This window comes from Trichoplax adhaerens, genomic scaffold, assembly GCF_000150275.1.
Source record: "Trichoplax adhaerens TRIADscaffold_4 genomic scaffold, whole genome shotgun sequence".
Classification (NCBI taxonomy): domain Eukaryota; kingdom Metazoa; phylum Placozoa; class Uniplacotomia; order Trichoplacea; family Trichoplacidae; genus Trichoplax; species Trichoplax adhaerens.
Window position 1 is genome coordinate 2,458,410 of NW_002060946.1, and position 275,709 is coordinate 2,734,118.

The 275,709-nt window shown below is 32.6% G+C and overlaps 36 protein-coding genes across 36 annotated transcripts; 14 read left to right on the forward strand and 22 right to left on the reverse strand.

Annotated features, from left to right (window-relative positions):
• Positions 1-1,056: 1,056 nt before the first annotated feature.
• TRIADDRAFT_24158 (uncharacterized protein) lies at positions 1,057-4,113 on the reverse strand (the record flags this gene model as incomplete). Its single annotated transcript, XM_002111879.1, has 8 exons — positions 1,057-1,275; positions 1,808-1,981; positions 2,119-2,287; positions 2,467-2,723; positions 2,858-3,019; positions 3,212-3,403; positions 3,573-3,685; positions 3,825-4,113. 8 exons carry the CDS (start codon positions 4,111-4,113, stop codon positions 1,057-1,059), a joined length of 1,575 nt encoding a protein of 524 aa, XP_002111915.1.
• A 7,282-nt stretch (positions 4,114-11,395) lies between these two features.
• TRIADDRAFT_11737 (uncharacterized protein) lies at positions 11,396-14,609 on the reverse strand (the record flags this gene model as incomplete). Its single annotated transcript, XM_002111880.1, has 8 exons — positions 11,396-11,578; positions 12,131-12,328; positions 12,474-12,642; positions 12,844-13,100; positions 13,394-13,555; positions 13,767-13,958; positions 14,089-14,230; positions 14,407-14,609. Coding segments are annotated over 8 exons (1,506 nt in total), but the record flags the coding sequence as incomplete, so codon positions are not given.
• A 13,517-nt stretch (positions 14,610-28,126) lies between these two features.
• TRIADDRAFT_24504 (uncharacterized protein) lies at positions 28,127-30,264 on the forward strand (the record flags this gene model as incomplete). The annotated part of the gene is made up of 6 exons (XM_002111377.1): positions 28,127-28,482; positions 28,554-28,695; positions 28,833-29,027; positions 29,127-29,551; positions 29,645-29,990; positions 30,064-30,264. The coding sequence occupies 6 exons, from the start codon at positions 28,127-28,129 to the stop codon at positions 30,262-30,264; spliced, it is 1,665 nt and encodes a 554-aa protein (XP_002111413.1).
• Positions 30,265-32,357: 2,093 nt separating this feature from the next.
• Positions 32,358-35,350, reverse strand: TRIADDRAFT_50159 (uncharacterized protein; the record flags this gene model as incomplete). The annotated part of the gene is made up of 11 exons (XM_002111881.1): positions 32,358-32,501; positions 32,587-32,708; positions 32,785-32,935; positions 33,023-33,148; positions 33,279-33,383; positions 33,501-33,596; positions 33,696-33,793; positions 34,268-34,269; positions 34,486-34,515; positions 34,789-34,870; positions 35,326-35,350. 11 exons carry the CDS (start codon positions 35,348-35,350, stop codon positions 32,358-32,360), a joined length of 981 nt encoding a protein of 326 aa, XP_002111917.1.
• Positions 35,351-43,968: 8,618 nt separating this feature from the next.
• Positions 43,969-49,638, forward strand: TRIADDRAFT_24368 (uncharacterized protein; the record flags this gene model as incomplete). Its single annotated transcript, XM_002111378.1, has 3 exons — positions 43,969-44,178; positions 48,469-48,652; positions 49,385-49,638. 3 exons carry the CDS (start codon positions 43,969-43,971, stop codon positions 49,636-49,638), a joined length of 648 nt encoding a protein of 215 aa, XP_002111414.1.
• A 3,484-nt stretch (positions 49,639-53,122) lies between these two features.
• On the forward strand, positions 53,123-56,188 carry TRIADDRAFT_55416 (uncharacterized protein; the record flags this gene model as incomplete). The annotated part of the gene is made up of 2 exons (XM_002111379.1): positions 53,123-55,071; positions 56,146-56,188. The coding sequence occupies 2 exons, from the start codon at positions 53,123-53,125 to the stop codon at positions 56,186-56,188; spliced, it is 1,992 nt and encodes a 663-aa protein (XP_002111415.1).
• Positions 56,189-56,760: 572 nt separating this feature from the next.
• Positions 56,761-60,278, reverse strand: TRIADDRAFT_55417 (uncharacterized protein; the record flags this gene model as incomplete). Its single annotated transcript, XM_002111882.1, has 9 exons — positions 56,761-56,915; positions 57,083-57,153; positions 57,251-57,345; positions 57,444-57,598; positions 57,726-57,858; positions 58,214-58,323; positions 58,825-58,908; positions 59,939-60,047; positions 60,276-60,278. 9 exons carry the CDS (start codon positions 60,276-60,278, stop codon positions 56,761-56,763), a joined length of 915 nt encoding a protein of 304 aa, XP_002111918.1.
• Positions 60,279-61,775: 1,497 nt separating this feature from the next.
• TRIADDRAFT_55418 (uncharacterized protein) lies at positions 61,776-63,959 on the reverse strand (the record flags this gene model as incomplete). The annotated part of the gene is made up of 6 exons (XM_002111883.1): positions 61,776-62,344; positions 62,691-62,813; positions 62,963-63,046; positions 63,363-63,428; positions 63,687-63,773; positions 63,929-63,959. The coding sequence occupies 6 exons, from the start codon at positions 63,957-63,959 to the stop codon at positions 61,776-61,778; spliced, it is 960 nt and encodes a 319-aa protein (XP_002111919.1).
• A 1,273-nt stretch (positions 63,960-65,232) lies between these two features.
• On the forward strand, positions 65,233-69,949 carry TRIADDRAFT_55419 (uncharacterized protein; the record flags this gene model as incomplete). Its single annotated transcript, XM_002111380.1, has 7 exons — positions 65,233-65,253; positions 65,383-65,605; positions 68,156-68,359; positions 68,555-69,122; positions 69,252-69,315; positions 69,468-69,661; positions 69,751-69,949. 7 exons carry the CDS (start codon positions 65,233-65,235, stop codon positions 69,947-69,949), a joined length of 1,473 nt encoding a protein of 490 aa, XP_002111416.1.
• Positions 69,950-84,471: 14,522 nt separating this feature from the next.
• On the reverse strand, positions 84,472-89,545 carry TRIADDRAFT_24290 (uncharacterized protein; the record flags this gene model as incomplete). The annotated part of the gene is made up of 22 exons (XM_002111884.1): positions 84,472-84,632; positions 84,722-84,806; positions 84,915-85,118; positions 85,208-85,316; positions 85,398-85,465; positions 85,556-85,616; positions 85,717-85,820; positions 86,023-86,175; positions 86,263-86,362; positions 86,467-86,663; positions 86,797-86,954; positions 87,040-87,121; positions 87,202-87,279; positions 87,347-87,465; positions 87,586-87,733; positions 87,835-87,927; positions 88,024-88,061; positions 88,280-88,400; positions 88,609-88,678; positions 88,920-88,974; positions 89,170-89,227; positions 89,393-89,545. Coding segments are annotated over 22 exons (2,415 nt in total), but the record flags the coding sequence as incomplete, so codon positions are not given.
• Positions 89,546-90,735: 1,190 nt separating this feature from the next.
• Positions 90,736-92,059, forward strand: TRIADDRAFT_23866 (uncharacterized protein; the record flags this gene model as incomplete). Its single annotated transcript, XM_002111381.1, has 3 exons — positions 90,736-90,867; positions 91,400-91,495; positions 91,973-92,059. The coding sequence occupies 3 exons, from the start codon at positions 90,736-90,738 to the stop codon at positions 92,057-92,059; spliced, it is 315 nt and encodes a 104-aa protein (XP_002111417.1).
• Positions 92,060-95,283: 3,224 nt separating this feature from the next.
• On the reverse strand, positions 95,284-98,491 carry TRIADDRAFT_50163 (uncharacterized protein; the record flags this gene model as incomplete). The annotated part of the gene is made up of 12 exons (XM_002111885.1): positions 95,284-95,342; positions 95,418-95,481; positions 95,640-95,749; positions 95,846-96,004; positions 96,091-96,162; positions 96,280-96,394; positions 96,544-96,591; positions 96,667-96,696; positions 96,791-96,902; positions 97,041-97,099; positions 97,262-97,391; positions 98,367-98,491. The coding sequence occupies 12 exons, from the start codon at positions 98,489-98,491 to the stop codon at positions 95,284-95,286; spliced, it is 1,083 nt and encodes a 360-aa protein (XP_002111921.1).
• Positions 98,492-100,898: 2,407 nt separating this feature from the next.
• TRIADDRAFT_23415 (uncharacterized protein) lies at positions 100,899-103,603 on the forward strand (the record flags this gene model as incomplete). The annotated part of the gene is made up of 15 exons (XM_002111382.1): positions 100,899-100,976; positions 101,135-101,251; positions 101,449-101,476; positions 101,539-101,594; positions 101,675-101,746; positions 101,824-101,887; positions 101,988-102,091; positions 102,176-102,320; positions 102,404-102,428; positions 102,547-102,609; positions 102,708-102,819; positions 102,927-102,992; positions 103,120-103,207; positions 103,319-103,373; positions 103,459-103,603. Coding segments are annotated over 15 exons (1,218 nt in total), but the record flags the coding sequence as incomplete, so codon positions are not given.
• A 2,622-nt stretch (positions 103,604-106,225) lies between these two features.
• Positions 106,226-122,951, reverse strand: TRIADDRAFT_55425 (uncharacterized protein; the record flags this gene model as incomplete). The annotated part of the gene is made up of 14 exons (XM_002111886.1): positions 106,226-106,651; positions 107,542-107,664; positions 107,765-107,878; positions 109,494-109,554; positions 109,771-109,927; positions 110,099-110,176; positions 110,348-110,411; positions 110,541-110,792; positions 113,214-113,405; positions 114,355-114,420; positions 115,742-115,849; positions 118,164-118,340; positions 121,667-121,804; positions 122,715-122,951. The coding sequence occupies 14 exons, from the start codon at positions 122,949-122,951 to the stop codon at positions 106,226-106,228; spliced, it is 2,193 nt and encodes a 730-aa protein (XP_002111922.1).
• Positions 122,952-136,790: 13,839 nt separating this feature from the next.
• On the reverse strand, positions 136,791-140,288 carry TRIADDRAFT_55426 (uncharacterized protein; the record flags this gene model as incomplete). Its single annotated transcript, XM_002111887.1, has 9 exons — positions 136,791-137,285; positions 137,422-137,544; positions 137,904-138,017; positions 138,066-138,448; positions 138,684-138,761; positions 138,860-138,923; positions 139,016-139,267; positions 139,446-139,637; positions 140,250-140,288. 9 exons carry the CDS (start codon positions 140,286-140,288, stop codon positions 136,791-136,793), a joined length of 1,740 nt encoding a protein of 579 aa, XP_002111923.1.
• Positions 140,289-141,015: 727 nt separating this feature from the next.
• Positions 141,016-143,557, reverse strand: TRIADDRAFT_55427 (uncharacterized protein; the record flags this gene model as incomplete). The annotated part of the gene is made up of 6 exons (XM_002111888.1): positions 141,016-141,063; positions 141,355-141,420; positions 141,619-141,726; positions 142,009-142,185; positions 142,290-142,427; positions 143,318-143,557. The coding sequence occupies 6 exons, from the start codon at positions 143,555-143,557 to the stop codon at positions 141,016-141,018; spliced, it is 777 nt and encodes a 258-aa protein (XP_002111924.1).
• Positions 143,558-149,861: 6,304 nt separating this feature from the next.
• Positions 149,862-153,708, reverse strand: TRIADDRAFT_55428 (uncharacterized protein; the record flags this gene model as incomplete). The annotated part of the gene is made up of 9 exons (XM_002111889.1): positions 149,862-150,374; positions 150,650-150,772; positions 150,939-151,052; positions 151,192-151,493; positions 151,722-151,808; positions 151,953-152,016; positions 152,248-152,499; positions 152,859-153,050; positions 153,673-153,708. The coding sequence occupies 9 exons, from the start codon at positions 153,706-153,708 to the stop codon at positions 149,862-149,864; spliced, it is 1,683 nt and encodes a 560-aa protein (XP_002111925.1).
• Positions 153,709-155,706: 1,998 nt separating this feature from the next.
• TRIADDRAFT_55429 (uncharacterized protein) lies at positions 155,707-158,905 on the reverse strand (the record flags this gene model as incomplete). The annotated part of the gene is made up of 4 exons (XM_002111890.1): positions 155,707-155,760; positions 155,925-156,101; positions 156,588-156,725; positions 158,645-158,905. 4 exons carry the CDS (start codon positions 158,903-158,905, stop codon positions 155,707-155,709), a joined length of 630 nt encoding a protein of 209 aa, XP_002111926.1.
• A 3,865-nt stretch (positions 158,906-162,770) lies between these two features.
• TRIADDRAFT_50164 (uncharacterized protein) lies at positions 162,771-165,655 on the forward strand (the record flags this gene model as incomplete). Its single annotated transcript, XM_002111383.1, has 13 exons — positions 162,771-162,833; positions 163,150-163,224; positions 163,725-163,804; positions 163,962-163,995; positions 164,096-164,194; positions 164,226-164,293; positions 164,445-164,481; positions 164,561-164,618; positions 164,683-164,813; positions 164,901-164,972; positions 165,189-165,306; positions 165,401-165,438; positions 165,569-165,655. 13 exons carry the CDS (start codon positions 162,771-162,773, stop codon positions 165,653-165,655), a joined length of 960 nt encoding a protein of 319 aa, XP_002111419.1.
• Positions 165,656-170,223: 4,568 nt separating this feature from the next.
• TRIADDRAFT_55431 (uncharacterized protein) lies at positions 170,224-172,258 on the forward strand (the record flags this gene model as incomplete). Its single annotated transcript, XM_002111384.1, has 3 exons — positions 170,224-170,326; positions 170,776-171,134; positions 171,512-172,258. 3 exons carry the CDS (start codon positions 170,224-170,226, stop codon positions 172,256-172,258), a joined length of 1,209 nt encoding a protein of 402 aa, XP_002111420.1.
• A 494-nt stretch (positions 172,259-172,752) lies between these two features.
• On the reverse strand, positions 172,753-175,639 carry TRIADDRAFT_55432 (uncharacterized protein; the record flags this gene model as incomplete). The annotated part of the gene is made up of 8 exons (XM_002111891.1): positions 172,753-172,787; positions 173,072-173,141; positions 173,646-173,700; positions 173,875-173,932; positions 174,335-174,421; positions 174,893-175,020; positions 175,150-175,273; positions 175,630-175,639. The coding sequence occupies 8 exons, from the start codon at positions 175,637-175,639 to the stop codon at positions 172,753-172,755; spliced, it is 567 nt and encodes a 188-aa protein (XP_002111927.1).
• A 2,882-nt stretch (positions 175,640-178,521) lies between these two features.
• On the forward strand, positions 178,522-183,278 carry TRIADDRAFT_23542 (uncharacterized protein; the record flags this gene model as incomplete). The annotated part of the gene is made up of 7 exons (XM_002111385.1): positions 178,522-178,574; positions 178,907-178,983; positions 181,499-181,573; positions 181,911-181,950; positions 182,602-182,654; positions 182,914-183,042; positions 183,136-183,278. 7 exons carry the CDS (start codon positions 178,522-178,524, stop codon positions 183,276-183,278), a joined length of 570 nt encoding a protein of 189 aa, XP_002111421.1.
• Positions 183,279-185,385: 2,107 nt separating this feature from the next.
• TRIADDRAFT_55434 (uncharacterized protein) lies at positions 185,386-190,482 on the reverse strand (the record flags this gene model as incomplete). The annotated part of the gene is made up of 10 exons (XM_002111892.1): positions 185,386-185,457; positions 185,778-185,938; positions 186,140-186,206; positions 186,314-186,398; positions 186,523-186,665; positions 187,031-187,140; positions 187,340-187,384; positions 187,610-187,694; positions 188,144-188,244; positions 190,452-190,482. 10 exons carry the CDS (start codon positions 190,480-190,482, stop codon positions 185,386-185,388), a joined length of 900 nt encoding a protein of 299 aa, XP_002111928.1.
• Positions 190,483-195,258: 4,776 nt separating this feature from the next.
• TRIADDRAFT_55435 (uncharacterized protein) lies at positions 195,259-198,674 on the forward strand (the record flags this gene model as incomplete). Its single annotated transcript, XM_002111386.1, has 11 exons — positions 195,259-195,338; positions 196,241-196,373; positions 196,479-196,565; positions 196,774-196,846; positions 197,207-197,286; positions 197,505-197,627; positions 197,705-197,765; positions 197,874-197,976; positions 198,058-198,138; positions 198,214-198,418; positions 198,474-198,674. The coding sequence occupies 11 exons, from the start codon at positions 195,259-195,261 to the stop codon at positions 198,672-198,674; spliced, it is 1,227 nt and encodes a 408-aa protein (XP_002111422.1).
• A 1,733-nt stretch (positions 198,675-200,407) lies between these two features.
• TRIADDRAFT_55436 (uncharacterized protein) lies at positions 200,408-203,018 on the reverse strand (the record flags this gene model as incomplete). The annotated part of the gene is made up of 6 exons (XM_002111893.1): positions 200,408-200,613; positions 200,750-200,870; positions 201,114-201,150; positions 201,443-201,474; positions 201,864-202,069; positions 202,961-203,018. 6 exons carry the CDS (start codon positions 203,016-203,018, stop codon positions 200,408-200,410), a joined length of 660 nt encoding a protein of 219 aa, XP_002111929.1.
• Positions 203,019-214,779: 11,761 nt separating this feature from the next.
• Positions 214,780-215,430, reverse strand: TRIADDRAFT_55437 (uncharacterized protein; the record flags this gene model as incomplete). The annotated part of the gene is made up of 1 exon (XM_002111894.1): positions 214,780-215,430. The coding sequence occupies one exon, from the start codon at positions 215,428-215,430 to the stop codon at positions 214,780-214,782; it is 651 nt and encodes a 216-aa protein (XP_002111930.1).
• Positions 215,431-220,509: 5,079 nt separating this feature from the next.
• Positions 220,510-221,187, forward strand: TRIADDRAFT_8123 (uncharacterized protein; the record flags this gene model as incomplete). The annotated part of the gene is made up of 4 exons (XM_002111387.1): positions 220,510-220,651; positions 220,802-220,835; positions 220,950-221,020; positions 221,147-221,187. Coding segments are annotated over 4 exons (288 nt in total), but the record flags the coding sequence as incomplete, so codon positions are not given.
• A 603-nt stretch (positions 221,188-221,790) lies between these two features.
• Positions 221,791-223,770, reverse strand: TRIADDRAFT_55439 (uncharacterized protein; the record flags this gene model as incomplete). Its single annotated transcript, XM_002111895.1, has 4 exons — positions 221,791-221,871; positions 222,318-222,824; positions 223,021-223,448; positions 223,710-223,770. 4 exons carry the CDS (start codon positions 223,768-223,770, stop codon positions 221,791-221,793), a joined length of 1,077 nt encoding a protein of 358 aa, XP_002111931.1.
• A 1,898-nt stretch (positions 223,771-225,668) lies between these two features.
• TRIADDRAFT_55440 (uncharacterized protein) lies at positions 225,669-227,245 on the reverse strand (the record flags this gene model as incomplete). The annotated part of the gene is made up of 4 exons (XM_002111896.1): positions 225,669-225,998; positions 226,168-226,266; positions 226,303-226,376; positions 226,564-227,245. The coding sequence occupies 4 exons, from the start codon at positions 227,243-227,245 to the stop codon at positions 225,669-225,671; spliced, it is 1,185 nt and encodes a 394-aa protein (XP_002111932.1).
• A 2,617-nt stretch (positions 227,246-229,862) lies between these two features.
• Positions 229,863-230,381, reverse strand: TRIADDRAFT_55441 (uncharacterized protein; the record flags this gene model as incomplete). Its single annotated transcript, XM_002111897.1, has 1 exon — positions 229,863-230,381. The coding sequence occupies one exon, from the start codon at positions 230,379-230,381 to the stop codon at positions 229,863-229,865; it is 519 nt and encodes a 172-aa protein (XP_002111933.1).
• A 1,400-nt stretch (positions 230,382-231,781) lies between these two features.
• On the forward strand, positions 231,782-235,447 carry TRIADDRAFT_55442 (uncharacterized protein; the record flags this gene model as incomplete). Its single annotated transcript, XM_002111388.1, has 9 exons — positions 231,782-231,800; positions 232,648-232,695; positions 233,163-233,229; positions 233,356-233,878; positions 234,168-234,244; positions 234,337-234,361; positions 234,564-235,127; positions 235,220-235,261; positions 235,361-235,447. The coding sequence occupies 9 exons, from the start codon at positions 231,782-231,784 to the stop codon at positions 235,445-235,447; spliced, it is 1,452 nt and encodes a 483-aa protein (XP_002111424.1).
• A 1,225-nt stretch (positions 235,448-236,672) lies between these two features.
• On the reverse strand, positions 236,673-239,707 carry TRIADDRAFT_24138 (uncharacterized protein; the record flags this gene model as incomplete). The annotated part of the gene is made up of 12 exons (XM_002111898.1): positions 236,673-236,768; positions 236,861-236,947; positions 237,069-237,131; positions 237,211-237,331; positions 237,398-237,467; positions 237,540-237,600; positions 237,681-237,721; positions 237,895-237,984; positions 238,099-238,168; positions 238,244-238,325; positions 238,564-238,682; positions 239,663-239,707. Coding segments are annotated over 12 exons (945 nt in total), but the record flags the coding sequence as incomplete, so codon positions are not given.
• Positions 239,708-241,809: 2,102 nt separating this feature from the next.
• Positions 241,810-243,177, reverse strand: TRIADDRAFT_55444 (uncharacterized protein; the record flags this gene model as incomplete). The annotated part of the gene is made up of 1 exon (XM_002111899.1): positions 241,810-243,177. The coding sequence occupies one exon, from the start codon at positions 243,175-243,177 to the stop codon at positions 241,810-241,812; it is 1,368 nt and encodes a 455-aa protein (XP_002111935.1).
• A 13,096-nt stretch (positions 243,178-256,273) lies between these two features.
• On the forward strand, positions 256,274-260,877 carry TRIADDRAFT_55445 (uncharacterized protein; the record flags this gene model as incomplete). The annotated part of the gene is made up of 6 exons (XM_002111389.1): positions 256,274-256,282; positions 257,153-258,745; positions 258,878-259,154; positions 259,352-259,530; positions 259,680-260,370; positions 260,801-260,877. The coding sequence occupies 6 exons, from the start codon at positions 256,274-256,276 to the stop codon at positions 260,875-260,877; spliced, it is 2,826 nt and encodes a 941-aa protein (XP_002111425.1).
• A 1,826-nt stretch (positions 260,878-262,703) lies between these two features.
• TRIADDRAFT_55446 (uncharacterized protein) lies at positions 262,704-266,131 on the forward strand (the record flags this gene model as incomplete). Its single annotated transcript, XM_002111390.1, has 4 exons — positions 262,704-263,961; positions 264,516-265,158; positions 265,286-265,553; positions 265,796-266,131. The coding sequence occupies 4 exons, from the start codon at positions 262,704-262,706 to the stop codon at positions 266,129-266,131; spliced, it is 2,505 nt and encodes an 834-aa protein (XP_002111426.1).
• Positions 266,132-270,369: 4,238 nt separating this feature from the next.
• TRIADDRAFT_24080 (uncharacterized protein) lies at positions 270,370-273,924 on the reverse strand (the record flags this gene model as incomplete). The annotated part of the gene is made up of 19 exons (XM_002111900.1): positions 270,370-270,469; positions 270,704-270,810; positions 270,933-271,035; positions 271,154-271,184; positions 271,275-271,323; positions 271,477-271,587; positions 271,698-271,786; positions 271,870-271,950; positions 272,035-272,118; positions 272,318-272,453; positions 272,543-272,631; positions 272,708-272,759; positions 272,855-272,955; positions 273,039-273,096; positions 273,174-273,230; positions 273,304-273,368; positions 273,487-273,527; positions 273,612-273,703; positions 273,796-273,924. Coding segments are annotated over 19 exons (1,575 nt in total), but the record flags the coding sequence as incomplete, so codon positions are not given.
• Positions 273,925-275,709: the final 1,785 nt, after the last annotated feature.

Consider the following 275,709-nt stretch of genomic DNA (forward strand, 5'->3'; position numbering starts at 1 on the left):
GAAACTCTACGGCACTACAGTTCACAATTTTAGTGGTCGCTGTCCCAGATAATATCGATACTATTCGTAATAATTATAACAAGGATAACATTCAATCAACATTTAAAATTTATTTATTTATTCAATGTTGATTTTAACGTGAGTACATGTATGTAATTCATACCAGGCCAAAAAGCATTGTTAATACCAATACATACGTGAATAGAAAATTAACTGTAACGTATGTTATTAAAATTTAAATTTAAATACCAAAGACTTGTCGAAGAAGAACCATTAGAAAAACACCATACTAACAGGACTAAAGCAGTCCAAACTATTGTCGGACACGTAATTGACGTCAATGTGTATCCCATAGCAGTATGGTTAGGCCATAATATTGATTTTCACTATATTCTTCAATGGTGGAATAGCTTACGAGTTAAGTTAGAAATTACAAAATTGATTGATGTTGTTATGATATGTAATATATGAGCAAGTATATGATAGATATAATACATCATAATGAAGAAAAAAATTCATTTTTTTTTATCGTTGATCGCCTTTTTTCGTGTAGCATAGTCATACGAATATTTTATTAGTAATATAATTTCTTAATAGTAGATAGAGCTGGGTTCTGGCCACCTATCATAAATTCTTATTACTTTATCATTATTTCTATATGTGAACCGATATCAAATCGTAACTAGTTAAAATAATCACTTATTACAAATATCTTTCACCAAGTAGTATTTTTACCAATGTATGATAACCAATCCTCGCTAATATGTTTCGAAATTAGCTTCAATGAATGTCTATCATAGCCATTTAACTGGTTGATGGTATAACAGTTGAATTAAATATCGCAGTCGTAATATCCGTAGCATTCGTAGCATTAACGAATCCTTGGTTAATAGACACAGCAGGAACGTAAAACATGCCTAAAATCATTAACAAGTAAATTTAACCGGACAATCATTACGTATTTTAACGATTACTATTTGTAATTTATGCCTGATATGTTGTCTTGCATTGCAATATATCGCTATCAACTACTGCAATTTTAGTGTTAAAGATATCCTAAATCTTAATAGTAACTTTAATGCAGATAGTTTTACCTGCTAAACAAGCTGTCATAAAACAAGCAACAGTACCAGAGCATAGAGCTCTGAAAGCAATACTAGCCAAGTCACCCTTCCGTTCAGGCGCCATTGGAGATAAACCACCAATTTGGATACCAATTGACGAAAAATTAGCAAAACCACATAGAGCATATGCAGAAATGACTTCAGAGCGAACCTGTATTCCAAAATCAATTATATAAAGTAAAAGTAACAATATTATAAATTTAAAATTTTATCATGTAAAAAAGGAATCCAGTCTTTTAAAATCAGTTACAAATATATTTTAAAATATACACACGAAATAGACAAATACTTCTTTACTTCTGTGTGCATACATACATACATGTACATATGTATATAAAAAATCACGTTTATATAAGGTTTCTTATATAATATTTTAAATTAGAATAAATTCATATTTTTCCCCTACGGTTAACGCTACACAATGATACAAGCTAATCCTTATTAACTTTACTAAAAAAGAATGTGTGATTCTAATGGTATAACCTATAATTTTAAATATTAGAACTATAGTATAGTAAAATTGTGATATACTGTAGACCTAGTCGTCAAGAATACAAAAGATACGATAATATTGCCGCAACTGAATGATTATTATATCACATTATTTTCTTGTAGTTCACAACAAGTATTTAGAATTATATTATTATTAGAACATAGCCCTAGATAGAAATAATGAAACTCACAGAAATGACTGGATTGCCAGCAATTCGTGCGTTTATCCATTTAGATAGTGTAATATAAGCAACGAATTCATTGGCTACGGTTTTTTCGGCAAGAAGTAGACCAACATTAAAAGCGTCCTTATATTCAATACCCAGTAGCAAGGCCAACGGTGTAAATAAGTATGAGCATATCAACTATACAATTTAGATTAAACGGAGATTATAACATTAGCATAGATTCTTTCTAGACAAGAATAAGATATCGCTAAAGTAATATCTAATTTTTGAAGAAAATATATCTACTTTCGATATAAAAATTTGATTTAACTTACCCTAAAACTCAATAAAGGATAATTGACAAGACTACCAAAATAACCCAACAAACCATCAAGGAAATTCAAGAGAGCCGTGAAAACAATTAAATTAGCGGCAATATTTGCTACTAGTGGTACAGCAGTAGATGCACCATTAGATAAAGCCTCGAAGAAGTTGGTTTCAGTGCTATGAGATGATAATAAAGAGCATAAAAAATATAGTTAATTTCCTCTTTAAAATTAAAAATTTTTTAAAAGCGATTTTTTAGATTTTACTAACGTGCGAATACAATAAAATAACGAGTAAATTATACGAACGTAAAATTCGATGTCAAAATTGAAATGGCAGCCACTATATTATTTTACCCTCTTTCCAATTTAATATCCTCAACATCATATTCTTCGTCCTTTTCTGTCTCTGGATAAACTAACTTTGCAACAGCCAAAGCAGCAGGCGCAGACATAAAAGAAGCAGTTAAAAGATGAGTTGCCGGGACGCCTAAGCCAATATATGCTCCTAACACACTACCAGCGATGGTAGCGAAACCACCAGTCATAACCGCATGAAGTTCCGATTTAGTCATTTTAGCAAGGAATGGTCGCACCAATAGTGGAGCTTCAGTCTATTTAAATCGTTAATATCAGAAACTTTAGTGTTGTTATAATTCTTCATAGAATTTAATTTGTGTATATCTACTGTTATACAATGCGTATACTATTTTAGCATACAGTATATGCTCGTAATTTGCTAACTTACCTGTCCAACAAAGATATTACCAGCTGCATTTAGTGATTCTGTTGGTGATGTTTTCATAGAAATTTGCATCATACGAGAAATAACTTTAATAACAACTTGCATTACACCGATATAGTATAAGAAGGAAATTACGGCACTAAAGAAAATAACCAATGGCAAAACCTAGTAAAAAAAAATAATTGCAAGTTAATTTATGATTTACTATTAACAATATCTTACAATTAGTTTTCATAGTGATAATATAAATATTACATAGTACTACATAGGTACAGAATTAGTTAAAATAGATGTGGCTATAGTTACTATCACATAATAAATAATACAACAACTATTAAAAGTAGATTAATATAGTACCTTAAAAGCAAAGAAATGATTTGTATACAAATCGCCAAAAACAAATTTTGAACCAGAGTCGGTAAAATTTAAAAAGGTAGTAATTAAATTTCCAAGGAATTGGAAAACTTGGAAACCAACTGTCGTACGCAAAATCAGTAGACCCATAATAAATTGAATAATAAATCCAACAATAACTGGACGCCATCTAACCTATTAAAATTAACAATATTTATTATTATATAAACATGTATATGAAAGATTATTTTAAATTTTAATTCTGTCTACTGTATCTCTAAAGTAGTAACAATTCGTATAACGCACGTATAGCTATAACTGATAGTTAATTGTATTTTTCTTACAAGTCTACATCTTAACTTACTTGAGATCGATGTTTAGAAAATATCCAACATATCAATAAGTAAACAAGCAAACCACCAAACGATGCAAACCGATATGGTATGATTGGCTGATCAAGAACCAAGAATAAGACAACTAATCCCAGCAAAACTAGAATGACGACCCTAATCGAAATGATGCCAAAAGAAAAAATTTAGAATTTTCACATTAAGTACCTTTATGGTATAGAATGATAAGTTTGTACAATATTTAATTGGTATCTATATCGATATACGTATATATAATAATATATAGTATACGAACCATTTTAAGTAGCGTTGGTGTTTACCATAAAAATAACTGATCGGATTTAAAACAAATTTCCACAAAGTTGGAGAAACGTAAGGCCACACATAAGAAAAGACAACCAATCCCAGAATCACCATAGTAATGATAAACAATGTCTTGGCTCTTTCAAAGTTGATCGTACAAGCAAATACTAAGAAGACCACATAGCCTGCCAATAGAGCGATTAGGAAAATCCTTAAAGAAATTTTTCTGATATCAGCTTTATTTTCCTCCATCCATCTTAAATATTTTGCATTCCAAGCGTCATTGTCGATTTTTGCAGCCTTTGTTGCATCAGGATCAGGATTTGAATTTAATAAATTTCTGTTATCATTTTCAACGATAACTGAAATTTCATTTTGCTAATTGAAGATTCAAGAAATGAAATATTTCAATTTTAAGTAATAAAAATGGAAGGTGAAAAAATGTTAAAAATTGGTTTAAGCATGTACAATTTTATTTGACGATAGTAGTACTCAATGTACTTACAGAAATAAATACTTTTATTACTCGTTAAATTACTAAGGAGGAACATTGCAGAAAGATGTTCGATACTACTATTCTACAATCTATCATTACTACATTTTAATTTTTGTAGCCGTGGCTGAAAAACAAATTTCAACTTTTTTAAATATCTGTCTTCTAAATACCGACAAATGGTACAGACAGTAAATACGATCAAGGCTCTTGTATTTATTAAATATTTACCTGTACATGAGAATGGCCATTATTAGACGTGTTTGAAGTTGGAGATTTAGACGTGTATGGAATTGGAGATTTAGACGTAGCAATCTCTCCAACTTCAGTATCGTCGAATCTTGTTATCATTTCCACATCTGCCATTGCTTCAATATGGACTACACGTACAAGTAAAGAAAGAATAATATTCACATCAGATTGTATAAATAACCATGTTCTCAACCTCAAAAAAATTATTAGGAATAGAAGAACTGTGAAATCTATTGATATCATTCTCTTACTATGAAACAATTCAATAAAACCAAAAACATATCTGTAAAAATAGTCATTCAGTTGCATTAATTGTATTAAAATTATAAGTTATTATTATACTGTCATGATTAAAAAAATTTATCGCTATCTATCTTTACCGAGAATTTGTGAAAAACGGTACGACGTATACGTACTTATATATTGTAATATTTTATGTTGACAACACTATAAATACGTTACAAGATACGAATTTTACACCATGCCAGTAATAAAGTGATCGTCTCGGTGGCCCATAAACATATATTAACTTATATAGTGTTATGTCTACTTAGATAGTGTTTATGGTCATAGAGAAGCAATTGATTGTGATTGCAATTTAACATTCGTCGTATCACGTACAATTTATTAAATTACTTTGTTTTTTGATTCTTCATTTCAACAATGACTTCGGTTTTAAATTAATTTCTCTATTAAGCTAAGATTAATATCTAAAAAGACTGTATCACTATGAATACGAATAGCTGTTGGCAATATCCATCAATGTTAATCGTTGATAGGTAAAAACACTCTATATCTCGGAAACTTTAATTCTTTTATAGTATAGAATACTATCATGGTTAACAGTATAAGTGAGGATAAAAATAGAATAAAATCTGATTGCAATATCTTTTGGAGGACATGGTTAAACAAATGCAATCATGAATCAAGTCTTTTAATTCTATCTAGATATGGTTTATATCATTATCGTTAATATACAATCGTAAGACATAAAATAGAAAGAATTAAATCCCCCCCCAAAGAAATTTATAGTTTTAGTTTTGCAAAAAGTAACAAATTGACTCGTCGTTCTCCTGGACATGGTACAGTATACAGTGTCATTTTTGTATACTTTATTACTACCGTATAACTTTCATTGTTGTTACTATTCTGGTCTATGTTGAAAATTGTTATTCCAATTAATTACAAACAGAATCAATTTAGATAAAATCTCTATTTTACTATACTTTGCAAAGTTCATTTTATTATTGTATTAAAGGAAATTTTGATCATGTAAATCATTTACAGTCCAGGATCATTTATTCCAAGAAATTGGATCGGTATCCATTCTATGTCGAATGTATCAGAATGTGTTCTGCACGAGTGTATATCTTTAAATTTATTTTCTGATATATTGTTTTATTTGAAAAAATTGTTTTTAAGTGACGATTTCTTTCGATATCATACAGGAATGTAACATGTTAATATTAATTATCGAAATTACTAAAAGAGAAAATTAATCCAGGTTGGTCCTGATAAAGGGGGGGGGTATAACATTCATGAATTTTTTTCACTCGTTACCGTGCGATCCGCTACGACGCGGTTATACTGTCCAACTCTAGCAACATCGATCGTATATAAAAAAAATTGATCCTATCGAGATATGCTGCTTTATGAGCTATGTAGAAGTAAAAAATTAAATTAAAACTGATCTAAACAGAACTTGATAACTTGCCAACTTGGATTATCTAAGATAAGATTATGCCCGTTGATAAAATAAAAAATTAAAATCTCTCTCTCTATATATATACACAAAGAATTGTATTTGTTTACTCAAACCAAGATTACCTTTCCTGTGATAAGTTGGGAACTTGGTTGTATTTCAAAGAGTTGTCGTCGACGTACAATTTTGTCAAGGTAATTGGATGAAAGACGGAAATAATGATGACTAATTACTGGTCAGAACAATTTAGCAGAGACTACAAGTTAATCTTGTATGACGATAAGTTCAATTGAGAAGGGAAATAGTCCCTTTCTAGATCAATATTGGCGGGCAAATTAGAAAATACAGAGGTCAATTGCCGATAGGCTTCAATGGACTAGGTTGATGTTATTGCTATTTGTTAATCACTTTAGCGCCTTTTTTCTGGATTCTTTCCTTTTTAGATATCATCCACAGACTTTTTCAAGTTGTCATAGTCTTCAATGTCTGTTCTACTTGAATAGAGACGAGAGAGAAATAGTACGATTGGACTGTATTATCAATTACTCTAACTATTCTTCTTCTCATCAACATGTTTCTTTCTAAATTCTTCAATTTGTCCGTATCCGGTCAATAATAGAGCGATCGTAATTGGTCTTGTTTCTACAAAACTAATTCAATAGAGACAATAGGATCGACTGCATCAATGCTTAAGCAATGACAACAATAGCGGATAAGTAATACTATTGAAAAATGAACTTTTATCATGTTGCCATGGAGTAGATCGCAACCAGATGGAGCCTTAGATAGTTGACGTATTATCTAGTTTGAAACGTCACATGAGTCACATCATTGTGATTGTCTTTGATTTCATACGCGATGTTTCTATTGTCTAAAAATTGACTTTCCTCAGGACGTACACCTATCCAAACAATTAGCACGACAACGCCCAGATTGGGGATTGGCTGTTTTCATTGTAGTAAGCATCATCACGTGAAGCGGTTTGGGTGAGTCAATAAAAGCAAAGCATGGTCTAGCGGTATACTGCAGTATACTGACTGTACCAGTGGTTCGAGGGTATTTCTATATCCGACACATTCCATCACTGGAGTTGTACTGTACAGTATGACACTTCTACTGTACTCTACGGCACAAAACGGTGTCCCTCGCACGGTTGTGGTTACAGGTAAATGACTACCGTGGCGGAAGCGCGCTTTCTTCTTGTTGACAAGAATCTGACGGACATAGTCTCCTGACACCCACGTCGAGCAACAGAGGCAAAAAATAATAAAATAATATCCTTGGCTATATATCGCCCAGAGATGGGAGTTATTTGTCTGCTATAAGCAGTAAAATATCCAATTTTGAGATCAATGATTCAAAATCGGAGTGTTTCCTCTTTAAAGAATATTAAGAATATACTACGGTACATTATACATTCTGGCGCGACCGCGTTATGAGTGTCGAAAGCACGCCTCTTAATTTAAAGTAATGGACAGTACTGTAGTTCTATCTTGACGTGTTCATCATCGTCTTCAATTAAATCCAAATTGGTCACAATTCCATGACAATCATGTAAATTCAATACCAATATTTTAAACGTTTAACATTTTTCGATTGACTGCAAAGACAGCGCGTATTAACCTTGATAATACATTGACATGATTGTAGCAGCGAAAAAAATGCTTGAGTTTAAGAAATTCCTTTTAATGACTCAGCCCTACAGGGCCTACACCCATGAAGACGAATGCAATGGCCCAATTGATAGGCGTATTACCCAGCGCCATAATTCAATAGCATAACCCATCAGTAAGGAAGAAAATATGCATCAAGCACTGCATATTTCTATCCATAGGTCAACTTTTCTAACCAACTTATAGAGGAAATGATGGACAAAATTTGGCAAGTGACATAAATCAGAGCGGTTCTCTACTGCACAGTACAGTACTGTAGTTCTACAGTCAAGGTGTACTACAGATACATGGCGCGATTCCATGATAGTCATGTCCAAATATATGGATATAGCAGATATTATTAATCTATCTTTATATGAAGTTAAATGTACACGACTAACACTACTAATATGCGAGCAATAATCACTCGATATAAAAGAATGTGATAATTCAATCTTAGCAACCACCTATGCTATTGCTAGTCTCTTAACCTACTCCATTACAGAGTATTCCCATTAACTGTTTTATTCATTATTTGCGAACGTACCCTGCTTTTCGGACTTAATTATCTCTACGTACTCCATTACAGAGTCCCATTAACTGTTTTATTCATTATTTGCGATTGTACGCTGCTTTCCGGAGTTCATTACCTCCACGTACTCTCCATTACAGAGTATTCCCATTTACTATTTTATTATTAATTATTTGCGATTGCACGCTGCTTTCCGGAGATAATTATCTACAGTATACTTACTCCATTACAGAGTATTCCCATGAACTATTTTATTCATTATTTGCGATTGTAGGCAGCTTTCTGGAGTTAATTATCGCTACGTACTCCATTACAGAGTTTTCCCATTAACCGTTTTATTCATTATTTGCGATTGTACGCTGCTTTCCGGAATTAAATATCTATTTCAAAGAAGCGTTATGAAATATGTTTTGAAGTATCGCGTTTGCTTGGTCATTCAATTCTACTACGGATACTTTCCAACGACAACACAGTAGACACGCCAATGGGAGTATTATTTTAACATTATTTTAAATAGGCATTCGTTGGCAGTTCATTAATCAATGAAAATGTCATCTCATACTATAAAATTATTTAAGCCAACCCTAAAATTGAACTTGTTCTATTGTATAAGATAGTAAAATTGTAGTTCTTTATCTCTTGACTACATAAATACTGTATTTATATCATTTACAGTTTAACTTCCTATCAATACTCATGTATAGCTTTCTTTCGGCAATAATTGTTACGTTTACATTAAAACTTACCTTGCAAACGTTCGCTGTGATCCACTAAATTGATCAGATCTTCTTCGCAACTTAAGCGAATGAAAGCCAAACTCGCTCGTGTCCAGCTTATAAGCGTGCAATAACAATATTTACAACACCCGACGTACAGTACACTAGTATAGTACTAGAAGGGACTTCACGACGTGGGATGCCCTTACCTTATTTGCATAACGTCAAAGTAACATCCTGTAGTAGTGTACCGTATATTGACAGTGAGTACTGAGTAGTAATATAATTTAATGAATTAATTATTCAGCCGGATACGGCTATAAGCAGTCAAAGTAGACAATGTACTGTCCACTTTGTATAGTATTGTATACCACTACCTGGACAATAATGTCGGTTTATGTTCGTTTACTTACTAATAAGTACCACGATAAAGTAATAATAATTACAATAATGATAAATACAGGCATGGAAATGTCCGCACATTTAGTATAATCGATGCCTAATGGCGACTGTAGATCCCTATCTCTCGCATTCAAGAGCAAGTATAAGTGCTTTGCAGACCAAATAGGGACAGTGTTCATTAAAAAGTGTTAAGTAAGCAGACAGGTAAAAGGGAAACCTTTTATGGTATTCACAGTAGGTAGCTTAATCATAGATTTTTCACATACCGACACGCGTAAATAGCGCGACTATCTTAATTCTGAATTCCACATAATTAAGTCGTCTCATGGTCATAATTAGCATTAGGGAAATAATTTTACTCTCATTACCAAAAATATCTGTCGTAGATACCTCCATTTCTAATCCACTTTTTTTAACAACTGCGATTCAGGTTATTATAATTATCAGTGATTACGGCATTTTTATTTTTCAAGGCCAAGCATTCTTGCAGAGTGTTTTATTTACAGAGTATAAGTTCGGTCTTTTTTATTTTATCCCAATCTGCCCATGGTTACTATGTAGATAAATTACCTGCGTCTTTATTATTTCGATGACGGTCTACTACCTATCTACCTACAAGTCCAACTGCACACAAACAGTACCAACTGCAGTGTTACATCCCAAAACGATGCATATCATAAAAGTTATCATGCTTACACGCTTATTAAAGCTAAAAGTGCATACTTCAGATTATAATAACGCCCATACACGAATATTTTCTGATAATAATGACTAGAATTTTATTCTAAATTAAAAAATGATTTAATACAGCTGTATACAGAGCCAATTAGTTAATTGGTTTTACCCTTTGTACGGATTAAAACATTAATACAGAAAGCTATAGTAAAATAAAATAAAACTAATAAGAAATGCCAATATTTCAATTTAAAACCGCACAAAACAATCCAAGGCATAAAATACCTTCGGAAAGAAATGGACATATTTTATTGAGGTACGGTGATTGCAATAATTCAAGTCAATACAAAAATGAATAACGATATCTAATTTATAGAATATAATACTTATGAAACTCTTAAAAGGTCATATCTGTAACAGTGAAAACTTTTTCAGTGAGAACGAATTACAATCTTACTTATACTATACTATCTATAGTATGAATATGGTTGGAAACAAATGTAGTGCCGTAAACAGCTTGTGAGAAAAGGATAAAATACATAATGATACGGAAATCTGTTTCCTATTATATGCCATCCTTTAACGCAGAACGACTAATATCCTACAAATACCACAACAAAGTTAGCATACTTAATTTTACATTCATACCATCTACATGGCTTATCTTTAAACTTTCGATATCTATATGCTAATATGTTTTTCAATGTAAAGTATAGTACAGTTAAGTATATTGCTAAATAGAATGGAGGTGTCTATTGCAATCAAAATCATTTTATGGGTATGTCATATCGTCTAGAGACAATCTGCTATTACATGATATCCTATCTAAAGCATACACAGAGGAAGTGGTTTTAATGAGATGGACCGGCGGTTGCATTGATGACGATTTTTGTTGCAACTCTTATTCCTTCCTCCGAAGGAAGATAGAACATACCTTTAAGTGTAGAACATGATGATAATATAAAGGTTAGAAAATTAATTACTAGCATATAAGTTATGTTTTAAAGGTCTTAAGCTAAAACTATTATCGGATTATACGATCAGAGAAGATAAACTTTGCTATACTAATGATCATCAATCGTACATTGGTAAGCTTCATGATATCCTCCTACCTGCTAAGCAAGCTGTCATGAAACAGGCCACGGTACCGGAGCATAACGCTCTGAATGCAATAGTAGCTAGGTCACTCTTTCTCTCCGGTGCCATTGGGGTTAAGCCACCAATTTGAATACCAATAGACGAAAAGTTTGCGAAGCCGCACAAAGCGTAAGCGGAGATAATTTCAGAACGAACCTAAATAACAATTTACAATCGATTACAACGACAAAAGTTGATACAAATATGGTATACAGTACATTTTTTCTCACAATCAGCAATACATTAAAAGATATCAATAATCCTCCGATAGTTTTTACTTGTCAATTATAATTATCAATACCTAATGTGCAATCATATTTACTAAACTCCACGGTAACAGCACATATGAAATATGATAAAACATTAAGTAAATAGGTTCATCGACGCATTTACTATCAAAATATCTAAAAAGAATACAGCCTATACAATATTGATGTCCAAGTTTACCTTTAAATACAGCCATATACGCGTACATATTTAATTACGCTTATACAATAGAATATAAGTTAGGATTTCTAGAGCATGCTGATAATCTCCTCAACGTCTGAATAAAGGAATTCTTCTTCGTTTAAAATCTCTCTCTGATCATACTAAGGATATACTCATCTAATTACAGTAACGCACAGAACCCCTCATATTACAATTACTTACTGGTATAAGAAAGGAACAAAGAGTTTTGCGTTCATTTTATAGTTAAAAAAATTGCACGGAAAAACTAAAGCAATAACTTACAGATATTACTGGATTACCAGCAGCTCGTAAGGCAATCCACTTAGAAAGTGTACTATACGCAACAAATTCGTTTGCTACAGTCTTCTCAGCTAGAAGCAAACCAACCCTGAAAGCATCCTTAGCTTCAATGCCCAATAGTAAAGCCAAAGGTGTGAATAAATATGAACAGATAAACTAAATAATATAGGACAACAAAATACATCATATTACTTGAGCAGAAAACATTTATTCCATATAATACATTACTGTGGATTAGGACTATTAAAGGCAAATTCTGTAATTACGTTAATAATGCATATACTCTAGACTCTAGATTTACCCTGAAGCTGAATTGAGGATAATCGACGAGACTACCGAAGTAGCTTAGTGTACCATCAAGGAAATTCAGTATAGCAGTAAAGACAATCAGATTGGCGGCTATATTTGCTACTAATGGTATGGCTGAAGAGGCTCCATTAGCGAATGCTTCAAAAAAGTTGGTTTCGGTACTGAGAAAGAAAGCACGCTTGTTAGTCGTATTAAAGGCTCTAACTATTATAAAAGAAAAATCTACTGTCTTAAGATCAATTTAGCTTCGTCAAATCACGAATATTTTCTGGTTTTAGTATAACTCCTAAGGAACCGTCACCAACTGTACAAGATAGCTGATAAACATTGATTGATATGCGTTACGGTAGTAATTTTCGTACCCCTTGTCTAATTTAATATCTTTGACCTCATAATCTATTTCCTTCTCAGTTTCTGGATAAACAAGTTTAGCTACTGCCAATGCAGCAGGAGCGGACATAAATGAAGCTGTTAAAAGATGAGTAGCCGGTACTCCCATTCCAATATAAGCACCTAAAACAGCTCCAGCTATGGTAGCGAAACCTCCAGTCATAACAGCATGAAGCTCGGACTTTGTCATTGTTGCAAGGAATGGTCTTACTAATAGAGGAGCTTCGGTCTAGAAATAAGGAATCAGATAGTATAACGATAGTTTAGTGAATTCCTACCTATCAATCCTTTTAAGCAGCATTCAGTATCATATATCAGCAAATTCTCATAGAAAATAAACTAATACTATATTACGTCCACTTAATGGCCAACGCAACATTAAAGTGTTTCTTGTACAGAAATCATTCATAAACTACGATACTTATTTAGAATCACAATTTAAAATTGAAAAATAATGTGTTCATGATAGCTGTTTTTGATAATAGTAAAAAAGTCATGCTATAAAATAGTTAAACTGCTTACTTGTCCGACAAAGATGTTGCCGGCTGCATTTAATGATTCTGTTGGCGATGTTCTCATAGTAACTTGCATGACACGAGCAAGTACTTTAATTATGCCTTGCATTGCACCAATATAATATAAGAAGGTAATCACAGCGCTAAAGAAAATAACCAAAGGTAATACCTAGAACATCATACAAATTCGTTAGAATAAATAATAATAATCAAAGGTGTATATTATGGTAAGAAAATATGCTGTTCACTTTTAAGCCAGATCTTATACCTAAATGAATTCTAAAGTATTTTCGATTGCAGTACAATATCTCATCGATTGCTATCTAGAATCTATCTGCCTTAAATCATTACTTAGTTTTTATACCAAAGTAATAGCTTACCTTAAAAGCAAAGAAATGATTCGTGTATAATTCACCAAAAACAAATATTGAGCCAGAATCGGTAAAATTTAAAAACGTCGTAATTAAATTACCGAGGAAATTAAACACTTGGAAACCAGCACTGGTACGTAAAATAAGTAAACCCATAAAAAACTGAATAATAATACCAACAATAACTGGTCGCCATCTTACCTATTTGATGATAATAAGTGATTTAGTCATGACAATAATATTACTTTCCTAATTTTATTAACTGTTAAAATTTTAGCGCTTTCTGTCTTTTATTGCCTCGTTTATGTGCAATAAATTGAAATTGACCTACTTGAGATCTGTGCTTAGAAAAGAACCAACATAAAAATAAATAGGCAAGTAAACCGCCGAAAGATGCAAAACGATAAGGCACAATTGGCTGATCAAGAAGTAAGAATAGAATAACTAGTCCAATCAATCCAAAGATTACAACCCTATCAAATTATAAAGACATAATTTTCGTTCGTTATTTACTATATAGCATGATTTCAGTTAATTAACTTCATGTCTTCATTGCATAGAATACATTTATTATGCGAGTACGCACGATACATGTCCATCATTGTACGAAATGACAGAATTTATACATCAATTCTCTACTGTTACGAACCATTTCAGGTAGTGCTCATATCTATCGTAGAAATTGGTTATAGGGCCAAAGATATATTTCTGTAGTGTTGGTGTAATATAGGGCAATACTTTCATTAAGACGATAATCCCCAAAATTACCATTGTAATGATAAAAAGCGGTCTCGCCCTGTCGAAGTCCATCGTACAAGCAAAAACTAGGTATACTGTATAGCCGATCAGTAAAGCAAGACTGAAGATTCTTAAGGAATATTTTTTGATGATTGGTTTATTTTCATAGAACCATGCTAAACGGTGTGAATGCCGATGGGTATTTTCGTCCGTTGGAGCTGCTATCGAGTCAGGATGATCATAGCTTGGAGCTGCCATACTGTCTTTTTCAATTACAACTGAGACCTCACCTTGCTACATGATATCGTATAGATAAAAAATAAAGGTATCATCATACGCTGCAAAAAGGTGATGTAAATGTACTCTAATTCTAAATAAAAATATTGTAATAGAATCGGCGCAATTGAAATTATCATTACTGTAGTCAGTAAATTAATACGTATCATATGATGGCTATTGTTGGTAAATGAGCCTCAAATCAAGTACTTTTAGATGCAATCGTAACAATAAATAATTACTTCTACTAGATAAATTAAGAATTGTATGCACCTGTCCATAAGAATTATTATAAACTGTTGGAGCTGTTGACTCAACCACAAGGCCAATTTCCACCTTGTTGTCCGATTTTTTCGTCATTTCTATCTCTTCCTTATTAAGTTGGGTATTGTTTTCCATGATTATCTTGCATTCAAAGCACTACCGTGACCATAAGAAGACATCCATTTAAATTGATGAATCATGTAATGATAACAATAGACGAAATTAGTAGAATACCTAAAGATTTAGTGGTTTAATATCCTAATGCTATTAACTCCTTATTGATTAAATATTGATGGGGCGAAACAAAAGAACAAAACACCAAATGTAGCCAAGTCAATTGTTATGTTTCTTTCCTGAAAGGTTAATATAAAAAATTACTATTTACTGCTTTGGAAGTAAACTAGGTGATCTATGTGATTTTTCATTATCAAATTTATTTAAATATCTCATAAAAGTCAACAATAAAGTTAAGTATAATCAAAGTTCAAATTCCACTCTTTTCTAGTGCACTGGTGAAATATTGGATTGGTTTATATTTGCTTATAATTATAACAGAAAGGAAATTATAACTACGGAAAATAACTTATTATCGCAGAATACGGCATTAAATGTTTTTGAGTTAGACACCGGATGTTGTGATAACTAATTTATAAAGTTTGAGAACATATATCCTGCCCATGTTACTGCTGTTGATATTCTCATGCCTAATAAACTGATCACTTTATCAATTTCATCCCTAAGCCAGGACACTTTGCCAACTAACTGCATCCACGCTAGCATTGAACATATTTAGTTTAAAACATGTACAACAATTGTTACGCTAAAGTAGAGAAAATGACAAGTATTCCTCTCTCAGAAATGCTATCTCATGCTATTATTATTATTTGCTACTGCATTATTATTGTTGAATGCGTACATCTACGTACTTGATGAGCATCGCTAATACTATTCATGTTTGATACGAATCAGCATGACATCCTTTTACAGGATCCGTGCTTGTAAGGTATATTTTATTTTTGTCCACAATTAATTTAAAGTCAATTTTGTCGATGGATCACACGAATATTTGTATAGGGAGGAGCAGAATAGATTATGATTGCGATTATGCGGCCATCGCTGATTGGTACGGTGCTTATGCAGTAATACATTATGATTATGCATATGCATAATCAGATAAAAATACAGGTCCGTCATAGGCTACTAAATACATTAGGATGCACGAATTTAGTAGTCCTTATTGAAGTACTTGCAGCTTGCGCAAGTTAGCGTAACGAATGATAAAATTTCAGTAGGTTATAGCTGTTGTAAATGGAAGTCGATAAAATAAAGTAGAGTTAAAATCTCTTCATAATACAACATTAGGTATGATCATTGCGTCAGTTCAGGGATAAAACTTGCAGATAAATATTCGAATTTTAATAAACTAGAAATTTCTCTAACCAAGTAGCTAGCAAGTACTAAGTGCTGTTGATTAATCGATCATCGACAGATAAGGCTGGCTAATTTAGATTAGAATCGATTATATATACACATTTAGTGTGTACTATAATAGGAAAAGTTCACCAGCACATTGATGATAAAAAGCATTATTGTAGCTACTAAAGAATAACCAACATTTTTGATGATATTTCTCATGTTGAAGGCTGAAGCAAGCACGTTTGAATCATCTTGTAGAAGACTATTAAATCTCGTTAGTAGTATAAATATGTTAGTAACGCTACGTATGAATAGAATGCCAATACTTTCAGACAATATTCGTACTGATAGCATTATTTACTGTTTACAATATCAATAATTACACCCCCTAGTACTTTAAAAATGCTACTCCTACAAACAGATAAGACAGCATTCTCAGCTTATAATACACTGGTAGACCTCCCGCTTCTTTATTAGGCGTTTCTTGTAGCAGTGTGACGTTACAAAGGTCAATTTGTAATTACCAGCAATAGGCGTATAATAAGGCTCTGCATCAATAATGTTCTCATGGAATTTGTTATGTTGTATAATAAAAAATTTCTCGATAATAACTTTCTATCATCTTACAGCATTTGCGTATGCGTTTATAGTTATGCAAATTGCATTTAGGTACAATAAAGATAAAATTTGCGAAAGTTTGCGATATTTATGTAGCACAGGACTGAAAAGCTATTGTAAATGAACCTGACGTAGGAGTGCCTGCTACTAAAAAATAAGCCTGAATTATATTAGTCTTCAAGGTGTCTATCTACATATTTTAATTATAAATGATGCTAGTAATTTACAATTCATTAGTGAACATTTTTCTATAGATTTCAACACTGATCATTAATATTTTCAGTTATTCATTTTCTTAAATTAATGTTATGGTAATTACTGAACGTTTTCATATATAAAAGGATGTCTTGTACCGACCGTGTAAGGAATCGACTTGATAAACTGTAATGGTTGCAATTAATGCATAATGTGTATAAAGTTGAAATTTGTAATCAATTACAGCTAGATTGTGGTGGTAATGTTTAGTCTATTCGCAATTGATAAATCCACAATATCGGTCGAAGCTATTACAGTATTGAAACTGTAGAGTAGTGTTTGGAAAAATTTATAGTATACTTTATAGAAAGTACGACTGAACTTGCAACACATGTTTGTATGCAACAATCCAGAATATGATTCGGTAAGAGATATCTAGGGCAGCAATTAAAATTTATTTGACTTATAAAGTATAGTCGGATCAGATCAATAGTATTTCGAAGTAAAAATACAGAAGGAAATAAGTTTTATTATGTAATGGCTACAAATTGTAGTTTATTTATTATTTCATCCGAATTTTTAGAATATGTTGTATCTTTTGCGTCAATTCCGGTAAAACGCCAACACATGCTGTGTCTTGTAGTTATGGTTCAATAATAACTATTCGATAATTCGATTATTTACTCCTCATTATCTTATAGCGAGCTAATCTCAATTGCAAAGTACCATACCGTAGCCTATAACCGTCGTAGATACGAACATATATACAGGCAATGCAGATCACTTCTATACTCATATGCTTTATAATAAACAAATCAATCATGATAGCGGTAGTGAATCTTGCAGATTCACATGTAAACTTATTCCCTAACTACAGTAAATTATCATCGCACGTAAAATTTTTAGTTCGTAGAAAGTATTATTATTACCGCCATAGCATATAGAGCTAGTGAAATCAAGAAAGAAGTGATAAATGCAATATAAATATCGATGAGTAAATATGTCCAAACACTCAATTGCTAAAGTTACAGTATGTGGATGTATTCTAATTTGAATATCTGCTATGAAAAATGATAATTTTAGAGCAACACAAGTTAATATTATATAAAAATTAGTATAGAAAGGTAATAATTCTTAGAATCTAGCAAAGTAAACAACTTGTGCAGTATACAACGACTGATCTCATCCACTGGACACGAAGATTGTACAAATAGTGATTAAATTATTATTATTCCCCATTATAATAACGCTATGCAGAATGAACTATAAATATACTTGGGGTTTCAAATAAGCCAGACAGTAGCAATAGTACAGTGCAGTGTACATATATTATTATTAGTCATTAGCTACAATTAATAAATCGGAAGAAATGTATAATAAAACATTCTGCACTAACAGTTATATTACTTATTAATTAAAGAAAACAAAAATTTTAGTTAAAGGTTCATTAAGGTTGAAAAATGTTTTAAATATAAAAGTGTAACTCATATTGTTGATGTTTACCAATAAATATAAGTATTAAACATAAGTATTAATTAGAACAGCCTCAGAAGGGATGAGAGTTTGAAGAGACTTTCGTGCAGAGTATCGTATTTATGTAAAAAAGTTTTGCACAAAATCTTTTTCTATTCTCCTCTTCAGAGATTTACAGACATAGGCCTCCAAACGATTAGCGCACTTTATTACTGTTCTGTAGTATAAGTTTTATCACTTCTGACTTTTCAAAATTAGCCGCTCTTTTAAAATGGGTAGTAACATTGCAGCAAACAAATGATTAAAGTTAGAATACTCTACTTTGATATTATGGGTAAAGATTATATAGCCAATTTTCAATCAGCAAACATCTTGGATACGTTCAAGAATACTTTGACTTAACTGGGCATTACCATATTATAGCCTAGAAAATTTTCGAATTTAACTAAAACGATAATGCATAAGTGAGAGGATACGAATTGATATGTCTAATTTAGTACTGGAGCTAAGAGCGATATAGCAGTTATGTAACAGTTTCCAATAGTACTACATTCACTAGTAAAGTTAGAATTTCGCATTCATTACTGAATAATCTGCAAGTAATTTATGGAGTCACGGCAATATATACCTTCATTGAGTAATAGGAATATATCGTAGTGCATTGGCTAATTTTACCCCTGAGATATATACTTGGCCAAATGTCGGAACTGATAGTTACCATGGGTGCGCAACAGGTCAAACCGGTTAAAAAAAAAATAGGAGTAAACAATCTTGGTAACTTGCTGAAATAGTGATTATAAAGTCTATAAATTTATGGAAGCCAAAACATTGGGATTTATTGTCAGATATTGATATGAATAGTTTAACCATTTAATGGTCTGGTCTAAGATTGAACCTTTATATCATATGCTGTAAGATTCACATGATTAATTTATATAGATAAAATATAAATAGACTATAGTATTGGAATTTATTCTTTTAAGTAATAAAATTGAGTTTGTGAAATTTATCGAGACTGAAGTTACGCTTTGCTTATATATTATGCACGCGTTATACTGTGTACCAGTATTATTAGAAATAGCTATTAGATGGACTACAAATCTTACTAACTTCATTAAGGTTAAGCGTATAAGCGCAATACTATATACTGCATACTATCACTATTTATGAGTAGTGATATCAGATTCGCAATTTCGGACTCAGTGTTCTAGCTCTGATAAGAATTTAACAATTTACGCAGTTATATAAGATTTGATCTGCAGCAATATGCTATACTTATAAACTTTTGATGTAATATATACTGTGCTAAACCCGTATATCGTGATTACTGACAATATTATGGAAATTTTCTTAAATGTTACGAAATATCAGGTTAAAATAAATAAATATACACTATTTGCTGAATGGCTCAAGTACTGTATGTATGACATGCACTTTGCATCAGTACAAAATAGCTTTCGCACTTTACTGGACTATGACTACATTCAGCGTCCTGCATGTACAGCAGCATATGAGAATGAGTATTTAGACTCTGCATGTGCTCATCCATTAAATTATTATCCTCTAATTTAATCATTATATCTGGGAATGGTAATGGTTACAGATGTATAATACGCGTACAGTTAAAATGACCAGCAAAATAGTCAGCATCCGTATCTATAGTACATTATACTGAAAGGCTATTTCTTTTACTGCTAAGTAATCATATTGGTTTACCTCTGCGGCAGTAGTACAGCCCTGTTAAAAATATGTAGCCTCAAAACAGAACATGATCAAGATATGTACGCGCACACTCCGTGAGGTAGTTTCCTATGATCAGACAGAGATGACGTTTGTAAGTAAATAGTTGAAAGAATATTAATATGGAAGAATACATCGAGTCCGGATCATATCTCTTCCAGTCTTCCTATAATGACGGTTGTTCTCAAATTCAAAATGAGGCATTACTCTATTATTATTTCCATGAAATTGAGTATACCCTTAAGTTAAAGAAGCTAAAATATCTTTAAGTAATCACGTAAGACGCTCATTGTTATTTGCTAAACAATGCTACAGCTAATTTGACAAACTTCGTAAAACTCGAAGTCAGCGAGTAATCGCCACAATGATAATATCATATATCTTAACATTTATTAATTATAATTAATACATAACAACTTTCGGATCAAGTCGATTAAACTTTCTTCTTTTGCTCCATGATTGGCGCCACGACAGAATATTTTAAAAATTTGACTTATTTATTTATTTATTTGTTAACGTGTGTAGTTTATGAATTGACTACTTGAAAGAGACCTTTCCTTTGTGTACAGTATACGCGTAATGTGTCTATAGCACTTTGTATAATTATTTTTCCAGGCCCCATCTAAAATCTCTTCATTTTAAAAATTTTAAATTTAATTATTCTATTATAATAAAATCTCCATCATGAAGGGGACCCAGATAAAACTTTTCTACTCGTTTCTAGTAGAATTTTAACACCGATCGGCGATAATTTATAATTATTATATACTATGACAGTAAACAAATCTGTATGATATAGTATTTCATGTACAGTAAAGTGGAAGTGATTTCAAAATTAATCGCAAATTAGGAAATATAATACAGTAGTTACAATGCTTCTTTTCATCCTTCAGGCTTATTATTACTCTTTGTGCTGTAGTTTCTTAGTTATAGTACGATAAAGTAGTGATAATAACAATATCAGTAACAAGTAAAAAGTAAAGCTTAATTACTTATTTTTTGGCTACTGTACTTTAACTTTACAAACGATATTAGATTACTGCATCGTTACCGTATGAAACTAGAAGCGATGTCGATAGTAGCACAGAGCAGTGGATTGGAATCTCAATTTGATTTCTAGTTCATTAAACAACTGCAGGTATACGAAGGCATATATAAGTAATGAGCACAAATTGAAGTACTGTACATCATCGCTAGCACATCATTTTAAAATTAGCCATCAATTACATAATTCGCATGGTGATGAACCGATGAAAATATTCAACTTTGTTTTCCTCGAGTAATTTTACTTTGAGAATAAATTTGGCGCGCTAAACAATTTATTTCATTTTATGCAAATGAATTCTCCGTCATTTACTAGCAATGTACAGTACAGTACTGTACTGTACACTTGTACTGTACATTAATCGAGTAGGAATGAAAAGCATTTAGAGAAGTACAGTACAGTACAGTACAGTACAGCATGTAACATAATTACAGCATTTTATTGTTGTACTAATACATAAATTATATTATTATTTATCAATCTTAATCATTGGAATAATTTTTCGATAACAGTGTTAACATGTTGTTAAAGTAATGAATGATTGCGATTTAATACGTAAAAGGTATATTGTACTGTATAATTATCTCGGAACCTCAAAGACAGATGAATGCATCACTGTGGTTATTACTAACATGAGTCACAGACTAGCAAATACAATAGCAACAAGTTAGTAAGTCAATCAAGAAATATGACATCAAAAATGGATTCTATTTGTAAAGTCTTGTTGTAAAAAGGTGTTTTTCAAAACACAATTTTTGGCGCCAATGGCCTCCCGCTGTCTACAGATTGTGAAAAACTATTTTGATGAATCAGATTGACAATAATATTTTGTGCTGTACTGTACTGTACTGTACAGTACTTCACACTCAGTAACATACAGTACAGTACAGTACTCTACTGTACAGTACAGTACTGTAATTCGAACAGGTTCACACTGTACTGTACGCTGTACTGTACAGTACAGTGTACAGTATGTACAGTACGGTAGTTAATAAAAAGAGTACTGTACTGCACACTGTACAGTACAGTACAAGCGGTTTTTCTGGTTTACGATTCTGTCCATCTGAACCTTTCTCACCCACACTCCCACAGTGTACAGTACTGTACACTGTATAGTACTGTACAGTATCCAAAAAATTTTTTACTTTTGTAATACTGTACAGTACAGTATTAGTTGTAATGATCAGGCATACAGTACAGTACTGTATAGTACAATAATGTAATGTTCAGTACGTGCGTCATTAATGTACTGTACTGTACAAAAGAGTGATGAATATGAATGGTACTGTACTGTATCTCTTAATAAATCCTTTCAAAGTTAGATTCCATTTTTGATACCGGAACTGATGCGCATGATACGCAGAAACTACAAACTACGGTAATCAATGGGAGGAGTTGAGTACCTGCAGACTCTGTATATAAATAAGACACGCTCCCATTCTTTGTCGTCAGTCTTTGTACATGACCTTACTGTATCTTCTGCGATCGTCTGATCGTTTCAGCTGACGACTCGTGGTTCAAAGGTTGCTTTCCTTTTAGGAAGATATTATTTGTGAAATTGGCGCTCAAAGAATTATTCCCAAATTTCATTTACTTGAGGTAAAGTGTTTGATGTTAGACATAAATACAGTATGTTGCCATCTTACTAGGTACATCATGTCCGATGATAGCTAGTAGATGCGCTAGCAATAAGATTGCTTCACGAAGAGGTTAATAATTAATTATTGATTGTTTGTATAGTTTATCATTTCCACTTATAACAACGTCTTACAATTTTTGCGCTGACTAAATATATGGCGGAGCATTGCTTGCTACGCTTGTATTAATCAGCCTTGTATAGCTGAAAGATTCATAGTAGCATAGGCAAATAGTTCATTCTCATCCTTGACTAAATCTCACTCGATGTTGATTCTTAAAAACTTTTTAGTGTGTTCTACTACTGCACTAACCAGTGTTAAAATAGTAGTTATAATAAGCAATTAAACAAAATTGAAGGGAATATTATTTTTTTACAGTGTACTGTAGTTTTATCACGCAACTTTCGGTTACTGTATATTAAGGGGACGTATTTTCTATAGCATCTGGAAAGCTACTACTCGACTTGTCATAATTTCATATGCTTTGTTACTTTACTTTAACATATGAGTATACCATAGATTTTGCTGGTTTATAGCGGTTGTCATATCAATTACCGTAGATTCTACATACTGTATTGTATTAAGATAAAGAATACTGTTTAGCAAATGTCGTCTGTAGTAATGTTGTACAGTAAACGTACAGTAAAATCGATGGTACAACTGTACTTTTTTGCTTTGCTTTCTACAAATGTAGAAATTCTTTAAGAGAATGTACATTTTAGAAATGCGGTAATTTCCGGTGCCAATGAGTACGTACTAACGATATAAGTGTAAACCGTTAAAATAATTCCAAATTAAAACTCATGGTGATTAATTTCGTTGTACGAGTTCTACTGAGGTAGTTAGTATTGCACTCGCTTTAATGCTTCCATTTTATTTTATTGGGATTTGAAATTCGATGGCTTAAGGTTAATATTGAACTTTGGTGTTCAGTCCACATGGGGACATACCGTAGTAGACATTGCTGTACCTACAGTATACACGTGCTTACGGTAGAGTATATTGTCGTACAGTATTTTTATGTTGTTGATCATTAGACGTTTTGAAACTTTAAAATACTCCACGATATACAGTCTTTATGATGTTTATCCGTAGTTTAAGGTTATTGATTCTCATGACAACCGAAGTTTTACGGTATGATAAGCGCACTCAAACGTGCTACTTTGTCGAGAGCGTTGATTTATGAAATATGTTTAGAAGTAAAAGCTGTTCTCTTTCTACAGTATACTAATTGTTTGGATTGGAATGTACTGTACCAGTGTACCCTATACAGTAGTACTAGAGCCTAGAGAAGTTAAAAATTTATCTTTATCGAACTGTACATACAGGTTTTGGTTTTTTTTTTTACGCAGTAATACAGTATTACACATTAACTCAGTAAGCCCAGTCTAATTTAATAGTGTTGAATGGGAAGATTGTTTTTACCGGAACGAAAATAGTAAAGGAGAAAATGAAAAATATTTCATGTTTTTGAACAAAGACTGTAGTACCATGGTGGTACCAGTACGGCACTTTACGTTTCACTCGCGTGCAGATTGTGTTTACGTGACTTCTGTCTTTTTTACTAAGAATAACTTCAATACAGTACAGTCCGATACTATACAGTGTACAGTACCGGTATCAGTTTGCCGGCAGGACAGTTCAGACAGCTAGCGGGCGGTACAGTTAAGATGAATAAGTTTATTGCTATGCAGTTTACTATTCGCTGCTGTGTTGACGGTTCGGTACCTTTTATCTTGAGTCTCATAATACGATTACCAAACAATGCAAGTTATTGTTGTTGAAATGGATTTGGGGGTGTAGCCGTGTACACTTTTTATTTTTATGGGCGCTGAAAAAGAATCTGCTTCATAAAATATACCAATATATATATATAATATATAATCTGCTTAATAAAATATAGATATATGTGCAATACTGGTATATTCCACGGGCATTGTCATGTATATATACTGTATATTACTGTATGTTCGTTCTCTTTTCTTTTCTTTTCTTTTAATCATACTACAGTATTCAAGTATGTATTGAGAGAATTGTAATAAATGAGAGGGTTTTTAGCTTAGTAAATATAAAAAACTATGACTACTTTCAGTATACAGTATTGTACTGTACCAGTGAAATAGCCTATTTGTATAGACCGTACCGGGACCAGGATTAGACTCTTTTTCAGATTGGGCGGGAAGAATGTTTAGTTTTAGATTCAATATCTACCTGCATGAACATATTTATACAAACGTAGTAGTGAATCATAGCAAATTAGTTGAAATAGATTTACGATTAGTAGTCTACAGCTATTGCCAGAAAATTGAAATTTTGAATGATAGCGTACTGTATGTACTCAATTTTTTAGGCATTTTTAATATTGCAGAAAGTAATACTGCACTCAAGAAAAGATGCGTGGAGATGCTAGTATCTAGCAGACTGGCACCATAGGGTTATACATACTGTGTTTACTGTGTAAAACTTTGTTGATGTACTCTAGAGTAGAAATATGAACATAATTTGAGTAAACGTAGACTTCCAGTCCTACAGTATGACCATAATGGACTGCATTAAGACTCTAACGTTCAGCGTCTATTGTGGTGTTATTGTTGATGATTGCTATTGTTATTCATTATCTTACTTGGATAAGAGTATGCAAGGAATGTTGACATAACGTACAGTACAGTACAACGAAGGGATTAGAATTAAATATTTTTCATTGCAGAAAAGTTGGATCATACGGTAGTACTCAGCTAAGAGCTTTGAACTTAACCTTAATTATAATGTACACTTGTTGAAAATGCTGCTAAAATCTCACCGTATTGATTGCAAATGTCATCAGTGATTATCGTAATGCACAGATTTTGCGAATGAGAATTACTGGAATGATGGGTGATTTTAACATTACAAGACTGATTATTATGCATTCATGTAAACTATCAATGATTTCGGGTCTTGCATATAGAAAACATTTTTGACATAGGCACTAAGGGTGATATGAATGAATGAACTAGAGTTACCTGGTATAAAGTACAGGCAGAAGAGTTTCAATGAGCGTTAATTGAAGGAAATTTTAAAATTTTATCCCATTTATTTTATCACGACTTGCTGATGCGTATATAGACACAATCCTAGCAGTCTTTCCGTTAAACTTATTAACAAAGTTATTCTAGTATGTTTAATTTTTAAACATGGGTAATGTCATAATTATCAATTTTCGATAGAGTTGAAACATATTTTCCTATTCAGGCGATCTCAGATAATAGTGTTGATGCTGCAGCAGCCTTTATGTCGCAATATGTTCACCGTAATGTAGGAATATCCAGAGATTTACGATCTCTATTTCGAGATTGTTTATATCCACAACCAGTGAATACATTGTCGCGGTAATTTATTGGAGTAAATACTGCAACTAACTACAGGAATACTTCATCGATCTTAGCATTGTCTTAACTGTTGGCATGTGCATGATCGCAGTACCGTATCCTCCCATATCATGCGACCATATGGCAAGGTACAGTACTGTATGTATTCAACCCATTGTGATTGGGCGGAATGTCAAAACTTACTAAAGATAGCAATTACTGTAATTATAATTATAGTTTAATGGATAGGAGGGGTTGGGCTTGCCGTATTTAGGTAGGCTAAATGTTCCGTAGGAAAACAAGGATTATGATCTTTCATTGATAATTAAAGACTTAAACTTGATTTGTTAATGTACGATCCTACTTACTATGTATTAGTACTAGTAGGGAATGCTAAGAGAACGCTTTTAATAAAGGTACTATACAATAGCATTATTCACCTGTTGCCAGATCATTTACGAGAAATTACAGAGGAGTACGACAACTTGGTCTTTGTACCCTGGTTAGCTTTTGTGATTAATTATGATTGCTTATTTTTATACTACTGAAGTATTTAAATACAATCGGGGATTCCAAGTTAAAGTAGCTGTATGTATAGAAGTTTAGAGTATGTGATAACACTCCGTCTTTAAGATGGCAGCATTGCAGTGGGTTGTTTCTTTGTTGTTATATTTTTAACTATTAACATTGCTGCAATACAAGTATGTGTATTTTTTTTGTTGGCAATGAACCGATGTTGTGTTGACATCTGCATTACGATTCAAAGTGTTTTTAAAAAATGTCAACAATTGTCGATGCTCGTTAAATAGATACTATAATATTTAGGACGTTCCAATAACCAAATATAGCATTGCTATATCTACACCGCCCTTACCGTGACTCTCAACATTTATCGATACCTGATAGAGTCCTTTGCATTGTTTCGACTTGAAAATTTTTATGTTTTCTACGGCAGGCGTGGAATATCGATACTGTCAAATTTTATAATCTGTTAATTTAACTACGATTTTAGTTTGGTAATATCTACGATTTTCTGATTAGATTCTCTTTATTGTACAAACATATATACAGTATCTTATTGACATATTCGTAAAGTTATCAGCACCTGACTTCATATGATTATAATAATATCTATTAGGCTTGAATATGTCGTCAAATCATCTCGATTTCGATAAGAAAGATCAGGAACATCGGTCTTCCAATACTTCAATTCATTCGCATCACAGCAATAATTCTAGGCGCCCATCTGCACATTCAACCAATTCCAAGTTGACAGATGCTGCACGACATCGTTCGATGGAGTCTGTACACTCGATAGCAGAGGGGAAAAATTCAAGACGCTCATCAGTTGTTATGTTACCCAGTTACGATCGTATCGATGAAGTACGCCGCCCGTCGACTTCTTCTAATGCATCAAAAGTATCTTCGATGCATGGCAAATCTGTAAGTTCTGAAGCTGTCCACTAGATTTAATTGATTTTGTACAGTACTACTGTATAGTTTTACACGTGACTCACTCGAACATTACTATTTCAGACCGTTGCTTCTTTGCAAGGTGACAAAGTTTCTGTGGAATGCATTCCGGAAGCTATCGTTGTTGCTGGGAATGGTGAGGAGCAAATGAGTAATAGCCGGAGGGGATTGTTTGGCAAAGTTAAGAATTGGTCTAAGGCGAACGGACATACTAATGTAGAGCAAGATGGAAAACCATCACCCTGCGAAGAATTCTATAATAAGCATCAAAAAGTCATTCGCATCAACTTTTATCTATTACTAATTGGCGCATTTTTTGCCTTCCTTATCGCTGGATTAATCCTGAATTTTCCGAAAACGTTGCCATTACTTATTATTACGGTAACCGTAATTGGTTATCTGATATACGCGTATATCCGCGATAACTATGGTGGTGCGATTTACAATGCCGTCTTTAAACCTATCTTGAATTTTGTAGACGAGAAGTGGTGGATATTGAAATGGTTAGTTTATTATAGAATGACTTTTTATGTAAAACTGCTAACTATAACTTGACATTTACTGAATTTAATAGGTTGGTATATTTGGGCATTCTCGCCTTTCTGGTGTTTTGGCTGATATTCGATACAGGACGTCAACCTGAGCGCCTGATTTCCTTTGCCGGTCTTGTTATGTATGTTTTACTTTGCTACATCTTTTCCAAAAATCGACAAAAGGTTAGTACTGTTTATATCGTTGATAGTAAGTTATTTGTCATGAACTTCATTAATTGATTATACGATATTAAAATACTGCATCTATCTGATCAATTCTCGTAAGTTTTAATGTACATTATTGCATTTTTGTTAACAAGGTTTACTGGCGTCAAGTATTGTGGGGTATTGGATTGCAATTTATTCTTGGCATCTTAATCCTTCGTACGCATGCTGGGTACACAGTTTTCAATTTTATTGGTAGTCAGGTTGAAGCGTTTCTTTCATATACATTTGCTGGTGCTGCATTCGTTTTTGGCGAGAAGACATTTACAAACCACTACTTCGCTTTCGCTGTAAGTTTGCACTATAATTACTCATATCTGTATTCACATGTAAAATAACGTGAACTGGTAAAGAGTGATGCTTAATTCTATATTTGACATATTCGATAGGTTCTTCCGATTGTGGTTTTCTTTAGCGCCACCATCGCTGTTCTATATTATCTCGGTGTCATGAAATGGATTATTACAAGGATAGCTTGGCTTATGCAAATAACGATGAAGACTTCAGCAACAGAATCACTAAACGCTGCTGGAAATATCTTTATAGGACAAACGGAGGCGCCATTGCTGATCCGACCTTTCATACAATATATGACAGTCTCAGAACTTCACGCTGTTATGACTGGCGGTATGGCAACTATTGCGGGGAGTGTATTGGGTGCCTTTATTGCCTTTGGTGTTCCAGCCGCTCATTTATTAACTGCATCGGTGATGTCGGCACCAGCTGCTTTAGCAATTTCAAAATTAATGTATCCTGAGTTAGAGAAAGACATCGAGAACCTAGATGGAGATTTAGATATTAATATTGCCGATAGGTTTGTGAATGGTCGCTGATATTGTATTAATTATTATTTAAAAGTAATAGCGTTACTATTATCGTAACAATTTCTTTACTTTTTTAATGATAGCACTGAAGGAAACATAATTGAAGCGGCTTCTGGTGGTGCATCTGCTTCTATTCCTCTTGTTGCAAACATCGCTGCAAATATAATAGCATTTTTGTCTGCTCTTAAATTCTTGAATGCTGTATTAGGGTGGCTCGGTGCTATGGTTAATTATCCTCAATTAAGCTTTGAAATTATTTGCTCCTACGTCTTTATGCCTTTTGCTTTCATGATGGGCGTAGAATGGAAAGACGCTCATCGTGTGGCGGAGCTGATTGGAATGAAGACATTCCTAAACGAATTTATTGCTTATGATGCTTTATCTAAGCTGATTAAGAACAGGCTGCAATGTGAAGGTCCTTATATGAGTGTAAGTAAAAAATCCAGTTGTATAATACTTTTTATGTATATTTACTGATATTTACTTATGCTAAATTCTGTAGCTTCGATCGGAAGTGATTGCTACTTATGCCTGTTGCGGATTTTCCAATATTGGCTCAATTGGAATCTTATTGGGAGGCTTAACTCCCATGGCACCCAACAGACGTGGGGATCTTGCTCGTATTGCGGTTAGAGCCCTTATTTCGGCAACCATCGCCTGCTTTATGACTGCTTGTTTGGCAGGTAAGAACTTCAGTTGTTGATGTTGAGACTTTGTGAATATTCTTACGAGAATCTTTATCCCTTTAGGCATTTTATATCAGCCTTCAGAAGGGGAATTGCGTCACAACTGCACTGCAATCTTATTAATGAATTCTACAATGAATGCAACTACAATTGAACTGACCACGGTTCCTGGAACCAGCACTAATTAAATGTTATGCAACAGCGTTACTGATTGATAAATTTTTGTTTGCATACACTTGAAGTCGTGATTATAATATTATCGTAAATAATTTAATCGTCCTTTCGACTTCTTTATCGCCATCATGGCTAACTATCTCCTGACTTAAGTTATTTATATACCTATTGAGTGAAGTATGCAATATATGAATGATCTACAGTAAGATCTCTCTAAACGAATCTGTTATTTAGTGTATTTATAGTATGAATTTTTATCTTGTTAGAGCTTGAACAGCTTTGTCTCTTCGGTTTATTCACTAATCGCATCATTGTTTGGGTAGATTTTTTCAATAAATCAAGACTAAGAGCTTGTGATATGTACTCGAATATTGCCAGTATCACGATATTGTTTATTTAATCGTTGCTGTAATCTTCGTATATTTGGAGACGATATATTACTTTATTAGTCATTATTTAATGATATTTCAAGATGTTGGCAAAGTAATAACTGCCTGGGCATGTACTATCATCATAGAATAGATAGTCATGAAATAGAATTATTTCTGTATTATTGTTAAATAGCTGATAAGCCGTTAGAATCACAATTGATTAATATCAATTTACAAAATAAGAAATACAAGTTTGCATGTTTGCTTGCTGCTGCTGCTTCTTAGTATGTCAGAAGTATACATGCAACTAGATTAACATATACTCGTGTTAATTCATAAGTATCCTACTTAGGATATCAGAGGATACACGCGCGAGGCTGAGTAATATTTTATCAAGAATAACCACTATCCTCGTTGACTGACTGATCAATCATAATTATTATGAAAGTAAAGACTCGCTAAAATTGTCAATATCAATAACCATACTCTGTAAAACTTTTATTCATGCTAATCAATGCCATGCAATATCTTGTACAATATAAATATACTCTGTAAAACTTTTAATGCTCGTATACCGATCAATTTTTTAATTTGCTGATAAAATTTGAAATTCGAATTAATAAATTATGTAATTAAGATCTATTAAAATAATTGAATATATTGCTTCTGTCCATTCTCGTTTCAACATTCAATGATATAAGTTAATTACGCAGACGCATATCACATTAGTCATTATTTTTGTTAACTTTTAGTTTTTTCATTCAGTGGTAACATACAGTTTCTTATACCTCTTCAAATGACAATATATACTATTCGATCAAGAAGATGAAATTTAACATTGTTACAATACTAGAAACACTCATACAGTATTTAGAAAGTACTTGATGCGTATGATTAGTTGATTTAGAATTTTTAACGATAGCAAAACGTAATTCAATCCAGCAGATAGTATTTACTTTGCAAATTGAATCCTAGTATTGCATTTCGACATTGAATGATTGCAGTCTTAAAAGTAAACCAAGCGAGCTGCATCACGGCTGTTTATTTTCTTAAGTATACACAGTGTATAGTGTACGCGTATGTCGTGTTGGTGAGGGGTAAGTTTACGGCGGACGTACTACAGTACTGTATATAATGTGAGTATAATATAACCGGTCAAGTCTTAGCATTGGAGAACGTTTTATATAGATGAAATTAATGTTCGACTCCTATTAGAATTGGAAGTAGCTCTAACCGAAAAGTGATTACAAAAAGTTTTATTGTTTTGTTAACAAAAAGATATGAAATATTAGTAAACACTACACAGAGATCGGTATGTGATTGTATCCAATCTTAATTTTCTAAAATAAGAATTAATAATACCTATAGTATTGCGACAATCGTCTATTCTGATAGTTGTTGATTTTATGTTGCTTCGTACCAAATGAATATTGAAGTTCGTTTTATAATACTGAGCTAGAAACAGGTAATTTATTATTAAAGATCCATCAGTACCTTGCTAACATACAATATTTGATATAATGTAGATTATCCATGTGGATATTTTAATATATATTGATATCGAATTAAGTCTTAGTAATGCGTCTTTGGCCTCGTCTTGCATTCGGGCCCTGTGGTTTTGCAAAAGTTTTTTTCTGTTCAGCTTTGACTGGATGGATTTCGCTCATAATATACTCTTCAGTTAGTTCAGAAGCATCATCAGTTTCGAGCTAGAATGCAACCAAATACGTGTATAGTAAGCAATAAGATTAACTTAATCCATTGTCTAGATTGATAGGATTAGTTTCATCATACCTTACGAGCAATGCAAATTTTAAACTGTTCTTCAATCGTCTGAATAACCGGTGTCTTACATGTAGAATATAACATTTTCTCTTTGATTGACGATTTGCTTACAGGTACAGCATAGATAAAAACTGAAAAAGAGTTACGGTTACTATTATATCCAGATTACATATTGATTAGACGAATGTAACATTTATTAAACGATACTTGTTGATTCCACTTCGTTATCTTCGTAGATGTGCTTATAATTGAAGAGGTGATAACTGGCGTGAGCAATTGGAACCATACTCGATAACTGTGCTATGCTGATATTGTCAGTATTCTCTAATGTGATCTTTTCGTTTCCAGTGTCAACACCCTGGATATAATGTACGTTATAAATTCTAAAGCAATCGTTTCGCTGTAAATTTGTTTCGAGTTATGATAATTGATAACATTGCCTTACCAAATGCAAGTAGTTAATATTTCCATCTTTGAATTCCTGTATCTTGTCCATAGCATCAGGATTGAATGGAAAAAATACGCTTTTCATGCTTGATTGTTTTGTGTCAATGCCAACTTCGACTCCAACCTATAAACAACAAGTTGAGAGCTATTCTTAACTTCACTTAAATAAATTGAGTAATTTATTAATTAGCTGATACATAGGGTTTACAGATTCTTCTTTGACGCTCTGTAATGTCTATTGCAGTTCATATTACCTCATTTTTCTTAATTTCCTGAGCTTCAACCTCTGCCATTGTCAGGGGTGGTGGGGCATTGGCGGATTCTAGATGTTTATGAAATCCAGCTAAGCTCACATCCTCCTGTAAGAGTTAAATTAAACTTTCAAACCAACTTTAAAGTAGATATCGTTTGGATTATCAATTAAGCTGTAATCATCAACCTATACGTGTAACAAAGCATTCTTGAAGATCTCATACCGGAACTGTGCCAAATAATTCTTGTTTAATATGATTATCTCCAAAGATTCTTTTGACTGTATATCGAGTAGACGCATACAACATTTTTTGCCTGACCTAATATGTTAAATAAATAGTAGAAAGCATTGTAAAAGGTGTATGTACGAGATTCAACAATAGATTATGATAGGACTAGTGCAACAAGTAGTGACTTACAAGAGAGTTATCAGGAGAATAGCTAATAAATAGCCATTCGTATCCAATGTTACTCTTTCTGTCAAGCCTATAAAAAATATAGCATGGAGTCTTTTCTTCTAGGTTATTCAATACACAATTGTCATAATGTAATAGTGGTCAAGGCGAAATACCAAAGTATGTAGACGAAGAATGTGTAAATAGAGTTGTTGTGAAGAAGTTACGCTGCAGCAAAATATTCCTTTATGTTACGTATATCAAGTAAATCACAGTGCAATGAATATTCAATTTTTCGATTCTATCATTTGTCTTTCTACTATTAATAAACCATCGTTCAAGAAGACATCCAATTCGTAGTAGCATTGATGAAGAAATGTCATTTAGGAAATTAGTATAACCTAGTTCGAATATAAACATGTTAATCTGCTTGTAGTGTACTATAAATCCGAAAGAGATTATCAAGGAGAATCTCAAGTATCAGCTAACAATGACGTATTCCCTATGCACTATTAATTATTCATTAATCTTATAGCGCCATACAGCACTACATCATTCTAATGGTTACAATTCGCAATCACGATTTTTTAGATCACTACTAATAGAATGGTTGATATTCAATAAGAGTGAAGTATTCATTTTGCTCGAGGTCTAATGAAGAAGAATAAACTGCAGGAATACATTCTGAGTAATGTATGCGGAGATTACTCATGATTTGATATCATAAATTCAGCATAGGGATAAATTGATTATACATGATCTTAATCATGCTATCAAAGGTATCAAAGGATATCATCTTCCCAAGTGCCAACACATTCGCCGGAAGTCGAAAGTACCAGACGTTCTGTGAACATATTACCAACAGATTATAAAATTAGTACCATATTAATGATATACGCAGTAGCACTGTGTAATACGAGGTCTTTTGGACTCGTTGCTCAATAATTATAAGGGACTACTCTACGCAAGCAAAGAGCACGTAGTACAGTAGTTTATAAATGTAATTTTTTTCACAGTCATGATAGACTGTAAACAATTTGCAAGTTTGTCATGGTTATTCAAGTAGTGTAGCACCTGGAGACTTATTAATTAATTCTTTGAGCGTAACTTGTATTACTTACCTTCTCTGATAGAAACTTTAATAAATCGTATATTGCCATCCTTGGAATCGGCTAAGAACGAAGCTAGTTCTTCGGTTGCTAAATCAAGTTTAAGCGGTGTATCATTAATACTGATCATGAGATTAAAACGGAATACGCGTCCTTGTCTAAGTTTAATGATTCAAATGTTTAGAGTTTAAGCGGTGTATCATTAATACTGATCATGAGATTAAAAACGGAATACGCGTCCTTGTCTAAGTTTAATGATTCAAATGTATAGAAACGGCTATCTTATGATATTCTATTACAGTTAGCACTCCATTATTAATTAGTTGGTTACACTGATCCTAGTAAATCAATTCCAACATCAATACAGTTTATAGCTTCATTTTTTAGCCGAGCTAGGCCATTTTCTATCGACAAACATCGTATCTGGCTCAAGACTACGATAACGTAGGCAGTTGATGCAACGGTTTACACAGTAAAATGATATGGAAGGAGTGACTGCAAACATTATGAACGTTGTTAACCTTTACATCCTTATCCATAATTACCGATTATTCCTGATTGATGGGACATGGTGTATTTGATGTACCAGTAGATGAATATTATAAGCAAATGCTGAGATGATGGAGTCGAAAAGGAATTGGAAGAATTGCCTTGTACAGTATGCTTTTACTTGAGGTATGCGGTGCTCTAGTATTCTACTGACTAGACTGCCTCGTACCTATCCCAGTACACTATACCGTACACTTGATACAGTGTACAGCTCAGAATGCTAGCCTAGCAATTACCCATGGGCGTTTCTCCTTCAAATGCTAATATCAAACTGGTCAAAATCCTATATTGTTCACTGCCAACAGAGCTACTCTAAAGGCTAAGATAGTACATCAGTTGATTTCCTTATTGAGCAATGAGCATGGCAAAAAAATCCATGTAAGCTTTTCATACGCTAATATCAATGTGGTCTAAATCCTACATTGTCCACTCCCAACCGAGTTACTATCAACGCTAAGATAATGAATGCATCAGTTGATTTCCTCCTTTAGCATGGAAAAATCAATGCAAACTTTTCTCCATCATTTCTCTATTAGAATGATGGATTATAGATGCTGTACAGTATATATCTATCAAATTTGGTCATCCTAATCACTGGAAAGTCTTCACTGCGGTGAGTACATGGAAGAGCTTCAAATTGAGATTGTCGTAGAATTCTTCTATGCAGGGATACCTTAGCGATCACCTGTGGCTTTTTCTCCCTTCTGATCATCTCAGGTCTAAAGCATCGTTTAATTAATCGAAGCAATTCCCCCCCGTTCCAGCTAGCTCTGCTCACAGTCCATGATTGCAGAACGGGCAAGATGCACTATTTCTTGCTGTACCTCAAACGATGTCACCCCTTAGCCAGGTTTGTACTGTAGTACAAGCTGCATACTGTACGAGCGTAGCGGATAGCTCTTACTATAGACAGAAGTACAGTGCAAAGCCTGTCTTGACTACAGTACAAAGAAGAAGAAGTGGATACTAGACACTGTAAGAGAGTGACATCATTTTAGGTACAGACATGTACTGTAGTAGTGTATCGTATAGCATTATCAACTGTTGTTTTAAACAGTAGATAGTCAAGAGATCCTATATGATTTCCTGGCAAGTCCGGCTGCGTCTTACTACAGCATAATGTAGTAGCTTCTGTTTCAAACAGTATGTAGCCAAATATGTCTTTCGGACTATGGCAAGGACGGATGTACTGACATGACTAGAGCTACAGAACTATGGGCTGCTAAATACGACGATAGTAATAGCGTTGCTAAGTTTCCAACCTTGGTCAGTTTTGGTTTGTTCCTGCTGGCATGGATTCCAACCGCTCAAATCTTGGCAACGTTTAGAAATTACATTCAAGCTATTTCGGTTTCAAGATTGAATAAGACGTTACTGTACGAGACAGTATAAGGATTCTACCGGTGATTCATCTTACCAGGAAAGGTCTTCTTTGACGAGCATTGTTGGTCATCATGGCGGATCCTGGCAGTATGTTTTCACTTCAGCAACAAGTCCGACAAAATCAGGAGGAGCTGCAAGATTTTTTACGCGATTTAAATAGTTGGGAAGATAAAATTAAAAAGAAAGATCAGGAATTATCTGTAAATAAGGAAGGCTCATCGGATAAGAAAGTACGAGCACTAGCTTTGTACTTCAGTACTTTATATGTTGACGCTTGTACTCTAGAATGGGCTTCAAGTCTGCATGACACTATATCATTCAGCATTGTCTTGAGTATCGATAATTTAGGCGCAACATTGAGTACAGCATCCATGGATTACATAAAAATGATCTAATGTATCCTAGTATTGACATACATAGATATGATGCAATCAATATACACTGCGAAACAAATTGATAAAATATTTTCATTTTACTATACGTCTTGCACACCATCTATCTTTAGTCTCATTCATTTTAGATTGCATGTTACATTTATAAAGTGCTGCTATCAGCATATGAAATTGTGCATGTCTTCGATATCGTTATTATGACTAGCAATAACGTCTATCATTTACAGAATTTTACAGCTACATACATATAGCATATGTAACTACTTTGTAATGTTACTGCATAGTATAAACTAGCTAACATCCCATATAAGCATATATATAGGACTTAGCATGTCATGATGACAATGTTCTAAAGGAATTCATAATTTCACAATTTTATTTTATTAGAATTTGCCACCAGTTCGAAATCGGCCTATCAAACAAACAAAAGAAGAAATAAAGAAACCGACAAATAAGCAATCAGACAAGCGAACTGAATCATCGAGAATATCATCCTATGATTACAGAAGTTGGGATAAATTTAATGTGGTAGGCATGGCATAAATATCTGTTAGTGATCAGTTGTTTGTACGTATAGGATGTAGTCTGAACGAATCATAAATGGATGCAATCAATATAGAACTCAAGAACACAAATTATAAATTATTAGTGCAATACGGTTCAAATTTTGATTATTCTAATAATTTCACATGTAGTTACCACGGTAGTTGATGTAGCTATTTACATGATCAACTAAACTCCATCTCATACTCATCTATAGGATGAAGCTTTAGCTCACGTAAGCGATGAAGAAAAAGAAAGTACCCGCGATGAAACCAATACGGCCGATACTGCCTATACCGAGGAATCTGAAGAAGAAAATGAGGAAATACTGCTGCAAAAAGCTCAATATCAAAAAAATAAAGTACAGTATAGTCACGATTAATTCCTTGCTCATTCATTTTAATACTATCCTAACATCATTAAGTAATAATGTATTACTACAGATTTGTATTTTCTTTGCAAATTTGCAATAGGGTAATGAATTATTTAAGATTGGTAAATATGAGGAAGCCACCAAGTGCTACACACTTGGAATACAGGCTGATCCCAATAATGCAATACTATACGCAAATAGAGCAATGGCATTGCTGAAATTGAAAAGGTTTGTTAAATAATGCAATTCAATATGTATGTTTTTATGTCGGAGATATACAGGTGTGCGTATGTGTGATACTATCAGGATAATATATCAAAAGTTAAATTCTATTCAGACGTCCGATCACTTTGAACGCATAACTTACGGTTATTACACTATTATAAAACACGAGTGTGGAATATACTATATACTATTATACCAATTATTCTTATATTGTGCGTAATTCTGAATTATCAGAGGTTATTAGAGTTCTTTCTGCTATTGGCGCATTGATTATATTTTGACAATTTCAATTTTTTAATTTATTTGCATAAGATATTCTGAAGCTGAAAAAGATTGCACCTCTTCTATAGTTATTGATAAATCTTATACGAAAGCGTATAGTCGTAGAGGTACTGCTAGGATGTCACTGCAACGCTTAAATGATGCAATGGATGGTAAGAAAACTAACTACTTGACATATGCTGAAATAATATGATATTGCATTGCAATTTCTAGTGCAATCTTTTATTAAAGACTAATATAGCTTAAATTTGTATTCTATGAATTGTGCCGATTGTGACAACATTATATATGTATTCGATCATCTGTTTGCAGATTTTAAGGAGGTTTTGAAAATAGAACCTGGAAACAAACTAGCTGTAAACGAATTGCAAAAAATAAAATCAAAGGTAGTAAGTGGAAAGGCATTTGCCTGCCTAATATTAGATCAATGCTGCATGAGCTTAATGAGTGTTAATTAATGATTGATATATTATATTACATCAGTACTTAATACGAATATGCTTATCGTAATATCTTTTCTTATTTAGTTAAATGTAAAGAGTGATGGAAAATCGAATAATGAAATTCAGAAGCAGAAAACAGCCAAAATAAAAAAGGAAGTAAGTTACAGTTTTATTTGCAGGCTTTTATTCGTTATTTGCAAAGAAAACTGTTACTGTAGTAGTCGTAGCAAGTCTTCAGTTAACCTTTTTTAGGATTCTACTTTACCGGCACTAGATTGAGTATAGTTTTAAGATTCGAGGTATATTATTTAGGAGCCACTCCGGCGGATACCGATTGAAGAGATTGGAAGTGATGAGGAAATTGTCGTGGATCAGCCACAAGAAAATCAAGATACTGTCGGAAAGTCGATACAGTCCAATAATGATCATGAAAATAAGATAGCCAAAGAATCAGAATCGATAACTGAAATAATCAGGTTGATTTTTGTTAATAAAAGCTTGATTTTTCCTTATAAGTTCTAGCTGCAAGGTAGCCTAAGATTTGAAAAATTGTTAGTAAGGTTCCAGTGGTACCATTACGGACTAAGACTTTTAAGGTACCAACTTCGTCTATCCAATTTGAATCAGATTGGAAAGAAATTTGCCACAGTTCGCAGCTACTATATGAATACTTGCAAGTAGGAAAATAATCACGCTATCCAAGGCGTGACTAAGATGTTAAATTACTTGTTACTGTAGCTTTATGCGTGCAGTGCAATCGATAAAGTAATTCCTAAACTGGTGTCTCATATTTTGAAGGTTATCGAACCAAAGTTATACCCTAGACTATTTCAAGAATCTCTTGATTCGGAAAAATTCATAAAGATGATGAACGTATTCTTAAATTACTACTTACCGTAAGTATTATCATCATTCGTTGCGATCATATATGTAGTCGTTGTGATTTCTGTACAAGTATGGGCTATTTTCAATTTCTAAGATTAATGATAAGTTCAACTACGTGTGACTTTTTACGATCAATTAATGCAGCAATAATCGATCCGTCATTGAGGAACTCTTATCACTATCGAAAGTTAAACGATTCAGTATAGTGCTACTCTTTTTATCGGGGGATGAGAAGAAAAGTACGTATCGGTTACATGCAAAATCTTTAGCGTTTTTGGCAATAACTTTATGTGTGATTGACTATATTGCACTTATATTTGACCTTACAAATATTGTAGTCGTAGCTGACCTCTTCAAGCAAATTCAACAATCCGTGGAAGAAATCTCTACTGCAAAGGTCACCATGAAAGATATAAAGCAGTTAGCATCTACTTATAACGCTAAATTGTGATGATTAGCCCCTTTTAGAATGTCGAAATTAGTGCATCTGATTTAACTTTTTAGATTCCCCGAAAACATTTCATTCTAAAATTATTTTTTTGGCAGCTTTTTACCAGGGCTACTAAGTAGTTCTGCTTTTACTGTAAATGATATTCTTAAAGTGTTGTGATAATTATGTATACATATAGTGTGAATAAATGAGTGATCTTCACCATGCACAACTAAAAATCATATCTTCACGTAAATGTTTACAGCTTTTTTTTACACGTTTATGCATTGAGTTGTACTTAAAATGTCTAAAAATTTAGTAGAGTCAGTAATTTTGGTATAAATTTGGATAATTTGGCTTTAAGTAATTGTAACTTTGGGTTACAATTACCTGAGAGATTCGTGTTAGTGAGTACATATTAGTATCATAATTCAGTGATAACTACTGTATATACTTTTTTCTGGTTGATTCTCTCCATATTACATACTTGATATGCCATAAACGAGAAAAGTGCTGATTGGTAACTTGCTAACTACCTGCTTCCTACAGTATGAGGTTTGACTACATCGAAATGCATTGTATGTATAAGTTAAGCGGTTGTTGTGTGTTGAATAATCTTCCAGATTATCAGTTTTGCGACATTCCATGCAATACTATGTATTAAATTTCTTCTAGTCGTCATTCATGAAAAAATTTTGAAATTACTTCTACTCGCTATCATCACAGCAATCAACTGAGCTCTCAAGATCTTAAATGCAATACAGGCAGTAGTTTACTGTGTTGATCTCACACAAGTACCGAAGTCCTGCGTAAAAAGAAAAGAGAAATTATTTCTACTTGATATCATACAAGGATAAATTGAGCTCTCAAGATCGTAAATCCAATCTAGACAGTAGTTTACTATGCCGATCATTAGCGTATTGATCGCTGTATAGTGAATTTCCTTTTATTACTCGTCATTTATGCAAGAAAAGTGAAATGACTTCTACCTGCTGTGGCATCACGCCAATCAACTGAGCTCTCAAGGGATCGTGAATTCAATACAGGCAGTAGTTTACTGTACTAATCTGTCTAATACAGTAGTGTAAGGTAGAGTGGATTCGGTATTTTATGCATGCATATTAGAGGAGTCGTCTATATTCATGTTGATCTATCTATTTATATCCTAAAGCACATAAACTGGCCCTAACCAGGCATAGCGAAAATAGTATGGCCCATACTTTGGCTTTTAAAATTTCATGTACCTTTACTGCCATAAGACCATGAAGATCTATCTTTACCCATGATATTACAGTATACAATACTTTGCGTACTGTCAGGGATCGTAGTCAATGAACGTTTCCCACTACGGTACAATACTGTAAGGTAGCGGTCAGCGAAAGCGCAACAACAAAAATTAAAGATCCGAATCCTGATGTAAAAGCTATTAAAAACCTGAAAATATAGCTCATCATATTTAATATCTATAGATGGTACTGCCAAATTTGTGAGCTTTATTATCCTGTTTATATGATACATGGGGATATTTAATAGGTTACTGAGTGGGTCATTTAACTGTTACAATTTTCGTGCACAAGTAACAGCCAGCTCTAAATTCAACCGATGAACTATTTCCGTTGGACGCTATTGTTTTTGGGGGATCCAATTCCTATATTGACGTCAACGTTTTACTTTCGAAATTTTCATTTGCAGTCAAATCGTACTTCATTAGCATTGAAAAATTGACATAGAGAATCCTTCATTGTTTGACGTGCATTTTCATCAAATTTTCGACTACATTAAAGTACCTCAAATCCAACTCTACATCCTTCCAAATGGAGTTGATTTGGCCTAAAAATGCCCGTCGACAAAATTGATATTGCACAGTGTTTGACCACTACTTGTACAGTATTTAGCCTAATTTACTGCCTGTCACTTGATAGTTGGTACTGAAGCACGGTTGACTAAATTAAAACAGGTGTAGTGCTGACGCAGTAGCTGACTAAAAAGGGATATACTGTAGAGTACGGAACAATACTGTCCTGTACTGCATGAGCTGTACAGTGTACAGTGCACTGTCCAGTGGACCGTACTGTACACTGTACAGCGCAAACCGATGTCTACTGTAAGCATACAGTAGAGTAAACAGCACTAAGCCTTGGAGCTTGCTAATGTCAACTGTTCAAGTTAATTTAATTTATTTAATGAATGAGTGAATTCAGTGAATAACATTAAAGTGCAAAAAGGATCTTTTGCACCTTTCAATAGGATGCATAGAATACACGCTTGAGTTTGCTTGCATTGTATAGTCTAGTAGAGACTGTCTCGCTGTGTGGAAATGGACTTGCCGGTTATATACTGTATACTGTTGCAACTTGCTCTGTCATTGGGGGGACTGGCAAAGGCAGTAAATTAGTATTTTGGGGATATAAATGATCGGTAGCGTTGCATACGTCGCAACGATCTATATGCATTAGACTAGAGTCATCGAGTGTATTAGCAACGTAAGCAAGAAGAGATTGTCTGACAAGTCTTTGATTGATAATTTCAGTATAGAAACATCATTGTCAAAGAGTAACAGTGATTTTCATGTTTTTGTATCATTAATTTCTATTTTACCACAGCTGTGGCAATATTCTCTATATTAAATATACTACCAATCTATTCAATAGTCCAACTCTGAACAGGAATCCATACCGGACACAACATTTTCCGACCATTTTATGACAAAGGTAACTAGTTTCATTTTTTTTTTTTCTCTCTCGCTCTCTCATCTTTGAAAATGGAAATGCGCTTCATTGACACCTGGATGATGACCGTACAGTTGCGCTTCATCGACACCTGAATGCTGAACGTGCACTGTACGTCATCTCGTTGATGTCACGCCAGCAGTTGTAACATCGACCTCTTGCAGTCAAGGAGAAGGGCGAAAAAAATGGCGACTTCTTTGCTACACTGAACTTAACTTAAACTGGATAGAATACTGCTTTGATTTCGACATGGCAGTCAGTGAATTTATTTAAAGCCTTCAATTTTGTCTGAAATGTGATTCTTTTTTTGGTCCTGCCTTTGCTTACAGTTGATTTTGTAAAGCATTGTGTTTATTCAAGCAGTCGTGGGGTTTCCTCCCTAAAGAAAAAAATGCAGAGAGAGGGAGAGAAAAAAAATTATACAGGATAGCTAGTTGTTCATTTGGTCTGAGTTTCGACGACGGCAAAGCCTAATAAAGAAATGTTTACTGATTGAAAATCTCTTTTTCAATACCCTGCTAGAGATTGTCAGATACCGTTAAGCTTATATTTGGGATTGCAACCGTGCGTGCAAATTTTGTACCCGTAGCTTAAATTGATTTGGATACAAGAGCGAGAGTGGAGAAGATTGAAAATACTCAGAAGGATTCTTGCTAGGTATCATTAATCCTTTCGTCTTTGGAAAGCAAAGAAGTAGAAACGAGAATTTGCTTTCCATTATTCTAGCCAAGAAATTCAAACGAAAGCCTATCAAGTAAGTGAAATTGCATACAACAACTCCCTTGTTTCGCTTGAATGAGGACGTATTGAAAACTAAAAGATGATGTTAAGATTGTTTCTTCCTTATCGCACTCATTCTTCGATATTCTTCATTGACAAGAAACTGAAATAGTCATTTCCTTGCACTAATAGGTACAAAATACATTGATTGAAATGAATGGTACTGCAGGAAACATGATCAAGGAAGGCAATTCTGGATTAATCGATGATTTAGGCGAAGATTATGATATGCTACTAAAAGTCATGATTGTTGGTGATGCTGGTGTTGGTAAAACGGCTTTGCTGCATCGCTTTAAGAGTAACGCCTACAATGAAAAATATTCCAGTACAGTTGGTGTTGATTTTTTCTTTAAGACAATCCATTCCGGTGGTAAGAAGATTAAGGTAATTGACAGTCTCATGTTATAATCTACTTTCTAATAAAGTAAACCCTGAATAATTTGATCACCAATACAGTACATGATGACTACCATTTTCTTTTCATACTGTACGGTAATTTAATTTATTTATCAGTGAATATTTCATGTAATTTGATGATACTGAAAACTACAGTGTTAAAGCACTTGCTATATTATTTTCTTGCATGGTGACATGATGATTATTCCTTTTCTTTGCACTTCCATTTGGAGTGACGCCAGAACTACTCAATTCGACATAATATTCCGCATTATATCACTATTTAGTTTTGAAAAATAACTACCTACTGGACAGCTACTTTCCCTATTCTTTATCACTCATCAACCTGCTTTCATGTTGAGCCTCTTAATAACTTCTAATTTATTCAATCGCTATGTCATTATCACTGGGTAAAATGGAAGATAGCCTAACTAAGGAGTACAGTATTTACCTTCTTTTTGCAAATCATGATGTATCTTTTACATTATTTGCATGTGTATCATTTCTTAAACTGAATGGACACAGATTGCAGCTTATGCAATGGGAACAATAACTTATTGATACTCAGCTTTTCATCTTAGACAAATGGTCCTGTGAAGATTTAATCAGGCGATATAGGAATTAAATTGAGTGTTCATAGACCGTTTATTAAACCAATACATTAAATAATGGTGGTAGTTGAACATCGTGAAGCAATCCCGATATTAAATGACTCGTAAATGTTGACATTCTTCTCTAGTAGTGACTTGACTATACTCGAATTTTTATTGATTGTAGTTATCTACCTAGAACATGGCATATAAAGACGTATCCACTACTTTCATAGCCAGTATTATTTATTTAAATTGTTCAAGGAGAAGTATACTCGGTCCTTTCACGCAATTACTTACTATAAGGGAAGCAATGATTAATTAATAAAGTTAGCCGAGGATTATGAATTATTTTGTACACTTTATTATGATAACAGTTTAACTTATCTTAATCAAAAGGAGTATTTCATTCGTCAAGATATTTCCCTGAAAATCAAGTAATCGGTCTTTTCCTTTAATATTATATTAATATTCAGCATATGTAATTATCATAGGTGTTCATCAAATAGTTCATGAATTTCTGATACGGACGATTAGATCTGATGACATTTGCTTCTACATGTGATTTCGATAACACCTTCATTGCTCGAGATAACTCTTATATTCTTTGCGGGTAGTAATAATATCGAAGCTGTACTGAATTTTAGAGATTCTTTTGTCGTTTCGTCAATCCCAACGATTGGCTAATTTTAGATTAACAACTATTATGACAGTAAGAAGTTATTCCAAGATGATTCGTTGCAGCTTATGAAAGTTTTATTTGATTTATGTTTGAAGTTGGAACTTACTTTCGATTTATGGAATGCTGTAATATAGACTAATAACAGTGTGCTAGTCATAGCATGAATAACCTCAATGATTTACATGTAAGCTCCTGAAAGCTTAGTTATAGCCGTATTTACGGTAGTACTTTCCTTCTATTAGAATACCGCGCGGTTTGAAACATATGGGAGTACCATGAAATTTCATAGACTGTTGCCTTTAAATTTACAAGTTTATTGATTTAGAACTCCATGTACATCTCAATGTAACCTTCATCATTCTATTCTACTGTGCTTAGGTATATTCGTTGGGTGAAATAATACTTTAACTGTATTTGCTTATATTATAATTTAAAAATAGAACTAGTCTTTTATGAATGGAAATATCACTTTGTTACATATCTGGACAGCTGCTGAATTTTACATCAGTACAAATACTGTATACAGCCTTTATTGTATATAGTAGTATCTATAGTGAGTATGACCCATCAAATCAATCTGTGATCAATTAAACATTAGTACACACCATAAAAGCTATACTATACTATATTATCCGAAAGCTATCGTACAAGGTATCGAATTGTGATCTCACGCATTGATACATACAAGTATCTTATTTTTCATAAAGTGACTATACATCGTTACATACTGTAATCAAACTTTGTAGAGTTAGACAAAATCAATCTTGGAATTTTTCTATTTTATCTGCTGCATAACTATAGTTAAAGCAATCTTTTTAGTGTTGAAGTACGCGCACATCTACGTCTCCTATTTTTTGTAAACGTCTATAAGAAAGTAATACCATTAATTAATATTGTTTATGCGTTAAATGCGTATAGTGTATATTTTAGTGCGACTACATACTGTAGACCAATCGATTTATTGTTCTGCTGATTAATCAATGAAACATCACGAGCACGTCTATATTTGATGTCAACGTTGATTCAGATATGAACCATAAATTCGTTACAAATTATAGTATTACAAGATTTATAATTTATGTAGTATTTCATGATTAGTAATCTTGCTGATTGATCTATTTAAATCATTTACGATACTATCTGTAAATAAGAATATTAGCAACCCACCTAAAAGAGTCACAGAGTTGATTCTTCCGGAATGGTTTCTATAATTTATCATATAGACCTAATAGATCCCGTTATGCAATCTAAACGTAATCGCAGCTTTGTTATTATAACCTGCAATCATCGTCATATTAAATCTTGACTGGATTAGATTAATTGGTATTACGTTAATAACTACCAAGCTTATTTACAATACGCTGTCACAGGCATTTTTATAATTAGTACGTATTTATTCATTTATATTTTATTAATTATACTGTACATCTTCCCTCTGTACTGTAACAGCATACTGGCACGGAATATTACAAAGTATTGAAACGAAGGTTACCGTATCTTTCTTAATACCTCCATTCGAGTATATCTGGCTAGTCATAGATTAAGATGGGATGATACTAACTCACCACACAATAATTAAAGAATATTTTTGTATTGAAAAGATACAGTATCGAATCCTTAGTAATTAAATTATCATCTTTAGAAACCTCTATTTGCTAGTGCATCCTATGCCTATTTCCTGTGCTATTACTGATTATCTATATTGTTATATATGTTTATAACAAATTACAGAAGCAAGAAGATTGCAATATCGCGAACTTTTTGCAGTTGAGAAATCCAATTTTGCACTGCATATTTCCACAACGTTACTTATATGTGCGCTGCTATAAATATCTCATGATATGATATTGACTAAATCGCAAGGATTGTGATGTATTGCAATCTGCTATATTCTATTTTCATTATTCGTTTACTTTTAGTAATTGGGCAGTTTTCTAAGGTAGTTTTTTTACATAAATGAATTTTCTCTCTACGAGCATATCATAGCATTACTCAATCACTACTGTATTAGTAAAGCATCAGTCATAATTATAATTGGACATTTAATTTTACTTAAAATCTTCAGAAGATGAAATATAGCGTTTTATTAAAGCTTTTCATTAGGATAGTATTCGTCCATAATAGTTTTACGCACACTTTTAAAGTAGGATCGAATTTATATCGCTACAAAATTACGTACGTGCTTCACATTTGGCAATCCTATAAATTTTTAAATTCGAGTGAATACAATAAAATTAATTGTATTTGCAAACGTAAAATACAGTTTTTGTCGATGACTACCTACAATCGACCATGCTATGTAATGAACAGACTAGTTAACCTTTTATTAAAAATGATACTTTTTTTAAGTTACTATAGCCGTATTTCTCATTCTTCTCGTTGCGCCTCCTCAGTCATGATTTTAGTTAAACTAGTCAGAAAATATTAAAAAAAGTTAATATGGCTAGAGATTTCTGAAGATCTAGTATCACATCCTCACTGAAGCTAATTTATTATTCATGTATGCGTATATATCCATAAGAGCTTCTCTTTTACTTTTCGTTAATCAGTTTCTAAAGTTTCAATTACGAAAGTAATGGCAAAATTTAATATAATCAAGTTTTTGCTCTATTAAAATATGTTAATTACTAACGCCTGAGAAACTTTTCTTGACACCAAATACTAAAAAATATTAAAAATTTCAACACTGGAAGCACGTAAAAAATGCACTTGTTGTAGGCGTTAATAGCTGCTCCACCAAAATACAAGACAAAGCATAATAAAGAGAATAGAATGTTTAGGTTTTTGATGAAAAAATTGGCAGTGTATTGTATAGTTGATGAGTTTAAAATTTGATTACGTAAGAGTCGAAATGATTGACATGCTAAAAATAGTTAATATTTACCCATTGCAGTCGAATTCCTTATGGACAGTGGCTATGATGATAGTAAATTAGATCTAACGTACAGACTTTTGCATATTTATTTATGTATAATAATTATAATTGTACTTTTATTGATCCAATAGTTACAAATTTGGGATACAGCTGGCCAAGAAAGATTCCGTACTATAACACAAAGTTACTTTAGAAGTGCCAATGGAATAATAATCGCCTTCGACATTACACGTAAAGAATCTTTTTTGAATGTGCCCTTATGGCTAGAAGATATTAAAAAATATGCCGGTAAAAATGTAGTCTTGTTATTAGTAGGTAAGTCAAACATCTTACAGAGGGTAATTCGTAATATTTCAATTATACAATTAATATTATATGTAAATATGCCATCTGTTATGGATAGTAATATACGATATCTGAGACGTAGTAGTGCAATCTCAATATATTTATGCAATTTAAAGCTGCATAGTAGCTTATTGATATATCTCTATGGTAATTACTTCCTTTATTATACAGTATACGCGTACGGTATACATATATATACATGGATATCAACTGTACGCTTAGAACAGCTGTCGTAAAGTTGAATACTTTTACAATATAGTCGCTACAACATAGTACCTTTTAAAAACTCACTTTCTCCTCAAGTCAGCCGACAAAGTTTATCCTCTTTCTCTACATTGTATAATATAAATTTTATAGATATAAAAACAGAAAATTCCTAATACAAATAGAAGATCATTTAATGCTAGTTATTGCAACTTAAAAATTAAAATAATCAACTTCATTGGAGTGAATACTTCATGAGATAATCGCCCAGTTCACTTGCTATGATAACATATTAAAACCTTTCAATTTATGCGTAATATTCATACACAATTAGATTTCATGTATTTATGTGCTTTTCTAATTTGTGACATATAATAATCATAATGCATTAGATAGCTTGAAAGAGTATTCTATAGTTACTGATATTGATAAGACATAGTACCATTCTTCGAATAAATTTCTTATAATCCTTTCTTAATTTTCTTGTTTGGAATGAAGGAACTAAAACTGACTTAGACGATTTACGGTCTGTTGAACTGAGTGATGTTAGAGCATTTGCAGCACATCATAACATTTTTGATGTAATTGAAACTTCAGCTAAGACGGACTGCAATGTGGAAGATGCATTTTATAAAATGGCTTTCGAACTGAAAAGAATTCATGGTGATAATAACCCGACAATTAATCGATCTCAAAGTAATATTTTACTGCCATCTGAAGAAAAGTCTAAATCAAGTTGCTGTGGCATTTAGTTTGGCTGCAAATTTTCTTGTTGGCAGTATAGTAACATTCGGTACACCGTATACGAGTTTTTATCGCCAATCAACGTTTTTTATTTCTGGAACTGATTGATTATTATTTCCCGTAATTAACTTTAATAGCTGTTCTCTAAATACTGGCTATTAACTAAAAATATACCGAATATATATATTTTGTTTATCGTATATATTGCTTAATTATGGAGTAATAGATTAATTAATTATTGGTAACGTAAATATCTCGTGAATGTGATATCGATCGCGATCAGAGTTCCTTTTATTTGATTGGAACCAATTCTACAGACCTTATATATTCTCTGCCGAATCCAGAGTTTTAATCAAAATTGATAAATTCTAAATATTCAATTATTTGGAAGATGAAGTGATTATTAAAGATTGCACTACGTAATAATTGTTCCGTGTATTATTTAAAATATTCTTATTTGCTCATGAAATCGGCTGGTAACGCGAACTTAGTGTTAATTTTTGCCGTTGACTGGCATCAGTTAATTGACTAATATTTTGGATTAACCATATTAATATGCTAAGGCTCAAATGGCATCGATATAATAATTAAAGCTACTATGTTAATATCTATTTAACATAGTTTGGTTATCATTTATAACTTAGATGCGAGCACTACCCTACTACTTCTTTCTTTTCTGGTATTAGTTCTAAAAATCGATCCTTGTTGTTTATTAGGGTATTTATATATTTAATTTATATCTCTTACAATTATTTACCTTGTTGAGTGGATTTTCTTTCACTGTACTATTATGACCGTTATTACTATTATTATTTATGTCGAAACAACTTCAATTTAATTCATAATTAACTTCTATCCGTCGATCTCAATTTAAATAGATTGTCATTTTAATCCTGTTTACTAATATCTAAAAAGTCATTTCTTTGTGACTGTATCAATGATTGGTAATTTGGCTGTTAGTCTAAATATAGCCATATAGAAGTGATACTCACTAATTGTACCTTATGAATAAATAAATTCTTCACTTAGAAAGATAAACGATCTAGGTATGATAGCTATGAATTAATTGACCTTAGATTGAGTTAATATTTGCATTTACCTCAACTTTTCTATCTCAGTTCTAAGAATTTACGATTATACGCGTATGTTGGTATTGATTGTCGTTACTTTGCTTTTAATTGATAAAAAGCGTAAAATTATGATATTGTAGAAAATAATTTCCTTAGATGAGCTCTAAATTGTAACAAAGTTAGCGTATTGAACATCTTATGTTACGGCAGATATTAAATAGCTAGTCAATATAGCGTGCTATGCGCTAAGTTTCAAATGATACTGTATTCCTAAAAGATCAGTTTAAAACATTGCCAAAGTTTAAGCTACTATGATGAATATTATTCGATTATATTCACAGCAAACAAATGTAAGATAACGTGAAAGACATAGAGATTTGTGCAATAACTATAAGCAAGGTGATATATAATGCGAGTTACATTACTATTTATTAGGAATTATCGCTAATTAATATTAATAAAAGCGTAAAATGCATGTAACTGTACTTGACGACTAAGCAGACTTGTAAAGTAATCTGTTTTGATAGTCATAGATCACCGTGTAATCAAATGAAATTGTAGCATAAATTATTGAAATATTTTAACTTCCGTCTATAGTTAATTAATTCGTTAGTAAATTGATAACGCTAACATGCTTTTCAGTTTAACCACAGATTAAAACATTTCATTCTTACATATGAATGTAATTATTCAACGAATTAAGGAAACTGATGACAGTTATTTAAGTTAATTGCTACTCTTCATCTATACTTCCCGATGTTTATCAATTTGTTAATTTTCATCGTATGAATGAAAGCAATTACAGGTGTACCGGTACTGAATAGTAGTACATACCGGTAACATCCGGCAGAAATTTCAGAGATAGCAAAAATACAAATAAATAAAAATGGAATAAAATGCATATGTATAATACATTACTAGATGAATTGACCTACAATACTACAATAATTAATTATAATGAAGCTTGATGACTCGAAATGTTAATAGATATCCACACGTTAGCATTATAGTTCTGCAGTTCGAATTCGCTGGTTTAATATTAGATGTTAACCGAAGAGAGAGTTGATCTGATAATGCAAAGAAGATGCAATATCATTCAAAAAAGTAAAGGTATACACGTTTTATCTACTACTTTATGTTCATCGACAAATTTGATCTATTCCTTGAGCAAAGATTCAGCATAAATCCTTTAGCATAATTTGGAATTTACTATATTAATATTGAACGTTAAGAGGCTAGAATGAAAGGGATTAACACCGTTGAAACATGAACACTAGTTCCATACTATCGTCTGCTTTATTATTCATTGATAAATTCAATATATTTTATGTGACGATTTAGTCTGGCTATTAGAATAATGTAGATACATCAAGTACGTACGAGCTCATGAACAGTTATGTACCAATAGGATTATACATTATTTTCTTGCATTTATTCCATCAAAAGGAATATTTCAACATTTGACTCGATGATATGGTCACTGATAATTAATCATTCTGTAATGTCTAGTCAATGTAGAGAAATTGTTGACAATTGCTGCATTTAGGTAATTCCTTGCTTATTCTCTATTCATAACGAATAATCTTTATTAAATGAAAGCAATGAATACGAAAAATCTTATTTTACTATCAATTGCCATGCTTCTCTGGGGATGACCCTTTATTTGTATATCTGTAAATACCAGTGCGTTATTCATGATGAAACAATTTACTCCTTTTTCATGTTAATCAATTTCTCTGCTATTGTCTTGTTAATAGGATTGCAATGAATTAAAAGTGATTGATCTAATTTGATTTATGTCTATCCAAGATTAATTTTTATTTGCACTAGTTTGAACTTGATTGTATTTCCTTCTAAGCAACAATCGTCTTGATTTTATGGACGGTTTCTATGGTAACTAACCATAATGTCCTTAGTTATCCTTGGGCCCTTTTTTATCAACCACTTGTTGTTGTCGTCGTCGATTAAACCCAACTTGAGATATAATTTATTCCAGTTGACATAGTATGGAGTAGCCTAGCACGATATTTAATTTATCTTTTGTAACATTTAATAGTTTGTGACATTGTTAATCGGCTGCCTGTTCTCAACGACACCCATTGATATAATTAAGTGGACTGTAAAGTCGCTTTTAGCACCCATCAATTTGCGTCTAAAATTGATTTTTTTAGAATAAGAAGAAAAGAGATACTTGTTCGTTCATATTTCACTCATCAACATCAAGTGGTATCAATTTTAAAGAACGATCGCAGGGGGTTTCTTTAAATATAAACTTGAAATTGTATTAATCGAATCAAGAGTATTGAAATTCTCTTCCATTCCCATTGCGTTGTTGCTGATATTGTCGTTTATTAGCCAAAACAATCTATTTTAATTATTTTATACTATCCATTTCTAGTACTAATAGAGGAATTAGGGAAAGATGGTTATCGATGATGAAACTGATAACCAACAAAGCAATGAAATACAAACTAAATCAACTATGGGAAAAGAACCTATAAGTGATGGTCAAGAGCCATTGAATAATGGAGACCAAGCAAATTATTACCAACGACTACAGTCACAATTACAAAACCAGGGTGCTCAAGATGGCATTGATCTTCAAGCTATTTTCCAATCTGAATCACTCGATTTTAAATCAGCAGACGATGTACTATCTGAATTTAAAGATGATAACTATGTTATAGAGAGAAAAGAAGAACCCATCCAGCATCATTCTCCAACCCCATCATCGAATATCGATCACGATCAAAATCAACCTGCAAAAAACGATGATTTAAATGATTTCTACCAAGACGACGCTTATCAAGATAATATAAAACAGAATAATCATGCTTATGCTGAAGATCAATACGAAGATGATTTCGAGGAATTAATCGAAGAAGCAGAAACAGAGAATCAACGAATGATTACCAAGAAACAGTCGCAGGATATTGTTGAACAAGCAGATTTACATCCGACCCAACATGTGGTAGAAGAGACAATTACACAGCAGCATACAACCCCATTAGGTGAAAACGGAGAAGCATCGCAACCCGTAGTTGAAGAAATAATAACACAGCAGCATACAACCCCATTGGGTGAAAACGGAGAAGCATCGCAACCCGTAGTTGAAGAAATAGTAACACAACAATACCAGGCTCCATTAGGCGATGATGGAAGTGTTAAGCCTAGCAGTGTTGAAAATCTTAGGCAAACATCACCATCGCATCAAGTTGAAATAGATATCCAACCGGACAAAGGCAGCATTCACGATGATCATTATAGTCATCATAGTGACGTTAATATAGCCAAGGATAACACAAATCAAGACGAGGTTAATTTTCATTCCCACGATACTATTAATAGTAATCGATCATCACCAATTCCTACCCATCTTAATCAAGACGATAAAGAAGAAAAAGATAAAAATGATCAACATTCCATCCGATCCAATTCATCTAGCCATCATGGTATTGTAGAAAAACGACAAAATGATGAACAAGAAAATTGTCCAACAATTCATATTGAACAAGTTGATGGGCAACAACATGAAAGTAATGACGATGATTTAATAAAATCGGAAAATTTAATACAAAGTGAAGTTAATCAGCCTGATGCAGAAAATAAAAATGATATTTCAGAACAATCTGTTAGTAGCAGTAGTCAAGATGAAGAAATGAATCGATTGAGGGAATTACTAGATCGAAATAAAGCCACAATGGTTCAACAGCATGATCAAATGCTATTAGATATGGATAATAAATTACGAGAAAAAGACGCTGAAATAGAACAATTGAAAGGGTTGTTGGAAAAGCATAATTTAGAAGAAGCCAGTGAACAACAATATCGCCTATTGCAGTATGAAAAACAAGTTGAGCAAAAAGATAATGAAATACAACAACTAAAGAGTTTACTTGACGAATTAAAGCAAGATGTTAATTATACTGAATTAATCCATTTACGTGAGCAAGCTAATAGAGCCAATGCTTTAACGGTTCAGCAAGAATACTTATCACGGCAAATTACGGAATTTACTGAAATGGAATTATACTTAAGGGCGCAACTTGAAGAGCTACAAACTAAATTAGATGTAACCAATAGAGAAAATACCTCACTAAGTAATAAATTGAAAGAATATAAACAAGGCGATGAAGTAAAAAATCAGAAAATCGTTGAAATGGAGGATGAATTAGCTTCAATTAATGACGAAGTACAACGATTACAAAATATCGTTAGTGAAGCAGCAAGTAAAGGTAGGCGAAAATCTCTCGGTAAATCAAGTCGAATAGACCATTCTGTTCCACAACCTGCACCTACAGAGAAAAAAGTCAGTCATCAAAGTAAAGATCAGCGTAATAAACAATCTAATTCACGATTTTGTAGCGTAATGTAAGAAAAAGGAATAGATCTAACATAAGGATGATTGTATGCCGACAGGATAACACAATAATTTTAATATTCACTGTTTGCTACAGTATATCGATCAATTTTGTGCGTAAATATTTGTTGCATCAACCTTATTGACAAATGTCTTGATTAATTCGTAATTTATAGTGAGTTCGTTTATATGAATTACCTAATTAGTTTAGATTGATAGATTAAGCCTTATGTCAAATCACCATAAGACTAATTTGTAACGATTTAATTTATCCGCTAATTACATCTAATTACTTACAATAGAACTCATTTTTAAGCTTATTAATACGCGGTATCTGCCAATGTTGTATATAACAGATTAAGAAAAAATCGATCGAAGACGCCTAATCTTTGATTAGTATCATTACTGGTACTAGCGGTATATGATAGTTTGGATAAATCAAAATCTTGTCCTAGACATCAGCGATGATGATTAATATCTTAATTTGTAATCTATTGGACCTAGTAATCATTTAGATTTACGCTGAGGTTTCTAAATCTACATTGACATAATTAGACATCGTCGTATCCATAGCAATAATTACCGTAAAAGGACACTCTACCAGTAATTAGGTACGCCTACCATAAATTCAATGCTATTAATGCAATTATCCAAACCTTAATGAAAAAATTGTAATTATTACCTCATACTTACTATCTTTAATTATAAAATTATGATATTAGCAAAAATATGTAGTAATGGGTATCATAACTATTAGAAATTTATTGAGATAAACTACCTCTATATTACTCGTATAATTGTTACCCGTCCTTAATTATACTAAAAACGGCATAAATCATTAATTATTTTTGTTTTGGCCAGCTGTTAAACTTCTGGACATGTTTGGTCTTGTAATCTTGACTATTCGAATTCTATCTCCTAGTTGATCTATATCGTCAGCCGTGCCAAGGGATAGACTCCAGTTAATTGAATGTCGCTATTTTTATGTTTAATCATTAATATGAGCAATTGGGTAACTCACACTATTCAAAACAATTGCATTATTGTTAAGCTACGGCATCTGAGTTAATTTGTTTCATTCCAAGATTAATAGATCCTAACTCAGGTTTAATGACTTATACATCTTAATCAATCATTAATTTTAAGGTAGTAGTTTTCCATTTGATAATTGAAATCTTTAGTCATTATATATTAGCATTTGATGCATACATATTTAATCTATTTTCATAATAAAAATGATGATTGTAAACCGTAACCGCAGAGTAGAGCGTGAAATTTAGCTATAGTATTATGTATGACTGTATTGAATGTCTTTTAGAAACAGTTGATACTAGGGATTATAGCGGCTAAGATCGGTTACTTTACTCCTGATTGCAGTCAAACCTGATTTCTATCAAGAAATTCAAATATAATTTTCATGACTCCTTACCAGATTATTTTAATATAAGGGAGCAAGTCATGTAATTTAAGAATTTGACAATAATACAGGATATAGTGAAAGGTAGTATTAAAGGAGATTTTTATTATAGAAGCATAAAAAATCTTGATGTGATAATGTATTATCTCAGAAAGCAAATCATTAAAATTCGTACGGTACAATAATATTCTAATTACAAAGGTAAATATTTTTTTCATCGCACCATGTAATTTCATATAGTACAAATCGAACAAATATTGTCCAAAAGCATTTCTACCAAATGTTAACTATCTGAGCTTTCCAACCATTTTCTTTTTTTGGCAGTATTAAGATACGGCCTAATTTTCCATTCAACATCTGCTGTATTTTCTTCGTCGATAGTGCCTAATCTTATTGCAAAGACTATAAAAAAACCAAGAAATGCACAATTATTCAGTACTAATGAAATAAATATAGAAATTTTAGTTTATAAAATATTGTACAGGCAAGTGTTAAATTCAGTATCATAGCATATAAATTTGTAAATTACGTGCAGTATATATTAAGTAATCAATATTTAAAGGTGATATACACTTAATGTCTACATATTTATCTATCATACGAACGTTTCATTTCAAATCTTGGACCAACTTCCATTAACTCGATATTGCCTTCGGCTCTTTTGTAAACGTGATGTCTACAGATGTTCCGTAAAAAGTTAGAAAAACATCTAATGCATGCTTATATATATATTTTTGTAATACAGCATACTCTTATAATGCCGCCAAACAAACCTAAAAGAGATAAAATCATCATCATTTGCAAAGGTGATAATTCGTCGTGTGCTTTCTTTTGGAACTGGAAATAGGTACCGTAATATATTTTTAACCTATAAATTGGAGTCCATTAGAAGATCCATAAAACTTTAAAGCAGGGTACTGTATAGTCTATCTTAGATATATATTTCAAAAAAATTTAACAACGTACCCTTAAGCCAAGTTTAGATGAAAATTTATGAAAGATTAGATGTGGATAGGCTTCAGACATAGGACCAATGTTTTCAATATCGTGTCTCATTACAACATTAGATAGAGTAAAATAAGCCGTTGGACCGTAAGGAAGATGAGATACAATCATACCATCTATAAAATGATACGGAATATTAAATAAATATTGTTGATATTTCGATTTATAGATAAATCTGGTAACTCTTTAAGCATATATATACGACGATACATTTAATGTATAGCCGCTTAAAAGATATTTTACCTGGTTGACCTCTGTGTTCATGTACAATAATTAAATCAGTCACATTATTCGCTCTGCAGGCTTGAATTAGTTCGCTCAGTACATGATTACCGCGATTCATTCGTTGACAATTTGGAAATATTAATTTCATTTCCTTCAATAAATAAAAATATAAGATTTTCATTACATTAATGTATGTCATAAGGCTTATTTCTAAAATATGAGAATGGCTATATCGAATGAAATACTGTATCGGGTTAATATTCTGAATTAAGTTTTGTACGACTGTATAGGTAGTTAACTCTTAATTCAATAAACGATGCTGTAATGGTATCAGTGGTTGTGATGATGACGATGTAGATAATTATTTTTATTCAGTTTATATATCTTTATTTGCAGCAAGTATTGCAAATACCTACTGCAGTAATATGAAATACCGTATACATTATGCAGGAACATGTATATCTAATTGCAACGAATGCACAAATATAGTTATTCAGTTTGCAAACCTTCGCGAATTGCTTTAATTTTGAACTAGGTTCATGAGATGTTGTGATCATTATACTTGGATCATTTACGCCAGCCCATTTATATTCATCATCACGATCTTCTATATATTCTTAATTGATCGAAAGTGATATCGAAATCAGCATTAAAATTCTTATTACGCTAATAGTAAATCGATCATAGTTGTCTCCATTTATGCTATCGCACTCGGGTTCTAATAGAATGTGCGCTGCTGCATTCTACCCTTTCACTTACACTCAGAAAATCTTCTATATAATTAGAATAGCATAGGCATGTATTACAAGGTGAAAGTTGATATCTACTGGTATTGATACACTTGTAGTTGATTTCGTTAATACAATTTATCTGTACTGGATTATGTCAGAGATGAAATGAAGCTGTAATTATTCAATTATGATAGTCATTTTATAATTCGTACAGTATTATTTTCTAGAGATTATCCATCCGAAGTCTGTGATATAACCAGACTATACAGAAGTTTGTATATCAATTCGTAGTAAGTTCTTAGCATAGATTAGTGGATTTTGTCTGCAAATTGTCATTGCACCAATTGGCTAGATAGTTCTTTAACGTTTAAATTAATGATACTTACTATCGGTATTTCTATCATCAAATTCAAGCTCTTTACGTAGTTCTGCTTCTTCCTTTCTTAATTCTGTTGGGATTGGCTTGCCCGCTAGAGCATAGTAACGATCGATCATTAATTACTACTGTGTTGATGGTGTAATAAATGCTACGTATGTGCAGAAACTTGAAAAGTCACGGCAGCAATTCCAAAACCAAGTGATACTATGTTGAATTACCTTTCAATCTCGGTTTACAGCTAGCATATCTTAACTAAAATTTCTATAATTAAAATTAGGTTCCTAAGAGTAAAATACTAGCTAAATGATGTCTGTGCCTTGCATCTACGTACTGATAACATGCATATTTAGCTCAAATTTAGTAAAAATTTTAGTTTGCTGCTAGATTATCTATGATTACAATTATTTAGTTCGCGAAAGTACAGCTGTACTTTCGCGATACCCTACGATACTTATTGCATCAGCACATGCATAGTAGTGCACAATATACTTATTTAGGTCCAATACACTGCAATTTCTGTTCGTAGACCTTCCATGATCAGCACTACGTTCACGAGAATACAAGCAATAACTTACGATATTTACGCTTTGTACAGTATCTGTATACTAGTACGTATACAAAGTACTTAGCTTAAATGTGTTATAAATTAGTTTACTATTCAATTAGCTAACTACGATTACTACAGTTGGTATTGGTAAAAATGTATGTGATAGTATATTAAGACACCCACCCGTATTTCCATTCACATATTCGTATGCATAATATTTAGCTTACATACGTTATAATTTAGTTTTAACGTTCTATTAGCTAACTATGATTATTGCAGTTGGCGTTGGCAAAAATGTAACTGATAGCTTTAATATATTAAAGGCACACGTATATCTCTCGACATACCCATAAATAAATATTTAGCTCAAATACGTTATAATTTAATTTTACTGTTACATTAGCTAACTACTATCGCTACAGTCGCCATTAGTCAAAGTGTGAGCGACAACTTGTTGAGGCAGACTGCAGGGATACGAGGATCTCTGGCTACACATGCGTTATATTCAGCTCAAATACGTCGCAATATCAGCTTTTACAACTGGGTTAACAAATCGCAGAAAGAGGTTACTTACAGTCTATGGCTGCCTTTAATTTCTTCTTCTTTTCATGGATAGTTCTCTCCTGCTCTTCCTTAGCTTTCCTATAAATATACTCCTTCCTTTCACGTACTTGTCTTCTTAGCTACAAATAAAATTAAGGTCGTGCTTCAAGATCAGTCATTGTGACACTTGAGTAATTTACATCATTACATTTATAACAATGCAAAAGTAACGATTTGATATAAATTCTGTTCAGTATAAAGAGAGGAAGAAGGTAGGAGAGGGAGAGACAGTAAAAGAGAGAAAGAGAGAAAGAGAGAGAAAGGAAAGCAAGTTTAAATCTCGAAGTGCAATGGCGAGCCTCTCTTACCATGTTGCTTCTTCTTGGAATAATGATACTGACATGCGCAGAGCTGATTAAGAGTTAATTCATACTTAACTAGCCACAATACTCATACATAGATAGAGATCCTATAGTAAGCCCTTAAAAAGCCGAAATCTCCAAAGATGTCATCGAATAGCTTTTCCAATTTGAACTATCAATGCTGTTTATGTCGACATAGATTCTACCTAGTAATTAATATGCTCGGATAATATCTTACAAGCTTACGATTGAGTTGAATTGCGAAATTTTGCAATAAATTCAGTAGTGATGAATGAATAAATTTATACTTTGTTTTTCAATGAAACCAAGACATGACTTCGTAAAGGATAGTAAAGTGTTTCAGTCATATCCTATGTAAAACGTTCTACACCGACTTACGGTGAGTTGCACTTGTAAAAGAGAATTTTTAGCCGATTTATTTTTTAGTACGGGAGAATTAGGGTAAATTAGCTAGAATTGTGCAAGTTATTGCAAAGATTGTACAAAAGTCATATCTTCGATACTTTATAGCAATGATACTGCCTATATTTGATGTTTTCCTCTTCTTCTCTAGTAGAATATGAAATAATAACACTCAAAATATAATAGCTGAGAATATTGATTGTGCAATGTGCAACCAAAAGTATCCAGAACTAGCTACACAAAATTTGCGTGCTTCCAGATCCATTGCAATAGTGATAAAAGATTATAATGCAATATAATCATACGACGTACATGTTTTTATATTGATGCGTAACTTCAGAATTAACACCGATGATAATAATTATAATCAGAAACATCTAGAGCTAAAAATAATTATTATATTTAATTTTTACCGGAGTACTGTACTTTAGCAGGATCTCTTATACTTTTAATAAATAGCAAAAGGTTGTCCTTAAGACCATAAATACTGTAGATGAGTAAGATATAGCCTTGATAAATTAGTAGAAACTACGGATATGTAAATAGGATCATCTTCAATTTTTGAACGGTGTACGGTAGAGCTAATAGATATCGAAATTAGCTTCGAGCACACAATCCAGTGCCAGTGCGCAATTTTCAATAAATCATTAAAGCTCACTTTAAAATGCAATATGCCCTTAGATCCTGTAATTTATCCGAAATCGTCCAATTCAGCAGCAAAGTCTTAGCAGCTAAGGCTAGTCGTAACTAAATAGAAACATCTTTAATTGTCAGTGCTCGTTTATCTAAAAAAAATCACCGGATGTAACTATAGGAATTCAAGTAATATTTTATTATTTTTGTTCCGTATTTGGTAATCATGCAACGATTTCTAATAGGTCATATAAAATTGCAAATCGCTCATAAACAGGAAGTATCGGTCGATGAAGTTCATAGAAGAAATTAACTTCAAAATTTCCTTCAATTAATTACCAAGTAGCATCTTACCTATGTATATACATTGCATTGGGCATTGTAAAATATATACAAATTTTGAATAGAATAGTATAGGTCGAACACAGAAGAAAAATTATAAATTACTAGTCACTTCTTAAAAACCAAACTTTTGCAAGTGTAGGCGTAGTGTCCTCGACTTCCACAACGGTAACACACTATATTCCGGCAATCGCGAGCGTAATGTCCTCGGCCTTTACAGCGATAACATTGTACATCCTCATCAACCTTTTTCGAAATGCTACTTTCTGTGATACGCGTTAACTTATTTATTCCAGCCTTGGTGCCTTGCAAATTCTCATAATTTAAGCCATTGTTTCGATTATTGATCGCCTTACCATGCGTCATTGGTTTATCAAGTACTTGCTCGGTTACGGGTTTATGGCTTAATAACGTATCTTCTGCAATCAGTATTGGCTTAAAACACGTACTTTCATCTGCGTGTGTATATAAGTTATTATTATACATTCTATCAGTTTGCAATTTGTCATGCACTTCTCTTTCCAGTCGAGGTCTTTTGTGAAGGTTTTCTTCACGAAGCAGTTCCTCCGATTTGTTAGTTTGTGCATTGTCGTCAATTTTCTTGTATATCGTTTCTAGATTATTTCCAGTTTGTGGTGTTACCTCCTCATTTTTTTCATGTTGCGGAGATAATTTTTCTATCATTTAGTAATGTACAAAATAGATGATGATACATTAAGTTATGAAAAAGAGTGAACTTTTCATATTGATCATCTGGCAAATTATGACTTATTATTTTCGCCGGTTAAGAAATACTGTAGTTTATAGGACAGATAATAAAATTCAGAAATGAAAGTTTATGAACAATTTAGAAAGTTTGGATCTTTCAGCTCTTTACATTTTATAATGTAAGCAATGTTATTACATTTATAAAAATGATATTAAGAGGTCTAAGGTTTACAATTAGTAAAAATAATTAATTGCTATATATAGCATGCAAGCTTATATCCTTCTGTAGATCTGAAATTAATATACGGTACTAACCCATTAAAGATTTAGAAGTAATAGTAACATTTCTGTTCTTGCAATTTTGAAGATACGTATCTCCTTTTTGGTCTTTGCATTTTTCTCCTAAATGGCTAGCTCCGTTGCAGCTATAATATTGACCTGCAAATATTACCAGACAAACGATATTTCAAAAAGTAAGATAAAGATGCAATGAGATTCACTACTATCTACGCCTCTACAAATCCGGAATCAACTACCAGCCTACAGCACTACAGATTTATGGGCATTGCAAAGATTTCGATTCTTACCATCTTGAAGATAGGTGTTTCTTCTCGGTTCTGTACAGTGGCTCGCTAAGTGGCCTACTTTATGGCATTTATAACAGCGCCGATCTATGATAGTATAAGAGCAACCAAGTTCAACAACTACTATAGTATATTTATCCAAGCGTATGCTTTTTTAGACCTGGAATGTGTCTCATTTTTACGCGTATGTAGGAATAAAATTGTGATGAGATATGAATGTATTGTGTAAATAAATTGGAATGTTTTAAGTGTTTAAAATTCAAACCCAGTTGCGTAAGTAAACTACGCTGTAGTACCTTAAGTAGTGTATCTACAAGGACTACTACCTAAGAGTATATCTATTATTAAAAAAATTAGTTGTCATTAAGGCACTACAATATACGTATGTTGAGAAGTCTCTAACCTTCCGTATAATTTGGACAATTGATAGAAGAGTGATTTGTTAAACCACATTTATAACAAGCCGGAGCTACATTTAATAATTATAATTTGATCATTAGGTTAATGATACTCTATCATAACAAGTGATAACGCTACACTACTGTCACTTTAAGTTGGACTAGTTGAGTTAATGTATAGGCAAATAGATTTAAGTATGTGTACATCGTAACAATACGAAAGCAACAAGATACTGATTCATGATAGACGGTTGTACTGTACGCCAAATTTTATTTTATCCATCGTATCACCGAAACACTAGCGATATCATTGAACAATAATGAGATACCAGAAGCAATTTTGTTGAATAAGTCGTCTTCAAATGGACAATAGGCACTAACGTGGCCAACATTACCACATAGAAAGCAACGGCAATCTAATGGTATTACAAGGAAAGAATACTAGTCAATAATCGTAGAATGTAATCAGTGTCTTACAGTAACAGTAGTTGAATCTTAATTACAGTATATATTGCCTATATATATTACTATTATTCTGCTACAAGCTATTCATCATCGATGATCAGCTTACCTCTTAGATTGTAGTACTGAGCTCCAATCATGAATTTCACTTTGTATTGACACGTTTAGAGTACTCTGCACGTACAGATGATCAAATATTGTTTTGTATTTTTGTTTTTTTTTGCAAGTGACGCGTATCGAATTGAAGAAGAGCTGTGCCTGCTTGATCTTATTTCAACTGCCTCAAGTCAAACCATCTTCGGAGATTTCTCAACGAATACTGCATTCCACACGTAGGTTAACTTTAGGGTCAGCGATCATGAGCGATGTTGCGTGCATTAAAATGCAACTGTCATTTATAATATTGCTGATACCTTATTAATTTGTCATCCTATTCTGTATAGTGTTTGAATGAAGATCCACCACAGCCCCAATTTGGGATTTGCTCGCATCGGTTGGTTTTCAATTTGGTTGCAAGTCTACAGTACTGCTACAGTACACTTTACTGGGCTAGGGTAGCCCAATAGCGTACAGTACTGTACTGTACAGTGTACAATGTACAGTACGGACAGTGCGGTATGTACTGTACAGTACTGTACCGTACAGTACAAGAATTTGCCTACAGTACAGTACAACGTACTGTACACTGTGCACCAGAGAGTTCCCACAGTACTGTACTGTATGTGGCTAGTGTGGTTATTGTTCTACGCTACCGCACAGTACAGTACAGTATACGGTAGATGTACAGTACTGTACAGTAGTACTGTACCGTATTTGCTAATGAAACCTACTACCGATTCCACGAACGTAACAGTTATGAGTCCAATGACTAAAAGTAGAAAAAAACGATTCAGAGAATCATGGACCTTTGTAGTACTGCAGCAGTGCAGCGCTACATTATTGTCTTGTGTTTTTCTGGCAGTTCCGTAAACAAAAGACTAGCGCATACACAGACCTGATTGTCAAGAACTTGTACACTACAGTAGACAGTAGACTGTACACTGTACAGTACAGTGCTGCACAAGTTTTTCCACAGCACAGCCTGCTGGTCAGCTTTGTACAGTACTGTACTGTACTGTACAGTACTTTACTGTACACAGGGAGACTGCTGGGTGAGTGGCTAGCCACTAGTCTAATCTTATGTGGTGACTTTTTGAGCGCGTTGGCGTTGTGAGTCTACAGTATATAGTACTGTAAGATACAGTACAGTATGATAAAAAGAGACTGTACTCTACTATACTCTTTTGTAGCTGACGCGTACTATATCGTATAGTAGTGTATAGTACAGGACGGGATGTTTCCGCTGTGTTGCACTCGCACAACAACAGATCATGTAACGAAAGGAAAAAACAAGACAGTCCATAAAGATTCAAAATGGCGGAAGATGCGACGAAGGTAAGGTGTTGAATTTCCATTGGAAATATGCACAACTGATTGCCGCATTTTTATGCGAAAATAATGAAGGACTTTGCTCGTTAAGCATAGTTTAATGCCATCATGTTCAAATTCTTTTAATCTTGATAGAATCTGGGAAAATTTGCACAACCGTCTAATTTTCATTCAATCGGCTACGACGCTAAAATGGGTCGTGTGAAAAGTGATGATCCATACCTACTGTCGTCGGATACGCCGCTTCAACATGATGTAGACTTTGGCATAACACAAAGTAAGGATACATCCAATATAGCAGACTTGCTCAATAGTGGAACTAGCCGATCAGATACGACAGTATCGTTTTATGGACTAGGTAAGCTTATAGGGCTTGTATTGATAGCAGGCAAAAGTAAACGCACAGCTCTTGACGGCAGAAAAACAACATTAACTGTAGTGAAATGTATCATATGGACAACTGTGAAGTTCATTCAAACTATTGCAGCTGTTGTATACCCCATATTTTGCATTATTCATGCTTCAAATTTATTCTATTATGATCAATGACGTTGTGATACTCTTTTGCCCAGGTCAGGATGAAATTTTATTTATTTTGACTATTTTCAAAATTGACGGATGGATTTAGCAAAAGTGCTTTTTTTTGTTGTTGTTTGCCTTGCTACTAGTTGGTACCGTGATAGCATGTTTCTACCGTGTTGGTATTGAATTGAATTTTCATCACCCATGAATGTTGTTTTGTAAGCTTGAGTAGTACTGTGGCCAGTACAGCATTTTTGATACAATCTTAGAAGATAGAATTTCATTTGCAAGTATTTGACGATAAAATGACAATGAAATGGCAGTGTAATTTTTTTCTCAATTTTTCCGTCATTGCTTATGCCATATTCTCTTTTCATGTTGGACGTTACAGTACAGTAGCACGTACTGTACAGTACCACGTCACGTTGAAATTCAATTAACGTACTGTACAGTACACTCTCCAGTACAGTTGACTACGGTGCATTATAAGGTTTTTTCTAGGCATATACAGTACTATACACGCTATCAGTACTGTTTCTACTGTACAGTATAGTATTCAATAAGAGGGTCGATGAATTTGCTCTACAGTGTAAAGTACTGAACTGCTCAACAGTCACACAGTGAAATAAATCGACATCCAGCTCGTGATAGACGTTGATAGAAATCTCTATAGTCTCTGTCTATCGACTGCGATAGGGTAGTCATATACTGCAAGATCGGCTAGACTACGATCAACGCTTTTCTTTTTACCCTATCTTTTACTTACCTTTATGAAGGGCTAGCAGACAGTGATAAAAACACCGTACGCCTACTGTACTGTATGCGTATGATCTAGACGCAACAAAGCAGAGCAGCATGTGGTACGCAATCCACATTCACTGAATGAACTTGAACGTAGCCTAGATGCATCAATTATTCCTGGGCTGCAGTATAATGCCAATCGTGCACTCATAAGTCTACACCCCTATCACTATCGTTCGATATGGTGATGCTTTAATTGTCATCATGCATCTAGGTATTCATTTTACCTTGCTACATGAATGATGCAAATTATGATCAATTTTACTCGAAATTTTCCTCTGCTGTACACTGCATACAGTATACAGTCTACAGGACAGGAGTAGTTTTTTTCCTTTCCAAAGATCCTTTTCATTCTCTCTACTCTACGGTACATAGTGTACGACTATCAAAAACACTTTTTGTCGTTGAATGGCCGATATCTATGTCTACACTGATGGTATTTTACAACTGCTCTTGTTAACGTTAAAAACAATTCTAAGTCGATGTGGGCGACTTTAGCTTACTATATTTATTTTAGCCTAAAGAATCGAAAAGCCGTTACGTGAAAGTCAACCTTCAACATGGTACAAGTCCAAAGAAAATTTCACTCTTAACTTAACACAAGTACGTTGTTGTTTACCGTTGGTCATAGTCCGGTCGTCTAGGCGGCTGTCGACACTGCCGTTGATGTGCCGCCGATACATTGATATGAACAAGTATCGCTATCAAAATGCCCAACATTGATTTAGTCCAGTCCATACCTTTCGATAGACTTTGGAGGAGTATACGGTGTATGCAGCCCGTACTGCTTTATGCTTAACCGACAGTAAAGCACAGGACTGTCTACCATCACACCTCCTTCTTTGATTTACTACTTCAGTAATAGACTAGGAATACATCTTGCGTAGGGGCGGATAAGAAGAACTCCGAGATCTTGTAGGCGGATAGGTTAAAAGTAAAAGTACCATCAATAGCTGGCATCAGACCATTAATGCATACAGTAGTCGTACCAGTTATAAATGATTAATACCTACCAATATGTAATATTAGTTGAATGTCAACACACCGTGCAGTAACTTAATTGCATTTAGGATCTTGTTTATTGATGGATTATACCCACTGATGACAATCGTACTTGACCAATGCTATCTTGGGCTATGTTTACACGCATGTTAGAGAGACTCTAAGAGTAATCAAGACATGATTGATCAGGCTAACTGCCACCAAGTTGTTTGTTTGTTTAATAACTTATGTTTTATGCGTCATCTTGGTATGTGAAATGCCATAATCTTTGCCCAAATTTAACCAATTAACTGCATCAGTACTTGCAATTATGGTAGACTTGATATCTTCTTGAGGCATACCTGACCAACAGAAGAGTAGAACAACAACAAAGTAGTCATTATGTTACAGTGGATACGATATAATAAATATCACACACCTTGTACTGGTTCATTTTGAACTTTCATCCATTATCTTCCTAGTGTCATTATCAAATTAATTAGAAGAAAAAAAGTGCAACTCAAAAAATGGATTGTGATCAAATTTGATCGTAATTATGTTATCAATGTTGCTAATTACTCTGTATCATCATCAATGACAACAGGCGATATCGGAAGTGATATGAAATCTAAAAAGTCCAGAATCATTCCACCTGCTCTGGACATCTGTTCTCATTATTCCACTGGTATCAACAATCCTTTACCAAGTCCTAATAATCTAAGTTGGCTAACCGATTTGGCAATCATCGCTACTAGTCCGCAAAGCCCGTTGATGCAAGCTACCTACCAAAATGCTGCCAAAAATCGAGGTGCTTACCTATTTTAATTAATCAACAACCGATTCCTTTATCTTCGATCGGAATTTGTTGTCAGTTACAAGTAAATCATAACTAGTGCAGTGATGATAGCGGACTGTAGAGTGGGATTATTCAATCATTATCGACTGTAATTGACACATACAATGGATATCACTATTTTTTTAAAAAGCTTACTATTATTTGTAGATCAAATAAATACCCTTGAAGATCAATTAAAAAGGAGAGGTAATAGTGATTATAATCTATTAGGGAGTGGTCAAATTATTCGAAAAGAAGCAATGGAATCAAAGGGAGAATTTGGTGGCGATCATGCTTCCATTACTCCGTCTTGGTTGTGCTTCATGAAGGGCACTAAAATTAAATTTTCAGCATCTAATCAACAAGTATCATGGATCGCTGCTGAAGAATTAGGTAAAAACGATAAGCTAGTGAGGCAATTGGGCCAGATAGAGGGGCCTACAACTTATGCACCGTTCGGGTTGAAGCTTATGGAAGTAAAGGAGATTAAAGGCAATTCAGATAAACGAAAAAGAAAAAATTTATTAATTATGCGATTCTCATCAACTGTCAATGGTCAGCCGCGAATAGCTGCTAGATGCCTAGCAGACCATCCTTTTTATGTAAAAGAAAAAGGCTGGTCATCATTTTGTCCGGAATTAACCAATTCACAATATGGAATTAATAGCAAATTCTTGAAAATCAATGATGTTTGTATACCGCCTCCATCAAATGCTGAAGCTTTCAAGTTCGATAAGTGCGTATATACATTTAACCACCTTTGTACATTTATTTAATTTAAATATGTAGCATAATTCACGATGCTTTAATCAAATGTTAGCTTTCTTGTTGAATGATATCCTTTATATACTTACTTTTCTTGTAGATTAAATTTAACGGCAATGGACTCTTCTGCTGCTTTAACGTTAAGTCGGATGGGGATGGCGAAAGTACGGAACTTATACGCTATAGCTAATGTTTATTTTTTTATTTGTGTGTGTATGTGCTTTATATTTTGATGGTATGAAACAGCTACGCATGCAATTCGTATTATTTGTTATCGAATATTAATAATAGTCATGTTATACCTATGCTTTACCAGAAATATAAATCGGATGAGTCGCCTATGGGTTCTCCTTCCAAGAAAAGCAATGGAAGCGATAACGGTAGCAATAGCTCTAACCAGCAAAGTCGGATGCAATCAGATCGTGCAAAACGACCTATGAACGCATTCATGCTATTCGCCAAAAAGTATCGAGTAGAAATTACTCAAGCACATCCTGGCAAGGATAATAGGTATCAATTTTTAGCATTATCATATTTTATTGCCTAATGGACGTTGCGCTGCAGGCAGATTAAATATTAATCGATTACCGTTTTTTCAGGGCCATAAGCGTTATTTTAGGTGATAAATGGAAATCAATGGAGACGACAGAAAGACAGCAATACGCCGAAAAGGCAAGAATTCTAGCTGAAGAACACAAGAAAAATTTTCCTGATTGTTGGAAGCGTAAAAAGACATTAAAGGTGACTATTTCGTATCTATTTTGCTCTGTTTTAATAAGTTTACGCACTTTATATTAAATTTATCAAAATTTTGGATTAAATGACTAATAGAAAAAGGTTAGCTAGAAATCTCGAAAGATTAACTACCGTTAGTCAGCGCGGCCAGCACCGATTTTATATTTATTCTTAAAGCCTTGCAAACTAAGACTGCTTCACAAACAATGCAGCGGCATTCGTCTGGCGTTATAGGCTATTATTGGCGTGTATTATAAATGTAAATTGTTTTAAACTCGATCTTACGAAAAGTTTATTTACGGTTTTGCATATTTTAAAGAAGTTACTGTCTTTGCAACATAATACATCGTATGCTGTTGGGTGTCTTACAGAGATTAGACATTGGCGGGCGTCAATCGATCGAGCTAAATTTAATTCATACAGTATTTAAGGTGAATAAGGGTATTAGTTGTATGAAAATAACTTGATAGAAAGACGTTTCCAAGGCATTATGGTATTTGTTGAAATGCCTAATATTGAACCTAGGCTACCTTGTAAATGTACTAAATTATATTAGGCAGAGTTTTATCGTCGATACATTCGTGATAAACAAGGAAAAGCAATAAGGTGGAGTAGTGTTCAAATAATTTTAAAATAAGATTAATGTAATTTAGATACTTGACGCGTAATTCTACTGTATAGCCCTTCTGTTAGAGTATGTTATTGTAAACTACGCTAGATGAAGTAATTACGATGGCCTATTGGCCAGATGTACAGATGACTTTTGCCCTTAGAAATCGTAATGACTGTACTTGTATATCTAATTGCTTATTTTATGTTTTATTCTCAGGGAACAAATCTAATGTTGTTCCCTTCCTAAATTTTGGCTGTAGTTTAATTGTTATTTCTTATTTGAAAAGTAAAATAGATTTGTGTCAGGATTGCCATGTGCATTAAATTACTTGTCACACTCTGTACCTAAGATTTTAAAAATCAAACAAAGCTTTAGCTCACAAATTTTGGTGTAGATGCCAGGTAGTGTTGAGACGATATTAATGTTTCATGTATACGTTTACATTGTGTTAAGAAATTTTAAAATATAGCAAATAAACCTGTAGATTAAGTCAATAATAATTATTTCAGTACTATGGCACTATCGTAGTAGAGTCAGCAAATTTTGATGTTGTTTTGGCTAATCAACTACTTTACGGAAGATTTTCTTTTATCATCTTGGAATTACCTAGATTTCCTTGACTGAACATAAGCAAAAATATCCTAAAATGGTACTATGCTGGATTATTTTTTATATAAATAAAATAAATAATTAATATGTGAGAACTTGATAATCATAAGATTTGGTGTCTTCTTGTGGTAATAATTAAGTAAGAAACAGTAGATCTTATATGCAATATAGCACTGTGGATAGCAACATGTGCATAAAGTAAGGCAATAATGATTTTAGATCGGTTAAATGTTAGATTTAGCATTTGAGTATGAGTAAGATAACACCGTACTCAGTTCTAATTATAAATTGCGTTTCTACAGTAGAAGTAGTAATTACTTGTCAATATAACTCCAATAAGTTGTACTTCTTCAACTGTTAATCAGCAGTAATTAAAGCTGCGAAAGTTTTGAGGACTACATAATATAAGGTTATTGATATATACGTGATTACTTGAGAGATTATAATGGGGGAGTAAAGAAGTCGTTCTATGAGCATGATATTGCCTATACTGCGCATACAAGTTGAGCAAATAATAATAATATTCATTCTTACTATTTTACGGTTACCAATATATATATGCATTTATGCTTACCATGGATAGTAAGTACGTAAGTAATGCTAAAGAGTAATGAGTGTTAAATCTCCATCTACATATAGCAGTTTACCATAAAGCTTGTAGACACTAATATTTAAAATTGAAAATATGGAATTAAGTGAGGCATAAATCTAATTATCCTACATGCAACGCTGCAATTTCAGCCATCAAAAACTATATAATTCGTAATTTACTATAATTTAAAATGTCCTTGATTCATTTACATAATTTAATGTAAAATCGTTGAAAATTATAGTAAAGCAACAGGGTTAATACATATTTATTACAATATCAATGATGGAGATTTTAGAATCTGTTAAGCGAAATTCATCAATATTTTCCTTTCTACACCCAAAAATGAAATAAAACATGATTCAATCTATGTAATGATAATGTCTTAGAAAGTGTTTGAAGTAACAAGTTAGAAATAATTTAATTCAATATTCATCCCACAGATAAATTCACAATTTATTCTTTTAGATATCTAGGCAAAAGTTATCAAGTCGCCATTTAAAAATTTACTATAAAAAACAGAGCATCAAATCATATATGCAAAGAGAACGTATGTTTAATTATTTAACAACAATATCAATGAAATTATTTGTGTTGTACAAGTCGCTCCTTTAATAAAGCATATGCAACTTGATTGCAGTAATTTGGCTTTAACTATAATACAGTCCTTACTTTGCTAGTTTTGAAATGGAAATAGATCATAGACTATACTCGACTCTCGATATGCCGTACACCTTGATGTGGTATCGTAGCTGACTTATCAGGGGATGCATGTCTTTCGATGAAGTAATAATGCAATAATTCGTCACTATTTAATGCGGTTATAATGATATTTTTCATAAACAATACTGAAATATCTTTGTGATACCTACGCCATAAGATTATTCTTAAAATCAAGAAAGGTATATTGAGCACAATCAAGCTACATATTTTGTAAATAATCTTAAATGTTACTTGATTAGAACGGCGTGACATATGTAAATCGTATAATGCAATGGCTGGCAAAAGGAAGTTAATACTCGACAAGATAAGTAATATGACCTTAATAGATAATGAAACAGTAAATTCTTCATCATCAACAAATAAATTCTCCAATATTTCCACGCCATCGAATAGATCTAAAGTTACTTCGTTGGCTAGATATCCCACATAATAATTGCGAAATTGCGATTCATTTCGATTATGATGAGCATAGACAAAGACTACGAATAAAAACGGGGTACAACTTAGAGCTAGTTTAAGCATTCTTGGGCCAAAATAGAATTTCCTCTCTAATAAATCAGTTACGTTCACAAACAGCAATATTACTTGGGGTATTAAATTCAAGCAATAGATCAACCAGGTAATATAACAGAGTGACATTGTATCACGAAGGTTGTTAGAATCAGTTTTGGTTGCAAATTTAATAGGTCTAAAAGTGACGATAGACCAATAGATTAATACGATAGCTCCAGGTATATACCATAATAGCCATGTTGAATTAATATACAAGCTGAAAAAAACGCCAATTAATCCTAACTGGCATGATAGAAAGACAATACTGAGTAAGAAAGAAATCCATTCCAATACCAGTTGATACTTCATAGCGATGATGGAAGGCTAGAGTAATTTGCGAGTAACAATCTTCGAGGGTCTCTACTACACACCAGATATCCAATGATAGACTTATTCACTGTATAAACAATGAATTAATGTTGGCAATGGACTTTACTAGACAATTGATGAAAACAGTAGGAAATATGATTAAGGAGTACTGAATGTCATGCAAGTAAAGAGTAAAAGGAATACCAATTTTGGCCAATCTTTCGCTTAAGAAGGCGGTTGTTAGTAACTCATTGGACTACCTCCACACCTCGCCATCTTGAACTCTCAATATCGTCCGAGATTTGATACTGTTTACTGTATGAGTCGGCACCTTTAATTCAGTACTGTACAGTACAGTACGTCGTAGAGTAAAGTACTGTAAATTACTGTCTATATACTGTATACAACAACCCCATCATCAATACAGTCCAGTACAGTACAGTACAGTATGCTATAGTACGCCTTAAAGTGCAAGTGGCCCGCCCTGCCTTGCAATAATCATAAACTACCTGATACAGGGACTTCTCCAAGAAAGCTATGGGGGTTAGTTTCTTTCTTTCTTGGAGGACAGTAGTCCCTGCTTTCTTACAGACTGTATGATAATGATTATGTCAATGAAAATGGCTGTGGTAGGCGATGAAGAGGCTGCGCTATTGACTACGTTAGATATTGCAATCACAGAGATAAAGTAGGGAAAGGTCGATTTTACCTCCATGATCGGAATGATGAAAGCTGCGATAGCCCTTACCGAACTATCCTATTTTGGTGTTGTAATGGTGTATATGAAATGCAGTTTGTCATGATTATAACATGATGACTCTATGAATGGCAACGATAGATATACGTTACTATTCATCCTATTAATTATACATGAATTATTTAAAATGAAAGGATACTAGACGATCTAAAGGAATTGAGAATGAACCAAATCATCGTGCAGTTGTATGCGTAATTTCAAAATCATGCTAGAAAATGGGACTGTAATACCAAAGTAAAAGTGATTTAATTAATACGCTTTATACCAGCAATCTTTAGTTCTAACCGGTAACTTCTATACTCTGCTACAAGCTGCAGTATTTAAATGAATTATAATATCGATCAAAACTGTACATCAAAGTAAATACATTTATACGCGTATAACACTGTATTCGGACATACAAATCACAATACCAGTTTGCCTTTATACGGAGCCTAAAGCATAAACATAGTATGAAAAACGACAGACTATAACTCAAATCATCCGAACAGGAAAGATCTTATTTATTTTCTATCATTTCCAATGACAACAATAACAATCTCAGATAAAGAATAAGAGCTTTAATGTTATTCTGAAAATCCTTGTAGTTAACTCAAGCTGACATTATCATCATCATCTATTTCGCTGTACAATTCTTGATGAATATTATCAACATTAACTGTTAAATGGATAAAAATAGATTTCTGTATCGCAATAATACTATATACTACAGAAATCTTACATAAATGTTAGTGCAGCCCCGAATTAGGTTAGGATTATAGGATTGTACGACAACGGATAAATTGAACGTTCGATTGCAAGATTGTGCGTCTGTTAGAAAATGATGATTACAGCATGTATTGTAGCAATTCTATTGAAATATTTATATTAAGGTTCCGAGATACACAGTGTAAATAGATTGTGCTAAGTAAGTGATTACTGTTAGACTTGTATTGTGACGCTTCTATTAGAAGCATGAATGATGAATAGTCGCACAATGGTAAATTTAAAACTAACCTTGCAACTTAATTGGCAAGATAAAATTGTGTTACAAAAGAATCATTGAGTAACTAATTGTATATTAATCTATTAAATGATGCATTTTATTGTAATAATTTAAATAGTCTAGCTACAATCATATAAATCTTAAGCTAATTTGCGGCTGCACTACAATAACGTAACAATAAACAGTTTGTTTCTTGTCAGTAATTAATATTGTTACGATTGGTAAAAAGAGCAAGAAAGCTAATCATTTCATCTGTCTAGAGATATCTGGTCTAGTTTTGAGAAGAATTTTCTGCATGATTGCAATAATTAGTGAAAGTACTTAATTATCTGACTCGTATGAATTAGATCCAATTATCTAGTGTCTCTCTAAAATTGCCAGACAGGGGAGTAATTCCAGCATTTAGATCTATTATTAAAATACTTCACTTATCAATGATTCAGTCTATGTAATGATTATGTATTGGAAACTGTTTTGAAATAACAAGTTAGAAAAAATTTAATTCAATGTTCCTTTTATAGATAAATTTACAATTTATTATTATATATATCTAACCAAAAATCATCCAGTAAGTATTTAAAACCTTATTGTAGAGAAAACTAATAAAGAGCATCAAATTATATCATCTACAAAGAGTACACATGTTTATATAACAATATTAATGAAATTATTGGTGTTTTTAACCGATAAATAAATTATATTGGCTGTCGAATATTCTTAGGTCTGAGCTTGTATAACTTTGAGCTTTACTTTAAGTTACTTTAGAGACGCATGTAATACAAGATTAATTAGGATCAGAACACGATCTGACCTATGAGCTCGCTTATAAATTAGGTAGATATCGAAATCCTAATGATAAACTATCTACTGTATAACAATCAATGTCATAAATTTATACTTTACTATGATCTAACATGGCGACGTACGAATATTTTGATATCGTCCATAAGCTGTTGTATAAGAGTATGCAAGCGTTTGTCTTTCGAAGCAATATCGCAACAATTTATCACTATATAACGCGGTTAAAATGATATTTTTCATAAACAATACAGAAATATCTTTTCGATAACTACGCCATAAGATTATTATTTTTATACACAAGTAAGGTATATTTAGTATAAATAAACTACTCAATTTATAGATAATGAATATTGCTAGATAAGAACTGGGTGGCTTACGTGTATGTTCGCATAAATCACATAATGCCAATGTGGGCAAAAGGAAGTTGACACTACAAAAGAGCAATATTAGTACCTTAATGATTAAAGAAATAGTAAATCTTTCACCATCAATAAATAAATTCTCCAACATTTCTACAGCATCGAATAGATCTAAGCTTACCTCATAAACCAGATAAGCCACGCAATAATTCTCAGATTGCGATTTATCTCTATCATAATAGACATAGACAAAGACTACAAATAAAGCTGGAGTAATGCTTAACACTACTTTAAGCATTCTTGGGTCCCAAAAGGATTTCTAATCCAATCGATCAGTTACGCGAATAAAAGTGCTAGTACTTTGAGCTATTAAGTAAAAACTATAGATAGACCAAATAACATAGACTTTCATGAAGATTGTGTGAGACTAGCTATGCAAATTGTAGTATCAAGACTGAAGAGGCTACTCTATTAACAACATTGACAATTGTACACAATCTAAAGGAATGCACTAGAACGAAATCATCATACAGTTTTATACGTAGTTTTAAAAGTTATCCTATAAAACTTAATGTAATAGGAAATATAAGCGATTTAATACACTTCATATGAGCACTCTTTAGTTCTTACTGGTAACTTCTATATTCAGCTACAAGCTGCAGTATCCAAATTAATTATATAATATCGACCAAAACTGAATATAAAAGAATAAAGGAACCAATACATTCATATAATATTCGGACATACGAATTAGAATACTATAATATGGAGCCTAAAGTAAGTATACATTCAACTAATTCTGAAATTGACAGGCTACAACTTAAACCATCCGAACAGAAAAGATCTCACCTATTCGCAATGAATAAAAAATTGAAGAGCTTTAATGTTATTATTAAGATCTTTGTAGTCGTCTCAAGCTAATATTATTGTTATAATCTATTTCACTGTACAATTCTTGACCAATATAATCAACTTTAACTATCAGATGAATAAAAATAGATCTATGTGTCGTAATAATACTTTATAGTACAGGAATAATGTATAACTGTACTTTAGTCATAAACTAGCTTAAGATTAAAATAATAGAATTGGACGAAAATAGATAGATTAAACGTTTGATTGTAAGATTGTCCAAGTGTCTATTCGTAGAAGATGATTACAGTACGTATTGTAGCAATTCTATTGACATGTTTGTATTAAGATTCCGAGACATACAGTACAGTAAATAAGTTATGCTAATTACGCATGTGATTATAGTGGGGTTTGTTTTATGACACTTTAATTAGAAGCGCGGACTAAGAATAAATCACTTGAAAGTAAGTTTAGAACTGATCTTGTAACTTAATTGGTGAGATACAATTATGTTACTAAAGAAAAAATCATAGTATAACTAATTGTATAAATAAATGATGAGTTTTACTTTAGTACGCATAATTTAGATAGTCTAACTACAATCAGGCTAACCTTAAGCTAATTTATGATTGCACTACTACAACGTAACGTAATAAATATTGTTATGGTTACTAAAATAATGGCAAGAAAATTGGTCGTTTCATCTGTCTAGAGACATCTGTGATGCTAGTATACTAGTAGCAAACGGTCACACAGATGAAAACTAGATTTGAGAAGAATTTCCTACATGACTACAATAATTATAATTAGCGGAAGTACCTTATTTGTTTATCTAAATTGATTTTAGTCTAAAGTTATAAATGTTTAATGAATAACTACACTAAGTCTATACTGTAATATCGAATAGCTTATTGTGGAGTTTATTCGTTCTCCACCTAGGTAATGGTGTCAATAAATCTTGCTTAACCTATAATCTCATTTACTGATCAGTTAAATGGTCATTCTACAAAGGCGATATTAATTCCAAGTACCTATTTACACATTCACATTATCACTACATTAGCACCTGTAATCACGTTTATTCGAAATAGTAAAATAGAATAGTTAACAAAATTTACTCTACGCTAACATAAATACAAATAAAAATATATATTTTATTACACCACATTAGAATTTGCGCCGTTATCTTTTTTGAGACAATAATGAAATACTTCTTTAATATGCAATACAACTGTAATTATATTTTTCATAAACAATACTGAAATATCTTTCTTATATGTATCCCATAAGATTACTCTCATAACCAAGTAAAATACATTTATAATCAAACTAAACACTTTATAAATAACCTTAAATGTTACGTAATGATTGTCTAGTCCACGTATATGTTTGCATAAATCGCATAATGCCAATGTGGGCAAAAGGAAGTTGATACAAGAAAAGATTAGTATTAGCCACTTATCGGTTACAGAAACCTTAAATCCTTCATCACCAGCAAATAAATTCTCCAACATTTCTACAGCATCGAATAGATCTAAGCCTACTTGGTAAACTAGATAAGCCACGTAATAATTATCAGATTGCAATTGATCTCTATCATGATGGGCATAGACAAAGACTACGAATAAAGCTGGAGTAATACTTAACACTAGTTTAAGCATTCTTGGGCCTAAAAAGAATTTCTCATCCAATCGATCAGTTACGCAAATAAAAAGTGTTAGTACTTGGATCACTAAATATAGACCATAGATCAACCAGATAATGTAACAGTGCGACAATTTATCCCATACCCTTGACATGAAACGACGAAGACTTTGCGGGCATCCGTTACAATTAAGGGCGCAGCCATGATTGACTTCGTTAGCAAAATTAACAGGCTTAAAGGTAGCGAAAGACCAATAGATGAATATGACACCACCAGGTATGCCCCACCACAATGCCCAAAGTGGATTAACATACGTATAGAAAAAACTGCAAATTGATCCTAACTGACATAATAGAAGGATAATGCCGACAACGAAAGAAACCCATTCCGATATGCATTGACAGTACATAATTCTATGACGATAATTTGAAGGCTAGAGTAATCAGCAAATAACAACCTTGCACACGAGACATCGGGTGATCGAATTCGATCCACTGTGTGAAGAAGGATAAATATAGGAATACACTCTATGATAAAATTAATATAATTGTAAACTATTTATTCACTCTGTTTTAGATGAAGTCTTTTGTTCTGTATAAAAGACTTCGTTGAATCGGTGTGAACAATACTTAACTACAACATAGACTCCCTACTGTATTCCAGCAAAAGAGTCTCTGACAACAGCTATAGAATTGCTTAGAAAAGAAAAGTCTTTTCTATTTCTATGGCTACAACCGGAAGTAGTCCCTGATTACGTCTATAGAGTGACTTAGAAGAGGAAAGTTTTTCCCCTTCTAAGTCTGTGAGTTACAGTAGGAACTGGTCCCTGGATTTGGTATGACTTTATGTTCAAGTGGGTCTGCCTTAGAATGTCAAAGTTCGGTCACAGAGTCTATGTATAGACTTTCATAAACATTATGTGAGACTAGCTATGCAAATTATAGTATCAAGACTGAAAAGGCTACTCTATTAATTACAATTGTACACAATCTAAAGGAATGCAATAGAACGAAATCATCATACAGTTTTATACGTAGTTTTAAAAGTTATCCTATAAAATTTACTGTAATTGGAAATATAAGCGATTTTACACACTTCATACAAGCGCTCTTTAGTTCTTTACAAAGGTCTCTCTATTCGTTATGACTTCCAATGACAATAATAACAATTTAACGTAAAAGATTGAAGAGCTTTAATGTTATTATTAAGATCTTTGTAGTCGTCTCAAGCTAATATTATTGTTATAATCTATTTCACTGTACAATTCTTGACCAATATAATCAACTTTAACTATCAGATGAATAAAAATAGATCTATGTGTCGTAATAATACTTTATAGTACAGGAATAATGTATAACTGTACTTTAGTCATAAACTAGCTTAAGATTAAAATAATAGAATTGGACGAAAATAGATAGATTAAACGTTTGATTGTAAGATTGTCCAAGTGTCTATTCGTAGAAGATGATTACAGTACGTATTGTAGCAATTCTATTGACATGTTTGTATTAAGATTCCGAGACATACAGTAAATAAGTTATGCTAATTACGCATGTGATTATAGTGGGGTTTGTTTTATGACACTTTAATTAGAAGCGCAGACTAAGAATAAATCACTTGAAAGTAAGTTTAGAACTGATCTTGTAACTTAATTGGTGAGATACAATTATGTTACTAAAGAAAAAATCACAGTATAACTAATTGTATGATGTAAGTAATGTGATTATGTGTTGCAAACTGTTTTGAAGTAACAAGTTAGAAATAATTTAATTTACTTAATATTCATTCTATAGATAAATTCACAACTTACTATCTTATGATTTATCTATTTAGCCAAATATCATCAAATTACCAATTAAAATCTTATTATAAAAAATTAATAAAGAATAAAGTATCAAATCATGTCGCCTGCGAAGAGTACATATATTTTTATACAGTAATAATAATGAAATTATTTGTGTTTTAACTAATAGGTATTACTGTCGTACATTCTTAGATCTAAATTCGTGTAACTTTTAGCTCTACTTAAAAGTAAGTTAGAGTATACATATAAGGCAAGATTAGTCACGATCAGAACATGATCTGACTTTTGAGTCCTTTTATAAATTAGGTATCTAAATTAATTCACTTATCCTTACTGAAAAATAAAATAGTTTTACAATTCTATAACTCTAATGATAAGCTGCCTACTGTATAATAATCAATCCATAAATTGATACTTTACAGTGATCTAACACTGTGAGGTACGCTCATCTGGATATCGTGTAGTAGCTGATGTACTACACTGAAGAGGAAGTACACATATCTCTTTGGAAGCAATGATGCAATAATTCGTCACTATTAAATGCAGTTGTAATCACATTTTTATAAACAATTAGGGTAAGCCCACGTTGCACACCTTTTATTTATGGTAACGAAAGTAACTTTCCTGAAGCATTTAATTTTTAACGAGTTTATTGTGCGATTGATGACAATAACAACCGCTATTAGAGGCGTAATAGATTACCATACAGTATTTATGTTCTTTAGTATTCTTATAAACAAGTAAGGTATATTTAGTACAAATAAACTACATAATTTATAAATCGTCTTTAATATTACTTGATTAGGCGGCGCAATTCACGCATATGTACGAATAAATCGTGTAGTGCAATTATAGGTAAAAGAAAGTTAATATTAGAAAAGACTAATATCAGCTGCTTTATTAATGGATAGGTGAACGTTAAATCCTTCACCATCAACAAGTAAATTCTCCAACGTTTTTACATCATTGAATATATCTTATAAAGTCCATTCTTTCTATACCGGAACTAAATTATCAATACAATAAATTAAATTAGCTACAATTTTAGTCTAGCTAAGAAAAAGCTTTATTGATAAGCATTATAGGCAATCAATAGTTACTATCTTCTACAAGATGGTAATCTACATGTTTGTAGTCTAACACCCGGACTTATTCTTAACTTTGTATCTTCTAGATAGGCTTTTTTACATCCTTTCCCTTATTTTCCTGTTTTTATTTATCTGAAATGATTTTAGTCTAAATTTATAAATGCTTGATGAATAAACTTTTATTTTAAATCTATACTGTAATATCTACTAGCTTATTATGGAGTTTGTACTCATCCGCGCATTAATCTCAACAAATCTTGCTTAACGTATAATCTCATCTACTGGCCATTTAAAAGGTCATTCTACAAAGGTGATATTAATTTCAATACGCCTATTTATACATTCGTATCATCATTGCATTAACGTCCATTATCATATTTATTCGAATTAATAAAATAGAATAGCTAACAAAATTTACTCTATGCTAACATAAATACGGTAAAAATACATATTTATTACACCACATAAGGGGATGCATCACGACTTCTTTCGCAGCAACAACGCAACAATTCATTACTACGGAATGTGAGCAACATAATATTTTTCATAAACAATACTGAAATATCTTTGTTATAATTACGCCACAAGATCACTCTCATAACCAAGTAAAATACATTTATAATCCAACTAAATATTTGGTAAGCAGTCTTAAGTTTTACATAATGGTGTGACCCGCGTATTTCTCGGCGTAAATCGTATAATACAAATGTTGGTAAAATGAAGTTAATACTAGAAAAGATTAGTATTAGCCACTTCATGGTTGAAGAAATATTAAATTCCTTACTATGGATAAATAAATTTTCCAACATTTCCACGCCATCGAACAGATCTAAGCCTACTTCATAAACTGCACAATTTATGTAATAATTATTAGATTGCGATTCATTTCTATCATGATAGGTATAAACAAACACTGTAAATAAAAATGGGGTAATGCTTAGTACTAGTTTAAGCACTCTTGGACCGAAAAATGATTTCGCATCTAATAGATCAGTTACTTTAATAAAAAGTGCTAGTACTTGAGCTACTAAGTTTAAGCTATAGATCAACCAGATAACATAAGAGGGCGACAATATATAGCATATACATTTTTTACCGGTGCAGCTATTATTATTTCGGTCTGCAAATTTAACAGGTCTGCAGGTAACGATAAACCAATAGATCAATATGATACCTCCAGGTATACCCCACCATAATAACCAGTATGGATTAACATACATCCGGAAAAAAACGCAAATTAATCCTAGCTGACTTGATAGAAGGATAATGCCAAGAAACCAACAAAACCATTCGGACACTCGTTGATACTTCATATCTCTATCGATGATTTGAAGGCTAGCTTATTCAGCAAGCGACAATCTTATACGCTAGATATCGAAAAATCGAATTCAATTTGCTGTATAAAGAATAATTAAACGTAGGAATGCTCCTTACGATGAAATTGATGAAAACAGGAGGAGGAAATATGATTAAGAGTACTAAATGATATCTAACTGTAAATAAATGGAGAGTCCATATAACCAACTTTTTTATTTAAAAATTGCATAGGTCAGCACTTTTATAATTAAGTATTATTCATATACACTTATTGACATTAAATTATACTATACAAAGACTTGAAGATTTTAGTTTAAGCGGTGTAAACAATATTCGGCTCTACGTCTACAACACGGATCCCATACTGTTCCGAAGAGTCCCTAATTACAGCTATAGGGTTACTTTCAAGGGGGGGGGGGGGTCTTTCCCTTCTATTTCTATAGTTGCAATAGGAAGTAGTACCTGGTTTCGGTATGACGTAATATTCAGGCGGTTCTACCTTAGAATGTCAAGGTGTTGATTGTTATAGGGTCCTTTATAATGTACTTATTCAGCCTTTCATGCAGACTGTATGATATTGGCTATGTAAATAGTAGTAGCAGACTAATGTTCTGTAGTGGTTGAAAGCTGAGGTGGCTGCTCTAATTACAATTACTACTACCTTGGCCATTGTAATCACGGAGGTAATACGGAGAAAGGCAGATTTTATCTATATGATTAGAATTATGAAAGCTGTGATAGCCCTTACCTAACTATCCTATTTTGGTGTTGCAATGATGCAGCATGTGAAATGCTGTCTGCCATGATCATCACATGACGGCTTTATGAGAGACAGCAATATACTGTATATGTGTATTCTGTTACTACTCGTCCTGCTATACGGATTATTTAAATTAAATTAAATTATACCAGACGATCTAAAGGAATGGCGATAGAATGAAATCATCATGCAGTTTTATACATAGTTTTGAAATCATACTCGAAAACTTACTATAATAGGAATATACAAGTAATTCGATACGCTTCATGGCCGCACTCTTTAGTTCTAACCGGTAATTTCTTTAGTCAGCTACAAGTTAAAGTATTTAAACTAATTCTTGTCAATCAAAACTATATATAAAATATTAAAGGAACCAATACATTCATATATAGTATTCGGACATAACAAATGCGAATTAGAATATTATTTACATACTACAGAGCGTAAAGTATAAGTACATTATGATATCGATAGACTAAAACTCAAGCCATCTGAAGAGAAAAGATCTCATCTATTCGCTATGATTTCTAATGACAATAATAATATTTTCATATAAAGATTAAAGAGCTTTAATGCTATTGTTAAGATCTTGTGGTCATCTCATAGAGGTATTATCGTTATATTCTATTTCGCTGTACAATTCTTGCTGAATATTATCAACTTTAGCTGTTAAATGGATAATAATAGGTTCCTGCATCGTAATAGTACTACCGTACGTGTGTATCTATAGAAATCGTACATAACGTAACAATAAATAATTTTTTTATTGTCAGTAATAAATATTGTTACGGTTACTCAATAATAGTTAGAAAATTGATCATTTCATCTGTCTAGAGACATCTGTGATGCCAGTATGCCAGTAGTAAAACGGCCACGCCGATGAGAACTAGCTTTAAGAAGAATCTTCTGCATGACTACAATAATTGGCGGGAGCACTTTATTATCCGAGACTCTTACGGATTGGATGTAATTATCCAGTGTCTCTCTAAAATAATCGGATAGGGGATAATTTCAGGTATTAGGTTATATATTATTGAAGTAGTTTACTTATCAGTAAGATACATTCGTAAACCATACCTGATTAAACCTAATCTTTCCGATTCGTCAGGATGATTGTCAATCCATTCTGAGTACTCCTTTTCCGTCCATTTAGAAGCCTAAGAATGTAATAAATACTTCATATCGATCAACAGGGTAACAATAAGCGTAAAAATTCAGCCAAGATAACTTTTTTACATATCCATTCGAAAATTAATATGTATAACCTTGTAGGGCGAAGGAAGTTTAGGCGGTGCTCGAGAATATAGAAAATTTAATACTAAAAAATATGGTAGATTCTCTCCTAAAGCTGGACTGCCTAGAATATGTTCTGGTGTTTGGAAGAGCAATGGCCTAAAGCATCTTAAGACTTTGTAGCTTTTTCCCAACTCAGAAAGCTTAGTACATATCGAGCCAACTGCTAATTCCATCTATGCATAGGTATACAGATATTATTTAAATCGGTAAATCTCACCGCATATGTCAATATAAAATATTATTGCCCTTGCATGTTATTCACCTGGGCCATATCTGCTGCAATTTTCAGTTTACCAGCGTCAGATATAGGGCGAACCAAGCTTATGTGTCGGATAAATAGTTCAAGTACTCTACTTGCCAAAGAATTAAGCCTACCATAACGAAAGAGTTTGAACTTCACTTAGATTAAAAGATTATATTGCAGTAGGGAGAACTGAATTGATAATACAAACATTTCATCTACTATCTCGATGCAATCTAATCTGGCAAGATAATCTCCTTTAATCCGATCTGTAAATCTCTATATAAGTAAGGATTTAGGATTAAACTTGATAGTAGCAAGTTATAATAACTATATAATTATGTCGGTATAGTTTGAAGTTTCCGAGACCTGGATATCCTTGATAAAAGAGGAACACTCAGATTTGGCTATTTGATTCTCTGTCTTTTCGCTATTAAAATATTGATTCGATAATTAAAATCATCTTGATAATATTTTTACCCTAAGTTTAGTCTTACATTGAAAGATAATTATAAATTAAAATACCAAACCTAGCGAAATCTTCTTGATGAATTTTTAAAATCATAGCTTCAATTGTTTTTGACATAGCCTTAACTAATGGTTCTACAGCCTCTTTGATCATGTTTAAAGCACTCTAAAAGTTAATAGGTTTCGATGAAAATGGTACCTCGAAAGACTAATATGCTTAGTTACACATTCTAATACCAACACAATACAATATTTATATCATATTTTCTATAATTACTTGTATTGCGGGTTCAACTACTTCGATGGTCTGGGGAGCGAAATTACCGGAATGAATTACCTAATTTGAATGTAAGACTAATTATAATCACAGTAGCACACACGACAACAAACAAATTTATAAAACTAAGCACCTTAGAAACTGCAGTACACAAATAGTAAATGCTGTTTATGACCGTCGCATTACGGGTTTGAGCTCCAGTCATGGCCGCGGTTAGTTGGACTGCATTGGAATTTGTGACGATCTATAAAAGAAAAATGAGATAAAACAAAAATATAACAAAGGATAACTATAGAGAAATAGTAAGTCAAAGTAATAAAGACATATATACCAGACGTTCACACTTAGCGCAATAAAGTCTTATAGTTTTTGAAACATTCTTCGCAATTGCTAAACTTAGTCTTGTATCTACACTTGCGGCATTTAGTTCACTGTCAAAAAGATAAATATATAATAAATGACTAAATAAAATGTTGTTCTTGGAACCATTCATTAGCTAACAGTAGCAAGCCTAGTATAGCATAGTAACACGTACTTAGCAACAGTCTTTTCGATATTTGTTAATTCTTCACGTTTCGGTGGCTCCTTTGCAGTGTCAGGAAAAAAGGTGTTGATAGGATCGAACAGACGCGACAATGAACGAGTAAGATAAGCATTCTCGAATGACGATAAAGAATCTCGCAAAGCCAGTTCTGGGCTAAAGGTATTGGAAAAAGGATAACAGTCACTCTCCTCCAGAACTGTGCATGAATATAAGACAATTATTAGCATTTTATAAACTTAAAAGCAATATTTACTTCAGCTCATTCTCCGCCGGAAAATTGAAAACGTCATCCTTTCCCATGACAGGAGTTATTAGCGGTACTGAAAAAACTGAATTGTCATAGTCGACACTTCCTAAACGTACTGTCGTCACCTGATCTATAGTTACACTATAGGGTTTCAATCTCGACCATAAATCGTTGTAGAATCTCAGTAATTTGGGATATTCACTTTCAAATGTTTGCTTTAGAAATGTATTATCTAAAATTGCGGATCAAATAATCAAGTACTGCATAACTATGCCTATATATTCTGCGAATTGAATAATTGCTACAGTTTAATATACCTTCGGTTGCTCTACTTAGTTCGTGCGTTAAAATAAAAATAACTTTTTTCCAAAATGCAGCCATAACCGTTGGATGTCCGTCCTACAGTTAACATTGTAAACGACATTTTTAAACTGCATGCAGCTCTAGGATGCCGACAGAGATAAATTCAACTTACTTACCTTTAGTAATTCTTCAATAAAGCATAGATGAGTTACAGGATCCTTTTTTTTAAATAACACTTTTTCTAACACGGACATCTAGAAAAGAAGTAATGCCTAAGATATATCAATAACAACAACTGTTAGTGACTATAGTGAAACATACCTGTACACAAGTTTCATATATATTTCCCATCAACTTCTCCATGCCTTGCCATAGCGATACCCTCCAAGCTGCAGCATTCCCTGGCGTTGGCATCACTGCACGTCCAGGACCAGTGCTACCTACAATCGTAATTATTAAGTAACAATAAAAATATAGACTAAATAATAGACTAAAAGTATTTATTGATTTGAATTTTAATGCAAGACATTCGTGCTATAGCATTATTATGCCATACTAACGTGATTGGATATGGGTATTGGGATCGAGTGTTTCACAAACACATGATTCTAAATTGTTGCAGGATTTCTCAATCACTTTTTGCAAGATCAATTGCAACTTTTGTAGATTATGGAACACTTGCAATCCGGTAGCTACTTTAGTCTGATTCTAAAATTTTCAAGTCGATAATTCGCTTACGCATTATTGCTAAGATTATCAATACTAACGCTGCCTTAATAAAGCTTATTAAGATTCTCGAGTAGACTTACTTGCGATTTCATCCCATCGGTTAACACTAACATAGCTTCATTTTCAATACTTTGACGAGCTTTCTCAATCTTTTGTTTATCTTGTTCAATCATCTGCAGTAGAATAGTATTATTTGAAAACTAATTATAATCTATTTCTTACAAGTATGATACAATTTATGAAACGAGAACATTAGTAAGTTCAATTACCTGAATGTCAGTCAGATCCATGCTATTATATAAATAATCTAGAGTATTAGGCAAAGAAGATATGTAAGATAACTTTAGCCTTTTATGATATAGTAATCTTGAATATAGTTTATTAACGTCTAGACTTTATCCATAACTGATCGAATCGCATTTTGATGTATTTTCACTTTTTAATGTTGAGGTACTCTACAGCGTTATGGATACATCAATATACTGTAAACTACAATTTCATTACAGACGCATTAATAAACGTTACCAAGTTCATTTAAACTCTGCGCAGCATTGGTTAGCTCTTTTAGTCCACCTTGAAGTTGACCGTCCAAGCGGCGTGATAAATATAAGACTCGAATGACACATCGTAAAATATCGCAGGCAATCTAAAAATAGCAATTAAGCATTGATATGAGTGTCTGTAAATATCACCGTTAATTGCATGTCCCTTTAGTAGCAAAACAAATATCGGATAACCTTATGTTCCTAAAGATAACATCACTGCGTAGTCACAAATGTACAGTCATGAACTATATGATACACGCACAGGTGCAGCCTGTGAAATGGATGAATTAGCTAGTTCGTTTGAAATACCTGCAGATTGCGCAGTTGGGCAGTGCGGGATGAAATCATCTTGTAAGGATCTACAACCTTTTTTTGTATTCTGTCATAATGGTAGTAGAATATAGATGATATCGACATCAAAGTATTTGGTATTTGAATTAATTAATATTGTATGTGCACACTGTTATCGGTATTTCATTAACAACTTTCAGAACTTGTCTTTGTTATTTTACGATCTCGTCAGTTACATGCGTCATAAAGCTGGTGTTGGTATTAATCAAGTCTAAGCTAAAGACACGAACAAGTGAAGCTAAAGCTTTCAAGTACTAGTAAAATTTTACCTGCCAACGGTTATTTGTAATGATTCTATCCTACTTTGCATCATTTTCAGAACACCTGATTATTTCACAGAATCCAGTGGTTAGTCAAAGTATCGTTTATAACAGAATCATCATGGAGTGCGCTATTTTTAATTGTATCTTTAAGCCATCTACAACTACTATTAGATATTACAGTATTCTTTCCTTGATTATTGTATCCTAAAAGCATTTATAGCATGAACAGCATCGATACTACAATTTTTGTAGATACCTTCTAGAGCTTCAATACTAGTCGCTTGAGAGAGTAAATCATCATGATGTGCTACGACCTAATAACACAACAATTACGATATCAATGTCAATGTTGATAGCAAGTATTCAATGAAGTCTAGTAGCCATGCTATTCTTTCTGTCATCATTAAGGGAATAAAATTAATAAAGAGTATGACTTATTTATTGATGAATCCGAGTTCGTTTACAATTATCTATCAAACCTGAGAATGAAGTTCACGATCGAGCGTGTTAATTCCAGCAGATAATTTCTGCAAAGAGTCATTAATCTCTTGGCTTGCTATAATGATATTTGCATACTGTTTGGCATCAAATTCTTCATTTAGGAAAATTTCATAAGCTCCTATGGAAAATAGAGTGACTATTCATTGATGATTGCTTAAATTGTAACGATTTGTTAAAGTTCTTATCCAAATTTATTGAATGCTTACGATCATTTCGGAATTCCTCAAGTACTTTTTCATCCATCGTTCAACAATCGCCTTTTCAACGTCAACAACTGCCAATTTCTTGCTTGTAGTATACGTGTAATAATCAATTTATTGCCCCTTAAATCATGAGATTCTTCGTTTACTAACTTTTCTACTTTAGCAATCTTGTGGATGCCAAAAGATTGAATGATTCATTCCTAAAGGGAACCTGGCAAATGCAGACTAGCTTTGTCAGCTTTCTTCCTCGAGTTGAAAGCGAAATCTCTATGGTATCGGACTGACGGTGCAAGTAAGTCCTTCTGGTACACCAGCTGTACCGTACCGTACCGTGACGAGGATTCTCATCAGACGGACGGATGTTTCGACTCAATCAGGCCGTCTATGTCCAAAAATGACTACTTAGTATGAGCCTTTCGTGTTTGATTTTCGAAATTACTGGTGTGAATTTAAATGACATTGACGATCTTTTAGCACTATTTCCAAGCAGCAATTTAGTAACAGATTCAATGTAATATGACTTCATTGAGAAAAAATCGGTCAATTCACAATCCACATACTTAAGTATGACCATAACTACTGTACTGTACAGTATAACTAAGTGTTTGGCATAATATTTCTCTGGTCGAGCAGAGACCGAATATGTCTGTCCGTCCGAGAGTGATCAGTCCAAGTCTTCTTCTACAATTGATCGTGAATATTGACGTCACTTTCTACTGACTATACTGTTCGATACAGTAGCGTTCACTATGTTCTACCGTACTAGAAATGAGTTTTCTTTATTTTTCTCTATGAAGACGCCACTTATTGACTCAGCGCAACAGACCTTCGCTAGTCGATGATATTCTACCTTTGGTCATGTATCGTACAGTACCCTTAGGTCTGTCAGAAACTATTGAAACTGAGAGAAAGTACAGTTGTCGTTCCTGCCGGCGCATAGTTCTATACAGGACACGAGTAAGTAAAATTTCAAATGCTTACTGTATAGAAGGTAAGCTATGGGATGGGCTACTATACAGCAATAGAGTCTGACTGTAATAGTACATACAATAGTAACTATAACTGACTGCAATCAAGACCAATTAGTGATACTGCGCATAATCCGATCTGTCAGCAAAATGGCGGAAGTTGCTACCAACGAAGAAACCTCCAATACTGTTGAAGAACCTTTAGATTTGGTCCGATTGAGTTTGGACGAACGAATTTTAGTCAAGATGAGAAATGATAGAGAACTCCGGGGAAGACTTCATGTATGTTTTTATTCAAAACTGAATGATATCTAGCTTACTGTACTGTCGTTGCTAATGATGTCGGGCAGGCCAAGCGCCAGTCGAAGCTGCAATAGCGTTGCAAGCATGTAGAAAGCACCAACACTAGACATCTTGCATGAGGATAATAATGCGTGGCTTCTAGATGGTATCATGCGATACATGATCCAATTAATGTATGCTAGAGTACTATACCATTCGATCATTTCTATCTTATGCTAGTTTAAGACTAATTTCTATGTTTTGACGTCCATTGGTTGATCTTTTGCCATCATTGCAGCAAGGAAGAATAAGAATAGGGAAATTAAAGGGTTAACTCAGGCCCCGATAACTTAGTCTTGTATTGTCTTGTCTTAGCGCTCTGCTAACTTAGTCTTGTATTCAATCATAAGATTCTCTTGGAGCCAAAATATGCAGTCGCGGAATTCTATGCTTTCGACCTTAGCAATAAGATGATAGACTTGCACTGTTCTACTGTTAACAATTGTCGCCTCTTGATATCTTGATGAGATAGGCCTACGATCAACATTTAAACATGGTATTAGGCGATGTCGAAGAAACGATCACAACTGTAGAAATTGACGATGAAACATTTGAAGAACTATATAAGGTATACGATGCATACGGCACTAGCTTTCAACGATACTAAATTTTTCAGTTTATTATTATGCTCTGTTTTACGCTAGCTGTACATGCATACTTGTACAGTACGCTAAAGTGATTGCACTTCAAAGGACCAGACTAAATGAACAGAGTCGCTAATTTTGCTACATCTTGATGGTGCACTGTACAATATTAGCGTTCTAAAATCGTACGATGATTGTCGCATACGCTTCTATATAGTTTTCCGCAGTGATTATTCTTAAAGAATAATGTAATTCGTTTACAATCAATGCGAATGCATTTTGTTTAGCCTTTCATAAGCTTATGAATGATGGAGACTTGAAGATTTCTAGAACACTAATAACTGCTCCTTTTCCAACTGTAGTATTTTTATCTGTTCTCTTACGTCAATTGAGCATAACGACTAGTTAAACTGTGTATTAGTTGGCATTGAGTAACGCTTGACTTTTTTACCGATTTAAAGACTTCCAAAAGACAAATTCCAATGTTATATGTACGTGGTGATGGTGTAATTTTGGTCTCGCCACCGCTTCGTGTTGGAGGTGTATAAGATATGCTTAATTTAACTTAATGTATGAATATTTGCACTGTCAATGCTTTCGTAATATCAAATGGCATGGCCATATTGTGGCAACGTTTACTGATGTCAATGTGCTGTAAATTCTCGATCTATGTACTAAGTACAGTACTAACGATACATTAGGCATCATTCTCACACTACAGTACAGCGTAAGTTATTGCAAATTGCAGACTTCTTTTATCCATGTACGAGAGCATCGCGTGGTAGAGCTCCTAAATTTTCGAGTAGATTGAAACCTTAATAGAAAGTGCTTATCTTGACACTATACCCTTGTTTATACCGAAATAAATTTCTTAATGTATTCCTATCACCTGTTACAAGTTATGCTTTTATGTCAGAAAGAAATCAATGATTGCGATGTTATATTCATACTAAATAAATCTGTATATTTGTTGTATTAATCGGATGCGTTGTACATAAAGTGTGTGATCCATATTTGTTATTTTATTGCTTATTTAGTTAGCTAAAAAAACGTAGGACGTAGGAGGTTGCTATTAACTCAATTAAGCGTTAATCATGCAGCCTTCCATATGATCCACCGAGATTTTCAACCTAGAAAATAGTTGAACACATTACTGTATATTATTTATAATTTACTCCATCTTACCACCAAGCTGATTATTGTACTAAATTTTTTATGAATATAGTTTATAGAATAACAATACTGTCTTAAGGTTCAGTGTTAACCTTAATTAAGTCGGCAGCATGCTAACTATCGCCGCTTATGCAATATACAACATGGAAAACATACAAGTATCGTAGTAATGCATTAAAAATTGTTAGGTATGGGGCAATAATTTATAACTCAGCCAATATACTTACGCATTTAATGGAATATGCTGCTATCATTAATCTAAATCATGTCGGTATATACGGTATGAATAAGCATATAGACATACTGGCTATTAGCTAATTTCTAGTAATCTAGGGAGGGTGCGTGATGCTGTTGGCAGCAGATTTTAATTTGAGCAAATCAAGTAATGCCCTATTGCAAATGAATCTAACAAAAAATTGTTCCCAAAATTTGGACACTGAAAATGTTCTAACATTTTAAAAAGTAGATAAAAAAACTATACAGGGTTAAGAAACGCGATATATACTTGTATCAGTAGGCATATACGTAACATAATCGTACGATACTTTGTGGCTATGTTAAACTTCAATTGGCGCTCATGTTGTATACACAATCCAATTATATCCATGCATGGTCCTGATTTTCAATTGCTACTGCTATCGGATTTTATTGAACCGAACAAAAAAAATACTGTACTTTGTCTAACGTCATTAAATTGCGTAGAACGCTGTTTTCCTAAAAAGTAATATTAGGAGATATAGCTGATATGGAACTTACATTATATTCAATTGATTCATTGTTATCAACTTGCAAGCAGTTAATTTCATAGAGTTGGGGATGAGAGACCAACAATCGCATAAGTAATATATAGTACAATAATAATAATCAAGTACTGTACACTACTTCAATTAAATCTGCCCTAAAGCAATAATCGGACTTCTATATTATGGATCGTAGGTCCATTTACTCCTGCTAGTAATATTCGTATACAGGTATACATGCAGAGCATCTACTACAATTTACAATATAAAATGCTTTCACTTTTAAAATACTATCTTGTGTATATTATCATAAAATCCATTCACACCTTGTAGCAATTTTACACTTTTTAACCAACTTTATTTATCGATTATAAATACGAGGACCTCTATACATGATTACCACAAATAATTCCCCAAGATGCCTAAACCTTAAAACCAGAAACCAATGTCCAGTGTAATTATATTAAACTAACATAAGTATAATAGACTACTTCACAGCAGATTAAAGAGTCACTATGATGGATTTAAGTTAAACTGCTTTATTATAAATTAAATCACTAATGGCTGCCTTCATAACCAAAATCAATATAGCGAAGTTTTACGACACTACGCAGCACAACGCTGAGAAAACAAATAATGATCTTAATTAAAGAGCTGGCCTTACATATTCTCACTTGGCTGCCGTTGGTGGAAACTAGAATTGTCTTCATATTCATGCTGAGTAATTTTATATATTTTGTTGTATCAATCGTACATGTGCATGCGTATACTGAATGCGAGGCAGTATTTATTCTGTTGCTTGTTCAGTTAGCTCCAAAAAACATCAATTAGGGATACAGTAGGCTATTAATTTTATTCAGAGTTAATTGTACAGTCTTCGGAATGATGTGCCGACATTTTTAGCCCAGCCAATAGCTTAACGCATTAAATCGTTCTTCAATCTATTTATCTCATCACGGACTTGATAATCTTATTGAATTCTTATGTATACAGGCTGAAGGATAACAATACTATTTCAAGGTACTGTATAACTTTTATTTGAATCGATTTCACATTAAGAATCGCTGCTTCCCGAAACATACAACGTTAAAAGATAAAAGTATCAGAAGAATTAAAGGGCGTAGGGCATAATCAAGCTAAAAAAATGTGCGGCAATAAGGAACCAAATTTATAATTCAACAAATACAATTCTATGACGGAATACAGAATCATCATTTGTGCTGATTTACGTCAATACATACGGTATGCATAATTATAATTCGTTAGATTGTATATTACACTTAGTTTCAGATAACCATTTGTAGATAGGAATACGTGATGCTATTTGTAGCAGTACATATTTGAGCAAATCAAATAATGCCTAGATGTAAATGAGCCTATTAATAACTAACATTCTCGCAAGTTTGGATATCTAAAGTATTGTATACGTACATTGTTAAAAAAGTATAAAAAATACTACAGCGTTAAAGAAATGCGATACTATATATATATTTATACTATATACCTATATATTCATAGTATAATTCATAGCTACGTCAGATCTTATTTAGTGATCATACTATGTATATAGTATATTCTAATACACGTCATTACTACCACCGGGGTTTTATCGAAGCGGATAAAAATATTTCGTCTAACATCATTAAAAAGCTTACGAAACCATTTCCCTATAAAGTAACCGTGAAAGATATCTTATTTAGCAGAAATTGACATAGAACTCATATTACGAGTATAATTAAGGATCAACTATCTACAGCAGTAAATAATGTTAAATTGGTTGTTAGCCTCTAACAGTTACTCGGTGATTACAGTACAAATTTACGTGAAATTCTTTAATGCTCACCTAATAATTGATACGTTTAAGGACTTGCGGAAGGGTTTATTCTTTTAAATTCTTCAATTTGTTTATACACCATATCTTTAGATTTAAATATAAGAATAATGCCATAATTAATCTGGGTACTACAAGATACTATTTAAATTTTGTAAACACCTTTCCATTGTTCAACAGAGATTTCCAAGTCTTCAAATCCTTCATCAAATGGCTCTCCGGATGGCTGAAAATATAAAGTAATTTATCACGTAACATTTTTTATAGCAGAATTTAGATTCCTTGTATTGAATAAGTCATTCCTTAAAAATGAAGTTAACGTCGATCCAAGCATGAATAAAAGTTACATTGGATATACACTATATACATTAAGAGCTGTCCCACCTCATCATCTGGGTCTGCATATTCAGCCAGATAAGGATGCGCTAAGGCCTCGATGGCATCGATTCTTTGTGAGGAGTCCAAAGTTAACATTTTTTCAAGTAAATCTATGGCTATAATTTCACCAAGAAGGATTTATTGTACGAGTAGTTTAAAGTACCCGTATGTATTTAAATAACGCAATTCAGTGAATCTACGCGTATATATACCTTCCGGATTAGCTCCCAGAAAAACCGTCGAAAAATCTTTTCTTGGAAATTTAGGCATACCGGCAACATAATTTCTAGCGGCTTCACTCTGAATTTTTCTAATAAACTCATCCGAAGGACATCCCACCAGTTCCAAGATACGTGTAAGTTGATCGATATCTAATGTTGATGCATGCGTAAGTACATCCGCAACCATAATTAAAGTAATATTTTCGTCAAGCGAATGATATCAACACAATTCTTACGATCATTTCCAGGAAAGAGTGGTCTAGATGTTAACATTTCCGCCATAATACATCCAACGGACCAAATGTCAACTGAAATTTTGAAAAGACTATTTTAAGATATACGTCCAATGAACAAATACGCGATAGCTAAGATTGTTTTGTATGTATTACAGTAAAGTAGTAACATATGCAATTAAAGTTCAATACCAGTTTGATTGTAATGCATCCAATTAAGCATAATCTCTGGAGCTCGATACCACCTTGTAGCGACATAACCAGTTAATTCTTCTGACGCCTTACGAGCCAATCCAAAATCAAGAATCTAATTATAAGTATAATATAATAGGGTAAGTGTTGGGCTTATCTAAGACTAGTTAATATGGATTATTAGCTGAATGAATATAATTAGCATTATTGGATGCTGGATTTCGTTAGTATGTGACAATAGAATTGATCAACATACAGTATTACCTTTAATTCGCAATTCTCATTGACAGCGATATTGCTTGGCTTCAAGTCCTATAGAGATAAAATTGATGCAATACTCTGTATAATTTCCTAATGATATTATGTAGAAAGAAAGTACAAACTCACGCGATGGATTATCCTGCAGGAATGGATATACTGAGAAGCAATGTTAATAATCATTAACTCAATAAAAACAATTCATTCACTGTCAAATATTTCGATATAATAACCAATGAAATTTTCAGTTTACCTTTAATCCTCTCATTAGTTGATAAACAAGAAATTTGACATGATCATCAGATAGCGGTTGACATTTGATTACCGTATTTAAATCTGCTCCCATTAATGGAGTAACTAAATATCTACAAGCAATATGAATATAAAAGTAACAGCTACTTTAGCTTCAATATGATAAATAATGCCTTTGTAATTTTATTTATAATATAATTTAATGATGAATAATTGTGATAATTAAAAAGACAAGAAACGAATAAACTTACACATCGCTAAAATTAGACCGTCCACTAGTCGGTGTGAAAGTATCCAGTAAACTGATGACCTATGCAGACAGAAACGTATAGCATCGATTTATAGCCAATACTGTACAGTATGTATGATAGACAATCTATCGATAGTGGTTGGTAATTTGGTATACCCTTATAAGGTGCTGCGTTAAAATACGTTTATTATTGTATCTATTGTAACCAGTAATGGCTAATACCTGCTCCTGGTTCATGTGCATAAGAAGTTTCATTTCACGGAATGTTCTTTTGCCGAAGGTGTTTGATTCAAAAGGGCGTGATAATTTCTTAATCGCGATTTCAATATTGGTACGGGTATCTATCGCTGAACTGTGAATTATCAGTAGAGGAATTACACAGTCTGTCAATGAAGCACTGTATTTAAATTACCTGAGCTTGAAAATAAACATGCAGCTGTGTTCAAATTGCGGTAAAAAGTGATCGTATGCGTACTATTGTTGAGCTAAATCCTCAGTCTTATCAATGATCATGGACTACTAAAGGAATGAGAGGGACAACTATACTGTACTGCAATGTACGGTAAATGCTGTATTTAACCTGCTAGAACTATAAACTACAGTGTAGTTTTGTGATCAATTGTAGTCAACATGATAAAACAAGAAGTGCAGTTTCTTGTAACATACTTTAATACCTCAATCAGGTTCATTTTACTACTACCAAGGACTATCTAGCTGCAATCAGATTATCTAAATTATTAGGGTAAAATTCATGATTTATAGACAGTTAGATGGAGAATGATTTTGGCCAAGACAATGATATCTTGTTAATTAAGTCGCACGATCAGATCTAAATTTATTGTAATCTTATGCTAATTTGGGACAGCACTATAAGTTTATAGCCCCTTTATTGGTTTCAACATATTCTGTAGAACTACGGTAGCTGTGCACCTTACATTCTGGGAATCATTTGTACCGTAGTGACTGGATAATACCGATCATAGTGAATATGATATATTTTTGCCTTGCTATATAAACTATGTGAAGGATTACTTTGTTGCTCGTGTACAGTACTGTACTGTAATTAAAAGTTCATCCATGTAAAAGCCTTATTTACGCAAACAATGTCTTAATAATAATCATTGACCATCACGTAAGTGAGAAGTAAAGTGATATCCTTTCCTTTTGGCTTCTTGCTCAAAACAGTCTTTGCTATCGTTCTTGTGTCTATCATAGATATTCTACTGCGTCTCGATCGCATCGAACATACTACAAAATGTAAACTAGTTGTTCCCCAAGTTATTCTACTGTGTCCTATTGTACAGTATAGTATAACTCGACAACTTACCAGACTTGTCCGTATGCTCCGGAACCGATTGGGCTTAAATTTTGATAATGTATCGGTATTTCCCAGACTGTTTTGTTCAACTCACATCGATAGTAGTCTGTCTTTATCTCTGCTGATTCTGCCATCTTGCTGCCTAGCAATCGCTTTTACCTTTCGGCTAGAATAGATGAAAGTTGACAGTTAAGGCTAATAAACATGTTGAAGTTTATCAACAGTACTATTGAATGCATCTTGAAGAGGGCTATCGTATTCAATTAGCCGTCGAAGGAAATTAAAAGGTGGAACTAGAGTCAACAAACGCTTGTGTTGTAGTTTGCGATATGTAGAGTCGTTGACACTACAGTATTGCGCCTTGCTTCTACTACGTATCGGCAATGGAGAAACTGCCTCCTTTTACCCTATCGTCCAATCCATAGTCTAATTGTATTGATAGATCGCAAGCTTGAAATCCAATATGAGATAGAGAATGCTCTCCAATCAAGATGATAATACTTTTTATACCACTTTTATTTCTCCTTCACGTAGTCTATTTTTACGCTTACTACGGCATCTACTGTTACGTCAATAAATCAATACACTACCGTTGAAAGTTGAAAATAGATTGGTGCCAGATTGGCCAAGTAAATCACTTGATAATACACTATAAAGGATTGTTTTGCATTTAGGTATGCAAACATTACACTACAAATCATTCCTTCAACCCTAAATCAATCTAATACTTACTGCGATGAGAATAAACCAGACCTCTTGGTGCCGCACAAATCAGCTAAGCAAAGCTAAGGAAAATGTCTAGATGATGAAGTCAATATATTATATATATATACATATAAGTTGTGGACACGGTTTTCAACGCCTTATAGTATAGTCTTCTAGTGCTAGCTACTAATGCTGACTGGACGGACGTGACGCCATGCCAACAGGAGTATCAAGACTGTACTGTTGGAGGATCATCCCTCCTATACGAAACCTAGCCTACGGGATAACAGCATCAACTGTAATTTACCATGATTTGACCATGATTTGACCATGATTTGACCATAATTTTACCAAGAAATAAACAAAATACGTTGCGCCATTGGTTGCAGTAGTATGCCCATCAAAACATCCAATTGACTGAAGTGAGTAAGACACAGTTTTACACTCATGAAATCAAGCATGGCAGTTTTTCACTCACTACACTACTCTTCATTCATCAATTTTACTCTAACCCATGTTTCAATCACATTTTATTCTGGCTTACTAGGCAGTAGTGATAAGATTTCATTTCTGTGAAATTGAAATACTACCCATTAGTCACTGATTTAATGGCGTATTTTATTCTGATATTATGCGATCGCTCTTTTCATGACATCTCCTCCTACAAGCATCCCACTTGCATCCAGTCACATTGAGTAGGGAATGGCTTATTGCATAAAGGTGTCACCCTTACTAAACTATCGAGGTAATACTGACCAACATACTAAGAAGGGAATAGTCATCGAGATGACAGCTTACTTTGCACACTATTCCCAACTACATTCACTGCTGGACTTTGGGTACAATACCGTACAGTCCATTTATACAGTACCTAAATGATTGTACAGTACATTGGACACTGTCAAAAGGACGCTGTAGTACATGTGCGAAACCGGGTACAGGTACAACACCAGTCCAGCCATTCCGACCAAATCAATTTTTCTTGCTTACCTTGCTTCTGCAAACATCTATCAACATTGTCATTGAGTAAGAAATTAAAGGAGGAAAAATGGCCAGAGGAAGTAAGCTCAATGATGATAAGCACTATACTGCATAGATAATCATGTTATAATTAGTATTTATCTGTCTTTCGCTTCATTAGAAAAGCAAAGCAAGCGTTTGTCAGCTAGGAAACGATATAAAGTGGAGCATAACGTAAGTAATTTGCAGAGGTTAAGAATGAAGGAGAACCATCACATCGACATGCTCACTTCAAAATGACAAATTACAGTTGTGTTATTGTTATCAAGTTTTACTGTCATCAAGGCAATCCTTTATGCCTGTGCTTATGAATGAAATTGATATTTTACTCACTTGAATGTCTGATACCGTAGAATGGAGTAACTCAGACTACAATCGTGTAGCTAGCAAATGCAAAGATTGAACGTTGGTGATGATCATTTCCAAAGTTATGATCAGTTAATTAGCCAATATCTACCATTCTTACACTATTTTATTACGTTGAAAAGGTTCGAGAACATCGGCGAAAAGTTAAGAAAGCTGCCAAAGAGCTAGCAAAGAAGGGTATTAAAAAGGGTAGGACACTATTGTAATCTTCAATGGAATGCATGTAAACAGGAGCTTTTGATAGATACCCAATTGCCCACACTTGATTGAAGCTTGCATGTACTGTAACTGCCTTTGCATCAAAAGACTGCTAATCAAACATGATATCTACAGTATAATTGCATATAACAAGAACAACAGTGAACCTCTGTGTCACTATCATAGGACTAAAGTTGAAGCTTTCCCTATACAGTATAATTTTAACGTGTGGTATCCATAAACATAGGATCCAAGAAAGATCCTGGAATACCTAATTTGTATCCTTTCAAGGAGCAATTACTGCGTCAAATGGAAGAAAGAAAATTACGGGTAGGATAATAATTTATTAGTCAATCTAAGGTACAGTACATTCATTAACAACGTTAATGATACAAAATATTACAGTCGTAATATCTGTAATTAATAAATATACCTCAATGATGCATACTATCAATCACTGAATATACTGGGAATGGGAAATATTGTAGATTGAACAAGATCGAGAGAGACGCAAGTTAGAAAGACATGAAGAACTTAGTAAACGTAGAGACTTGAAAAGCATACAAGCCGATGCTGAACGCCGAGCTGAAGAATTTAATAATAGGGTATACACTTCTGCTACGGTAGCTAACATATTAATTACAATACAAGTATACCCCAAAAATTCAATTCCACATTATAAGTAACATCTCTAAACTCTATTTTAAAATTATTTAGGTATTACAAAATGCCGAGGAAGCAAACAACGGACAGAATGAAATTACTGGTAAGATCCAAATTGCAATTATAATAGCAATACTAGCATTCAATGCAAGATTCTAATAAAAAATGTCATAATATTCCCTTTTCTTCTATTTTTTGGATAAGTATATGCGGAATGTTTAACATATAGCTCATTTTTTTTTTATAGAACAATCTAGGAAGCAATATTACAAAGAATTTAAAAAGGTTCATGATAGAAGTACTAATACCTAACTATTTTTTATGCACTATAATCTGATCGGATCTCCTCTAAAATTTTTCTACAGGTTGTTGAAGCAGCTGATGTGATATTACAAGTATTAGATGCTCGTGATCCACTTGGGTGCAGATGCTTAGAGGTATTATCTACTATATAATTAGGAATTCATCACCCTTAAGTTTTATAAATCTATTTATTAACTTTAAAAAAAATTAGGTAGAACGTGCTATTTTTTCATCTGGATCTAAAAAGAAACTAGTATTGCTATTAAATAAAATTGGTATGAAAAACACAATGATGATGCAAATTAAAAGTTTTATCTGGAGCTACGTATTGATTCATTCATTCTAACCTATTTGGGTAAATTGTGTTATTATAAGATTTAATTCCTCGTGATAATATCGAAAAATGGCTTAAGTATCTCAGGAATGAGCTACCAGCCATAGCCTTTAAAGCATCAACTCAATCTCAAAAAGATCATATTGTAAGAACCCTGACTCTTTAGTTATACATATCTAATTTGTGCCGCTATCATCGATACTCACGTATCTCTCCAACTTGTTATCAGGCTAGGAGTAAAGTTGCTGTCACCACAGCTTCAAAAAATTCATTAAATGCAAGTATTTGCTATGGAGCAGATACTCTCATGAAATTATTGTCTAATTACTGCCGTAATTTAGGCTTGAAAACTTCAATTACGGTTGGTGTTGTCGGTAAGTAAGCCAAGTAAATAATGTAAAGGTTAATGAACGACCTCGATATGAACAATCTCTTACTAAACTGATTTACTTATCAGGATTGCCTAACGTTGGAAAGAGCAGGTATAATACTCTTTCATATCTATGCTTTCTGAATTTTCAATTTTTTTAGCTCTTTATAAATTTTGTTGTATTTGTAGTAATAACTTTATCTTTATTGATAAATTGCCGTTCTATCTAGTGTTATCAATAGCTTGAAAAGATCTAGAGCATGCACAGTCGGATCAGAGCCAGGAGTAACAAAGTTAGTATTCACCTTGTTTACTTGATTTTTACATCTTCAAAGTGACTCTACACAAGCAATAAACTTGACAATGATCTAATGCAAAATTTCTTTATCAGGAATATGCAAGAAATCAACTTAGATAAGCACATAAAGTTATTAGATAGCCCCGGAATTGTTATGAGCAAGCGCAATGACAATACTGGATTAATTTTAAGAAATTGTGTCAAGGTATAAATGGTTTTACAAATCATCCATAGCTCTACCGATTTTATGTTACGCGCGTATCACTCTTTAGAAAATTATATAGTTTCCTCTGTTTTCTGTTCACTTTCTAGCTGGATGAAGTCCAAGATCCGATCCCTGCTGTAGAAGCTATCTTGAAAAGATGTAACCGTCAACAGGTATGAAATTAGGATATTTTATACATTCTCTTATGACCTTATTTTAACTTAACGGCACCTACATGACGATTCGTATCAAGCCCTATATATCCATGATGCCGACTAATTAACGCAATTACTGATATAGATTATGGAAAAGTACTGTATTCCTGAATATAATAATGTTAATGATTTCCTGTCTCTTCTTGCGCATCGACTGGGCAGACTAAAGAAAGGTATCATTTGATGTCATCACATTAACTTTTAGATGCTATATCGATTATAATTACTTAATCGAAAAGTACTGTATAGACTGCAATTTTGCTAAGTCAGTATTAATAATTTAGGTGGAATTCCAAACGTTGAGGCTGCCGCTAAAAGTATTCTTACCGACTGGAATAGGTTGCGTAAAAAATAGACTTACATATTTGCTATCTTAGAACTGATTTTATATTGCATAACTAATCCATATTACTACTGATGACAGTGGAAAGATATCCTACTATACGCACCCACCGGAGCAACATAAACTGCCTTCCCACATTTCTGCTGAGATTGTCACTGAATGGAGTCAAGCCTTTGATATTGTTAGTTCCGCATTAACAATAACCAGGACGTTAATCCATCTTTGAATAGATAGTCTCTAATATTATCTTGTTATTATTTTGTAGAATACTTTATTAAACGATGAAAGACAAAATTTACGAGGTAATGCACAAATTTTTTGCCTCAATAACAACATATAAGTCAAATTGGGGCTACAGTATATGTAATCTTGTTGTTGTTTAGATCTGGCTATCGAAACTGATGTAGAGATGACAGATGCGGTAGGATTAAATCCTAATGATTTAATTGATGAAGAGAGTATTGGATCGGTAAGAACTCCCGTTGCATACAAACTGTAGCTACTTTCTATCCGGAACAACCGGATGCATTCGAATATTTTTTATAAGTACTTTTTATTAAGTAAATTTTTCTGCAATCAATAATTATAATAGCAAGATGAATATAGTGATGATGATGATGATGATGAAGAGGCAATGTCTATGTCGGAAGACGAAGTCGATGACAATGTTAGTGCAGTATTACACTGAGTAACATCAGCTTGAAAATATTAACTGAGTATCGTAAAGGGTTTAATGTATACGTTGTAAAAATATGCTATATCTATAGAACGAAGATGAGTTAGTGACTGTTCAGATACGGCCGAAGAAATCGCTATCTGAACCCTTAGTCAAACAGAAAGGAACTAGCAATTCTCCTAGTACATCAAATATTCCAATCGAGAAGCTGAGAAAAAAAGTAAGTGACTTGGTATATTCGACAGTATACATTATCGCTACTGTATCTAAAATAGTTGTATTGCCATTATCTTGTTTAATTAAATATCTGTAATTGGTAACTAATAAAATGCATTTTAATATATAGCAACTTAAGAAACAACGAAAAGAAACTCGTAGACAGGGTTGGCCGGCTTTTATTAATTGCATTAGTAGTGATCTCTGTCTAAACTCAGTTCGACTTAAAATCTCATCTAACTTACTGTTCTTTTCTTAGAAGCCAGACTATTACAACAAAATCCTGAAAAAGATCCTGACGCTATGAATGATTCCGATGATGCTTACAACTTTGCAACCGATTTTTATTAATGTGATACTAAATCAATTTAGTATTCACAAAACTGATTTAATTAATGTACTGCGATTGTATTGTATGTATCCGACCAATGTATTTTTATAACGGCATCATTTATGACGATAGTAATTAAGTAAGACCAGATAATATTCTCAGAGTTTATGCATAGAAATATGTACATTGGTATTATAATAGCTATAAGTTTTTCCTTCAAAATAATAAAAGAGAGAAATCTTTCGATAATTTAGCAAGATCAATATAAATCATTTTAACTTTGAATTTGTTATAGCTTTATAAAAGTATTAATAGTGTACGACAAATATTTTCATATCGAGCATCTAGTCGCATGATAGTAAAATAATTGAAGAGACAATCACTATTTCTTTCTTTTTAGGCACATAGTAGTGGCATGAAGCCGCTGCATACATGCAGTATACGTACTAGAATACGTTTACGTAACAGCTCTATAGAGATTTCTGTGCACTAGCATCATTATTTGATATAAGTAATGAATGCGTTGTTACAGATTACTCAAATTACGATATGCAAAATGTTAGCGTATCTATAAAGATAACTTTAGCTAGAAATGTAGATGCTCTCGTTGACCGTTTTACCTGAAGCTTGCCTTTTATTCTAATTTAAATATTGCAAATGGTTGAAGATGCATGGGCACAATTTAATATTAAATAACTAGAAACATATCCCAGATAGAATTCGAATTCAGCATTCTTACATGTAAATATAGCAAAATTGACTTAAGTGGCTCGTACTGAAGCTAACGTAATCAGCACAGTGAATAAATTTTTAAAAGCGGACATTGAGTATTGCAATGTTATCAGGTAGATTTAAAGGATTGCAAGATTATTACACATTAAACATTATCTTGCATCATGAATAATTTGAAGCAATGAAGAAATGCATTATAAATTACTAGTGAAAGTATACAGAATTGAGTTTATAGTATAATATCAGATTCTAAAATTAGTATAAAAAGAAATAAATTTAACCATAAACTAATCAACAATTTAATCCTTTTCTTTTTAAATTTAGATGCAGTAAATGGTTTATGACCAGAAAAAATGAGATGTAGGAATTTTCATCAATGATGAGCTATCATGAAGAATATTAGATTAATGATGTAAATAGTCAAATAAAGTTGAACATGCTGTTGATAATACTTGACTCAGTTTAACATAATATTATTTTAGGCAAAGATTATGAAGATTTTAAGCATGTGATTAAATGAAGCATGAATAGGAAGTGTAATGCTTTCAAGATAGTAAAGTAGTACTAAATTGATATATCCATGTACGTCAAAATTTCATAATTACATAAAGTCGTAAGTGGCTTAATGAATTAAACGGGTATTATCCTGAGCGGAATGGAACGAAATAAAACAAGAACTGTTCTTCAGTATTTATCAAGTAAAGTACATACTTGTAAAGATATGAAAAGTCCTCATTAATAACATTAGAAAGGGAATTCAGATATAACGTATCAATTCATAGTACCTAGAATCGAAGTACTTGCTTCCTAAATTTAAAATCTAAAATAATTAACAACGATATCATAAGTCCTAAAATAACTTATCCAATCCAGTTATTATTTGAAATTAAGGGTTAATCCAGAGCATGGCTTATTGACCGAGTTCCTGGCAACGCACTTTCACTAATTTTACCGAATCTTCTCATCATTCGATAAAATTGTGTAAAAAATAATAGCGATAACATGATGGTTACGCTAAACCAAATAAAGATTGTATCTAAGAGAAAATAAGTTTCGCCTGGCATAGCGCTTAGAACTGATCTTAAAGGGCCAGTGATAATTAAGGCCATCATAAAATTATAATTAATTACAGTTAATAATTTAGAATCGTTTAATTCTTTCACTTCGACATTGCGCGTTGAATAGGCTAACAACATGCCAATGATTAATAGTAATGCTTTTTCAGTAGATAGGATCAGTATCCAGTAAGTTAAGTTTTTTGAATGACATTTAAAATCTTTAGTCTCTTGTCTTACATCAGCATTATCGACATGAGTAACCTACAAATATGGAAAAATATTACAAAAATAAGAATAGATTGATATTGTAGCAAGCAATTGCCGTAGAAAAATTGACAATTTTGTGACGTTAAGATGTCTCATGAATCTTATTTGTTATTACTATTTCTGCTCTTTAATTGATTACAAGAACGGTACAAATAGCTCATAATTTACCGCATATAATATAGAGCAGCATGATAGAAGACAAAGTTTGTCACCTTGATCTAAGATGGATAGTGATCTCGTTATTGTAACCGACAAAGTTAAAAAGTAAAGACAATGTGTACGTCAAGATTGACGCTATGCTCTAGTAGCAAAGATTTATCCAGTAAGTCAAGTTAAGAACTATACAGTAGACGGAAAGTAATATCTGAATATAGTTCATAGAATACAGTAAACTGTACAGGGAATAAATTAAATTATATTGACTAAATAATTTCTTCAGATACCCTATGGGATAGAGCTATGGTAAAGATATATATTACTAGCTATAAATATGAAGTGATTTCTGAGTATAGATCGTCTAACAAATCGCATAATGAATAAATTAAATTATGTATAGTCTGAAATGATTTCATCAGATAGCCTATTGAGCAGCAGCATTGCAAAGGTGCAAGTTATTGTACTAGTTGTAAGTAAAGTGATTTCTTTACATAGATCATCTGAAAAATCATGTAAGGAATGAATTAAATGATGTTATCTAAAATAATTTCATCGCATATCTAATTGGGGAAAGATGCTGCAAGCTGCATGCTACTGTCTGTAGATATGAAATAATTTCTGGATATAGATGGCCAAAAAATCACGTAGGAAATGATACTTCATACTGAAAAAATTTTATTACATTTAGCTTTCATTATTAGCTTCAGTAACTATGAAATCTTACTAACTTCGATCTTAACAGTTTTTTCTTGAAGCTGAAGAGGCTCAAGAATAGACCATAAGCCAAGGTAAATTACATCGATTAAAAGCAAGATCATAATCAATTTAATTAAACTCCTATCCAGCAATTTCTACAAAGCAAGGAAATGGTTTCATAATTAGGTAAAGGTTATAATAGTAGCTAGCCAAATTTATACTCCAAGTCAATTATGTTTGGATATTACCACTTACCTTGCGTCTTGGTTTTGATTGAACACTGGTATAGACGATATAAATCCTGAAAGTTTTGGAAATCAATGCGGTATAAGCTGTAGTAAAGCCTAATGGTATAAACCATTTCCACATCTGCGTTATAAAATTGACAGGAAGTGGAAGATATTACACACGTAGAAATTCAAATTCAAAACGTAGATGTTCTATTCACAACTGAACTATAATTATGGCAGCTTTTCTAATTGAATCTATATCATTGCGAATAGACAAGGACAAGCCTTCGCTTTTTGCTGATATAATAGTAAGAGCTTTTAATAGCATATGATCGAGTTTTCTAATTAATTCTAATTATCTATATTTTAAGAGCCAAAAGGACTCCTTACATCAAGTGTGGAGATCTAATCTATCTATTTTAAAATGGCAAACAACTCTATTTAGTCTTTCTCAGAACAGGACTAAGTGGATATTGAAATAAACTAATTTGATATGATAATATATTTCGCAATCGTACTATTACTAATCAATTTTTAAAACCAATTCAAACCTAATAGTATAGCAGGACTATTGTTAGTGACAGCGAGCAATAAAGAGTGGTATATAAAATAAAATTATTATTAATTTACACTAAAACTAAAGTACCAAATTCTATGACTTCAAATACATTCACTATCCTCAATTGCTATCCTATTTTTATGAGACTATTCTTATTTCGAAGCTCTTTTACGATCTTCAGCTAATCTAGAAAAATACTATATTTAGCTAAGAATATTTTCTATAATTGTAGCATTAATATTATTGTAATTTCGTCTTAGCTACACAACACACGATTAAAATATCCGATTACGACAACAAATAATCTACAACTTATTTTGTATCAATAAAGCAAAATAGTAAGGCAGAGTTAACTAGTTACTCTATCGATTCTATGAAAGATTGCTCTTAATAGATTCAACAATTATGCTGTATCATTAACATTTTCACTGTACTTATGCTGAATACTGTACCGTATTCGTCGATGATCATGGAAGTTATTACAGTACTTATAAAATTTTATTAGATTTATTATTACTTCGAGCAGACTACTACCTTTACCCCCTTTATGTATTATTCCAAACACTGCATTTGTAGATGATTATAAATTTAATGTATCTCTAGTACTGATGGAAGTGTACTCGATTTATTATAACTCCATGCAGGTTGCGATCTTGGCCCTTTCTATGTATTTCTTACTTTACAGTAGAAATGTCATTAATCTGTTAGAAGCTGTATGTAAATGATTAAATTCTAGCCATTATTACAGTTTCATAACAAAATATTCAATATTAAAATTAATTCAAGTATACAAGTATACGGTAAAGTAATCAATATAATAATAAAAGAATTTTCATCATTACTCTAGTTTGACTGAAACTAAAGTCATTATGATGGATTAGAAGTATGTATAATAGAATAGTTCTTTGAAAAATAGAGCATTGAATTAGTTCTAAACTGCTAACATTATGCCGTACTGTTCATCTAATTAGAATGGCTATTCATGAATTTAATCTAATTTACTTTACGTATTTTATATGAAATATCTATAAAACATCAGTTTAATCTATGTGTACTAAATAGATTTAAATTATCAGCTTATAATACGACTCGTAATTATTTTAATCAGCGCTATCTGTATGATTTTAATGCTTATTGACAAATTGAAACTGCGCAAATAATAATGCTTGTCTATGTATTAATGTTATTAAATTACCTCGCATAATATTCTACCAGTGACGCCGGTCTTGATTAAATTTTTATTCATTTCAAATAGGCTATAGAATATCAGTCCAGTATACATGATGATTGAACCAAGTGAGATTATAAAATTAATTCTTGGCGATAAAATTTTTATAGCCCTGATAAGAACAGATAAAGTGATTTAAAAAAAAATTGAGTCATGGCTAAGTGCTTTTAAAATTGGTACAAGATGATAAATTATAAAGAAATATGTGAATCTCTATATTGAAATTTCCTGTTGAAAAACTTACGGAGCTTTGCGATATTTATGGTTCCATAGTGCAAAAGCAAAACTTATAGCAATTCCGATTGCTGATATAACGACTATTGCTATTGTACTAGTAGATGGAATTTGCTTATAGTTCACTATAAGAATTCTATTTGAGCCATCACTAGGTATCACATCGCCTAAGCATTTTTAAAACAAATCATACCAAATATTTATTGCTAAATTTGTGACTAAAAGAAAATTATTGGTTAAAATAGTTATTAGATACTTTTACAATGTGGATACTCGCTTTAAATTAGTGATTGCCATAGGCAGACTGTATTTCTTAACCCTGTTCTATATTATAGTACCTTTCCATTGAAATTCATCAATCCACCGTAAAGTATTTTTGCTATTATCGTAAATAGCAACAGGGATTTTTGACCCATCTTTAGTTATAGATTTGTTAATTATCAATTTAAAGAAGCAAAAATAAATTTAGAACTCATGCATTTAAGTAAGGGATCAAAAATATATCTTTCTTGAGCCTTAATAATAAATCTTATTGTAAGGCTATAATTTACAGCGATTTGAATATCATAAAAGAAATATTATCTTACTTCTCCATTGCTGAATAATCACAGTTCCTGCCCGATCGCCAGTATCCGTAAATCTCACCGATCCCTAAAAGAAAAATGAATAAGCCTCTCAATGTTATCATTAATTGCTAAAATTCTACCGCTGTCTATTACTTTCTTTAAGCCCTTAGAAATCAAACATAATTAGTAACCCTTAAAAGATATTTTAACGTACGGTGACGCCCTCGAAGTTCAATTCATAAAATGATTCCATAATGATATCTTTTATTAACTTTCCATGACGATAAGTAAAATTTTCCAATGTTAGATTGTCTGCTTTTGGCCAATTAGCTAATTTTGTCGCTGTTCTATTAAGAGCCAGTGCAATAGCCCATGTGGTGTCATAACCATAAGGATGGTATCGATTATAATGATAACTTTTATACGTAGGCCATAATTTAAGTCGTTCTTGATAATCTTGGACAGTCTAACAATGAAAGTGTTAACGGTTAAAAGAAGAACGAAGTTATCAATATTATATTCGCATAACCGTGCCAGTTTAAACCGTAAATGAACTATATATAAAGTAAATTTTTCGTAAGTAATGGAAAGAGAGTTCTTTATATAGCTGACATGCTGCTAATGGATTTTATAGAGCTATACGTAATATACAAAAGCATGTCAACTATGCATTTAATAAACAAGTTATGTACCGGTAACTATATTCCAGTGACCTAGTCAAATGTATAGTATTTACGTTATTTCTGTTCTGGATGTATTGCAGCAATACTACATTTGAGTTAATTTGTTTGCGATGGTCCTATTTATCAAAAGTATATTTTATCAACTATACAGAAGCAACATACTGTATTATATATAATATTATACTTATGTAATTATTACTCCCAATATGATCAAGTTCATATTGTACTACGCTATTAAACTATACAAGAATAGTATGATACTATGCATTTATCTAACCAGGCACTAGCCAATCTATTTCCCTAAACTAAACGAATATTATCTTAAGACCTACATGAGAATAAAATTGTATTCTTAAATGCATGTTCTGATTTTTGCTATCGACATATTTTGAATAGTAAAATTAGATATCCTTATAAGTAAAATACTTTGATTTAAACTGTAATAATAAAGATTATTTAAGTCGCACTAACAATAGGATAATGACGCTGATCTAATCTTTAATTTAGAACTGTAGTAACTGTAAGATTTTTCGATCTCATACTAGGTCTTGCTAGTTCTAACATATGCAACCTGGAAACTTTGGCTTGTGATTTGCAGATCATAAATATGTAAGGTATATAGAAAGGATAGGCAGTGTGTAGAATTATAGATTTACTGTTGTCAAAGAATATGTATCTTCTACTGTTTGTTATATTATTAGAAACTTATTCCGATATGAAACACGTAATAGATTCTATTCTATTTCGAAGTGTTCGTGAGAATAAATTTCTTGCATTTAAAAAAGTTGGTTGCATTGCCGTACACTGGCAAATGAATAATATATTCTATGAATGGGCGATGTAAATGTTACAGTGTTAAATACTGTATTACAGTAGAAATAACTATGTTAGGATAATTCTGTTAGACTATCCTTATTTAGTTAACTTCTAATTTGGATATACTGTATTTTAATATAGCACTGACTTTTTATGACAGTGACACTTATACACATACTGAAATTATAATAGTTATAATAGGGAATGCAAATCATCTGCTTACAGTTCGAATCATTGTGATTGTAATTTACTTATGGTAGACTGTAAATTATCATGGAAATGTTCCGTGATAGGACATATCGTAATCTGACTATTCTGTATTAGTCATTACATGTCTATGTTCGTAAATACTGTTGTCTGCATTAAGGGAGCAGTAGCTAAAATTAATATCTAATTCAGTAAATGATTCTAATGTTAATTGTATTAACTATGACTCATGAACTATTGAGGAATAGTATATAAATGCAGTATATCGTGAAGTAAAGAAGAATTGTCCAACTTAGTGTTTAACGTAAAATACGAGGCGTTTAAGTCTTTGTGTAGTCTGCTAGTAGAGCAAAAGTGCTCGTGATAGTGCAGATATCGTTCCTTGATACGTAGTTCAAGGAATTGACTTATTGATCGTAGATTACGTTATCTTGTTGCAAAGCTGTTTTGTGACAGTAAAACAATACTGATATCTTATTTAGTAATTCCGATAGTCTACAGATAGTACATAAATTTTATCATAGCATAGTTCAATGATAGCATGAATGAGCAGATAATTCCACCAGATATCAAACTGCTGAAATGATAACTTCACGGTACGAATTACCGTGAAGAATTAAATAACTAAATTTAGTAAACTAACATTTTATATATGGTGACTACAATTAGTAGTTTACAGTAGGAATCGCTGAGGTTATAATGCATTCCAGTAAATTATATGTTGTATTGTAACACAATTCTTATATAGTTATTGAATACAGTACAAGCTCTTGTAACTGTCATTATGAGTAATGCTAGATTGTAGGTGTATTGAAATGATTCTATGGATAGGAGTACTGTACGCCAATTATGTGAAACCTATCAATAAACGCCCATATCAATAATTATTGTTGTTAGAAGATTCATCAATGCTAGCTACTGCCGAAAGGTATTTAAGCTCGATAGATCATTGAATAAAATTAGTTCTCTAGTTTTTTAAGTAGAGGCAAAGGCATTCAAGTTCTGAGAGAAGTTAAGGGATACTGAATTCCGAAAATTTTAGAAATTTAGAGATTCGTTTTTGCAAAAAATATGATAGCCCACTCCAAATAGATGCAAATGCAACTGATAAGTACAAGATTTGTCGTTAACACCGCTATAGTTAGACTATGACTTATGCTATATTCTACTATCGCACTTACCATGCCCGAGATTGTTTGTATTTCATCAGTCCTTACATTAATAATATCTGTTATAATAACTCCTTCTAAAGCTTTTTCCAATTCTTGAACTGTACAATCTGTATCATTAATTTTCCACCAGTAATCAGCATAAAATCCCGATATAAACCAAACCCGTTGAGTATTTTTACCAGTAAAATTAAGTCGAATAGCCTAACAACATAAATCTTACTACATTAACATCACCAATATAACGAACGGCTATGATGCTAAGGCAGTGATCAATTGTAAATAAATTACTTTTTATTTAATTACTAACAATCTTTAAAATATGTGGAAATAAAATGTAACTGGAAATTATAGTGTAATCCTAAATTGATTTGATCATCGACCATGTTTTAAGCTCAATTATAATATACTTTTGAGATATAGTCGACAAATTACTCTCATCATCTTGCGTAATAGCTTGAAAATTAAAATACAGTACCATTAAGGGTTCTAATCCTTGCATTCAGATTAATAATAAAAATATAGTAAATTGAGGAATTTTTCGCCTATTTTATGCTAAGATGAACAGTCAATACGTGAGCTGATTAAGGAAAATAAAATTACTTTTTAGGTATCTATGACAAGCAAGATTGTAATTATAAATTATATGCTCACAAACGTAGACCATGACCAGAAATGCAATCAAGACAGCTGATTGTTAAATGTAAAGAAATTAACAAAATCGTTTCGTATGTTGGATCTAAATCATTTCTAGCAATAGCAATTCTGCTAGTATAATAATTTTTATAATATAGTAGTAATTTATTTTCAACGTAAATCTAACTGATAATAATTTAATTTTTAAAATTGAATCGGTTCTATCAGCTATAAAAGTCCTTGTGAACTTAATCTAATAAAATATTCGTGGTAATAATACTAATTTAAGCATTGATCAATATAGAATTAAGCTACGTAGTTTAAGGGACGAATGGTTTGTTTGTAGAACTGGTTGTATAGCTAGTATTCAGCTAAAATTATTGGAATTGACTGTAGCCTATCCTCAACAAAAACAAAATTCATAATACTGGATGGATTTAATTGCATTTTTGTTTTGAAAAAAATCTGACATACCAATAACAACTATCAGTAATACGTATGATTAGTAGATCCTTACCCAACAAAACGTCAGTCTAGCTTCCGAGGCAAACATGTCCAAAACTATAATTCTTGCGTCTTTTCTCTATGACATATTTTAAAAATTTGTATATAAGCAATATAAGTATTGTTGCTTATACAAAAAGCATATGAAGCATATATAGTAAAGTATATCGTTTTAACATATGCTTTCTACCTCTGAAGATTAGATAGAATTGAAATTGAGGCCTATTTTATTGCAGATCATAATTATCATAATCAATATTACCCCAGATTTGTATTAATTTAGTCATATATCAATTAGTAGACTAGATTATAAATCATCAAATGCTCCTGGTACAGAAAAGAGTTAACTTTGATTATAAAATGGGTCACGTATTTAAGGATGTTTGTGTTATTTATGATAGTTGCAAGCATTCAGTAGAATTAATCAAATCTATTACTTTTATTAATGCAGTCGTAATTCAATCGTAAAGTCTATAGACTTATTACGTGCTTCAGACTGAAGTTAATTCATTTCCAATTCCAATCGGTAACCTGGGAAAAGCATGCATTCCCTCTACATACTAAGAGTTGAGATCAGCGATATAAGGTAATAATTTAAGGATATTGTTAAGGTTATTTTCGAGATTTCTTATTTCTCCATGTTTAGAAATATTAGTAAAGTCTCTTTTCTTCCCATTATTATAATACAATTATAATATGTAAGAATAAATTTGGTTTAATATCCACTTCTTCACCATTAGTAGGTTACAAATCTATTTTTCTTTCTGTATCATAACTGTATTGTGCCCGTCAATCATAATAGAAGCCGATACAGAGCGATTTTATGTTATAGCTATAATATAGATTTAGTTCTGTAGCTCAATCTACAACTCATCACCAACAATTTCATCTCTATAATTTCAAATTTGTATAGAGCTTAATATTATTTAACTAACACTGATTAATATATGTATTTATACAATCAGATCCAGGAATTCTAAGGTAATACTGAACTGTATATGGTACCTAGCTAAACGACAGCATATCGTGAATTAATTTTATTTTTGGAGGAATCGTAAGCAGGGAATTTACCGGAAAGAACTAACTTTCAAATATAGCTAGAGCCCACCTTAGCTTCGAATAATGTATCTATTTAAAGAAAAATAGTAAATTCTGATTTATTACTTCAAAAGCACTTAGTCCTGCATAGCAAGAAATCAGTTTGGCAAATGGAAAATTATAATTCTAAATTGCATTAGCTACTAGTAAAACTATCCCAAAACTACAAAAAATGTTTATTATATCAGTGGAATTGGCTAGTGCAAGAATTTTTTAATTGTCGATTCAACTTGATCATATTCAAAATATTGACCCGCATTTAAATAATATCTTATCTATTCTATTAGTGTTATTAATCTTACCTGTAGGTTTTCAATTTGAATCTTCGGATCACGTCGGACACTTTCGGTTGTGACGATTTCGTAGTTTTTGATTTGTGTTTTAATAATATTGATAACATTTTCTGCTGTCTAGATATCACAATAAGATTCATTGAAATAGGAATATAGTCGAGTTAGATATGAATAAATAATTTCTTGCTGTCATTGCTATTTATAAAGAAAGCTCAATGTATTATTGCGGTGAATTGAATAATTCTTAACGGATTCATAAATTTTTCTTTACAATTTGTATGAGAAACAAGTAAGCCTGATGACTCCAGTAGTATAATGAAATTGACTCTATTCCTTAATCTATTATATATACATTTATCAGCTCTCAATACAATTATCAATTTAGCTCATTTTGATGTAGATGATAGTCAAGGTCAAATAGTCTAGAACATTATGTGGATGAGTTTTAAATTATCTGGTAGATTCTATAATGAAGTTCATTTTATAGCTTAAATAACTGAAGCATTTTAGTATTATGATTGGGTCATTCTCACCATTAAATAATTAAAAAAATTAATTAAGTATGGATAAAATTATTTTGAGCAGTAAATCAAAACTGTTATTTTCTCTAAACAGCTACGGAATACTGGACTTTAAGATGCGACTTGATGCAAAATATTGCGAAGTTCATGATCAAATTTGAGTTCTATGGCTTTACTGTGGCAGTAAATAAAGTATAAGGGCTAACTAGCTAATTTTAGGTATCAATAGCTAATCTTAAGGGGTTGATGAACCTGCTACAATCAAACTTTATAAAGACTCTGTAAGATACTGTATACGCGTATAACGCTGTAAATTACAAGCTAGTTTGAATAGTGATCACAACTTGTTTTATACATTCCTGATTTGTTGCTAACTTGTCTTTAAACATTCCTAATTTTTTGCTGCACTCTCATTAGTAGAGAATGAAAATTCGATAAGACTTAATTGCTAATTGCTACAAATATGTAGACATGTCTACTATATTGCTTTGGTTGTCTGGATTTAAAAATAATAAAGAATAATGTTTTAATTTGTTTTGGATGTGATAATTCGTACGGTATAAACCTAAACTTTTAAGTAGAAAAATATGATGATAAGTGAGAAATAATAAAAGCAAACAAAATTAATTTCGTTATACATCAATTATAATCATTTATGGGAAAAAGGAGTTGAATATACTGTAACTTCATCGTCAATATTGACGGCAAAATAAGAAGAATATCAGGATAATACTAGCCATAAATATCGAGAAATATCTCATTCTCCTGGCTTTCTCTTGATAGCTACTAGTCTAAATGTGACTACACGTATTTACAGAACAAACTTATTTTTCAAGTACCATATAAGAATACAAACCAGCAGAAAATGAATAATAAATATTCAAACGGACACAGATTAGCAGATACCACTTATAAATGTAATAGGAGATAGTAGAGAAGTGACGTCAAGTCACATTAATGCTGATACTACTAAGTTGTACGGATATCTAATAAATTAGTGAGCACACGATAATACGTTCAACTGGGGTACGTGCTATACTGGTGTAACTAGCACCTGCAGTTCATGTTGGCGTATCTGAGTGCTCATATTGTACGAGATTAGGGTTTTACTCATATTCAGAAACTGACCCAAAATTCAGAATCGTACGACCTAAACTAAAACCTAACGTAATAGGGCGAGCTATTACAGAAATATATCCCAATTAGTCGTTTGTAGTATTATATAACTATATAAAAAATAAACAATTACGATAATTATAACCGATACAAAGAAATGAGCTATATTTCTCGTCTGCTAAGAGATGGAAAGCTCAAGATTACAATAGAAAATTAGAAAAAAATTAAAAACATATCTCAATTAGTCACTTCCGATAAAATAGTATTATCGAACTATAAGAAAAATAAATAATAAAGATAATCGATGAAAAGAAAAGAGCTCTTTTCCCCGTCTGCTAAGAGATGGAAAGCTCAAAGCTAAAATAGATTACCATAGAAAGTCAAAAACATGATAGACTATTTTTACCGTATTCTATAGTGTTACTATACAACTTTAGCTATCGAAAATGAATTAAGTTGCCTCTTATAGAGATTCTATATAACTCACTGATTTAAAATATAAGACTGAAAGTGATTCCAATCTACAAAATAAGGGCAAGAACAATATTAAGAAATAAAATTGAAGTCAATATTTTCTTGAAAGCTATCCTTTCATCGTTTCTTGTTTCTATGTGTGATATACAGTAGTATATTAATTAATGTATTGTGCTTATTATAGTTAATAAGTTTACCATGAAAGATTATTAAGATTGAATTTTCAATCCACATTATTAGCCTTAAATAGCTGTTAATAATACATTAGGGTCAAAACAATTAAAATAAGATATCCATAATCTACTTAATTATTAACCTACTAAGGAAAATGTATTGGATCTTTCGCTCTGATAAATCGTTGCAATTCGAGACCAATTAAAATATTTCATAATGGCTACACGCGGACGATTATAGTTGAAATCAGATGGCGTCATTCTAAATAATGTTTTATAGCGTTTGCGATCACTTAGAGATGGTGAGCCCGCACTATATGATATCTAGTAATATAAAAGAAAAAAATTAAATACGTTAAATAAGATCAAAGTTAAATTATTCTATCGGTTGTAACATGGGTAGGCTTATGCAGGTAACTAATATTAAATAATAAATACAACAACCCGATAATGGTTAGTGTAACAGACGAAATAAAGGCAATATTGATCTCTTCAATCAATAGATCTCACTGTAAGAATCGCATAGAAGAAACGAATTAAGAACTACAATGAAAGCACTATGTGGAAATTTTCTCAAAATGAGATTGATTTCATAATAAAAGAGTGAAGATAGAAAATTATTAAAGTAATAATTGGTATAAAATACAGTATAACCACAAGTTGGTCATATTCATATTGAATATACGCGGAACTTAAGTTTTGCTATTTCAGTTTCGTATCACAATAGTTAAATTAAATCTCAGATATGTTAAGACTTAATCGCAATATTGCAGATGATTAGATACGAATTTCATTCTTTAAAAGTAACATTTAGAGATGAAATATTCAAGTAGAAATTTTGCGTTAATTAGGAATATCATGATGGTCATAGTAGTAGCATGATAAATATTCTGAAATTATAGTAACTGACTAAACCACTCTTTAAAATATCTAGACGATGAATTTATCTTATTCGAGAAATCTTATATATCAACAGTTTCTAAAAATGAAAGTAGTAAATCTTCAAGCGATTCCATAGAGTATTCCATTACAATTTTGCTAATATACGGCTAAGATTATCGATTCGGTATTCAATCGCTTTTAGTTTATGAATCTTTAAGATATGAATAAGTACTGTTATAACATCTAATATTAGGAGACATTCGACGACTATAGCTGCTAAAACTATCCGTTCTAAATCAAAACTAGGCTAACTGTAGCGACACTTGAAAACTATTCAATATTACATCAAAAAAGAAGAAATCCATACTAAGCCTCTAAAGTAAGGTAAAACGAAAGTTTAAAATCGGACAACATTTCTATCAATTGCCCTTTATGGTTTCCTATAGTAACAAATAAGAAAATACTGAACTTAAAGTTTTCCATCCGTAACGCGAAATTGATAGGATGGAAGACATTAATGAGAAAGCAAAAGTTGCTCAAAATCGACCTAATGCAGCAGGATTAATCATCAGAAAAATTATGTTAATCTTGACAATATCTTATATGGAAATTGACTACCAAATCCAGCAGTAAACTAAAAATTGTGGTTGGAAATTGAAACTATTCATAAGCATTTGCTCTGATATCCGTTCCAAAATAAAATCGACCGCATACTTATTAATTATTAAATAGCATGATTAAAAAATTAGGAAGTACTAAATTCAAAGATTTAAATTTATGATTGAATGACAGATATGAAAGGAAAATAAAAGTTGTTAAAAATTGACCTTTACAACACTGTAGGATAAAAATCAGAAAATTGCAACTATATTAACAATATCTTTCTTGGAAATTGAATATCAAATCTAGGAGCAAATTAAAAATTGTGATTGAAATTGAAATTATTTGTAAGTATTCGCTCTGATAGTCCACTCTAAAATAGAAGCAGCCGGATATTTAAATGTTAAATAGCATGTTTAAAATTTAGGAAGTACTGAATTTAAAGATTTAAATTTATGATGGAATCGCTGGCATGAAACGGAAAAGTAACATTTGTTCAAGATTGACCTCTGTAATATAGTGTGGTAAATCACTGAAAAATCTTAAATGTGTTAATGATATACATTTTGGAAATTGAATACCAGATCTTGAAATAAACTAAGAGTTATGGTCTATATTAGAATTATTCACAAGTGCTTGCTATAACCGTCTACTTTGGAATAAAAGTGGATAAATATTTAATATTAAATACTGCGTTAAATAATTTAAAAATGTAATAATAGGCTTTAAAAGTAAATTAATAAATTTAAAATTTATGATTTTGTTATTTTATTTTTTGATTGATCACGGAATAGAATTCATGCAACAGTTTAAAATATTCATAGCGTATGTTGAGAAATAAAAATAGACACCAAGTAATAGATCTAAAATTGAATAGTGTTCTCCTAATAATTTAGTTTAACTTAGATCCTTCTCGCCTATAATGTAGTGTATACTACTAAATACGGTACATTCTATTCTTAGTAAATTTAATTTCCACGTAGACTGTAACGTGACTCCTTACTTGTATAGTCTACATTTAACTATTCATACTGTGGAAATCTCTTATACTCTAGCTTGATTGTATCGTAGAACTACCCTAATATAGAATTATGCTATTCTAAATAGTTATTCGTGTTTCGCGAATGATTTCCTTCTGCTGTGTGTCTTACATTATAAAAGCGCTAATCTTGCATCTATCTCGTTAGTTACTTCTACTAATTACATGGTAAGCTTACACGCTTTACCTGTTCTACATTACTATAGCTATTCGACTAGTCACATCGTTGTACGCGCTATAACCTCACACGGTTTTCCTCTCGCAGTAATACCAATGAACACTACTTCGACGCTAATTTAATGCTAGTAATTTAGTTGCGATTATGGCGGACCCTAAACCTTTCAAAACATTGTATATGTTAACTTGTACATTTACGGCTGGGAATCATTCAATGTTACAATGCTACGGCATCAGAAAGCGCTATGAGTAATATCGTTTAACGATTTTTAGTATTAATATTACTTTTTATAAATATCGATTGCTACGAATTAATGCATAGTAAAGTAAAGTTAGTAAAGTAACCTGTAAGATTTATAAATTTTTAACTTCAGTATTGTGAACAGAAATGGTCAATAGATCAATATACTTGCTTATCTTAGAACAATCATAGCATTTACAATCACAGTTAATTATCTAACTTGCATGGCTAGTATAGTTAGTGTTTGTATGAAAGATCTATAGTTATCGTCTTTTAACTTCCATATTATGATTAAAAAGGGTCAGTAGATTAGTATGCTAGCCCATTTTATGGTAATCGCTACATTTGTAATTATTGCTAATTATTCATTAATAGCTAAAGTAATTACTGATCATACAAAAGATTTTCTGGTAAATCGCCTATTGCTACTGTATCTACTGAAAACTGTATAATTATTCAAGCATTCATTTTTTGTAATCGCTGTAAAGGTATTAATTTCTATTTTAACTTAAGCAGACCTATTTATACTGTGATTTAATTAATATCAAACTGGGTATTTATACTTCCTAGCACGGAAGAATTAAAAATGCAGTAAATCGGAATCTTAAAAAAAATGAACGTGCATAATTGAGAGTAGTATCTTTCCAAGGTAATGTGTGGACAATATATTCTTAAAATTAAGAATTAATTTTATTATTTCCTATTATTTACCATAACCAAGTTATAGAATGGTATAACTTCTGCAATCGGTTGAGTTGAGCTTGAACAGCCATCGCCAACGAGAAGAATTTTGGTGACAGGATTTGTTATAGTTTTAACGAATAATTTAGTAGCAGCACCAGCCAGACACTATATCGTATAAAGTATAAGTATATGTAGATAAAATATTTAATACTTAAGAACAGTGTAATAAATTATAACGATATAGTTATTGCTAATTTCAGCCGATATTTGACGAAAATTGTCATATCAAGGAAATTTCTTAATAATTATACTGATGGCCATGATATCTAGTGTTGACTTAATTAAGCAATCTCTGGATAGCTATCAGTATCATAGAAATATTAATTGTAAAAGTTATACACAAAAAAACGGGGATATTGATATTCTAGTTCGGCATTTAATAGTACGTATAGAAAAAAGTCGATGCAATTGGAGGTCAAATGAAATGCTTCAATTAATACTTTCAAATGTAGAAATAGCTAGACAATAATATTCAGGACTATTTTAAAGTAATCCTTTTATAGTCAACTACTATTATCACAGAAACGCTGCATACAATATCTTATATGACAACTACCATGCTCACGATGTCGAAAAATAATCGACTACTCGTCTATAAATTAGACTTTCATATGCAAATACGTATAGATAATTTCGGTACGCTTTCTAGAAAACAACTTAATATGCTTTAGAGTGATTCCACTACATAAAATGTTCAGTAAAATGGAAATATGTAAGATTGTAAACTATTCAAATATCAATTTTGTGTTAGTTAACTTTCTATGGATATAAAACTGAGGAAAAGAATTTCAGTTAAGTAGGACAAAATAATTTTATATTTATGATTAGTACAGATGATCATGATAACTCAGTTGAAGACTTTTACTTGAATTAAAAATATTGTAACGGTAAAACCGTCATAGTCCTCTTTAAAGACTTTGAAATTTACTAAAATATTCAAAATATCGTATTAACACAACGATGTTGTCATAGGATGAATGCGATTTGGATTTTTTCTCATTTATATTACACTTACGTGAGTATCACCCCAAGTGGCGTTTAATTGGTAATCAGGCAAAATATCTCGGCGCTGATTAATGTCGAAAAATCCCATTTGTAGGGCAGGTAAGATACCACTAGCTGACCAACCACCTGACAAAGAAACATCCATTGGTATAAAGCCTCCCAAATGGAGCACTTTGTTCTTAGCGCATAAAGCTGCTATCGGTATTGCGGCCAGTAACACAAATTTAGAAAGCAGATAAATTATCATCACGGCGAACGCTATTTCCCCAAGAGAGTAATATTAATCAAAACCTGAAAGTTGAAGGACAATTTGATAGATTGATACCGGAAAGTTTATAAATTGAAAGAAGAAATTTTTCTCTAATAATACTGTAACACACTATCTTGACGTATTTCTGACTTTCTTCCGATATGTTCACCTTTAATTTTTGCTGACAACTACTTAAATACCATTATCTCGCTAACAGACACTGATATAGATAACTTATAGATATTCCATTTTACTTTAATTTTATAGACTGGAGTTTAAGCGTAGACAATAGTAAAAGAGGAAGAAAGCAAGAATTGTTCGAAAAGTATAATTATTTTATGTACTAGTTGGGCATCCAATTCTGTATCATGTCACAAAATTAGATCATGTGCTAAGTTGAAGTGAATCAGTATTCTATTTCAAGATGTAAATATCATTAATAAGGTATAAAGCGTTAATAGATATCAATTACTCCATTACCACGTGATAATTGACGAAAATTAGCGGAATATGGAAAATGGATATCACGAATAATTAAATTTCACTTCTACATTGGAGTAAGAACAATTTACGTTATTGATTGGATACTAGCACTATCAAATTAGGATATTGTAATGTTGTTGAGGTAGCGCAGATATTAAATTATAAATCAAGAATAAATGATTAATTAGGCTGTTAATCAATTACGTACATGTTGATGAAATAAATGGAATAAAAGCTTAAAAATAGAACAATCTGCTCAGCTTTATTAATTTAGTTTTTGGTATTGCAGAGGATCAACATGAAAATAACATTATAAAATAAATAGCTACTGAACATCCAATTTATTATCTTTTCATGACGGAGCGATTTGAGATGTTCAAGCTCGGAGATGTGCTAAAACGGTACATTTTGAGATAATACAGATGATGCTTCAACTTAGAAATTTTAGCTTATTAAGGGAGCAGGTTGATTCCCAGATCATTTCTATTTCATAGCTAGCCGATTTTTTACCGTTAAATTACTTATCTGAATTATGCTCACAATGGGTAGAACTATTTCATAAACATACCTTTAATAATTATTTTGATCAAAGAATAATCGAAATTATTGCAAGCCCTCAGATAGAAACATCAAGTTCAATCTGTCTTATATCCAATTTAAGATTTGTTTTTTACTGAATTAGCATGACAGGTGTAACGAGATAAAGCAATCTAAATCATTCAGAGATTCTTTATTATTGTAAAACTCTTTCTTGATGAATAATCAATTCTGTACCATCAATCGAATATCGTTTATGAGAATGAAATACGCGTAGAATTGAATAGCAGCAATAATTAGAATAAGATTAAGATAGATTGATTCATTCAAGCCAGATAAAGTTTTAATTTCAACATTTGCATAAATTAATGAATAAATAAATAAACAGTCTAATTTATCGATTAATGTGATGGATCTTGATCTATGCTCTGTTCTTCAACTTTTCGATGATCTTCAGTTCCTAATTCCTATCAAATAATATCCCTAGTAACTTCTATGAAAGCATGAATATTCATATTTTTGCTATTCTTGCATTACAACTTCAATTTATCCGGCGTAAAGTAAGACCATATACGTATAATATTGCTAAAAGCAATGAATCGATCAACGTGGTATCCTATGTCGCTAGTCGTTTGATATGCGTTTAATTTGAGACCTATTTTAATGGGATTATACTTGATCATAATAAAGAAAATACAAAATTATCCTTAAATGGTAATGTACCGGAAAGAATTTAAATAAAAAGCTTCGCAGTGACAATATTATGTCAAAATTCTTTTTCGATAAAATGAAGAGCGTTATAAAATACAATAGTTGTCAGTAAAGCCAAGTGTAGTAAAGGACTAAAAGTAGAGTCCTTTATAGCTTTTAATATGTAACTAGTATTATTTCACTATAGAAAATACCTATAAAGTGATAGTGTCTTTAAGTTTTACCCTGCCAAATCATGTCGCCATCTTTTCTTCTTCATTATTTTACAAGGTATCATGCTTATCTGCTATTATACATGATGATGACAGTAGATAGCTATTACATACCTAGAGTTGTTATTTTGCGAGATATATCTAATACTTAAATATGTACTATCATGTTTATCTAGTATTGCATACGATTATGCAGTAGATAGCTATTACGTATTTACTGCTGGTATTATGCAAAAGGTATCTACTACCTAAATGTACTATCATGCATATAGAATTCTATTCAGACAAAATTCAAGCTTATTGTTAAGAATTCGCTTAAAACATAATTTGTTCCATGTAACACGTGGACAATAGTGCTTAATTCGAAACTATTTAAATTAATGTTTTGTTCCGTTGAATTGTAGCTTAGTGCATTCTTTTAGTAAATAATCTTGTATCTCCAAATCTATATTATGCAATTTACGTTATTGTCCTTTAATCGGAGAGCAGGATGAGCTTACATTACGGTTGTATAGAACTTACTTTGATAGTTCATACATAAGTAGACTACATATTGTTATGTGCATATGATGAAAGATGGACATAAACAAATTTTAATATTCTTGTTAATGACCTCTGTTTTAATTGTTGCTATTGTTGATTTTAGCCGATCAAATGCTGACCAAAGACTGAGATAGACGATATCAGTGAGGAGTAAGAGAATGACCAATTTGATCAGCGTCTTATCCAGTAATTACTAACAGAGGTTAACAGGTGAAATTGAATATTGAACATGTTACGTGTTTCTTTCTAATCTTCCTTACTACAGTTTAATGACATTCTAATGGTATTTAAACTTAATCTTACTACCGCATGTATTATTAACATTTAATATTTCTGCAATATCATGATAAAGCTTAATATAACTCACTTTGCGTCTTGGCTTGGCAATAACACTGGAATAGATTAAGTAAATTCGGAAAGTTTTCAATACTAAAGCTGCATAGGCTGCAGTAAAACCCGCTGGCAGTAGCCACTTCCTCAACTACAAGCACATTATACGTTTGCTAAATTTAGAAACTCAAGTACAATTTAAATAGACGGTGATCTGTTTGCCTATGCATTTTTAGTAGGTCTATGAAGAAGAATTATACGTGCAATGAGTAGATGCTCATAGAACCTCGCATAACGTCGTGGCAATCACACTATTTTTCCAAGCACTTTTATTCATTTCGTAGATACCGTATAAAATTAGGCTGGCTGATATAACCATAGCACCAGAACAAACCATATATTTGATTCTTGGAGAAGTCAATTTTACTGAGCTAAAATTAAATAATTTCAATGACATACTCAGGAACTAAAAATTTGCACCATCATTAGTTATTAAGATAACTCATTGATTAAACTTTCTACAGAAACTATTTGCATAAGTTATATATTGCAAGATAACTTGTAGTTGGCGTTTTATTCTTCTTGAACTATTCTTGTACATACGAGTAAAATATGATTCATTTAGAAGCCTCAAATAGGCTTAAATGTGTTTAGATACAGTGATAGTTATTCGATGAAATTGTTGCCTATTGCTGTTGATACTTATAAATTCAATATGATTACTGGCAATGCTTAATCCGTGATGTAATTCATGATATTTATTTATAATAAATTGTTTGCGGTTATTGCATAACTAGTCATATTATTTATTAGAATCAGCATAGTACTATTATTATTATATGCATGTAGAGGGCATTATAGACTCTTATATAATAAAGTTCGATATCCTTCTAAAAAGTAAAGTGATTCAGTCTTTATCCTTATGCATTGTAGCTTCAAGATCGATCTCTTTTCGAACTATGTCCAAATAAGTTAAATTTTCCAATTATATAAGAGACAATTTTTTAGAAACAGCCTTAACAGATTGACTAATCAACACTACCTTGCCTACATGACATAATAATATTCATAGATAAGTGTAATATCGTTTCCACAGTAATTTTAGTCCACAGAGGAATCCAGTACTATAAAAGCTTTTTATTACAAGGTTCTAAAGAATAGTACAGCAATAATTAATTACTCACAAGAATCTAGTCTAAAGTAATCTGAGCTCAATTAGATATCAAATCTTTTTCCTCCTTTACGCTCAGATTTGTACACCTTATATACTTTTCTCTGAATCTATTTAAGGCAATAACATCGTCTACAATCAGACATGAATCATCACTACATTTTACAGTATTAATCAAACTGCTTACAATATTATTACTTTACCATTAATGTCCAACACCGTAAGGTATTGGGCATCTTTACAATCTTAGTATTTCAAGTCGTATAACGTCCTGTACCATAATTAGTTAACAGCTATATTAGTGAATAACACTTTCTAATATAGTAGTTACCAGTCACCTAAATCTAGCAGCACAAGAATATCTATTTTTAGAAACTTAACTATTCTAAATATAGTACACAACACAATCAAATATAGCTATCGCTACAAGCAAATATAGGGTGCATCACTACAATAAGATCAGCATCAATGTTTATTTGTTTTGATGAAAGTTTCGTAGTCCGTTTTGTCCAACATTCTTGCTCAATTCGAGTAAATATTATCTATACCGATAAGAGCGAAAGTCTTTTTCTTATTGAAACTTACTTCTCCATCGAAATTGACTTTTCCATGTTAGAGTGTGCTTACTGTTATTATAAACTGCAACAGGAACTATAGTTCCATCTGGATAGCAATTAAAGAACAGAAAAGCCAAGTAGTAAAAATGACATCTTGGAATTCAGCTACAAGTCGATACTTATAATATAGACAAGAGTAGAATAGGTAAAGATAAAGTAAAACCTATAATCCTAAGGCTACAGAAAAAAGCAAATTATTACCCTTTCAATAGATTTTCCTTAAAAGGTCTAGTGACCAAAACTAATGCCTTATAATGGCAATGCTATAGTAAGGAAATCGATAAACTTATTATCACTGTTATAAAATTTCGATTGTAATATTTGGCAAATATGTTTAATATACATGTTTAATCACGGACATTATCGCAGTAATAAATACATGATTGTGTATTACTGTTTAAAAAATGCACTCTAAAGGGTGGTTTTATAAAGTGGATAAGTTGTTTTCATTTTTAAAAGTGATCATATCCTGATCATTGACCTTTATCTACATTTCTACTGTAGAGTAAAGTACGAATTGATAGTTTTACTCTCCGCGATATATTGCTATACTGCATTAGAAAGACAGAAAATAGGTTAATTTAATGTGTTTAAACATGAAGACGTGTATTGTAATTGACAGAATTCACAATAGGAAAGAATAGTTTTCTTGCTCAATAGAAAATGAAATACAAGTAATAAAAATCAAAAACACAAGGTCTGTATGAAATAGAAATAGCTCTGTTTTCTAAAAATAATAAAGATCGAAAGTAAAATTTAGCATGAAGTGCAGAAGTTAATTTTTGGATATAAACAAGTAAGTGACTGCCTTTTCTTATTGTAAAATATATTACATGAATCAGATATTAATAAAATTTATCGTATATTAATATAATACTTAATTCATGATCTGTTTCAGTTTTGATTTTCTCTGGTACCGTTGATTAATTATTATAAGTTATAAACAGATATTGCAAATAATAATTTAATTGATGGGCGTTACTGCTGAATGATAAAAAAGTTAGCAATTATCAAGGATAGAAGTCTTTCAAAGTTTCTTACTTTTTCTAATTGATGATTGTAGATTATGTTAGCAAAAGTTCGTAGAATACTGTTCGATCTTTTCATATTGCGATGATACTGCTCCAATGTAAAATAGCTATTAATCACATACTAGAGCATATTATAAATTTATACTGTGGGGTTATTAATTACGATAATAGACTAATTTAAGGTTATATCGAGAAACTTAAATCCGTATAAAATTATTAATAATGCAAGAGCTGGATAAATTGATAATGTTACAGTTGTCCTAGAGCCAATCAAATCGATATATTTAGCAACAATAGTTGCCAGTTAAAGGTCGATATCTAACTTATTCAATCTATTTACATACCTATATAACGCTACATCTAGCTTGTATTATCTGCATAAAAGGCTTCCGGCTTGTATCATTTCTGTAATAGAATTAAGCAATAATATAAGTAGACTATCTACAAATCAGACAGAATCACTAGAGTATGTTCAAAACGTAAATGTGAAATCACTACAGTTCAGTGAGTACTAAAACGTCATGATTTTAATGATACAAGTTTTTAAAAAGTTAAGTATTTAATATATTTGAATAGTTTTCTACGTCGAGAATTTTGAAAAGATAAAACTCACATGAGGCTTTCTAACGCTTTAATTTCTACAGTGTAATTAACATTCATAAGGAGAAGTTTAGAATAAAGACTCTCGTGAGACTTTTTTGGCGCTCTAATTTCTACGGTGTAATCAACAATCATAAGAGAAATCTAGAATTCGTACACTATTATCCTATATTAAGCAGGATTTATAGATTAGGAAATATTTAATATAAAAATTGTATGGCGGTCATTGCGGTAAATTTAATAGTGAAATTTATCAAACGGAAAATGTCAAATAGAGGCAATGCCTTTATGTATCGACAGTTTTAATAAATAAAATAATAATATAATAATATATTAGCTCGCATATATGTAAAACTTATATAGTAATATCTTCTTTACATCTGTAGATACTTCGCTATATTGTTGCTTATACGAAAGCTATGAAAATTAATCATTTTCTCTTCTAACCTTTACCATTTCTTTTATATTACATAGAGAACGGAAATGATACACATAATATTACATTAGTTCACATATATGTAATACTTTTATAGTAGCATCTTCCTTAAGCCAGTTAATACTAAGGTACATTATTGCTTATACGAAAGTTACAATAATAAATCATTTCCTTTCCTAACCTTTACCATTTATTTTAGATTACATAAAGTACGGACATATTATACATAATAATTATACATTACTTCATATATACATAAACCTTATAGGTAGTATCTTATATCTGTAGATACTAAACTATATTATTGCTTACATAAAAGTTATAACAATTACCGTATTCATTTCTTTTCCTAACCTTTATCCTTTCTTTTATATTATATGAAGAAACGACTGAATGGTATTCTCACGGAAGTGAAAACCTTTTTGACAGTAGGTAAAAAATGATTAAATTAAATTGTAAACAGCTAAAACTAGACACCATACAGTATTGCCGAATCACTTATTAATTTACCTACGGATAATTCACTACCAGTATTTAATAGTGATGTCTTCAATTTTGCTTTAAGGGCCTATTTAAGATATTGTTGACAAAAAACAAAACTCTATACAAGATTAAAACGAAATTTTGTAATCGTAGACCTATTTGAAGTATCACTTAATAGAAGATTACACATTTAATAATGTTAGTAATGTAGTGTTTAAGAAATATAACCGACTTAGTTGCTATGGTCAGCATGGAAAAAAGCTACGGGTATAATTAAAGGCCTCGTAATGTGCTATAATGCAGCCTAAAAAAAGATTATATTCACAAATTAGATTGTTAAAGGTGCAGATAGTCCTTAATTAAAGAACTGATTTATACATTATTGTGTGATGGATTGAAAGTTTAACCAGAGATCAAAGTCATATCCTATTATTTTACAGGCAATTTATCACCTATTTCTACGATCAAGACAATAACTTTTACTTTTTCACATGATTTAATGTATACATGATTCTAATAATAATTATTCTAGTGTTCAGTGTAGTTGCAGTTAGCCGTTCACATTAGCAATTGTAATAATTACTAATATTCATGCATAATAGTAATGATGATGTAACGAAAGTACTGATTAGTTCTACAGCTTTATATAGCTTCAAGGTATAAAGACAATTTGATATTGTTCATGATTTTCTATTTAAATAGCAAGAAGATTTTCAGGATTGCAATCTACTATAAAATTAAAGTATTGACCAGTTCTACTCTTCTACCTAGCTTTCGATATTTATAGAGGATCTGATAATGTTCGAACTCTTGCAGTTAAATAAGTATTACATATTCATCATATCTAATAAGCTTATGATATAGTTTAAAATAGTGCTATCACGAAGGCTGCAATATTAAAGAAAATTTGATCATATTGATGCTCTTGTAGTTCAATTTTTACTACATGCGTACCTCCAAATAGAGTTATTGGTACTCGTATTTACTGATAATAAGCTTTTAACGAAATCTTAAATAGCTCTTCCTTATAGTATAACTTTAAAATGTAAAGATAATTCGATAATGTAGATGTTCATGCAGTGAAATAGTCAGCATGCGTTAAGAATTGCAAAGTTACTCTCACTAGCTGTAATGATTTCAGCTAATTGTAGTAGTATAGTAGGTGGCTAATAGGATGAAACGGCATACTTATACTGTTTCTAGTAGAAGACTGGGATTTTCCAGTTAAGGCCGTATTTGACGACCAAATATAGGATTATGTAGACTGTCTTCCATATAAGAGTTTGTAGTAGTATTTACTTCTAAATACAGTATAGTCTATTTTGAGTAAAAGTATCAGTTTTCACTAGACTGTAGCATAATTCTAACACTGTAACATAACTCTAAATATGTATGATCTATATTTATTAAAATAGTATTCGTTATATCGCTAAGGGTGGCCACTGGGCCTCTAAATTTTGATTTGATGTAATATTGCGATGAAAATTGAATAAACATAGAATCTTTATAGAGTTTTCTACTCAGCCATTTTGATTGTTATATTTTCTTATAACGGTTGCTATCGACAGAGCAAGCTTTGCTTGCATACTCAAGCTATCCTTAGATACATTAGAATGATTGGTATAGAATTGACCACAGTACTAAGGACATTGTACCGCACAGTTGTTATCTTACAGTACCTGCTAATCTTAACTTGGTATAGCCATCACCGCACATTAGTTATCATAATGTGCTTTGGACCATTAACTAATCTTAATATAGCATTTCATCCGTGAATGCATTATTGAAAAGTAGTATTCTACAAGCATTACTGTGAATAAAGTAGTGCCTGGCTATTACTGGGATATATATAATGTCGAATGGTAATACTATCTGTTAATTATTAACAAATAAGTACATTATCGTAAACCGTTAGCAAAGCGACGTGAGTTTGTACTAGTCCCACCGTCCCACCCATGGTATGTCCATCACCGTACATTAGTTATCATAATACGCTTTGGATTATTAACTAATCTTAATATAGCATAGTACATTACTATTACCGGGATATATATAATATCGAATGATAATACTATCTGTTAATTTTTTTATTAACAAATTGAGCATAAACGTATATTTGACAGTTTCGCTTACCAACCTTAACATAGCATTAATACTGTATATAGTAACCATCCTTATTCGGTAAACATACTAATACGAAAGTTACTTAAGGAAATTTGAATTGGTATAGAAATGAATGATTTCTAGGGTTTATGTAAATATTATTGAGAAGGTATAAGTGATTGATACACATTAGTAGGTACTATTAGTTCTATTGCTCTCATGCATTTCGTAGTGTTACCCTACTGTAGTTCCCCTGTACCGGGTTATTTTTGATTGCTATATATCATATAACAAAAAGTGTTTCTAAGAGGATAATGTAAGTTAGTCAGTGATCTGATAGGCGAAAGCGAAATGCACAACGTGAAAATGCACGATCAGTACGTACATTAAATCAATCTGTTTTAAATATAGTAGTACCCGGCTATTACCGGGATATATATAATATCGAATGGTAATACTATCTCGGTATAAAGTTACAGAACCTCTGACAGGTCTACGACAAATGGTAATACTATCTGTTAAATGAGCACATTATCGTAAACCGTCAGCAAAGCGACGGGAGTTTGCACTAGTATCTTTTATTCTGGCTAACTTATCCCGTAGCACTATCTTAACATAGAAGTAACCTATTTTCATGAATCATTCGCGTCTATAAATAACTTCCTCCTGCTGTGCTCCTAAAATTATAAAAGCTCTTCTTTCGTCTATCTCGTTAGTTAGTTCACGGTAAGCTTGCACGCTTTACCTATTCTTCACTAGTTGTTCGACTAGTCATGTTACTCGCACGATAATCTTATACGATTATTCTCTTACACTAGCTCAACAAAGATTACTCTTCTGTTAGCTATTCTATTGTACTTTCTTGCGACTAATGCCGAACTCTTAACCTTCCGAAACATCGCAGAGTTGAAGTATAATTAGCCGGGTGTTACATCAAGCTTTCGCAATCTTGAATTAGTATGTCTACTATAGAATAAGAGCATTTATTGGCATAGTTTGTATTAAAGAGATTAGTGTGCAAATTGTCTAACAGGTATTATCCAGTTTATCTTAATCGTTTTCAACTGTTCTTATGAGGAGGAGATATTAGAAATCTTCTCCGACAGATGGACGTATCAATAAATGTTATTGTTGAAGGCAATTTTTTCTGTATTGAAGTTCGAGTGCCACAGTAGAGAATTACTCAATTTTTGTTAACCCAAATTTTGGATTACGTTGGCAAACGAACAGCAATAGCGGGAGACTATTACTCGGTCATTACATCAGCAGAAGCCAGTAATGAGCTAATGAAAGAAACCTGAAGTTTTCCTCCTCATTAAACTTATTCCAACCAGGTTAATACAGTTATATTTATTGACCCTCGCATATTTAGGACTGTAAAATGTTGCTGCCTTTATTAGACCCTAGTAATTAGTATTGGTGTAGAAGTGATGCACCCATATTTGATTGTGTTAATAGCTCTATTTGATATAGTTAGGTTACTCTCAATAGATATTATCGTGAAGCTAATATTACTTGATTGCTAAGTACTATATTAGAAATTACTAATGACTAATATTAGCCAGTTGACTAATTATGGTACGAGATTTATGTGGCTAGAAACACTGTAGTTATTAAGATGCCCTTCAGAAAAAGGGCCTAGACGTTAATAGAAGAGTAGTGAGAACTTAAATAGAATGATTTAGATAGGTAATGATGTACTATTTGAGAAATGTATTTTGTTTGATACTCATGCCTTATTGTAGATTAATCAAGTTGTCATAAATGGATTTAACGAAATGTGTATAAGAACTGCAGAGATGAGCTCCAGAGAGAAGAGACTTCACTTCGCTTTGAGCTCGGAATACTTCAGATTTTAGACTAGATTCTTGTAGTAATTAATTATTGCTCTACTATACCTAAAACCTTGTAATAAAAGCCTTTAGAAATATCATTTGACAAAGATAGTAATTGTGAGACACTTTAATTACAACTGGGTAAGAATTTTAAGTGTTTTTTACCCTTTCATATGACTTTTAATAAATACGGCAATGATTCAGTGATATTCTGACAGTTGCGTTGAGTATTGAATATTGAGTATTGTGCTTTCAAGTAGTTAGCTACCGTATATTAGTAAAAGGTTAACGTGAGATATCGACATACCATTAACCAGCTCGTAATACAATAAAATCTATAAACGATTTTACCTATTACCTATCCCAATAAACTTGTCTCTTAAAAATTTTAGAATTCTAAAATTATTTTTCTGTAGTTCAATTTAATTTACGATGTCATCCTCAGCAGCTGGTGTTCTTGGTTATTTTTCCAACCTTAATTGAAATAACACTTATTTCTTATGCGATTATTTTGCATAACCGCTGAAAAGTAACAGTAACTAAATAATTACCGATCGATTTATATGCATCTTTTAAATTGCTCTGCATATGTATAAATGCTATCCAGTATTTATTTCTCATGCCGCAATCATCAATTATCGTTAAATGACAACAGTAGCTAAATAATTACTATATATCTTTTTAATTATCCTATATATTTATAAATACTTTCTAGTATTTATTTCTCATGCATGAATGATGATTTTATATCCAACAGTAATTAGTTGAAATAGTTCTACGAGTATTTACCAAATCAAAACATTTTTATAGAATATTATACGTATGTCATTTAGTAAAAATTATAATTTATTCTGCACATTACTGATTCTGGACCATTAGAAATTTAGGAGCCTTGATAGATGGAATCTTAGCATAGAGTAATTTTCAAATGCTATTAGAATTTATTAATCTGAAAATTAAATAAAATTTATAGCTAACAATCACGTTTAAGCAATGTATACGATATTTTTCGGCGGAAATATTTGAATCTGGACGTTGTTTTGTTCATCGAGAAATGAAACAAAATTTATAGCTACCAATCACGTTAAGGAATGCATACGAAATTTGTCGGTGGAAATTAAAGTTGATATTGACATTTGATCATGCTCTGTATAACCAAATTAAATTAAGAACATATTGTGTTGCAATTACAAAGCTTGTAAACTGATAGAATCATATTTTAATTTTATTTCGAATGTGAATAACTTATTACCCTTCAATTAAGAATTGAAATTAAGAGCAGTAATAACTCTAATTTTTTTTTAACGTCGCATTGAAAACACAATATATTAAATATGTACCGCATCTTGTCTTTTAATTGTAGATCCTGCTGTAAAGTCTTTATTTGACTATCTCAGTGTTTGAAATAAGGCTAAGGTTGATAGAGACTAACTCATCTTCGTATCAGGATAAACAGAGATGAAGACTACGGCAAATACTAACGCTGATTTTGATAACAATCTATCTGTGCTAGACATTTAACGGCTAGAGATAAGAAATTTAGATAGTTTTAAATCTCTAATACTGGATTGGAAAAAAGCAGAATGCTTGACGTAGCCAAATAAATTCCTATTAAACAACTCGTAGAATCTCATAAGATTGCTGTTTAAAATTTTGCATCATTTGCAATATTTTATTGGAATGTTTCTGGTCTTTAGGATAGCCTCAAAAGACTATATAATACTTCAAATTGACCGCTAAATACGTATTCAATATTTTAAAACAGCCAAGGTTGATTTAACAGCTGATAAAAGATCATAAAAAGAAGAAGTAACTTTCGTTTTCAAGTTATTTCACATAGAATCATGTTCGAGAAATATTAAAGGTCAAGTTCAAGTTGATTAGCTCAATTACAGAATCAATGATATAAGTTTAGAGTGCATGCTAATGATACTAATATATCATTTATAGGATTGAATACGTGTAAAAATTATATACTCTAATTAATATTTAAGCGTTTAAATAGTATCTATCATGTTGATAAAGGCAATAAATATTTAAATTGTAATATAAATGGGGTATTACCTACTACAAATAGAATGCATAGATAGATCAAGTAAATAAAGAAATATATTACTACAGCAAGAACAAGGACAATCTTTTTAGCGTTTTAATTCTATCCAATTTTTAAAAACGGCATACATTTACAAAATTAGTGACTTATATCCATCATGTGGATAAGCTCGTAGATTAAGAATGGCTATTTTGTAGTGTTAAATAAGCAACTGCTAACAGATCTAGTAGAAAAAGAAGTCCTTTCCTGGACTAGTAACAAGGATAATCCTCTTAGCTTTTAATTCGATCAAATTTCGATAGTGGGCATAAGTTTTACTAATCTTTGGATTACAATCGGTATGATAGAATTAGATACAGATAGGATTTATGGATATATCTTTATATTGTACTACTGTCATAGCAAATGTGAACATTATCTTTGTATCCTATTTCTACTGTCGGAAAACAGTAAGCTAATATCGCAAGATCTAAGTATGAGACACCATTCACAGTTATGTTCATGTCCTGCTCGTTGAAATAACCAATATACGCATACACGTATCGTTTACGTTATATTACCATAATCTTGTAAAAGCCTTTCTCCATTAAAATAGGGAATCGTAATGAGGAACTTAAAAAGGAGATTCGTCCGTCGTCTGGAACCCTTTTCAATTAATTATAATTGTTGTAGAATCTTTCAATTCTTTCTTTTACTCTCTACGATTCTTTTTGTCGATGATACTATCAACCGATCCACTAGCACTGTTTGCTCGATTATAATTACCAGTAGATCTATCGATTGAGTTTGGTAATGTACCTATGCTTTTCATGACATCTTGACTATTAACTTTATTAACCTTCTGCAATTTTGGTATGAAAATAATACATAACATAGTGGTAATACATAACCAGATAAGTATTGCATCTGCAGCAAAATAGCCAGTAGGAGTCATAGTGTGTAGAGCAAATCGCAGAGGCCCAGTAACGATTGCAATTAGGATAAAATTATACACGACGATAGTAATTAATTTGGAATCGTTTAATTCCTTAATGCTAACATTACGTGTACCATAAGCCACAACAGCACCAAATAGAAGGAAGACAGCCTTCTCTGTTCCTAATATTAGCATCCAATAAATCATATACGGTGATGTACACGTAGTCATGCGTTTATCGATTCTAGTATCAGGATCATCCGGAGAAATCTTAAAGAGTAGAAAAATAATCACTATCAATATGAGGCTATATAATTTAATCTAACAATATGATTGATTCATAAAGAAGAGAAACTAAAGGTGCTTCAGTTAAGTCTCTAATCTGTTAATCTACATATATACTTACCCTGGAATCAATCACTTGCACTTCAGAACGCAACGGATCTATCCCAGACCATAAACTAAGAATGATAATATCGATGAAGACCAAAAGCCCAACAAGCTGGAATAAACTTTTATCTAATAATTTCTAGATTAATAATTAAAAATAGCGATTAGTGACATTAATTTTACCAGCTCGTTTTAGAAATTAATCCTTGAATATCCGTTAATTGATAAATATAAATTTCTTAGTTTCTATCCATTCGTTTTACTATTCTAGAACTTAATTAACTAATCTTATGCTATTGAAATGATTATGAAATTAAACTGAATTTTAAAAGTTTTAACTTATAAGCACCAATGCAGCTTCAAAGAACTATATAGAATATTGAAATACTATCCTATCTCCATCATATTCTATCACTTCTGTCATCGACTATTTCTTTATAAGATATATCCAATTTATAATAGCTTGTAAGTAGGGCTTCATAATCATGTAAAACTTACCCGACGACGTGGCTTTCCTTGTACGCTAGCATAAATAATATAAATCCGGAAAGTTTTACTGAAGATAGCTCCAAATGCTAGCGTAAAGCCAACGGGTAAGAACCATTTCCATAACTAGAAATAAAAAATTATGTATAAAAATGAATACAAGATCGGACTAACCGACAATGACTTTTTATCTATTGAGATAGCACTTTGATGATTAATTAGATTAATTAATCTGTCTAAAATAATAACATTACTGCTTACTTCGCACATGACTGGAACATACTGTGGCATAGAATATTTAATGCCTTGATAGATTGCATAAAATATTATTGACAAGTACATTAGCGTGGCTCCGATGCAAATGAAAACATTCAATTTAGCCGATGACATTTTCATGATTGGCGTGTTGCGATATTTATGATTGGCATAAAAGAAAACCACGCTGATACCAATACCAATAGCAGATAGTGCTACCATAACCATACAGAGTGAAAAATCAACTACGAGTAAATTTACAATAGTTGCATTTTTGGAGCCATCGCTAGGAATACGGCCATCTGTCATGTGGAAAAAGTATCCCTTTAGTTCTGTATGGCTATACTATCAAGCAATGTGCTTAAATTAAGATTAGCAGCTTAGATATTGACTTTTAAGCTTACATTATTTATTAATGCTAATTTTATATGCCATAATGATGTAATATAAGATTTACTAATTGGAATACTTCCTTAATAGTAGTATTATGATTAAATAGTGACAGAACTACTGCAAAAGTAAATCAATATCGCCTACCTCTCCAAAAAAATCGACCTCTCATCTCTAAAACTTCTTTTATGCCATCGTATATTCCAACAAAATTTCTAGTCCCATCTAAGTAACAATTAGCATACTGTTATTCATTTACAATAGTAACTTTTTAAAATTTCGAATTCATAGAGATATGAGCTTCTTCATGGCTAGATACTTACTGACACGTTGAAGAACGGTTAAGGTACCGGATCTGTCACCGTATTTATCAAATTTTACAGCTCCCTAAGACAGGGTAGATTTAATAAATCATGAACTTGAGCGGTTATTTATTATATATAATCATGATTTTCGTCGATACATTTTCATAGACTTACCGAAACTCCCTCAAAATTCAGAGCAAACATTTCTCTTAATAAAATATCTTTCATTTCAGTATCATTATAGTTGAAATCTTCCAGTAGGCGATTCTTATATTTTGTCGGGTTACTTTTTAGTATATTTAGAGTCTTATTTAATGCTAATGCTACAGCCCAAGCTGTGTCGTAGCCAAAAGGATGGTAACTGCTTAAGTAGTAAAGGGAGGTTGGAGGATATTTCTTTAGTTTTTTCTCGTATTCTGATCCAGTCTAGATTTATAAAATAGATTAATATGAAGTCAAAATTATTCCTTATGTAGACAAATCGATGGAATCAAACCGATTGTACAAGATAAAGATGAAAATTATTTCAATAGTCAAGTAGTCAGTCAGCTTAGATCGCAGCTTTGACTTTAATTATGCTTAAACTTGATATAATGATACTTACCATGCCAGCAATTGATTTCTTCGCATCTTGTCTTAAATTAAGAGTATCAGTTAGGATAACGTAATTGATAGCTTTTCTTAATTCCTCAGGTTTGCAATGTGTATCTGTACTATTCCACCAATTTAAAGTATAAAACCCAGGTATTAACCATACTCGTTGAACTGTGGTATTTAAAAGACCTAATTTATACGCCTAAATGAAAATAAACAAGATTATTATTAAGAATTTTGAATTATTGGCATAATATTCAATTCAAGATATTGTATTTATTGCGATATTTTGACTAGTAAATTTAGTATCCATGGTTTGAAAACGATAACATTAGGAATAATTGCATCTCTACGATTAAAACTATTTTAAATCTGTTATATGGCGGGAAAATATTGATAAATAAGTAGGGAAAGTAAAGAAAGCTTATGGTCATGTGAACATTATCGCAAAGGAACACAATCGATTACCCTTACTATGTAATGTAAATGGTAACTAGCTACAGATGTGATTGGAAAATGAACATCTAGTTAGTACCGAACACTAGCAATCAGTTAGTATCGATCAGGATTACTATATGTCGTAAGCTAATCAATTTATCAACTCTGATGGTAAATAAGTGCAATATCGAAAACTATCAAAGAGAAATAAAATAATGATTGTCAGCGCTTTATGTCGCCCAGATTGATGATTAAGCGTTGGTCGACCAGCACATTTAGAATGAAGGATTCTTCCTAAGCGACTGAGGAAGATCATAATAAATAACGAAGGTTGTTGTCGTAAGTATGCTATCAATGCCATTTAAATGCTACTTACGGTATACTGATTTCTACCATGTAAGCAATATTTAGACATCAAAGTATAGGAAGATGGACATTATTATTCAGAGTATGCAATGTTAAAGTAATGATCACAATGGTGCAAAATACTAACATTGAGAATTCTTCCCGTTATTAAAGCTAGCACAAGAAATAAAAGCATGAATAAGCTCATAAACAAAGCCTGAGGGAACGATTCCTACTTGATAAATCCTATGAGATTTTCGTCTCATAAAAATTGAATAAGTGTATGGTGTACACGGAAGCTACTAAATAATCGCTCAACCATGAAAGTAGTCAACACAATTGCAAAAAGTTTGATAATGTTATGTTGAAAGAATAGAAAATATTACTCGACTAGATGAATAATAATAGCAAAATGACTATCTCGCCTCTAGAATATAATATAGCGCCAAGACTATTATACATCATAGCAATACAAATTTAGCGAATAAAATGGCAGGAATTTGATTATTGACGAAAAAATAGTTATATTATCTTTTTATATTATATCTAAGCAATAAAAATCGGCCTTAATGTATAGATAAAAAGTCATTATTGATACTTTAGAGAATACGGACATATCAATGGTAGATTGGCTGTACTCGTACACTGGAATTACATTATAACGTGGGAATAAATTAGTGTATCATATTAATATTCATTCTTTTTCATGCATTTATTAATTGATGGATTGGTCGATGAGATAAAAATTAATTGTATTGTTTTAGATTTGTATATAGTCGGTAGAATCATAACAATATTTATTGGGGAGCGGTGCATGTACTTCCGCATCGAATAAAAACATATCTCTATTTAAATAGTGGAAATTTGAATTGCTATTAAAAACACGAACTACTATCTGCAGATATAATACAATATTTGAAAAATGATTTATCCTCTATAGTATAGATTAGAATTAGCTTCGATTCGTAGTGTGATATAACTAGAAATAAGAATTCCAAATATTAATAGAGTGCAGGAATAGATAAAGTATTGTAGTCAAGGACAATAACACTACATCTAAATAGAAAATAAATTGTGAACATTTGATTTCATTCAGGGTATAAATGAAATAAAATCAGTTCAGCTATTATTCTTACCCAACAGAAAACCAGTCTGGCTTTGGATGAATACATATTAACCACAATTATTCTAGCATCTTTTCTCTGAAGAAAATATAATTCAAACAATTTTTAGTGCTTTTGACCTATCTTTCTAGACTATTTCATACGAAATTTTAACTACTATCACTTGATGTTTATATTGCACACTGATAAATAAAGTCTTTTAATAACATTTATTTTCTAATATCTAGCAATCCCTAGTTTTTTATTACGTTAGTGTGACTGTAATGTGCTATTTACTAGTAAATTTTCAACTTGATCCCTTGGAGAATCTCGAAAACTCTCTAGCGCAACGATAGAATGAGTTAAATTTCTGTCCTTCAGACGATTTAATAAATCAGTTGTCATCTATTTCGATAAAAAAGAAAACTGTAAGGCTTAACTGTGAGACGAAATAAAATCGTTAATTAGATGGAATAGACTATCATATTATTCTGCTATTTAACTGTATTATATTTGATGAACATCATACATCAATATCTTGATCAATATACTCAAGTTTAAATATTTGATAAGATTTTAATATTACTAGAGTAATTTGTACTTGAGATTAAAAGATTCTTAAGACTTTAACAGCTACATTTATGACTACCGCGTTAAATATGTGAAAGCTTGCTCGAAATATCATACCAATGAGAAATAGTTAGAATTTTCAAGCTGATGTATTGTAGCTATACGGGTCCAGTTAAATCGCTGCATGACTGCAATCCTAGGCCCATTATACGATGAATCAGGTAGAGCCATACGAAAAAAAGTTTTGTAACGGTTTTTATCACTTAAGATTGGAGATGCAGCAATATACGTTATCTAGAATGAAATTAGCATCGCATAGATTTAAGTATCCTAATCGAAGTTAATCATTATAACTTTAGTAGATGGAAATACCCATCTATCACGATTTAAGGACTTACCATTAGTAAATTATAATAAGGACAAGTTTCTGCAATTGGCGCTGTCGACATAGAACATCCATCTCCAACCAACATAATCTTAGTTGGTTTGCGAGCTATATCTTTCATGAATAGAGAAGTAGAATAACCGGCCAGGCACTGCAAACAAAAATTAAACAACTCTAAATTAATTTTATAGTTCAATAATTAGGCTATCGGCAACAATTATTTTCAGCGATTGCCAAGACTTTTCTTCATCTATCAACGTTTAATCTGAATAGAGTCAATTTTAATTTACTAGTAAGTACAGTCAGTTTCATTTCCATGGTATAATCAATTATAAATCATGTCAATTAAGTTTGTTTATTTGTTTTGGTAACGTGAAATTATTTACTCGTAATTTCTGTTTCAGTTTAGAAATTATTAGAACTGATAATTATATACCAGACTCAACCAGTAATTAACGCTCTAATCGATTTCAAGATTATCAAACCCATTAACTAAATTTGGGACTAAACTTTTGCTGCATGATTGCAAATTGGTATAAATGATTTATTGGTCACTTCAGGAACTGAAAACTTGTCAGTTTTGACCTACACGTATTTTTATTGTTAGATTTAATATCCAGCATCTGTGTATAACTAGAAAATAAATAAGGCGGGGCATTGCTGATAAGTAGGATTACAATTCTGTAATTAAAGCTACTGACATTTATATGGTCCATCTTGCTTTAAAATTGTTCCAACTAGTTTTTTCCCAGATCAAATCCAGGATCAGTATGTAAACATTAACCTTCATATTATCAAATCATTTACTGCTATTTAAAATTTTATAATGTAGTTGTCAGTATAGGAATTTATTCTAATCAATTACAGGATAAATTGAGCGAAAACTATTATGATATTTTTCTAGTTTCACTATATTAAATATATGCCGTAAATGCATTTACTAAAATTATGCATTTTCTGTGAAATGTTATTACCATTTTCAATATCCAATCAATTAAGTAAGAAGAAAGTGGTCAATAACTATTATAGCTCAGGACTTACATGAGTATCACTCCAATCTACTTGTAATCGATAATCTTGTAGTATTTTACTGCTGTTGTTAATATCTTCAAATCCCATTTTAACAGCAGACAACATTCCTTTAGCACTATAACCACCGGATGCTGAAGTATCGATTGGAATATAGCCAGAAATATAGAGAGTCTTATGCTTGAAACCTTGAACACTAGGTAAAGCTATCGCAGCAATGTACAAACCAATTAAAGCAATGATTTGCTGCATCTTTCTGATCATCTTAATGTCAGTTTACTAGTTTTAAATGCAATTTAAACAAATCAGAATAACGACGATAGAGATACGAAAAGATGTGGAATTCAAGTCTGAAGTATCGCTGAATGGTAGCGATAACGAATGTCAGGCAAGTTGTAAATTTCTAGGATAGACGGTTGTAATATATATCATCTTTATTAACAATAGCATGAGTCTTTAAACGATTGGACAACGAGAATAGAAAGTTTTATTGTAAGCAGTATTTTTTTATAATTTGATTAAAATACTTGACAAATAACTACAAGCAATTACAGGGTAAGTAACAATGCTTGCACTTGATTATTTGAATTTCTGTGAAACCATGAATCGCCAGATTGTATTCAATTCTTTGATGGTAATTGGTACAGCAGAGCGTAGATTACCATCTGCTTAAAGTCTCACGTAACTTGTAACTGTAAAAATCAATAATATTGCACTCTTCTTAATATGTTGACGTCAGATATTGTTTCACTTTTATTTTCTATTATAATTTCTTCTTTAATTATTGATATTTACCTATAAAGAAAGCTATTTTTGCTATATAATTTATTGTTATGTTCAATCTTATCTACTATAGCGTAGGAGTATACAAGAAAAATGACCTAATCTAGATAAATATGCGGTTAGCATATATATATTTATGAAGGAATCACTAGAATACGTATACCGAAAATAGAAAATAATAACCATAGTATTAACTGTAAAGTAAAACTGACAATAGAACTCTTTCTCCTTCAGTAGCTACCATAAGGAATGGATATTCATTTCTTATATTTTGGTGTTTTCCATGCTATTATAGTATCCATATATTATATTAAGTAATCAGTGATGTTTCGAAAGATCTATAGTTAAGAAATAGTAAGAAGTTGTATACCTGCCCAAGTATTGTCAATCATTAGTCTGTTCAAGACAATAATTCAACATAATTACTCTAGTTATCCTTTCTACTTGTTTAGCATCGTCTACTTTCCAGTAACTCTACTTATTTCCAATTTCGTGAATTGACTTACCTGCGCGATCTTACTAATTAAATACTATAATCGCAATTATTCTTCAGAATTAAATCGAAAATGAAAACATTAAACATTAAAGAATTAGGTAACTGAACTATCCGATTCCCATCAAATATCAATTCTTTGTCGCAGATATATATTTTTAGAAGTAATCTTAGATTTACTTGCTTACAAATCAATTCCACTAGAAAATAGCATTTTTAACTATGTTTGCTAGCAATCTTCAAATTATCTGAGTAATCGAAATAGTCATCATAGAATAAAAGGTACCTAGATAGATACAAGAAATGGCCAGATAGATAAGTTAGTTACTACCGGTATCTTAATTTTGAACAGATTACTCCACGCCTTGCTACTTCAATATACATCATTCGCTTGTCAAATTGTTTACTAAGAGACTGCAAAAAACAATCGCTACTGAATTAATAATGTTATGCTAGAGTTAATTCCATGTTTTATGTTGTATCATAGTTTTTCACCCTGTAATGAAATTGTAAAAGCAACATTAGACCAGCTATGATAGATGAAACTATTCATTTATATGCCATTAACGCAATTGACTGATCGAATTCATACCGAGCTAAAGTTTTTTTACCCCCTGTTATTATATAATTAAGATTAGCATTTATCTATAGCTCCATTTGACTATATGATGATGAGTAATCCTACTTCTTTATAATCTAAACGAATGATATGGCATGTTCATTTGAATAAACAGAAGTAGAAAAGAAAACATGTTTTCAAATTTGATTTTAGGTTTATACAGCAAATTAATAATGTGAAATGTCAAAACATGGACTACTACAGAAAATTTACCTACAAATTTAGTAATCTATGATCTGAATTAAAATATTAATGATTAGATAATTGATTGACGAGATGTATTGGTTAGACATGTTATGCCATTTAATATTCATAAGGTTATTAGGATCCAAAATTGATCGTTATAATTTATTTATCGATGAGCTAGTTTTGTCAATTACAGTAGCAAGATGAAGTACAGCAGTAATGAAATTATCTAACTGATTTTATCAGTCGCCATCTAATTAAATAAACAGCTTTTAGGATTGTGTAGGTACTTGATTATTATCCTTAGACACTACTGCCATGCAAAATGCTGAGAAAATTGGAAGCATTGTGAACACAATTAAAATACACAATCTGAAGATTTGCTTTTTTTCTTTATTATAAGACTAAGTGTATTCCACTTTTAATAAATAGAAATTCAATATTTATTTTCAATCTTATTTACATAGACAGTATACCATCAATGGTAGATCATAGAATCGAGTGTAACAATGTTATGGACAATGTGCTTTCTTGAATATACGTACTATCTAGTAGAAGTTAAATAAAGTCTTTTTCAAATTATGTAGACAGATAATTCTAGATAGCGGTTATGAATAGCAAATAAGATTGCTTTTTCAATTATGTATTGTATCAGTTATAGCATTGTAAGTCTGTTATTCGTTTTAGTAGTAACGATAATTAAAATTTTATTTAGACCGTTACTGTGTTCCGGAGTCTATTCTAAACAATTTTTCGAATTTAGAGTGTACTTTCTCTGTCATACTAACTTTTATGTAGTCTATAGATGATTATATTGAGCCAATGCAATGATTTAATTTTCAGATTTAATATTAATTAGAGTATTTCTTCTTTCTAAGTTACCTAAAGAATGACTGGATCTTGGCATAATAACATTTTTAACTGTTCTGATTGTAATGAATGTTCAATAAAGGAACTCTACACGGTATTATATTCTACGCAAATAGATATTCTCTATCAAGCCTGATATAGGTATTTACACAATTAAGAATCTTATTATTAAATCGATAACAGACTCTAGCATTTCGGCCTCATAAACTTTATGATTTTCAGCAATTGTGAGTGATATGCAGTATAGAATCCTAATAATGGTAATTACTAGCGCATGAACAAACAGGCTCATCAACCATATTTGTTTATCGAATCTTTTCGGCTATAATTACAGCAGTCCTCAATCACATCAGAAATTATCAATTTATAATAAAATAACGGATGTGAATTAAAAGAGTTGGACATGTTATCATTCCAGTTGTTGTAATAACTTTAATTATAGGACTTCAAATTTGTCAGCATGATAAAAATTTGAAATCGTCTAAGTTTGTCTTCAAACTATAATAATTAAAATAATAAAAGAACGCAAATTTTATAAATATATATGCGTACTGTATGAGTTGATAGTGCATTAAATATAACCGCTACAATAGCGTCAGTAATGATCAATTTAGAATAGATAAGGAAGTACTATTTGCAAAAGTTACGTTTTAAATTTCGTTTAATTGTAGTTAGAAATGTTGTTATGGAATGTAAAGTTAAAATTTCTTATTCTTAGCATTAACACGACAAATTCCGAAATGGTTTAAACTTACGCTAAAATAATATTAATATCATTGAAATTGATATGACAATATATAATATAGATGTATACGCCTACTCATCGATGACACATATGTAAAATAATGAATAATCCTAGAATACGATCAAGCATGGTATTATATGTTGATTAGCTAGTTTAATATCTACAATAATTGGTTAGAAATAATAATGAATTCAATTTGTAGAACTGTAATGAAATTTCATAAAAAAGAACAGATAAAGGATAATAAATATAATTCCATTACGAGAAGATAGTTTGACGCCATTAAGAACAACAATAGTGACAAGAAATAGAATCAGAATGGTCATGTAATGTTCATAGAGTTGAAAGAATGCTTTAAAATTTTAACTATTAATAAAATTGGCACAATAGCCTGAAAACAATTCGGTCTTCTTAAAATAACTTATAAATAATTTTAGATAATGTTTATTCTATCTCACATTATTGACATAAGTTTAAGTTCATGATGCTGATTACCTTAAAGTTTTGTTATCTGCTAAATATAACAATTTCGCTTTATTCATATTTGAATTTTACTTATACTTCTATTCTCATAAATGGTTCACAATAAAAACTTGATATTTTAACTGAACAGTAAAGACATTGTTACTTTTGAATATTGTTGACAGCTACTAATATAACGATACTAAATATACATTTCACACTTAATCTTACAGTAAGAGTAGCAATTTCTGCCTACCGATCGCATGTATAGTTAGTTAGTTTACAAAATGCCTATGACCATTCCTACAGAAATGCAAGTGTATAAGGACTTTTTATAGATTTGCTTAAACTAAGATAGTAGAAATTTCTAAAGATACAATACGCATGTATTAAGATACCTACATTGATTCTAGTACTTCATCTATTATAAATCATTTTGTTGATGTGATTCTTTGAGTCTTTCTCCTTCTTTCATAGCTAAGACTGCATGTCTTTAACGTCATCTTTTTCGCTCCTTATTATGTATAACAACAAGCAATTAAGTTTTATCAAAGTTATTCATTTACCATGTATAATATTGAAAATTTTCCGATCTATTAGTAATTGTTTTATCGTTTACCTTCTCACCAAAACAAAAATAAATGTATATCAATAAAAATCAATTCAACGCCTTCAATCTCAATTACTTTAAGGCGTCTTACTATACTCACGATTTTTTTCGCAGAAAATGAATCTTTTTAATTTATCTATTTAGTACTATAATTAATAGCGTTACGGTATTATGTGGTTATCATTACCACGAAATTATTTACATAGTTATTGTTAGAAATTCCGTCCAAAATTATTACACGGTTTATTTACTTAAATTTCAATTCTAATTGGAGTCTATCGGTAAAAGTTTTACTTATAATGACCAGTGATTGCATCACCTGTCACTATTGGACGCGTATTTTAGTCTGCTTTTATTCCAGTAGAGATTCTATACCCTTTACTATTTAAATTATAATAAATTTTGTTGAATGTGCGCTTCTCACATATTTGCCGATATTCTATATTCCAAAAAATAGAGTACAATAATTTAGAAAGAATTCTATTCATTATCTGAGATATAGGCACATTTAGGAATTTAAAGTGTTGTCTGGCTTGAAATTTATTTTAATGTGGTAATATTAATAAGTACAAAGATACATAATAATTTTCTGATGAACATGTAGATCACCTAAATGCTATGGAAGCAACAAATTTCATTCTATCTAACGCAATTGTACACTCTTTTTATCCTAACTTTAATCATCTAGGTGATGTATCATATTTAGAAATTTTGATGCGACAATTAGTAGTTGATTTGAGTCAAATATTTCTTGAAATTGTTGATTTATTTAAGAATCGAATGCAATAAAAACAGTCTAAGAATGTTATAGTGGCTTTTATTGAATGATAATTATAATTTACTAACTCCAGCCCTTACCAATTATACAGTCAATCATCATAAAGTGTGTAAAGTAGCGGAAATTAAGTACTACATCCTATGATGATAACTGCTTATGGAAATAAATCAATAAATGCTTTTAGAGTAATAGAGATTTTAACAAGTACAAATGATAGAGAATTATTTTTGATCTATAGAACTATAGCACATATTGAATTACAATAAGCATAAAGTATATATGATACGTAATTAATCTAAATTTTAACTTTCCTTTGCCTACGAAATAAAAATTCAATAGCTAGAGTTTCAATCGAGAATCATGAAAGTTAATGCTATCTATTCTCAAAATTTGTGTACAGGAGATTTTTCCGTAAATTATAGAAATAAAATTTTAATTAAGAATTCGGAGAAGATTTGATGATTCAGGTTATACCCTTATCGGCTTAATTGCAGCATGAAATAAAGCATATTGATGGTATATGTGTATATGTAGATATATAGATAGGTAGATGGATACATAGATGAGTAGATGAGACTGATAAGTAGATGCATAGATGGGCAGCTAAATAATTAGATTGACATAGATAAATGGATAGATAAGTGAATAGGTAAAGTGGATAGATAGATCGATGTCGATTAACAAGTAGATAATTTATATTGTAGATAAAAGAAAACTGTCTGACTAGAACGATTTAAAATGGAATTAATAAAAGGGATATTTCAGCCAGATTACTTTATTCTATAAAATGAATAAGCAGGTTGTCTATAAGATAGTTCATCGATAAATTATTTACTATACAATACTGTATATCTGACTTTAATAGTTAATCTTATCTAATTGGATATGTTACGGTCAATCCCGGGGATACATCTGTAACACCCAGAATAAGCAGGCTGTCTATAAGATAGTTCATCAATAAATTATTTACTATATAATACTGTATATTTGACTTTAATACTTAATCTTATCTAATTGGATACATCAGCAACAGCCAGATGAATGACAGGAGCTTCTTTCGGTTTTGGATTAATAGCATTTCCATGACTATTTCCATGGCTGTAATCGACCTCTTTAGATTGACTTTTATTAGTCCCATTAGTTAAGTCGATAGTCGTATCCTTAACCTTCTGCATTCTACAGAATTTCGGTAAAAAGATAATAGACATCATTACAGTTATTGATATCCAAATAATAGACCCATCGATAATAAAATAGGGAGTAGGTATAATTGAATCCAAGGCAAATCTTAAAGGTCCAGTTATCACCACAACTACAGCAAAATTATACACAATCGTAATCGTTAAACGAGCATCGTTTAAGTCCTTGTAGGGAACATTGCGTGTACCATAGGCTACTATCATGCCGAACAAGAGCAAAATAGTTTCTTTAGTACCCAGTACTAGCATCCAATATGCCAAGTATGATGAAGAACAGTAATATATTTGTTTGACATGGGTTACGTCAGGATTATCAACTGAAGGCTAAATAACCACAGAAGATAGAGAAAATAAAACGCACTTATTATTGAGTAAAAGCCAAAGATTCTAATTTTTAAGAAGTAAGTTATTATCCATCAACTCTGGATTTCACACAATTTATATCTATGAAAATAGATCTCTTTCACTTGTTACACTACTTGCTAGTATTCAAATCTTCTAATTAGGTTGGAACTGCCAAATTTTAGGTAAATCACTATACTCAGCCTGACTATAATAATACTTAATATTGTATTGGCATAATTAAATCTCTTTTATACCTTGCTTTCAACGACCGTTGTTATCATTCTTAGTGGATCTATGATTGACCATAGGGATAAAATAATGGCATCGATCAGCAAGAAAATACCAATCAATTTCATTAAAGATCTATCGGAGATTTTCTGCAATTAAAAATTTTTAGAATTATAAGAGATTTGGGATTCAATTTGAATTCTTTAGTCTTTAGATTCCAATAGATCAAAGGTTAATCTATCCTTTGTCATCATGTTCACTTCGAAAAAGCAATCGAAATATTTCATCAACTAAATTGATGGACTTAAAACTAACCCGTCGGCGAGGTTTGCCTTGTACACTTGCATAAATTACATATATACGAAAAGCTTTGCTGAATATGGCACCCATCGACAAAGTAAAGCCAATTGGTAAAAACCACTTCCATATCTAATAGAAATTATAACAGAATGAGCGGGTAGCATTAATGTTGGCGTAGCGAATTTAACCATTTCATCAAGAATTATCGATTGAGAACGTTTTCATCTCTCCTTTATAGGTAAGTTAACTACTCGTATTTTATATCTACCTCACATAACACTACTGGGATAATTGGATCTGTTACTTGATACTTGACCGCCTGGTATAAGCTATAACTTATATTCGCTAGATACATAAAAATGGCTCCAACACAGATAAAAATGTTAACTGTTGGCGAAGACACTTTAATGCTGCGGATATTTCGATATTTATTATTGATGCCCAAAATTGTTAAACTGAAAGGAACACCAAGAAGAGACAAAGTAGCAATAATAAGGGCTGCAGTAAAGTTTACTTCTAGGGGTATGATAATGTTAATAATTTGTGAGCCATCAGTAGGTACTTTTCTCCCTAAAGTATACGTAATCAATCATCAAATTGTTGCTTCAGTCAATTTCAGAAGAAAGTTTCATTTTTGACTCATGTTTAGCTTGATAGCAGTTATCATTTGTTAATATCTATCTTTATTAAATTAGTATTTTTTCTAACGAAAACGATTCTAATAAATGCCGCAGTAACAATTTAGCCTTAGCTAATATTTAAAAAATTTTGTAACTAAAATTGATAATCAATACGTACTGTTCCAGTGGAAATTCGCCGAACCTCCGGTGTAGTTCAACTTATCTTTGATGCCATCGTAAATTCCGACAAAATTTCTAGTATTATCTAGTCAGTATTAATAGGACTTAATTGAGCTCCTAATTACTAATAATGTCGGTTTATCATTATTAGGAGTATTTTCAAAATTTTAATTTCGTATTATCATATAAAACTAGCCGAACTACAGATAAGGCCGTGATCGATACTTACCAACTCTCTGGAGGACGGTTAGTGTACCCGTTCTATCCCCTGTTGCAGTAAATTTAACTGTTCCCTATTATGAAATTGAATAATTGAATTTGTTTGTATTAGAACACTCTATTCCATTATCCAGTTACATCTTGATTACAAACATCACTAAGCGATCCGAGTTGTAATATAATTTATGGTTATTTTACCGTAAGTGGATATACAGATCATATTTTTAATTTAAGACTAAATGGTAAACACGATATAATATAAAAGATTTGTGCTTCGATCGATTGGCTCAAGAATCATTACTAACCGTAATACCCTCAAAATAGAGCGCGAACATTTCTTTTTTTATTAATTCCGACATTTTGGAGTTATTGTAGGTAAAATCTTCTAATAATTTGTTATCGTATTTGGCCGGGTTAGCCTGTAATTCATTAAGGGTTGCATTCAATGATAATGCAACCGCCCAAGCTGTATCATAACCGTAAGGATGATAGGAGTTCGATTTGTACTTATTAATAGTCGGCCAACGATGAAGATTTTCCATATACTGTGTAGTGGTCTATAAGTAAAAACAATAAAGACCATCATTAAAAGAAGACTGAAAGACCAAATCGTAAATAAATCTTAGTCGTTATATTCTATGCAATAAAAATGAACGAGCTCTTCTTTGCTTTGCATTCGTTCATGCTAAGTACCGGTGCTAGTTCTATCTTTCGAGGTATATAAATATCAGTTAATCAACATATTGAAGGAGCAGTTTTCTTTTAACTTGTTAGTTTAGTCATAAATCAGGTATACATTCACTTTCGATTCGAATAAATTATACTTTGCGAAGGTTAATTCTAGCAGCTAATGTAAATTAGCAGGATATACAACGATTAGAGTCTTCCTGAAAAATTGACACACTATTCAACTCACCACTCCGCTAATTGCTCTTTTGCCATCAGTTCTTAAATTGATAGTATCAGTAAGGATAACATGATTAATCGCGCTTTTTAACTCTGCAGGTGTGCAGTGAGTATCATTGTAATTCCACCAATTCATCGAATAAAATCCTGGAATAAACCATACTCGTTCTACAGTTTCATTAAGAAATCCTAATTTGTGTGCCTAGATGAATTTCAATTAATGCTTTATTGATTCACTCATTCAAATATACAATTGATGAGGATAGTCGTAAAACTTGTTTAGGCAACAGTTATTTTAGTCACTGTGACAGCAGCATTGACTTCAAGACATCTAATTATATAGAACATATATTTAAAACAATACTATACTTAATGTAATACATCTGGAGTGGTTGTAGTTATTTGGAATATTCACTGCATTCCGTCATACTTTACGATCGTGAAATGCAAAAGGTAGAATAAGGTAATGTTGTAACAGTGATAATTTGAACAGCTAAAATAATACAACTGTAGTGTATTCAGTCCCACGACTATAAAAAGCAAAAAATTACAGGTAAAATCTGACGATCGTCAACAGCCATAGCTAGTGTTGATATTTTTCATTTTATAGACCTTTATCATGGTAGTGTGGTAATATTCATTACATAATTAATCTTGGTTTATGGTACTATCATGCTGCTAATACATCGATTTATGTTGCTACATACTACAATAATCCAAGAAATAGATTCAGTATATAGTAAAACAGATCTAATCGATGGTAATGAAGATGTGGAATGTTAGCATTGTCGATAACCTCAATAATAGTATATCATGGCACTTACCCAACAAAATACAAGTCTTGCCTTGGATGAATACATGTTAACCACAATAATCCTGGCATCTTTTCTCTGCAAAGGAAGTCTTTGTGTTAATTTAATATCATCAAGGGTTTAATACCGATGATAAATTGAAGGTGTGAATGTAAAATTATCGCGATTGATATTGTTTGCAATTCTATCAGGTCAAGATATGAACTTTGTTGATATTTTGCTCTAGTAATCAAAGTGATCGTTTCTAATTTCAAGAATTCAATAAACAAAAGTTTTATTTTAAATACTATTATATTGCGAATATTCAGTAATATAAAGCACGAGAAGAAACATCAGTACTACATTTTCTTTTCATCTATCTTCAGGTAGCTTTTTGTTTAGAAAACTCTTGACGAACGTGATCACGCATAATGGATAAAGTTAGGTAAACAGTATAAAATTTTAATTTTATACAAGACCTTCAAATTTTCAACTTGTAATTTTGGATCATCTTGAAAACTTTCTATGGCTACGATACTATGATTGATCATTTTCTGTTTTAAGCGGATCAGTAAATCCTGCGTCATCTATTAAGAGAGAAATCGACGTCATCAAGTATGGAACATGATGTTTTGCATTAAAAAATAAAAGCTTACAAAAGTGTTTTCAAAGTCTAAAATAATATCTATCTATTTTGTATTTGATATATGGATGACCTTAACAATCATATGCGCATTCCCGAAAATATGTATGGATTTAAAAAATGGATACTCCCAATTCAATACCGTAGTAAAAGGACTATCAGTTATGATTTATAACTGAGGATCGATAAATTACCAAAGATGAAAAAAGAACTAACTTATGATAAATTTTGATTAGATAGAATAGGTAGTTTGTAATAGTATATTAGTTAAAGAAATAATCATACTCTAATTAAGCAAGCAAATAAGGTAACCTATATTAACTACAATTGATTGTCAGTATATAAATTAACGCTTCTGCTATTTTATTACTAGCTTATTTTGTTGAGTACAATTGTTTATATGACGTAGCTGAGGTAAAAAAGATCAAAAGACAATTATAGGTCATTAGCTGAGCCCAAGAATCATCTCTTATAGTGCTAAATCATATTTAATAACCAGTACAACATTCGTTTACCCTCTAACTAGTACATCCAGACTTTAATTCCGTTAAATCAAATGATAAATTGTATTTTAAATAGTGAGTGTACCATATATATCAAATTCCGTTTAACAAATGTAAATTCTGACTAAAACAAATTAATTCAATTTTGTAGAAATTGAACATTCACATGAAACGTCTGGTATAAAAGGACCGTATTGAACAATGAGTAAAAATATAGGGTAAATAGTTTTTTACGCTATTTGATACGAATAATTTGGCTAAATAACTTTCTAAATCAACTTTTACGTTTAATTGTTATTTGATCATGATTAGTTTTAATTGACATAAAATTTAATTTACGTTTATAAATACCGAAGGTTTGTATAAAGTATCTGCGGCAGAAATACATATCGAACAATCAATGGAGCGATAAGCATCAAAATTTTTGCACTATTTGCTAAAATGTAATTCGGAGTAAAAAAGGCTATCTAAGGTCTAATCATTTCATTGCACTTGAATTACCAATAGTGGAGAATTATCAAGACATGGAAAAGATATTTGATTTTATATACGGTGCAAAAAAATAAATTATTTGATGATGTATAGCTAATTTTATACTGTAATAGGTGATAATGTCTACGATTGTGAACAGTTAATGTGATAATAATAGACATGTAGACAGTCTGGCACAAAATGTTGACGTGTTGCGGGCTACATTGAAAGGTTATTGTAGACTTGAATGTAAATAGCAGGAAATATTAACCAAGTGAACCAATATGGTAAAGAAATTACTACCACTGAAGACAATAAACGATTAAAATAATACCTTACAGAATTGGATTTGCTTTTTACGTACAGTAGTAACTGTACATGAACACGATATGGGAATTTGATAAAAGTCATTAATAGATATTGATAGAGCAAATAGTCATCAATTTTTTATTATTTCAAGTTTTTAAGGGTTTGTTCCGCGTGCTTAGTCATACTAATTTTCAACTTTAAATATTAGAAAATTGGCAAGGAAATGATATTGTATGGTATGCTAACTTGTATAAAATCATAATTTGATAATTTATATAACGGCACTGTGTACTTGTATTGAATCGGTTATAGCTTATTCCGCCATGGCATTCCTTCATATCTTATCAGGTGATACCTACCAGTGAAAAATAATTGGAATTTTCGGTTTGATGGATAGTTGCAATTCTAGACCAGTTAAAGTGACGCATAACTGCAATTCGGGGGCCATTATAGGACGAATCTGGCATTGCCATTCGAAAGAACGTTTTATATCGACTTTTATCGCTAAGGACGGGCGATGCAGCGATATAGGATATCTAACCATTAATTATAGATTAAAAATTAGGAGGTGGTACAGCAATGGCAATTACAGCTCAATTAGGAAGTAAATTGAGGATGCCGAAATAGCATAATAGATCAAGTTTTCTATGATATAATAAAGTGGAGCGTAAACATGCTACAACAGTATTTAATATTTTTCTGTAAAATTTTCTAGTAAAATTAATTGTATCCTATAGAAAATCGAATTTTTTTATAGGGATTTCACTTATCATTACAGGTTATCTAAGTGTAGCCTACGTAATATTTACCAAGTAACTGATAGTAAACACGGCATGATTATTATAGCAGCTTTATAATTAGAATATCAAGACTATTATCCAGTGGCAAACAATCGGATGCAATATAGGAGTATCCAAGCTAAAACAATAATATCTTTCTCTATACCTAGATTTCTTTCTAAATTGATATTTAAAATAGGCAATTAAATAACGCAGTTTTATCCAAGATTACAGCTATATTACCATAATTAAGTTGTAATATGGACAAGCTTCAGCAATAGGCTGCGTTGACATTGAACAACCATCACCAACTAGCATAATTTTAGTAGGCTCTTTCGCTATTTCTTCCATAAACAATGAGGTAGAATAGCCAGCTAAACACTATGTGATAAAAGCACAAACTTTAGAATTGCAATGACTATACCTTGACAAACGTTATGTCTAGGGTGCGATTTTGCAGAATACCATAATAATTTGGTCATGGATGAGTGATAAAATACAGTCTAAATCTGTAAGATATTATAATTTAAGCTGCTATGATTGAATTATCCATTACATCGTTGTTTAAAAATAAGTCATTCCTTTTTCGATATTACTTTCATTGTTTGATTAAATTATAAAAAAACTCAACCATGTCTGGACTTATTTTGCCGTTACTTTATAAATGCTTTCATTGAAAATTAAAATTATTACTACTTATTTAGATATATCGATATAATTATCTTGTCTTTTTCTAGTTAATTACATTTTGATAGACATTGCGGGTGGTAGTATATAGTTTACTGCATACAACTTTACGCGAACTGGTATAAATGGTGTCAATATATTCAAAGAATCAATAATAAGAATGACATTGTTCTAAGATGATACGCTGTTTTAATAATATCATCATGATTAGCGTTCTTTAAGGTTGAACAGCTTTATGATGCTATTATTCTATTATTTTTTTATCAAAAAGACACCTGCAGTTATGTTGTTATTACACTTTGAATAAAATGATTAAACAAATTACTTAAATATGGGTAATTTTTTACCGGGGAGGGAGAATAGGTATATAGGTCTTCAATGATTCAATATATCAATATTATTAGATCGATAAAAAATACCTAGACGTTTGGTTAATCGTATGATGCAGGCATTTGTTAAACTTTTTTAGTTTATGAACTGGATGAAACCCTAACATTTGCGTTTCTGTTAACTCTTGATTAACTGCATACATACATTCTTATTCAACTTGACATTACGGTATATACTATATACTTTCAAAGTTAGTCTAAGATATTAATGTATTTTAATCCGGTTATGCTATAAGACATACAGAAAGTATAGTACAATTGATCTCTTTAAATATTATAATTGATTCAATTTTTAAATGTTAATGAAGGTAACCAATCTTAAAAATTAATGTCAAAGTAATAGAAATAAGGCTTAAAAATAACGTCTTGATCTCAAAAATCAAGGATGTTGTTAGAAGTGATTCCGCATTTAATAACGAAGAACTATCGTAATGAAGATTTACAGTAATTAAGATAAGTTAGGTGATTATCAATTATCTATCCTATAAGGTACGGCCTGACTAATAAATTATTAATAAAATGAAATTAAGATTGAATTATTTCCTGTAATATAAGAATTTCAATCTAATCGATCTATAGCCTATTAAAAACTATATTAATTTTATCCGACTAAATTGCACTTTATCCGGGTATACGAGATCTTTAGTATTTTTATTTTTTTATATAACAAGAGTTGAACTTTTTTGTAAGTAAATATCATTATGTAAAGCCATAATGATGGTTATGTGGATTATTAAATGAGTTATTTCAGCTACAAGATTAATCCTGAGAATTCATTAAACTTATGAAAAGATATTGACGAATATCATACGTACTTTGGCTCATTTTAACAAATACTTAAGTTATAATTACTGTAGATGTAAGGAAAATTCGATACGCTAACAAATGGGAAAATTCCATTTTTCTAAAGGACAGCTTAATTTCAAATTAGTTATGATATTACAAACGATGTACTTTTAGTCTTATACATAATATCTGTTGATAGACAGTATTTGGTATATTTTTTATAAAGTATATTAGCAATGAATATTTATCTAGTAAGTATCATCGATGTAAGTATTGAAACCTGCCATTAAAACTGCCTATCTTTAGAAATGTAGTTACTGGTAGAGTAACGTTAGTGTCGATGAAAATGAGCGAATTTTTATCTTTGCTATTGCGATAAAACTGATTGTAAATATGAACATTTTGACTCAAATATAACTAGTTGAGGTAGTACCTTACCTTTGTGTCACTCCAATTTATTTCCAATTTGTAATCTGCCAAGACCTGGCTACTATTATTAATTTCTGCAAAGCCCATTTCTAAAGCAGGCAGCATTCCTGCAGCGGAAAATCCTCCCGACGCGGAAATATCAATAGGTACGAAACCCGATAAATGTAATTTTTTATGCTTGAAAGCAGCGACTTTAGAGAATATTAACATCACACTTAGTAAAAATGCAACACTTTGACAGGTGGAAATTAATTTTTGGCTTAATTTCATTGCGAAATACGTATTTAGTCAGATATAGGAGAAAGAGAATACATCAGAATAGAAATAAACTTGCGTTGTAAGTGTCTGTGGTTCCCCAAGACGCAGGCTGAGAGTGATTGTGATTAAAACCTGAATCAATCATTTATACTGTATTTTCCTGCTCTAACAAAAGAATCTTATTTGGCCTGATTGACCTATATTGAATAATTCCCAACTAATAAATAGAAAATTTTATTTTACGTGTGTCACACTTTGTTATTTTTAGGTCGATTTCATATTAAAGCAGAAAGATAAAAGAGATTTGTAATTGATGAATAAAACTCTTAAAATACCGCAACTTTATTGACCAATGATATTAAGTAGAGGGAATAATCGCGATTAAATATTATTCTGAGTATTGGTAATGGCCTACGAAAGAATGAATAACAGATGCAGGGATAATTTAAGTGTTATCTTAATTCATTTCTCACCTGCTCTAGTATTGTTTTTAAGCGAATCGGTTACATTTATTAAAATAGAATTTATCTAATAATGCTGAATTGTACTACCATAACATTGAAAGTTTGGCAGCTATCAATTTGACAGTAGGAAGTTGGGTGGGAAATTAAATTGATAATGGCAATTTTAGAAGGAACAATTTTTATATATCGACAGTAAGCGCTATGATTAATCTTAAAGAAATTGTTGTGTTGATTGTGGGCATGGTAAAGAGTTTGAATAATTGATACTTGATTTATTGGCATTCACTAGTTTTAGGGTTTGTAAATGTAACAAAATCAATTACTATAGTAATGATATGATTGTGCAATGAGGATGAGATTGTTGGATACTATGAAGAAGAACAGTTTCCTAAAAGTTAGCCGACCTATTCTAAATGATTCATCTGAAAGCTTAAGGAGTTGCAAATGTATCGTCATCAATTACTGTAATAAGGATAGGATTGTCAAATGAAGATGAGAAAATAGGTTAGTGGATATCATAAAGAATAGTTTCTGAAAAGTTAGTCGACCTATCTTGAACGATTCATCCTCAAACTATATCTACTATCATGTAGTATAGACTGAAACCACTATCTTGATTTACGTAAAACACGTTACATACAATTTCAAGCAAGGCATTCCTATTATGGTCTAGAGCTGTGATGACAGTTCATAATGCAAATAGATTCTAGATTCTAACTCGTAACAAGTTCATTAGCTTGCCAACAACTTTGACGATATTTTTAATTGATTAGATAAGCTTATTTTTGGTATATAAGCTCTATAAGCATGTTGTGTATTTGCTGTTTCGATTGTGTCAAATAGAGTTGGCTTTGTTGTTAGCTCAATCGGCGAGCAAATAGGAATGGCTGCTATGGTCAATGTCGCCAATGCTATACACTTGGTCAAGATTCAACATACCATTGCCAGATAGCATCTATCCTATTTGAAGAGCTCATCACTCATTACAACATAGCAATACAAAATAGACTTGTAAAGTAGGTCAATTTTTTAATAAATGATACTAGACGATAAAATGATAATCATACTTGTAGGATGAAATGTAGTAGATTAATAATAATAATCTTTTCAAAATAATTCAGGTCATTGCAGTAGATACAATAAAGCTTACAGTTAAGATAGCATTCTACGCATTGAACTCTTTGATTGGACAAGAGCGTTTTTACTTCTTTACTGTTAGGCTAAAATGTACAGCCAATGATGTTTATAAGCAAATAAGATTGTACTTTTGAAATGTTCTTTTTCCATCTATTTTAAGCTATCCATACGTATGAGTTGACGATGAATACTAAGATATTAATCGTACATTCCAATAAGTCATTCATAACGATGAATTATTATTGCTAAATAGAATGTTATCCAATTTTATGATATAAAAAGTCTAACATTCTGTATTATTACCGATGCAAATTTCTGATAAGATCGACGTAGAATCATGTACAGAAGAGTGCATCGTTCAATTTCGATTTTTTTTTTTTTTCCTTTTCTATGCAACACAAACATTTAAACTAACGTTAACATATAACAATGTACTCGAAACACTACAGTATCATAGCGACGATAGTAATGATAGTAGGGATTGATCATTTCTTTCCCCATGTTACAATTAAGTTACATTTACGTTCATCTTGATTAAACTGGGCATCAGTTGATTAGAATGTAATATGGAAATGGACTTTTTTGGAGAAACGTTAGGCCATTGCTTTTAACCTCACTAGTGTTCTTTCCTTTTGGTGTTGGACACCGAGATATAATGGTATAAAACGACTAGTAGAAACAAGGCAATGCCAAGCATATTGGCAAAAACAGCTAATTGGACGTCAGTAACCATCTTTTAGAATAATTTCCTTTCTGTTCGATTTCAGTAATGTTGATTAATGGCGAGTTGAAGAGATTTTCTTGCTCACACTGGCTGGCCAAAAGAGGGAGCAATGTCGAGGCTAGGCTGCGTTTTAAACGTGGCAGGAGCTGAAAGGGTTGACGAATCAGTGGGGTTTTGTGCTCGCCTTCTCCACTCTCCATAGTACAGTAGAGTAACGCGCTGACGGAGGCATGGGGCACGATAGTCGCAGTGTAGAGTACGGCATGTGCGCAGTGTTAACTGTATCCACATTACAGTACTGCCATACTACGTACAGTATAGTACTGTATAGTACAGTACGTAGTATGGTATTGCTAGTGGTTTTGATACCGTACCAGAAAAGATTCTCCACTTCTACTGTTATTACTGCATGTTATCCGTGCCATGGTACCACCTACCACCACGATAGTCCATATGCAATACTTTACATTACTACATAAGTACAGTACATTGTACACTGCGCGATGAACTTGGGTGGCACGAAGGCAAATAAACTGTGTAGGCTAAATCAAGCCCAAAGTAGGCTACATCGTCTATGTAGATGTAGCCCAATAACTCATATCGATTTAGAACGGGAGTGTTAACAAATTGCAACTTTTAATTTTCGACGCCATCCTGCCATCGAAGTTAATCGCGTTGTACAGTACAATGTACTGTACACACTGTACACTGTACACTGTACAGTATGACGGTAAGTAGTTCATTCTTTGCCGTCTTAGGGTCCGACCCGGACCAGACCAGACCAGACCAGACCAGACCATAAAGACCTCTACAGAAGTCTACAGTACATGTACTGTACTGTACTGTACTGTACTGTAGAGTACAGTACAATATGTAGTACTGTACAATACACTCTACAAGTCTACAGTACATGTACAGTACAATGTACAGTACTGTACTGTACATTGCGCAGAGTACCTTATAGTGTCATTATTTCGCCATTTTCACCAGCAATTTGTAGGGTCCTGTAACAAAGAGTTAGCAAAATTGATGTCACTACTAGACTTCTTAAATGGAGTAAAAACGCAACCCAAACCCGATCCAATTATTGATTTTCGAACCCGAAATGAGTGCAATCGCTATACAAACAATGTATCAGCACAGAATTACTTAACCCGAGTCTCTTCCTCGAGTCGGGTTCAAGTTGGGTTTCGGGTTGACTTTTAAGGACACTGATCACTACCATCATTGCCCGTTCAACCATGATGCCTACTGATTGCCTGCTTACGGTACTGTACTGTATGTTACTACTCACATCACTCAGTGCGTTATATCAAACGTGTTCTGCCAGACCGTCAGCAAGGCAACGGGCGATCGTACAGTACTACTAAGTGTACAGTACACTGTACTCTAGAGACCCTGACGTCTCTACTGTACTTTACAGTACTCCAGAAAAAAAGTCACTGCACTGCGCATACTGTACTGGGCCACTTGCATCTTCGAACAACTTGCAAAATTGCAGCTGCCTTGATCGGATTCTACAGTACTAGAATCATTGTAGAATTGCACTTCCATGGACGCTCTAAAAGCCGAAATAGAACGAAAAAGGAAACAGTTATTGGAAAACTCTGCTGTCGTAAGTAAAGTAATCATGACGTGAAATAGCTAGACTTTAACTTGTACGCATCAATACGATGTGATCTAATGGTCACTACTGATTAAAACAAATCTCGGAGTAGCTGGATAAAAACTACAACCGTTCTACTTTATAATTGTTATTTATTATTATTATATCAGCAAAATGATTTGTTTGACAAGTACAGTTCACGCTAAGCTCTACAGTCAATCCTACTGTACTTCCTGATACTATATAATTTGATGATGGTGGCATATTAACCAGTTACTGGACAATTACCACTATTCAACTGTAACTTGAATTTTGTAATGATTAGAATGCTGCCAAGAAAAGATTTAGACGTGGTGACCTGGAAAATAGCACGGACCTTGCTCGAGAGGAAGTAACCCAGGTAGCTTGGATATCACAGTAGAGTAATGTAGATCATCTTGGTGTATATATATAATAGTGTATGAACGATATCTTGTAGCTGAATACAGAGAAAGATTATTAATTATACATGTAGTATACCAAATTTATTCTGAAGTAGTTATTCTGCTGTGGAAATGATGGTATCAGCGTAACGTTGTACTACCTGTAAGCATACTATATAGGCTTACTTGTTCTTTTCAATATAGGATAACGAATTATCAAAAGATGAAGCGGAAAATAATTCGATAGAATTATCAGCCAACGATGATTACTCAAACGAGAGTCTGATCAAATCGAAAGTGGAAGTACGTCTGCTGTACTACTTGATCACTTATTGCTACCATAAATGTTGTATAGTAATTACATTTATGCTTTACTATTTCTGTTTAAATTGAATTCAATTTATTTAGTACTATATTATTTCAACTAGCCGAAGAACTGTCAGTCGAAACAATTATTGTACTGTATATCTTTACATAGGTTATCAGAAGGCTTCGTGAACGCGGTGAACCAATAAGATTATTCGGCGAAACCGACGCAGACGTCGTAGGAAGGCTTAGGTAAACTTTTAAAATGTATGACACATGTGTATAAACTTTTAAATATGGTATGATATGTACAATAGGTGTTGTGCTGTTACTGTATATTGTACGGTAATGTTATGGGTAAACCTGCGGTACAATGTTATTAACACTTAATATCATTACAACAAAATAGGAGAATCGAGTTCATGGCTCCCGAAGTGAATAAGGTAAAGTGGTACCTTTCCTTTAGAAGTCTTCGATTACCTTACCGTACTATCTTTTAATAAAGCAATACTGTTATTAAATGTTTTACTTCCCATGTTAAAGGGTCTTCGTAACGATTTCAAAGCTGCTATGGATAAAATTGACCAAGAGTATCTCGATGAACTTATTAACCAACAAGTATGCACAGATGATGACATTAAAGTAAATGTTAGCGTGTTTTAAAGTAGTGGAGTGGAGTAATTTTATGTTCATGTTTAATGTTTCAAAATGCAGCCCGATACAACCGATAAAAGTGAAGAGGTTAACGCTCGAGTTTTAAGTATGTCGCTAGAAGATTTTAAGGTAAAATTAGAGCAATTGCATAACGGCAACATGATAATATATAGTATAGGTTATATACTAATGATGACATTTTGCAGGACGTAGCTGACGATTTTAACTCTGGTAACAGTAAGAAGGACCAAGAAGTTATTTTATCTGTTATTAAAGTAAATTGACTATACTTTTCAATGTATTGTAAACTATAGCAACTCCGATATTTCATTGTTAACTTTTTTCTGCTATTAGTTTATATTAGACTACTGGAATATGAAATTAAATCAAAGAACGGAAGCTGAAAAAAGAAGTACACAGGCAAGCTCATATAGCCATATTTCAAAGCTAATATCAATTTTAAGCATAGCATATAGCAGTTACTCTTTATCCTATCCGTCTTGAGAATATATCTCAACTGCTATTTCCTCAGGGTAAACTACAAAGTGCTATACACAAGCAAACGAAAAGATATATGAAGCCGTTGTTAAAGAAATTGAAAAAGAACGTGAGTACTATAAATTTGATTCATTGCAGATATTTGTATAATAGTAGCTATTTTTCTTTACACAGTCGGTTCTCATTTTTATTTTAGAAAGTAGAAGAGAGTATGCTGAGGGCTTTGACTGAAATTGTTGTGAACATGCTAGATAGGGAATACGTGAAGGTATATAAACCATACCGGCTGTCTTTTAAACTGTTATAAAGTGATGAATTACCAAACCTAATGAGTATGGCGTACCGTACGTACACCGCATTAACGTAGATTATTATTTGAATGAATTTTAGTTTTGCTATCTATCCTAGTCAATTCCTCAGTTAAACCCTGAAAGGGTTTGTCTTCATCATATAATTGTCCTAACCGTAAATTTCATGATCGTAGGCCAACGATATTTATGTAAGGATGGCTATTGGTAATGCTGCATGGCCAATAGGTGTTACTATGGTCGGTATTCATGCTAGGACAGGCCGTGAAAAAATTTTTGCACAGCATGTAGCACGTATCCTTTTTGGTATATTTAGATTAATATTTACAAATGTAAAATGATGTAAAGCTTGAAATGGTATAATTTGTTCTTAACGAAATTATATCAGATGTACTGAATGATGAAACACAGCGCAAATACATACAGGTAAATTCTTTATTGTTATCACCAAGAATTGTCGCCTAAAAATTTTCACTCTTATTGATTGTAACTATACTTGTGATATATAGTTTGCAACTTATTAGTATTTTACGCTAATTCTTGTTCAAATTTATAGGGCTTCAAGCGTCTAATGACTCGATGCCAAATGTACTTTCCTACGGACCCTTCAAAATCAGTAGAATACCAAGGTCACAACGAATGATGATATACAACCTTTCAACTTTGCGTTGATTTTTATTCATTAACTATTGCACTGATCACCTGTAAATTCTATTACTTGTTACTTATTCTTTTGATGTTCTTGTACTGTATATAGATACTTGGTTGTATCGGTTCGATAAATTCGTAGTATTATAGCTGATCAATTGGTGTACAGTATATTTTACGTATTACGTTAGTACCAACAATTGCAGTTCACATTGCTATGGAAAAAAACATGCAATAGCAATAAATTCAGTGTCTTATGACGTCAACTGCTCTATCTCGTTTGTAAGCTTATCTATCATCTTGGCTTTTAAACATTGGAGGATACGGTAAATTACATTATTTTAGCCTCTATTCTAATATGACTAAGTATCCATAGTTTTACCAGCCATTCATGCATGAGTTTTGTTTTTTCCAAGGAAAGAGTATCTTGATCCAAATTATAAGTGTTATACAATTTCGAAGATTAATACACTGTACTATGTTACACTGTAGAAGAATAAAATTACAGAAGTGCCTCAATAAAGTATAATCATGATCACGATAGAATGAATTCATATTATACACGACATATAAACTATGATGTTGTACACGTTTACTTGCTTTTGTTTGCATTCCGAGCATGCAATCATACAGTATATATTAAATGTAGTGTTGAAAAGATGCGAGGATTACGCAAAAGCATCACGCAGGGGGGGGGGGGGGGTTCTGTATGGACAGTATATGGACGTGTATTAAATTAATCCCTTAATTAATTAAAGTAGTTCAAGACGGATTAATGACCCCATTGCAGACTTACTGTAAGCTGATCCCTGGTAGGTGTACTATACTGTATGTCAAAAGCAGTCCAGGCCAGCACAGTATATGCAGAAGTCAGATCATTTTTAATGCTGACACAGTACAGCAGAAGTCCGGATTCGCCGTCTGTACTGTACAGTAATTGTCTATTCCGTGGTAAACAGTAGGCACGCCAAATTGACGTCGCCAACGTAGTACTGTACAATACGGTATTGTACAGTACTGTATTGTAATAAAAAGATTAAAAGATCGTTATCAAACAGTTCTTCTTATCTAATAATAAAAGCAAAGTTTAGATTACACCTTTCCATGCAGCGAATGGATTGGCGCGGCTAAGCTAGTAAAATACAAATAGTACAGTATCTGCAATTTAGCTTCCTGTTCAAACGCCAGGTTACACTTTGGTTCTATTCTATTGGGCAAGTTGGAGAAAAAACTAACAGAATTGCTATTCATAATTAAATCAATCAATCAGGTACCGTAATCTGATAAAATCGAATTAAAAGCTATTTTAATTTGGGGGGGAATCTATTATACTAGGCTGTTGTTGGCAATGTAAAATTTTTTCTTTTTTTTAATTTGTGCATGACTTGAAGTTAACATGAAGGACAGGATAATAAATGGTTGATAATATTTGAATCGATTGCCACATTGGCGCCGATACTTTAAGTAAGATGAAGTAGTTTGTCAGTGGATTACCAGAAGATGTCGATTTGATTTGTTCTATCAGCTTGACGATCAGTAGTGTTATGGAAAATTTAAAATTGATTTTACTGCTGACGTGCTAGCACGCTGACGAGACAACTCTAATAGTAACGAGTGCATAAGAAATAATTTTCCCTTTCCTTGAAATTGATGATTTCATTCGCTGGACTACACGGCGTAATCGGGTGCCTGCTAACTTTCTCATGCTGCATTCTCAGTTTTTAGGATCGGCGATTGGATTATAATTATTATTGTAAACGATTTGAACATTGGACAGTACCTAGACAATCACAAAGTGTATAAAACAGTTTTGATCATAATTCATAATCAAAGCTGAATTGAAGTTTAGCTCACTCCCTGTAATTAAAATATTCATTACTTTTAGTTCCGCGCAAAGCATTGTTTTCGTATAAAATCGTCAATTGACGATTTTAAAGTCTTTAAAATTTCTCCACCAAATTTTCCTGATGACGTTTTGGCAACTTTCTGGGGTTTGGAGGGATAATCCTTGTACTTCTACTATTAGTAATGCATAGTATAGAATGAAATTATTAATCAAATCATCTTTATTCGACTACTAAACCCGAGATATTGGATTGATGTGCAAAAATTTATTTGTAGCTGGTTTAAACGATGAAGATATTTGGACAGCAGTGATTGCCATAGTGCTATAATATGACGTCTTGTATTGCTTGATAATATAATCTATAAAAGAAATGGAACTAAATTTGAGAGTCAAGAATTGAAGCTTATGTCTTAAATATGTCAGTTAATGTGCGGGTGTAAACAAACTGTTTTACACTTATCAGTACAGAGAGAAGCGCATGTTAACGTGAAGATCATTTCCTGGTAACGGCATTCTTAAACCGTAATTATAAATTAATTGATCGATTATACAGTATTATGAATTATTATTGCGAAGTTGGCTATTGGGATTCAGAGAAGAGCTTTTTTCTTTTTATACTGTACAGTAGATCATGAATTAAGCTGTGTGTTTTTATTACGATTGCAACAAGAGGTAACCTAATACACACTTTCATTTATCCATATGCGTACAGTTTTGTTTGTTTTTCCAATTTGCCTAAAAACAATATTAGCATTGGCCCAATACTCGTTCTGAGTTTTTCGTTTTCGTTATTTACCCGGAGATGATATTGATTATAATTACGGTATATAGTGCCAAACGTGTAGTATGCACAAGAAACGCATGTAATTAAATGTCCCTTTTGGGTTAACCTAAAAAATCGTAAAGTAGTACAGTAGATCCTATGTACAGTACTGTACAGTATGTTTCATGATTGTCATTATGCTCCAGCCGATCTGGTACATTACAGTTTTCTCGTAGATTGCCCGAATCGTTCATCGATTGTTTATTGCCGCTTAACTATGATTAATAATGTACTTCGTTAGCCGACTGGAACGTATCATTTAATTGTAAAAATTGATATACGAGTATTGGCAACGATGTACAGTAGTTGTATAACTTGTGGTTTCTACGCGTATCCTTCATTATAATATGAGTATTAATAAAGCAGTTTTCTGTTACGGCATTTCAGACTACAGGATTATTGTACTGTACATTAGACCATATACAACGATTTATATTTATGGGCGGCATTGTTATTTACTCTGGTGCCTGTAACGAAAAACATCGATATCAAGCGTGGTCTCGAGGGGTTAAGATTGTAGTTTTGTTGTATAAACGTTTCTGTTATTTGCTCGGGCATAGAAGAGCTATCCCCGTAGTTTCTGCCTCATCAGATAGATGTTGTTATACAGCACCTGATTTGTTGCATATCAAATATATTATACTGCGTTGTAACCGTATTTAAGGCTAGAATGTATTTACATCTTAAATTATATGCAATTTTAATTTTATTTATTTGATTATTTTGAACTTTTCAATATAGTACAAAATATAATTATCCAACTTCTTAGCAAATGATGCTCTGTTATTATTGTCATGTGGGTGTATTCATGCATGTGGCTTGCGTTGATATTACACACTGTGGTGGCCTATAATCGTAGCGGTGATACCCTATCTGAAGGCGATCCTTTCCATAAATTATCTAGAAAATATACTTTGTCTGTAGCTACCTACAGCATATGGAATGATAGATATCACTGGCATGTAAGAAAGCTTCGAATCGCTGAATTAGTAAGTCTTATGTTGATTCTTAAGCCTTTAATTTAAAATTATATGCGTATATGCTCCTACATTTTTTCTTTATCTCGTCGTATTGCTATCGCAATGTACTGTTCATCAACCTACAGTTATGCTATTTCTGATCACGGCACTCATTGAAAGCCTACGTCCGATGATGTACTTATTCTACGAGTATATACAGTTAATATGCATCCAACTACTAAGTATATAAATCTGTTACATCTGGAGATCATATAAATGATGTAGTGATAACACTCCTGAAAGAGCTTGAGATTGACGTGAGTACTATTACGTACATTCATTAAAACTAGACAATAATACGTTCAATGGAGTGGAATGTTTAAGTTTGCTGCATTGCCTACTAGATCTATTGAATAGATTTAGCTCTATAAATAAAAAGTTCAAACTGTTAGTAAAAATGCAGTGCCTGCTTTTGCGTTTACATTTTTCAGTGAAATTTCCATAACTGTGAATAGTTAACTGCTTATAATGAGATATAAGCGGCTTCCTATACTACGAATTTAATTGTAATATTTCCATTATAACTTTGCTACTTGTAAATAAATAAAGGTATATGTACGAGTAATATAGAAAATGGATGAATTTCGTATAAATTAATATCCTCATCATGGACTACTAATTACGATTGTAATAATTTGTGTAATGTTCCATTTTGTGGGACGTAATAGTTCAACAGAAATCATTTGCCTGTCCTGTTGTAAACATTTCTATAATTTTCATTGTAGATCATAGATCTTAAATTAGACATAATAGCACTTCAAGATGTCCGCTATAGTACTAAGTTAAAGACTAGTCAAGCTCACCAGCTACAAGCAATTTTACCCCGAGTGTATAGATATGTTATATTTCAGCCTATCCGGTATATTTTTGATACGATGTCGCCAAGTATTACCTGGGATGTTGAAGGAATTGCTTTTATCAGTCGACATTATCTAATACATTCTGCTTCTACTAATTTAACATTATACGATCCGAATGGTAAGTTTACTTCTACTAATGATTAAATAACGTTATAATGATGAATCAAACTTTGTAAATTAAGTTTCGTTTATGCGTATATCTTGATTAAGTCTAAATTTTACAAATTATCTATCAATTTTACCATAGTGACAAAACGATAATAATAACAATATAACAATACATATCATTACGCAGTATCAAATCTGTAAGCAGTTGTGCAGAATTCACTCAGACAGTGTATAATTAAAAGTAGCAGTCGATAATTAATATGTAATTATAGTTATGCTCATAGAAATAGCGAATATTGTTAATTTATACCATTCTGATTACATTTGATTAATATTAAGAAAACGATTTATGATATTTAAAACTACACGCACACGCGCATATAATCAAATTAAGGAAGATGCTGCGAAACTCAACTAATGATAGTCAATTTCTTATTGTGTGTGCTATTTATTTTAAAGATTCTTCCAGCTATTCAAGTAGTGCAGTAGCAACGGTGAAAATGTACATTCTTGGTTTAGGCAATATCGATGTTTCTGCAGTAATGCTCTCTGGTAATTCAGCTTTGCGATGCAAGGAAATTGGGGAATTATTTCATTACCTTGGTACACATGTTAGGTCTTCATACCGGATCTTAATGGGTGACTTCAATGTTAATAGACAGCAAGAGAGTATTATGAATGATATGTTAAATGGCCAGTTTAAGCAAAATTCGACGTGTTTCTTAACTTCACCGTACAGACAACAGCGATTTATGAAGTGGAAAGACGCGTGGATCGAGGCTGATCCTGGCTATGCTGGTATTACATATAGCCCTGTGGTAAGTCGCTTGTCAAAGTGTCCTTCGAGGATAAAATTAGTTTCAGATAAACAACTAGATGATCTTATCAGTATCTACTTATTTTAGTGATATGTTCTGATGAAATTGATCACTCCTAGTATATAGTAAGTGAAATGTTAACCTTTATTATCCAGTTTTTTTATACCTACAAGTTGATTATTAATTTACGGCAATGCATAAGGTTCATAATCAGTATACTATACGTTCGTAAACGTAAAACACATTACCATTTTACTGCATCTATGATATAAATGCATTTCAGGTACAGTCATAGCATCAGCACAGTACTCATATAATTATACGATTCCTTATGTCTTGAATTAGTTATCAATCTAAAAATGTTTTATTTTCTACAGCCTACTATAGGTTATATCGCTCGCAGGGATCGTATCCTGTTATCGAATTCATTACGCATTAGACGAGCATTGCTGGAAGGCTATGGTGCTAGGTACAAATCACTCTTCGTTGTTCTAGTTATCTGGGAGAGATTCAAAGCGGTCATGAGCATGGGATATTCCCATTTTCGTGACTCACGAGGAGACGATTGGTTTTACTATGGTAGTACCTGCTCTTATAAATGCGGCAATGGAAAATCTTGTCGATGTGGTGTTTGTTCAAACTCTCGCAACTCTTTCTGCTACCTAGATCAATGCACAGAATGCACCATGGTGCGATTTGTGCAACTAACTTTAATTCTCATATGCTTTTGTATTTCATCCCTGTTTAGTTGTATACTGCTACTTAGACTAAGTATTAATATTTGGTTAAACGAAAATTATAATTTAACACCATGCTCTTGGATGACGAATGGATGGTGGGGCCGTGTACGAGCTATTCGTAGAGGGTTCACGTTATCTAAACTACATAGTACTGTCTATCGTATTATTCTTTGTCTCATCCGTAAACTTATTAATGTTAGAAAATTGCAGATACCGTCGTTAATCTTTCGTTTAATACTTGCTTTCTACCTTATAATTATATCTATTATTGCTGCAAGATGGGGTATTTACGATACTATTCATTTGATCAAGACAGTTGTTCCGGAAGAGCAATATCCAGCCGATCACCTATGCTTAATTGCCACAGTTGAAGCGGTTAAGTAGCAATTATGAAAAAAAATTCAAGCTTAGTTCACGCGGATTTAGTTATTTACGATCCATCATATGCAGTTTTTTATCAAAAAATGAAACAGCTTTATTAATCTCTGCTTCTTTCATATATATTTATTGCTATTGTTTGTGCTTAACTTGTTGCATATTTAATATACAATCAATTTTGTAACACATACAGTACATCATATATTAATTGTAAAGAGCACGACTCTTGCGCCTAACGTGATAACAAACAGAACTAAAACTATCGATTTCCTTATACGGAATTTGCTTTCTACACGTTACTTGGTATAAAGATTTATTTAAGTATTTCACCAATAGATAATAATAGGCTGTACAACTTGGAATTTAGACATCAAAAAAAATGATTTAAGTCGAATAAAACAACGTTACTCTAAGTCGTGTGTAAAGTTTCGTTCACAGAAACAAATTTAAATAATAGTAGTGGAAGCACATTGCATCATCTCAATTTTTCTTTCCATTTCTTACTGCTGTGTTTCATTCTTGGACTGCCCGTTTTCTATTAATAGAAAACGGAAAACATTAATTTATCTAATTAAATTATTGAATTTGCTCGATTACTATGTATCCTTTAATTAATTTAGAGCTGGGTTAGGGAATCAACTACAATGTAAAAAGGATATTCATTAATGCTGCTAGTACTAATGCTATCAAGTGGTGCTTCGTATAAGATAATTTTCTTACAGTCTATTAGAGAGCTTCTGTATACCTTAATAGCGAATATATATATATATACATATGTACTATACTTTGAATAATGACGCAATTGACTTCAATTCTTACCGCTTAAACTTGCTTTCAACTGGTTAATTGCGTGTACTAAGACGTACAATTGCTTCCTTCTCAGTTCCAACTGGAATACAGAACGGAACAAAGCATGTTAACAAAGGTCACTTTGGCAATACACTTAAATATTAATTTTAATAGTATTCCTTCATTATTGCAATATAAGCCGTGATAAGGCTGTATGGCAGTCGTGAAATGCAAAATTATTAAAGAATGAAATACAAGATAGCATTAGTGACGACGATCACCAGTTTCTATACCAAAGCTTAATTAGTGTAAATTTATGTCAATGCAAATTTACACGCTCAACACTTTGGAGTATTACAACCTGCACTAAAATCACTTGGAATTAAACACTATAACATTTTAAATTTAATATAGATTTAAGCAATTCATTCTATACAATATAATGTATGGCTTGCTATCCACATGAAGATGTTGATGCATTAGTACTCTATAGACAATGTTAGCTCACAAGATTGCCATTTAGGAAAAGTACGAATTGTGACTATTATTAATCCTCTTAGGAGAGAAAGTAATACAGTCACTAGTACGTGCAAGAAAATCATACCTCTTGATCTAATTCCTTCTCGACAGCGCTATGCGATTCGAGGGCAGTTAAGATTCTAATTATTATCCGAAGAAACATTGAAATGACCGTTAATATCTTTACTATTAATGTGAAATAAGGATAGAATTTAAACTACTAGAATAGATGAAATTTGAATCTTGACGTTCATTTAAAGTAATAAGTTATGTCGGTATAAGGTATTCAGTATTAAATTTATTTAAAATATTACTTTGTAGTCTCCTCTTTATTTGGATGCTGTTGGATAGCTTTACCTAAGGCATCATACTCTGAAATACATCAACGATATCCTTCAAGTTTAGTCATTACATCAAGCAATAGGCGAAGATAATGTATTATTATTAAGTATTCACAGATATAGTAATACTTCAATTTTTGCAATAATCTAATATGATTTCTACAGTCAGAAGGCATTTAAAGAAAGGTTATACGTTCGATTATACAGTTAATATACAGTATTTTAAAAAAATAATGTCGCCACTTTACAGGAGAAATTGACACGGTAGAGAGAAGTTCGTACTGTAGCTATGGTGCAAAATTCAAGGTGGCGACATTATTTTTTAAAATACTTTACAGTAATAGTGTCTTTAAACAAATCAGTTACTAAGATTAACATTTTCTGGCTTAAAATTTTGATTAATTTATAGAATTGTAAGAAGAGTGATACAAACCTTGCTGATGTCTACGGGTTCTTTTTGCCTCTTGTAATTCTTCTTTCAAATTACAGATATCTTCTTGTGCTCTTTTAATTCTATCAGCTATGGAAATGATGAGACGTTAGCCGGCATATAAATAAGAATAGCACACACAAAGTAGTATCAATTAATTAACTAATACGGATCACATTTTTACAATGCTATATCTAACAAGTCTGCATCTACGTAATTTTAAAGTGAAACTTTGGGGGGGTTTACGACTCTATCGCAATTATTGCTAAATTCGTCACTATTATAGAGTATATTAGACACTACATTATCAAAATTACTGCATCCCTTAACTGTATTTCAAGAAAACAAGATTTTTAAAAATTAAAAAATTTATCCACTATAAATCCGTATTTATCTCTAACATGATTTATAATATTTTCAAGCAAAACATTTTGATTTTATTTCTTACAGAGCCAATTGCAATCTACGTAGGCATAATCTTTGCACCCAAGGGTATCTGTGGTATGACTTATGCTTATCATATACACGGTATAAAGTACGAATGTAAGGCTATGAGCTTACTCAAATCTTCATTCAAAACTTGATAATTTTCCAACTCCCTTTTATTCATTTGATAAACTAGGTAATTCTTGGCTATTGTAGATTGGCAAGTGGCTAACATGGCCAACAAGCGTTCAAAAAATGCGCTACTGCAGAAAATAAAAATTTTCTCTTATCATCTTAGTTCGATCCTTGCACAGTAATTACTATAAAATATTGACATTAGAGGCTGTTCATTTTAATTATTTTCAATGTACAGGTTTATGTAGATGACTTACTTGCTAGCATCGTCTTCATTAGGATTATTGCACCATTTAAGAAATGACTTCATAAATGTTACTAATCTTTTTTCATCACCACTGCCATCGCCATCAAGAAGTAATCTCTTGCGAATGATTTCGTCTAGGCAATGAACAATTTTTATAAGAAAAAGAATGCAAACAACATGATAATGTCACTATTGAGTAGACACTGGTGGCACTTTCTGCTACAATTTACATCACTATAGTCGGTATCCACTTTACTAACGGATGACTAGAATCGAGTGATCCATGCCTGTGCCATACCTGCATGTATGCACATACACTTTAAGGGCAAAATAGATGTTCACTCTGATAAAATTAAAATTTCGTCTACAATAACTTTAAAATTATAGCTTGATAATCAACACATGCAAGCTTGATTAATCCAAGTGGATCATGTAATTGAAAAGCATCATAAATTGGACATAACAGTGTTTTACTTTGGCTACAACTTACCATCAGCCATATTCCAAATGTTGCATTGACTGAATGTAGTACTATACTTACAGTATGCCACCGTAGTTGAACAGGATCAAACACTGCCAAAGCATTGTACTGGATACTGTAGTTTACGTACTGTGTTGTACTTGGTCTACAGTACAATACTGTTGCATTGTACAGTACAGTACTGTACTGTACACTGTACAGAGCGGTATCGAGAAATCTGTTATAAAGGTGTTACGAATTCGTAGTGCACACAGTAGAGAAATTTACAATTGATAGAGACATTGTACAAATACAAAAAAGTGATCGAACTACATGCAACACATGAATCACAATATGCACATATAGTACTATACAGTATAGTCTATACCTCAAATGATGTCACCTCCTTGCTAGGTTTGTACTGTAGCAATACTCTACAGTACAATATTTATACTGTACCGTACACAGTGTACTGTACATTTCATGCAGGGACGGAGGGACGGCCGTAAAATCCAATTGTATTTATTTAAACGTTCCTAGTTAAGGTAGTAGCTAGAGTATGAGTGGTCCAGCTGATTTATCCATATACTGTACTACGAACTGGTAAAGAGTTACAGTAAAAAGAGTTTTACCTCACCGTCCCTGGGGATTTTATATAGTAGTCTAACTGTCCGAGAAAATTCTCTTGCAAGCCCTTGTACTAGCCGGCACATTTGAATATGATTATTATTACTAATGTTAATATACAGACTTACAGTGCTTAGTCGTGTTACTGTATGGTTTAAACATGAAACATTATTAGTATTTGTGAAATAAAGGGAGAAGAATTAATCGTATACTGTAGGTGTGCGTTTTACTGGACACAACAGGGTCTTATCATCATTCTAAATGCACACGTATACGTTATGGTATGGGATGCATAGTTGCACACTTTTTTGGGATCATATTTAGCCCGAATGCTTATACCTCTATTTTTCGGACACCACGAATTTTAATGATAATACTTTTCTAACTGCAGTTTTCTTCATAAAACGCCGGTAGAAACGCACCGGTAGGTCTGTCATGTTTTGACTCGCGGAGTCGCGGAGCTCATTATTAGGCGTGACTCATAAGCTCACAGGAATTTCTGTGGGCCGGTGGTGGTCAGGGATTCACGATTAGTTGTATCTGAATTAAACTCACTTATGCCTGCCAGGCTCCAGCCTTGTACAGTTACCATTATTTTAAAGGATATCGCCGTTGCAGAACTATCATAATTTCCTGTAGTACAGTACTGTACTGTCATTGCCACTCGACCTTTAAAATGCCCTACGCTACAATAGAGTGTTGATTCATTTCAGAACGCTAATGAGTTTCTCTACTGGAAAATAACTTATTCATAGAATTGGAGATACGAGTACATCACGATAACAAATCATGATTATAATTTGGCAGTGATAATAATTGTAACTATAATGTAAAGTATAAAGTACAAGTAGTCAATATAAACATATTTTGGTGCTGCTAAATCATGTACCTCAAATGAATGAAAGCTGACGATGCACAGCTATCGTACATGGGTAGAGTATACTAATCGTACTTTTTCGCAAACACTTGAAGTAATTTTGCTTCATATGGTAGATCACATTGCGAAATGGAGCTAGTACTGTATAGTCATGGAAATGAATAATAAAATTACTAAAGATATCAAAGTTATTGTCTAATATACAGTATTCAATCTTGACTCTTGATTGCTATCGGTTGCCTGATGATTTCGCAGTATACTCGTTGTAGTGAACATTTACTAGTCTATTCGTACAGTAAAGAGTAAAATAAATAAGAAACATCACCCAAAATCATCGCAAGACAAAATCAATTCCGATTTATAAATAGCACCTTCATCACCAGTATCGAATCAAGATGGTTATATAGTATAGAAATAATAATAATAAATAAATAACTGGCAGGAGCCGTGACTCACTTCTTGGGATGTCGATGCTGTTCAGTGAAACATGGTACAGTATTGTTCACAAGTACAGTACAGTACAGTACATTGTACAACTGTTGCAGATGCCGGTACTGTACACTGTACTGTACAGTACAGTATTTTAGACATGGTCAGTGTGACGGTGCACATCAGTATGAAAGTAGTGAATCTGATTAATAACTGGTGAAATGGGCTGTAATTTACAGCCGTATGAGTTGGTAAGACCATATGACTCATTGATTCACCTTAACCTCCGGCAAAAATAAATTCCTTTATTATCTCACTTACAGTTAAGAGAAAGAGCGATATTAGCTGTATAAAATTGATACAACCTCTATGAAAATAGCAGGTAGTACAACCTTAGTCGTAGTATTTTAGTTCAACTTTAATAAAAGTGTGATAACTCACTCGTATGCTTTTATCATGTCTTTATTAAGAGAATTAGATGTGAATGACGGCCACTGTAACACTAATCAATCATCAAGAAAAGACGCTTCTACAAATAAATTAATTGATCAATACAGTGCCGTACAATGACCTTTTTCACTCAAGACTGATTACGTATTATTGCAACATACTGTACAGTAATTTGGTACAGTAACTCTACGCCGTAGTAGAGTGCGCTAAACTGTTGGGTGTTGTTCGTTTAGGCATACTGTACAGTACTGTAGGTGTAACCTTGTACAGTACATACACTGTACGATACAGTACAGTACTGTAGCCTGTTTCTCTTCTTTTAGTGAGTCCCTGCTTGTACTGTACAGTACAGTACAGTACAGTACAGTACTGTATACAGTACTGTAGCGCTGGTCATCATGTACTGTAGCATATTCGTATCAATCACTTGATATACCGTATTGTGGCTGCGCAGTAAGAGGAATACTTACGTAGCGAAGTAAATTTATTCTCAATCGTCTCCTTACCAGCTTTATTTGATACCAGACGTCAATACTGCCATGTCGTCACCATCTCCAGGGAAGAGACGCATCGATACGGATGTTTTAAAGCTGTATCCTTACGAATTTACGTTGATCATTTCAATTCGAATAGTCATGGCCAACTCTGCGATAGTATGATTACATTATTGTGGAATAAAAATATACAGTAGAGTACACTAAAGTAAAGTTTGTCAATGTCAAGTAACGTTATGATTTTTCATAAATATTTCAATTGAGATTGTTTTCCTTGAAATTTTTTTTTGTTTTATGATGTCGTTACTTTGCATTACTTACTATTGGAATTTTTACAGTTTACTTGCTGATTTTATCCGTTATCCGTTTTTTTTAACAATGGTTCATCCATTTTAAACTGTATTTATCCTTAACCAGTAATGTATATTAGTATCGAAAGCAAGTACGAAGTTCATATACTAAATGGGATCAATGACTTCTGGGTGAAGTTTCACGGCCCGTCCGGCAGTAAGTACAATATATTTCAGTATGATGATTTTAGTAGAAAGTTTGATAGTGACAAACACAGGAGAAGTTCTAGCATGGAATTGTTGGATATAGGATAATGTATCTACATGTATCATTGCTCAATTTTTCTGTGATAACCATTTTAACTTGCTAATGCTTTAAATATTGTTCGCTGAATATGTGTATCACAGGATGTTTTTATGCCAATTTTATATTATCTGATACATATAATTATCTCCTATTGAACTGCGGCACTAAAGACTGAATGATTGTGCTCGGACTGGTACTCGATGGGCACATTCCACTATCGGCGATGTTCAATTAGACCTGACCTGACCCTAACCCTAACAGTTCAATACGCGTCACAGTACAGTTGTAGCTGAAGCAACTGCGATACGGTATCAGGGGTAGGGTGAAGAGCAGTAGGAACAGCCTACAGTATGAAGTCAATCATGGCTTCAACTCTCGTAACACGTCGCCGTCCGTTTTTTATCATTTCCTTTGTAGTGTAGTGTATGGTACAAGACGTCCTGCTGTGGCCGCAAACTATTGTTCAGTGCTGTACCATACATTGACCTTCATGACCAGGACTGACTGACTAAAAATGGCAAGATTCGCTATCCACAGTAAACATCCATCAACAGTAGACAAAGTGCAATACAAGATCATATTATTACATGTTGTGCGCCGCTACAATAACTGTCCAAAATACGCCCTTTGCTTAGTACTGATCACGCTACTATACTACTATAAATTCTCTAGTATAGTACAGTACGGTATTATCGGTATCAAACACACCGGCATTGAGCACCCAGATGTTGACATTATCCATTTTTATTTGACCACTCTTGAAGTAGCAAACCTTGCAGTTATTTGTTAAATTTCGAGGACTTTGCCTTCGAATTCTAATTAATTAATGAAGGGAATGTACGGCTAGTCATAATTGAGCGTTTTTTTCTCAATATGATTGCCGTTTTACTGCAGCATGGATATCTTCTACATTGATACAATTTTAGAAATGTTGTGAGATTCCAACGAACTCCGGTGGTACCCTCACTATGAGTTGGCTATGATACGTATAGATAAATAGTATAATCAACGGAAATACAAAACTGTAACCCAAAATTGAGTAGTTTTGACCTATAGAATAATCTAGATAGATAGACTGTAATATTCCATGCATTTTACTCCATCAGATTGAGTCAATCGAGTAACACGTTTATTGTAACAGCTGCAGTCTACTTGGTATAATGCTTAATTATTCTGAATTTCCTTGATTACTGCAAATATTGAGATTGAACTGAGCTTCAATTTATATGGATACAGACTAGAATCTACGGTATAGGATGGCTTACACCTGCTCAAAGGGTATTGTATCGCATTATTCTGGATAGTGGAAAGTGATAATGCTTGCGTCAGGGCGTTGTAATCGACGCATAATTTTTCTCATTTTTCATCTGCATTCGACAACAATGTCATGAGGACTTGATCAGTCGTTTTTGGAAATATTTTCAAGCTCTTAAGTACCAATTCAAAGGTCATCTGTTTACTTTTACTGACGTGATACTAAAAAAAGTAAAGTAAACTGCTTGCTATCTTACGCTGATGAGGGTATATTCCAATGTGATATACTATACTGTTGCGTTGACACCTTTTTGGCTAGCGTTCAATTTGTTATTGCATGAGCTAGGTACGTTACTTTGATACTCAAACTAATTTCTACAGATACTTTACGAGTACTTTGATCTCCCAATAGAATAGAATCATAATTAAGGAGATAAACTTCAACACTGATAGATTACCAAAGATACCCTACATCAGGACTATACTATTTCACTACGATATTATCATCATACTTACATGATATACGATTATGCATATACTGTACAGTACCTTGATGTAGCCACTTGTCGGTATCTAAATAATTCAGTACGATGAAAACAAGGAAGTAATCACCACGTTGATTGTGCGCAACTGTATATCAATGCCATGCGATCTGGGCGAAAATAAAAGTTATTGTAGTACTTATTATTCTGTGCTTTCATCTTGAACATACAGTAGCTTATAGTTTGGGTATACAGTATATAGGGATTTGTTGGCCTATAAGTTGCATTTATTCGAATCTATGTGGCATTCTGTTCTTACTATAATGAGATCCGTGCGAATGTCATGCTAGATACACTATACGCTGAGATTTAAAATTAAGTTAGTTTAAATTTAAACTTTAAAGATAGATACCATCCAGTTATACATTTCATCGTGGCTATTTCGTTAGCCTGAAAACGAGTAAAACATCAGTGATATGGACAACGGGAAATACAAATTATTTCTTATCGGATAGACTCATACGTGCATATCTAGTAGTTCGTAGTTGAACAGACAGATTTGGTGCTTAAATTGTAAAATTTTAATAGATGCTATTATTAAGTTGATAAATTGCTTAAGACTGCAAAATGAAGTAATGCTTTACCAATCACTAACATACTATATATATATATATATTTTCATTTTTTAGCACCATATGAAGGAGGCGTATGGAAAGTGCATGTTTTACTACCAGAAAGTTATCCTTTTAAATCTCCGTCCATAGGTAATGTCTTAGATATATATATCGATGTCATGATTATGATATATTTTAGCTTTGAAACATGGTAAAAAATATCTTAAATGCATAAAAGCTAATTACAATGTACAGTACTTTCACACCATAGTTTTGTACTACTCAATAGTCGTGTTACAGGAGGATGATCTGTTGTTCCAATAATACGAAAGTTGTTATTACTTGACTTTAAGAAATGATAGCTTGACAGTACACTAATTTTAACTGTTACCTATATTTCATCTATCTTAGATCTCAATATACCCTTTTACTTATTGTTACAATAATAATCATCTTATTAATTATAAATATTTATATTTATCCTTAGGTTTTATGAACAGAATTTATCACCCTAATATTGATGAATCGTAAGTGAAATGAGTATTTTGTGTATGCTGCTATAATTCCCATATACAGTTATTATTGAATAAATCAGATTAAATCTCACATCTAGTGGCTTTATAGATAATACCACTGTTTAGATTTAAAAGTTAGCGGGGTATACAGTATATATTTATAATTTATGCATCAATCTAGAAACTACACTTGAAGATAATCTTCAGTTGATAGTATCGGCAATATAATTATTGTAAGATCATAAATTGATTTTTACACTTCCTACTTAAATTATGTCTCTGAATCTTCTAACATTAGTTATAACGGTCTTTTATTGACTGTTATATCGTATTCATGAAGTTGAACCGTCGGGATAGTTTTATCCTAAGCTTTAAATTACATTACTGCATGGTTAATTAATTAATTAATTAATTGTAAAGTTATAAAGAATGATGATATCTATTTGGAATAATATTCCTTCTTTATTACACTTTTCTGTCAACTTGTCATTAGTGTATGGATTAACGTATAATGCATAACAATACTAAAAGTGCTATATGTGCATATCAACCTGCTAAACTAGTTGTGAAGTGATAATATTTAAATTACTGAAGAAGTAATTGTTATTGTATAAATCTCTTAGTAATACTGGCTCTTGATATTTTAATTATTATTTCGTAAAGGTCAGGAACAGTTTGTTTAGATGTAATTAATCAGGAGTGGACGGCTCTATACGGTAAGTCGGCTCACCTTTTATGTTGGTTGCAATGATAAAAGATATTACAATTTTTTATATTGAAGCGCAATTTAGTGTAGATATCTATTCGTCAAGATATTATTAATTGGCTTGCTAGTACGTAAATTTTATTTTTAAGCTGTTTACCTTGCGGTAGTATCAGATAATAATACTCACCCTAATTAATATTATTTTCACTATTTTCTGTATTTCTAAACACTATAATCTATAAAAAATGGTGATGTTTTTAAAATTGCAGACCTATCAAATATTTTTGAAACATTCCTACCACAATTACTCGCGTATCCTAATTCAAGCGATCCATTAAATACTGAAGCTTCTCGATTACAAATGCATAAGCCAGAAGAATATTTTAATAAAGTTAATGGTAATGTATCATTTTTTTAAAGCTTCGCTTATTATTCCATAATATATAGCGTATTGATATACTGACTCAATTGTTGCTATACTCTTTTTTCAGAGCATGTAAAGAAATACGCATCTGAAGAAGCTTTTCGAGGCACAGATGTACGATCCTATATTAACGCAGACGAAGAATCATCTAGTGAGAGCGAGTTATCTGATTTATCAGAAGAAGATGAGGCACAAGACATGGAACTATAGCTGTTACTCAAAGGACAAAATATATATATATAGAATTTGATTGTTATTATAATTATGACCATTATTATTACTAATATTATTATTATTTACTATAGTGCCGGTACTGTTAACAATTATTGTATCTAGCAAAGTTCTATGATGTATTTGATTGTGGTTAGGATGTAAAATGTTACTGAATCGCATGATGGCTAACTCATTTTTTCGACTAGTAATGAATGCACGTTAGCCATGTTACCTAACTGTCTTCGATATTCTTAATTGATTAAGTAGAATATAAGCTATGGAAATTCAGATATAGATTAATTTAATAATCTATACATATAGTAACGATGAAAATTTTGTCTGTTTTATTTTAACGATCTCAATCCTGGTCTACGATTTTTGTTGATTTACTATAATAATCCTAAGTTGTAATAATTAATAGATATTTTTAATCTCTCTTTATTCATTTTTAAATTGGCTCTCGTACTCATGTAAGTAATTATCCAATACCTACTTTATATTCAAATTTTTCGAATTGGTTGGTGTACATGTTTCCAGACGTGTTATTTTTTGGCTAAGCGTGTATATTGGATTACGGTGCAGTAATCGTGCTTATGTCAAATGCTAACTTATGGGTGTTAGCTCCTCTGGTGTTTCTACTGATATTAACTAGCGGTACACATGTCCTTAATTTTCTCGTGTTATGTTTGTTACTGTATTGTTTGATCCATGATTTTGTATACTGTATCTATTATTATATTGCAACAATTTGGCACATGTAGCTGTGAACTTTTGAATATTTCTTTGCTATGAAGGACAATTGTAGTCTGTATTTATTACAGGCATTATAGGTATAGATGAATGTACTAACATTTATTAACTAATTTTAGATTGAATATATTGGTGTAAAGCAATAACTTACATAATTTCAGTACTTGTCATAAGAATGCTGACAATTATTATTGTTCATCTTAATAGTGCAAATACTATTTGTCGCACAAGCTTAATTATTAATTCTGGCCAAAGACGTGATTTGCATAAATTAAGTTTTCTTTACGTATACTTACTTCTAGCTCACGCTTTACTGGAACTTGTAAGCCTATTATGTGTATTAGCTCCAATTACATCTGTTGTTCTGAATCAGTTCACTGTATAAGTTGTGCATTGGTTAAGCTTATTGTACAATATCGGTCGTGCTCAGATATTAGCACGGCTGTATGTTGGTTGTAGCGTATTAATAAATTTATTCAATAAAGAGTATCTGCAACATTGTTATCGAAACACATATTTATCATGCCAATTATAATAAGGTCACTTAGAAAAGATTTATGTTTCCATTCAAAATTGATGTTTACGACAATGTATGCAAACGGGTACTACTTTGCATTACAATTTTATTTCATCTTATCCGTCGAGAGATATAAGAGATGGTAAATCAGAAGAAATACATGGTATATCGTATATGAATATAAAACAAAAAATTTTCAATCAGTTAGTCAAGCTAAAGGGTATTCCAATACTACAGTAGACTTGGTATATTTGAGAGTAAGATAGTTTCCGATATGTCGTTGCTTCTGCTACAATTTTAATAAGTCAGTTGATAAAATCTAGTCAAATGTATGTTATAGTTATACCAGTATCTAAATGTTTACGTACAGTAATATCATATCAACCTGATCAGAATATTCTGGAAGTCACTTACTAATAACAAGTCAATAACTACCTTAGATACTCGTACATAACCGAGAGTCTACTTAGGTAAGGATAGGAAGTACATTGTACATTTAGTAGCATATTTTTGTAATTATAAAAGTTTTGGAAGGTGTACTTTGCCGCTCACAAAAGGAATATACAGTAATATGGCAGTGACAGTTTGAGCGACATAATGCTCTATTTTTCAAATAGAACGCTTCTTAACGAAGGTGATCTGTATGCTTCTGAAAACTACAGCTTGATTGAGTGTTATAACGATCAGTGGGTCTCATATTCTTTCCAACGAGCCTTTCCTTGATACATATGCCAAGCTTTATTAAAGTGACCGATCAAATGATTCGGCAAATGAAGTTGCAACATGCTTTTTGTAGCTGGAGTATGGAAATTGGTTCTGATAGCTCTTGTAATCGAATTAACTGTGCATTCTTGAAGGGATGGGACAGTTAGCCAGCATCGCAAGAATGACGAAGAGCGGGTAACCTCTCTGTCACACAAGAAATTAAGATATCAGTTACTTGGACATAGTAGGAAGCAAGCTTCGTCATTCGTAGAAACTTGTATCACGCTATGACTAGTCGATACTTTACCGTGTCTCATCGTTAGGGATACAGCCACCATGTATAAATAGACATCCAGACTAGCGAGAATAGTTCATTTTAAAGAATTAATAACGTGAAAGCTATTAAAACTGTACTCAAATCAGCCAATTAACGAAAGATAATATTTAGAGTTTAGAATCTACAGCCAAGAAAGTTCTTACTTCCTGACAACAATATAATTAGTGTATCGTGAATATCTACTTACTGAATTATCGCTTCGGAGTGACCTCTGTAACGCAATAGCATGAAAAAACATTGCATCCGGTAAGGTTATGTCTAATTTTGACCATTGAAAATTGATTACATCAAGTACCCAGAAGTCATCAAAAGCGGTTCGTTCATTGAAGCCTCCGCACATATAGATCCCTAAAAGTCGTCCAGAGTAAAATAATATTTCATATTTTTATAATAGCTACATCGAGTGAATTATATAACAACTTTACTTTTATTAAATAAGACGCAGCCATGACAACATCTAGGTTCAGGAAAATCTAACGAAATATGTAACATAAAGGATAATAATTAGAGCGATAATAACACCATCGGCAATTTGAAAGGAAAGCTTACCAAATGATATAGAAGGTATACACTTGTGACTCTTCCACTGCAAGGAGTCGTAATGAAAGCTATGTATCTACCATAGTATCAGTTTTAATTTGATAGTGAGTTCTTCATTTAAATTATACATGATCAATTAAACAAAGATTACATAACTTAATTATGATATTTCTGTTATTGCACCTCCTCAAAACTCATATAAGAACCGAGTGTCGCTCCTCCGAGGATATAGAAGCATTCTTCGTCACCGACAACTTCATGCCGATATCTGTGATAGCACAAAAGCAATTTGGAATTATGTAAATTAACTTTTACCTGATTTTACTGTTAGTGTTAAATTACAACGTATGGATTTTACTATGACTATACGAGCATGTTTGTTTTTTTGGAACCTTTCAGAAGGTGTATTCACAACATGTGGCATTCTTTCAAACACATAATCTTTGCGACGAAACCGATACAGATCATCATGAAAGGTTAGACCGGTAGTTCCACCAAAAATGTAGATGTAGCCATCATTTCCTTTAATCATGCTCTTTATAATGTTATAGATAAAATAAAAATGTGTATGAGAATTATACATACTTCATAAGTATGATACAATACCATCAAGTTAAGAGAGATGATTTTATAGCGGTATCTACTGCTAACATTTTAGATAATGGATTTTATTGGCTAGCAAAGTATACAAGGCATTAGTTGATATCACATATTGTTAGAAATATCACCCAGTTTAACAAATATTAAAAAAGTAAAGCGCGTAGACTCAATTTAGGTTTTCTTTTAAATATTTATCATAAATGTACTACAAATATCATTGGATGTGGCTTCAACCTTCAGGATATTAACACATAATCAAGAGTCATCTAACGTGAATTAGTACGATAAATACTCTCAAACCTGTCCATATCGTGGAGACGGGGTTGCATTTTTACATTGTATTTTTCGCCAGATCTTCTCCTTAAGGTTAAGTGTATGCAGGATATTGCTGTTGCATCTTCCAAATGGCACTTTATTACAACACGTTTTAAAGGTAGAATATAAATGGATCAATAGTAAGTAATTGTAAAGTCAAATCAGCGTCGATAATTGCATTACGTCTAGGTTAAGTGGATCATTATTACATGAGAACTAAAATATTATTAAAATATTTTATAACATGCATGAAAGCATTTATTCGTTTCTGGATAGTAGCATATACAAACATACGTCCAGATCCTCCAAAAACCATTAAGGTATCACCATCTATTATCACTATAAAAATCACCAATATTAGTTATAGAAAAAACAGTAAAATGGCCTTGACATATCACTAAGCTACAGATCACAGTAAATAGCACAACAAAAGCATTGACTATGCCTGATTATACGTTTACTTACTCGCATAGATCGAAATTACTGTATTTGCATGACGATATTGACAATATACTGTAATGTCAAAAGCACATTATTGGCTAGTGAGATATACTTCATACATACTTGATGCAGAAGCAACACAATTTGGTGGATCACCATCAGTCTCAAGCATGCTCCATGTATTAGTAATTATGTCATATTCCCAAACCTATATTTATCGAAAATAATAGTATTAACCACGACAGTATAAGCTTTTAAATGAGTACGGTAGAATAAGTGAACTCAGATAAACAATAAATTTTTATCATAAAGTGTTACGAGTTGCTGTATCCATGTTGTACTCTTACTAATACATATACAGTGTAAGACAAACTCATTAATTAGAAGCTGCCAAAACGCAGACAGCAAAGTTAAATTAATGTACTTACGAGCATGATAGCCCTACCTACAAGTGTTTAAGACAAACATAGACGAATAATATAGCCATCGATCAATTTACTGCATACTACCATTTATGCTTTTGAAAATCTGTAATATTGTACATGATAGTACGCATATACAGTAGAAAAAATGTAGCTCTAACTCTTCATTAGGCATTCATCTCATTGCGAATATCTTTTTATGTCTTTTTTTCAGCAATTTAATAATTTCACGAACCTCCTTATATAGAACATCAACCGGTCGATACCCTCCAAATAGGTAGATTTTGGTTGCTGTCGCTACCATTCTATGCCCACTGCGTCTTCCCGGCTGTAGATCTAAAAAGAAAATTTTTAAACTGTTTTAAGTGTCTTGTATATCAACGCACGAACTAACATCTCCATAGAGACTAGTAATTATAGAAGTTCGCTGATTATTCGATTGATGAGATATCAATTATCTGATTAATGGATCTAACGTTGGAGATTGTAACGGTTTTATGTCAAGTCTTTATTTGAGCGCCTGTCCTGCTCCTTACTCTTACACATGCAACAACACCAACTGGCCTTTTATCTAGTGATTATATAAGTCGTATATCAAACGTTATCATACTGTACTATCTATCCCTAATACCTTAATACGATATTCATATCTAAAGCATATCAAGTCATAAGCAACACATTTTATACTATGTACCACATGAATGCACATACAATGATGTATACCGTCACAGAGATAGGAAAGTTATGATATATACTCTCCATTGACTGCTAAAAGGCGCTATATAATAACATTAAAATTATTTCTAGACTCAGTTAATAAATGAAGGTGCTCAGTAGAAAGAAAATGGAGCACTTCCATACTGCTCTAATGAAAGTCAGTGAAAGCATAATTCTAGGGATGATCGCTAGTCAGATTAGTTATAATATTAGGGTAGTTTTGATAACGTTATGTACCGCTAGCTGATACTTGAGCCTACAGTACTACATACTCCACTTTGCAATAAATAGGGCAATCAAAAATAATGGATCATGCTACAATGGATTACACACTTTATTGGAAGATAGCGTTTTCTTATATAAAGTTTTGATATTATTTCATTGGTATGTCACTTTAGTTACCAACACTTGGACTAATTATATAATTACACATCCATTACCTTATATAATGTACCTAGGCGTGAGAATACAGATATATTGCAGATGTGTGTAGGTGTAGTATGGGAAAGAGAATCATTTGGTACAATACAACATCGTAATGCCTAGGACAGGTTTTATTTCCTGTGCACAGATATTCCGTCAAAAGGGTAATAGATAACTAGTCGTCTACAGTAGTATAGAGAAATTCTCCTTTGATGTAGAAAATGATCTAACTAAAAGTTGGTATTACGTATATACAATGAACAAAATTTGGCCTTTTTATCTTAAGTATTGGCATCAGAGACGCAATCATGGCATTCTATGGTAGAACAATATACAAGATATTAATTAACATAGAAGAATTGTACTAGTCTATTGCAACAGTAATTCTGTAATTGTTACAATATATGTACAGTTTTGTAGTAAAATTAAGAAAATGAGTAGCATGAATTTTCAGTTGTTTAAATTTTTTATAAGGTACCTTTGCTGTTTATTCTATTCATAACGTGTAAAAAGCAATAGCAAATATCTTGGGATTATGAATATAGGCCTGATTTTCAATACTTAAGCAAAACCAATACTATTAAGCAGAATTTTGATTGCGATTTGGTTATCGTGATTGATTCTACAGTATACGCGTACAATCAGGTTATAATTAAGTTACGACAGGGGAGGGAGGATAAAAAAATCTGCAAAGCGTTAAAATACTCTTAATGGTGTATGATTTCGATCTGGCTTTGTCAAAGCGAATATTTCATCATCAATCACATCAAACCTTCCTACCCTATCCTAATCCTTGCACGATGGCCATGTCTAGTAGAATAGGGTAAAAACTTGACGTACTGTAACTCTGTAAGTAAGAGAACTGTAGAATGCTAAAGTACACATTTAGATAAACAATGATCACGATGATTGAATGTACGATGTGGAGAAAGTAGCGAGAGAACACTTTACTACGTTGTTGCTGAATTTTCATTTTTTTTAGCGTTTAGCCTTGAGATTTGATACTATACAGTAGTATAAATAAATCAGTTATTAGGAGAAATTGGCTGAAGATACTATGGATACTATAATATGTACGTTGACGTCCATTTCAACTGGGTAGTTAAGGTTATAAAGTCTAAAGTCTGTGTCGGTGCCGGGTGACAGATTGACTTGAAGATGTACTGCCATGGTAACTACAATAGTATTGACTTCTATGTTGATCAGTATTCCTAAATACTGGATTTTCCCAGTAGTTTTGCTATTCATAGTAGGCTAGAGAATATCATCAGTTTCTGGTCATTGAATAAAATCAAGACGTTATTTTTGAAATGTTCAACGCAATAGAAGAGCCTATGTACATTACAATTTTAACGGCAGTAACGGTAAAAGTGCACGATGTTGCACTTAAAGTACCAGTTTACCTGTATGGATAAGGGTAACCTCGGTTGGCATCTTGAACTACCAGTTGAAAGCGATGAATCCTGTCACTGTCTCTATTTTATCATTGATTGAGTAAGATTTAAGAGCAGTTTACCTTGCTGAAACAATAATAATATTACTGTAAAATTGGCAAGAAGAAATGTTGTTTAAATGGCTGTCTGTCGCTGCTTCCGTCTGATAGCGCAGTTGGTAGACCACTTTGAAGTGCCCCTATCCAAGCTTTCACCAAAGCAACTGAACAGGAAATCGATGGGCTATTATGCACTGTAGCTGTAGCGCGATATCGATACGCGTACAGTGCATCGAGCATCATGATTTGACTGACAGTGCTCGAGTTTCCTCTTCGCTTTACAGACTGCACTGTACAGTATACAACTACCGGCAGGACGGACGTTCGTTGCTCAACACAGGTATTGTTGTACACTAGCCCTGGTTAAAATACTGTACAGTGCAGACTATGGGCTAAGATATTGGCGGAATACCAAGAAGAAACCTCACAAATTGCAGATGGAGGCTGGAAGGGAAATTTTAGTTGTACACTAGCCCAGGTTAAAATACAGTGCAGACTATGAACTACGATATTGGTGGAATAGTAAGAAGAAACCTCAAAAATTGCAGATGGAGGCTGGAAGGGAAATTTTAGTTGTACACTAGCCCAGGTTAAAATACAGTGCAGACTATGAACTACGATATTGGCGGAATACCAAGAAGAAACCTCACAAATTGCAGATGGAGGCTGGAAGGGAAATTTTAGTTGTGCACTAGCCCAGGTTAAAATACAGTGCAGACTATAGACTACGATATTGGCGGAATAGTAAGAAGAAACCTCAAAAATTGCAGATGGAGGCTGGAAGGGAAATTTTAGTTGTACACTAGCCCAGGTTAAAATACAGTGCAGACTATGAACTACGATATTGGCGGAATACCAAGAAGAAACCTCACAAATTGCAGATGGAGGCTGGAAGGGAAATTTTAGTTGTGCACTAGCCCAGGTTAAAATACAGTGCAGACTATAGACTACGATATTGGCGGAATACCAAGAAGAAACCTCACAAATTGCAGATGGAGGCTGGAAGGGAAATTTTAGTTGTACACTAGCCCATTAATGGAATTGAAATTACGGTTATTAAAATGAAATTATTTGGCAGATTTTGAAGTACAGTTGCGAAGTTGGCGGCAATTGCGCTCAAATTATGTTTACAATATCCAGTACAGTGTAGACGGCATGCTATACAAATAGTTTTAGACGAGGAGGAATAACGTACTTGAAATGTTGGTACTAGAATGTTCTGGATTGGAACACAGCATGGAAAATTGGCTTGGACACAACTTGAATTTCGCTTTGATTTAGCTGTCATCTCATGCAGAGCTCCATAGATGTATAATGTACACGTACTCTACCTTCAGTGCACCTATGATTTGTTTATCAATGAAAAAATAATTTATTAACTACAGTAACTGCACAACTTTGGATGTGCAAAGTAGATCTATTACTTCCATATCTCGTGCATGAACTCGGAACAAATACACAATAAAATCGAAGTCTACAGCTTGTAAACAGTACTCCTTCATTAAAATAACGGTACTGTGCAGTAATGCAAAACGTTGACAAATGACAATTTGTGCAAAAAACATTTACCACCATACAATAACAAGAACATGCACGGAGTTGGAGCTCAACATGCTCTCCATCATAGCGCTTCCATCGTTGGACGCTTAAAGTGAAATCTTCATTAACATCATATAGTATTATCTGCGCAATAGTGCGCAGATTTCATTCTATACAAAATTTTAAAATACACAAGTCCTCACGGCAATCGCGATGATAGACCAGTTGCTAAAGGTAACCTCAAAGAAAGTAATGACATGGAGTGACTGTAGTTCGTAAATGAGGTCATATGAGTGAGCGACATCGTTTTTGCTTAAGGCAACCTCAAAGAAAGTAATGATAGGGAGTGGCTGTAGTTCGTAAATGAGGTGATGATGAGCGAGCGACATCATTTTTGCTTACGATACGTTGCTTAAGGTAACCTCAAAGAAAGTAATGACATGGAGTGAGTGTAGTTCGTAAATGAGGTGATGATGAGCGAGCGACATCATTTTTGCTTACGATACGTTGCTTAAGGTAACCTCAAAGAAAGCAATGACATGGAGTGACTGTAGTTCGTAAATGAGGTCATATGAGTGAGCGACATCGTTTTTGCTTAAGGCAACCTCAAAGAAAGTAATGACGTGGAATGGCTGTAGCTCGTGGATGAGTGAGCGACATCGTTTTTGCTTACGATACGTTGCTTAAGGTAACCTCAAAGAAAGTAATGACATGGAGTGAGTGTAGTTCGTAAATGAGGTGATGATGAGCGAGCGACATCATTTTTGCTTACGATACGTTGCTTAAGGTAACCTCAAAGAAAGTAATGACATGGAGTGAGTGTAGTTCGTAAATGAGGTGATGATGAGCGAGCGACATCATTTTTGCTTACGATACGTTGCTTAAGGTAACCTCAAAGAAAGTAATGACATGGAGTGAGTGTAGTTCGTAAATGAGGTGATGATGAGCGAGCGACATCATTTTTGCTTACGATACGTTGCTTAAGGTAACCTCAAAGAAAGTAATGACAGGGAGTGACTGTAGTTCGTAAATGAGGTCATATGAGTGAGCGACATCGTTTTTGCTTAAGGCAACCTCAAAGAAAGTAATGATAGGGAGTGGCTGTAGTTCGTAAATGAGGTGATGATGAGCGAGCGACATCATTTTTGCTTACGATACGTTGCTTAAGGTAACCTCAAAGAAAGTAATGACAGGGAGTGACTGTAGTTCGTAGATGAGTGAGCGACATTGTTTTTGCTTACTGTACTGTACTGTACAGTACGTTATTTACTTTTTACAATCCATAATACTGTAGTCTACAGTACTGTACTGTACTGTAGATGCTACAGTGTAGAGGTAAAAGAAAAATTGTAGACAGTGATTCTTAGACCTATGGCTTGTGGCATACGGTTCTAGTAGTCCATGCCTGTGGTAAGCGTACCCAAATCTTACTACCCTCGAATCTACAGTACAACATACTGTACATGATTTAGACTGTAACGGAACCCAACCCATAGGTGACATCATCATAACTCAACATCAACGGAGTAAATGCTCGTTTACAAACAAGTGAGCGAAAGGCAAGTCGCTACAGCTTAAATGGCTACTGGCATCAATTTCTTCTGGTTGTGAAAATTCAACCAATCCTACAAGAGTACAACTTTTCAAGGCACAGCTTTAATTGGCCAGTATTACTAGAAAAAGAGCGCTTGCTGAAGGTAAAATAAAAGAGGAAAATAAGGTAAAAAAGCGATAAGAAATCCATAGTGATGATCATAAATGAGAATGAGATTGAGAATGATCGATCATCATTCATGAACTGACCAACACACTCAAGTTGAGCAATTACCAAGAAAGCAAATGGAAATTGCTATAGTACAAACCCAAGTCATCCATGGAATCCATTGCACTGACAAGATCGTGTTGTTGTAGTGCTGTAGAGGCAAATAGGATACAAACACATTAGGATGATTTTGCTTAAAGTCGGTAGATGGACGGCCACCTTCCATCGCCAAAAGACGATCGGTGTAGTGTCTTGTTTACCCTTGATCAAATAGGACAATCGGACCTGCTTGAGTCAAAGCGTTAACATTATCCATCATGATTGAAGTAATCAGAGCACTACTGTAGTTGGTAACTGTAAATCAAACTTTCATCACTACATTGAACAATTTCCTCTGGGCGTGATGGACACTGAGTTCACTACGCGCTACGTACAATGATGACCAGGAAGATATTGCGGTATGGTAGTAGTCTTCAGATAGTCCATCAAAGCTGCTCATGTTGTTTTACTGCAATCACCGAAATGATTCCCTATCTATCGCTCAATAATCAATGGGCCTCTTTGCAGCCAAATAGATATGTGTAAGCATTAAAATATCAGGCAATGCCGTACAATCCAATCATGTAGACTATTGCAATCAATTGAATCGCTTACTGTTCAAGCTCATTAAAGACATGGAGGTCGGCTTCAAGGTGCCGCCTTCTGTGTGCCAATAATGATTGATAAATAAGGTGACATATGCAACCCTACAGTACACCAACATTGATGTGATATCCACTTTTCTCAGGAATGGCGCCTCCTGTTTGTAAATAGTTCTCTACATACTAGCAATCAACCATGATACATTGAAAAAAATAACTTTTATTGCTTCGTCATCAACCATTCACGATTGCTTCTGCTTGTCTACCACGATGACAAACTAGGCGTTGGGGTTTCCTTGATTATTTGAAACAGGTACCAACGTTTTTAGCTAGTCACATAGTTGAACGATATCGCTACTTTCATTATAAATTGTAAAAGCGACTTTATGTGCTTAGCAAAACTGCTTGAATGGATAGCTTACAAAGATAAATTAGACAGCGTTACTAATGCTAGAATAGTTTTAATAGTTCTGCCAGTATTAACAAATTCCTCAAATTGAAAGGTTAACTGGACGGTAAAGACCGTAAAATACTTCTAAACATAGAGAAAAAATAAAATTATCCACATTGTACAAGTAAAATGAGGCTCATAGCAGTTACGATCTTTGACCTAACTTTCTTACATAGTACCACTTGACAAGGTGATATCATGCTGAATAACTAATTTTTTTAAATGTTATAGCAGGTAAGATCCAAGAAAATTCCAAAGAACCATCTGGATTAATTATAATTAGCAGATATTGTAACTGTAATCAAGGATCTTGACCAAACAAAATATGGCTACTATAGCCAATGTCAGCGCCAATATTACTCGATCTTCTTGTGAATGGATACTAATATATGAAGTTGGTGGCAAGTGAGTGCAGACAATCGTAAATAAAAACGTAATAATTTGGCAACATATATCCAAGTTTTATTATACTCTAATTATGAATTAAATTATTAGTGTAGGACCCTAGTACTCAATCACGTTATTTGTCGATCAATAAATTATAATTAGCTTTAATATTCATTGAGTTGATGTAATGTCTTTCTTTATGACTTGCTGCAAATTCCATAACTTGGCTTTGGTCACTAATTTATTTCATCATTACGGTATAATAACTTTAGGCCGTCTTGTATTATACAAATTTTCTCACCCAAATCTATTACTATAGATGATAGTTCATCAATACTGTATTCTTTTTATAACCAATGTATATACTGTAGATCGATCGAATAGTTATACGCGCAATGATACAACTATCAAACACACTATTTTATATTTACCATCATTGTATGCTATAATACAGCCATACTTTTTCTGTAAAGTAATAAATCATCTCATTACATTAATTGATGTAGCGTCAACCTCTATAAATCCCTTTGAATACATTAGCTTGACTTTGATCATCAATTCAAATTCGTGTATTAGCTTTATGATCGCCTTGGTGTTATAATATCGCTGTTATAAACTGAATCGAATATAACTCGCATAGAGTAGCAGATACCGTATCAGAGCGTTGTTTATAAGCTACAGCTACTTGATTATAGAAATTGTTGCACGCGTATGTGATCAATGATACCAGATTGCTATCATGATAGTTGCTTAACCTTTATGTAAAGCATTAATACTCATTCTGATAGGAAGTACCGATATAGAATTTATGATCTAAAAAATCATAAAGCTACTAATTTTGTACTAACTTATTCACCTAACTATCTCGTGATTGAGATTGATCATCATTTGCTCTCTCTGGATTATTTTTCATTATAAAGGGTGAGGCTGTGGGATATCTTGATGCTAGTTCCTAGCGGCCTATTTCTAGCTTTTCTACTTCTAAAGTTTCGATTTGCTCATCGCCGTTTAAAATCCATGAGAAGTCCAATCTTTTCGACTTTCTTTGGCATGGTAAAGTTTACAAATTATCTTTTGTGTGCAATTGATTACTCAAAAATATATCTAATAAGTCTTTTATATTGTTCATCTAAAATCTATTTGTATTATGTTACTTAGGTAATGATGGTTGCATGCGCTAGTGTTGCTAGATGCGTTGTTTCCATGACTGTTTCTAGTTCTGGAGTTGGTTATATAGCTGATAAGGTTAGTCTAACAATTAATTGATAGTAATTCTACATGTATCATCATTGGGTATGATTACGATTCGCAGTTGACATTTTAGAACCTTACCCATGGCCATATTTTATCAATTTCTACAATTAGTCAAATATGGTAGTGTAAAGTATAAAATCTATTCTGCAATAACGTAAAGCTAAGCGATACACCCTTGCCAACTTTCTTTGTGTAACAGATACTGTGGCTAATTGTTCGATTCTTGTTACTGGTCGTTGAATTGAGTGTCATCACATTTGGGTTAGCATTTGGTAAGTTATTACCTGCATTATCGTTTATATAATGAGCACTAATTTTTACGCGGTATATTCCCTAATATATCTGTTATTAATAGCTGTAGTTATAGAATATAAATGATTACTAAAGTTTTTATAGACGTAGCTCTTGAGGCAACAAAGGTAAAATTTTTTTACCTGCTTTAGTCTACTGTGGATATAAATAAACATTTAATTATATAAGGTTATATTATCGTCATGCAGTGTTAAATCCTTTGGCTTATGCCTTCTAAATTTTCATTTTAAATTACAATTATTCATAAATTTCACTAATAGTAAATCAATGCAACCATAAATCGCATCAGATATTAAGCACATTTAATTATCTTCGAATAGGTCATTTAGATAGTCGTGAGAGCATAAAGAGAGTTCTAATTGTAACAGCTCTTATTTCACTGGCTTTTTCTACCACACAGGTACTGTTACATTTGAAGCATTTATTATCAACTTAATACAATTCATAAATACCTCAATTTAGGGATAAGTGTGTGTAGTTTGCGTAACTTTGTCATCAATCTGTAAAAATTTAATTAACGTCACTTATTAATACTAGTTATTGGAATTGAAGATGTTTGTTTCTGTAACTTAATACTATCGAAATTAAAATTAGTTGCACTTAACGTTGATCATGTAGGGTGTTTTTGAGTTCCTGTACCATAGTACTTATGACGTTAATATCCACGTTGGTAAAAAATACCCCTTTTTCGCCCACGGAGGAATGGATTTTTGGTTTGGATACTCTAGCTTCTTCTTTGCGGTAATCACCTTTTAATGTTGCCGACGTATATGCCTGTAATGCATAATGATTAACCCTTTTTAATTAATAATTGCTAGGCTTATCTTTTCATTTTTTTGCTACCTTATACATCTGCTAGCCAACGATGGGCATTACCAAGTAAGCTTCTGTAGATAATTATTTATTGATTACCTGTTTAACGGTTTCTCTATCTGGACGTGGATTAGTGTTTATTAATGGATTGCAACTACTTTGTACTTATGCTAGGTAAAAGGTCCTTCTATGTTTATGTTATGTCCTTATCAATGCTGAATTTAGTCCAATCAATTGGTTGTTGCTTGCTTCTAAACAACCTTTACCAAGGATTATGGTAATTTTAAATGGAACAAATAATCTGCGTTTGTTAAAAGTTTTATCGAAGTTAACCTTGTCCATGATTATAAACTTATAGTGTCGTGGATGTAACGTCCTTCCTGTACTTTAGTGGGTATGCCCCTCTCGTGTATATGACTTTCCTAAAAGACTGCTTTAGGTAAATATGTGCTCAATAATGAGATACAACTGTATCTTAATATTTATAATCTTTAACCTCTATTACGGCTTTTAGTCTACGACGACCTACTGCAACATATGATGATCCAGGAGTTATCGTTGGCGATAGTAGCACTAATACCTACTCATCTTTAAAAGATGAAGTAGTATTTCCGAACAATTCCAGTAAATGGTACTCTAATGAGAACTCCGATCAAGATCCGATAATAGTACAAAGTAAGCCATTCCAGGCAGATCAAGATGACTGTAATTCGGTTATGGTGTAGTACTTTACTGTCTTAAAACTATGATGCAATATATTACATTTAAAACTAGAATAACCCTATCATGTCTTTAGCAAAAATATGTATTTATGCTGTTATGGAAGATGAAGTGACTCTCGATGTCATCACTTTCTCTTTAAATTTATTGTTATTTTGCACACTGACTGACAATTTATCACGATTACCATATTCCGAAGCGATACTAGAAAGCATAGCATTTGTAAATAGATACGCCATCGTTCAGTTCACTTGATACACTTTCTGTAAGCTAATACGAAAAAGACGACTTGTCATATATGAAAATGCCTTGGATCCTATTTTTATAAATTGGCTACATCAGATGCTAATCACTTTTCATCTCTAAATGTGGGTAACTTTTAAGCCATTACGCCTTACAATGATGATAATGCTGTAATTTGATGATCTGGAGTATTTTATAAGCGTAAATTTCAGTTATATCTTTCTGAAAATAAGAGCAGTATAGAATATTATGACATGATGCACATATAGATTACTTTTGAAGTAAAACTGCCACTAAAATCTCTAAGTATTACCTTATTGCTGATATTCAGGTGATGGTTATTTAATTGCATTTAGTGACCGTAATAATTTGAACAGATATACACTTTGATTAATTAAACACGGTGCAAATAACTTTTGTAAGACAGACCCAGAATTGTATCAATCACCATGTAATTTCTTGATTGATTTGTGGTACCGAAATAAATATCAACGAAAAATAAAAACTTTGTCTAAAATATTCTTATTGGATTGTTTTAGTATTATGCTGTACAATACCGCCATTATTATTAGATTTCAAAGTGTTATAGATTAATCCGCAGTAATGCAAGATTTTGATTCGTTATTGCCATATAAAACTAATAAGCCTGGTACTCAAATCTAAGAAAAGCTTGATCGAACGAGACTTAATGAAGATAAAACCTAGAAAGCCATAACAAACCTCACATTTACGGATGAATTCATCGAAAAATTATCATTACTATAAAGATTAAAATATTACGCATAATATATTGCGTTATAGCAATATTACGTCCTTGTATCCCATTTACCTTGCTATTAATATGAATCAAGAGCCAAAATGTTGGCTGCGATGATTGAGGAATTTCTTTAGTTTTATTTTCTGCTCTAATATACTGTATAAGATCTCCACCACCACATTATATATATTTGATGATATTGAAGTGCATAATGCTGCAACTATAAAGATATTAAAACTTGTTCAATCGATATATTTACGACTTCTATGGTATTTAAAGTATTGGCCGTCAGTAACTGTGTAAATACGATATGGCTACTTTCGCTAACTAAGTTTTAACCTTTTTTAACTATAATAAAGCAGTTTGAGTTCAACTGTTGCTACAACAGTATAATACTAGCATACTCAATTTATAGACATTCACACTATAGCATTTTATCTTCATCCATTGGTTACAGATGATGCTATCTGATTATCACCTTACATTTGTCTTTAAAGGATTACTTTCACAGCTACTTAACACAAATATTACGAAATTTCGTACAAAATTTTATAAGCCCAGCTGATATTATAATAACAACTATCAAACATTAAGAATTTCGTTAACGTACCGAATATAGCACTAGTCCATAGCTAACATCTAAGATATCATTAATTATGTATAGTAAAATCAAAACATAGCTTTACAACGATCTCTATTTATAATATTGATATGATATAGTATGAGTTAAAAATAAATGTATGATATGTCATAATATAGATTATACCTAGCATTTAAGATATCGAAATACCCGTATTTGCTAACTCATAGATGAGCAACGAAGCCCACAATGCCATAACCCTTAGTTCAGCGTAAAACTAGGATGGACAATATATACTTTGTTAATCTTTCATCACTACATCAAATCTAAGTAGGGTATTGTCATTAAAAATGGCTCTGTAAATAATATTAGTAGTTGCTACAATATATTTTCACATATACAATGCTTTTAAAAAAGCAAGGTATACTGCGTTAAAATAAGTATAGACGTGACGGTAGCTAAAATAGGCTGCGAAGTTATTTTAGAGGCAGAACTCGTCGGTGTTGGAGGTTGTATAGGCTTAGGTGTATAATTATTAGGAAATTGCGCTAACAAAGAATCAGGAAAATCAGTTCCAGAACGTCCAAAACACCAATTTTCAGGATCTACATTGCCTGTTCAAAAGCAGATAATTTCAACGTAAGATTTAAACGTAAAATAAATAACAGAATTAAGTGAATTAACTCTTAAGTATGCCCTAAATTTATCAATTTATAAATTGAAATTTTGTAAATACGTTAGAAAACTTACTTGGGCTTAACGTCAACCTATACCAGAAATTAACGTCAGTTGTCTCACAAGATTGACCTTGGCAGAAAAACTTGAAGTAAACCCTTTTACCTGCTGCCATCTTACATTCATTAATAGTACCCTAAGTTGATCAGATGAAGTGGTTATAAGATTTCACTAGTTAAAACAATTAATTCAGTTTAAAAAATCAGCCAAGTCATAACTTTTCTATCAATAAACTATAATATGGTGTATTAATGGCGTTGTTACTATCAATTCAATCTATCCAATGATGAAATCCCTCGCAAGTTTATATTTTTTATATGGTATAAGTTAGTATATTTAAGTGAAACACTTTCAGATTTATAATGCTATAGCAGCATACCTCTTGACAAATTGTATTATATCCATCGCCTTGGACACTAAGTGAAGGAAACGTGAATAGATCTCTTAAGTATAAGGTGGGACAAGCTAATAATTGCGGTTAAACTTGATATTGTTAATATTATTCCTTTTGTAAGCTAGAGCACACAGATTATGATTAAGATTGTATGATAAATCAAGCTTTTATCCTAAAAAATTTACTCTTTATGATAAAAACACTGTATAACTGCAATACACTTATATAGGATGTAGCGAACTCGACATTAAAATTTTTTATAGAGCTAGCATTTACAGTTACAGTATGGTTTATATATTAAATGAGGGACTTACCAAATCATCGAATTCGGTGGAGTTGTTTGAACCTTCAAAAGAAAGAATAGGCATGTTAGTATAATTATTCTAAATGCATTGACAAAGTTTTGTTAAGCAATCTAAATGTAATTCGTTATTAAATCGGCTAATGCCTATTTATGTGCTTGCATCAGTCTAATACAGTATTCAAATTAAATGCTCGTATAGATTATATTCACTGGTTAACTTCGAGATTAGATATTGACAATTCATGAAGTATTCCATGATTCAAATTAATTATTAGTACCCTATCTGCTATCACCTTGCCAACAAGCGATAGTTTCAGTATAGGGAAAGTTGTAAATGTTTTTGCGTACTTACGTTTGGGCATTATCGTTAGAAAGTAGACAATTTTACTAAGGCTTTGGATAGATAGCTAGATCAATAATTAGAAACTTACCATAACTTCGATAGCTTTACCATCTGCGTTGTCAACCCATACGCAAGGATCGCTCTTGCCATTAACTTGATAATGAAAAACATCATGTTTGAACCCTAATGGTCTGCAACTTAAATCCGTAAGACAAGAAACATTCCTATTATATTGACTTTGTTGAATTTCAAGGTAAGCAGGATTGGATGTCGAACATACAGCAGCCAATGATCCTATAAGAAGAAAGTATTAGTAAAGTAGTAATTAATATCAAAAGAGAGATGAATACTATTATATTTTAAAGTTAAACGATACGGGCGATTTTTACATATCAGTCACTGTAGTGGATGGGTTGTATAACCCTTTCGGTTGACAGTCACTAACTTAAAACTTGAGTAAATCTCTATAGTAGATAATTATCATACTTGCCATCAAATAATTACTTCATTAATTAAGCATAGTAAACTATTCTCCCTGTTAGTACTATCGTATTACATATTACTACTATCATCAGCAGAAATCTCTACAATGATAAAACTTTAACAGCGATAAATCAGGTCGTATTCGCAGACAACACGATTACTATACACGTTACTCTAACTAGGCTCTTGCGACGATAAATAAAAAAAAATTCACTGACATAAAGTAGATGGTAAAAAATATGGCAATAGAAAATCGTATTATTGTAGTGAGCAGCGATAGAAAAGCCATACTAATGCCCAAATCGTCAAGTATTTGGCAGCATCATCTAGTAATACACACAATTACTTAAATTTCCATGACTATTTCTGATCCATCCGTATCAATAATATTTCATTTCAAACACTATACAACGATCCTCTCAGCGTATAATACTAAGTTGTTCATAATTTCTCAACTTGTAACCGTTTGTGTATTAAACTATATTCAAAAACACAACATTAACTATCTTCAAACGCTAGTACATCTGCAGTAAGTTCATAACCCAATATTGAAATAGCTCTTGTCATATGCAGTAACTAAATAGAATTGCTTCCAAAATCGATGCTCTTCTTTTTGACATCGTCTATACCCCGGTAAATTTCTTCATAATCAATATCAAATTGACTCCAATTCAATCAGATTACATCAATTCAAAATAATACCTTGTGCCCATAACAATATCAAAGTAACCATTACACCAAATACACGGGTTAATGCCATATTTTATTCGATATTTCTATCCTAGCCACAAGTAGAAAAAAGGATGTAGAAAATTTCAAAAGTGATCGTTGCAAGTGCGATCGATAATTTGAACTAATGTCGAGGAAAAGCGGAAGGATTGCAGTCAACGGGTGTGGTAATTGCAAGGATTCTACTGTAGTATAGCCTTCCAATTTCTCCCTGTTTACAGTAGTGCCAAGTACTTGATGACCCCGAAAGCGATTTCTCACTTGCGATATAAATTCTAGTAGATTGTTGCATAGAAACCAGCGGACAGGATTTTCGAAAGTAATATGCTTAGTACCCGAGTATACCGTATCATACAGTAGCGAACGCTGGTGGTATTCGTATCCGATGCACTACTTGTAAAAAGTAAGCCTAAGAAATGAGTACAGCGGTTGTACTATAACTGTACGTCGAGACGAGCATTCTCGCCTTGGTAGACTATCTAGCAATTCCGCTGGCATCGAGGTATGGGAAAACCTTCATGACTGCTGTAGCACAGTTTTCTGGTTAGATTATGCTGTCTAAACAGATTCAATATACATTGAACTCTATCATTTATGTATATAGAACGGTAGTAGTATATTTGTATGAGATAAAGTACATACTGTATACGCAATAAGGTTAGGAAATGACTCTGGTGGTTATGCATTATCACAACGATTTTCACCTTGCTAGACTATGGAGTAATTGTGCTAGCATCGAGGTATAGGAAAACCTCCATGACTGCTGTAGTACAGCTTTCTAGTTAGATTATGCTGTCTAAACAGATTCAATATACATTGAACTCTATCATTCATGCATATAGAACGGTAGTAGTATATTTGTATGAGATAAAGTACATACTGTATTTGCAATAAGGTTAGGGAATGACTCTGGTGGTTATGCATTATCACAACGATTCTCACCTTGCTAGACTATGGAGTAATTGTGCTAGCATCGAGGTATAGGAAAACCTCCATGACTACTGTAGCACAGTTTTCTGGTTAGATTATGCTGTATAAATAGATTCAATATATATTGAACTCTATCATTCAAGTATATAGAACGGTAGTAGTATTTGTATGAGATAAAGTACATGTTCGGAATAACGTTAGGAAATGACTTTGGTGGTTATGCATTATCACAACGATTCTCACCTTGCTAGACTATGGAGTAATTATGCTAGCATCGAGGTGTAGGAAAACCTCCATGACTGCTGTAGCACAGCTTTCTGGTTAGATTATGCTGTCTAAACAGATTCAATATACATTGATCTCTATCATTCATATATATAGAACGGTAGTAGTATATTTGTATGAGATAAAGTACATACTGTATACGCAATAGGGTTAGGGAATGACTCTGGTGGTTATGTATTATCACAACGATTCTCACCTTGCTAGACTATGGAGTAATTGTGTTAGCATCGAGGAATAGGAAAACCTCCATGACTGCTGTAGCACAGCTATTTTAAGTTATTTTGCCCACGTTTGACTTAATATTACTGTGCTTTATATTAATTAGCTTATAACGCCAACATGCACAAGTATAAACTTATTTCATAAGCACATCGATAACGGCTACTATTCTTTCAATAAATAAGCTAATGTAAGAATTATTCGAGCTTACAGAATAGTTTATGAAGCATAAGGTAAATATTAGTGAGATAAAATTTCAGTTTTGCATAGCTTTTGGCCTCATGAGTACGTCGACTGTTTGCATCTGCAACCCTTAGTGCAACATGTATCGTTAAAACTCTTTCTATTATCTCCACAGCACAAAGCTACTAAATAAATAAAATTTGATAAATTAAACTTATTTAAAACGGAAGATTTATTCTTCTTCGAGGTAACAACAATGAAATTCTCATGAAGACGATTTAAAATTGTATAGCGAGATCCGATGCGATGTTTTTAGTAGATTTAAAAGAAAAATAATACAGAATTATGGAAATTTCTGCGAGTAATAAAGTATAGTGTAGTTAACCATTGTTACGATAATATCATCTTAAATTACTATGAGTGTATATTCCGAGGATTTTAAAGAGAGAAGTAAGTTGTTATGCTGGCAATATAATGACGAAATAAAAACAACGGAAGAAAATCAATAACAAATAAATATTATCATCTCAAAGTATGCATGAATTAAAAGAATTTTTACCAAATATGTACGATATTATACGTTACATGCCTAATATTACAAAAATAGGATCAAAATGGGATTTTTCCAACGAATTTCAATAATCGAGAAAAATAAATTCTATAAATATTGCAGAAATACTTTCTAGAAAAATAAGTTCGAAATATACAGGCGTTCACAATCGATAAAATTGAACTTTACTTTATTCTTACTAATGATTCGCTTTCTTATTATAGCTAAATCGTGATCAATTTATAAAATTTCCGTACTTCTATAAGTGTGCCAATAGCTGATAAGGTAGTAGACCTTCTAAAGCATTTTAGTTAAGTCTTTGTTTTCTATCCAATAAATAAGCTCAGATATATTTCTCTTGTTTACAATTTAATATAAATACAGAGATTATTTTCTTAAATTATATTATACGCCAGGATATCGTACTTGGATACCATCGAAATTTTCTATCATAATAATCTTGAATTGTTTGATCAAATCGGTGAAATAAAAGCATCAATGATTGTATTTATGCTTATATAAAATAGAATAGAACCAAAGGTTTATCCTTAGTTATAACAATTTATTTGACATTTGATAACTAATATAAGGTGACATTTTAATATAATACTGTTAAATTCTTTATTCTACTAAGGATTATAGTAAATCCAGCTCCAATTAAAGAATTCTTCATTCACTTGTCATAAGTACTTTAATGAACATAGCTTAATTTCACTTTCAATCAAGGCTTTTATTGAATTCGAATCTTCATTGCGGAATTTTTATGAGTAAAATTATCTATTTCTTCATTCAGAAATACAACGTACGTACTTTCGTATTCCTTCATCTTACTTAACGAAATACAATGTCTTTCCGTTTTCATTGCCGTGGTGCGAATGAACATTTAGGAAAATAAATAACATAAGCAAATATTTTGTACGGTAAATTCATCTTAATCGCTCGTAAATTCTTTAATAAATGAAAGGTTTTAAGTAGCACTACTATCAAATTTGTAACATAAACTGAGATTTTTTGAAGGTACTGTAATGTAAGATCAAAGCGAGTATGATGCAAAAGCATGTTATGATATGAACACCATTGAATAATAGTAAAATTGCTGCGATATACCTTTGTAACATGAGAGAATGCATATTTACAACACAACACAAGTAAATATATATTTACCACCATTCCAAATCAGGTCAAAACTTCGACAATAGATATGTTGCATGCTTATGTCAAAATCGATATTATCGATATTGACTAGTCAATATCAGTTTCAGTGAGTACTGTTGTTATAAATCTATATCTGTAACGAGGAAATTCAAACTACGACAAGAAATCTACCATTGTGAATCTATTGTAGGGTTTGCGTTTCCCGACATCTACCTGCAGTACGACTCTAATACTAACGATTCTTCATCGTTAGGAGGGAGAGTAAACACACCAATCTCTTTTAGACAAAACTGAACTAAAACTTTATTAAAAAGACAGCAAATTTATGGTAAATCCATATAAACATTAACTATCAGTGCTTAGATAATATTATAAAACTCTACACTTATCCGTCAAAAATGTATGAAATCATAGATAGCAAGTATTCTCGACAAATACGAAAGTATGTTATCCGATCGAAGTAAGGTAAGCACAAGTTAGCAAAGTCACTCCGCGATAAACATCATCTAAACGAAAGTTTTTAACCTAAATTTACTCCTTAGCATAGAAATAGCAATAATGTAAAATGGCCATATTGCTTTAGACAGTACTTGTCACACCTTATAGGATAAATCATATATTACGTTTAACGGAGCGCTTAGTCTTGTAAATATTATAGATTAGGAATTCAATATTTTTCAACATGTTAGCAATTATAAAAACTCATGTAGTGCGTTGTTGATTGAATCAAATTTAATAACATTATATAATATTAATTATCAGTACTTAGATAGCATTATAAAATTATGCTGTTGTCTGTCATCAAATATATAACGTCATATATAACGGTATCCTCAACAAATGCTAAAATGTGTTATCTGGCCAAAATATGATAAGCACTACTTAGTAAAAGTTAGATAGCATACATTACTAAAGAAGCAACCTATTCTTTATCATGTACCTGACAAGTTACTTATACTTAGCTTGTAGCGAGAAATTTTAAACGTATCATACTATAGGCCTTTTGAATCTGTCGCTGTAAAATTATATGGAAATTCGAAAATCTATATTTAGTAAGGAGGTGTTATACTTTTAAACCATGTTTTCTTATGACTTCCATATTACGATGTTGAAACTGAAGCTTGTCTTTAGTATATTGCTTATAGGATCATTTACAGAGCTGCTTTCTTCGTGACTGCAATTGAAGCTAATAGAATTATTAAGGTTAGAATTGCACTTAGAAGCTTATGCTACATTGCCTGGATAATTAATCAAGGTTAGGCTCCTTTAAAAGTTCTCTTTAAACTGATATCAATGAGTGCTTTCATCATTTTAAAGATCATATTATAAAATTTCATGAATGCCTTCAATATCGATATTAAGTTAATCTGATAAGCTCCAAACCTTAAGATGTACTATAAATAATGACTTCATGAATTCATTTATGACATGGTCGAACTACAGGAAATGAAATATAACACCTCTATTTGTGATGAATCCTTTCATTACGTGATGATACTATAAACAAATGCTCTGTTTGAGTTACGGATATCTTTCAATGCTCAAATGCAATCAACGCTGTACTGCCTTCAATTACTGGATATCACCATGAATAATAGCATACTTGAGTTATCTATAGTAATATACGAATAATATCAGAAGAAAGAATGCAAAAAGTAAATACCTTTTTTGATTCGTAGATACCTTTCAGTCCATCAATGCTGTGGATATGGCACTCTGCAATCACCGGATATTACATAGAATAATAACTAGATCAGCTTGCCTATAATAAGTGAATAGCTTTAGGGTGAATAAGGTTAAAACAAATGCCTGTAAGTACCCTATTTGATCTACGGAAATTAGCAATCCTTCAAATTCAATTAGAAGTTGTATTTTCCTCTACTGCCCGAAATTAGATAGAGATATGACTTGATGAGATTATCCATGACAATATCTTACCTTAATGTGATAGTCAAATACTTTAAATCTTTCAGGTTTAACTAATACACCTATCATAATATATTTTAGGTAATTTCATCTTAAGGAATAAATATTCGTTCTGGAACTTCGATGTATTTTGACTACTGTAACTCTAACGCGAAATACTGGATTAATACTGACACTATATAAGATCTAGCACATAACAATACCAATATGAGTAAAATAAAAAGTGTAGAAATACAATATGATTTTTATTTTTATTGCTAGCTATAGTCCTTCAAAATTGTTCACAGTTACACATAAAGCAGATTTATTAGCTTTTGATTGGGTGTATAACTATTTAGTACTACTATCCAAACAATCAAAATTAGGAAATCTAAAATGACTAACAGGATGAAAATCTGAATCACATACTAACGGATATCAATGCTGTAAACAATACTATTTACTCTGAAATAAAATCAATTAAGAAATCTAGAATGCTTTAATTAATGGGTTAATAATCATGAACGGTATATCGATGAAATGGTTTTATGACGACCGTATTATCAATGCTAATTTCCTCTCTATAATTCTTCGGAAAATATTGCATTGTGCATAAACTTAATTAAAAAGTAGTGGAAAGATGCCACAACTTTTAAACATAAAATGTAATTTAATTTATGACCATTTTTACATAAACATTATCAACCTACCGTAATTTGCTGTACTTTGAATTTTCTTCAAATGGGTGTCACGAAATTGGTTAAATATCTAGAAATGCATACTAGTCCATAAGGACAACCATCTTAGATTCGAAGAGTATAATAAAATAGAAATAAACGCAATCAAGGAAAAAATACTTGCATGTCTGTATCAGTAGTAATCATAACTATTTCACATTGTAGTATCGAAACATTCAATTGTTATTTGGCTCTGTACTTTGCCGTTAATTTATGATAGGGGTGAAATTTTCCGTGCCGATCACTGAACTGTTCTCTCCTCACTCGGATTTACTATATGCATGCTCGTCATATTCGTATATTATATTATTAGTTCATGCTAGTAACCAATAGAAAGAAATGAAAATTACTCTCGTTTATATTCTCATAGTCGGTAATATCAATAGAATAATGTTTATTTCAATATAATTTCGAAGTTAGAATTTGTATAAATCCATGTTGTTAAGTATTGAAAGGAAAGGGAAAATGTTTCTCTTTTACATTTCGATTTAGGGTACCGTAATATTCTATTGGATAATATGTATTTCAAAGTATTCCAGAAGCTCATACATATGCTAATTCATACGGGAAGTATTTAAAGTGAGAATAGCCTGATCTTTTTTATATTCTTAGTATTATTGATGACTGAATTATATTAATTTTACACTATATGTGAAGTAATAGTAGTACGGACATTAAAGGGAAAAGGGAATAAATTCTTTTTTCTGTTTACTTACATTGTTGATAATATTTCATTAAATAATACTTGTTTCATCTTGATCTAGAAGCCTATACGTATATAGCTTCATATTGGCAAGCATTGATGGGGTAAAGGGGATAGCTGTAATTTATTAAATTTCTTTGTAATATTAATGACCGAATTACAAGCTATTAGTTTCATAGTGATTCTAGAGTTGCGGTAATCTGAATATAATAAGGAAAAGGGAAGAAGTACTTCCTTTACGCTTACATTTAGGAGAATATTTTATTGAGTAATGCTTATTCACTTTGATCCAGAAGCTCATACGCAGTTTACACTAGTAATTATAGTATTGAAAGGGAAAGGGGATAGATGCGCTTCTTTTATATTTTTACTACATTAACGTAGACTGAATCTATATATGTCATATATATGTTAGGGTTGACATTAACATACATATTTCATAGCGATTCTGAAGCTACGGTAATGCGGATATAGCTTATGCAAGTAGACACCCAAGGGAGAGAGGGACTGATGCTGTTCTTTTGATTTCTTAACAAAATTAATCAATTTATGTTCGTTTTACCGCAATCCTGGAATTTCATTTTTGCACTAGCTAATTTTGATGTAGAGTTAAGGGTATAATGTGATATGCAGTGCAAAATAAGGGCAGCATGACAAGGTACGTTCAGTAGATATACAGTCCAATTTTCCAAATTTGCAGTACGTAAAAGTACTCTTCTAGTGAAATATGCTACACGTATTTACCATTAAAGTAAATTAATGATATCAGTAGTCTTCGACATATTTTTAGAATTCATATAGCTGATATGAAGGAGATTGAACCGCATGCTGGAGGTATTTACTTGTAATGTAAATAATAATAAGGAAAAGTCAATACTATTATATTTCATTTTTAAGCATTAAAAATTAAACTAGCCCACAAATCAATAGCTTTAATAGATCAAATCATTTTATTCGTCCGCCTATCTTACTGTAGTTTGCTTAAGATACATTGCTATAGTTGTGAATAGTCAGTTGGTAGATATCAATCTGTAAAACTACTTTTAATCCGTACGGTATTTAATATTGCTATACTTCACATACTTTACAATTTAGAAAGGTTTAGTATACATGCGTATCGCTGAAAATAGAATTAAAAATATTACATTTTCTGTACTGATTTAACACTGTCTTAATTTTAATACAAGATACATTGTTTAGCTATCCTACCTACAATATACTGTAACCATACTTTTAAAGCCAGGACTTTTAATAACTGCAATTACTATTAATAAATAGAAAATTTTTACAAAAGAATTGTTGTCTTGCACATTTTCTAACTACGAAATTGTATGCTTATTTTCCGTAGATAAGTTACAAAAATGAATACTTATTCTTGCTTAATTGCATATATAGTTATTTGCATATCAGAGACAACCAACAATGTGATTATTCGACTATCTCGATAAAAACTAACATCATAAATATGGTTACAAGTTGTGTTGTTAGTTGAGCATTTAATAAATGAGAAATATTTTCTCTAGATAGTTAGCGTTGAATTATTATCGTAGTTTATTGATGGCAATACTGTACGTATAATAAATGGTAGGATATCCAAGCAGCCAACAAAACAAAACTTGACGACATAATAACAGTAGAAAAACGTTCTTTGTGATTCAAAGATCAAAATGAAAGTAATCTTATACTAGAAAACATTAATTATAAATGTCTGTACTACGCCTTAATAATATTTGTGCGCTGGTATAAGATTATTAAATAAATTCAAAGAACCCTTTATTAACTGCTTTGAATAAAAGAACGATGACTTAAATTTATGGGCAAATATCAATCAGAGTAGCAAGGCTGCACTATCTCTTTCTTTTCAGTCTGATCGAAAAAGAAACTAAGGGTATTTTATTACAATGTCGGTATTTATTAGTATAGTGCATGAGCCATCGTTGAAGATAAATACATATACGAGAGTATAAAGATACCAGATCAACAATAAATTATTAATATTAAATTCAAAAATAAGAGATTAGAAGATCCTTCACTACAATCCATATTAAAATTTAACCTGTCACTGTACTATAAAATTTTAGTACCCTAACTACCAGATTCTTCTCTCGCGTGAAAATATTTACGTGAATGAAGGATGTCTCTGATCTATTCTTTAGTTGCTTCATTTATGTATCATCGTTGAATGAAATTAGTTGAATAAGACCATAGCCGTATTGATATCCAAAACTATTTTTGAAGTTTAATCGTAATCATTACACGCTATCTATCTTATATTGCTGGATAAATCCCAAATACTTTTAAAAGTTTATTTGATATACTAGAAATAATGAGAGATATTTTTATCGAAAAACACATGATCTAATTAGTTGCCATGCTAAGGTTAATACTATTGATATATTTCAACATAAATACGAAGAGTTTAAATTTAAGGAGGACGGACGAGTGATGTGTCGTAATAATTTGGTCTATACAGTACAAAATGTGGTTGGCCAAGAAATAAATATTCGGGTTATATTATCCACCTTATTACGTAGTATTGACATAGATGGGAATGATTTATTACAGCTCATAATGTAACCGTAAATTGATCAATCAAGTCTAATATTCTGAAAATCTAGTTTTCTTCTTTACCCTATTTTTTGAATATGAAGGGATATTTCTATCCAGCAAAATCGGATAGATTTATTTGCTATCAATGGAATTTAAAGTAATTAAATACTTACATAAGTTAAATGTAACATTCGAGTGATCGGCGCCTATATTAACGTTCGAATAGTAAGACAAAACGATTTATCTCGACTAGATAGAAATGCTCTAATCTTTTAAATGATAACTTTAAAAATGATAGAGATAATAGTATGATTTGAATCGACTTGATAGATCGCACTAGAGTATTTCCTTATAGTATAGAAAATAGCAACATCTTTAATAAAAATTTAAGGCAATCTCTTTAATTAAAGATGATCATAATCGAATTTAACAATGGTAAATATCTCATAAACTATATTCGTATTTCATTGATATTCTCACTTTTGTTATTGCATTTGTAGGTAAATAATAAATAAGATTGAAATAAACTCAATTCTATGCAAAGATTTGAATATTTAATATGATATTGTCTAGCATGAAAGAGAAATTTAAATGTGATATCGGGTATTGCCTTTGTACACTTATTCTTATATAAGATATATAACCTATCATCATAATTGGCTCTATAACAAAGTAATTATCTTCTTTTAATTATTACTTTGGCTACTGTGAGAAATTAACTACACTAATGTGCGAATATGTGCAAGATTAAGTTACACAGTTGTTTCCCTCTTCTCAAAACGAGAATACACGTTGGCGATACTTTACTTCCTTCTTATTCCTCTTGCTAATTACTTCGCATTGGATGGACTACAGCATTATAATTAGGATAGTATGAGGTGGTACTAAATGTAAAATTTTATGTTGCCGCTAATCTGAAATACAGATTGCCTAAGAGAACTACTAGAGTCACTACATAGACTATTTTAGCCAGATGAAATTGAGTATAATTAATATCAATCGTATCGAGCTTGGATTGATCTCTTCTTGCTTATTGGCACGGTTAATAAGAATACTCAGAAATCCAAATGATAAAATGAATCATTGGTTAATTTTATTAATTATTGTTTTTGTAGTATATATCGAGATCGATTTTAATTACCGTAATTAATTAAGTTCGCCTCGTCATGACGTTCTCGTTTCGAATTTAACAAATCGATTTTAAATGTTGTAATAGAAGGATCCAAAGAGTGTCATAGGAAAGCATACGTAAGCAAAACTGAGAAAGAATCCAATATGTACTGACAGTGATAGCTAAGATTATAACTATTTACTTAATGCCACGATAGAGATCCCTTCAAGTTCGATCCTGCTTAGTTTTTATGCTAGAAGGGGAAAAATGAAGCGATATTGAAATAAGATTACGAACAAATTATAAATGATTAATTTTGTCGTATACATGTATACTGAATCGTCATATTATAAAGAAGGTGGTATAACCTGAAATGTTTGATATTGAAAGCGATACATTTTTGAAATTTGCTATCGGTTCAAGAAAACGTAAAATAATTTATTTAAGAGTAGATATTTCATATTATAATATCGCTACAAAGCTATTTTATATAGCAGCATAACTTAATGCTCTAAATCATTCATATAGAAAGATTTAATAAATAAAAAAGGCATAAAATTTTATCAATGGATTGATTAGATCTAAATTAATGCTGTAAAGACCGATATGTTGCATCACTTCTTTAGAATGGCGATTACAACAATATTTATGGATATACAGTATAATTGAAATGATTAAGGTAAGCATGACTCATGTATGCTGCTCTAGTGAGGATAGAAAGAGTATCCGACAGACATCCTATCTGTAATTATAACGTTGGCTTCAGCAGTGTTTTCCCACATTTTAAGAATAAAGAAAATAGGATGCTATCTTTATTTGGAATGATTATAGCCAGCAGTTCAGCACAATAGACTTTAGGGATCAGTTCTATAATTAATATCTATAGAAGCAGATGGAATAAACGTGATGAAATGAGCTAGAAATATCCAATGAAAGCTGATTTCAATAAGAGAAGTAGTATCTGATTAATTAGTACATTTTCATTTAATTAAAATTATTGGGGACAAGGTGGATCCTTTTAAAAGTAAATTCATTAGCCTGTTTTCCAAATATTTTTTTATTTATCTAAGTTGCCAATATTCGCAAATAGTGTCGGCATAGAATGGCATAGTAAAATTCTACTTTAGCATTTTTGAATGCCGGATTTTATCCATAAATATTACAATAATTATAGCTATACATAACTTATTTCTTGCTTGCTATCGTCAACTTTATATGCTAGTGCCGGTGTAACCACAGCTTTATTTGTCGATATGAAGTACGATCAATTGAGAAATTTGATCCATAGTCGGCTGGGTACAATGTCCAACTTAATTGACAATACGATTATTGTACATTGCGTAGAAACTATCAGAAAATCCACGGTGATTAATTGGCGATAAAATACACTAGTAATAAATTATAAAGATGGCTGAAGAAATTAAAGGATTGTAGCCACCAAACGACTATTTACAATAATAACCATTAGGGTAGTAATTCAGCACTGCTACTGCTTCGAATTGTAGGTAGGCTACGAATTCGCCAGGTACGTGTAGGTTGTTTGTTTGTGGGGCTAGCACTGGTAGAACACGTTTCAACTAAGGATTCATCAATGGATGATGATGATGATGGTGCTACACGCGTTGGCCGTACTGATTGAAGGCTAAAAGCACGCTTACGATCTCTAGTTGAACAATATTTGGATTGATTGGTAGATGATTCGTCGGAGTATTTATTCCATAAATAAGTTTGAATAGTACATTTCATAATACTGGGTAGTTGTTTACAGTCTGTTTCAAGTAGGGCAGCATCACGAAATGTTAAGATAATTTGTGCTGTTTCATCGGGTGAAATTTTACGAGCTAAAATTTCTAATTCGTCACGTTCAACATCCGGTATCCTATCATTTTTGAACGAATTTGTTGTTAACCAACTATAATCGGCATTTAATTCTTTCTGCCTTAATTCACGTTGACGTTGGCGAGTTGCTTCGCTTACCTCTTTGATACATTCGACTACCTCACTAAGTAAAATTTTAACGACGTTATCAGCTTGACGACGATGGGCTGATTGATGACATTGATGATTATGGTTGAATTTGAAAAAGGAATTTAAGCGTATCATGCTGGTAACCATAATTAATGATTAGCAATCAATAAAGGAACGTTGTGAAGAGAGAGAGAGAGAGAGAGAATAGGTAAAGAGGCCAAAAAAAGAGAGGAAGTTTTGCAGTAGAATCAACGTTCAAGCGATACTTTAAGCTGCATCAACGGAGCTACGATCCAATTGCAAGCAATTTTATACGCGCTCTATAAGTAAGCCAGTGATAACAATTAAAATCAATACTAACTTGTAAACTTTAGATAAGGTAAAGCTAGTGTTAATAAACAAGAAAAAAAATAAAAGTTAGCTAAAACCTATGATAGTATTGAATGAATCGTATGATATCCTCATTTATGTCTGTATAGAATAACAACAATTAACTGCATTCTAGGCAAATATTCTCTACCTTTGAGTTTAAAAATACAATCTAGGAAAACAAACCATTAAATAGGTACTTTTTGGGCAGGCAAGAAGATGAATTTGCTTCTATTTTAATCTATTTAGACACGTTGATGACGACAATACAACAGATTAAAGCTAAGCAATGTCTAAGATAGCATCAATACAAATGAAAATACGATCGATACAACATGGGAATATGAGACAAGGTTGGCTAGCGATGATTAATAAGGGACGATCAAAAGCGAATTGAATCTTTTTTAATTAATAGACTCAGAGATCAAGAATGAGCTAAATAGACAATTGGAAAACAATACTCTACGTCAGCCCAATGAAGAATTGTTATCCATTTTATCACGTGGAATGATCAAAAGATTGAATTATTGTGCTGGTTGGGGGACGTCCATGAAATTAATAATAATACAAACTTAGTCGTTATTAGTTGCTAGAAAACGTTTTCTATTGAATGTTTGATTGTTACTACCATAGTAGTTGGTTACCCAGCATCATCATCAATCTATCGCCAATACAAATTATTGACAGAAAAATTGAATAGCTCTAGTTTGGCAGGTTTGATCAACTTGACTGACTTATTATTGAATGTCAAATGAGCTAGATTGTTCATGGAGGGAAAGTGTTATTCAATCATTGATCATAACTTTGTTTACTGTTTTTCAATGTTATTTTATCACATTTTCCAATATTATGATTAGAGTATGGTTAGTGCAATAATGCTTGAGAAAGTAGCAATTCATTCAAGTAAAGGATAATGTAGGTATAGATTTTTTCCCCCTCACATCCTAAACATAGCTGCATTAATGCAGATAAAAGAGATTCTTTCTGTTGTATATCCAGACGATTCGAGGAATTACGTAAACCTTTTGAATTAATTTATCTTGACGGATATTGTTACTTAAGACAGTCATCACTGTATTACGACAACTGGAAGAGCTCTTTTTGTCATGCTTTCCATGACCTCAATAAATAACATTTTCTATCAATACAGTATATATCTATTTTGGCTATTTGCAAGAACAAATAAAACTTCACCGTAATAAAATAAAAAAAACAATATTGAGTTTTAGTCGTTATGGCTATAGCAAATATGCAATGATCATTATTGGCATGCTGATGATAGCGTAGTAGCCGGCCATTCCACTCACAGAGGTCAACTTCCCCCTTCTATATACAGTAATATATTTATAGTGTGCATCGTTATGACAATTAGCAATGGTAAATATAGCATGAATGCCTGCTGCTTGTGGGCGCAATTAAGTTTCCCCTAGTTTACTATAATGCTATCTTTCGAGAAACTTATACGTATACAGATAGCTTTGGGAAATGAAGGAATTTGAAGAAAGACATTGAAAGAGAAAATACATTTTCTTGCTTAGACTATGCCATTGTATGTACTTTACTTCTATCAAATCACAAAACTTTCTCAGCTGGAATACCCATTTGATTAATTATCAGGAAGTATATTGTATGTATAGCCCTAATAGCTTTGCTATACTTTCTTGATAATAACAAAAGGGAATGAATCTGAAAGGGAAGAAATATTTTCCATCACCTTTTATATATTTCCGCTTGGGCCATGAATGCTTATCCTTTTCAATATAGCCAATAGGATACGTAATTTCCTATTAATTAATAAATGGCTAAATCGTTTAGCAATAAAGTGGCCATTGATAAATGTATAATACTCGTCATATCTTGAGAAAATTTGATTTATAATGAATTCACAGTCTAGTCATGCTGTATACGACAGGGAATAATATTACCTTATGTCCACTGATCGAGTCTGATCTAGTTGTTGAATGCCAAACTGAAAGTAACTCTTCGAATCTCTTTAGGTTAGCGAACTGGCGTTTATTTATTCTCGATCAATAGTGCTATGTATGAGACGTAACCTGCTTAATGTCAAATATTAATTAATAGACTGAACAATAATCTTTCTGTGTATAGCTCAAGCTAAATAATTATTGTAGAAAATAGTTATTAGAAATATCGCTTTACAGTAGTATGGGTACCCCTGGCGTGCGTACTTAACGGCAAGATAATCCATACAAGAAAGGCGTAATTTGAAAATTTGAGTTTATTCTGTGATTTGTTACCAATAAGGGGTACGTTAGGCCAGAAAGTAGAGCGGCGAGTATGACTAAAATAAAGTATAGCCCTGTATATCTAGTGAAATTGTATCGTTATATAGAGAAATCTTGAAGTTTTCGGGAGGGATTTTACCATCGATCGCAATATCAATATTTTTGTACAGTCCTTTAATTTAGCTTATTGTCCAATAAAATTAAGAGGATTTTTTTTAGAGGGGGGTTATCGTCACTCTTTTAATAAGTATTAGACAGATCAAGACTAGAAATGATATACGATATAGCAATTAATGCCGTGCATTGTGCTTGCGGAAATGAAGAAGATTTCAGAAATTATGCGATAAAACATTAAGTGGCCTCTTGATTCAAGTCTCACCCAAAGCTCATAAAGAAATGGTAAAATTTCGTCGCTTTCTTCCTGTACACTATATTGAATCCATGCCCATTTTCTGTTAGGGATAACTGTTGTCAAAATTATTAGATATCCAGATGTACACTCTCTATTGTACTCTACATCGTGTCGAGTCCAACTTGAGTCATGAGTCTAGTGCCGTGCATATAAAGTTTCATAAAAGTTGTTTTAATTTTCCCCACGCAATTGATATCTTTATCCTATCGACTCAATACTACAGTTGCATTATAAAACTAGCCGATCTTCTTGATTTTAGAATACCCTAGTATGCTGATAGGGCATATAAAAATACGTCTAATCTGTGGCAGTGTAGGAAGATTGTAAGCTACTTCTATTAGTGTGATTGATAGACTGGTTGCCAGTGGGGGTAATTCATTTTACATCGATGCGCTTTTTAAAGTCTGTTTCTATTATTTTATTCTAGCCACACTGCAATTACAGCACTCCAAACTAGCAGCTTCATAGACCTCCATAGCTCCTTACTGTTGCGGATAATATTGAACTCAAAGGTAACGCCATCTTAAGTTAACTAGCAGTGCCAAATAAAGATTATCGGGAAAGTAAATGATTTTCAAGGAGATTTTAAAGTATTTTACTTGCATTTCTTTCCCATTTTTCCCCTTAGAGTATTTGATATGATAGGTTTTGTAAGTACGGAAGTTCTCGATATATCCATTATACTGAGAGTAGTACCGGCGCCCTAACTAGCGAACTTCCACTCTAGCCATGTTTGCGCCATTGTGCTAGAAATTGTCATATGTAGTACTGACCATCGGAAAGTATCGAGCAAGCGGCTTTAGTAGGACCTCGTGGCTACTGTAATAAGCAGTAAATTCGCGCAACATCCGAGCATCCAGGTTTCCGAAAGTCTGTATATTCACTCTTTACTGTATGATGTGCTCTCTTAAACTGTATAATAATCTATCGTACACTGGAACTTCAAATCGATTAGATATCATGCTGGAAATCAATAAATAACTGGGTGCCTAAGTTAAAACTACAGACATCGTCTTGGCCACATTGGACGCTTTCCAAGCTGAAATTAGTTAACTACAGGTCAGTGAGCTCAAGCTTTCTTGTACTTATTCATTAGATCTACAGCAATCAATATAGAGGCAGAGTAGCAGTGAATATCGAAGAAAGTTTTCTCTTCCTTTCTATCAGATACACGTACTGTATAACCAAAGGATACGCTTTCTGCATCGATAAGTTCAATGACCATCTCGATTGAATTAGGCTTGCGATGCTAGAGACCTCTATCTCCACTCAGACAGAGGATTTCTAGCAGAATACTCTACTGTTCTGTTATTACAGTGTCACCAATTTAAGAATTGACTGTACACTTTATAACCTTACTTCTCATTCCTTGAATTTCGGTTGAATGCAAATTTCAATATAGGGTTTGTTTAGTTAGAGATGAAACTTCGACAAGCATCTACTTTGGCTGTGCTAGCCGTTACTTTATTGCTTTGCTGTCATGCTGCTAAGAAGAAAGTCAAAGATTTGCAAATCAATGTACTGGTAAGCTTAGTTTCCCTATGATGGACTTATACCAAACATTTAATGTTTTATTATACTACTCTATGACATTGGATAAATTAAAGTTCCTGCATTGACGTAAGCTCTCTTCGGTAAAATCATAGTAATGCATATCGAGGTACTGGGTAGTATGAATTTGATTACAGTATCTCATTCTGGTGATGATTAATTGAACAGCAAGTGTTCAATGTGAGAAGTCAATGACAGTAGTATAAAATTAACAAATGCTAGACTGTTTTATCGTATGTAGGAGAAAATATACTTCTATTACAGAGATTGTAGTTTCCTTTATTCCATAATTTAACCGACAATATACTGTACGTATTATACGCGGATGAGAACTTCAAGTTCTTATTGAACGTAAATATCTAGAAAGACCCTCTATTGAAAATATAAAAACTGACTATCATTTGCATAATATACATCCATACTGTATGGATTCAAAATCCGATTTACAACATTTGATAGTAATCTCTTGTAAGGACGAGACGTACCTTTGAATAGTAATAAATTTGATTTTACAGTATATATACGTACTTGCTCTGTGAGGGGATTAAATGGATCATAGTACATAATAATACAAGCGTAAGCGAACAGATATTCTGGTATCATTATAAAGTATTGCATTGCCTTTCATAATAGCAAAAGCCATCTACTTGTGATCAAAAAACGGCTGTTGGGGACAAAGTACGCATTCACTACGTAGGCAAACTGGAAGATGGCAAAGTATTCGATTCCAGCTTACAAGATGGTCGTGAACCATTTGAATTTACACTCGGAAAAGGAATGGTAATAAAAGGTAAAGGAATCCCATTATTGTCGATCAACATATAGTAACGCTTTACTTTAACTTTTCTTGTGCTGTGAAAGTTACTGTCAAGTTCAGTCTATCGAAGTCTCCCATTAGATTCAATAACATTGCTTTATTTGAATATAACCTGTACTATAGGATGGGAGAAAGGCCTCTTAGACATGTGTGTCGAGTAAGTATTGCAGAAATTGAGGTATCTGGATTAACACTTAAATGAAATCAGATACAGCTCATAGATATTATTATCTGTTATTAAACGTTATCTAAATTCTCTATAACATTGTAGTGAGAAACGTCAGTTAACAATTCCGCCTCATCTTGCATACGGAGAACGCGGATATCCACCGGTTATTCCAGGTAAACTTATAACAGTAGAAAAATAGTTTCTTTTTCGAATATTGTGACAGTTGAAATAGAAATTCTAGAGAAAAGTTTACACCAGACTAATCAATTATTGTTATACATAATTTATTATCGCGAAAGGGAACGCTGTTTTAATATTCGAAACTCAGTTAATCGGTATCGTCAGTCAAGTTACTCCGTCGAAAACCTGGTATTGGATTGCAGTAGTAGTCTTTGTAATACTTGGCTTTATATTTAGGGCTCGTAATAAGCCGGTAAGGAAGTTTATTGAGCGCAAAATTTACTTTGTTGAGGTAACTAGTGTGCCGTAAACTGGATATGCCGTAATTGCATTAAATAATAAAATTCACTAGGCGAATGAAGAACGAGAGATATCAAAAGCGAACAATAAGAAAGGGCGTAGAGTTAATCCTAAAAAGAAGCGCTAAATATGGAGAACGGCAATGAATTTCGACAATGGTCCCTTAGTTTTTAAGTTTCCCTTTTATGAAGCAATGCTTAGGAACATGTACAGAATAAGGATTGCATATAATCAGCAAATTGCTTGATCTCTATCACTTTGACTATAAATTTATCTACTGAAATTGGAAAGGAAGATCGCGTTTCCTATAATTTTTATAATCACTACACCATTATTCTTATAAATTTGCAAATGTTATCACCAAATAACGTCACCGAAATAATATAAAAATTCTTATAGTTCAATTTCTGCATAAATAAAAATGAACTGATGTTATCTCCTAAAATTTAATTATCATTTCAAACTAAATATAAGACTGCTCATTTTTCGGATTATGATATAATACCGTACCCTTCAGAAGCAATGAAATACATCTTGCAAGCACCTTTATATGAGAATAAAGCACTTTTGGGATACCGTCGGCGAGATTTACATTTTAATCTCACTGAAGGTTTCACCACAGTCGTATTTAAAGATTGTAAAATGATAAACAGGATATTACGAAAATTATAAAATTACAGCACAAGATATTACCAAAAGTAAAAATTGCTAGTTATCATAATGAAATTAGGATTAATTAAGATTACTATAATTACATTATCCGTATGTGCAAAGATTGTGGTAAGGCTAACGCGGGGCTGATGTTCAGTCTTTGTGTAGAATTTTAAAATTAAATCTTGGTATAATTTTTAAATAAGTCGGCTTATCTTTTGGATATAAAATATCTGCTGTATATGCATTTGAATTGATATACGCAAAGCTTTAGTCGCTCAGATCACAGAATGGCAATTCATTCATAAATGCGTTATTGCCAATAGGATATGAACTAACCTTGGTATCATCGCTGCAACTTACAGCATTTGCATCATTACATATCGTGTTATTATGTACAGTTAAGTCATTAAAGTCTTGAGGTATATACATTGACGAAGCAAATTTATCTTTATCATTTTTAGTAACATCGCACGATTTTCGAAATGCCATACAGTGCAAGTGATCAAGTTTTACATACTTCCATCGAGTAAAACCTATTGATTCAATGGCAGTTTTCCAACTTTTTACCATTTTTGAGTTACGATTTTGGTGACTCGAATCTGGTGTAATTATTAGTAACAAGCCATTTTGCATTAGTAGTCGATGAGCGTGAATGCAACATTTCCAACGCTGAACGGGCGATGGAAAGTATGATAATAGTAGGCAAAAAATAACAACATGAAAATATCTGGCCTGTAACTGATTCGATTTTAACCATTCTGCACAAGTTACACCGTCGTTGGTTTGTTCAGAGAGTTCAGCTTCATTAATTGCCACATTTAAGAAGTCACACTGTATTACAGACTAAGGCAATAAGAAAGATTTAGAAGAAATATTTACATACGAGTATTTAAATTACATTGATTACATATAGTCTAACAGAATACGTTCGAGTCAACGACTAGTCAAATTCAGGTTGAGGCTTAATAGTATACCCAAAGGCAATTTACTGAGTACAGTATCTTGTTTAATTGATTAAAAAATAGAATATTATGATTACCTTATCTGCAGGACATAAGTCGATTGCCGTTGTTACAAAACTCTGAGAAAATTCGGCAAATGGATTATAACAACTTCCAACATCTAATAATTTGACTTTATCACAGTTTATAAACGATCTTTGTATTATTGCCACCTGGTTGGCAACTTCCTTAGACACAAAAGCGTTCATCATCGAAGATTGTATATTTTGGCCATTTTCAAGGTAAAATAACCGGCGAGCTTGCTTGGTTAGAATTTTTTGGAGAATTCCATTAAAGTAATATTCCATGATTACATTTTTGCACCAAAAAATTCGATTTTCTTCTTGTGGTTCCCCAAGACGTTGCCAGTTATCGACAGCTAAATGATGCATAGCAGCGGCATATTTTTGAAGGGTATCACTTTGATTGCAATGTTCTTGCCAGATATTATCGAAATCTTCGTGCCCTATATTATAGAGAAGTAAACGATAGCTTATTACTGTACCCGCATTATGTTATTAGCAGTCTCGAATGTACCCAGGTAGTATTAACGCAGTCACAGTTAGATACATACTAAATTCTATTAAGCAGAAATAAACTTATGAAGCGTAGAATTGAATAGTGCAGTTTACGTGTATGCCAATAAGTTTAAGGGCCCATTAATTCAAGGTTACTTATACTATAATTGACTGTAAGAGCATGATACGAGTACCACTACCACATTTACCTTCGTGCCACTTTTGACGCAACCCGGCATGAACACTCTTGATGAAAGATGCAGCATCCATCAACAGTTATCAATCTTTCCTATTAAATGCTGTACTGTATGCAGTAATTTTACGTGCATAGTATTGCAGTAATAGAGGAGGTTATTACATTATTTGCACTTTATGAGCTCCAGAATGCCCAGTAATATAACAGCCTCGAATATGGAGCTGATGTTAAGAGATTGCGAACGACAGCTTGGCGATAGTTGAAATAGTATAACGCTAGAGATGATGAGCGATGTTGCAAAAGTACCTCAGGGTACAAACGATGCCAGCAGTCTATGCACAACACTGGTGAGAATAGTTGTGTACGGTACCAGTACTACACCTTGACCACTATACGTCAGCGCATACAGCAGCACTGCTAAACTATAAAATACTCTACTGTTTCTCTATAGTACATTATTGTATACTCTGCCACACGTAAAGTATATCATTTACTATGCATCTACAACAGGATCCTCTCCATATCCTGGAATTAATGTCTATTTCTACTGGTTTACACCAATTTTTATATACTTATCTGTACTTTGACACTCTATAGACTAGTATGACTCTTTTTAACCATGCCATTTTGTGGTTTAAAGTTTTTATAGTATACTAATTTCAACTTTTGCTATCTACAGTACTACTAGTATACAATAGGATACTCTCCATATCCTGGAATTAATGTCTATTTCTACCGGTTTTACACAAATTTCTATATACTTATATGTACTTTGACACTCTATAGATTAGTATGACTCTTTTTAACCATGCCATTTTGCGATTTAAACTTTTTATAGTATACTAATTTCAACTTTTGCTATCTACGGTACTACTCGTATACAACAGGATACTCTCCGTATCCTGGAATTAATGTCTATTTCTACCGGTTTTACGCCAATTTTTATATACTTATATCTACTTTTACACTCTATAGACTGGTATGACTCTTATTAACCGTACCATTTTATGGTTTAAACTGTTTGCAGCATACTGATTTCAACTTTTGCTATCTACAGTACTACTAGTATACAGTATACTGTACTAGTATTACTTTTATTAACCCTTTCTGGTGTAATTGAAGAGGTATCTGAGCATGCAATCAAGCCTTCATAAGTACCCCAAAATCGTATTTTGGGATTAGGAAGAGGAGAGTTAAATAAAATTTCGAGTGCTGTATGTAGGTAGAAATCATATATCTATAGCTAATAAGTAATAACTCATACTGGAATAGATAGAGTTATATGTAAATATCGTACTGCAACACAGACGTACGCGTCTGTATGATTCTTGATCAAAAGGATACGGAAGTAATACATCTGTAAAACTGTAAAAAGTTTCAACGAAAATTAACCGAATGATTGTAATTTCCAACAATTTAGTTACGCACGTTTCCAGATAAACATACAAAGGCTGCCTCAGTTAGATCAGCAGACAGCACTCTAAATTGAGTGCAGACAATTCATAGCCGGTAATATTCCAGTAGTATTCATGTATGCATTTTCGAATTTAGATGCGTTATAATGGATGCACAGTATGTACTGTACTGTACTGTGTGTTTGTACTGCTTGCAACCTTTTCTACTCATTTTGAAATCTTGAGTTTGCACTGCAAAATAGTAGTAACTAAGAATACACTTGAGTAGCATATTAAGAGGTATATATTTAAACTACAATATTATACAGCTACTTCATGACAAAATTCATCTAAAATTAGTCATTTATGAATCAAACAGCCGGACTGATTATACCAAAAGGAAATAGTGTAAATGGTAAAGGTTTGTCATCATGTATTCCGAACCTAAGTATGATAGAGTACCAGAGGGATTAATTTGATATTAATTTGATTGTCACTTTATCTAGGGTGTTGCATATTCTCTTTGCATCAATTTGGCAAATTGACGAGATTGGCTTATAAAATAGAGAAGGTATAGTTTATGAACATTCCTTTTGTATTGCTTCAACCATTTTGATAATATCCTTAAAATGATTATAGATGTGAGTTGTAAATCGGCACCATAGTTGATTCTGTAAAGCAAAGATGTATACATCGACTTTATGCTCTACAAATAATACTTTACGTAGATGCAAGGAACCCTCTTTATTCTTTTCATATTTGCTTTGGCATTCCGGTATTTTAAATATGGTTAGAAATGGCGATCTTAAATCTTCTGGTATGCCCAGTAGCTCTGTACCTTTAATCTCTTTCAGAATATATTGCACAGCTTTGTCTCGAAGGCTTATATTATATTCTGTTATTCGTGCCTAAGAAAAGAAAACCATACTTGTAGTTCAGTTAATTTATCTCGGTGATAGTTCAATTACTGGGTATAATTAAAACAACATCTATATATTCTGAACACATCCTATTATACTACACGCATAAAGCAATATTATTGCATAAGATGTAAAAGTGATCCTTGTGCTCACTCACCATACCCCCAATTTGATCGATATAGTCAACAGCGGCTCCAGCGATAATAAAAGGAGAATAGTCTCTAGTCGCTTGTTTAAAAAATTCCAATTGAAATCCCTTTAGATAGTTGTGAGACACGATCAAGGGTCTTACTTGATCATGCAATTCAGGATGGACCCAAAATATTGCACAACCACGCGGTGTAAATCCCCATTTATGCATATTACCTATGCGCGATGTAAACATACGACAATCAAATTGTCATTAAAGGATGAGAAAATCTTACGCAAACTTACATGCAGTTAAATAACACTTCTTGCTACAAATAGTAATTTTATTTACTGGATGATGTAAAAGCAACTGACATGGCTGATAAGTTTCTCAGTGGAGTACAGGATATTGCATAAGAATCACCTGAGTAAAAATCTGGCTGTAAATCATCCAAGTTCAGAGGTACTTGGCCGGGTGCATGGGCTCCATCGATGATAGACTTTACGTTTCTGGTTCTACATAATTTAATTAATTCTTCGATAGGCATTTTTACAGCCGTGGGGCTTGTAATATGATCTATTATAGCAACTTTAATAGCTGGCGTATCGTTTAACATTTCCTGATATTTATCAATAATGTCCTGCTTGCTTATCAGTGGGAATGTAAAATTAATGCAATAAAGTTTCGCTCCTGTCAATTTGGCAAAATGAGCAGCAGAAAATCTTAATGATTCATGGGTTAAGTTAGTAATTAAAATTCCATCAGATTGTTGTAGGTTTAAGGATTGTAAGGCAATAGTGCCGTTGCTTGTTGCATTAGGTATGAAAGTTAGATTACTTGGTGATGATCCTACAAAACCGGCTACTTTGGCTACCGCTGTTTGCCATGTCTGAAGAACTAAATATTCGAAAAATTCATCAGGATTCGATTCTATTCGTTCTAAAACTTGCAGCCGTCTAGCAAAGAGAGGTCGAGGAACTCCACCAAACGCTCCATGATTTAAAAAAGTCATTTTTGGATCATACATGAAATCACAATCTCGAATCTCTTTCCCAAATTGTTTCTCATTTCCATCTTCATGAGTAAATGGCTTGTACATGTCCATATTCTATCACAATTGGAAATTATAGACCCCGAAACAGCCGCCTAACAACGTTGATATAGCAGATATCACCGACTTACCGAGTGACACTCCCATATTTCTTGATCGAAAACTTTACTAAAAGTGGATGTGTCCATCCATCTGTCTATGTCACTGTAACCTAAGTTACCTAACAACAGCTGGCTCGGTTCGGTTGCGGCTCTTGATTCCTGCCAAGGTATGAGAATTTTTATTCATCTTTAGCATGAATTACTTACTCAAAAATAAATCGTATAAGTCTCTCATTTATCAGTAATCGCTGACAATATGACTTTGAAAAGGAAAGGAAAAATAGTTGTTATATTTGTACAATATGTTATCTGGTAGTTACTACAGTGTATAATAAATAATAAATAAATATACAGTAGTCTTACGGAGTATTAGTGACTCAAACAGTTTCAGCACATGACGTGAAGATGTAGCGAATGGATAGCTCTGATATGCTCCTACGTATTATTTTAAGCCCTATCTCCTATTCTTACTTTACTGCATATAATTAGCAGCATTGTGTAGTATACTGAAACAGTAGAATATAGAAGTACAGTACACACAGGGTTAATATTTAAACTATCCGTAAACGGTGCTACGAGATATCTTCAATCAACGTTCGAGTAACCGTTGATCTGAAAGTGCATAAAATATTTCGGATATTATTCATTACCTGCACGTCAGATATTAAATCGATTTCTTGTAGTATTAGCAGCATCAGTAATAGCTTGCAGCAACGTTTGTGTTCGTTGAGGAAATCATAGAAGGAGCAAAAGCAGGTTGGCATCAAATGCAAATTTGGTAATAAAATCTTTTGTTATCATTATTTGTTATCGTCGCCAGTGTTTATACAGTGTATTGAGCCACGGATCGTATGGCAGAGTGTCAAAACAAGTGCTGAAGGTTAAGCGAAAAAAAATTTAGAACTTGAGAAAGACGATCCTTTTGATAAATGCACTTCATCACTGATGAACTAGTCGGGTCATCATCAACTGAGAATTTGATATTTTGTTCTAAATGTAACCACAGGTATTTTGATAGCTCAACTTGTGCATATTCACAATTATGAGGTCTTACAGTAATCAATTAATTAATTTAATACAATTTATAGTTAGACTATAAGCTACATTGCCCATACGGTAGGCGTCTTTCTAAGAGCAGAATAACTGCCTGTTGGGTATATTCGACTGAATTTTACTTTCCTATGTACAGTACTGTATGTAACTCAGAAGAACTTGTGGGAAACTACCGATAACGTATGATGAGCATTTTGATGTTAAATTCGCAAATGTGATTGCTGTTATTGTGTCTGTACAAGCGATCACTAAATTTACTAGAGAAAGCAAAATTGTAAATTGTATCTTTGATTGATGGAGCTCGTGCATTTGGTCAGACTGAACTACATCTTGACGAACTCGTGATATATCTTTCCGACCACTTTGATTCACTGGTCATTTTTTATTTATCCTTTGCACAGCCGCAGCTTGCTAGGTAATGACTTAATATAGTAGTTATAAGCCATTGTGCTACAGTATGTTAATTTAAAACAGGAGTTAATAATCTCTGATAAGATGGAATGAATAAACTACAGTAAAATTTCTGGATACAGTATACGGATATTCGTAGATATGTGTTACAAATTCCCTACTTTTGGTACGAAGAGCTAATTATAGTAAATAATTAATATACGACAGGGATCACTTTCATGCTTGCAGTATACTGGCACTGAAAGGTTATACAGATTGCAGACTAATCCCTGGTATAGTAAAATTAGAGGCTGCTAAAAAGGAGAAGAGTAATTTACTTAGCAGATTGATTAATTTAATGCATTTATTACTTATGGCTTATACAATGCATGCTGTACTCTAACAATGGTATTTTGCTGCCAGCTTGCTATGAAATACGAGTGTAATACTTCATTGCACAACGTAGGATTACGATTTACGAGTACGATCAATGACCATTGGACAGATATGAGACCGAGCTGCCTCATTTATTTTTATTTAATTCTTGAATACAATATAAACATACAGTATTACGGAAGGGTAGTAACTAATTCTACTAGTCATCAATGTGATATCAGTAACATAACCGCTCTATAGCAGGCGGAAAACCTAAGTTTTGAACGTCTTGACACAAATAGTGTGCATTATTATTGATCATTTCGCATTCAAATTGTCGTTGATTAATTTTGTGTGCAGACTAAATCGAATATTTAAAGATTAATTTCAATTAATGTATGGATCATTACAGAAATAGCATACTGTAGGTATACCTTCGATGAATTAGTGTACTCACTGTGGCATCGAATGTGGTATAATTTTGCAGAATCATAGGTATTTGAATAAGAATGATATAGGTATAGTAAAACAATCGTTATTTCCATATCAATGCATTTAATTGATTATGACATCCAAGATTACGAATAGCATGCATTGCATGTCGCTATGATGGTGCTTTAACTAATCAGAGTCATAGTTGATACCATTGCGAATCGATCGAATCTACACAATAGCCTTACTGTACTGTGTGTAGATTGAAAACTAATGCAAAATGACTGCATGCAAGCCATGTTATGCATCTATTAACGTGACTAACAACTTTGCTCATGCTTAATCAACCATTCCTTAGTTATACAGCCATTGTAAGAACTATAATTTCCTAAGCCGCCGTCATTCTTAACAACCCGATGGCAAGGTATAACGATGGGCAAGTCATTTCTTTTCATAGCACTGCCAACTGCACGAGCTGCCCGATCTCTTCCAGCAAGAGATGCCAAGTCACCGTAAGAAATAGTCTTACCAGGACCGATTTCTTCAGTTAGTGTTTTATATACTTTACTAGTAAAACTGTCCTCGTCGAATGCAGGTAAAGGTAGCTCACTAGCGTTTAATGGCATCTGCTTGATATTATTAAAATAAGCCAGCATCCATTCTACGCATTTTTGCATCGGTGGAGAAAGTTGTTTGAAATCACCGTCCAAACGAGCAACCTTGACACACTTGCCTTGGGCAGGCAGTATTTTGATCTTGTTTAAAATGCCAGCGCTTAATTGAATTCTTATTTTGCCTATAGGAACTAAGACTTCAGCCATTTCTATTTCGTCGTCCATGATGACTAACGTTGAAGATGGAAAGCAGCACGTCCGCGCGTTACTGGCTGCAAGCAAGCTCAAGCTTGTTATCAACAAACAATAGCCAATAAGGAGTGAAGTTGTTGGGGTGACGTAACATGCTACGAAATGATGTCAGTCAGCAAATACTGTACTGTACACCATCGTCAGCACTAGAGACCCTTCAAAAATTCATCATATGGGAGAACCTAACTAAAAATGGTCTCTAGTCAGCACAATTCGATACAATCAAGGGCGTCATTACTGTGCTGTACAGTACACTGTACTGTGCATTGCAACGACTGTACACTACTGTACAGTGTACAGTACGTCTCTACAGTACGTCGTACTGTACAAAGTAGCCTTTGATAGTACAGTACTGTACAATACTGTCGAAAAATGGTGTCACGAACGAGTCACAATGCACTACAAATCAGTCGGAAATGCTGAAATACTGTAGGACGTACTGTACAGTACTCGACGGTACCGTACAGTACGGTAAAATTTTCACTGTACTGTACTGTACTGTACTGTACAGTACAGTACGTTTCTACAGTACGTCGTACTGTACTGTACTGTACTGTACACTGTACTGTACAAAGCAGCCTTTGATAGTACTGTCGAAAACTGATGTCACGAACGAGTCACAATGCACTATAAATCAGGACGTACAGTACTCGACGGTATCCGTACAGTACTGTACTGTACGGTAAAATTTTCACTGTACTGTACAGTATCTGTATCAGAAGTCCATGGGTGATACAGCACAGTACGTTTCTACAGTACGTCGTACTGTACTGTACTGTACAAAGCAGCATTTGATAGTACTGTCGAAAACTGATGGCACGAACGAGTCACAATGCACTACAAATCAATCGGAAATGCCGAAATAGGACGCACTCGACGGTACAGTATAGTACTGCACCGTAAAATCTTCACTGTTGCTTCAAATCCAATCAGATTTCATCTTTCATCACGTGAAGAAAATTTAAAATTGGCTTGACTGTTGTTGTCGATCGATATTAGCAATTTCTTGTTGTTCACGCCTTCCATTAATCAACTTGTCTACTTCGGTGGCTGCTTTCTTCTTGTCCAATCTATCTCCTTTTAAAGTTCTATCTTGGAAATGCACTTCCAGTTGATTTAATCAAGACACAGACTAAAGATTAAAACAAGCAAGTTCGTATTATACTGACGAAATTGGACATCAATCTCGCCATTAGCGACCATCCGCCAACATACAGTAGAACGCAGTCTTCCGCTTGTCCATTGACACATTTCTCCGATCTATTACCAATAATCGTTTCAAAGCAATCAACAGTCCGATCCTATTTACTTGTATAAAATACAGGCTGAAATCATCGTTATAGCAAGATAGTAAATTGTTTAAAATAATCGGCATGACTACCAAGGCTACAGGTAAATGAATTCGGTAGAGTATGTAAATATTGTATAGCTATGAGCCGACAGGTTCGTACGGTTTGGGGTGTTGCCGCGGCAATATTCTATCCTTCTGGTGTCAATAGACAAAATAGCTGTTGAAATTAGGCAGTTATTATCATCGAATATGAAACGAATAATAAACAAATAACTATATTCTACAGTAGGATCAAATATGGATATCCGATTCCAACAATATTAATATAATTAATAATTATAATGAGTTAATGGCAGTAAGTGCTGTTGTGAAATCATTCACTCAGTATCTACTACTATATCTACTGTACCTGCTTACTGTACCTATGGAGAATACTGGACAGCCTAAATACCTTGAGATCATCTACTTCTGGCGGTTGCTATACTACAGTATAGCGTCCTAAGCTCTATAAAGTTGATATTGGATTAGATAAATACTACGGTACTATGAAATGATACATAGTGTCAGTTTTTGATATAGTTTGCCAAATCCTCAATTAAATAATCGTTCAATACATAATTCGTATCACTGAACATCGTCTAAAAACGTATATATGAGTACCCCTATGTGCTTACGGGCGTACACGTCTCTTTTTTAAGCTACTCTGTACCTATTCTTTGCTACATTATACATATAGCAAGGTTATAACAGTCAATGATGCATTACGTTACATTTAATGAAGATGTTAGCTGACATACTACTGTCCTCTATTTAGTAATTGGAAGCTATTTATTACAAGTACGAAGTAATAGTTAAAGTAATACAATATTATTAGTAATCGCCTCTTGACGTGTTATTCATTATAGCTTAGAAAGAACTGAAGTATGAATTTTTGATCTCACCTTTTAGACTTCAAGCTTTCTACTAGTGAAAATGAATGGTCAGAATTCGAGGAGAGTAAGTTTTCTTATACAGTAAAATTTTTATCATGCTTCAATTACTTTACTTTATTGTTAATGAAATGCAGATGTTAAGCCAATTCTTCTAAAAGCGGTTTATTGTTATTAAAATTGACAATTTACAACATGTTGGACGTAACACTACGTTGTAATATCAGCGTAATAAATTTAATGCAGTATACTACATTTATAACAAATGTACTACATATTTTCGCCCACGTAGAAATACATTCTGAATTATCTTATTTAAGTTAGTGACAAGTTAAGGTTAATGAATATGTTCTTTATTATTAATATCATGGCGTACAATAGCTACGGGTAGATGCTGACACTAAGAATAATTTTAACGTACCTTCCAGTGCATACTACAGTAACAAACGAGCGACTCCTTTATTTCTAAAGCAGTTATTTATTGTTTTTATGCTAGCACTCATTTATTTCTTATCCGTAATATGTCTCTACTAGACGTGACCAATATTGCAGACGAACAATATGATTTCGACCTAAAATTCTCTCCCGTTCAGAATTTAAAGTAAGAATCTTACAAGGCCGTACTTGTGATATCTAGCCCCAGTCAAATTAAATTATATAAAAATAAAGTGATTAATATACTGTCATACAAGTGTATCATAGATTATTTGTGCACTAATTATTCTAGTAGTAAAGTGGAAGAATTACCTTCTAATACTGGCGACAAGGATGAAGTAGACGAGGAAGATGATGATGATGAAGATGTCTTTTTCGGACCTGTAGGCCACAAAGAGCGATGTCTTAAAGCTGCTTTAGAACAGAATAAAGTTGAATCAGGTAGTCCTTTAAATGGTCGACAAGTAGTTGAACTATTTAAGGAAGCTACGTCGATAGCAGTGCAAATAGAACAAAACCAGAAAGGAAATAAATATACACCAACAATACGGACAACCAATAATACCAGGAGATCGTTACCCATAAGCACTAATACTTCACAATTAAGTCAAACAAATAATGTCTTAAAAAGAAAGAGTGATCAATTATCAGCAGAAATAGTTAGCAATCAGTTACTCTCAAGTACTGTTGAGATGGAGAAAACAAACGCTAACACGTTTGGAAAAGTCACGAATTCTAGTGTGTCTAGCAGCCGTCGAGTATCAAAATTGCCAAAGTTCGCCACAGAAAATGTAAAAAAAAATGCATTTGACTCAGTAAGTTAATTAATCTTATTACTGATTATTTATTGCTATTGATACCAAATGAAGAGCTTAGGATATTTATGCAATGTGAATTACTAACACTATATCGAACTGTTACACTTTTGCTAAGCCTGCCCTTGCTTGTCCAAGTTACGTATGTGATGTAAAATCGACTATTGGTGCAGTAAAATTAAACCTCAATTTCGATGATGTGAAGCAAGGGAATGTTAGTACTTTGATTTATTACTTAAGTAGTTGGTAATACAATAATTACAAATGATCTGTATAACTGTTTAACTAGATTGTTCAAGCCGATGTGACTACAACTATGTCAGATACAGTTTCAGAAAGTAAAAGCAATACTCCAAATACTGATAGGTAAATTCAATCACAGCTGAAATTATGATAATCAAAACTGTTTAAAAAGTATTAATGACACATTTGCCTCATTTTTAAACATTGTTACTTAGTTTGGCAGCTGAAAAAACTATTAAGGTTAGTTAAATACAACGATACTTATATCAGCTGCAGTTACTCTGCTACTTTATACGATGCTTTATGATGATGCCTTAATGAGCATGCTTGAAAAATATTGCAATCATGTAGTATTTATGAAATTGTAAGCATTCTGGTAGCCATAGAGCATAGAGTTATATGATGATATACGCTATTCCTTTACTCTTGCTAAATTTAATAGATACCAACCATCAAAAATAACCAAAAGTCGATCCCGATTGCCGCTACCAAGTCTCAATTTAGTAAATTACCGAGAATGGCTGGCAGAGCTACAAATCTTAAACTGAAATACAGCAAGATACCGACAAATTCTTGTACTGGAAGAGCTCCTTTGAAAGCTTTTAACGGCGCTGCTAAAACTCAAATACCTCCAGTAAACAAACACAACATAATTAAGGCTGCGGATAGTAGTAGTTCAACTGCTACTACAGATTCTGTTTCAAACGCCAACAATCATGTTAACGCTTATCCTACCAATGAAGTAGCTGATAAGACTACAATCCATGTCGAAACTAATAATATCAATAAAACAGACATGGATAATGAAAAAAAACCTGAAGTATCCGTAGACGTTCTATTGGACTTCTCAAGTAAAAATTGTGAATCAAATGTCAACTCCGAAACTAATAGTATCAATAAAACAGACATGGATAATGAAAAAAAACCTGAAGTATCCGTAGACGTTCTATTGGACTTCTCAAGTAAAAATTGTGAATCAAATGTCAACTCCTCAGAAGCTTCATGCGTAAGTATAATAAAATTAGAATTGTTACCTTAGTATAATATTAGAATCTTTATAGATTTGATTAGATTTTAATAGAATTTATCGCACCTTAGGCAAATCTGATAGACTTTGAGGCTGACATACCGCCGCCTCAGGTACAAAATTTCATAAATAATTGTACAGATTATTATGTTTTATAATTTAAATCAGTACATTCAACCTTTGCGATAAAAATGATACCATTTAAATTGTAGACGCAACTGGATAACACAAAAGGCAAAAGTAAAGAAGAAAGTATCGAGAAAGAGAACGTGGCAGTAGATTTACTTATTTCCATTTAACTGATCTCCTTATAATCACCAAAACGACAGGGAATGATTACAATATATGCCTCTACTTACTTCTACCTCGTCTCTTAATTTACAATGGAAAGATTTCATGAGGCTTACGATATATTTTTAAGGACTGAAAGTAGTACTCGTAAAGTAAGCTGCTTCATAAATAAATATTACTTGTAATGAATCCTTTACAATTCATCATGAAATTTCCGTAGTGTAACCAGTATAATTACCTACTTGGGTTTCAAATTCGTAGTGTAAACATTTGATTATTTTACACTATAAAGTATCGATGCTCTAAAGTTGATTGTACTCATTCATTTTTGCAAGTAACCGATGATTATGCCTGATTACTACAGTTATATAACTATTTTGTAACGTTCCCACGAATAGTAATGTAAAATTTTGAAACATGTATATTTTTTACCATGATACATACACGACTATGTATAGCTTGAGATTTAAAGTGGTAATAGACCAATAAGACCTTTATGCAGTTATTGTGGATTAATGGGTTTCAGTTTGAGTAAACTCTGAATTGTTGAAGTAATGGTTCTAATAAATTATGCACCAAATAATCTTGAAATAATCTAAGAAAACTTTTCAATGTTATTAGTTTTATTTTTATTTCACTCTTTTCTTGCATGTCAAATACAATACAGCAACACAAAAAGTAGATCGTAGTTACAAACATAACCTCGTCCATACTAATAAAAATTAATGAAGTATGACTTACAAGATGCTGCATGTCTCCTTATGTATATGCATTAATTTGCTGACAGCGTTTTGGTTACATTTTGCAGAGACATAAAACGCAGCTGTGAACGTCCGATAGTGAAATAGTCAGATTTTTACTAAAATTAATTTGACATTGCTTAATCACCAATTGCAAATCTAATTAACATTCGGAAAAATTGAACCGTAAATGTAGTAACCATAATTCAGGATGTTAAAGCTGCCAGCAAAATCAAAATATATTAATAGAGTAACATTAACTTCACTATGCATAACTCGAAGATTGATAGCAGCAATATGTGCCATTGTAGACGAATAACTCAAACGATAGAAGTAACGCCTTGCGAAACTTTGTAACTAGCAGAACAGCATAGTTAAGCGTACAATCTCTGACGCTCTACAAAAATTAAGCTGTTCTATACTGTAAATTATCATTGATAGTTTCCACCATATCAACATTTTACTACGTTTGAGTTATCAACACAAAATTCTATTATTCTTGTTTTTCCGTCTCTTCCGTAACTTCAGTTTTTTTAACATCATCAATACAGACCCAATCGCCGTTGAGACCTTCCTTCCAGAGACTCACCTGAAACATAGTTAATATAATTTCATCAATACGAACATGAGCATTTCCGAAGAATATATAACCATCACATAAAACTGAATACCAAACCATACCTTATTATCGCTTGAGGAAACGGCCAGAATGTTCCCAGTAACAGACCAGCTTACGTGCCATATAGGTTTATCAAGTTGAAGTAAAATCTGAAATGTGCATTCAATTATATTTATGTCATAATCAAAACTAAAATATTTGAACAAAACTTTTTAAAGATACAAGTTGCAAATGGCAGTGAAGGCTTTTACAAGATTATTTTCTGTATACCTTAGAAGTCCATTCTCTCTCCGAATTGTCTTCTTCCTTTGTCCAAATTATTACACGTCCATCCTATAGAAGTAATAGAACAACGATTTTAAAACTTTTACCCAATCCTAAGAGTTTACAGCAAAAATATTTTTTTACGCACCTCTCCACAACTAGCAATTGTACTGACTGATACACCAATATTAGGAGCCCAAGCTACATCTCTTACCCAATCGCTGTGACCATCTAACGATTGATCTAGCTTCCACTCACCATCAATTTCCCTTCAATAACCAATATCGCATTAATTATAGTTATCTGTTTGGGAATTGACGATTACAGATACTTACTTCCATATATTCACTTTATAGTCGCAACCTCCAGTAACTAATCTTTTCACATTAGGCTTCGGATCTCCTTCTGTATTCTATTTTGTAAGTAAATAAGAATCATTAATCAACTTGTGGGATTCATTATCAATACAAAGAAAACTTACATCGAACAGAGATCCTGCGTCCACAGATGGAGCCCAACTGACTGCGTTGCAGCCAATCTGAGAAAATATCAATGTTAAGCATATTTAAGGCGAGAAATACTTCATCGTCGGATTGAATTAAGTAAGATAAGGTATACCGTGTGAGCATTGCTAATTTTCTTTGCCGACCAGTTGCCGTCTAAGAAAGAGTTCAATTTTGTTATTAAAATAAAGCATATGGATATCATCACAAAGGACAAACATAAAGAATTAATCTTCAATTCGTATTTATTGCTAATTGATAGATTAGAAATACAATAAATTATGTATTAATTATGCCGATAATCATTCCACAGTAGTAATAAATGCTACCTGTGTTTGAGATGATAGCGATAGAACCATCAGATGATCCACTAGCTAGGATGATACCATATTCAATCGGAGCCCAACATACCGAATTTACTATATATTAAATATAACGTAACTGGAACTGAGTACAGTATCATAGAAATTAAATATCCGACCCGAAGGCTGAGCACACGATTAGAAGGCGGTTAAAATATAAATTAAATTTACCTGACGAATCGTGCCCAGTGTATGTGTATAAATTGCTCCATTTCTTATTATTTTCAGCCCAAATGATAACCTAAATTATGAACATAAAGTTACTACCTTACGAAATTGTATCTAGGCAGGCAAATGTAGTGCTAATAGTGCTCACCTTGCAATCATAAGAGCAAGACGCAAGTAAGTTACCAAACATTGGATGTGACCAAGCCACTTGCCAAACAGGTCCCTCGTGACTGACATTAATATCAAATTGATATTAGCCAATATTTTAGCGCAAACATTTTAAAATCAAATAACAGCAAATTGCAAATGCGACATTGTAGGCTGTAACGCAAAACGCATGTACAGTACAGTACAGTTCATGGCGATTAGCTGACATGGTGAAGAAGAGCAGCAATAGTAGAATTTCCTTCGTACATGTCATGCTCGATCTCATGTTATCCAATTCCTAACATCTAATCTAATACATACTTTATCAAGGTAGACGATAAGAAATACTGGCCATTTTGATCAACATCAAATACGCGAATGGATCGATCAGAGGAACACGTAGCCAGTCTCTTTCCATAATAGTCGAGCTGCGCATCGTGCTGCAAGTAATTAAAGTTGGTATTTAAGAATCTGTGATTTCATAGTAAGGAACTTTCCATTCTATTGATTTAACATGAATAGGTTTACAATATACAGAAGTAGGAAAGCGACTACGAGCACGATTTTGAACCTATTTTTGTAGATCGCTGTGATATCTATAGTTTAAGCTTTGCTTTAAGCTATAACAATACTGTATTGAGTACATATGCGTATACTGTACGTATACGCAAGAGTCGTTGATTCCATAGTACTGTACACGAAAAGGGTTTACAATATGTAGATGCAAGTAAGTACGTCAGTACGGCTAGGACTTCATCACAAGTTATGTTGAGCGTTTTACAAAGTCACTAGTAGCAGCTACTACCTCAACCTTAAGCTTTTACAATGTATTGTTATGCAATACTTAATTTTAATGATCCATAGCATGTACTCGCCCTATTTATTAAAAGTCTGCAATTTGATAGCAACGAACTTTTCGTGTTTTTGCTATTGATTAAGTCGAAAAGGTATATATACAATATACGGAGACAAATTACACAATCTTGAACGTTCTACAAGGTGATTAGTAACAGTTACGATATGACTTCCACTTGAAGTTTCAATAAGACCAGGTAGTCAATACGTTTGATTAAATAACGTAATAGTATACTGTAGTAAGCTTTTACAAGTAGTGTACTCCAATGGCTAGCAGGCCATTCTACGCAGGCATCGAGATTACTCAACGTATCCAAACACCAGTACAAGTATTGCTTGTATTGACGAAACTCGTTGTAATGTAGAAGGAAAAAAGAGTTTTTTCTGTTACTTTATAATATTATTCAATACACATGACAGACAATACAGTAGCTCTACCTCTATCCATCATTACAAGATGCTTAGACTGAATAATAATGAAAACGAATTGATCATTTTACCATTCCAAAGGTGCTTAGCGAATGAAAAGAGTCAAGAAAAGAGTGCACTACAATACTTTCCTTACCAGCATATCTTGATGTTGCGTATCGATATGGTTAACAACGGATACCTAATCATAAATTGGCATTACTATTAAGCTAGAGAATGTTTCTAATTCAATATTATTGCAAATTAAACGTTACCATTTTGAGAGAGAACTACACGACGACGTGGCAAAAATGGCGAACTCCTTGACTGCTTTGACCTACAACAATGTCGGAGACTGCTGGCGTACTGTACCCGATGATACGGTAATACTTTCATTCTACAGTACTGTAGTTTGCGTCTATACTGTATACTATACTGTACATACCGTACAGTACAGTACTATACGGCGAATGGTGCTGCACTTGTCACTCTATAGTATTATGGCTTCTATAATTGTACTCTACAGTACAGTACATACAGTACAGTAGAATATCCTGCACTGTACACTGTACATGTGCTTGGTATGCATTGAAGCGTTCCGTAGCAATGACGTTCGATAACACTGGCTGCAACTGACGCGATAGTAGGCTCACCTTACACGGCTACACCTGTTACCTGATTGTACAGTACAATGTGTGATATTACAGTCGAAATTTCTCTACGTGGTATACAGTACAGTACAGTGTACAGTACTGTACTGTACTGTACACTGTACATTGTACAGTGCTGGAAGCAGAGTGGCTGATCGGGCTGGATCAAGCTGCCAATCTTGTCGCTTTGCAGAGCTCCGCTATGGAGTTTAGGAGTATAGTAATTTGATGTTATATTGCCTTTAGTAATCTATGCCTGTGCTATACATTCGATACAGGTACCACTGATGTCAGTTGTAAATAGATAGTACCCTGCGAAATGATGGCTACACCTATTACCTGATTGTAGAATGTGGGATATTACAGTAGAAATTTCTCTACGTGGTATACTGTAGTGTACTGGAAGCAGAGTGGTTGATCGGGCTGGATCAAGCTGCCAATCTTGCCGCTTTGCAGCACTCCGCCATGGAGTTTAGGAGTATAGTAATTTGATGTAATATTGCCTTTAGTAATCCTTGCCTGTGCTATGCATTCGATACAGGTACCACTGATGTCAATTGTAAATAGATAGTACCCTGCGAAATGATGGCTTATACTGTACTACGCTATAGACTTTGCAATACTGTACATGTACAGTAGGATACAAGCAACCTACAACCTACTGTACATGTACAGTAGGTTGTAGGTTGCTTGTATCCATTGCATTACACTACTGAGAGCAGAAGCGTAGTTTAATCTGTCAAGTGCCTACACCTGAGCTTGTGGATTAACAAGTAAAATTGATAGTCTAAATAAAATCCATAGTACTATAATTATTACAGACGGATTTTACAACTCTGATCGTTATGACTTTGGACCTAGAGGCTACGGATGAGCAAGTGGAAAGCTCTTATAATAACGTACGCCAAGTCGCCTTTAATACAGAAAACCTTAAGATACACGCTTTTGCGCAATGTATTACTAATTGACCAGTTTCAGTACTGTAGTAACTCTGAAACAGCTAGAAATAATGTAATACATCTAAGCTAGTATATGGTTAAACAATAATCAATTTAATCACGCATTTCCGGTATCTTTAAATTGATTGATGACATGCAATGCCCATCTTGAACGCTTCTTTGAACACATACTGACATGATGAAACCAATTTTATAAAATAATCAGACTCGTACAACAATCTGAAATATACAATATAGAGTACACTCGTATGTACACATATAACTATAATATTCATAGTATTGAAGGATTGCATACGAGATGTAGAATCCATAAGACAGTCAAATCATCTCTACCATATAGTGTACAGTACCAATTTACATTACATAGTTATTTAAAATTTAAATTTATAAACATACAATTTTTATGCCAAGCTGTCCTATTATATTGTATGTAATAATATTATAAAGGCTACACAACTTGGTACGTACTGTACTAAGATACAAACTAATCCGTGATTGTACAGTAGTGGCTAAAGTATTGTGGATATTTTTTATTAATTTGCAATATTTAAACCAAATTAGAGTAATCAAACTTTGCTTATTTAAAACAATTAGAAATTGAATACCGTAATTGTGACTAAATTTTGCAGCTTAAAGAGCTGATACCTACTTGATATCAAAGACATTAAATACTGGCAAAGAATTAGCTATAGATACTATACATCGATATCTTCACCGAGAATATCATTTTTTCGCCCGTATAAATATTTTTCTGGAATGGCTGTTATAGGATTAAAGGATACTAACATCCAGCCTGCTATAGCCAGTATTCCTCGTAGTAAATTAATAATTCTCCATGAAGAAAATAAGGTTTGGCTCTGAGTAGTTAATCTACGAACATTCTGATCCGTTACCGTTGGCCAGTAAAAAGATTGATTAACATTATATAAACCGATACGATAATCAATTTCAGCGATACTAGTAGACAGTATTAAGCTTAAAATATGAATTAGGATACACAAGGCCAGCACTGGGTGGCGAATAAAGCGGGTGATTAATGATACATATTCATGACTTTCTAGGTCAAAACGGTCCATAACCGATACAGTAGCGATCGCTAGTAAGAAATAGTAAACCGATTGAGCGGCTTGAGAAAGCCTGTTGTAACAGGCCAGCACAGTGATAGTTCCATTAACTTGATTTTCAATGGTAGAAATGGATATTGTTTGCCATAAAGCAAAGCCTGCTAGTAGGCCTTCACAAAAAAATGCAATCTTCATAAAGATATTAAATACTGAAGAACCTAACTGGGCTGAATTAGTAATATTACTCATTTTACTTTTTAAAGCGTCGATATCTTTATCTTTTTTCATGTCATTTAGGTTACTCTTGTTTACTCTTCGGAATCCGCCGCCGTCTGTTCGCTCAACATAAACAACATTAAGAGGTTGACTGGGAAGTGATGGGACTAAATTGGGCGGCTCGGTAATCTCTATATTATAGTCTTTAGATGTAATGACATCTTCTGGTGATAAATTAAGATCGTGATCGAAATCTGCCTCTGAGTAATGCGATACTGCCGCAGCCGATGTCAACTGGTAATCTTTTCTTTTTTTGCCTTTCTTCTTTCTTGATCTTTCTTCATTTTTAGTGGTATCTCCATCAACAACATCTGGATTACCAAAAGAATCATTCATTTTTAAACCATCTTTATTTTCATGATCGTCTGCCTGAACACTAGCACGAGAGCCGCTTTCCATGTACGAATTATCCGCCATTTGTTGACCCGTGGTTCGTTTTTTCTTCTTTTTTATTGATTTAGGAACTATTTTCTCTTGATCATCATGATCGCTAGCAAATGCAGTTTCACGTTCTACTAGTTTAGCCCTTTTCTCTTCCACATTCTTCTTACGTCGTGAATTAGTAGTTGCTTTAGGATCTTTTGTCACATCATCAGTGTCTTCTTGCAAAGCTCTCTTCTTTCTTGTTTTCTTTGTTTCTGTTGTATCAATCATCTGAATTGCACTTGATTGCGGTTTGCGAATTTTCTTACGTTGCCTTGAATTGCTATTATCGTCCGCCATTTGTTCTCTAAATGTTATTCCAGATTGTTATTACCAAGCTAATATTTTGGGGATGTACTCGTACTAATTATTATAAGGTAGCACACCTAAAATAAATAAATAAATTAATCAATGAAACACCGATAAGATCGCATAAGTATTTTTAGCGATATCGCGAATTAGCGACTGTATAAATTTAGTACTGGATTTGTAATGAAGATATAAAACTTAAAATTTCGACAGCATCATCTTAATGTAGTATCATTGCATGCAGTCTTTGCATATCCATAGAGTCAGTTAGTAGCAATGAGAGTAATTTTATTCCAATTACGAGTGTGAAAGAGCCATAACAAATACTGTACAGTAGTCCTTGTTTACCTGCCTAGTGATAATTTAATATTGATGTCGTATCGACAACCCCACTGTAGTAGCGATCGTCAAATCATAACTGTACTTAACAACAATCTAATATTCATCGAGTTCCATCAATCAATTGAGCCAAGTCTCAGTTTGTTGCGCGTATCGTATTTATAGACATTATTACTGTTAGCCTATTGTGAAAATGCTTCTTTTATCATGAACGTATACAGTGTGTACTCTAGAAGTATCTGTAATTCATAGTGCAAGTATTATTATTATTTATTTGTTTCTTATCAACACAAAATAATATTTTTTTGGCCTCAATTTAATGCAGTTTGGTATTGCTTAAATCTGTAGCTTTAACGGCGAGATGTCACGCGAATGCAATGTTTGCGTTATGCCAAATTATCAAGGTAATGACGAGGTATACCGAATTACGATATGTATGTTTTACTTCAGAATCAATTAGCATGCCAACGTACCGTAGACGGCTGTCTATTGCTTTTGTTACTCTAGTGAAAGGTGACGACCAAAGTTGCTTAAGGTTAAGATTCAACTGGATAGTATTTTACCAGTCAATTAATTGATTAACTGGGAATCTTTGACGTTCTGATACGCGTCCGTTAATTGCGCATCTATAGCATCGTAGCTTGTAGTATTAACGATGATACTACGTAGTATTCCTATAAAGCTACAGCAAAGTGTAATATTAGCGCTCAAGTATAAAACCCGGACAACGATGCCTTGGAGTAGCAGGATCATACGATGGAGGCCAGGCCAGGATTTCTAGTACTCGCATATCAAAAATTGTTGTACGATCAACAAAGAACGGTAAGAAGAGTACAATAATAACGGTTGAGGAATTCGAATGGCATTATTACGCAAGCGCAAAGGAGCAGTCGGCAATCCATACTGGAGCTGTTAAGCGGTTGAGGAATTCGAATGGTATTATTACGCAAGCGCAAAGGAGCAGTTGGCAATCCATACTGGAGTCGTTATTGTAAATGGAGTGAAAACGCAACCCGAGCCCGATAAAACCCGATCCGATCCAATTGTTGATTTTCGAACCCGAAATGAAAACAATCGCTATACAAACACTGTATCGCCATCGAAATTCTGAAGGCGAATCCTGCCCTCGGAGTCGGGTTTCGGGTTGACTTTTAACGACACTGACACATACAGTACACTGAGTACAGTACAGTACAGTACACCACCGGGTGAATACTGTACTGTATTGTACTGTACTGTACGGCAGGATACTGCAAGAGTGATTTATACTGTATCGTGATAGCTTTGTACAGTATTGACCGGCCTAGGATGGTCCAAAAGTTTGAAGTTGACTGTAAAGCCTTTTTAAGACTAGAGTTCGAGTTTGGGGCTAGTGGCAAACGGTAAGATTTGGTTGGGTTTAGTTTTAGAATAAAAAAAAATTGGTATACAGTACAGTACTGGACTGTAGTAAAAGACAATCTTACTGTACTGTACAGTGTACAGTGTACAGTACAGTACAGTACTGTACCGTATTCTATGCAAAGTGCGAAGTACTGTACACTGTACACTATGTACTGTACTGTACTGTACTGTATGTCACGTGTACTGTGCTGTACTGTACTGTACACACCTTCTACAGTTAAATTCAAGACCGCACCTCGAACCGACAGTACTGTACAGTACGTACTGTACAGCATGGAGCCCCGTAGTCCTGCAGCCTGTTTGATTCTGTCGTTCTCTTTTCATCTCAGTGTGTTGTTGTGCACATTTCTTGTTCATAAAAACTTGAAACTTAAAAAAAAACTTATAGCGACTGGCTGATAGAACCTACACATTGCATGTTAAGTAGTAGTACTAACTTGACCTAATATATACCCATACTGAGCAATATACCTCATCCTAATCAGACATTGGCACCAGGACAGTCGACTGAGTACAGTAGTGTGCTATGCCTTGAAACGCGAGATCATACTTTCTGAATTCCATTTCTCTCTTTCTCTCTCTCTCTTCTTGTGTCTTAATTAATTAAAATCAGTTTCTCAGTACATTTTGTGTGCAAATTCCTTAAGACTACAGGCTATATTATACCCATCGCAGTGTCGAAATTACAACCTCAGTCAATGCTAGGTGGTCTCGTCCACTTTACGAGCATTGCGCCCTGCACGAACAGTGAATGAAAGCTAGGTAATCCCTCCTACCGGCGACTTGCCGTTGTTGTTGACTTGTTCATTCGTCCATAATCTCCATACCAGACGCTAGACAGTAAGACATGATCCGCTACATGCCAGACATTAAATAGACAAATATACAAGTGTGCAACCATTTTATTTTTGCTTTCATCAATCACAAACGATGACTGTCTACAGTATTTGTTGTAAGACTACTGCTGTTGTACGCATCATTGCAAGACTCTTATTGTCTCGTACTCTATTCAATCCACTCCCGCTACTCTCCAACATAAAGGTAACGTGATGATATTTTTATTGGTGGGGCTGGGCAACTAGTTTTGAAAAATAGCGATCGCGCTGTTTGTACATATGGCTGTATACGTATGCATATCATACATCCTCGTATATATACACTATAGTAAGTGACCGTATCAGGCGTACATGAAAAGAAAAGCTTTCAACGGAGCAGCATCAAGCCAGCTTGCGTATTTTAGCCCCCAATTTTTTTTTTTTGGCTAATCATGCTATCTTAATTGATGTAAAAAAAGAAAATTTATTCCTAGTTGAATAGGCAGTATAGTATTAGGACGGTGATATCCGTAGTTCAATACTACTACTACGTTATTAATTGTGCTACGTGATCTTAGATCAACAGCCTTAGTGGTAACAGCGCAAAATTGCAAGGCTGAATTTGTCCCCTTTGAAGATTGCACACGATTTGGTGTTATTCCTACTCAAGAGATGATGATCAGTACAGCAACAGATGCCAACGGTAGCGGTAGGTCTAAAAATGATAACTCATATACCATATTATGCTGTTGTTTGGTATTACCTATTTTTATGCGGTCATCACTTTGATTTCGTGCCCCCCAAAAAACACTATCAATCGTAATCAACAATGTTCTGTAAGCACAGCTAAGATCTTTTTTAGTGTTGATCCAAAATTTCAATAATTATCTAATTTTTACTCGGCCTCCACTATCAGCCAATTGGATGGATGGCCTTCGCGCCATCTTAACAGTTATCTTAGGCTATAATCTGTACGCCAATTAAGTTGGTAAAAGAATTCCCAATCTAAAAAAAGAGAGTATGATCGTGCTTCAAGCGGTCCATTTTTTATCGAAACTCTAAATATGGTAGAAAAGTAGATAAAACACGAAAGCAAAGCACTTGAAAATTGACAAAGACGTCTTGCTGTACATTCGCATTCTTCAATAGACACCATCACAAATTAAAGGGGGGTCGATATCTTTTCTAGATAAGATAAAATTGTACTAAAGGTACGTTATTATCAATTAATTGAAAAGAGTTGGTAGAGTGTTTATTGAAAGTAAAATAGAGATACTTAATCACGTTATTAGCGTAGGCACAAGTAGGCCTTGCAAGACTATCAATTTCTTGGACGTCTGACAATTGCTTTGATTACATCAAACCATCTTATGACATTGCATTAATTTGATTTTTACTCACTTTCTTTATCGTTTAATTAAAAGACGCCAACTTTAGCTAATAAGTAACAGTCGCGATCTAATTCTCACACAATGTAACGGTAAGTAAGTAATCTAATTCTCACACAATGTAACGGTAAGCAGAAATTAGCTTTCTTAATTTCTTTATGAAAGAAAAATTGCACAGTTCTATAGCGACAGCTTCCTGCTTAACTTAAAGTGTACATTAGCGCCGTCGAACTCGGCTACAGTTACTTAGTTATGGATCCTAAATTGTTTACTTTTATGTGACTAAAACGGTCATCAAACTGTTAGTTTGCGTTCTCCCATTGATATCTTTTAGTTGCCTAATTAAATTTTGAATGTTTAATGTTTAATCAATACTTTCCTCTTGGTGCTTAGACTACACTGCAATTCCATTTTATTTTCGAACTTTTTCCTTTCAGCAATTTTATCTCATATGAGCAGTATTGAAACTGACTTATCCTTTATGAATGATTTTAATCTTGAAATACATATCGTTCATCTGTAGTCATGATCTCCCATTCAAGGAATAATCTCATTTCATACCGATATTCATGTCATGCTAACTCTTTAAGCAAAAACACTACAAACCTCTATGGAATGCATCAACGTATGTTTTACTAGCAATTTATTAATTAATGATAATCTCCTATTCATGCTTTCAAGTCAATGCCCGCTTGTTTTCGTTAAAATAATACGAAAAAATGTTATTTTCTATCTACCGAGATGAAATTGACATCAATTTCCAAAGTTCGATGTTTTATTTTTTAGATTCGATGTTGAAAAGCGGACAATAAGAGTTTGTATAAATTAATACTCTGCTCTTGTAACCTGTCAAGCACTAATTCATGCAACGATGTCGTTTTCATCACAGCTAATTAAATTGACGCTCTTTCTTTCGTTGTCATATTCTAAAGACTGTGGGACCGAGATAGTTCATTACGGTAGTATCCAACTGTTTTAATCAAATCATCAATTTTTTGAATTCTCTCAATATCCCTTGATATAGGATGTTGTTGGTCCTAATGCTTACAAATAACATAGAATTAATTTTGGTCAGTTTTAATTGCTGTTATATACTGAAACGACCATACCACATTGATCGCTAATTTGTTTCAAACAAAATTTTTATCCAATCGTTTAGAAATGTATCCTTTTATATAGATATCCATCATGACTGATTTCGAATGGTGAATAGCTTGCAAGTTAATTTAACGAGCAATATTAAAATAGCATGACACTGGCATCATTGATACTGAGCCAAGTGCATTAACTATTTTGATATTGTCTACAATTTTCCGAAAACACTCACTACTGCCGTAGTACATTATAATGAAATATGCTGACTCTATTACTGACATGATAAGCCTATTAGGGAGATTTATATAATCTGACAAATAAAGAAGTGTTAGCAGCCGGTTCTTCGATAATCACTATCTTTTCTCTTACAATAGTATTCACAGAAGAATAACTCGCCTTCTTCATTCCTACTTCTGCAGATTGCTAGAACGTAATGCTGTTATTTATAGTCTACCAATAATCAATTCGTTTTCAATAGCAATACTGTCAGGAAATTTCATCACGTTAACGTTTTACGAAAAACTGAGCCTGCAATAAAGTGGTAAATTGGAATGATAATTTCTCTTTCAAATAAAGATAACGTTCGTTAAATGGACACTCTGACTTAAAGTATGATAGAAAATAAATTTGATTTACACACTGTGTAAGCAAATGAATCATCAGATACATTTTTATTTTACCGCAAGACTTGTAAGATAATATTGCCTCTCTGCTAGAATAATATCGGTGTATTATGAGTATTGATGTCGTATTGGTTATCTACAGAATAATGTGTACTTTAAGAGTAACATTATACACTAAAACTATAGTTGCGAAGACTAACAGTACACAACGTCATCAAATTTGCATTGATCCTTATCCTTTCTATTATCATTCACTAAAAAACTTGTTAATTGTAACGTCTGGTGGAGTTGCTCTATCCTGTACAGCATTTACTTATTTATCATATTTGTTGTCTGCTGCAAATATGAATAATAAGCATCATCATCAATTATCCAATAGGAAGTTATGATTAACAAAGTTGACTAATTATTGGCTCCAACATGTTTAACTAGTTAACATTCCGGAAGTAGGGATTACAAAAAATGTCATACAAATTAGTTACGTGCAAAATGAGGGATTAAAAAATGCAGTCCTTGATATGTCTACTGTACAGTATTATAACGGAAACTAAGCTTTCACCGAAACAACTAATGATGCTTGAATTAAAAGTATGATAATTTTAATTGAAATATTTGTGAACATCAATAGACTGCATCGAAATACTGTTATTTCGATAAAGTTATTGTATACGAGGTAGCCGTGATATCAAGATTGCCACTCATTTAAAAATAATATTATGCACTTCACGTAATTTATTTTGACCGTTATAAGGGATACTCTAATTGGCATCTCGCTCATTATTTTTATTGAAATATCCTTGTGATGTTATCTATGCGATAGTAAGCAGTAGTCTGATGTCAAATTTGACTCATACCATGCTAATTTAGATTTACACAAAAAAGTAAACGGCTACCGTATGATGGTATATCGTTTTAGTTTATACGTAATTAATAAGCAATTGCAGATAATCTATGCTTTACGGATTAAACTTCGACCTTAAATCAACACCTTAGAAAGTTTACACTTTTAATTTATTTATTAGAAATTGATTTAAAGATAATATGTAAAATTTACGCATTCTAGAGCTATTTAACTTATTAGTAATTACGCATAAAGTGCAATAGACACATTATAAAAACAGAATGTTACAAAGAGCAATATAGGATACACTATACTTCTAAAATCTTCGTAAATGCAGCAATGTGTCTATCCACATTTTTGCTTCTCTGATTTTATTTAAGTATAGGTTCTGAGCGGATATCACCGCTAATCTTTCGTATTATTGTAGCTAGCTGCCATACTTACATTTTACAGTTAGATCCGATATTATTGTCTATCTAGCACATGCAATAACAGCGATTCATATTCATCTGACTAGTTCACTAAGCAACTGGTTTAAATTAGTTGATAAAGTGCTTAATTTTTTTGCATCTATTGGAAACAGCAACATTTCTTCTTTCGCCAGATTCACAACTATAACACCATCAACTGCAGCTGCAATTACCGCTAACTTCTAAAAGATGCGATTAGCGTACAATCATTGAATTACATGCTAATACAAAGAAGATTGAATTACGAGAAAATGATACCCGTAGCTTGATATTTTAAGTCACCAATAATTTTCTTTTCATGGTTGTAACGGTACAATGAGATAATTACTACATTATACCTAAATGTTTCAACAGTAGTCATGATAAATTAGCTGGCAAGATATCCTGCTGTCTGAATTGGATTACTACGTGATAATCCTTGACGATGCTAAATGTTTTACTAACTTAAGCAAGCCAGGCTTCAATCTATAGCAGCAATATAAGTTTACGTTGATGATCTTATCAGTCTAATTGTCAAGCTTTAAAGAATGGCTTCACATACAGACTGAAAATACTATAAAATTGACGGCATTATGTAGAATCTTTCTACAACTGAAATATTATTAACTACTCAAATCCAGTCCCTTCGAATAAAATATATTGCCTCTATGTTGTTCTCGCTCACCAGTAGCTGCATATTTTGAGAGTATCCAAAATAAATTTGCTATTAATATAATCGATAGTTGAGAGCCAGTTAGTAGGCACCTACCGCTTCACTACATAGCATTTGAAGACGGAGGTAATGATATACTTCATTGTTTTTTTGAGAATATTCTATAATAGGATTAAGGGATGAAATAGATGTGTAGTTCATTTTGTCCGTGGTTGGATTTCGTGTACTGTAATGTGCACTTGCAGTATGCACATAAAATGCCAATGGCTAAATATTTCTAGATGTATCTTCATTGCTAATTTCTTGTGGAATATCGATTGATGGAGTCCATTTGAATTAACATGTATATTTTATATAAGCACATACTGCTATCACAGCCATATTGACTTTTATGTGCATACAAAATACATAAGAATGGCTCATTTTGCAAGTCTTTTCATACTCATAGTGAGTAAGATTTAATTGGCATATTTTATTTATTCATTTTACTAAACCAATATGAGTAAATACACCATGATATTAATTTGTAACTTTTTTATACATACGAGATAAATTAAGTACTCTCATGTTCGTAACCAGTCTATCTTCTTTCTGTTTACGATGAGTAAATCCCTGCTGTAATTTCGTGAGGAGTTACCTGACTCTCTTTACCTTCTATAATGCCATCACAAGCTTGATTAATTTGCTATGCAAGAGACTAATTCGTAGCTAGTTGTGCTAATCTAAACACGAATTAGAATATCTAATTACTGATCGTATGATCAACCTCAATCAACCAACACGTTTTATGTTATACAGTAGTGGCTATATTATATATTACCTAGGCTATTGTTTTTGTTTGATTATATTATTTTTAATTTGATTGTTGTTATATAACAGTCCATCGACGAATTAATCAAGGCATAAGTACAACACCCGCTAGTATGAGCTTCTTGTATATTTATTACCAATTGGAGATGATGGCATAGCTAGGTAAAACCCTTAAAACCGTTTAATTGTCTCTCTATCCATCTCTATTTTACCCTCTGTTTGCAATAGTTAAGAATAGATCATTGCGAAAAAAAAAGTCCACTTGTTTATAAACTACCAATTATTGCCACTATTGATGGCAGGTAGATTGTGCATATTCTGCAATCTGTATTATGCCTATTCTCGTTTTCTTGCTAATGTTTTGCTTATTAACATTTTTTTGTCTAACATGATAAATCATAGACTTTTTCACACTATTGTATAATGACATTAATATTAAGATTAATTTCTTTAGCATATTTACGCTTCACTGTTTGTGATCACTGATAATCAACTTGGTTACTCCCTTAATCTAAAAGTCGAAAACGCTTCATTATAATTATTAATTGTGATCTTCCCTTACTACTTTCTAGTAGTTCATTTAAATTAGCCATCTTTTATCGATAGATTAGATAATAGCTCTAACTCTCCGATTAATATAATTATTTTACATTTAATAATTATAATCGCACATGACTTGCTATCGTTCCCGCTATCGTCTGCCATAATGATCATCTATTCTTAATCGGTAGTTTAATAGATCTAAATGCAATAGTTCAAATTTAAATTGAATCCAATCTATAATAAGAGAGGTTGTATGAATTATATTATTGCCCAGTAATAAAATTGTAATCAGCATTAAATTTCAACATTTACTGATGGCATTAATTTCACTAAATACTATCATTAGTCACTTTACGTAGAGAGGAGAAAATGGAGTATAAAATGAAGAAAATAATCGCGGTACTAGGGATATTCTGCATTATCTAATAGACATTGTCAATTTAAATATATGTGCATAAACAATAGCCAAAGACAAGGGGTATAATTAGAGCCACCACTTTTCCATCCATAGGGAGGAGCTCCTTTTAGTATCCAAATCAATGCACATGAGACGAATTCTTAATTATTTTTTATTTCAATATCTTGACCTTTCCAACGATTTTAATCCAATCCAATATAAGGACATACTGTAGAGTTGATGTTGGCTATTTTTTTAAAGTCTTGAAGGCTAATACCCCATTTTAAAATAAGTTTCTACAAAAATTGAATACAATTTTGCCATCAACAGTATCCGTTAGCACCAATGTCAAAAGGAGACTGCCTTTTCACATGATACAAATCATCGTATTGACCACTATAGTATTGGACAATAGCCTATTGATATATAGGAAAAAGTATGTACAGTATTTGCATTTAATTAAAATTCCTCTTTAATTTAATATTGAAATCTGTTCCGTATTATGATCGTTTTATTTTTAGTAGCAATTGTCTTAAAAATTTTCTTGATCCAATCAAACTTCTATCGCCTCTAATTATACCTTACATTACTGCTCTACTGTACTCATATGGTTATTAAGAAGAAGAATATTTCTTGGTATCTCTTAACTAGACAACTATAGCTCTAGCAATATTACATCGGTACTGATGTCAGATTTTAATCTTTACTTTTCTTAACTTAGACGAGATCGTTTCGACAACATTATCATCACCAGAGCTGATCGAATGGAGTGATCCATATGAAGTGGTATTGGTTAGGACAGCCACTGATACAAAGTTGGGATTTTATATCAGCAGTTCGAAGGTAAGTTGAGAATGAACTACAATAAAAATGCTGTATCAAAGCGTTGGAGTTCTTCCTAGTCAACTTATTTTAGTCAAGCTTAGATTCGATAAACTTTTCTAAGGGTAATATTGCATCGCCTTCTTTATTTTATTTATGAATACACTTAACGGTATAACCGTACTACGAATTATTTACTATTAAAAATCGAACATACGATGTTGTATGGTGTAAAATCTAACGATGAGTGCTGTAAAAAGATTACCAACAACTGAAATGGGATACAGATTTTAATTTTGCTATACGAATTCTATTAGTCAATACTTGAAGATTAGATTTTTAGCGATTATTTGCCGTTAAGTTATATCAAATATTGTTTTGTAAGACATACAGGGCATAAATATTATCGTTTTAGAGGAAATCTTGGCTATTTGTTTTATAATTTCGATTTACGTTCGATTGGCTCAATTTAAAGTTTAGTATTCAAACTGGGTGCTATAGTTGCGATTTGTCATCCGTTAAAAACAGCTTGGTCTTTACATAATCTTCTCGAAATATTTTTATAGTTCATTTAACTTGCATATTTTTATGTTACTTTCAATATTATCCATTTACGTCTCACAATATTCGAATTTGAGTTAGAAGGCCATGAGGAATGTGAAACATGTTCATAATTCCATTAATAATATAAAATGATTTGAGTTTAGCTTTTGGCTGTATCAATTTACTCGGTTGTGTTATACATCTGTATTCACAAGTATAAACGTTATATAGAAAACAAGTTTCTTTAAATTCTACATAAATTCCTTTTTTCGAGGATTGAGAGTTGAGACTAAGCTTAGTGGTGAATTTCTTTATTATACTGTTTACGCCGATCAGGATCTTAAAGTTTTGAGTTAAAGCTAGGGAAGTAAAACTGAACTAAATTAATCGAAGGAATTGAATCCATTTATATTTCCTTAATAAAAGAATTGATTCATTACCAACTAACGTATTGAAGGAAAGATTAAAACACGGTAAAGATATATCTTCTTAATACAGTCATGTACGCATGAACGAAATATGTCAGTTTTAATAGGATAAGAATAAGATGCAATGAAGAAAGGCGTATATTCAGTAATCCGATTTTTTTGCTTAGTCGAATGCATTATTCTCGGCATGGAATCCACCAAAGGCACACCATATTCAGTGATAATCTTAGTAGTATAGGGCAGGGATACAGGTAATACTAAAAGGTTATTGTTTTATTTTATCCTATTTAATTTCCTATTTTTCTTCCCTTAATTACCCAAATTGGATTATAAGAATGTTTTAGTGAATTATTACTAATAAAAATGTTGTATGATCACATCATTTTGTTTTTGATGCTAGTTCATCAAGTTAATGTATAAGGTTAGATGCACTAAAACTTTCAAGCATCGTTTCCCAGGCATAGATTCTTGTATACTGCACTATAATTTAGCCATACCATCTGCCATAGAATGTGCCGTTCGAATGTTCTAAATTCTTACTGAATTATAACTAAAATTCTGATAAAATATATCAGAACTGACTTAGTTTAAGGCGTCATCCAGAGAATGGTACAAAAGATATACTTTTAAAGATCTTGAAATCTTACTTCTGCGATAGGTTATGAGTCATAGAAAGACGATTTGGATGTTTTCGATATAAACTTCTTTTATATTTATTCTACTTTTGTAACACTTTCGCTACTTAATTTCGATTTAATTATTATTAAAGAATAAACTGTAAAGCCATCGCCGGATGAAGAAGTTATATTTATCAAATTACTTTTATCACTTATGCTACGATAACGATATGGCTATATTCATGAGAATGAACGTGGCACTTTTATGAACTTTCAGTTAACTTAATAGGAATTCTCAGAAGTCAAATTATAAGCAGTACATCACTAGAGGTATTTTCTATAGATTCTAGTGGGACTAAAGTTAAAATTGAATCAACGTAGACAGGCATTATTCTACATATCCTAAATTTCAACGTAACTCCTTTGCATGCAAAAAGGTCAAGTTTAAAATTATTTTGTGGAGTATAACACTTATTGAACTTGTAACAGCTTATTATTGCTTCCTATAACACTTACTACAGTTCTTAACTCATTTTTATTGGTAAGAAAGGTTCTAGCACTATAATAGTATGTATTAAGTTAGGATATGAGAATCAATCTCCAATATCAAGGAAGTAGAAGATATCTATACTTCATCTTGATATTGTACTAGGTTATATTTTATATATTCTCCAAAATCGGTGATAACATTACGATTTAAGAAGGGAGTGAGACAGATCGAGGCGGCCAAAATTATTGCTAGGTTGAAATATCTTTGCAATAAAACTTCCAAGGAAAGAAATCATTCGTCTAAGTAAAATTTTTTATTTCTTTAATTGAGTGAGTTATTAATACACGCGACTAAGACATCACGTATTTATCGGAATTGACGAAAACTAAGTTATAACACTAATGTATGACAAACATTGGCCTTCTATTTCTATTAGATCTGTCTAAATTTCATTTGAATTTTATTGTAGCATCACTCTTGTCAATAAATTAGAAACCGTACAATTTATCGTTGACTTGAGATGTATCTTCAAACTTTGCTATTCTATGGTCTTCAACGAATAAAAAAATATAGTTACTGTACTGCTATGACAAGCAATTGCTAAATGTTGTAGAATTCAATTTCTATAACTATTACTATAAAATTTGAAAAGTAAATTGAAATTGGACAAATTTATCATATAATCTGAGTCATGTTTTACTTTATTGGTCGTCAGAATACACAGCGGTATTTATTTTACACGAAATTGTAGTGTCCAATTATAAATAGGATTTAATATCGACTAGCAAATAAATACAGCTGGTCACCGTAATGTGGCGAGTACGAGTTATTTCATTTATTATTAACAAAATGATAAAATGCTGATTATGTGGTTCGAAAATTTTGCTTCTCTTTGATGCATTTGGAACTAAGTTTATTCCATATACTTTGTTAGCTATCGTATTATATAATTTATTGGATGGTAAAACATTTGTTTCATTCGCTATGGATCTTGTGCAAATAATAATATGAAAGTTATTCTCGCTGAGAGAGGACTGCTTAAAGCAACTAAGTCTGATAATAATACTAGTCTTAGCTAAATGTTTCATAGTAATCTACTGCAAAGGTTATAAAGTAGATTTTGAAATATCTTTTCCAGAATCAGTACCTATAAAATTAAGATCATTTGATTAAATTATTTTGGTATTTGTAATAAATTAGTAATAATTTTATTGACTATTAGGAAATTGCTAATTTCCCATTGAATACGAGTTAAAAGATTTAATTTGATATGCAAAGTGTATGATTTTGGGTTAAGGACTGAAATGTTTTATAAAAATATTATGATATAAGTTTCTTTTTTCTGTATTTGCTCAAATCAAAATTCAAATATGGGGATTACTAAGGGTCCGAAGTTTTGACCGAACAAACAGATTCCTTAATGCTGCCTAAGTTATCATGTTATCGTGCAATTTGTTATATAGTCTTTAAGCTTAGTAGGCCAGCTATACAATTCTTAGATATAATTCTTTAATACGGATAATCTACTGACTACGGCAAGCTTCATCTACTATATTACTTTCATGATGATTCAGAATCATTGCTTTATCATTAATGTGCTCGGATTATCGTCTTAATTCGTAGTAGTACCATGAATGTATGATTTTAAAAATATATTAACACGGCATCGTCTTTTTATTGACAATATAGCACCCAATTCGATCTGAGGAAACTTATACAATTATCAATAACATCAAATCGGATAGTATTGCAGATCGTGAACCTGGTCTATTAGTTGGTTGTCGCATTCTCGCTGTTAATCAAATACATTTGATTGGCAAAAGTTTAGATGAAGCTTATCGTACACTAGCATCATCTCCACCAGAGAATCCACTAATTTTATGTCTAGCTAAACCTTTATATCTTCGACCAGGACTATCTATATCAACACCTCACCGATACAGCTTTGGTAATCGCTCCCCTCCATCTCAAATTACTAAATTTTTATCCGTTCAAGCACAACGTCGACGAGTAAATTCTTGCGGAGAAGAATACCAACGAAATCGTCATATTATGGAAATGGAGAATAACGCCCCCAGTAATCAGAATAATGGTAACAATTCACGATATCATGATTCCCATTCTCAATCAACAACTGCCTCCGGTGTCTCTGGCCCCAGAAAATATTCGCCACCATCAGATGCAACTATTTCAGAAAGATCCGGCTATAATCATGCTTCTAATGCAAATCAAGCTAATTATCCTGAACATCCGACATCATATCATCGACATAGCGAAGTCGACGGAAGTTATGGACCAACTAACAGCAATGATAACCAAAGTAATAATAATAAATGGCGTGGTAGTAGCGCTGTTTCACAATCAAATTTTGTCAATAATGAAAATGCTAATACTTCCGCTAATTCATATAATGTTTCTCGTGGGCCTATTGGACGCAATGTTCCCGTACCACCTGTACGCCAAAGTGGTAAAGTTGCTCGAGTCTCAATTGGTGGTTCAGTATCTAGAGTAACTGTTCCGACGTTAAATGATCGTCAGCGATCAGTTAGTGCGACAGAACTAACCAAAGGCGTTGTTAATTCTGCCAGCAATAGTAATCCTCCAACGGTTACAACGAGTCGTACGGTTGTTACTAAAGGCCCACATGGCAATAAGGCTGTTGCTAGTCGATCAGTTTCGACGTCTGCTATAGCACTTGGCAGTAATGGACAAGCTAAAACGAGCATTACTGTTAAAACAGGCCACAGACATACGATGAATACAGTTGTGGATATGCCCCCTAAAGTAGTTCGACAACATAAGCAATATCTTCCGGTTACTGGAGGCACTACATTGGTTAAATCCAATGAAGGAGAAATTAACGATCGAGCTAGTGGAAACATAGTAACTACGGCAAAAAATCAAATTTCCATTAATATGAGAAAGAATATCAGTAGTACAAGTAATAATGACAGTCAATCAGGGGCCTATGGCCCAAAGCAAAGTTCTGGAAGAATTGTTATTTCAACTTCTAAGCGAACTGTTATTAATAAGAGAAAAAGTGATCCAAATGAAAGAGGCCAGCCTAAAGTAACCACGAATGAGGGCTCTAGGTCAGCAACGCCGACACCAACTCATGACAAAAGCAAAGGTTTTGCGCTGGGATCAGGAGCACAACCGCAAGAAGAGGACTCTAGTGATTCTTTGAACTACCCTACAGCATGGAGGCAAAATACAAAAACAATTAAATTAGAATCTAGTCGAAGCGATGAACCTTTAGGAATTGATGTCCAAGTTATTGACGTAAGTATTAGCTAATTCAATAGAAGAAAGAGATTTGTTATAGTTTTATGATCGTGTGTGTGATGAGTTGTTATATTCTTGGGAGCGTATTAATCATCGTTGTTACTGTATCACGTATTTATACATCAATAGGATCCTGAAAATCATGGGCATTCTTGCACTATTGTTACCAAGTTGGCCAGTAACAGTATTACAACTCGGGCTAAAGTAATCTCAGTTTATGATCGATTAGTATCAATCAATGATCTAAGTCTGGAAGATATACCATCGCAAAGTGCAGATGAAATTATTAAAACTGCAGGTAGAGGAACATGGAAACTAGTGATGCGACAAGTGCTAACTAACCAAGAAAAAGATGCCAAAGAAGTAAAGTCTATGGATTCTACTAGAGTTGAAGAAACAATACAAGGTTAGCTTGTCATATACATGTTGTACAACTTGTACGGAAGTAGATGACCGAGTGTAATTGAGCAATGTTAGACGATGCTACCCAATAAAACTGTTACACCAATTTTAAATTGAAATTAAGCTCTAGAATATTTATAACCAATGATAATATAATTAATTAATCAAGCTGTTATATGTTTTTCTTTCTGATATCATTAGCTGAAAGTGCTCTAGTTGCTGAAGGAATTATCACCTTAGACGACAATGAAGATAAATTGTCGGAAATACGCCGATTAGCAGTAACGGATCCGCATCAAATTATATGGTCAAGTTCTACTGAAACGATCGATGTGGCCAAAATTGATAACCGTTTAGGTTGCAAAATTGTTCCTAAAAAGGTGCAAACTTTTATCAAGAATCCTATAGTAGTTTCAATTGTTGTTAATTTCCTTTAGTTGACTTTAACACAGTATTAGAAGGAAGTGCGGAGCAGTAAACGACGACGGTGAAATAATATTTAATTTCATCATTATTATAATTCTTTTAGCGTCCTAACAATCCTTCAAGCAATGACATGATTATACAAAATATTGTGAGCGGCAGTAGTGTTGATAGAGATGGTCGGATACACCCTGGTGATCTTTTAGTGGCAATTAATAATGTTTCATTAGAAGAGAAATCCTCCATTGAAACTACAAAATTAATTGAGGAATCACCTTCCGAGCAGTTTATCCGACTAACATTCAAGAAGCCAATCGATATAAGAGGTTATGGACAAGAAGAGAAATCAACTTATATAGAAGATGCAGAACCAGGTGTCGCTAAATTACCGGATCAATTATTTGATACCGTTGGGGCTGAAGAATCCCTTTCGAATTTGGCCGAAAGATCAGATGAGAGATCAGTATCAACAGAGTCATCCAAGGCTGTAACTCAAGATTCTATAGCTACACCTGAATTGAGGATTATTCCAGATACCCCTCAATCAGGAACTTCTGGCGATTTCAATACAGCATTTGCTAATGCTTCATTGCAACGTCTCCACTCTCCATCTTCACTACCTGTTATCATTAATAGTGATGCTGGAGATAGGGGGAAAAGTGATGATCCAATTTTTATCAAACCGAAATCTCCTGCAGTGGCGGCTGGAAATCAACACAAAGTAGATCAGCCAAAGCCTCATCATACTGAGACCAAGGAAGTTTTACCAAGTATTATCGAAATAAAAGATATATCAGGTAAGCAATTTACTAGCTTTACTAGGCGATATAGTGTTGTACTATAGTACCCGTATATCGGAGGCTAAAAACGTTACTCAATTAACGCTAATCTGATCACATGCTAACGTCCTCCGTAATCAATATTCTACAACAAAATAGTCAAGTTGAATATCAATTTTTGACTAGAATGGTGAAGTTCTCTTGATATCACCTAGCAGTAAAACTTTAAAACACTGCATTTACTAAGTCCGAGGATATCTTTACGCTGAATCATTTTTGTACTTGATGTTTATTGGGTTGAATTTTCCATTGATTATTACAACGGAGTCTACCGCATTTATTACTGTTCCAAATGGAAATTTGTAAAACACAGAAAACTAACACTCTATGAGCCTCTTGTCATTTACCTGCAGTATTACTCTAAATACTGACAATCTCCTATCGTCAGGACGAACAGTAACAGCCCTAGTCTCTCATTTAAATTACACAAACCTAAACTTCATTGAAAAGCTAGTCAATTTATAGAATAGAAAACGTCCATAAACATTTTAGCTATCCGTGTACAGTACAGTAATGACAATAGATAGTGCTATACATACAGTACAATTATGCAGTTATCTATTATTAAAAATATGTAAAGCGTCATAGATAAATTAATGTAAACACATTCCCAGATAAGTTATCTAATCCTTGGCATTTTCCCTTTGACTGGTTCATAATTAATTCATTCATTATACAGTACTGTATATATATAACCTATATACTGTATTATTAACGTTTCATTAATAATTTCTAATTTGTACTGGCGACATCTACGTATATTTTGGGCATTATTTTATAGAACTTTGCTATCAAATTTGTAGAGAATTTGTATTCATACATTGCATTATTGCAATGACTAAAATATCTTTCTCGGAAGCATCAACATTGATCCGTAGTTGGTGAACAACGCTTGATTGTTGTTGACGATCGCTGCAGTATTCAACAATCTTTTTATTACGTATCAAGATTTATTTTATTTAATGCTTAATTATTGACCGGCAGTATAGCAAAGTAGTGAAAAAAAGCCCCGGCACAGTATGTCGTCTCTACCCCCGTAAATACACCCTTTCAAGCACTGCGGAGGCTTGACTCCATAGGGTTATCGGGTACGCTGCAGTCATAGACCTCTGGTAGTTTGTCTTGTACTTTGTCTCGTCTCCAAGGACTTTAGTGGCATCCATTTCTACTCTATTTCCTACTAGTAGGTGGCCACACTGTATAGAATAAGTTAAGTATGGAAAACAGTTTCAAGGCATGGAGGATTGTAAAGTGCAGACAGTATATTACAGTATATTCTAGATCTTCTATACAGAAGAGTAATGAATCCGCACTTCAAAGGATTGCGCGGGTCACAGAAGAAAGGAACGAACATTCACTAGTGACGCTGCGCTTCAGTTTTGTTGACGACCGCCGCCGTAACTCAACACTAACTTCCACTCACCCTCACTGCACGCGTAGCGTTGACAACGTGCACATTCTTCAGTGAAAAAAATTTTCAACTGCCAAGATTTGCAGTAGACATCTTGGATATTTTTTTTTGCTGGCATCATTTCCTTTTGCCTTTCCTTTGAAATATCTGTAGAAAACTAATTCAATATTCTGAGTTTACTGGACGATTGATCATACGATGGCTTTGGATAGATAGTAGTGAAGTAAAAAGTGTTTTCTTGATAGTATCCATTGGTAGAGTCTTTGACAAGATCACTTTTTGCTAGCATCTTTTCCTTTGAAATATCTTGTCTTTGTAACAAGCCAATTGAATATTCTTAATTTACTTTAACGATGGATCACGTTATCACTTTGCAGAGATTGTACTATAGTAAAGTAAAAAGGACTTGATAGTATCTTCGGTCGAGTGATTGAATTTAGGCGTAGACGAACAAATTAGAGAATCTGCTGCTTATAGTAGGCATTTCTATCTTATAATCAATTTTTGGGTCGTCCGCCAGAAAGCCAAAGTAGAGATGTTGTGGTATTTTTAGTTATTAACCTGTAAAGTAATCAATCTATTTGCAAAAATGGACGTATTCGACGAGCATTGTTCATAATTCTATATGTACTACTGCAGTAAGGAATAAGTATTTTACACAACGCTAAAAAGTTCACAAGGTATTTCACATACAAGACTAACATCATTCAGCGATATTTTTATACGACACTTGAGTTCAGCGTAGAGTACCCAGCGTATCTGTAGCAATGTAATGAACGACAGTGAAAGAGTCTGTAGATCCTTGCAACACTGAATATTTGTGTGGTTTAGCAACGTACGCATACTTTAAACTAAACTATCTTTTCAATATTTTTTCAATATGGCAGAAGAATCATTAGCAAAGAGCCTATTAATCGAAGAAGCCTTTTATACCGCTTTAGCCAATGGCAACGTCAAAGCTAGCCGAGCACGTTGTTTATTCCTTGGCGATAAAAATAGCGGCAAAAGTTCACTCTTTCGTGTTTTAAGCGGTCAAATGTCCAAGGTAATGCGTAAAATGTCATTAATATCGGATGCAGACGATGCCATGACTTCCGATGGTATTCTTGCTCGAACAAGATCAGATTCACTACTACCTCCTGGACTAGATGCACTAATGGATAGTGCAGGTGAAAGTGATGAAGTTTTTAGAGATGATATTCCATTGCGTCCACAACGCCGATCTTCTTTTATCCGAAGTAGTAATCAACAAGGTTGGTCACCTAATAATTCAATAAGCAGTGAATCTGGCAGTACAAGCGGTAATCAAGCTAGCGGCTCATCATCGAATCCACAGTTGAGTGATTTTGATCGCCATGCTGGCAAATTGATTGCTCACGCCTTAAAACAACTTTATTTTCGAAATACTAATAAATCTAAATTAGCGGAATGCTCCACTTGGGATAAACGTATTCCTTACGATAGCGTTGTTAGCTATCTTAAATCAACATCATCAACAGTTACGGAAGATTTGAACTCGACTGCACGCTTGCGTTTAGATTTTTGGGATATATCTGGCCATAAATTAACACGTAGTGTTCATCATGTACACTTAGCTAAATTTGGTGTTAATTTAATTGTATTCAATGCCGTGAGTATGTTGGCACAAGAAGAGAAACAATTACAAAGTTTACATTACTGGTTAAACTCGATACGTACATATACAACTCCCACAACACCTGTTCTACTAGTTGGTACTCACGGCGATGAATTATCATCCGATGACATTAAGAATATCAATAGGCAATTAAATAAACATTTTATGCAATCATTTGGTGGACAGATAGCTCGTAGTAGCTACGATTCAGTAATGTTTTTAGTAGAATCACAGCACGGAATTAAAGATGAAGGGGCTGCTAGATTATTGGAGAAAATGTTCGATTGCGCCAGGAGACAAGAATATTCCACTCATGCAATCCCACTAAGTTGGGTTATGTTCCGTGAACAATTAACACGATTGCATAAAGAACACAATATTCGATGTGTAACTGTCAGCTCGCTTAGGAAATTAGCAAGACAAGTTTGCAATATCACATCAGAACAAGAGCAAACTCAAGTCTTGGAATATTTACATCACGGACGAAAAATTATCTATCCAGGTATGTTATAACAATAACTTTTCATAACATTTTAACTGAGTTTTTTAGTAGTGATATTTATTAATAAAGTAGCTCGATTTGCTAGCATTCCATACTATAACTAGGGTAGAAGCTGTAGTTTGTACTCATACTCCACCAAAAGTACAATACTGTACACTAAATTATATTTTTTGAATAGTTAACAGTACATTCTTTAAATACTCTTGTATTACTTGTTTATTCAGTTATCGTTTGTGATATCAAGACCAAAGTGTAATTACTGTAATAGTTCAGATTTTACATTAACATTTCTTTACAGACTGCAATCAGTTGAAAATTACTTTCGTCTTGTTAGTTTTTGTATCATATAAACATCATTTCTAGGATACTCTATAGCTAACTTTAGGTATAATTATTATTTTTATGAAAATAATAAATAAATATAATATCCTATCTCAGAACATCAAAAAAAGATACGCGTCTACTCGTATACTATTATATTGACTATATTTATTCCATGGCAGGCATAAGATTTATTTGCGTAATTTCGTCCTTGATCATTTTTTTTCCAATAGGGATACTTCACGGTGTTAAAAAAGATCATGTGATTCTGAATACTTTTGTCATCATTGATACACAATGTGTCTTGGAAGCAATTACTGCGTTGATCTATCAACCAAGCCATTGTAAAGAAACTAAGCACTTTCAACACAAATGGGAGAGATTGACTAATTATGCTGTAGTCGACACTGATTTAATGTTACATGCATGGAAAAATTCCAAAGAACCAAGCGAAGTATTAGTCAGTTTGATGGAAGCACTGCATATTATTTATCGAATTGATGATAACTGTGATTTTTTGACATCGCACCTTAAAGAAAAGAAAACTTTACAAGAATTTGATAGTAAACGACCTGGCTTATTTTCTAGCATGAAGCCAGCGCGATTTATTATGCCATATTTACTTAAAAATCAAATGGATGAAAGTTTCTGGGAGGTTTCATTAGATGATATTTCGTTCTATTTTGATTTCCATGGTTTCCTACCTCAGCCAATATTTATGTACACCATAATTGATATAATGTCTCAACGTGGTAAGAATGCTTCGTTAACGACAACGATATGCCAGACTGGAGGAATTTTCTCGTTATTTGATGATATCTATCATTTCAATTTACAACTTTATGCGGAAAAATGCCAATTTAAAATTACTGCAAGGTAAGTATTAGGCATTATACTTGTATCCTGATTATTGGTTCTCTTTATCTAATCTTTTTTAGCATGTTACGGTAATAATTAGATAATGGAATAGTATCTTAAAAGACTTCTTAAATTATTCTTCAAGGTGTAAAGAAGGCTACTCAGCATGGTATTTGATGAATGAGCTCAATGTCATGGTTAAGAATATTTGCGACAAGCACTTTCCAGATGTATTTTATCATTGTGGACCTGCGTGCCCAATGGATCGTTGTTTATCTGCTGATCAAGCATTTAATCGCGTTCATGTGTTAAAGGTCGATTTCTTGAATCCTAACGCTGCTCTACAATGCGGACAAATTAGGGTCGATGAACATCCTCACGTAAAAGAATGGCTACCAGATGATAATATCGAGGTAGGCACTCGATAGTTATTTACGTAATCTTTACTAAATTGTTGCGGTTGCAATACTGCTTGCTAAATTCAATTAAAATTAAATTATGAAGATACTGTATATCGTAGTATCATAATCTATTTGTATTTTATATTTAGCAAGATATTCGTAGATGTACGCCTATATTCAAATATAATTTACATCTAAATTATAGGAAAATTCTTGAAAACAATTTTATTAACGGTATATACTATTAATTTTAGGCAACTATTGCCGCGTTAAAAGATCGCAAGAATGAACAGTCTCTGGATAATCATATTGATCATTTATCACAAAGTACACACGATGAATTATGCCGTTTGTTAAATCAACATACGCCATCAGTTAAAGACTGGCGATGGCTTGCGCTTGAATTAATGGAGATTACAACACAACAGTTGGTACGCTTCAAACTACAAGACAGTCCCAGTAGTAGCCTATTAGCTGAATGGGGTAAAAAATCTCATAGCACTGTCCAATTGTTAATCAAAAAGCTTCAAGACATCAAGCGAGATGATTGCGTTCAGATTCTATCGCAATGGATCGAGAATCATTTCTAATATCGATAAAAAATTTTAATGTAGATTACGTATCAATCTTTGAAAAAATATATGATTGACGAATAGAGATAGACTCTATTTTTTGTTATGCTTACAATATAGTAGAATCGCATTATAATATCAAAAATTATGGTAAACGGCAGCACACTCATCCGAAACTGAATAGCATAACATTTTTAAAAGATGATATGATGCAGAAACAGGTTCCTGACGCATAATACACTAGTAAAATTTGATAGTAATGTAACATAGCACTGGATTGAGACGGTATAATAAAATATTTTGCCATTTTGATTACGTTCAATTACATTCTAGTAATTAGAATTATTTTGATTTCTTATCTATTTTTTATTAGTTATTGTATGACATCTTTACCGCTCATATAGTAATGAAAATCTTTTGGATTTACTATTTGATAGTTTGTTGTATTGTAATAAAGATATAGCCATATACGATATACGACTCGTATATACGAGTAAGTGTATAGGTGGATTAAACATAAGGCATCCACGTATAGATATTTTATGACAGCTATGTGCGAAGTTCATATCGTTGATAAAATATTCTCCAAAATACTTCGTGGATCAATTTTTACGAACTTGTGATTTCGGTATATCCACGCTCATGCACTTAGTGCATCATTTGTTACAATATTTTTTCGTTCATTGTGGTTTTACTGTTTTAATTGTAACTGTACTTGTTTTACTGCTTCTTAATGGTGACTATGTAAATTTTGTTGCAAGCTCGATAACATGGTACATAACTATTAATGGAAGGATCGATGATGGCTTCCGTATTTGTAATGGATAATTATATGTGTTGCTAATTTCTTAGGATAGTTATCCTGGATGTAATGCGGTATTAATTACTTGATTACAGTATCACTGCAGTGACGTAATTATGGTAATTAATTTAAACTATCTGCATTTTAAATTATAGTTTTTCGCATCAATGTTGAATATATTCATTAGTCTCTTAAGACTGTCACATCCGAAGCTACTTGATTATTTTTCGCTGCTACTTCATTAGCATTATGCCAGTTTCTTAGAGCTGATCATAATGTAGTAGGCTAATAAAGTAGGATTTGTGCTATATTAATAAGATCAAATTTTTAATTACCATGCCGCAAATAAGTAGATAAGGTTGGATTCTTGCAATTGCTTCCCTAACTACAATGACTACAGTAGTTACAAGTAAATCATTAAGTTTGAAATCATATAAAAATGATTTTTTATTCTACTATCCTATCAAAATCTCTGGCTAATTAGCCTATGTAAAATAAAAGAATTATCATTTTATAAATCAATTGATCAATAATTAGTGTTACAGTAATTGACCATAGCTGTTAGTTTTATTAGATTTGATAAAACGTTTCGGCAAGTTAGGTATCAGTAAAAATTTTAATTTAAACTGCGATACTTTAGTTACGAATACAAGTACGATCTCCTAATGTTGAATATGATTACGAATTTAAGGCAGTTAGCTAAAATGAAAAGGTAATCTGTGGAAAGAATCATACTATTTTATTCATCATTGAATCCGATTATAGTTTGTGTACTGTAAGTTCGGTATTTTATTGTAATTTTACAAGATGTTGATCGTCAATTACTGGTCAACATTGTAGTTGTTATACTTTTATTTTTGAAATACAGACTGAATAATAATATAATAATTACAATATCTTGAGGTAAAATATGAAACATGTTTAGTCCAATTCTTTCCATTACCATTAGTATGCAATGATAATTTTGAACTCATAAAAATTCTTTTATAATATAAAAATATGATTTATCAAATGTTACGGCATTGTCTAGGATATACTCATGATTAATAAAATATGATATTTAATTATAGGATATTCGATTCATGCAAATTTCTCCATCATTAAATATTAAGTTTTCATTAACACAAAAAAGGAAATACTTTCCAACTAGTTTCATCGTATGCCATCATATACTAAAATCTTCCTACATTGAGTTAAGTCATATTTTGCAGTGAAAATCAGTTTACTGACGTAGGAAAAACCAGTTAATAATGTTTATAAATACATCCGCTTGACATTCCGCTTCGGTCGAAGGATGTGGGACTCCAAGATATAATAGCATCCTGTATATAATTTTACATGATGTTTATATTGCTAGCTGTACATTGAAGCCTGCCAAAAGGAGACTAGCATCTATAGCTTTATTGTGCTACAGAAACAGTTAGGTAGCCCACTTTATTACGTACTAGATAACTATGGAAAGAATAGCACATCATAGTCCAATTGGCGCTGATAAATAAATAATATATTAGATATGTATTTTGATGGCCATCCCATTCATACAGGTATAATACAACTGTATCTACTACTTCAGTTTCATGGAATAAATTTTTAATATTAAGACTTTGGCAGTTCTAAAGGCAATGACGATCTTCCATATTAACAGTCACACACATTAAAGTAATTTTTTTGTTGGTATATCCTTTCTGCTTCGATTCTATAGCTACCACATACAAACCCTCTTTCCTTCACTATTTCATTTTAACAGTTACACACATTAAAGTAATTTTTTGTTGATATCTCTTTTCTGCTTTGATTCTACAGCCGTCATATACAAAACCTTATTTTCTTTTATGGCATACAGTAAAGGATAATGGATATACTATAAGACCACTTTGCTGCTTTGTTTATGCTTAGAAATAAGAACCCGCTCTTGTTAAAATCTCGAAGCCACCTGTAGACTGTGGCGAACCCGTTTTATAACTCCTTAGGTTCACTATACACTAACTTGAAATTTGAGTTATTCAATTTGAGCAAATCTCTAACGTGACACAATTAGGTAAATACGGTAATTAACCTTAAAATTATTGTTAATTAATAGCACGTTTGATAGAGAAGAATTATTTTTCTTTTCCCGCATAATAACATTTGAAATTGGCTAAGATAAACTGGATAATCACTTAGCCTCTACGACAACAATTTCCATAACTTATTAATCACTACATAATTTTATATAGCTGTCAGCGACTACCTTGTAGGAACATAGTATAAATAGTACTAGTAACCCGTTCATCGTACCAACCATCAATCAATTATTGTATTAACCATAGCAGACTATTTCACTTCTAGTTCTACCATTCGGCACTTCTTGCTACTACTGAAAGTAGATGAAAAAATCTCTACACGGCATTCATGTTCACAGTAGAATGTGACATTAGTGGATCGATTTACATATTCATTCATATAGTACTCGAAAACATACTTGTGATATTTTCTTGTGCCATTTCCTGTGGATTTCTCATTGTAATATCTCACATACATTACATCATGGTTTATAGCTTACAACATCCCTACATATTTTATAACACGGAAAATTACGGCCGCAGAACGATGGCTGAATGTATTAAACCAGTAACTTCTTGATGTTATACTTTATTGAACACTTAAGCTCCTGAAAAATATAAAATGGTTCTAAAGAATACTGTTTTGTCTACAACTGTGATTTATGCTCAATATTTAATTGAGGTGTTATATTAGGAGTTAGTAAAGTTATGCTAGTTGTTGCTCGTTCTTATACTTTGTTTACTACTGCATCATATCTTGACGTAACCTCTCTCCGTTACGCCTTATAACTCGCAAAATTGCAGTAGTGAAGGGATGATTAAATATACTAGTCAACATGGCCGCAGTGTTGTACTTCATTAATTACATACTAAAGTTGCTGACGCATCACGAAAGCAGCACTGGTTAACATTGCTATTTTTTGCTATTTTTTAAGGGCCGACTGCATAATATTACTTCGGACCCGATTAGATGTCAAATATGAGACTTGTTACTTCTGCTTTTTAGTAGATGTAGAACATGAGTATAAAGATAATTTATTCGGAGATGTTGTCCGTTATATGAGCCTTTAATTAAGCAAGCATACTATTATCTAGAATCCAGCTACGATCAGTAAAAAGTAGCACTAATATCCATATTTCTAGGTATAAAATAAAACAATTTATATCGCATGATACCGATTGAACAGTAACTTCTACAAATAGTTAAAAACATTTATTTTGATAACGAAATTTACTCCGTATAGTTATCCTAATAACTATTGTAAATTTCTCTCTAGATATAACATTTTACCGTAGTACAAAACTGTAATGTCTTTCAACTAGTTACAATCATAAATTATGTTATAATTATCACTTATCAGAAATTTCTACATAACATTAAACTATATTATACTGTATGTACTGAAATTTCTTTATTGACGCCGGGAAAACCAATTGACAACGTTCATGAATACGTCAGCTTCGCATTCTACTTCACTCAAAGAGTGATTATTTCCAGGATAAGACAACAACCTGTATGCAATTTCGTGCAATTAGTATAGTATATTTTCTAAGAAGTACATAAACACTAACGTTTCTGGTCAAAAATGTACGTAAATAAAGTAGCGACTAAGATCACGAGTAAGAATTTGTCCATAGACTTTAAGAAGCCCACTTGGATAAGTAGATCAAAATTCAAAGTTAGGTAATATATACACTATATGACATTTACACTCAGCTCATAAATTCATAATTTTAATGTCTAACCTGGTCTCAATACCGCGAGCTTTCAAAGCACGAAAGAACTCTCGGCCTTGATATGGAGGTACTCTTTCGTCGTCTTCTCCCAATAAGATGAGTGTTGGCGTTCGAACCTATCCGGCATAAGTTAATATTTCATAATATACATCTTTTGTTCGTATTTTCAATTTACTTAACAATAAGTAGAGTTATTGTAAGGAGTACTGCAAACACTGTAAAAGTTACTACTTCGTACTTGCGATATATAATTCATTGGTGATTGATTTATCATCTTAGAGTAAACATCGGACGAAGAGAGATTACGAAAGTCCCATTTAAATCCGGCTTCAACGTAGCACCTACGCAACATACATTCTCATTCATTTACTACCTAATTTCATGCAATCTAGTATTCCTGATACGTGCAAAAGACGATTTATATGATTTGATAGAGATATACATGCAATCAGTCCTTACCAATCGGGAATATCGGTAACGTTTAACATACCTGAAGGCAATTTATAGAAGAATATAAATAATAAAATCTAAGTTAAGCCGTGAGAGATTTGCCTATTCATATCTCAGTGTTATAACTCACTTGCAATATCAGTCACAGGATTTCGCACTGCACAAGCTTTGAAGAGATCCTTTAGTAATTATGAGTAGATTAAAACTTGAATTATTTTCAGGTTGGAAATATTAAGTTAATGAAATTATGAAATCGGTTGAGTAAGCCGTCATAAAAGTTAATTGCAAACTATACACAAATCGTTTGAGAGTTCCGATAATGCCTTACTCACAGGAAACTGTCCAACCATATGAGTTCCTAAGAATCCACCATGTGATCCACCAAAAATGAAGACCTTTTCATTATTAATATTTCCGTTCTTTAAAATATAGTCCACTGCTGACTGTGGAATAACATTATATGTACATTACATATCACAAAGGTAAATAACTACGTAGAGAATACGGATTATTTTTATCCATTTTTATTCTTGGGCATTGAAATTCGTCTTACTTTTACGTCAGCAACGTCAACGATACCGACATTTCCTATAAGAGAATCAATACCCTGTTGGCCATATCCCATAGAACCTCGATAGTTTACTACATACGAAAAACGTTAATTAAGATATTAGTGATTCGTTCTTAACAACAGTAATTTTATTGCTACTTGATTTCAGAGTTACCTTGCAAAACGGCATATCCTAACAGACAGAAGCAATAATAATAAATTTGATAATAACTATAAAATGCTGAGTGAGGTCCTCCTACGAATGCAACAGACTTAAATGTTTATTTTTATTCTAGAGGTTCGATTTAAATAACTTTGAAGGTAGATTTTGCTATTATACCATGTGGCACAACGATAAGAGGTGGCGATGTTACCGCTGTAGGCTTAATAAATATAGCATCAAATTCTAGTAATCGTGAAAGAACTAAATTAGTGTTGATTTGATGGGTTTTGGGAACGTTTATTGATTTTTACCATCAATCAAGGTGTCATCAGAAACCTTCAAAGTAATTACTTCCCATGATATTCTATCATCAGCTATAACGTTCTCTGATTAAATGATTACGTAAAAATGGTTAGAAAAAGTCTTTCCAATTTGATATTAGAAAACAGCTTAAGAATACAAATTAATTTCAATTTCTTCGCAAAGTGTAATGTGCAAGCAACATTTAGAGAGACAGTGCAGATAGAATTACCGAATTCAATCCAATCCATACTTGTTAAGGCATGATCACTTGCAGATGGTATTGCGGCTATCATCTAAAAACGTGAATTACAACATGAATAGCCTACTATTTCTATAACAGTAGTTACAGAACTTATTTCTAATGTAGTACAATAAGACAAACCAATCGATCCGAAATTGCCGGTGATGCATAAGATGCGAGCAGAATGTTTCTATGTACGTCGATGACACTCCAACACCCTCTTTCATTATCTTACAATTATTTAAAGATTTAGTTAGATATTATTGATTACGTAATTGTTAGCTCCAATGTAAAGTTAATGAGTACCTTTGGTTATACAGTTAATCTTTTTATTAATAGTATCGACTTCGAAGATATCCTTAGTTTCAAATATAAAAATTATGTATGATAATCAGTTGTTAGGTTTTAATATAATTACATAGTCTGAATCAACATTGAAATGGTAAAGATTACTTGATAAACTCTTCGGATAGTATGAAAGTACAGTTTATTTCCGTCTTTGTTCCAACATCGTTTCGGTAACTCCATGCTATATATGCCACAGAAGTCATTATCTTTTAATGTAAAATGTAAACATAAGTGATAACACCAATTACATTATTACAAAAAGTTTGACAAAATTTGAATATCACACAACTCTTAGGTTTAGAAACTTCTTCAACCAATGTTGAGCGTTCTCTTGTGTTCCAGTCAATCTAGTTATATGAAAGAGTCAAAATATCCTGCTTATTCTAAACATGAGTAAGGCTTTTAATAAGAAATTATCCATTACTTGCATAAGTGCTGCGCAATTGTGATGTGGCCCACCAGATGGATAACGTATATAAACCTGTATATCACATGAAGGGTAATTAGATGTTTATTGTACGCTGGACTTTACCATTAAAATATCATATACTAACAAGCTTAGTTCCCTGAGGATTGAATCGAGGAGAATATATAGTATAATTTTCTTCAGTGAGTTGCTCTAGAATTACATTATTATGAATACAAAATTTTATTGTAGACAAACTATATATTCGTAGTTTGATAAGCATGAAGCATTTAGTAACAGGCAAAACTTAAAAAAATTATAAAGCATTTACCAAACTTTGAATCATCTACAGGGATGTAGTATAAGGCATTTCTAATCCAAACAATAATGGTATAGTTATAGTTGAAAGGTTAATATTGTAGTAATCGTAAACGTAAGCACTAGCATACAACCAACCTTCGGCTTGAGCAATAAATGATTCCTAATCGCCATGGCTCATTATTCCATCCAGCACATACAATGCCAGAACTATCACGACACCAAATTGCCTGAAATCCGAAACAGTATTTACAATTATCAACATTGATAAAGCATTTACTGAGTACAGTATAGGCTGTATAGTATTTTTAAATTCATATACTTGGCCGGGAGAGATATTTGAAGGAACATCAAGGATTCGAACTGCTCCAGTATCGATATCTAAAACTACTAAAACTGGTTGATGCACCGGTTCTCTTTCTCCCCAACTTTCTTGAGCCACAAACTTATCTAACTGTAGTTGTTAAGTGAAAACAAATTTACATAATTAGAAATTATTTAATGTTGGAATATAAATGAGGCAGCTTGCTATAACTATCGCGAAGAATTACTTTATTCGATGCATTTTCGGTATCATCGCCTACAATTATAAATGTTAAATAAAAAAAATTAGCGAGAATATAGTTTAAAATGGCTACCGTAGTGTTTTAATTTGCCATTACGTTTCTTGTCGTTGTCATCATTTATATTCGAATCGAAATAAGTCTTAAGAGATTTTTTCTCTTTCTCGGCCACATATAAAATAAATTTTTCGTTTGGGGACCATCTCAGACTAGAAAATGTTGCTAAAGCAACAACTTAACATGGTTACAATCTCAATATATAATTATTTAATATCATTTTTAGATTACTATCCATAATGATTGGTTTACTTTTAAGAACATGATGAGTAATAAATACAGCGTAAATTAATACATTTAATAATTGCAAATATAGATAGGTTTTTAAAGACTAACATTGGCTAGCTAAGAAAAGGGAGATGATAGTCTTTTCCAGATTTACGTACCGTCTACAATAACTTTTCCGTGTTTCTTTATAGCTGTCAGATCATAGCTTCGGAGTAGGCCATTTGCAGTCCAAACCTGTATGATATGCAAGTAATCATGGGATAAGTGTTTAATATGAGTGAAAGCAAGGTTCATTGCAAGCGGATCTAAAGTAATGGAAGTGCAGCAGATATTTTAGTTTACTATTAGGCATCGTTCAGTATAACTTACCGATAATATTTGCTTATCTTGATCTGATTTGTTCAATCTTTCTGTCTTTAGTACAGCTTTTAGTTTACCAGTGTCAGAATAACTGACTTGTTTATAGCTACGTCGATTTATATTATATATGATATAGGTATTATTAGCAAAACTGTAGAGCATCCGATATTGATTTTATGTCAATCTTATACAGAATTATTACTGGAAACACCTGTAGCGGTGTATTGGACTATCTCGAAGCGATTGCATTTTAAGGGATAATTCAATTATGATACAGAATTGTGATGATGATGAGTACAAAGTACCTGTTCTCATCTGGCAAAGCCTGGATCCTGTCCACTTTCTCAATATGACCATCATGACTTAAACGTATATGATGATGAAGAGTAAATTGGGTCATGGACAAGGTGTCCAGATTTCGTTGCGACCAGTTGGATGCGACTTGAAGGCCATTATTAGAAGGATCAGCTAAAATTCTACCAGCCGTAACAGATGGTCGCTTACTGCACTGGCGATAAATTTGCTCCACTTGATTTAAAAGTTGTTGCTGCTAAGATATAAATGGGTGGATCAAGTTCAAAAATTGGAATTCCGACTAACACTATGGGTTAATATTCATGGTCAAGATTATTCAATCATTCTTCGAGGGATGAATCCTATTACTGTAGTTTATTCATCATCATGACGGTAATAAGATTAGAATTACTGTAGATATATTCTACTATCACTTAGTCATTTACCATTTTAGTCTTCAAAGCTGACTATTACTATACGTTATATGTAGAATGGCTGACTTACTTCCATTTTGAAAGCTGAAAACAACGACTCCGATTGTGGCCAGGTATAGTAAGGTAGAGAGGCTAGGAGGTTGCAGGCTGCTGTAATAATACCGTACCGTACTAGCGGTTATAAAACTTTTCTCTGGGTATTTGTATGGAAGGTTATAGTCTAAAGAGCATTGGAATACAAAGATTGTATATAGAGTTGTACACTAAGCTATCGAATCATACTGCAACTGTTGTGCTATA